This window comes from Antedon bifida, chromosome 1, assembly GCF_963402885.1.
Source record: "Antedon bifida chromosome 1, ecAntBifi1.1, whole genome shotgun sequence".
NCBI lineage: Eukaryota > Metazoa > Echinodermata > Crinoidea > Comatulida > Antedonidae > Antedon > Antedon bifida.
In genome coordinates, this window is record NC_136226.1 from 28,819,446 (window position 1) to 29,096,815 (window position 277,370).

Below are 277,370 nucleotides of genomic sequence, written 5' to 3' on the forward strand. Positions count from 1 at the left end.
AATATCTTTCTTTTATTTCACACAAAGACAACAAACAACAAGGAAAAAACAGAACACAACAAACAGAAGTATATGCCAAGATAACCTGTAAAAGTTTGACAACTCCAACTGTTTCCAACGAGGTCCAATCTGGGAGACACAAACTAACAATATTTTTAAGATTTTGAGAATAGATAGCCACATTAAATGATGAATTATTAAAATAACTTACAATTAAAAAAAATCAATATTATCATAATCACCAATATTATTGTCGTTATCATTATAGCCAATATCAACATTAAAACCAAAATCATTTTAGCTAATGTCATCATCATCAAAACATAATCTTCATCACCAATATCGACATCGTCACAATCATAATCAAGATTATTCTATTCGTCATTAATATCATAATCATCATTTTCAAACACCATAATTATAAATGACATTGTATAGTCGTCACTCTGAAGAAAGTGCTCGTGAAATGAGCACTGAAACTGTCAGTCAGGTCAGTAACTAATTTTGGTTTGTCAAAATAGAATTTTAAAATAATAAAATGACGTTGTATATCATCTAATTATACCCGGGAAAAGTGAAATTACACTGGTTACACTAATAACAACAATGGATCACAAATAGATATTCTAACATCAATATAATCAATCATTTATAATGTCAATGTCATACCCATCACATTCCTCATTGATCAACGTCATTGTAGTTATCAGTATTTCTTGTACGTGTTTTTGTAGCAGCACACATCATCATCATTATAATCTTATTATTATCAATCATAATATTTAAGGAGATAACAACCAATATCAGAAGCGACATGATATTTAGTTATTACTTTTAGGAATACAAAGGTTTCGTTTAAACTCGCAGTCGTATCATCAAAGCTTTCTGTTGTTTTTGTCGACTCTATTTAAATATTTCATATTATGAATATGAACTTGTCTAATCTTCTCTTGCGTGTCTTGTCGCGATATCATTCAGTGGCCAGTCAACCGAGGGATTACTATTTAATACTGTAAGGAATATTAATGTTTCAGTGCTTGGTAGATTTTAGTGTACTCTGGAGTGAACGTCACCCGTACAGTATGCTAAAACCAGAGAAGTTCACACTTCCCTGGCTAAACCCACGCTTAAAGCGTGGTTCCTACTAGCGACGCAACGTAACGCAACGCTACGACGTATTGACGCAAAGTGCTGTATTGCGTTCACAAGTGGAGACCGACGAGGCAACATTGCTGCAAACATCGCACGTTTGATTTCACGCAGGCAGGAGAAAACACAATTATTGGAAGAGCATTTTCTTACGTTGCGTAAGTTGCGTTACGTTGCGTCGCTAGTGGGAACCAAGCTCAACACAAAATAGTATACACTCAGTAATTATACCAGGGAAGAGTGTGATTGCACTCTTCCCTGGTAAGACTATACCAAACAAAAACAAATGTTAATACAATTGTATAGCTTATAATATATTATGTGTTTAACATCTTAGTCTGTACATATAAGCAACTATTGATTAAGCATATAGAAATATTAAATATACTTCAATTCAATCTAAATGCTGATTCAATGTAATCTAAGAGTGACATTTTGAAAGGTTAATTAGTCGGTATAGATTGACATTTTAGTATTTCAATTACAGATAATAGCTTAAGTATATAGTTAAGATATATTTTGCATACCAAAATTGTAATATAATATACTATCGATATGTAAATATTATTTAAAAAATAGACTTTTAGGCAAGGCATTCATGTTCATACTATTACGATACTTTTGTTGACAATAGTTATTGATGTTTTGTAATTTATTGTACTTAAAGTATTACCAACATGTAAACATCCAATGCTTTAATGTATTAAATATGTTAGAGATATTAGACGAAACTGTTTATTTTTTATCTTGAATATTGTTTATTGGCAAAATGACTATAAACCGTTAAAATGGCAGGCATGGTAAGTTTATTCTTTATAAATAATCACGTGACAGAGCCTTGTATTATTTACTAGGCCTACTCAGGACATCGATACAACATCCTGATAAAGGTTAGACTTGCCCCAAGTCTAGGTCTCTATAGTTACATTATTATTCTCTTTTTTATGTTAGTCCACCAAGGGAAGAGTGAAGGTCCACCATTCGGCGTTTCGATTTTTGTCACGAACCTGAAATATTATCTGTATGAAACGCCATATGTGCCAAAATATTTATCTTTTTACCAGTATTAAGTCGAAATGCAGTCTAGAACCTAGGCTACCTGAAGGTATACATCTTGCTCAATACTGTTCGCTTATAGGTTTGTTTATCCGTTTAGTTTTTTCGTCATATTCCGTTCGTTCGTTTTTCATTATTTCATTCATTTAATTTTAATCATTCACATCATAAATCATAACTATTAATCAACATTTCTTATTTGATTCATTAGTTAGCTAATTTGTCATTCATAGTTTCGTTCGTGACGGTTGTCTTACATTGTAAGCAAGGGAGAGTGAAAATAATTTCACCCTTCCCTGATTGTAAGTAAAGTGATTACTGCTTTGGTAGCACACACGTTCGTTTACATCAATTATATCATTATCGTCACGCAGTGTGACATCATCGTGGTAGCTATTTAAAAAAAGAAAGATTGGCAATGTGATACAATATTTGCGACAAAATGTATCCGCTCTGTTAACTACATATTCCGCCGCTTGATTACCTTTAGGTAGGTTATCATCAGTCAATGCATGACATTTATACACTTGGCTGGCATGTAATGCATCTTTAAGCGCTAACTGCGGGTACGTTTCGCTTTGACCACTGCCAAACGCTACCCGACCAGGTTCAACAATGAACGTATTAGCAACGTGCGCTATTCTAATAATTTAAATTGACATTCTTTACTTCATATCATGAAGCTTTTTGAATTGACAAACATATCAAATGGTGAGTTAAATTGTAACCTCTCTAATCAAACTAGGTCATAAATATTTTAACGTGTAAAAATGCATATTAAATCACAATTATTATTAGTTTATTTTGTTTATTGTTTAGTGTATGCATCATTAATTCCAAAAATAACTGTGTCATGTGCACTTTAAATAAGATTAAAGATATATATTGTCCACCTAAAAAATATATTTTGTTTTCCTATTTTTTTAAATATGCTAATTTAATGTCACATGATAGTTACTCACTTTGACCAAAAACTGGATCAAAAAAATTATTTACCTGTAAAAAATGTGATTTAAAGCAAAAAATACTTAAATTGTCTGTCAGACAATGTTTTTTGGTCAAAATCAACTGTTTCCATTGTCCAATAATTTTTCTTGTGTCTTTTTTACAGAAGTGAATAACTTTATTAAAACTACAAAATGGCCCATAATAGTCTGATTTTATTAATCTTCATTTTTCATGTTTTTAGGGACAATACATCTTTAATTGAAAAATATCTGAAAAGTTATTGGTGGATATATTTACAATAACATATTTATACAAACTGCCTGATTATTTTAAAAATATAACGTTATATATTATTCTGTCAGTGATTTTAACATCAATAATTTATGAGATTCATATATTATACTCTTGATTTGTTTGTAAAAATATTGAATAACAAGGAAGGAATGAGTCGATGTGATTTTCAGGTTAAACATGTATGATATTGTAGTGGTTCTGTAGACTTTATAAGTATTTTAAAATAAATGCTCCAATAAGCGACCTTGTTGGCTGGACCAATGGTGGTCACTTATATACTGACTGACCTATTATCATATACTGTATTTTGTTGCCGGTTAGAACTGGTCTATCATTAGGCACAATCTGATTGGTCTTTGGGTAAAACCGAAGGTGTAAATACATCATATAGAAGTGTTGTACAAAAAAAGTGGTCAGTAATCAATTAAAACAAAAAAGCTGTAAAGAAAAAACACGTCACATTGTCTTATTCTTCTTTTCTTTCTAAAATATATGTCCCGTTCATATCATTCTGCAAACCGGACATTCAAATATTTAAACTTGAACATGAATGAAATATTTTGGAAAAATAACTAACAAATTAGCAGAGCATGGCAACACTAACAACCAATCAAAATCTCAACCCGAGTTTCCCTTTCTCTGTGGCGGGTATGTCACATTCTTCATTTACAGTGCGTTTAGGTAGTAGCCTACGCAGCAAATTTTTGTTCTATTTACATTTTCATTTTACTCATTTTAATCCACAGACTATTTTTGTTTTACTTTATAATTGGAATTAATGGATGTGTAAACTGAAATAGCCATTAATTTTGTGTCATTATTGTTGTGTCTTTTGCACCGGTGGTGGCTTAAAGTTTCATATTATCCTATTAATATTTTATTATACAATATCATACAATAAACAATGTATAAATGTACGGTGGCCTGTAAGTGTCACGGCAGTTTAAAAAAAAGCCACGGCAATTTACAAAAAAAAGCCACGGCAATTTGCAAAAAGCCACGTGGCTTTAAAAACTTACCGTATAAATTAATGCGATTTTCATTCATACCAGTAATTGTTGTAGGCCCTACAACATTTTCTCGTATACGTACATTAAAGAGTTACAGTCGCACGAGCATAAAATGCGGGAAACTTGTTGGATACTTGATAAACAAACGATATTAAATCAAACCTTTTACAGTGACATTTGAAAATGTCAGCAGTTGATTACCCAAGCTCTTAAGATCGTTAAAGTTAAAGCACATGTAATCACTAAAATGTATTTAACAGACCGTTAAAACTTTCACTGCTGTAATGTTCCTTCTTTCCTACGTCGATGATGCATTTTTGTTTGTTATAAATTTACTGTTTAACCATGGAGGTATAAAAATAGATCGTCTGGTTTGTATTGTGTGACACTATTATAGAATAGGCCTAACAGGTATAAAAAGACTTTGGTCTTTAAATTGAATACCTGTAATTAATTAAGCTCTGTCTGCACTAGTTTGACAAAAACAAGTGTGATGTGCCCAAATATGGTAGTGATATGCTCAAATATGGTAGTGATATGACATCACCATGTCAATATATGGGCACATCACATTCACATAAAGTTTGATAGTGTAGCTTTAGTCGTTATTAATCAATTAATAAACAAACTTTACATTCCAATTTTTACGACACCGGTGCACATGGAGGCAGCAAGCGACATGGCTCAGTTCCTCGCCAGAGCCTTTTTTGAAGATGCGTATTTCGGATATATTGATATAAAAGGGACATTAATGGTATATAAAGCCCGGTTAGCTCAGTTGGTAGAGCATGAGACTCTTAATCTCAGGGTCGTGGGTTCAAGCCCCACATTGGGCGTAATCTCTTTTGACACGTTGATGATGTCTGTATTTCTATTATAAATTCCACACAAACTATGTAAAAAATTCAGTAGTCACCAATCACACATATAGATTGAAGGAAACACTTTTTTAAATGTTCATCATTCTTTAAGGCCGTGTTTCCGCAGCCAAAAATTAACCGATAAAACTTCCGATTAACCGATTCCGCTCGAGAAAAATTAACCGATAATTATCGGTTAATTTTTGGCAAGTCAATACCACACATATTTCTCTTAAGTGTAATTGGTGAGAACAGAGCCACGTGTCCTTAGACGAATTTGTTGTTGTCAGTGGTGTAGTTTTGCACAGAGAACTTAATTTTATTGTTAATAATATATAAAATGTGTCAATTTGTAGCTTGATTAAATGGTACGCATATACTTTGAAAGCCACTGGGACCTGACTTGTTTGCCAATGATCTTCATATATGTCATCTGAGTAAACAAATACATATCGAATAACCGTAAATAATGAAAGGAAAAGTATATGTACGACGGTACCATTACATTCGAGTTTTCTCAATTTCCAAGAGTCTCGTTTGAAGGCAGCAAATGGCTGTGTCCCTTGGGACTGGGGGAAACAACTATAATAAATTGGATGTTAACAGAAAACTGTAAAAACAAGCACGAATGTGCGATACTCGGGGTTCAGCAAAAGAAGCTGTAATGACGTCATAAGACGGGATGTGACGTCAAATACACATCAATAACCTCGGTACCAAATACGGTTATATGGTACCATCTTCGAGACGTCATTATGGCTGCATCCGGTTTGAAATTAAAAAATCTATAGCTTTGAGGACATGTCCCTGTAGTATATTCATGCCAAATCCCAGCTCAATACTACAACGAATAAGGGAGGAGTAGTACTTTATAAATCGCACTTGTTACTCAATAGTGTCGGATGGAGGAGAAGATGAGAGAGTCCTAGACTCGGGTACCCCGAGTAAAAATGTATTTACATTGCTCTTATAAATTAATAATCTACAACTGGACTTAATATAAACACAGTTGAATAATAATTTGTCCGGTCCTGTCCGTTAAACTTAAAATGTATAATGCATGTTTAGCGTATTGTGGTAATTTTGAATCAATTAACATAGATAACATCATAAAGGAATTAGTGTCTATGGCGCAAGCTATACATTCCGATTTACGTGCAAAAGGAAGCATATCATGTGTTTTGACGAATTACATTGAACGTCAACTCGTTGGATGGATATGAACAATATTTTGCTTGAATTACGACATAAAGTAAAAGTAAATCTCTTCAGATTTAATAAGCTATTATTAAGAAGCAGAGTAATGTTATTCAACGTGTTGATGTTTTTCACTATTAAATGTCGTTTTTGACGTCTTGGCCTATATATCACAGATTATTATAATTAAATGTATTGTTTCCATAAGCTTTCATTGTCTCTTTATTATCTCTTGTAAATCCATATTACAATACTTTACTTACTAATAGACGTACATTTACATTGTTTTCGACCTGTACGTCAGCTAGTCCCCTTTCACTTATACATTAGGTTATTCAAACGTTATTAGAAATAGAAGTTTCATGTTGGAAAACGGATATTATTATTAGCATCTAAAATTCCAGTAAGAATTAGATTTTTTTTATCATCAGATTTACACACCAAGTAGACTATTTTATTTATTTCTTTAAAATCCGTCTGGATAATTTTTAGGAGAACATTAACATTTGTTTTTTAAGTTAATCCGGGAACATGGAGTTACAACAAGTACAATGTACAACATGGCAATAGAATGAAAGGTATTGACATAAGATCGATTCAATTTCTGTTTCATATTATATTTCTATCTGAACATGGCGGACTTCTAAAATGTGAAATGACGAATTAGAAAGAAACTGTAGACTTGCCCCAAGTCTGTAGTTATTTCGAGTAGTTTACGTATGAAACGCCATATGTGTCAAAACTTCGTCTGCTGGAACTCAGACTAGAAACTGTGATATTTAAATGCCAAAAGCACCAGAATTCACATGTTCATAATCGCTATTATCAAAATAGTGGGACAATGTCACAATTTAGATATAATTATTTAGGCCAAATTTACCATTTTATTACCGTAGTATGCATTATTTACAAGTGATCTAGGGTTTAGGTTTCAACTCTCGGGAAATTGAATGTTACAATATGGGTAATAAGGTCTTCATACTTCCAAGTCAATATAAATAAATGTCTTCTTATACATTTCCAGAAATTGTAGACCTATTTAAAGACGTGTATACGTTTCATTGGAATTCTGCCTGCGAGGTTTTGTCGTTTGATGAAAATAGTATGAAATTCAAGAACTTGTGTCACCGCCTAAGAGAAACTGTATAAAAGCGTACATCTTACTTTTTTGTATGTAGTATGTATTCATGTATTTGGCATTGAATAACTACCGGTGACGTTTGCTTAAAGGCATATTGTGTGGATTTTCAAACGCTATAAATAATTATATTTAGGACGAGACGGCTAAGGTTTTATGTAAAGTATTCTAGGCCTAATGGCAGCATAAAATAGATGAGACAAAAATCTTCTTACATAAATTTCAAATTTGTTGCAACGTATCTAGTTTTTATATCTACAGTACTTCAATTTTATTTGTTTGTAAATGTTTTAGGCTAAGCAAACGAACAGTTTTGTTGGGCTTCATTCGATTTAATATACACCGTAAAAATTCTTTGAAAATGATGAAAAAAAGATTGAAAATTGGTATTCATCATCTAATAATGACGTCATGGTTTTCAAGATAGAGGGTGTAGTTTAGTACACAATGGTGGCGGCAACATCGAGTGGCCTAGAACAACTTCCAAAGCAATTATATGATAAATTATTCAATTTTCAAAAAGAAGGTGTATTATTCGCCTTAAAAAATAATGGACGGTAGGTATAAATTGATGATGAATATTTTAGAATATATTTTACGATATGTTTTTTCAAGAAACATTTGTATTCACTGATGTAAGCTAGGCCTAGATATGTAGGCTATTCTCTTGAATTTGACAACAAACGTAGCCTGGAGGGAGACGTCATTCCGCTGTTGATAATGTAATATAACGGGTACCTTGGAATACTAGAGTTCTTCATATCCTATTCGGCGGAGAGAACAGTAGATATGATATGAGTTGATTAAATAGTTTGATGTGCAAGCCATGAATCATTTTTATTATTTAGCATCATTCAAATAATAAAATTAATTTATAAAGGAAAATTAATTACTTAAATTGTTTTAAATGGAAAATGGTTGACAACAATTTAGTTTTTATATACTCTGTGTTATTCCTTTTCTGTATGTTATATCTTTCAGGTGTCTTATTGGAGATGAGGTAAATATACAGCTTATGTTCCTACAATGTTCCACATAATTAAGCAATTAAACATTTCAAAAGCATTTACTCCCATGTTCAAACCAACACTAAATCAAACACTTAAAACTGTTGTCACTTCCGAAATGTGTTAAGTGGATAATATACATGCACATTTTATAACTCATTAAAGGATATTTACATAAATAGCTATAGGGGATGATTAACCATACCTTAACGAACCTTAGTTACTATCTAGGCTCCGTTGTCAACATCGGAGATGAGCGTTCACTGGAAAATACAGTAGTTGAGACTCTACAACCTCACATGACAATAATTTTTAATCATATCCATTCTAATCAGACTAGGCCTAGATATGATTACATACTACAATCATCTATTATAATAAGAACGATTTTATCAATGTATAAAACCAGTTTGTTTGCTTGATATGTTTTTTCATTAATCATAAGTTTATTGTCAGGCCTAAAAATATATTTTCTTGAGGTGGGCGTGTAAGCTTAGTAGATTATGTTGCAGTTGTTGTGATAAAATTTGGCCTACAACATTTCAATTGCTTGCAAGAAGGATTGTAATTATGTGTGTGGTTAAATGTTTTTGCTTTAATGTTTGTTATTCGATATCCAGTCTTGGTAATACAAGATTGTTTGGTGTCCTAGCAAAGTACTGTATTAGACTTGAAAAAACATCTTTAATTATCTAAACATTAAATCTCATCTCTGAGTATGTAGTAAGTATAATGTTAAGTCAGTATATTAACCAGTACAACAGTGGATTGAATACAATACTTTATATGGATCGGTGTTTTCTTTATATGGATCAGTGTTTCACTTATATGGATCGGTGTTCCCTTATATGGATCGGTATTCCCTTTTATGGATCGGTATTCCCTTATATGGATCAGTGTTTCCCTTTATGGATAAGTGTTTTTCTTATATGGATCAGTGTTTCCCTTTATATCAGTATTTCCTTTATTTGGATTGGTTTTTCCTTTATGGTTCAGTGTTTTCTTATATGGATCAATGTTTCCCTTATATGAATCAGTGTTTTTCTCATATGGATCAGAGTTTCCTTTATTTGGATCGGTTTTTCCTTTATATGGATCAGTGTTTCCCTTATATGGATCAGTGTTTCCCTTATATGGATCGGTGATTACCTTATGGATTAGTGTTTTCCTTATATGGATAAGTGTTTCCCTTATATGAATCAGTGTTTCTCTTATATGTATCAGTGTTTCCTTTATATGGATCAGTGTTTCTCTTATATGTATCAGTGTTTCCTTTATATGGATCAGTGTTTCCTTTATATGGATCCGTGTTTCCTTTATATGGATCCGTGTTTTCTTTATATGGATCCGTGTTTCCAATATATGGATCCGTGTTTCCCTTATATGGATCAGTTGTTGTCTTCACTCATTGTTACCTGTAAAAAAAAACATGATATTAAATGACTTGGAATTGAACAGGTATCAATTTCAAAATAAATGGAATAAATGGAAATTTTAAAACTGCCAGTGAAAAAAATGTTCATTTTCTAGTTCAATTTTGTAATGTGAGAGCTTTATTCTTTTTGTTATAAATAAATGTATCATTTTCACAGTATTTGGTTTCATTTATTCTATCTTTAATACTATTTTATTATTTGTAAAGTGCATTTAAATTTTGAGATATTTTATTAATATTTAAGTGACACTTTTACACTGAAAATGAAGATTTGTAATATTTGTGGATATTAAAAAAAACTGTATTAAAAAAATATGCAGCAAATAAATAAATATTAATGCTAGAATAAAAATCGTTTTTAAATATCAAATTTTATAACCAGAAAGACAATTTTTTTGAGAGAAAAAATAAATAAATGTATACATTTCAGAGAAATAATCAGAATAAACACAATATTGGAAAAAAAGGAGCAAAATTATCATTACATACGTAATGTACAGTAAAATTTAGCACCATATAACTAAAATTAACTATAAAGCAGTTTAAAAAAAAATTGTTTTTGATATGCTGTTTTTTTATCTGGTGTACTTGTATTGTACGTGATTGGATGTTAGTATTTCCATAAGACTATTATGCATTGGTATTAATGTGTAGATGCTGTTTTACAAATCCTGTTGAAGGAATGGTTCTGAATTGATTTATTAAAAGGCATGGACAAAAAAAAAATTATCACTTATCGCATAAAGGTGCTCAGAATTTGTTAATAGGATGATAAAAATAAAATTCCGCACACGATCAAGCAGATTTAGAGAAAAAGTCTTTTAAAGTATCCATTTAGACAAGTGCTGAAATTTAGCGATAAAGACGAGAATGATAGTGTCATTGGCAATTAAATTTGACATTTCTTCACATGCTTGTTAAAAGAAACACTTCATGATTTACTTGCTTATTCATCACTGACATATCATTCACTTGATTAATTTGATTTCTGCAATTTTTTGACTGAAATATGTTACTTTATCAGCGAACTGTGAAACACGAAGATGGTGTTGAAGATTGTGATAATTGGTAAAAATGTAGAGTAATTGTTGAAGGCGTAAGTGGCTGTAAAACTACTATTAAGACCAAATAGTGACTGAATGCTGTGGTATAGTGATATAATTTCAAGTGTTAGTGGTGTCATTGTATTTCAGATATATAATAAGTCACGTCATATGTATGTGCTACATATCTTTACTGAAACCATTAAACAAATACAGTGTAAAGAATATTCTCTAAAATGTACGCTGGTTTAAAAAGGAAAAACGATAAGTTTTGAAAACCGCAAGGATGGATACAATAATGTTGCGTGACAATAAAATATGTGCATTTAATGAATACATTTTTATGATAAAATTATTATAGAAATATAAAAGTTATTGACATGAACTAAATAATGCATGACATAAATGTTATTGTCATTTATTTTATTGATAAATTTGCAAATGATGCTAGCCCAGGTGTGGCATTTGAGGTCAATCGATTGCGTGGTGAATTTTACAGTAATTCATTGGCGGAATCATATAAAAATAGAACAACAGTATCTGGTCTAGGATCGTATTACATTTTTAGCAAAATGTAATTTGAGAAGTAAAGCTTAAATATGTATTATGTCCCCCAAAAGCATGAAAAATGAAGATTAATTAAATCAGACTTTGAATATGTTATTTTGTAGTTTTAATAAAGTTAATCACTTCCGTAGAAAAAATAGGAAAAAAAATAATGTTTTCACTTATAAAATGACAAAATAAGTGGTTAAATTTATCTGGCAGCCAATTTGACCATTTTTTGCCATATGTTTACTATCTTTTTTTCAAAAGTATTATGATAAACAAGCTTCCCTCTTGGCTCTACTTAATTAGTTTGTTTTTACAAATATTTTTGCCATTTTTTTTTCTTTGGAAGAATAATTTTGTAGTTTGAATTGTTGTTTTTTTTCTTTTTGTTTTGCATTTAACATCAACGACATTTGTATGCTGTTTATAAGTTGTGATATCTTCAGTGTGAATGTACCATTGTATATTACAGTAAATTGCCTCGGGCACGCAATCTTTAGAGTATAATTATTTTCAAAGCTTTAAAAGCATATTACCAATAGATAGCCCTAATGTGTGACTTGAAATTTGATGCTTGTCAAAAAAACTAACGAGCCAACTCATTCATCTTTCCATGAATAATGAATTTATGATGTTTATGTCAATTATTGTATTAAAAAATGTTGCATTCATTTTGTAAAGCATTTTTACTTTCCAATGTGGTAGAATGCTGGGTTTGTTTGGAGAAACTGTAGATTCATGGGCAATGATAGAGCATTAACATCATTCAGTCGTGCGCCCCCACCTGGAATACTGTTCAGTCATTTTTAATTCCATTTCTTGTACACAATCTCAGCGTATTTCTAATGTTCAGAACAAATTTATTAGATTCCTTACTTGCACTTGTCCTTGATTTGGTATTTTTATACAATTCTTTCTATTCAATTCAATTCAATTTCATTTTATTTCGGAAATATCATCCATATAAATAAACTTATAAACCATAAAACTAAACTTAAGTATATAGAATGCTTCTCCATCTACAATACATTTTGGAGTTATGGAGCATATGTTTGCAAACACAAGCAACAAGGATGTTACCACTATTCAACATACTGTTTATGATTGTCCTCTTGTTGCTTTGTTTAAGTTGAATATACCAACTTGTACTCGCAGCAAGTGTTTGCTTCACATTCCTTGTGGTCGTGTTGAATGCACAAAATGAGGTATTTTTCAGCGGTTACCTAACACGTTTAATAAGTTGCTTGTTACTTATTTGGATATTGATTTATTTTATGATAGTTTAAATGTATTTAAGGGTAAAATTGTTAAATCTCTATAATGTTCCGATCTTTGTTTTTGTTATTGTTGCTTATTTGAATGTATTATTATAGTTTATTATGTTTAGATTCAACCTGTTAGTGGCGGTTTCATCGCTGTTGGTTGTCAACTGAATACAATAAAAAATAAAAAAATAAAAAATGATGCGTTGGTGTTTATGAGAGAGTTGTACAATGACAAGCAGAAATAACAATTTATATGAGTGGGTGTTTAAAAGAATTTTATGTTAGATATTTATGTTTTTTCAAAGTGTCTTATTGGACATCTACTGTACGTTTATATTTGATGGCCCCCTAGAGTCTGTTTTTTTTTTGGCCGCAGCTTTTAGACAGTATGGCTAATGGTCAGTGAACTTGGCTGAATACTGCTTCGTCGCCAGAAGTCCACTTAAAGATATCAATTGGTCAATACCAATTTCTAAAGCTTAGAAGTTCATGGCTAGGTATAAAATTAGTTTATTAGGACAAATTTGTACTTGCCTTTCAAAACACCTATTTTCAATCGTTCACAGTCTATTTCGTGCCTAGCTTACCTGGATAAACTGGCAATAGTTCTTTCCACTCGAAGAGCGAGATATAACTCGAAACGTAATAATGATGGTGGTTTGTGAGGAGGCTCCAACCTAAGGCATAGTTAATGGACTATATCATTTGTGGAGAGAGTGTTCAATAAAAATTTCTACTATTTGAGTTATATCTTGCTCTTCAAGGACAAAGGGCTATTGTCGGTTTATCCAGGTATGCTCTCTAGCATATCTGACTACGCAGCTATTGAGTCTAACAGGTAATTCTGCAAATATTATGTCTTTCTGAATGTGTGCAGAATGACCTTTTGACTTGAAAGATATTTAATCAAGAAGGGGCATCATGAAAACAAAGGTCACTAATATGGCTTCTAATCAGTACCCCTGAAAATTAGTAAAATATCCTAAAATGCAATATGCAATTTTCACTTGCATTGAAACAATTGAATTGTAAAACATATCTGTAACTCTATAATTGATATATGCATACCGTTGTTTCACATCAATTGTGAAACATAGCTTCATGAATATCAATTATTTATTTAATAGACAATATTACGATTGAAAATGACTCATTTTGTTCATCACTGCTGCTGTAAGATGATAGCTGAGTTTAGTAAACATTTAAAATTCCAACGATTACAAAACTTTCATTGTTTTTTTGCTATACCTTTAGGCACACTTTCTTTTTGCCATTTATTCATTTAAAACACATAAAAATACATAGTTCAAATTTATAAATAAAGTTTTGAATTAAAATATTCTCTACTAAAATAGTAACTGTATTAAGGTTGATGATGAAATTGGTTTTTTTTTAATTGATTTTTATTAATATATATTTCATTTTCATTTCATTTTTATTTCACTAAAAACTTAAATAGAGTGGAGGAGCCTAAATGAAAGCATAGCTTGTAGTGAATAGGATCCTCAAAACAAAAATATAAAATGTAAATAATATTACAAAATTAGGAACTCCAAAAACAACAACATACTTTTTAATAATACAGTAATATGTTACAGTAGCTTCAATTAAGCATAGACCATTTTAAAGGATATGCATTTACGTTACAAATATTAGTTAGAAACAGTGCACGGAGAATGGTACATTAATATGTAGAAATCTACTAAAGTTTGTGTACTGTAATCATTTCCTATAATTAGAAATAACAAAAGAAACTGTATGACATAGGTAAATTGCGTTTCTCTGCATTAATTGTTAATGTTTAAAGCGATTATTAATAATCTTCTTCATTCTAGTTAATGATCCTTGAATAACTATAATATTACTGATATTAAACCAGTGATTTAATGTCAATACGTTGCTGTACCAAATGGCATCGGATTTATTTGCGGCAACATCGCTAAGCGTGCTTGAAATTTTGTTATTAAGTCGACTAATATTTTCTGATGATATACACAATTTTACTAGATTAATATCTGTATTAAATTCAAATATTTAATATGCGAAGACTAAATTGTATGAACAGTCACAAATGAGTATCATTTTGGAATGCTAATAATGTTATATCTTTCCTCATTCGTAATTATTTCGCCTTTGAGGTAGTAGTCATGTTGTCCGACTGTAGTTTCATGACCATGGCCTCGTTTTTATTCATTTAGCGTTTTGAAATACATGAACATGCCGCGACAATCATCATGTTAGTGAGCCCGTAAAGGGCTATACTAATTTATCTTCCAAACCGAAATTAGGCTGCTTAATAAACATAATGTCGCTATGTATTGCAAAGATGTCTTAAAGTATAACATTCAGTGCTGCTGTAAGAAGATAAATCATGATCTGATGATAGTAATGTTTCAGAGTCAAATTTTTCAAAATGAGAATTTCTTTTTTCTTTCCAAAAGGCCCCACAATACTATAGAAATTTGTATTTAGAAAACAAAATTTGTCACAAAACCATTTAGGAGAAAATGTTTTCCAAATGCAAATTTCAATAGTATATAAATTTGAGGCCTTTTGGAAAGAAGCATTGTTTTCTTTTATATATTATCAATTTATGTAATTTTTTTTATTTAATGTTATATCTAGTGGTGGGTCTTTCTGACTTATATGACTCTCCCCTCACATGACTAAACTACTTTTCATTGTATTTATATGCAATTTTATGTATTAATAAACTTGTTATTATGTCTAGTGTATTGTATGTTATATTGTGGCAATAAATTGAAATTGAACAATCTTGTCGGTCTATAGAGAATATTTTTTACAGATGATCTTGTTTTAAATTATTTTATATTACAAAATTAATTCTTTGAAATATACTGTGGATGTATTGTCTTTAAATTAAATCTTCAAGATTTATACTAAATTTATTTCCATTATATAATTAGTTTAAGACATCTGATACATAATACTACACATAAAAGGTTTTACATGTCTAATGGAACTTCTTGCTGATGGCCTAGCATTTGATAAGAGTATCGAGTTTGAAAGATTTGCGAAATGAATTTGTTTTCCAAAAGCAATTTAATTTGAAAAACTCCCATAGCATTTGGTTCACAAAAGAGATAACATCAAAATCTTGAGCAGATTCACAAACTATGTGACAAATCTTTTAGCACATCCTTATGTCACAAGTACAGTATAAAGTTTACAAACAAAAATACTATAAAGTTTGTTACTATCAAACAAACTTCATCTAACAAAAAATGTGATGTGCCCATATATGGACACGATGATGTCATATCACTACCACATTTAAGCACATCACACTTTTTGTCAAACTACAGTAGTTTGATAGTGTAGACAGAGCCTTAGAAAGTATCTTAACAAGAACCAATCATGCTGAAGTAAAAAGGGGAGATGTCTGCATTATAATAGAGACTGAATGTAGTGTTAAACCATTGCCCCTCATTGTCCTTTTAATTCAGGGGTGAATAGGGGTCAGTGTCCTTCAGAGGTTTTTACTGTATGTTTTAGGCTTCTGTTTATCTCAAAATCCAAAGATGTATTTTCCCCAAAAAACATGACAACTGAAGATTAATTAAATCTGTTTTGAATAGGTTATTTTAATATAGATAATCACTTCCATGGAAAAAAAAAAGAAAACAAATAATGTTTTAAAAAATAAAATTGCAGAATAAATGGTTAAATTCAACAAAAACACTTTGGCTGGCAGCCAATTTGACAATTTTTTCTTTAGATTACAGTTTTTCAAGGTAAAAATTTTTTTTTGGATCCAATTTTTGGTCAAAGTGAATAACTATTATGTGAAAGTAAAATGACATATTCAACAATAAAAAATAAAAAAAAATTTTTCAGGGGGACAATATATCTTTAATATTTTTTATTTTATTTTACAGATGGGGCTTGGTAAAACATTACAGGCTTTGTCAGTTGCATACTGCTACAAGGAAGAATGGCCACTACTGATAATCGTACCATCTTCACTACGTTATCCATGGATCGAGGAACTTGAAAAATGGTTTCCAAACATACAACCAGGAGATGTACATCTGGTGAACAGTGGCACAGATGTTAAGTATGTAATTACAGCTTTTTTAGTTCTTGATAATTATGTTTGATTGTATATCATTATTATATGTTATGAAAATGATTTTCCACATCCTAAATTTAATTTCAAATAAATAGTCAAATAATATGACATTTTATGATATTTGACGTATTGATAACCTAAGGGCAGAATCCAATATGTTACAAATAGGAACTGAACATGTCGAAATTCTATTTTTTTCCCAATACAAAAAATGGTGTTTTTATTTCATTGCAGTTGAAATAGAATCAGAACTATCATTGACAGATTCTGTAGGAACTCTGTATGTAAAATAAAATGCACAGTAGTAGGTCAATAACCCTCCTAATGTCTCTAACCCCCATTGTACAATGACTCAAGGATGGATACATTAATTGTTATACCTCTGCCATTTTAAATGTATGTGTTATATGATATTAGACAATTTTGTCTGTTTAAATTTCTCAAATCACCACCGGAATTAAGTCTACAAATGTCATATGTTCTAGGGGTGTACTTTTGCATATCGATGTAGACATAAATTGCCACTAAGGGAAAACAAAATGGCTTTAAATTCTAACATATCTTAATATTTCATGGTTAGCAGTCTGCCAAATGTGATCAATGCAAATAAATTGGAAATGGATATTTTTATATTGTAGAAATGCATTTTGTTAAATGGATGTATAGTGACATTTAAGGTTTTTCACAAAATTGCAGTTTTGTTAAATTTGAAACACTTATTGAACAGTTACCATTATAATTATCATCATTCATCATTGCTGTATATGGAATTACTGAGAGTGTTTTGACATTGAGATGTGGTACTAGAACATCATTCAAAATTATCTTGTATTGCCATGGTCTACATTTTAGGGGTTTAAAACTAAAAATTAAATTATCTCTGTATTTCATTTATTCATATTATCATAGAACTTTATTTTTTTTTTTCCTCATATTCATAATTAAAAGCCGTATAATATTAAACCATAAACATCCTCATTCACCTTTATATTAAAAAATCCAAAAAGTTTTTCCAAACCAATTTTGGTAGTTTCTATCTGTATATGATTCTTTACGATAAACCATTCATGAATACAGTACGTATTTGTGCGACGTTTCAACTTAGTTTGTTGGGTTAATTTTTGCTCAAAATAAAACCAGTTTCTCATTTGGTTGGAGTAATGATGTCCTTTACCTGAATGTAGTCAAATTTTCGCACCAATCAGTTACTGTACCTTCTGAGGTGAGGTCAAATTATTTTGCAAGATCCTATGTTCAGTTGGGTAGCTGAGTGGTTAGGACACTTGACTGATATACAGAGAGACCTGGGTTCAACTTCCAGTCCACTCAGCTGTAAATGAGTACCTGGTTGAAAATACTAGGGAGAAAAGGGCAGCGTGGAAAGGAACTGGCCACCCTACCACATAATGCCGAGGCTTAGTACAATGAGCTGTTCCTAACAGCTCATTCCCCTACGTTCAGAATGAACACAGGAATCATTTTTACCTTTTACCTACAGTATGTTCAGATGACAAACGGAAATAGGTCTTTTTGTAGAAAATCGAGAGCTTCCATGATTTCATGAATGTTTCATGGCTATACTGAAACTGTATGTAATTTGAGGAATTAAATTGGAATTGATTCTCGTACAAAATGCTTGAAAATCAATAATATTGACATTTGACAGTAATAAATATCCTGAATGAATTGTGAATGTAATTCATTTATATATTAAATATTATCTTTATTGTGTGTGCATTATGTTGTTGCAGTCATAATTTAGTTAAGAGCAGAAATTATATCCATTGTACACAAAGATTCATACAAACTGCAAAGCCTTGTTGACATACAACCTTTTACCATTCACCTAATACTCTTCACACCATGTAATTGAACAATACTTGAGTGGGAAGGGGGAATTGGTATTCCGCTATAGATGGAAAAATAAATAAAAAAAATATTTTATTATTAGTATTTATATTGCTTTCAATAGAATGGCACATACTTAATTACTTTACAAGGTCAAAACTGTATGGATTTATCCGCAATTTAAAATAATTGCCTTTTATAAAGTACTTTGACTTTAATTAAATTGACTGACGACATGAGTTTGTGGAAATTACTAAAAATATACTTTATCTTGATATTGAACTTTGATTGTTTCATTTTATTATTTATATCAGTAAACTTGTATGTAACATGTAGGAATTATGTGTTCACTCATCCTTCAGATGGGATGTAAAGTCGTTGGTCCTATGTACATATATACACATATATTAAAGAACTTGGTATACTATTCGAAAAGAGTAGGGGATTGTCTTCCGGTGTGCTGATCTGGTAGGCACTGCACTGCTGGCTGCCGTGTGTCTGTGGAGGGCGTAATCCAAATTTCCTCAGTTTTCAGTTAAACTTGAACCAGAATAAATACATGTAACATTTAACTTATATACTGTATTCACAGTTATAGTGATTGGTGAATACGACTTCTAAATCCTTGACAACACCCCTCTAACATACAGAACTCTGGGCATCAACTCCGTAATCATGGATGATTGTAAATAGGGTAATAAACAACTAATTAGTGTCTGGACACTGGATGGAAGAATTCTTCACCCTCTGTACTGGTCAACTGTGGGATAAGAAAAAGAGCAAATGAGCTTGCAACCATTGTAAGATTATTAATATAAAAAAAACCCAAAACAATTGTGCAGTTCATTTCAGATCGCAACACTGTCAGTGTACAGTATTAGTGTAAAAGTGTCTAAAGCTCTATCTACACTATCAAACTAGTTTGACAAAAAAAGTTTGATATGCCCAAATATGGTAGTGATATGCCCAAGTATGGTAGTGATATGCCCAATATATGGTAGTGATATGCCCAAATATGGTAGTGATATTCCCAAATATGGTAGTGATGTCACCGTGTCCATATATGGGCACATCACATCAAGTTTGATAGTGTAGATAGAGCTTTAAACCAGAATTCATCTCACAACTTTATGGTGTACAGTAAATAGAACTATAGCCTAGTTCAACTTGGTGTTTCTATAATGAATAAATCGTGTAAAATGTTATATTCCAAAGCAATCTACTGTAAGAGCTGCATCTCTCGATTAATTTTAGCTTTTTAGCTATAGATGAATTAGTTTTTTTCGTGATATGCATGTGCTATATGTATACATTACTATGAAATTGAGGAAAAGGCAAGTTAATAGGAATACCAATATTTCCATGATTGAAATTTCAAGTCATGTGCATTAAATAGATTTAAATTTCAAATTAAATTTACATAAGTAATTTTGAATGAGGAATAAATGAATTTAATAAATAAATTAATCAACACGATGAAAAAACACTTTGATTAAATGTCTTATATGTAAATTGAAAATGGTTAATGAGAAATCAAAATGGTAGGAATCATGTCTGGCATGTGGGAAGGCATGAGTTAAAATGTTATCTTTTACTTACTGTATACACTATCAAACTTTATGTAACAAAATGTGATGTACCCATATTTATATGGACATGATGTCATATCACTACCATATTTGGGTATATCACTACCATATTTAAGCACATCACACAAAACAGTTTGATAGTGTAGACATAGCTTTAAACAGCAAAGTGATACAGTAGTCTGTCTCCATGGTGGCTCGCTTTTTTAGCTGTGAGATTGTATCTTGCTTTGCCTTGTTTGATAACTATTAAGCTATAGAGGGCAGTACTGTGAATTTTAAAATGTAAGATGCATTTAAAAAATCTCTCAATGTTTTATTTTTTCCACTTACCTTGAATAGCATATAAATTTGCTATACTCAGAACTTTTCATCTTAGGCAATTGTGGCACCTTAGAAAATCTGTTGTTACTAACAATTAAAACCAAAACAAAAAACTTATCATCATCATCATCATCATCATCATCATCATCATCATCATCATCATCATCATCATCATCATCATTATCATCATCATCACCATCATCATAATCATCATCATTTTCATCATCATCACCACTTGCAACATGATGTTTTCCAAAAATTTCACTTTTTCATGCTACCAACAATAAGACATTCCATTGAGAATCCGTATTGGATAATGGTATCATCTGCAAAGGTTGTGCTGAGCCATTCCACCTTCCAGCATCATCATTTCTTTGTAACACCATTTAGCAGTCACAGACTACCAACACCACTGTTGGTGTGTGTATTTTCCTCTGTCAGTGCAGGTGTAGTGTCATAGGCAAGAAAGACAATACAAATTAATTTATGTTTTTAAGAAAAATTGATTGCTGAGATGCAACTGATTTATTGTTATTTGCTTGTTTTACTTACATAATATTCATGTATAAACTACAGAAGTGTACTAGAGATGACCAATGCAAGATTTAAAAAAATAAATGAAAATTCGTTTTGCCTGGCATAATTAAGAGAATAAAACAGAGAAAAATACTTCAAATTGCAAAAGGCAATATGTTAAAATACTATTTATGTGTTGAAATACTCTAAAACGATAAACATTTAAATTAAAATTACAACAAATAGTTATTGGCGAATGTTAGAATTGTACATATTAATGCTATTTACAACAAAGGACTTCCTAGTTCTACATAGATTGGTTTGTGGGATAATAGAAATGTAAATGAGTTTTGGTTGTGAAAAGATCATGATTTATTAAAGATTTTGGAAACCTCCTAGACATCTTTATGATACTAGAGACAATACAATTCTCATGCTTCAGTTAATTACTAACCATATACATTATAGAGGGCACTATTGTACACAATTTTAGTTTAGACAACTTGGCAACATGCCATATTGTACCGGTCATTAGAATTGCAGTTTCTTAATTATTCTGTTTCTAATGAATACAATATCAATAATTAAAAAAAAAAATAAATACTGAAAAACAAGAATAGTTATAATTTAGTTCAACCAAGGCAACAATTAAAGATGTTGATCCCCCAAAAACATGAAAAATGAAGTAATAAAAAAAACAGGCAATTTTGCAGTTTTAATAAAAGTTAATCACTTCTGTAGAAAAAAAAAGACAAAATAAACAGTTAATTCAACCATTGACTTCGAGTCAATTTGAAATTTTTTTTGCATAAATTACAGTTTTTTCAGGTACATAATTTTTATTTTATGTGACATTAAAATGGCATAATATTCAACAAAAACAAATTAATTTTTTTCAGGGAGTCAATATATCTTTATTTATCTTTATTGTTTGTTTTTGTGTACTACTATAGACCTACCCATACTAATATTCTTGTTCCTTCTTCAATATGAAATTTGTTTTGTGTATATCAAAATATCTATAACTATATATAACTGTTTTCATAAAAACTTCTATTATTTAAACAAACCAAGTAAAACAATTGCAGCAACCTAAATATATAAAAAAAAAACAAATCAACAATACTGTGTTATTTGAAATAATAATCATTTGCGTTTATATATATTTACAATAGAAATTAAACCTACCCTACTTTTAGTAATTGCACAAATATGAAACAAACTGATGGACTCCAAATCAATCATCGTCCCCTTAAGCTACGATTATCCGCTATGAAAGCCAGCTTTATACAAAACCGTTGACAATATGAATTAGACCCAAAAGATTTGAGTAAATTTTTCAGGGAAATCCATGTATAGTAATTAAACTTTGCCATTATAGGATAAAAACTTTCAATTTTTAGGATTTAAAAATATTTTTTTTCTTTATTGTCCTATTTTTATACAGTACAGTACATTCTTTAAAGCATAATGGATTAACATAAGGCAACTTATTTTAAAAAAACAATCTCCTCCTCTCATCGTTAACTTTCATTTAAATCCCAATAATCCACACCTTTTTTTTCCAAAATGTCTGATCCATATGAACATACTGGATTTGTACAGGCTTCTGAAAAGTCTAATCTCAGAGCAACTTCAGTAAAACTTAAGAAGGAATAATTGTAATTGTTTGGTCTGATCTCCCAATTTCAGGAAGATCTAAAGTTATAAACATATTTATAAAGTTTATTTTAACTCTTTTTAAAAATATAGAGACTTGGTGTTTTTATAGGATAAATGCTTGTGTGAAATCTTGTTGGTACTGTACCTTGTTTTTAATAAATATAGGATAAAAACTTTCAATTTTTAGGATTTAAAAATATTTTTTTTCTTTATTGTCCTATTTTTATACAGTACAGTACATTCTTTAAAGCATAATGGATTAACATAAGGCAACTTATTTTAAAAGAACAATCTCCTCCTCTCATCGTTAACTTTCATTTAAATCCCAATAATCCACACCTTCTTTTTCCAAAATGTCTGATCCATATGAACATACTGGATTTGTACAGGCTTCTGAAAAGTCTAATCTCAGAGCAACTTCAGTAAAACTTAAGAAGGAATAATTGTAATTGTTTGGTCTGATCTCCCAATTTCAGGAAGATCTAAAGTTATAAACATATTTATAAAGTTTATTTTAACTCTTTTTAAAAATATAGAGACTTGGTGTTTTTATAGGATAAATGCTTGTGTGAAATCTTGTTGGTACTGTACCTTGTTTTTAATAAAATTATTAAATTACCCAAACTTATAATGACTATAGATTCCTCCATAACGTCCTATATGCCATTGTGACAGCCAGTTCATCTCTCTGCATATTACCAGTATCAATTTTATGTGAGTGCTTGTTTTGCAAGCCCATGTTTTGGCTGCCACATCAGAACATCTGCAATGATGTCTTCTTTATTGCGAAGACAGTGTCCAGCAAATATCAGTCTTCTTCTTATTGCTCTTCTTATTTTTTGGTATGACCAAAGAGCCATATAATACTTTGTTACTGATTATAAAGTTACTGTATAAACACATATTTATAAAGTTTATTTTAATTCTTTATAAAATATAGAGCAATATCGACTTGTAAGGTGTGTTTGATTGGTTATGGCTTGATGCGAAATGACAGTAAAACCCTTCTGGAGGCGCTTCACAAACAGCAGTTCCAGGTTATTGTGGTGGATGAGTCACACTATTTGAAGAATTTGAAAGCAGCTCGAACCAAAGTTCTTCTGCCATTGCTGAAGAAAGCCAAAAGGTTGTTGCTTTTAACAGGTACTCCAGCATTGGCAAGACCAGCCGAGGTGTGTGTATTCTCAATCCTTAAAGTAATTGGCAAATTTTCCAATACCAGATAGGAAAAATGTCTGTTTTTTTAAGAAAGAAGGTCTGTGTGATTTCAATTAATCTTTTGGCCCTCTCTGGTTTTGGGAAAGTTTCCATTTTTTAATAAAATTTTTTTTTAGACAATTTCGGTATTCTCATTTGGGAAAAGTGAATAAAAAACCACCCATCTGCTCACTGTTTTGTGTAATTGGCCATAAGGAATAAACATAGATTCTATATTTTTATTACCGTTACTGCTCGTCTGTGTAAATTAGCCTTGCGTCTTAGTGAAAAAACAAATTTCAAAAATAGAATAAAACTATTATAAGGCAATGGAACTGCTCAGTTTAATTTAAACCTAGAACTGAATTTAATATATTTCCTTTTCAAATTAAAAAGTTTATTCCATCAAACGAATGTTCAAATTGTGTTATAAAATTGATGGAAATGAATTTATATTTATAGTTTTTATAAAAAGGAAATTACAGAATATTACTTTTAAAATTGATATGAAATGAAAAAAAAATTGCTTTTTTGAATTCTATCTCTTGTGGACAGATTAAAAGATGATATAATGTAAATTTGATCTCGAAGAAAATAAGATTCGTTCTCTATTTTGTAGATTATCATCTTCAAATTGTCGTTGTATGTATTATAAAAAGAACCTATGTGATTAACATTCATGAATATAGTTTAATTGATTTGAAATATTTACCCACAAGTCATTTGATTACTCTCTTGATTCTCATCATTGCTCTATGTAACTCTCCCCTGTTTCTATTTCCAATTATTTTATCTCCTTTTTTTTTGTCTAGAGGAAAGGGAGTAATGTTTAGATTGCAATTTATAAAGTTTAGAATAGAATACACTGCTGCCTAAACAAAATTTACTGATTCTGTTGCACAAAATGAGCATTGAGCAAATGAGAATTATTTGAAAAATTATCAAAATCTCACTATATAGTTTGGGTTAAAATTTATAATATTTGATAATAAATAATAGAAAAAAATAGTAATTTTCATAAAAAAAGTTATTATTTTTATGTGACACATTTCAAAGAACATGTTAAACAATGGTTTAATACTTGTGACCAAATTTCAATCTAATTGGCGATGAAAGGTTTCGTCTATTTTGTATTTTTTTTTAATATAGGCCTATATTATCAAAAAATAAAAAGTTCACTTTTACGTAATATTATATTGAGAACATGATTTTTAATAGGATATTGATGAAGAATAAAACAATCTTGTAGCTTTATTTACTGCATTGTAGATTTACATAAAAAAAAGTGAGAAATTCATTAGACAGGTGCAAAATTGAATTCTTTTGAATATTGAAACTATTAATTATTATTTTTTTTTTTTTAGTTGTTTCCACAGTTGGACTGCTTACAACCTGGTTTGTTTGGCACCTGGACAACCTTTACCAAGCGATTCTGTGGCGCAGGCTGGCGATATTTTGGACGTAACAAGACTTGGGATACAAGGTAATAGAGTTTTTATACAGTAGTAAGTTATCTTAAAATAGAAAATATAAAATTATTATTTAAGGTATATTTATTCAATTAAAGAAATCATACAGGCAGCCAAAGGCTGAAATGAGTACAATTTTACAGATATAAAAACTTTAAAATTAATGTACATTTAGTAATCAAATATTTAACATCTAGAAAAAACATTAAAAACATGAAAAGGACAACTAGAAAATGTGTGTAAAATTCACATTCAACGCCTGATAATTAAAGATTTATCATGTATAATGTTAATTTGTTAAATGTCGGTTTTATTGTATCGTTCAAGTTGACAGGGGCTGGTCAAGCACATCACAAGATGACAGTTTTATACTTTTGCTTTTCCGCTACTCCCCTGTTATACTTATATTGTGTTTGTTTTTTTGCTATGTAGAAAGATTGAAAATAAATAAAATAAATAAATGTATTATTAGCATTCATCCCTACGAGACAAGTTTTTAACTTCTAGAAGGGATCCATGATAATAATGACTACCTATTACTGCTTTATCTATGTTCACTTTAATATCTTTTTTCTACTTTGTATATATTCATTCATTATTATCTAAATAAATATTATCTGAATTATCTGAATCTGAATATGGTAGGATTGTAAGCAAACCTATTGTCAGGCAGGGTCCATATTGTTATTTCTACTATCAATGTACAGAAATGATGTATGTATTAGTATTATTAGTGTTCAACAACAACTTATCAAAATGATTAAATATTATAGCATTCAACAACTTATTCCATATGCGGTATAGGACTGTTAGCAGAGAATTTGAAGTGTATAACTTAATAATTATGCAGGCTCTAATTAAAATGTTGCTAGCTATAATTATTGTTTTTTTTTTGTCTTTTATGGGCTCGTCCCCAAAAAACAAAGGTCATGTTCTCCATTTTTCTTGTCACATGCAAGTGACGCGTACATATTTGTGATTATTGTTTGTGCCTCATTGCAATAAGTTTACTACTGATGATGTAATTTATTATACATTTAGACTCTTCTTCATCCTAGCCAAAGGAATATGTTGTTAATAGGCCTATGTTTCCATATTCTTTGAAATATTTAGTTGTTTTACCAGCACCTAGCATTTTCGTGAATCTGTTTTCTGGTCATTATTAAAATGTAATTTACTCGGATAATGATGATGAACAAATTTGCCCTGTGTTTATTAGTAAGAAATAGCAGTCAACGGCGTACGAATCTCTCATCTATCTTCTTTTAGCACCTTCCTACCTTGAGGTGTAGTGTGCCTAGATATTTCTTTTTTAATTTCCTTTCAAAAGTAGTACAGTACTTGAATGGGGTGGTTCACCTTACTTTCAAGCTGCAATTGAATGTGAAAGTTCAAACAAAAAGGATTGTGAAATTGCAACTGTTTTTTTTACCATTTAGGCCGTGACAAGAGTGACAATGATTGATGAAAGAAAAACAATTTCTTTATTGATTTTTTTTTGTAATGAAGATATTAAAATTGATTAGAAAGTTTAGGTCTTTTCACAAGAAAAACTTCTGTTACATGCATTATAATGAATGGTGCAAAGTAATATTGATATTCCTTAATCCAAAATACCTGTTAAAAATTTCCATATTTTGCTGTTTAGCTTTTGGGTAAAAGTTGTGAATAGAGCTGTAATTGATTGATAATATTTGTCAAAATACATTGTATTTTAAATCGATATGTAAGTAAAGTTACTTTTAATGAGTCAAAATGTCATGCATTACATTCATCAAATAAATGTTTTCTGACATGCCACATTATATAAAGTAAAACGAATGAACCTTTGTTTTCTTAATCTGCAATTATATTACTTTACAGCACATGTTGAATAAAAAAAACATTTTCTTAACATTATACTCATCAAAATTATGTTCTCCCTTTTTGCTGCAGAAATTGATGTTGTTTTTTTTGCAAGAGAAATAAATGTTTTAATGTAGTCACATTGCAATAAATATTGGCATTAGTTTATACAACTAATCCACTCAACGAAGACAATTGTATAGTATTTGTTTTGTAGAAATAATGAAAGTTATTTCAGCATCATGGGCCAAGGCCTAGACAAACTATATAATACTAGGTGCGTTTTTGGTATTAATTCTGACCGTTACCTACAAAATGTATAGTTTTCTGATTTATCGAATGTTATTCTGAATTTCAAATAGGTAGCAATATGGGAAATTGGCAGCGCAACCTGTAAATTGATTACGACTATTGTACTTTTCTTCACCAGCATGCATATTATTTGTTTTCCCTCAAAATTCTCCACAAAAAGCTGAATGTTCATTAGTGTAGCATTAACTATTTGATATCCTTTTTCCGTTCATTAGAACTAATAACAAATGGCATGTGATATGTAATTAACCAATCAAATGGTAAGGTACACACAGGTGTGTAATTATATCAGTGATTTTCAATTCTCTTTTAAAACTATTTTTAAATACGGGAAAAGTGAAATACCGAAGACATTTATTTATGCATTTATTTGGAGGTGGGAAATCCCCCATTTAATAGCTGATATTGTATGAAATTTGTATGAGAGCCTTCACAATAATGTTTTTATTGCTAATGTTAAAGAGTAACTATAATCTTCTATTATCTCAAGTACAGCAGTGTGTGATACTAGTATCAATGATTTATTCAGCATTGTCTAAGCATTAAGTCATGTCCCAAAATATTGATACAAGTAAATTAATGTTGTCTTCTTCTGCTTCATTATTTAAAATACAAACAAGGTTTGTATATAAAATATTCAATGGATATTGTCATGTAATTTTTTTGTTATCCTTTTCTATTATTAATACAACAAAAATATAACATTATTTTGAAGTACGACAGTATTTTATGAAATATCAACCTTATAGTATGTTCTCTCAAAACAAAGACTGTTGTTAGAGATAATACCTAAGTTAGAATATTTTTTTTTTATTCTTCACTAATTAGTCAATACAAGTTCACCTTGTATGATATTGAGTAATTGTTTTAACGATGTACTGCTATATGAGGTTCCCTCAAAATGCATTTATATTATATCTATTGCAACATCAAACCACTGCCTTCAAAGCTCTCTTGAAGACATGTAATACTCTTTCATGTTTCAAGAGAAATGATGATGGTGGTTTGTGGGGAGGGCATAGTTCATGGACTATGCCATTTGAGGAGAGGGGTGTTCAATGAAAATTTCTACTTTTCAAGTTATATCTCGGAAGAGAAAGGGCTGTTGTCGGTTTATCCAGGTAAGCAAGCACTCATAGACTACTAAACACCACTGTTGGTGTGTATATAATCTTTATGAATATGAAATCTAAATTTCCAGGTACAGTAATTGTTAAAATACTGTAGAACATGAATGAAAAAGTGATTTTGTATATAGTTTTCACACCTTTTTTTGAATGGAATGTCCAACATGATATTATATAAAGTCAAAAAAGAATATCATATAAGACAGATGCAACAGAATTGTCTGACCATACCATTACCTCGCATGCCAAATTTGACATTTTAATAACGTTTTAGAAAATGTTTGAAAATGTTATTATAAGCTATCATTTTATGATCATCTGTTGTAATATTTTAAAATTAAATGATTTTTTTTTAGTCTTGCCTCAAATTGTTGCATAGAATGTATATTGGGATTTGACCATTATGTGTCCATGTGTATTGCTGAAAGGAAATGTTTCAGAAAAACTCTATATGCTACTGTAGGTCTGCCACTGTGATGAGTAGAATATTATTACTATAGTTAAAGATCTATTGTCCCCAAAACAAGAATAATGAAGATTAATGAAATAAGATTTTGAATAGGACATTTTTTAGTTTTAAGTTAATCACTTCCACAGAAAAAAAAGCGAAAAAAAAAAATGTTTTCACTTATAAAAAGACAACCAATTTTAAATTACAGTTTTTTCATGTAAATACAGGAAAAAAACTCATTTTAAAATTTTGTTCTTGCTAATCAAACTGATTTTTGAGTCGAGAAACATAGTTTTGTATTGTATTATTTAATTGCTACACAATTTTAGAAATGTGTAGCAATAATTTTTCCCTGCTTATTTTGTAATAGATCCAATTTTTGATCAAAGTGAATAACTATTATGGAACATCAAAATGGGATATTCAACAAAAACAGGCAAAAATATATCTTTAAAATGATTTACAGTATATCCAGTTATAAGGATGATTTTGATGTTGAATATTCTTGTTCTTATGTTTTAAAAATGTAAATTTGAAGTATGTTTCAATTTTTCACAGCTTTGTTTTGTTTCTAGAAAGGTAACATGCAAACATTGATTTTTATGATTCATATAGTCAGTTGATAGTGTGAAGAACCTCATATCATTTTGTTTAAACTTTCCCTTAAGATATACGGTATAAAAAAGCACTACAGGCTTATATAGATTTATTTGATATGATGTTTTCATAGAGCACAACATGCATTCAATAATGTCTTTTAGCTACACGTGATAGTAGCTCTGACCAGGTGTAATTTTATTGATGTAAAAGTTTAATTATGTTGACACAAAAGTTGTGCCATAGGCCAACTTGGCTGGGTAGAAATAATAAAGGTAATGAAGCTAGTATATTGGTTGGATTATTCGTATTGTGAGAAATACATTATAATCAATACTTGAATACAACATCTCATAAAGTTCTAATTCTTTTTACAGTATTCCGACTTTTTCCTGTTTTTACCGATTTCCAATTAATTAACCTATGTTTGGTTTTTGTTTGTATGTTCAATCTTACTTTTTCCTACATTATAATTAAACATTAATAATAATAATAAAAAAAAAGTATTCTGGCATGTAATACATTTGCATATTACAAGTAATCATTTTCAAGGTTAACAGATCTTTTAAGACATTCATTTATATTCACATTCTTCAATAATTTATAATTGATAGATTAATAATTTTAGATTTAATGTTATACAATAATTGTAGTTGTAGATTAGTGTAGGTCACCAATTAATATAGATTTTTTTTTATCAGATCTTGCTTTTAATACATTAATTTATAATCACAGTAATCAATAATCTATAATTGATAGATTAATAATTTTAAATTTAATGTTATACAATACTTGCAGGTGTTGATTAGTGTAGGTCACCAAAATATAGATTTCATATCTGTCATCACATTATGGTAATTAATAGCTTATTAATCATCATTGATCTTCAAGATTCAATTACTCAAAGTATTACTGGGTATCCTTGAATTCTTCAACTTCATATTTATAATAATGCTATATTTCCGTTTGGATCATACACAGTAAGAGGATTTCCCCAATTCTACCCAGAAGCACTGAGACGCTAACAGCCATCCATCTATCTTTTTCTTACATGTGGTGTGAGATTTAGGTCGGTCGATAAGGCAAACAAGAAATCCAGTCACTAGTTTAAAATTCCTTCTTTTGTATTTGTGATTACGAAAAATCATTTGTTTATGCAGTAGTAGAATTATAATGGAAGAGGTATTTAATCTGTGGATATAAAAGTTATCTTGACTAACTTTAGGTGAAAAATGAAATTTGATGGATAGCGTAGAATCGTAAATATTGGCGAATCCCATTGTATCTATGTATGGTGCATTATCGATGCTATGATTATTTAAGTTCGTTGCCGGTATGAATACTTATGCAAAATAAGATATCATGTACTGTACTTTTCCTGTACTTTTTATATGCATTTGAATACACTGAGGAAAGACTAGTACTGTATCTGAATCTCTGTAATTTTGTTTGTTTGTACTTTATCGTTTCGATTTAGCTTTTTGCTTTTGTGTATTCCATTGAGTTCCACCCACAGCATTGTCATTTTTTCAATAGTTTTCCTTTTGATTTATATATATTTTATTATGAATTAAATAAAAAGATACTGTATCATTAGTTAAATAATATTTTTGTTAAGTCTGAATTTTCAAAACTAAATTCATTACTCACAGTACTCTAAACCATAGTATTGAAACTAAAAATGAGACATATTCAATTTTTCCATTTATTTTATTATTATTTTTATTATTCATTATATTACTGTAAATTTAATGCATTAATTTACAATTTTTTAAATTGAAGCAAAAAAATTACCATAGATTTAAATTACAATTTTGTATCCTGCAGTGGTTTTTACAAGAATTTTTAAAATAATTTTTGTTCAACAATTTTGAATCTTCAGTTTTTTTTTTATATAGGAGAAATATTGTTTGTTTTCAAACAATTTATCTAAATATGTTATATTAAAGTTAAACATACAGTTACTTTTCACTAATTGTTTGAACATCAAGAACAGTTTGTTCAATGCCAAGCTGGAAGACTGAATGTTATGGCATAGCCATAATATGCAGAAAACTAGAGTTCCAAATCAACGGCTTAGCCAGTGTGCCATCCAGCCATCTTTTGGATGGCCAAACATGATTTAGGATGGTTGATTTTAGCAAGATGGCTTAGACGGCCTAGGCCTAGGAGAGCCTAAGTTATCATCTAAGCTTCAATAACTCATTGCCAATAAACAGGTTTTTTTTAAACCGGTATATTGTAAAATCCCAATCTTTGTTAACTGCTTTTTTTTTTACTCCTATTTATGTCATAAACTATTCTACATATTTATGTAAATTTTAAATTAAACGTTGGCCATTTCTTTTTAACAGTTTCTCTCTTTCAATTTCAATATTACGCTGTATAGTAAGTTTCTCGCCAATAAATCTCTGAACTAGTTATTTGGTCATTATTGACGGTGTGCTATGAAGTCTAAACATTAATGTACGCTTTCTATGTTTGCTTTTAAAAGCTATGTTAATTCTTAGGAGATTTGCAGTAAAGCCCATTCCCAACACTAATGTTTCTGCTCATAATAAAAAAAAACTACAATTAGAATTTTTTTTTTATTAAACTCGGTCATTCACTAGTAGTAACTGTGAAGTTTGAAGTTAGTATTTTGAACTAGATTTAAATCTGGTAAAGATTCTAAATATCTTGAGTGTGTATGTATATTTCATGCGTTTTATATACTTAGCTTTCATATAAATAATTTGCCAGTAAACTGTACATTTGATGAATATTGTCATTGCATTTTATGCAAATTATCACATATGATGATTCTTCAGTTTCTTTTTGTAATACCCTCAAGCATTTTTTATAAAAAAATTAATTTGGATTTTAAAAAGCAGTACTGTACGTGCATCTATTCTGTCATTTCCAAAATTATTCATATGCGCTAGAAATTAATTTTCCATTGCATGAATAAAACTATAGTAATTTTATATAAGATTTTTATACATTTTACAAAATATAAATCTACATTATCAGTTAGATATAGTTTTATTTATTTTGAGTATAGTATCTAAAATATGCTTGCTTAATATTATTTGTTGCTGTCGATATTTGTCTTGTATAATATTTGCTTGCAAACAAAATATTTCTAGTTCAATACAGTATTAAAAAAAATCTCTCTCTGTAAATAAATGTGTAAGTGCTGACTATATTCATAATTTACTTAAACTTGGTTTGCAATGCAACCCACCGTGCCTGCTGTAAATTATTTGACAAGTCGTATTGGGTCGGCACTGTGGCTTTTTTTTTTTACCATATTTATTGAGGGTGGTCCATCCAGCAAATGCTCTACATAACAAAGACTTATTACAAGTCTTTGGGAGTGGAGTTGTAATTTTGTCCTTAGAAAAAAATCGTGACATGTGACAGGACTTGAACCCAGGACCCTTGGAGTGGTAGCCAAGCATCATAACCACCAAGCCACAACTATAATGGCTTTGTAGTTGATATTTCCTTACATCTCTGGACCCTTGAATTAAATTCTGACATTGACAGCCAATGCATAACAGTGTCACTACATACCATTACCTAACCCTCATAAAAGGCTTAGGATTCCCATCCTGTAATTGGCAAGTCATGTAATTTGTTGTATGTTAGATGGTGTGGCAATAAAAACAAGACTTTCTTTACTTTCTGATCGTAAATTTCACAAATTAGCTTTGCACGCTGGTGTAGATGATTGCTTCACGCATATCAAGGCCCTTCTCAAAGTACGCAAGAATCCTTGTACACCAAATGTAATAAACCTAGTATAAATGACCGAAATCTAATTTTACTGCTCCAAGTGCCCTTTTACATCTCAGTTGCCATGACAATGATCTTCGATTACGCTACTGTTATTTATTATCAATTACATCCAAGTACTTTGGTATCTAACATTGCCAGTATCTCTGAGTAAACTTGAGCCTTTTAAAGATCGCTCGATTTCTTCCACGAATGCGCAATTTACGATTGTGATAAGTGTGTCATTTTAGGACCTAGAACTTGTTTTATTAAAAAATGCAATTGCATTGATTATCTTAACAGGATAATGTAAAGCAAGTATAGCTTACACATTCAGTGAACGGCATTTATGAGGTTTTAAAGCTTGTTTTAAGTTTCTAAATAAAGTACATTCAACCAGGTACAGTTCATGTATACTTTTTTATGACCCTGATCATACTGGTACTATAACTATAGAATTATGTTGTACTTGTAATATAATAATGTAGACACAGTAACCAACACACTGGTAATTTTTCACACAAGGAGTTGAGTGGTCAAAAGCCCATTTGAAACATATTGACATCAACATTAAATCATCTTCTTCTTCATGTACCATGTCCTTCAAGAACGTTGGCAGTTATGGCTTTCCAGATAGTTCGGTTCTCAGCGACTCTGAAAACTTCTTCAACATTCAGTTTAAGTTCTTTTGCAATCCTTTCTATAAACATAGCTCTTTGATTTCCTCTTGCTTTCCTCCCTTTGATCTTCCCTGTTAAAATTAAATGTTCCAGTTTTTTCTTTCTGAGAAGATGTCCCACAAAATTATATTTCCTCCATTTCATGCCAGCTGTTACACTTCTTTCTGTCTTTGCCAGTTCAAGATCTTTAAATGTTTACAACATTAAATCATATCAACTCATTTTTAGTATTAATTATGAAATATATTCTGATGTGTCAATGATTATTAAGAAACTTGACAAGTATCGCTTTAAGCAAGGGTATATTACTAGGGAGTAAATGATTTGCGTTGATCCAGATTCCTTCAACAAAGTTTTGGCAAATTGTTGGTTCAGGGTGTTCTTGGTTTGCAACGATCAATGTATTCCCCATTATTCCATGATGCACCTTACTAGTTTGAAAATAGTATCAACTTGTTACCTACAAGTAGATAATACATAGAAGTTTTGAAAATTCTTAATGTTTTTAAAGTTTTTTTTACTTAAAATTATTTTGAAAAAAATAATTAGATCTCTTTAGAATATACAAAATATGAACTTCATTGTTCCAACAAAAAAGATTTTCTTGACACAAGACAAAAGTAATGTTGGATAGTAAATTGTCTTTTCTATTAAATATACTCCTAAGGCTTTTCTATGAAATTGCAAGTTCATTCTGCCTGCTGTAGTAACGTTTTTAAATGCCACAGAGTATTGTAATATGTTATACTTGTTTTAAGAAGGTTCTGTCAGGGAGTTGTATCCCTGGTTCAGTGTTCATTTTTCAAATGGATTCATTCAATTCTTGGAGTATGTAAATGTATCTCATTGATGATCTGTGACTTCTTGTTTGTGAGATCCAGACTCCTTTATTTGTGAGATCCAGACTCCTTGTTTGTGAGATCCAGAGTCCAAGTTGTTTTTGAGATCCAGACTCCTTGTTTTTGAGATCCAGACTCCTTATTTGTGAGATCCAGACTCCTTATTTGTGAAATCCAGACTCCTTATTTGTGAGATCCAGACTCCTTGTTTGTGAGATCCAGACACATCAAATTGCACCACTTTACATAAAATACCATTAAAATCATTTCTGTATGTTTGCAAATCACATGTATTTATAAAATGAGAATAGTCAAAGTCAAAGCCTTTATAACTTTGAACTACTCCAAGGCTAGATTAAAAATCTTACAATTTAAAGCTTTTTTCTTGACAAGTGTCCATTTTGCATGTTTGTCAGAATGTCATTCCTTCTAATCCCCGCCTTATCCACCCTAATCTTGATGTTAAAAAAACAATTTGTTTATATACTTACAGTATATATGGAGAAACATTTTCATAAAGTTCACTTATAGGTAAAATTGTAATGGTCATCTAAAGAAAGGGTTATGTCAACATGGAACTCAACTGAACTGGTCAACTTGGAAGTTCGAAGCAACTGACCACAACTCAAAGTAACCCACTGCAAATGAAAGATATGAGTGCAGTTGAGTTGCTTTCAATTGAACATAACTTTGAATAACATTGTTAGTGTGGTATGAGTAACCTCAACTAGTCTTGAGCAATTTTATGTCGACCAAAGCACTCGCTATTAAAACTATTTCTTCTATCTCAACTAAGTACAATCAGTTTATGTCGACATGAGCACTTGCACACCTGTTCTTTTCAGTTCTGTTCAGTTGTTCAAATAGTTGAAATGAATGCTCTTACAACTAGACTTTCAAATGAGTTGAGTTTCGTTTCGAACTTAAGCATATCTTATTATTCAAGTTGGTTCTGGTATTTCTTCGAAATGGCACATAGCAAATCCAGGTGCTTGCTTTCTGCGCTCAAATAAAAATCACAACTACTGCTTTTTGATATTTAAAACAACTGATGTGCAATCCTTAGAAAAGTGTACTTGCATGGAACAGTGTTCTTCTGTAGTTTTAGAAAATGTATAGTGCTAAAAAGTTATTGAGAAAGTTTGTGAAGCACGTGTTTGGCGCAAGTTATTATCCAAGAGTAGGAATTTTATGGTATGTAGTAGACGTAAACATTTTGACTGTCAAGATATCCACATCACTTGCATGTTTCTATATAAATTGTAACTAGGTCTATGTCGTGAACTTTCATTAAAATTTTACGTTTTTACATCTGAATATCGTTCATATTTCCTCAAATGAAAATTATTTGCCACTAGCAGGATTTTTATGTGGATTACTATTTCTGTCATTTTGGCTACTATAGATTTTCCAAAAAAATGAAATTTAATTTTTCTTGGTAAAACAGAATTTATCAGAGTTATCTGACAATTATTGTTTTTCTATGTTGAGTGGTAGCACAGCTACTTCTTTTTTAAATTTAGAAAACAAAAAAACAAGTTTAACTTAACAAAAAAACAGATTAGTTTTTCAATGATGTTTAAAATCAAAACTCTTCAGTTGGATGCTAGCAATTTTAAAGGTTCAATCCAATACATTTTGCAAAATCATTACACACATGATTAATTCTTTCATTACAACCGCAAATATTAATTTAACTATTACAAAAAAAGTTTGATGTGCCCAAATATGGTAGTGATTTTCTTAAATAAGGTAGTAATATGGGCACCTTTTTTTTGTGTAATCCAATACATTTTGCAAAATCATTACAAACATGAATAATTCTTTCATTACAACCGCAATATTAATTTAACTATTACAAAAAAGGTGTAATGTGCCCAAATATGGTAGTGATTTGCTTAAATAAGGTAGTAATATGGGGACATTTTTTTTTGTCACATAAAGTTTGATAGTGTAGACAGAGCTTTAAATAACAAAATTAGATTTGTCTTGCACAGAAAAAAAAATGTAAGAATCATGTTTTTTTCTCTCTCATAGAATAGCACTTTTTTTCAATATGTGTTTTTCTCTATTAAAATGTTTATGTCATTTGAAATTTATCATGGTTTATCATTTCTGAGTTCATGTATCTAAAACGGTTTTTAATGGTTAGTGTGGATTTACATATAATCTCTGACATTTGCCAAATGTGGCAATTATATCCAACCCTAACATATGATGATCTGTAAAGGTATGAAATGCTTAAATCTCTTATATAGCTCCTGTCTTTTATTGAACTTTTTATTAACTTTCATCTGAACAAAGGCCATTAATTCTGTATCATATAAAAGGACACAAAATCAGGATAAAGAAATAAGGATTTTAAATAATCTTTCATAATCTTTCTATATATCTCCTTTATCTTCTTTATAATTTTGGCTGCACTAATGTACAATCTTCAACAAGCCATGGCTTATTAACTGTATTACAAAGAACAAAGAACATTAATGAATTTCATATGGCATAATAGCGCTGAAATGATTATAAAGAAATGGAGATTTTACTAAGTATCATCTGTAATATCTTTTTCTCTTTATAATAAAGCCATACCTGTAGACCTATAATAATTTAAGACATTTAAAAAATCTCGTATAGAATAAGTTATCTTTTAATTGACATTAAAAAAGAAACAACCTTTTAGAATGTGAGCAGTAGATTATGTCGTAGCTAACAAGTCTTGCGCTAATCTGTGGTGTAAGGCCCAAGGCATACACATGCTGGAGTAACGCTACTTGCTTATAATCAGAATTGAAGAATGCAGACTTGCATATAAATAAAAATTATATTCCTTATGTCATGCATTATTATGCATCACATTGTTTGATCACATTTGTAGTGACTGTATGTTTAGTGTACTGTAAATATATCTGCTATTTCCATAACCAACAGGTCCCCACTCCTACGTTAAAGCCCTTGGCTCATATACTTCCCTTTTGCATAGCTTTTATTAAATAAAGAATTTAATAAACCAATGTATGGAATAGAACACATATTGTGTTTTTGTTCGAATTTGTTCACTTCTGTGTATTTTGGAAAAAGATCGAAACGTCACAAGTACGTATTTTATGCTTTTTTGTTTTGACTTGCGTACAATAAACTTCCACTAATTGTGATGACGTGATATTTCAAACCCCATCACGTTTCATTTAGTATCAAACCCCATCACGTTTCATTTAGTATCAAACCCCATCACGTTTCATTTAGTATCAAACTAATGAATTATAGAACCAAGAATTGAATTATAAGTTGGGGGAAGGAAGACCAAGAATTGAAAGGTATGGGGTAAAAAGAATCTGCGAATTAGAGTAGATAAACTTGATACATTAAACAGAAATAATACATTCATAATAAATAAACTTTATGAAATAATAATGTCAATGCAGATTTATTGTTACCTTAACTTTAATTAATTACAACACGAGTCAAATAATGTGATATAAATGATAACGAGAGACATGTGCATCATTAAATCAAAATGCAATAATTGAATAATGTATTGAATATAGTTACAGAATACTTACCATTTATCATAGAATATTATTTTAATACTATACATTTACTGTATGAATTGGTGATTTATGCAATTATGAGGAATCTGCTATACTTATCTCAATGTGAGCATTTATAGTAATTAAAGAAAGTTCTTGAATAGATTGTTATTATAAGTTCAACTCATCTTCTCTGTGCTATGTAACATATCCCATCTAATCAAAATATGTATCAAATGCTTCCATTCTAAATCGTTTTTCATTTCAATGCTATGTCGTTTCTTTTCTACAATATCTTGTAATCAACTGTAGGTATATTCAAAACAGCATTTATGAAACATTATGGTTAAAGTTTATGTTTTGCCATTTAGGAGTTGGATGAATCACCTTATTTTATTAGTCATGTATTATATTAATAATTGAAAACAGAATCAAATGATATGTTTGAAAATTAAAGGTATATTTTTTAAATATTTTATATGCTTGAGTTTAGATAAAATAAACCCAAGAAGCTAAGCATGATGTTCACATCTCTATGGTGTTTCTGATCATATTGAAGGCGTGAACTTCATTTGAACTACAACAAACTGCTCTTGATTATCTGTCTTAGCAATGGTATGGGGAAAAGGAAAATGAGGATGTATGAAGCAAAAATAGGTGAAAGAAACATTTAGAACGGTAATTAATCATGGAAGATTATGTAGAAACTTCGTAGAGTGAGTTGTGGGTGGAAATTAAGCCCCCAACATAGCTCACATCCATGTATCAATCTTTTTGAAACATCAGAAATAATGAACATCTCATCTTTTATTTCTATATTATGCCATCGGTATACAATATACAACATGCCTTTCAAACTCTCTTTAACTTCATGCATATGAACGATGTTCTATCATTTTATATCACTATAATATAATGTATTTAATTATTAATGTTATCAGATGCAGCAAGCGTATTAAATGTGTTAACAAAAAGCTAAGCAATTAAGTTAATGAAAGAGAAGATTACGAAGAAATCTGCAAATGCAATTTGTATAATAGATAGTTATGCTTCTGTAATAATATAACCTTTTGTTATACTGTATAACTTCAAATTTCTGAATCTTTTCTTTTATCAATGATTTGTTTAATTCTGAATGAAAAAAAAATTATGAAAAATAACTTTACAGTCAACCCTCTTCCAAATTTAGCACATCCACCAAATCGGTGTTACAGTTAACTGTTCAACAAGTTGTAGAATGTCTCTAGTTTATGGATGTTGGGCTGTGGTTTCAGTAGGGTTATGTAGTGCAGTGGGGTATGTAGTGCAGTGGTGTTATGTGGTGCAGTGGTGTTATGTATTGCAGTGGTGTTATGTAGTGCAGTGGTGTTATGTAGTACAGTGGTGTTATGTGGTACAGTGGTGTTATGTAGTAAAGTGGTGTTATGTGGCAGTGGTGTTATGTAGTGCAGTGGTGTTATGTAGTACAATGGTGTTATGTAGTGCAGTGGTGTTATGTAGTGCAGTGGTGTTATGTAGTACAGTGGTGTTATGTGGTGCAGTGGTGTTATGTAGTACAGTGGTGTTATGTAGTAAAGTGGTGTTATGTAGTAAAGTGGTGTTATGTGGCAGTGGTGTTATGTAGTGCAGTGGTGTTATGTAGTGCAGTGGTGTTATGTAGTGCAGTGGTGTTATGTAGTGCAGTGGTGTTATGTGGCAGTGGTGTTATGTGGTGCAGTGGTGTTATGTAGTGCAGTGGTGTTATGTGGCAGTGGTGTTATGTGGTGCAGTGGGGTTATATAGTGCAGTGGTGTTATGTGGTGCAGTGGTGTTAGGTAGTGCAGTGGTGTTATGTATTGCAGTGGTGTTATGTAGTGCAGTGGGGTTATGTAGTGCAGTGGTGTTATGTAGTGCAGTGGTGTTATGTAGTGCAGTGGTGTTATGTGGCAGTGGTGTTATGTGGCAGTGGTGTTATGTGGCAGTGGTGTTATGTAGTGCAGTGGTGTTATGTAGTGCAGTGGTGTTATGTGGTACAGTGGTGTTATGTAGTGCAGTGGTGTTATGTGGTGCAGTGGTGTTATGTAGTGCAGTGGTGTTAGGTATTGCAGTGGTGTTATGTAGTGCAGTGGTGTTATGTAGTACAGTTTGTAGTTTTTCAGCATTTTTAGACTAAACTATGTAGGCCTAACAGTATTCAAATGCAAGTGTAAATGGGGGTTAAGTATCATTTTTATAAAATGCAATTCATTTTATTCAAACTTTTTATTAAAACAACATTTTACTCTTCATTGATTTATTGTTAAATGGAAATGCAAATGTAAACAAAGGTAAAAAAAAACATCAAATCGGAAATTATCGTAAAATATAACTTAAACAATAAATACGGGTAATCATTTAATGTAAAAAAAATATATAAAACTAATACTTTTAGAAATATATGAAACTTCAATAAACATAAACTGTAAAATGTAAGAATAAAAAAATACATTAGTATTAGTGATTTAAAAAATAGGAATAGACAAAGTATTATCTGTCTCCATTTTGACAAGATTTTTAGGAAAAAAATTTGAAGGGGTGAATATAAAATGGCCATGTCAGTGTATCCAGCGAATGTAAATTCAATAACTCTCCCCACCCCCTTTTCCCGCCAAAAAAAATTACTGTTAACTGAGAGTTTTCCTGTAAAATCTTAAAAACTGTGTACAAATTTTACAAAATACTAATATGAACAAATTGACTTGTTCATAATGATATTGTAATGCGTGTGTATAACAATATAAATGGTAATTATTGGTAAAAGTTTTCTTGAACACTAGTCGTCGTTTTGTGAACCTTTGACCTGTGTTTAGTAAGTTTGATTTCTCTCTGAATGTTTGCCATCCATTGATAAGTGATAAATGTATTTTAAATATTGTGTTATTTTCTTCCTAACAGTAATAATGAAAATGATAAAGAAGCTTCTTCAAACTATGAATGTGATTTATATATATATACAAAGGCTTTTAAGATTGGTTAGTGCTTATTTTTCTAATTAACTACTACCCTAACACAGTGTATTTGAACTTACCTTTACACAAACATAGATGTAAATCAAGGATTCATCCTGTAGTATAATCATGTTGATGTTTATAAAACTGGTTACACTTTAAATTATGTTTATGTTGATTTGTAGTTTGGTATTCCCTTGGAAATAGGCTTTTAATGTATACTGTGTAAATTATTCTAAGAGTTGATGTAAAGTTTATAATTCCTGCCGATTATAAATTGTACAAAAAATATAGCAATGCATGATGAATTTTTATACATTACCAATTTTAGAAACAAAATTATTGATGTACCGTACAATCAGTATTGTGAAATATGTATATATTCATGAGCTATTTAAAGAAATGAAAGTGGGAAAACCCCATAAAAGACACCAAAAAAGTAATGCAGGATGAAAAAAAATTGTACAAATACATTGTATGAATGTCAACGTCTATTATTCAGTATACTAAATCAAGAAAAGTTTGTGTTTAATATGCAGGGTTATTAAGGACAGTTTGGAATTTATTCAATCATAGGTTCAAACATTGTGATGGCTTTGTCTTACAGTATACATTGATCATGTTTGATTTTTTGTTAATGACATTTTACTCACAAATGTACTCTGTTCTCAGTTTCTATTTCTATTATTTCTATTTTTTTACTTTGTACTTTAAAAAAACCTATTATCAATTGGGTGCGATCTCTACAATAATTGAAAATAAAAGAACCTCTGTTGAATACGGATTTTAAGATATATACCGGTATTCTTTGTTATGAAAATCTTTGTATTAAAATCAGGAAATATCTAGATCATTCTCAATCACCTTGTTATAAAACACCTAATATTGAACTGATGGTTAATGATTTTACTATTCTTGGTTATAGACTGAATGTTTGTTAGAGGGCTCTGTTTGTAAATGCAATGTGACACTGATTTAATATTTAAAAATTCAACCGATATGGAATATACATATACAAAAAAAGTAGAGTATTTCATATAAGTTGAAATATGTATTGTTCTATCAACAAGATGGAGTCAAGGAAAATAGATTAGTTCTAAAGGTATCTGTTATTCAATTAATCCACTGTTTCCACATTTAGTCAATGTCATTATTTCTAAAAAAAGTTTGTTTTCAAGTTTGAAATTTGAATGGAAGAAGTAGGTAGAAACATTTTTGAAAATATGATTTTTTTTTTTTTTAGTGTTTATGAGCAATACAATTCCACATTTACTCAATGCCACTATTTCTAAAAAAAAGTTTGTTTTCAAGTTTAAAATTTTGAATGGAAACAGTAGGTAGAAACATTTTTGGAAAATAAGCAATTTTTTTTTAGTGCTGATGAACAATAGAATTACAAATAAATGTAAAGTTGTTTGTATTGCATTCAAATACAGAGATGTCCTATCTAATATGGTGACATAAAGTGCTTTAAATAATGTGAATAATGTTAAAATGTTCTAGCAATCAAGTTAAGTGCATTTTTTATTGTTTATAAAGTAGTTGTACTAAAGAGGGCGACATTCATTTGAAAAATAACCTTTACCAGATTATCATTATTGAATACATAACAACATGTTTTCAAACATGCTTTGCTTTCAACCAGTTTTATGTTAGATTTCAAACATTGTAACTTAATTTAAGTAAGTTACATTCCAGGGATCAGTTTTGAGTTTAATTTGAAATGTTGAGCCAATTCTAGAAACATGAACTAATTGTGTAAAATAAAATATTAAACTGGTTCACAATTTTTATTTTTATGTTAGGCCTTACTAATAAAAACCGTCCGTTTATAATAGCTTGCTGATAGACTTTGAAGTTTACAACATTTAACTACTATTTTTATAGCTTTTACAAAATAGATTCTGTCATCTATAAATAAAACAGTTTCAGAAAGTTATGTAGCCTACAGCTTTCTATTGACAAGAACTCGTGCTTTACAGAGTTCTCAACTTGCTAAAATTAATTTCACCAGTAGTCTTGTTAAAACATTTCCGTAGTAAATAAAGAACTTTTTACGCATCACGTCAAACAGTCACATGATGCTGAGCATGTGCAAAATAATGTTCTAACTTGACAATGTATTGGAGGAGGATGAATGAAGCAGGAGATGGGATAATTATTTAAAAAAAATTAAATACAATACAATTATTAAGTAACATATCCAGCTACGAAAAGTTCAATATTTTAAAAAAGCAAAAATTATTTGATAATATTCATTTCATTCATATTCTTAGTAAATCTATAATTTTACTCTTTTTTTTTTTAGTGGAGCATCCAACCTAGAAGAACTTCATAACAAACTCAAGTCAACCATTTTGATCCGAAGAGAGAAAAAAAATGTAAGTTTTTCCTAGTGTGTATGTTTTGATGTTCTCAATAAGTATCTTCTCAATGGTCTCAATAAATATCACAATGGAACCCGTTTTTTACCATGTTGTGCATTAAAACTGATTGAATTCTATAATTATTTTGGTGGTCATTAGCATTATTAACGTAGTTTTCAGTAATAATTTTCATTCTGTCTTGAAGGAATTATATGAGCTGTTTGATAAGCTGTCAACACAAAATCAATAAATTTATCATGACAAATTATTATGTCATAGCCATTCACCAGTCAATATGTAATATAGTTTATTAAATGCATTTGTTGGTCATATTAAAAATGACTTGATACCAATATCAAACAATTTTAAAGATTGAAAACTGCTACCCAATCCTAGGATGACTATTAAAACTGAAAATTTATCTCTTCAATATTCTTTGACGATACGATGTAGCACGATGTGTCACATTAGATTTGCGAACATGTGTCGCTATCACGTGTCGATATATTAAGGCCACCGCTAAGTCATTCAGATTCTCGATATCTTGACAAGAGCTAATAAATGATTTAGTGTCAAGTCCAGTCTCAATCACTATGACACATTAGCATGTCACAAAGGTGTTAATCTCAGCTTCTTCTAAGCAAATTCTTTAATTAAGCAAACACATATTCATGCTACCAGGGTGTATTAAGTGTATTAGGATATAATTTACTACATGTAGAGTATTAACACTTTGTTCTCCAGTGACATAAATCGAAAGATGATGTGTGCTTGGCATTACAAAATTAATTGATACGTTGACACCATTTTTGTGTCACACACAATCTTGTGTAGATCTTATAATTCATGCTTGGTATAAAGATACAAGTTCCAGTAATGAGGTTTCATGTGTAAAAAGAGGTGTGATGTTCTTTAATGATATACTCACCAAAAATAGTTTCTCTCTAATTAAAGAATAATTGTAAGACTTTCAATTATATACCAGTTTTATGTTGCACTTTATTTAAAACAATTTTTCTACCTTTGAATTTTCGTGGCAGAAAGGAATTTGAAATGTGAATATCAATTATCATGAATAAATCTGCCTGGTTGAAAACTGACTTAAATGGGTTATGCGCTTTCAAACCATGCGATGGAAGTTTGCACAAATGAAAATGATTTTGTTTTCTTTTCTTTGTGTATCATTTCCGAGTTTCTAAGTGAATTTGCTAGTTTATGTAAAACTAGGTTCTATAAATACATTGTTATTTATATAGAGACCTTAACAATATTGTCCGTAGGGAAATATAGAAGTACCTATTGTAATACCTATCTACTCTGTTAAGTATTCCTATATATAGAAATTACCATCATGATAACAAATCTGAAGATAGCTTGCAACCAAATCCCTTTTGTAAACTAGAAATATTGTGCCTTTTACGACTGATTGCAGATTTTCAAAATTAGATTAATGTACTATGCAACATTCATGTACTATGTAAATGTAGGGCAAACCTGTCAATAAAAGTCAATGCATGCATTTTTCCCCCAGTAAGTGAATGCAGATCCGATATTAAGAGCAATTTTTTATTAATATTTTGTGATAATCTAGGCCATTTTTGCATTTAACATTAAAGTCAATGAGGTTGTAGGATAGTATTATATATATACAGTATAGTGTATTAAATACATTTTGCAAATGTTAGACTCTAATTTTCTGTAGCTGCAGGCTTACCCTTTGCAAAAAAGCCGTATACGATCCGTATACGCTGAAAACGTATACGACGTATACGGATCGTATACGATTTCACTGTTTACATTATTTCCACTCTGTTGCTCCACAAAGAGTTGGCGTCGTATACGTTTAGCATACGTAACATATACGTTGTTTATTCATGATAAGAATATCGTATACGGGACGTATACGAATCATATACGAACAAACTAGGCCATTTTATAAATTATAATAGTAGTAATGAGTAGAATAGAGCTAAATAAAACATTTAAATTGTCATTACAACAAATACGTACGTACGTAGGCTGGCTCTCCGGCCTAGCTAGCACCAGCCACTAGTCTAGTACAGTATTATTATTAGTATAGCCTGTAGTATTAGGAGCTAGGACATAAGACCATATTTATTTCTATTTATTAGATAGCCTAGGCTACCGATAAAATTCAAACAACGTTTTTCGCAAGTCAATAAAATACGCTAAACAGGTATACTACTACTAGGTAGGCCTAGAAAGGACAAGACAAGGGGCCATTTTCACGATGTTGTTTGCAGTTTTCCTTTATAAAATATGGCAGAGGTCAGTAAGTTCAGCCGCCGACGACGACCGAGCGTCGCTCGGTTGCCTACAATTGCAACTCGTGGTCGACTCGGCTCTCTGGTGGCCAATCATGCATATCATCAGGTACGTCGTTCAATCTTCTCAATTCGTCACACCACGTGCGAGCTTTGGGTGGTCAAATTACATCGTTTATGTTAAGCGATATTATTCCGCGACATGTGTTGTAGTATAGCATGGAGATGGAGTAACAATAATTTGGCAAATAATGCCGAAGAGGAAAACCATGATCCAAAACAGAAGTGGGATGTGTTGATATGTACATTAACATTATATAATAATAATAATAATTATCTAACGATGAATACAATCGGATTTTGAATAAGTTGATCACTTCCGTAGAAAAAAATTAAAAAACAAAATTAGTGGTTATAGTAAATACAATTATATCGAATTTCAATTTTTTCCCGGTTAAGCGAACAGATTGAATTGCTTTCATTTATCTCAGCGGTATTTCTGCTTGGTGATTAAGAAATCATAAAACATGTCTTTAAAAAATAACCACCCTCAACTGTAAATAACAAATTAAATAAGTCTACTAAACATTGTTGATTTCCCATGGACCCAACAATACCCCAACTATTTCATTCATAATTGTTTATTTGTAACAGTTTATTTGAAATCCTTGTCCTTTGTTAATTCAATTGTGTGACAATTAAATTAGATTGTACATGCTGATGCTGTATATTAGGTAAAAAAATGAGTCATGTTTATCAGATTCTTGAAAAAGATCAAAACTTTGAATTCTCAAAATGTGTTCTATATCTTTATTTGGCGTTAGACTCGTACTACATTCATTAAAATGATAAACACATATCCAGCAGCCCGCAGCCGTGTGTACAGAGGGGGGCACAACAAAACTATTAGCTACTAATATTGTACACAATTTATTACATCCTTTTTTAAGTAACACATATTCAATATTATAGTAAAACGTCTATACGTCAATACGTAGTTACGAGGCGGTATCCTCGCAACTAGGCTCATAGTTGTTTACCACTCCAACACATATGATATGAATAAAGCCTATCTTATTAAATAGTATCTCGCGCCCGCGCATATACAACAAAAAGTTAAAAAGGTTCACATATTTATATTAACGATTTTTTTTAAATTTACGAATTAAATAAATAAAATATAATTAAATACCGCTTGGCCTGTCAATGATGGAGGCATAAAAATGGGGGCGTGGGGTACCTTTTTACCAGGGAGATGTAAAATAAGTATTTAACATTTACCTGGTTTTACTACGTTCGCGTACAATTTATCATTTGGATTTTTTAAGTTACATGTAGGTTATGTTAAATTGTATTCATCAGTGACAACTCTAGGAAATTTACAGCAATTAGTTCTGATGCCTAAAATAGTAAAATGCTTTAAAACTTCGGAGCTTCTTTTTTTTGTATTTTTGGCTGTTGAATGTTTTGTTGGCACCCCCTAACTCTGCAACGATGATATCCATAAATGCATCATATTTTTATTTCACCGTTGTTGATTTACTACTAGCTAGAGTAGGTTATTATAATAATACAACCAATATAACCAAATCTAATATATGGGGGAAAGCTAGCAAGCTTATTTTCACAATGAGTGTACCACAGACTCTTTTCCTTGGCGTATTTTTCCCAGGCCTAGTTACTCTTAGTTTACTAGAGCTGCTGCAGTAGCTAGTTACTGCATGTTCGATCTATACAATTACAATATGCCTATAGCCTAGCTATCTAGAAGTCATCGAATTTACTATCTACTTTGGCCTACTGTAACTAGGCCTACATCCCATTTTTTATTTTTTTATGGCGAGTTAAAACCCGTAGCAAAAAAAAAATCCTGTTGGACAACAACAATGATGATTGAAAATGAATGAAATCTGATATCTGATCCATTTGATGCATGCAGATGCATGCAGCACACACAACACAGGCACGTTTTGGGCGAATTTATTTGGATCATTCCATATATATTATAGGGAGCCACATGTATTCTACATTTTTATTACATCGTAATTTATGGATTTTACTTACTTGTTTTAAATTTAATATACTGCGGGTCCAATTTAATATTTATTTATTTATTTCCAAGTACATTAATATTAATTAAAGCACTTTCAAAATTAATAACAGCACATTTTGTATGATACACTTATTAATGGAACGTACCAAAGGTAAAGAAATAGCAGAGGGGATAAACAAGACGGAACAGCCTGGGTGGGTTTTTATGCTTGATAGAAAAATAACGTCTTGTAAAATACAGCACCAATTTTTTTCATTAGCGAAAACTATGAACTAAATCATCATAGGGAATTTAATGTACATATACCGACTGAAAAAAAAACAAACAAATTGTACACTAATTATTGAAGTCAAGATGCTCCTGCCATCGTAAACGTATATGCTATCGTCGTCTTGTAAAAAGAGGGACAGTCCCTTTTCGGTTTGTAATATGATGCAGTTTGTATACACGCGTACTCGTATCGTATACGGATCGTATAATTAGGAAATTGTTTATAAATGATCGTATACGGTTCGTATATGTTTATTATGCGGGCAGGAACTTCCGAATTGACGTATACGTTTCGTATACGAAATGGACTTCCTATACGAAACATATACGAAACGTATGTAAATCGTATACGTTCGTATACGGCTTTTTTGCAAAGGGTTGATATAGAAACATCAAAACACAAATGTATTAAATTACCGGTTGCACAGAAATTTCATATGTATCTTACTGATACTTTAGTTTATTGTAGAGTTACATTTTCTGAATGTTATTTTGGAGCATGGAAGCATAATTTCCATATTTGTTGGCAATATGTAAACATTCATTCATATTTTCAGTTCTTCTTTGTTTTATGAACATGAAGAGTCAACTTCCTAAAAAAATTAATCAAATTTGATTTCTAATTGTGTATTTGTGTATCTTTTTATGATCATTTGTTGGTAGTAGCTTTAGCAACAAGTGGCAAAGTTAGAATACAGGCTATTTCTCTTGTCAAATGACTTTAGCGAACAAATTGCCCGATAGATATTTAACATTAAGTTAGACATTCCAAATTGCCTGATGGATATTTAACATTAGGTTAGACATTCCAAAGGTTAATTATAAGCAAGTTGTACAATATGCCATCGGCCTGCTAAGAAAATGTTGTTAATGCCATTCTTGATTGTCTATTTACTGTTTTTTAAAGTACCTATTACATCATTTACTTACGTTGTACTACATGGCTACAGGTTTACACATACTCTCGTTCTGTAGGTCAATATTTCTATACTCTACTGTATCATAGGTCATGCACTCATCCTTTTCTTAATACCTTAATAATTTTATAATTTTTTTTATTCAAGGGGGCACACTGATCCATGCATTGCTAAAATATGTTGATAGTTCAGCGCTTAGAGGGGCCCTGCATTTTGCGCTATATAAATAGAACATTATTGTTATTATATTATGTAGGACATATTATACTCTATTGTTATAATAATGTTATATAACAAACATGATTCAAACATGTACTATAAATGGAGAGGCATTATATACCAATAGATAAAAGTTTTGGTCCTTTCTCCTTCATCTTTTTTTTTTTTTGTAATGTATTATACCATATGGACAATTGTCTGAAATAAAAGTTGAATTGAATTTAAAAAATAACTATTACTATTATTGTATATTTATTTTTATACATCAATATTCTTAATTATTATTCCATTGTTCTATATTAGGTTTTATCTTTTCTTTTGTTACGTTAAATGTTTTTGTTTGTAAACATATTTGTAATATGGAAATTAAAAAAAGATTGGGACTACTATGTGCATACATATATATACATACATACATACATACATATACATACACATACATATACATATACACACACATATACATATACATATCCCTTTCTGCATGAGATTTGTGATGACTTCATGATCTTAAGCTCTGTCTACACTATCAAACTTTATTTGACAAAAAAATATGAACATGATGTCATATCACTACCATATTTGGGCATATCACTACCATATTTGGGCACATCACACTTTATTTTCTTCAAAATAGTTTAGTGTAGAGAGAGCTTTAAGCAAGATCTTCCAACCCTATAATGTCCAGTTGTTTCTTTTTAGTATTTCTAGTGAGAATTCCTAGTAGAGCAGATTGGATTGGCAGTTCTAGTGATTATTATTAAAATGTCTTTTACAGTATTAAACCAAATAAACCTTTGTTTGAACTTCAACAACATTTATGATGTATGAGTTTTATAATTAAATCATATAATTGCCATTGCAACATGGCCTGTTAAAATTAATTTTTCTGATGATAGTTATGCGTAATACTAATAACGTATATTACTATATATCATACAAAAACAGGCATGTATTAGAGATATGCTACTGGCGACTATGGCAATGGTACATTAAATACAAAACACTCCACACGTGACTAGATCGTAAATTGATGCTATGTATCAATATCTGTCGTTAAAATAGCCTTTCACCTACTATAGTAGTACAATGTATGCACCATCAGGTTTTATATCATGCAACACTCGTTAAAGTTTGCACACCATTACCTTTACTATTTTTCTGTTTGACTCGATGAAGTAGAAGACCTCGAAATGTTTGAATGTGATGCTTTTAAATGTAAAACTGTGTCAAACAAAAATCTGTTAATTGTTACACTTTTTTCTTTATTTATTCATAATTTGTACATAATGAACATGAAACAAAATGAATATAGTGTTTTCTTTTTGCTGATTTGTTTTATTCTATCCAGTCAAACTACACCATTGTTTTTAGTTGCGTGCAAATGCGACTCTACAGCTCACTATGTCGGTCGGTCGGTAAACACTAACTTGAGCACGCGACTGCAGCCATGTATATGGCCTTGTTTATGTTGTTCAAGACATTATAAGAACTATCAAATTAAGTAAGTAGAAGTGGGCTGGACATATCAGTAGGAGAAGAGACAATAGATGGACTTCGCTAATGACATCATGGAGACCGATGGATGGGAGTAGAAATAGAGGAAGACAAAGAGTGAGATGGCGAGATGAAATAGACAAGTATTGGGGTACAGTGCAGTGGCAGGGAGCAGCTAGAGATCGTGCACTGTGGCAGAAACATGCTGAGGCTTTCGTCCAGCAGTGGACTGACAACGGCTGATGATGATGATGATGATGATGTACATCAAAATCTTTAGTACAGATATGCATATGGATAAAATCACGAGAGAGATTTTTATTTGTCTACTGGCAAACCTTGCATAGCATGTGACCAGTTCATTCTAACATTACACACGATCTCTTTAATCTTATCTATAAAAAATGTAACCTTAAGTTATACTTGAAAACAAATAGACTTTCGGAATAATATAATGTTATGCATATGTTTCAGATACTTACGATGCATATTGATGCTGATAGTGAAGGTTTAGGTTGGTACCAGATTTTGTTTTTTCTATCTGTTTTATATTTTTGGATTGTGAAGTAATATGAAATATAAATTTTGCAACTTTTCAGAATTTTAAATTATCGTCTACACCAGAAGGATCTACTAACATTTAAAACATTTTAAAATGTGCTAGATATTCTTGACATAAAACACATAAACATCACATTAAAGTCAAGAGCACATTCTTCTTACAAAATTGTGAAAAATGAGTGCGCAACATTTAGATATGTTTTGATCAATTCCTTATAATTTTTTCTCACGTTTAGTGTGATGCGTTTTATGGCTTTAATAGTGTGTAACGAGCTTAATGACATTTTGATAAAAACGTCCATGGTCACAAGTTCAATATTTTATTACTCAGCTATGGTTTCCAATATTTCAATTAAATTTATACAAATTAATCTTTTCATTGGTTTTCTTTTCCAATTAATAATTAGAAGATGGAATAAACATTTTCATTTTTTTGTTGGTTACTGTAAATAAATATATCTCACAAATGTAAAAATACAAAAATACCATTGATATTGATTTGTTTGGTTTTGCTAAAGGGATTGATGATGTAATGATTTAATACATTATACATGATAAATCTTTTCAGGCATTGAATACAAAATTTTTTAAGCTTTTAATGTTTTTTCTAGATGTTACATGTATTTTAAAGTTTTTATGTCTATAAAATCGTACTTATTTCTGCATTTGGCTGTATGATTTCTTTGATTGAATAAATATACCTTGAATATACAATGTACAGTAACACCAAAAATAAGAATAAGTTTTGCCAATTCAATTGAAGTTCAGTTATTACCCAATGTGGACTGACATGGTACTACTTAGAGGAGATGAGCTGTATTGGACTCATCTAGTCCAAACATAACTTTAAATATGTAATATTATATCTGAAAAAAGTATTTTTAAAATTCTTTCCTTTTTCAACATTCTAAAGTTTCTAAATTGGTCTTCAATTCTTGTTAAAAGTAGACAAATTTAACTATTACAAATGAGATTCTTTTCAAAAGACGTAATTGAGATGCAGCGTATGGTCCCCTGAAGTGTCATTGTTAGAAATCTGTTTTCTACGACCACTTTACGATTAGCCGGCTGTAAACACTTGTAAGCCAGTGAAAATTTATAGCTTTTACGTTTTGCCTTTATTCCGATGCTAAAATGTTTACACTATTTGCGAAAGAGCATGCATATGTTAAGAATTCTCTTTGAAAACAAATTAAGATAAAAAGAAAACCTGTACTGAAATTAGTTGTGGCTTAACTTCACAACTGATTTTCTCATTTTAGCGCTCGGGTATTTAACCTTCCATCTGATAAGCAAAATATAAATACATCTTTACACATTACGGGCACATTACACGGTATTGAATTAATGGTTGGATTTTGTTTTTGTGGTTTTGTACATTAGTTTGTTAGTAATAATTTTTCATTTCTGATTGTTATTAAATTAAAATTGTTCAATATCTATTTTTATTTTGTTTAAAGTACCATCTTTTGGAATGTATTCATTTCTTGTCAGGCTGCCATCAAGCATTCATTCATCTGTCTATGAAAGGGACTGACCAGAACCCCCCTACTCTTCCGAAAGATCACTATTTTTATTTATGCCTCTTTCTGTTTCATTTCCAATGATACACAACTACCTACAAGGAAGCACTAATTTGTGGTCTGCATTGTTTACTGTGGAGCGCTAGACATACTGTAAATTACGTTTTAGTACACTCTACATTGTTACTACTACAGTAGTCTGTGAGAGATTGGTCAAATGTTTGCAGTATTTAATTATTTATAAATTGTACACAAACCTGTATTTAGCACACCCAAAATGATATTTTTAAATGTTTAATGTTTATTAATTCATAAAATGATACCCAAAGGAAATACAAAAATATTCACTGTAAAACTGTGAATCCCAAGATAGTTGTTACAGTGATTTTTCCTAAATATAGATTTTAAACTTAATAGCATTCTGAGGCGCTGAAATGATATCGAGAGTTTTTATAGCGCTGTAACATGACCTTATTTTTTTGCATAATAATAAGTGAATCATGGTAAATCCGCTGAGATCACCTCTTAAAAAATAAAATTACAAATACACTTTTGTATTGATATATAGGTTTACATTTTCTGATGATATGCTTTCATCTTAACGCAGTGTAAATAAGATAAAATGTAGAGTGTCTTGTTGTGCTATCAGGAGAATTGTTTAAGATGATACATTAATTAGCACTCTCATAACTTTACCTTCATCATAGATGTTTTATGAGGTTATTTATTTATTACTTTGTCTTGTGGATGATTTACCTATACAGGTATCACTTAGGTATGATTTAATATGTCCTGAGGGAAAATTGTCACAAATTTGATTTATGATCGACATGAAACATTTGAAATGCCGGCCGCGTTTACTGTTTTTCTTTTAATTAACAATTGTCGGTAAATTTAAGTAACCATTGTGTGTTTTTTTTATTCATTGCAAGTAGCATGTTTTTTTCAAACACAAACCTACTTTTTAACAGGGACATGGTTCATTCCAGTTTTTTAGTAATATATTAATGTTTTTTTTTTGTCTTGAAAGAATACTTTTTTAATCATTTAAATAATTCAAATAACAAATGACAACTAACAATGTGAATATATGGCATTTAATCAATCGCCACTCTCTAATGTCACACATTTTCAGAAATTTACAATACCAAGCAATACCATAAAGAACAAAATCTTTTCACTAGTGGTCTTACAAAAATAGTAAAAACAAATGTTTGGATGTTTAATCTCCTATATTTGGTATTAAATTATAGATGCATTCTGAACATTTTGAGAAAAAATGAAAAAAAAATATAAATATATCGATATGTTATGTTTATGCCTTGAGCCATCTTATAGTTGAAGAGTGTAATTATGAATTACGAAGAACAAAATAAGAAAACTATGAAAACAGGAGGATAATATTGGAAAAAAAATGTGAAAAACTAATTTACAAAGATTACTGATTGTTTTTGAGCAGAATAATACAAAGAAAAATATAAGAAATTAATGAAAAAAGAAGGAAAACAATATGATTAAAGAAATAACATATGAAGATGTTTAGCTAAAAGACAATATTACTGATTATTTGTAATGTATTTAATTATGATATGAAAGAATAAAAGTTGTGGTTCATGCCACAAAAGAGAAACAAAAAAGAGTATTTCAAGAAGTAACCGTTGTTAATTTAGACCTGCTTCTGCTGGCTAGAGAATATAGCTATTTTATTGTCACAAATTAACGGGTTCATGTCTCTGCAGCAGAAACTCATTAATTATAAATAATTGAGCTACTACTTAATGACCAGTAAATTTATGTTTGGTCATTACAAGTTTAGATGGACTTGCCACTATTTGTAAACTTTGTTACTATCTGTTTATGACTTGTTTAATTTCGGTGTCAGTCTCAGTATTCATTTCTTAATCAATGATGTACAACACTTAAAGGGTTTACCTTCAGGTTGAGACTGCTATTCTTAATTACAGTATATCAATTGTGACTTTAGTGCCACAAAGTGATGTTATACAATATTAAGAAAAAGTAACATTTTTTTTTTTTTTTAATTCAAAACGATTTCTCTGTACAAGCGGAACCATGATGACTTATAATTGTTAAGCCTGTAAAATGTGTAATATATCCAATATCCAAATAGTATGCATTCGATTAATTTTTTAATTAGAAAAAAAAAAGAAGATAAAGAAAATTAATTGTAAATACACTATGCCAAAATTGAAGTATACATTTTATGAAAATTCTTACATTTTGGTGAAATTTCCATTAATTAATTCTATACCACTTGATTGATTTTATTTACTACTTGGGTGAAGTATCATCATATCAATATGGTTGCAAATTCTTATTTTTTGTTACATTATCTTATATTCTAAACAATAGAAATAATTCATGCACTACCTGAAACCTGACTACTTTCCCTTTAAACATTCAATCATGTTCTAGTCACTCAGCTCTTGTCAAATGACCAGCCAGCATGGTCATTAACCTTATAGCTATATTCCTTTCAGCATACGAATAAAACACACCATAAGAAGCTCATAAATGTATTTACATACCAATGCAACGCATTTATTCAGTTGTGCCATATTATTTAACAGCACTTATACAGTACGTAGTGTCCCCAAGCAGGCAATACTTGCAGGAATGATATTGTAAAAGTTTAGTGTTTAAATTATGATTAATTTGCCACCACCACATATTCATATACACATGACCAACACCTCTTCACTACGAAACAAAAGGTAGTTTAGTGTCCAATTTCAAAAAGAACGTTTAAGTTGTTGGGGAAGCCACTGAACAATGCAAATCCACAAATTGAACACTTTTTGATGATCTCAGGGAATAATGCTACATTTACCTACATTTTGAATACTATTTTTAAAATAGTTGTAATTTTTAACGTTATTCTGTCTTTCTAGGTTCTGCATCAACTACCACCGAAGCAAAGACAAAAAGTTCCATTTGATCTTGCAGACTCTGATCAGAGACAGGTAGTTATAGATAATCCTTTAGGATAACTATTTAATTCTCAGTGATATTTTAATTAACATTTTATAATCAGTCTTAAATTATAAATTAATCATCATCAAGCGGATGCATACAAGATGGAGTCCACAATGCAACACCACAAGCATTTTCTCAATAGCAGACACCTGCAAATCCACGATGAGCGACTATCTATGATATTGGTTGGATTTTCAGCCTTTGTTTTATTGTGAATAATTGTTCAGTTAAAGCTATCATGTATTGGTACTAAAATCCCAATGCATTATAAATCTTGTATGAATGTGTTCTATTTTTAGATGCATATATCCTATATGCATCAGGAGAAGCACACTCTCTAATAATAAAGAATTTGCTAACAAAATAAAGGGGAATAGAAACAAATGCAGCTCTAGCTTGTGAGTTGGAAAGCCTGAATAATAATATAAAAATAATGAATGAAATGATGCTTATGAGTTGAAAGTGAAGAATAAAACAATCAGGGTTTTAATGAAAATGTATTATTTTTAGATTTTATTCAATGAATTCGCTGCTTCCATCTTGCATAAGGCGGTTCTTGAATTTTAGCCGCTGATCAGACAAATTTAGATGGCACATACTAAAAGTTTGTATTTGAATGTCCATCATACACCAGCCAAGAGCATCAACAAATTTCAAGTTTACTGCATTATAGTACCGACATTCTAAAATAATGATGAGCAAAGACAAAAAGTTACATTTGATCTTTAACAAATAATGCACAGCACATGATACAAAATCAACCAATCAAATGACAAGAATACACTTACAGTAGGTATGAATAAAACAATAAATGTTTCTGTGTGTCCTCGTCTCTGGTCGCTTGGTTGAATAACGCAAGTATGTCAACACAAATTAGTATGAACTAAAGAGGGCAGTATAATAAATAATAAATCACCAGTATCAACAACAACACCAGCAAAGACTACGTTTAATAAAGTGGGTCACATTGATACAAGATAACACACAACAAACCATTTGGCAAGATTATTTGGGTCGAGATTTCAATAAAAAATTGTCTGATCCAGTCTTAAGAAATAATTTGTGTTCTCGGAAAAAATGTATTTGGTTTCAAATTATCTTATTCTCAAGCTTTAAATAGCTGCATTCTTTATTGTAACATGTATTAAATTTAAACATGTAATTCAAAATAATGTTGTTTTAATTTAAGATAGAAAATAATTTATATTCTATATTATATATATTTTCATTATTATTTTACTGTAGTATTTTTGGATAACAGAAACATACATAAATGCTCACAAGACTAAAATCATTCATAAGTCATATAAACTTCTACCATATCCTACCCTAACAGAGCATATATGTTCATTTTCTTTTTCATTATACCCCCCAAATGTCGGTCAGTATTTTCTCTCTTTTTGTGGCTGTGACTATAAACACATAGTGTATACCACAAACATGTTTATTCCACATCGTTCAAACAACATTGTGTCATTATTTTTACTTATTTTCTCATAAATTTGACTAAAGGTTATTTTCAAAGTTTAATTCCAAATATTATTTTAAGTCTCCAGCACTCTAACTACAATGCTTTTCAGATATGAATTGTCAAGACAACGATGCACTAAATCTCCAACTCATTTTGTAGGATTTGGAAAAGCATTGGAAGGATCTGCATTCGTTGATTAACGATGACGTCGCAGATGATTGCACACGGTCAAACACCACTTTCGAGATCAGAAAGTTGATTTCTCAGCTGTACATACAAACAGGACGGACTAAGGTAATGGGGATATGGTTTACTTCTATATTAACAGATTTATCTAATGCACAATGTCATAAAATTATAATTTAATCAAGCAATGTAATTGCAACTATGTCAATGCCTCGTTAGTTCTACACACTGTATTAACTCTGACGAAATTCTAATAAGAATTGATGGTTGTATCATCAACTTTCATCAACAAACACAGTTTGAAGTTTGTTAATTAGTTGACGTTAAAGATTAGACGTTGCAGCTAGAATGACATTTGAGAAATATTTTATGATTGATTGAAAACATTTAAAAATCTCCAGCAATACTACAAAAATGAATGAGAAATTATAATAAATGTTATTATTTTTGGCTATTGAAATTTTGGAGGAATTCATTTTGGAAAAAGGTAGCAAATTACCTGAGTGTAAGACGATTTAATGGTGCTTATTATGATTTAATGGTGCTTATTACGATTTAGTTTTTGTTTATGAACGTAAGAGGAACAAAGGTTCAAAACATGACGTGAGATAGGTAGGTGTAGAATCATAAAAACATTATAGATGTACTGTAAAAAGATAACAAGGACTTATAGTGGATTATACACTATGAATAGTGTCCTGTATAATGTGTGATTGAGAGAGTATACAAACACCAGGATTTGAAATGCATTTAAAAAGACTAACGCCTTTACAAAATGTGACAAGTTGATCGTTAAATCGCTCTAGGTGCAGGCTTTTTTAAATGATTTACTAGTTTTTGGAATTAGCCAAAGTGAATAGTTCCTTTTTAATGTACTTAAATGTGTAGCAGGAAAGCAGATAATGCTATCAGAGGGACCTTTTAAACTTGTATAATAGTGGAAATTTTGTATATATGTATATAATAAGTCCTGACAACATTTTAAACTCTAGCGGATCCAAGGCTTTCCTTGAAAAATAACCTAATCTATCAATCAAAGAGAATTATATATTTGAGAGAAAGTTAAAAAAAAATGTTTTATGTATACAGTATTAAGTTTAGAAAGGTCATTTCTCTTATTGATTTTACTTTTTGTTTTTTAACTTGACTAGTTATGATTATTTTTTAGCCCTTTTTATTTATGTTTACAATGTTTATACTTTATTTTTGGATAAATAAAAGAAAAAAAAAAGAACTTATGTATCAATTTAAAACTGAACGTTTTATGAGGAAATTTTTTTTTTTTGCATTTAATTTGTTAAAAAATGTTTTTCATTATATTTTACACTTAAAATAGTTTTTATTTATTTTTATTAAGATTGAAACACATCTTATATTTTATTTTGCTTATATATTTTACTTAAACCAGAGATTAAGTGGTTTTCAAGCTGTTCTTATCCACAAAGGTATTGTTTTTACAATGACGTCTGAAGTATTGCTTCATAAATGAGTGTTTTGTTGTTGTAAGCGAGTGGTACAGTATCTTCTATTAGATAGGAGACCATATAAAAAATATCCCTGTTTCTATAAATAAAACAACAATCATGCTTCTCTCAACCGAACTACTGCTTCGAGATATTTGAATATTATATTCCTTTTTAATTTTCCCAGAAAGAAATATCTGTTATCTAGTTTCCTAGAGCAAAGATTAAACTTGTCTGAATCAGACATTCTATCAATGTCTTACTAATCTTAATTAATCAAATGTACCATAAAAAAAACCAATAGTTTTTCATATGACTTTGTATTTTCTCATGTGTTTGCCATTCCTTCAACTTTGGATTCTTGGGTCAACACCCTAGAAAATGAATGACACTTTATAATAATAAACTGTGATATATCCAGGAAAGAAACATAACAAAGTAATGCATATTATACTAAATGTTATACTATGTAATATTTCAGAGTTAAACTAAATATGTTTTACCAACTATTGTATATAGCCAACTATATTGTCAGCTGTAAAGCTTTATCATTTTTTTTACTGTGTGTATTCATCCTGACATTTTTTTTACTCTGTGTGAGACTGTGGAAAAAAGCTACTAAATGAGATTGAAATGGTCTTAACCATTGAACCACTGGGGGCTTTCATGTTAGATTTGACTCTCTGTGTAGTACGGCAGAACAGCACTAATTGTCAATTTTATGAACGCACAGCAGAGATCAAATGTATACACCCTTTCTTCTTTACATAAATTCGCAAAGAAGGGTGAAGGACTATATATAATGTTTGTACTTCTTGTACTTTTATTCATACACCACAAAATTGTTTCGTTAAACCAGCATATAGCTGGCCAAGGTGTAAATATAAAACATGAATGCACAGTTATTATTATATATTTATATAAAATAAATTCAACAGAACTCAAATAAATTAATATTGTAAATGAGTGTTTCGGTATGATTAATGTAACACTGAAACCAAAAGTCTGTATATTGCTTTTGTTATATTTAATTATTATTTAGGAATAAATATTAAATTCTGAATAATATTTTAATTTCAACTTATATAATGTCTTAATGTAATACTATACTTAGATTCAATAGTATTTTTGTTGGGCTTAATTAAAATTCAGTTTTTTTAAATTGGAAATTACTGATTGAATATTCCAGATTGGTGCTGTGTGTGATTACATTTCGATGATGCTTGATAATCCAGGTCTAAAGTTTCTTGTCTTTGCTCATCACAAAGATGTCCTCACAGCTATCTGTCAGACAATAATGAAACATAATCGAGAGAAAAAGGAAGATATTCAGTATATCCGCATCGATGGAGATGTCCCAAGTTTAGACAGAATGGTAAAGTTAAATCAGATGAAAGGTTGGGTTTTGTACGACGGTAATGAAAATGCAGAAATAAATGAAGCGAGTAATGAGTTGTCATAGAAACTTCACTTGTGACCTCAATTAGATAACCCAAAAAAATGAGTTCTCAGTTATGATTCAAGTAAACATTTGGAATCTTAATAGTAATAATAATATTCGTGCTTATTGCACAATGCCTCTGAGCGCTTCACATTATTACCCCGGTTATTATTTTCTTGGGTCAACATACTCCCCTAATGCAGCTAGTAATTAAAGTTGTGTCTAACTGGGTACCCATTTATACACCTGGGTGGAGAGAAGCAAACTTAAGTAAAGTATCTTGCTTAAGAATGCAAGCAATGCAGCGAGAGTTGGATTCTCACGATCAGTAATCCACCATCCAGCACACGCCCTAATAAATACATTAATAATGTTAATAATTTTATATATAATGGTAATTTGATTTTTTAAGTTGGGTGGGAGGGAATAACAAATTGTTATTATAAATTGAATAATATAAATTCCTTTTTTCCCAGCACCTTGTAAAGAAATTCCAGCAAGAAGAACAAACACGAGTCGCTGTACTAAGCATACAGGCTGCAGGAGTGGTAGGTGCTACACTTTATTAACTATTAAAAGTGATGGTGGTTTTTCTGTTCTGTAGTTTGTAATGATAGTGTTAAATGTAGTATGATAATAAGTGTCCAAGCGGTAAAGTGATCTTTATTTTTAAATATTAACCCAATCATAGTGTAATTTTATCAAGTCCAGTTTTTAACATTTTTTACTGTTTATGACCTTTTACTATTTTTACATATCTTAATATTGTATTGCTTTTTGTATGTAATTTTATGGTGTTTTTTAACCTTGGAATACAAATTTCAATTACTATGTATTTGACAATAAATTTGAACTAAAATGGAATCTTAATACATTGCCATCATAACGGCAAGGATTCAAGGCCTACACGCCCGATGGTTCTGGTGGTAGAACCAGTCTTAGTAAGGACTTTAAACTGTAGGTCCAGTGTTCACACAAAATGAACGTGTGCGCTTTAAAGAACTTAGTAAATCTTTTGAAATAAGTAGTGAGTTTACTATATATGTTTTGGATTCATTAAATTACATGCACAATTTTTTACCAGGGCCTAACATTCACTGCAGCTACTGACGTAGTATTTGCTGAACTCCACTGGACGCCTGGTGTACTTGAGCAGTGTGAGGACCGAGCTCATCGCATTGGTCAGGTCAATTCAATTCATGTTCACTATCTTATTGCTAAAGGTTCTATTGACGAGTGGATGTGGGCTGCATTGTCCAGAAAGGTACACATACAATAGTCTGTAGTTGCTAAAATTTCACAAAATGTATTTGTATAGCTTTGTACTGTACATTCATTTTCTTATTTATTCAACTTCTCACTAAGATGTACATTAGTGAAGGATGGGACCAACAGGTTAAACTGTCCAGTCCCAATTGCACAGTCGCTGTGTGGGTTGACTAGTACACCGGGTAACCCCCTACTTGTCTCGAAAGATGTACAAAGTTTTTTAAAGGGCACATTAGCTAGATGTGTACACTGGACCTACGGTTTATAGTTCTTATCTAAGAAAACTCGGATAAGACATCAAAACCATGGAACGAGTGAGCCTCAAACCCTTGCTTATACCTGCTATGTTATGGCTATGTAGTTCTGTTAACTGCTCAGCCACTCACTCCCTCATGAGTTTAAATGAATCTTGTGTTTAAATGAATTTATAGTAGCTTCCTGTTCCTTCTACAACTACATTCAATTCTCAAATGAAAGTAGTAGGGGATTGATAAAAACACTGATTAAATTGTGCATGTTGACATCGTTTAAATTTGTCAGTGTGGCAGGTAGGTCTTTAAAGCCTAATATAATGTACAGTATGTGAATACACTCTATATCCGTACAAATACATAATCTTATGTAATCTTTTAAAGGTAGTTTGAAAATATAATGTAGGACAACACAAATGTATATACTCTCCTGAAAAAAATTGAAAGGAGGACTATCATCAATTTGTTCTATATTTGCATCTGATAAATTGTCGTCATTTCTTCTCATTTCGGTTGTCAGTTTCATGAAGAACGCCAATTGAGATGACTGGAAAAAGATTTACAATTACCTTTAACCTCTTCCCCCTTCGGCTATTCCATGAAAACACTTTGCCAATGAAAATGATTGTTCATTAATCATTTCCAATTGCTTGATAATCAATCACTTTTTTTTGTATTCTATTACTGACTTTTCATTACATATATAGTATGCATTGATAGTGGCACAGTAACCTAGTGATTTATGGTTTCCTTATTATTCAGTGTCTTTGGTTCAATCCAGAGCAGGATAATGTCTTATTCTCATAAATTTCATTCAGTTTTATAAACATTTGTTATATTTATTTCATCATACACAGACATTTTAAATTCATCAATAAGAAAGATAAAAGAAGGTAAACATGCTTCTAGTTTAAAAACAAATAAATAATAAAAATTGATATTATCAATATTAATATTACCTAATTTGTTGTAAATCAAGTTTAAAAATACCATAATATATTTTCAAGGGCTAATTAATCTTATGCAAACCTGGTTACTAAAAATGAAGCATAGAACATGTTCATCATTTTCAAGGTTTTTGAATGATCAAATAGATCAAAACATCAAATTATCAATAATTGTCTTTGCGAACTTGTTGTCTTTTCTGTTCGCTAATTGTGGTGGTGTGCGGTAATTCAAATTCAGGTTTTTACCTGTCGTAAACCTGTTCGATATTTCAATTGATTTCTTCTGTAGTGATGATTCAAAGGTTTCAAATGTTGCAGAATTACCTTTTCAGGGTAGTATGGGGCCAATTTCATTACAGTTTCTTGAATTGGAAATCCAATATATCTCTTTAAACATTTTCTAACACGTAACATAGAATTTACTGAAAGTTGTATTTGTACACACTGTTCCTATGTTACATGTGTCACATCTTAAAATGAATACATTATATAAATTTGATCAATATTTAAATAATATCATTTGACAGCATTTTTACAGATTATCAAAATATTTAAAGTTGTATAAATATTTAAAACCATTTGTGAGTTTTGCTTTGAGGTTAATTTCCAGTCACATATACTGTAGTACTGCAGACATGTATCTTAAACATTGAGTTCACTACATTTTAAATGTATAGACTTTATTGTTATAGTTGGTAATTACTTTCTAGAGCTTAATTTCATATTTTGTTTTAATAGATAGATTGCCTGAGTCGACAGATAAACCTTCAAATGGTTCAAATATTCTTTATGTTATGTTGATTTTACTTATGTGATGGTGCTGTATATATTCCCATCGTAATGCCAATCTTTTGGATTTAATAATAATAAAATCTTTATTTTTTATAAAGAGACTTCAACAAGGCTGTATATGAAAGAAATAAAATACAAGATAAGATGTAAAAATGACCACAGCTGTAAAAGATTACAACTTGTTAAAATGTTATACGTAAAACATTTGTAGATAACTTATACTATAATAAATTACTTCTAACTTACCTATTTCTCTAAAAAAAACTTTTGTGTGTAGAAAAACCATCTTGGTCTGTAATGGCTGTATGGTCCTAATTTCCATGCCTAGAATCATAGGAATATTAAATGATTTGTGCATCCATGTTTTATTCTTTTGGTCAATTGTTGGTTATTCTTGTTCTACAAACGTTAGCTACAGTAGACGACCATTGCCGATCTCTTCTACATCCATCTCTTCTTATTGTTTTGTTTTTTTTTTATACTGTAAAGACAAATTAATTTTTAGGTTTAAACTTTATGTATATAATTTTATCTTATTTGATTTGATTATGTATTTAATTATTTATTAATTTTAACACTTTTCATAATCATTTTTTGAAAAATTAAACAGATGGGAATATTCTCACTTCTCCACAATCCAGTTATTCCTAAAATTCCCAATAAATCATATGGGACAATGACTCATCTTTTATACCATTGTGTTAGTCTAGGTTATTAAAAAATCAATTATTACGCCGTCGTATCCTTAATCCTCACTTCTGTTCTGTGAATCTTTGTATAATGGATGCCGCTTTGATTCTGATTCCCACAATAAAGGTCATTGTCTGCTGTGATCTATTTTATTAATTATGATCAAAAGTCAACTCTCCAGTTTTTATTTAATTTAATTTGTTGACTAATCAATCATTTGTTTGTACTAGGGAAGAGTGAAATTACACTATTCCCTGGTTTGTACTGGCGTTTCATTACATAGTATGCATAGATAGTGGCACTGTATACCAATGATTTATACATTCCTTTTATAGTCATGGGTTCAATCCAGAGCAGCACAATCCCTTATTTCTCAATCTCATAAATTTAATTTGTGATTTATTTTTAGTAATAATTATATTTAATTTGTCCACTCTATAGAATCACTAACTTTAAACTTTTGTTTATTATACATTGGTATAGGTAAATGTAGTTTCAAGTGCTTTGAATGGAAAGCTTCAACATCTTAAAGCGAGTGTTTGCGACAAAGACGAGATTGAATTTTTGAATTTTGCTACAGTGTGGGTTCCAAGCAAGGATGGGGAAGATAATGATGATGATGAGTGCTACTTTTCTAAAGTAAGTATTAAATTTCAAATACTACATTGGTTGTGTTTTTGCTCTTTTGCCATTTGTCTATCTATTTGGTAGGAGCTGCAAAACACCATGTTCTGTGTGGTCTGTGCTTTTAAAAATACATGAGTTTAAACTTCTTTTAGAAGTTAAAGTAATTCCACCATGGTTATATCTAAATTAATCACTGCTAACATGTTACTTTAATTAAATCAATATCCCTGCTTTAATCCATTCTTACTTACAACAACAACATTAAAGATTATATACTTAGAGTAACATTACTTAATAAATACTTACAAACATCTTTGATTATAGTTTCTATCTGATCACAAAGTCGAATTATTAAGATTAACCTGATCTTTGCCAAAAAATCTGTTTTGTGTCACTAATTAACTTTCCCACAACATTTTCTGACAACATTAAAGATTATATACTTAGAGTAACATTACTTAATAAATACTTACAAACATCTTTGATTATAGTTTCTATCTGATCACAAAGTCGAATTAGCAAGATTAACCTGATCTTTGCCAAAAAATCTGTTTTGTGTCACTAATTAACTTTCCCACACATTTACCAGAACTTCGACAAAATGTAATAAGGACAAAGAAAATGTTAATTTATGGATTTCAATTATCTGTTTGGGATTATGACAGAATCACACTAACACATTAACTTATCCGCTAGATTATTTTATATTACTATTTACAACAGCTTTGATAAGCCAGAGATATTTCCAATTAGAATAGATTATAAATATATGTTAAAGTTGTTGTGACGTTCCACTTTATGCACAAAAACAAATTCATACAATACTATGATAGACTTGTTGCTTAAACATTCGTAAAGTTATTTGTGTTTTTTATAATCATTATTATAAACTATTTTTTTAGGAAGAAAATAAAACTCAAGATATTAGATCATTTTTTACTCCAGGAGAAACAAAACAGAAAAGTATAGGAGTCCAGTCTGTGTCGGATAAAGCAACAACCAAACCTGATCCGAAATTTACCAAACAACCATTAGTAAATGCTCATAAAGAATTGATGGAAATTGGTAAAACCTTAGAAAATTCTGATTCAGAGGATACATTCATTGCTAGTTCATCAAAATCTTTATCAGCTTCTCCAGGCCATTATGAACCTGTTAATAAACGAAGGTGTACAGACAATTTACAGGAATCTGATAATGTTACACAGCTTGAAAAATGTAATAATACTAATACCTCTGTTGACAAATGCCAAACATCTGGTACAGTGTCATCATGGAGCTGCTCTCTGTGTACATTTCGTAATCATAAAGATCTTCCTTTTTGTGAGATGTGTAACACTGCTAAACCAGTTCCAAAGAAACAAACTCCAAAAATGCGAAATAAAAAACTTTCAAAAAGACTCAGCTTATGTAATATCAATTTTGGTGATGATGATCTTGAAGATTTTGATGTATCACCAAAAATTAAAAATTCTCTTTCATCAGCAAAGAGATCACGTGGGGTAAAAAGAAAAGTGAAGAGTTTTGCTAATTCAAAGGAAGTGGTAGATAATTCATTTGTTACCCCATATACAAATCATGTAACAACTTTTGAAGGTGAAAAATTGCCTCAAAATAAAGATCATAATAACACCACCACTTCCACACTGAAGTGCTTTTCTGGTGAGAGTGATCATCAGACTGGTGATCATCTCAATACAGATTCACCTGATAATGAACCAACCGAAACAGACACAAGTATCTTAGAAGATATTGCAGCGGCTGAGTCTTGGATTACATCACAGTCTTCAACAAAATTATCGCAGGAATTGTGGACATGTGATGATTGTGGCTTCACCTCTCAATCTGATGAATGTGATTCTTGTTGGAATCCTAAACCATCAAAGAAAATTTCAGAAAATAATTTTGATTCAAAGACAAAGAACCATGAGAATCAATTAATTGATAGTTCGTCATTTTTAAGTTCTGTTGAATCTCATATTTCTTCACAGTCTTCAACCAAATTATCGCAGGAATCTTGGACATGTGATGATTGCGGCTTTACCTCTCAATCTGATGAATGTGATTCTTGTTGGAATCCAAAACCATTAAAAACAATTGCAGGAAATTATCTTGATTCAAAGACGAATAACCATGAGAAACAACCATCTTCAAACACCGACTATAAAATTAAAAATGTACCAAATTCTATAAATAGTGACAGTTCATTTATCGCTCCATCTAAGAAAGAAACTTGTGAGATTAAGTCATTGCCTGAGGTAAAAGATGAACTAGATGAGTCCAATACAGCTCATCGCCTCTTTAAGTACCGTGTCAGTCCACATACTAACAGAATTTATTTATATAATGAGGTTTGTATATGTTTATTATACATTGCTGTTTTAAATACCATGTGAGATTATAGTTGCTGATGTTTTAAGTACCTAAAACTTCATACAATTGGTGTTTTCTGGCCAAAAATATTCGATTTTCCCTTTACATCAAATTGCACTTCCTACAAATAAATACAATCCAAGTCATAACAAATATATTACTATTATTCCATGTTGATTATATTTCTATTTATGTTTACCTTGAGATTCACTTTAATCAAGAATAAGTAAATTCTTTGCAGTTGCCTAATATATTATTTTTTTGTTTGCCCCGAAAAGAATTCATTTACAAATTGAAAGCGTAAGTTGAATTTTCAGTAAAGGTTGAATACATTTTGATAATGAATTAAAACTGTATTTGCTAACACATTATTAACTGAACACACATGAAAAAAAAAAACATTTGAAGTAAAGAAAAGTCACCACCAATACAATTTAGCTAGGAATAATTTTCATTTTTGTAGTCCAATAATTTCCAGAAATAAAAAAAGAAATATTTCTTCGGTAGGATGGTGAATTTTTGCAAACTAGTTTCTTCTCAATTGATGTTCATCTCAAGAACTTAGAATTATTGCCTAAAGTTCTTCAACATCCATCCAGTTTCAAAATAGTGCAGAGATTTGCCAGGCAATGGAACAGGTACATAAGATATCTTTTTCATGTCATTGTTTTGTAAACCAAACCAGATTAATGAAATGTCCATGTGTTTTAATCTTATTCATGATTCAATCTTTTTTTTTATCAGGTTGACATTACCTCAACAGAAACAAATCTCAAAACTTGGTCAGATATTTGTCAATCCTGAACAGATATTCCTTGATATAAAAAAGAAAAGAAAACAAAATCCGAGTACAAAACGTTTTGTTACAAAAGTAAGTTTCATTCTAAAATATTGATGCATTTGAATGATGTAATTTTACCATTTTTTGGACAACCCTTCCGATTCTTTCAACAGGATTCATGTAGTAGTGCCCTATTCCCACCATACATCTGAAGTTCACACATGTCCTTTAATACTTCATTTGTTTTGGAAGAAAGCTCCTTTTTTATAAAAAGAAATTCTCAATAATTATTGTTTCTTGACAGGATGACCTAGCAAATTCTGCACTCACAAAGGCTAATGAAATCGGAGGTAGCCTAAGAATCATATCTAAGCCTTTCAACTCATCTAAAAGAAAATATATAGCAACAACAATACCAGTAGATTCTTCCATAGCTTGCACATCATTACAAGAATCATCTTCTAGCTTAAGATCGCCAACTAAAAGTTTCAAATCGCCACCAAAAGGTTTCAAATCACCACCAAAAGGTTTCAAATCACCACCAAAATGTTCCAAGTCACCAGTTACTTCAGGAAGTAGTCCTGGCAGAGGATTGTACCTTCAAGCTGTTAATTCGGAAGGCTGTGCTCTTTGTATATTTTGCAATCAACCATGTCAGGTGACCAAAGAAAGCAGCCATTCAGCAGCCTGGGATAGACGATATTGCTCAGAGAAGTGCAAGGATGAGCATAAGGTAATTTGAAAAAGATGTGTGTTGCGTTAATATTAAGCCCCAAATTACATGACCAGCCCAGATGGCATTATACTTGTCAAGTCATGAGGTACAAAAATAGATTTGTCTCTCTTTTCTTTTTTCAGATGCAAGGGAAGAGTAGTTCATACATTCGACAACAATTGTTTCAGTTGGAACATGGAATTTGCCAGATTTGTGGATTAGATACCCATCAGTTGTTCATACAAATAAGGTTATTATAAACTTCGTTGAGTATTGTGTGAAATACATTCTAAAGAAAAAAGATCATTTATTTTTTATTTCTCCATTCAAGAAAATCTTTTCTCATTATGCTCCCTCACTGGCTCCACTATTTAAATTAAAATATTACACTCATTGGTAGAAAATTATAATTATATCTTTTCCCCCAGTAATTTACCAAAGAGTAAACGTAAGGAATTTTTAGAAGGTAGTAAGTATTCCAGTTTATCGGTTGCTGAACTAAATAAGATAATCAAGTCTCCTTCTGAAGGACAGGTAAGTGATTTTAATAATATATTTTATAATATACATTTATAGATAAATAAATGTTCATTTATATATTGCTCTACCTTATATATCGAGCACTTCTCTTGGATTTGGATCAAGTTTGGACATGAAGATTAATACTTTTTGGTACCAAATTCTTCTGCATTCAATTAGGTTCATTTTAAAATCAGACTTTTGGCAGGAAAGACATTTTGTTCAAACCAAGAAATGTCTAGTTTTGGTACAGCTGACATTTATTACAACACTACACATGCGTTTCTTTCCTTTTAGTTTTGGCATGCTGATCACATTATTGCGGTTGCCGATGGTGGTGGTCTTTGCTCATTGGACAACTTTAGAACTTTGTGTGTCATGTGTCACCTGACTGTGACAGCTAATCAGATTCGAGATCGTTCAACAGCTAGAAAAACTTCAGGAATGAGAGATATATCAAGCTTTTTTAAACCAATATAAATAATGTAGTAATAATACAATTATAAATTAACAACCTGTGTATAAATAACTATATTAATATTATATAATAAATCGATATTTTATAATATAAACAGTACAAACAGCTTGGCACACAAGAGTAATCACACTCAAAATAATAGGCCTACATGTTTTTTACATGTTTTTTGAATGTAAAAACTTTAAAGCTTGTTTATTGTAAAATTGCTATCTCCCGGTTATCACCAGCAATTTTAAATATTTCTTTCATTTCAAACGTTTTTATACGTAATAATAAATTGTTATATAAATTTCAATGTGATGTTCTACATTTCATCAAATATTAGAAAAAAATAGGTTTTGCGTCATGTTCCAGTTCTGTTTTTAATAAAGTTAAACTTATAGATATATAATATTAGGCATATGCCTACTGACGTTATTGTTAGTAATCCTGGGCATATTGCAATACATTTAATTTAGCTCAGTTCTTTTTAAATGAAAACATGCAGGGGTCATCCTCTTTAAAGATGGTCAATAAAATAAACATTCTCTACGTGATTTAGATGTAGATACATAGAAGTATGGAAAAATTCCATGCTTGAAAACTACAACCTTAACCTTTGTGCTGACAGATTTTTTGTGTGTACTTCAGAAAACGTATTATGAACCTACAGGTCTGTTATCGTTCTGTAAATAAGTTTTTAGAGGAGGTGTAATGTACATATAGGCCTAATTAATGTTCGTGCATAAGTACTATTGGCATGTTATAGAAATATATTGAGTTAAATATTGAATAAGCCTACAAAATTAAGTACACTTTGCTTTTTGATATCTCACCTCTTTGTAAGCTCGATATAGAAACTTTCATTGTATTTTCTCTACCAACGTTTTACCTGGTAACTTGTCTACTTGTCACACCAAAATGGCATATAGGTCTGGTTTATTTACACCTACAATATAGGCCTAATCTAGAAAATGTATTTTATAATTTTCCATAAAAGATGATTTTTTTTTGTAACTTCATGTGACCAAAAATGTAGGCCTACATATGTTATTTTTATATTAATTACCATAATAATAAAACTACAGATGAATCAAATATATTAAATTTACGTTTATGAATATTTATAGATTTTGTAGGTCAGTCAAAATTGTCGTGTTTAATTAATCTAGATAATTGTCTGAACGAAGCTAAGGCCGCTAAAATAAATTGTAAGTTATCAGACCTATTTTTATTTTAACATTAACATGTTTATAGTAGCCTAGTGGCTAGCTCTGTATTCCAATATGTACGGTGTCGATTTGATGACAGGAGGTTTATAGCCAGGGAGAAGGGTTGTGTTTGAAAATTGGCTAATCCGAAACATTATTCTGATTTGCATTCATCTATTTTGTATGTGTCCTTTGTTATGGTTTTCCTACGATATTCCATTTTCTTTTTCAGAACGATGACGACACTATTTCGATTCACCATTCTCACACGGTACAATATAACAAGAACTAACAACACGAGTGCAATAGTTTTCGGACGATATATCAACTTAGGAAATGGGCCATACTACATGCCCGCGATCGCAACTAAGACGACAGCAGAACAAAAAGAAAATGTCAAGCCATTTGATGCAATTCCAACCAGAAATTCCAATACTTGGCAACTGATAGTTGATTTGATTAAGCTTAAACGAAAAGGATGGTTTACAAGACCAGATCTAATTGTAATTGATTTTTTTTAATTAATGTCTATTATTTTTAACAGACTTGAGACTTAAAGATACATTGCCCCCTGAAAAAAATATTTGTTTACATTTTTTTTGTTGAATATGCCATTTTAATGTCACATAATATTTATTCACTTTGACAAAAAATTGGATAACAAAAAAATAATTTACATGAAACACTGTAATTTAAAGGAAAAAAAGTAGTCAAATCTCTAAAACATGTTTTTGTCATTTTATAAGTGAAAACATTATTTTTCCAGGTTTTTTTTCCTACAGAAGTGATTAACATTGTTAATACTATATTGATTCTCTTTAGCTAAAATTACTCTTAGAATTGACTGTGGATGGGTATCTTTGTGAGAACATCAGCATTATCTTATGCCTACCTATTTCAATTTGCTTTATAGAGTCAAGACAATGCAGAGAGATACGGGCCAATTATGCGCAATTATCTTGGTGCGGGAAATAACTACAGTGTACAGATATCAGATCCGAATTTAGTAGAGAAGGTGCTCAGGGCGGAAGGTAAATACCCAGAGCGAATAATAATTCTGCCCTGGAAAGACTATCGAGTGACAAGAAATATTCCATTAGGGCTGTTTCTCCAGTAAGTTTTAATCATAACATAGTTCTTATATTTCTTCTTATCACTCAGTGTCTATACTATATTGTATTATTATTCTTAGATAATAGTAATACAAAAATTATTTTGTTTCTTATTCATCACCATCGGGTTTTTTTTATAGAGATGGAAAAGAATGGCATAAGAGTCGTCAAGCAATCGGTAAGCACATTCTTAAACCTGCAGAAATGTCTCAATACATCCCAGCCATGGTGGAGATTACTAAGGATACGATTTCTCGCCTAAGGAGAAACAAGATAGCAGAAGGAGACCGGAAAGATATTGTCCCGGACCTGGAAGAGGATCTATTTAAATGGTCTCTAGAAGGTAAGCAATTTGGACTTACATCATGATTACATTTGTACACATTGAAATATGTAAAATCTTATTCAATAATTCACGATTTATTTATACTCTATTTGTCTAGGAGCCGTGAAGGTTTTATTAGATAAACGTCTGGGTCTACTGTCCGAGAAGGTAGACAAGCAGTCACAGAAGTTTATAGACGCCATTCAAGACGTGTTTATAACCACACTGGATTTGTTCATATTTACCAATTTGCATAAACGTTTGAACACAAAGTCATGGAAGCGACATGTTGATGGTTGGGATACAACTATCTCAGTTAGTAAGTAAGCTCAAGTTTACTAGAGTAAACACACCATTTCTGTGCCACCATAACAAATACCTGTACACAAAAATGAGAATCCTGGCAGTACTATCTATTCCAACGACCAGGACTATGCTCCATGTCCAATAATCAGTATGCAATGTTGCTTTTGTGGTTCCTCTCTCCACATTGGCCAATTCTAGTCATGTATTAGAATTAATATGTGCCCTTTTATATCTTTTCATATACTGTATCTTTTTAGATAATATAACTTAGTACGTAGAGTTTAATCTTTTGGAATAATCATAACGGTTTTGTTTTACACATTTCAGCCAAAAACTTGATCGAAGATCGTGTGAATGAGATGATGTCGGCAAAAGAGAAAGGAGAACAATTAGAAACGAATGCGTTCTTGGGGGCTTTGATCTCTGGTAGTGATTTAACACGTGCTGACATTTTCGGTAATCTTTCGGAGCTGATAGGAGCGGCAATTGACACGGTAAAGATTTCCTTACTAATGAAGAATGAATGAAATACATTCGGGCCAATTCCACATTTATGCCTTTTTACAGGTAAAATATTTCCACATGACGTCCATTATACATGTTCTCTTTATAGACATCGTAGCTCATAATCCTGATTGTCAACAAAAACTACGAGATGAGATACTTGAAGTATTGCCCGAAAGTAAGACGATTACTAAAGAATACTTGACGAAGTTAGTTTATATGAAAATGGTTATAAAGGAATCTATGAGGTATGTGTACTTCCCAATGTCACCGTCATAGAAAATAAATTTAAATAAATTCTGAGTACCGTAATTTATAGTGTATGGCTCTGTACTGATGATTTTGTTTCTTGATGATGATCGTTTGTAGGCCTACATGTATTTCCATGCATGCTATGTTATTCTACTTGTTAGGTTGACAAAATCTTGTGATAATTGTAGTATAATATAATAATAATAATAATACATATTATGTATTTATCTTACATTTTTGTCGTGTTCAACAGAATCGTACCAGTTATCAGTGGTATAACCAGAAAACTTGATAGTGATATTGTACTCGGTGGCTATCTTGTTCCAGCAAAGGTAGATTCCTGCCAACATTTTAGTAATTATGTTTGTAAACCTTCTGTTTTCTGCCAATTTGATGAACTATTTATGTAGGCCTACTTCTTCAATTATACTACGAATCAATATTTTCATATGACATAAAGTTAGTTTTGTGCTGCATCTTTCTTCTAGACTACAATTGTAATTCAATTTTTTCCAATGGTAAAAGATCCGAAGACGTTTGAAGAACCGTTAAAGTTTCGGCCAGAACGTTGGGATCGATCAGCGAGAAATACATCCCATCCATTTGCCTCGATTCCTTTTGGATTCGGTACAAGAATGTGCGTAGGTAAGTACTCCAACGCATTCTAGGAAACATACATATTATTATAAGCGAGTAAAAACACGGAAAAGTAATAAATTAAACCAAATTTTCAAGATAGTTCTTATTTTTCAGGAAGAAGATTCGCAGAACAAGAAATGCATTTATTGCTTTTAGAGGTAAATCAAAAAATGTCAATTTTCAAATATTTTATATATTTAGTAAATTCTGGTGTAGGCCTAAATACTACTTCAAAACTTTTTTTTTCTCTATTCCTGAATTTTGTCACATCAATATCCTTATCTTCAATACGAATGTATAATATTGTCATTAATACCTATTATTTGATCTTTATCATTTTCTGTGTAGGCCCTAATAACATATATTTATATATTATTTAAACTGTTTCTAAATAATTTTGTTAAAAAATAAAAGTTGTACTTCAATTTGTACTACTTTAAAACCTTTTTTCTCTATTCCTGAATTTTATCACATCAATATCCTGATCTTCAATACGAATGTATAATATTGTCATTAATACCTATTATTTGATCTTTATAATTTTCTGTGTAATAACATATATTTAGGCCTATATATTATTTAAACTGTTTCTAAATAATTTTGTTATAAAATAAAAGTTGTACTTCAATTTGACAAAGTATTTTCTAAAAATGCAGATCATTCGACAGTTTGATGTTGTGCCGACCAAAACGGTTGAAATGAAAAGCAAACTCATGATTGTTCCAGCAGAACCAGTCGGTCTCAAGTTTGTAGACAGAACATAAAGAAGAAATCTACTTGATCAAAAAGAAATATACATTGTCCATGTTGTTTTAAGCTTTAAACGTTTGTTTCGTGTGTAGATATTAAACATAATTTTCACGAAACCATCTACTTTCAATAACAGCAACTAGCACATATTCACCTGTCCTCCGCTCGAAGCAGATTGGCTGTCATGAATTTCCATTCTTTCCTCAGCTGCGCCTTTCCCACACACTTCTCATAGCTCATTTTTGTCCATTCCTTTATGTTGGTTGTCCATGTAAAACGTGGCCTACCTCTGCCTCTTTCCCGTCTATTATTTGATTTTGTTGGAATTTTAGTCTAGTTGTTTTTTAAATGGTTGTATCGCATGATTTGAAGGAATAGACGTTGACGTCTCAGATTTTGCTTTGGGAGGTTAAAATGATTTGTTTTCTCTAAGGTTTGACAAAACTGATATCCACCATTATCATATACATTAACACACTGATATGTATTGTCCCCCTGAAAAAATAATTCTTAAACAAATTTTTGTTGAATATTCCATTTTAGTGTAACATAATAGTTATCCACTTTGACAAAAAATTGGATCGAAAAAAAATGTATTTACCTGAAAAAAATGTAATTTAAATCAAAAAATGGTCAAATTGGCTGGCAGCCAATGGATTCTTGGTTGAATTTTATCATTTATTTGGTCATTTTATAAGTGAGAACATGATTTTTTTCGTTTTTTTTCTATTGAAGTGATTAACTTGATTAAAACTACAAAATAACATATTCAAAGTCTGATTTAATTAAACTTAATTTTTTATGTTTTTGGGGGACAATACATCTTTAACTAAGTAAGTATTTCCAACGTGTGTGTATTTATTATCGTAGGTTCCGTATACATAAAACCCCCAAAAGGTAAATACTTACTACAGAACTACGAAGATTTTAAAACGATATTCTACGTTTGATTTAGTATAAAAAGATGTTTCCGTCTTTGATTTTTTTTTTCTTTGAAGTCATAATGAATAATAATTAATTCTAAGTCATCTAATATGATTCAGTTCACTGTTGTTGATAATCTTCTTAACGTTGTATTGATAAAATAGATTGAATACAAATAACATTTAGGCCAATTACAAAGCATGGAATACAAAGTTACGACTAGAACTTTAACCTTTATACAGGTCGCTAGTTCTATTGTCTATTAGCGACGCTTCAAAACAGGCAGTATGGCGGATTTGTTTACATGATACTTATATATAAAATCGGCCTTACTATAATAAAGCCTTAATAAGCGTAGGCTTAGTACGTCGTTCCTGTGTCTGTAAATCAGTTCAACTTACGTCAAGGTTAGTATCGATGCTAGTCATTGAAATATTCAATACATGATTTTTATATCACAAATCTTTTGTAGGCTCAATAAGGTAAGAATGTTTTTCTTATTTCGTTTTCCAACGTTCCGACAGTTGTGGTGTAGGCCTACTATTTGATATAGAAGACTATAGCCGTTGTGTACTGTTAGGTAGGCCTATATATGTGCTGGTCTGGCAGCTTCCAACATTCGTACAAGAATCTATACTATACTATAATTTAGTTTCCTACAAAATAAACAACAACAAAAACAAAGATCTGCCTAGACTATCAAACTTTATATGATGTGCCCATATATGGACACGATGATGTCATGTCACTATCATATTTGGGTATATATCACATTTTTTGTTGTCAAACTAGTTTGATAAGTGTAGAAAGAGCTTAGAGTAGACCATGGAGGAAATATTTCCTCCATGAGTAGACCAACTTTGCCCCATCCAACCATGGAGGAAATATACAGATCCTCCATGATCCAACCTATTTAAAATAAAAACATTTAGGAGGCCTACTTGTTCGGTATTCTGTGTATGTGTATCGCCGCATTTTATTAATTTATTATTTTTTTTGAAGCCCCATACTTTACTGACTAAGTGAATGATTTCAAAATTAATGAACGTATGAAGTATTAAGCATATGCCCTATGTTAGTCTCTGTTAACTACCCCTCCAGTCTGAAGAGTTGTCTTAATTTACAATTTGGAAATCCCGCCTCTCTCCTCTCCCCTTCCCCCTCTCCAACCATTTACTGTCTGTCATACGCTTCGTTTATTATTCTATTCCGTTCTTTTCCAAAGAAAAATGTCAATGTTTCGATTCACCAATATTCTCACACGATGCAATATAACACGAACTAGCAACACGAGTGCAATGTTGATCCGACGATCTATAAACTTAGGAAATGGGCCATACTACGCACCCGCGATCGCAACTAAGACGACAGCAGAAGAAAAAGTAAAGCCATTTGATGCGATTCCAACAAGAAATTCAAATATTTGGCAACTGATAGTTGATTTGATTAAACTCAGACGAAAAGATTGGTTTACAAGACCAGACCTGATGGTAATATTTTAATTAATTTCTAATGTTACAGTTGACAATGACTATGCATAAGCCATGGAACAGGATAAGTAGGCCTATAATCTAGTCGCAGAGAAGCGGTTGCAGGAACTTGGATGAACCGCTGATTTCGTTTTTTCATCATCATTCTATAAACATATCTATGCTAACTGATTTGACGGCATGTTGTTGTGGGAAACAACTGGTTTTTCTACAACCAATGATAGATAGAGAGGCCTAATATATGCCTTATTATCCTTACAGTTGGATGGCCTTACTCCCCCCTTTGCTGGGTGTAGTTCGAAATAGAATAATACATTGACGGTATAACTATTTCTTCAGAACATATTTTCATACTAGTATTTCAATTTGTTTAGAGTCAAGAAAACGCCGATAGATATGGACCAATTTTGCGGAATTATCTTGGTGCAGGAAATAACTACATTGTAGAAATATCAGATCCAAATTTAGTAGAAAAGGTGCTCCGGGCGGAAGGTAAATACCCAGAGCGAATGGCAGTTATACCATGGAAAGACTACCGAGTGACAAGAAATATTCCATTAGGACTGTTTCTCCAGTAAGTTTTAATAAAATAGATATAATTATATTTCTTCTTTTAAGTATTCTTTATTTTTGTTAAACGTTTTCTATATAATTTTACGTAATGGCAAAATTCGGTAAATCGCGTTTTAATTATTTCTAGAATGTTTACTCGATGGTATATAAAGTTGGTTCGTAATTTCGATACTGATTTTAACCACCTGATGTAACTTAACCCTGTTTACTAATTAAATTGAGTTCGATAATTAGTTATTGACAATTAAAACGGATTTAGGTTCAACGATTTGCCCCAAATAGGGGTGTTTTTCCATCTTGAAAAATACCCGCATACAATGATACGAGGATGCTTCGCATTTTCCTATCTCCTCCTACGATAATTGTTTGTAATGGCTGAATATTCTAAAATTAACGTAAACCTATCAAACAATGTGATGACAATTATTACACTTTTTTTTTTATAGCGATGGAAAAGAATGGCATAGAAATCGTCAAGCAATCGGTAAGCATATTCTTAAACCTGCAGAAATGTCTCAATACATCCCAGCCATGGTGGAGATTACTAAGGATACGATTTCCCGCCTAAGGAGAAACAAGAAAGCAGAAGGAGACCGAAATGATATTGTCCCAGACCTGGAAGAGGATCTATTTAAATGGTCCCTGGAAGGTAAGCAATGTGGACAGATGTTATGACGTATTACCATTTGTACACTTCTTTGTGGATGATGAAGAGTGTAAAAGACCACGTAAAATTATATGGGTTTACAAGTAGGTTATCGATATTCAATAACTCACGATTTATTTTTACTGTATTTGTCTAGGTGCCGTGAAGGTTTTATTAGATAAACGTCTAGGTCTACTGTCCGAGAATGTAGACAAGCAGTCACAGAAGTTTATAGACGCCATTCAAGACGTGTTTGTAACTACACTAGATCTGTTCATCTTTACTAATGTGCATAAGCGTTTAAATACAAAGCCATGGAAGCGACATGTTGAAGGATGGGATACAAGTATCGCAGTTAGTAAGTAGGCCTACTAGATAGGAGCAAACCTTTAATTTCTGTGACACTAAAACAACTACCTTTACGTACACACATGATGTTGGTTCCTCGTTCTACATTTGGCCAATCCATAACTAATTTTATTAATAGGCATGCTATCACGTCTCCGATAATATCTTCTCGTGGAATAAGTCCGTCTGGTTTTTTTTTACTGGCAGTTTCTTTGTAACTAGAGTTTTAATATTGTGAAATCATTTTGGCACCTTTTAGCCAAGAACTTGATCGAAGATCATGTGAATGAGATGATGTCGGCAAAAGAGAAAGGAGAACAGTTAGAAACGAATACGTTCTTGGGGGCTTTGATTTCTGGTAGTGATTTAACACGTGCTGAAATTTTCGGTAATCTTTCGGAGCTGATAGGAGCGGCAATTGACACGGTGATAATTATTTCCTTAATAATTAATTAGTTAACGAATGAATTAAATACATTATTCCACAGTGACCAAGTTCACTTATAGGACGTGTATACACATTATAATTATAGCCATTTGGTTGGTTAATTTGTAAAAAAATTATAATTAAGCAGATCCGAAAACATGTATTGGCAATCAGTCTCTTTATTGTTAAGTTACCAATACGTTTATATTTTAGATATTTTTTAAATGTTAATGTTCTCTCCTTATAGACGTCGTACACCCTTGTGTGGGTATTATATTTCTTAGCTCATAATCCTGAATGTCAACAAAAACTACGAGATGAGATACTTGAAGTATTGCCTGAAAGTAAGACGATTACTCAGGAAGACTTGGCGAAGTTAGTTTATACGAAAATGGTTATAAAGGAATCTATGAGGTACGTGTACATAATTATGTTCGCGAATAGTGATATTTGAATATTTAGTTTCGACACATCAACCAAAAACCAGTTGATTATATAAGAAAAATGTGTTTTTATGTATGTCCATTCGAGGACGAAGCTGTAAAGACATACATTGAAAATTGTATCTTTGGAATATTTTTCCAAGTAAAGTTGATAGAAACGTTCTTGGCTATGATATAAAAGTTCTCTTACAAACCAACTGATTATAAGGTAGTACAACGTTTTCCGTTGAAAGTCAAAATATTTCTGACTGGTTTTGAAGTGATGATGCTTGTATTTTATTGTTGTTAATATGTCTTATACAGACGGATCTGTCACAAGTTTAATTTGTTTTACTGTCATTGCCTTTAAGCGTGGTTCCCACTAGCGACGCAACGCAAGGACGTAACGCAACGCAAGTGAATTGACCAATCACAAGCGATGGCTTATTCGCTTTTGATTGCTAACTGTCTATAACTTCGCTTGTCATTGGTTAAAACGCTTGCGTTGCCTTTACGTCTTTGCGTTACGTTCTAGTGGGAACCAAGCTTTAGAACTACAGACCAACCCGGACAGCATCGTACGACGAGGCCCGACAAACGTTTTGACTCATCGGTGCTGTCGGCGTTGAATCCCGACGAGACGAGTCGTCTCGAGATAGCGTCGATCGTAGTTTTTAGGTCGTCTGGAGAACTTTTAACATGTTTTATTTTCTCCGGACGCTGTCTGAGTTAGCCTTAACTAAACACGATAACTTGTTTGAAGCGTAGTTATGTTTGTATGACAATATTTACATTTGTGTCGTATTCAACAGAATGGTACCAGTTATCAGTGCTATAACCAGAAAGCTTGATAGTGATATTGTACTCGATGGCTATCTTGTTCCAGCGAAGGTAAAACATTACTGCCAATTTAACGTTTGTAAACCTTATTAGTGTTTTCCGTCATTCAATAAATAGTTTGATAAACTATTATAGTACTGTAATTTATAGTATATAGTCATTTTGGCGCGAAATAGTACTGCTATCATGTGATTGTTTTTATTCTAGACTACAATTGCAATTCAATTTTTTCCCATGGTAAAAAATCCGAAGACGTTTAAAGAACCGTTGAAGTTTCGGCCAGAACGTTGGGATCGATCAGAGGGAAATACATCCCATCCATTTGCCTCGATTCCATTTGGATTTGGTACAAGAATGTGCGTTGGTAAGTACCGTATTCCAGAAAACATACTCCCAGAAAGGAAAGATACGTAAGAAGAAAGAGTATTTATAAATAAGTTATTTTTAATTTTTTAGGAAGAAGATTTGCAGAGCAAGAAATGCATTTATTGCTTTCAGAGGTAGGTAACTTTTTCACGGTATTGATTAAAAAGATTTTTTTGGTTATCAAAATTTATCGCTATAGGCCTATATATTTTATTTTTTGGGAGCACCCACATTTATTTTAATTTAATTTCCTTTTTATAAACGTGAGTAGATTTTAGTTTTTTCATAAACATTCAAATAACAATTGTAGTTACATTCTTAAACAGAGGTATTGTCGTTTCTGAAATTAATTGTCATAGGCTTATACTATAACATAACAATCTAGTAAAGTTATACTTTATTCCTTTAAAATGCAGATCATTCGACAGTTTGATGTTGTGCCGACCAAAACGGTTGAAATGAAAAGCAAACTTATGATTGTTCCAGCAGAACCAGTCGATCTGAAGTTTGTAGACAGGACATAAACAAAATTACTTGACCAAAGATTTAAACTTAAGAAATTAAAAAAATATATATAATAAGAGTGACGTAGCAGATGATAATAACATTTGTAACAAATTGTTTATTATCATTCATTTTTCATGTAATATTTAAATTTTAAAGATGATTATGTACCAAATTATTTTTTAAATATCAGACTAGGCCTAGTCAAGGTCCATTCCTAGTAATTTTAAATAAGTGCTTACGTATAACGTAAATGCGATAATATGATGTGATGTTTGTCTAATATACAGTATTAAAACATTAATTAATTACTTGGATAATACTTGGTTTATTGAAGCAAAGTCTACATTATAGAACACATTTTATACCAAAGATTCTATATAGGCCTAGGCCTTTATATTACTTTTTAATGCCGGCGACCGGCGCTGCTGTGTGTTTATTTTATGGCGCGTTAAATGAAGTTTGACGCGTGTGTTGAAAGATTCGAATCGCGCTCTACAGAACGTTACGATTTGTTGTCATTAATTTATGTGTACTGTATAGGCCTAGCCTAGGCATAGGCCTAGTTATTAATAAACCCATTATGCCCTTACCATTTTAAATTTGACTTAGCTAAGTGGTAGAAAATTATATTTGAAAATGAAATGTTTGACAAAATGTTGCGATTTGTACAAAGCAGGTAAGTTAAATAAAAACAACTTTTTACCTTTTAAGTTAAGATGTTGTGGAGACAGGCTAGGCCGGCTAGGTAGCTAGCCTAGGCCTAGGCTAGAAAAGCCTAACTAATTAAGGCCCTGGCTAGAAAGGCCTAGGAGGCTAGGCCAACAAAGAAGTATCACCCATAATAAGCTTTCTTAATTTCCTAAATAAAGGCCTATGTAGGCTAGTTAGATACTATAGGACCGTTTGGATTTTTAAAATATAGACCTATTTTTCATTTCTATATTTTTAGCGGTCAAACGTTGTATGCAAGGTTGGTGTCCGTGCATTTATCGATTTTTTCGGAGCAAAGATAATGAATACCAAATTATTAAGGGCTTATTTGGCCTCATCCTTGGTGCTGGTGTTGGAGCAGGTTCGTTTAAATTATTATTTTTTAGTATCCTAATGAAAAAATAAAATGAACTGCAGCAAGGTGACATTACATAATTGGTGACATTATACATAATTATATAACATTATTTCTAATCTAAATAATATTGTTTTCCTATTTCTAAAGCTCTTCACTTCGTAGTTCTGGTTAAGATCGAACATATACCGAAGGCTTACCAGTACCACGTAGCCGGAGCGGTGATGGCAGTGTTTGGGCTTGCGTGTTCCTTGTCTGTTTCAGCAAGATGTATACTTGTTTTAATTTTCCCGAACTTTTTCGGCAAGAACGGTAGAAATACTGTGACTACATTTGCGATTATGTATCTCATGACAGGTGTGTTATAATCTTTCATTAATCTTTATGTTATGCAGAATGTTTGTAATGCACCTATACTGTATGGGTCTCAAACTACAACAGTTTTTCCATTCACTCGTAAACATTTCTCTCTAAATTATGGAATCGCCTATATTCTAGGTCCAGCATCAAACATCATAGCCAATGCAGAAGAGTCCGCTCGTGCCATATCGTGTACGGCTGCTTTAAGTTTTAACCACAGTAAAACTGCATTTGAACTTATGCACAAGCCGCTTGTTGCTGCATTTAGAGATATGCAGGTGAGAATTAATATGAAATATAAATAAGAATTCTTCAGTTTTTCACCACAGTTCAATGCACAACGGTCGTTGATAATCTAAAATATATGATGATGTATTATTATTATGTAATTATAATTAAAAAGCGCCAAACTGGACAACCTAGGAACTACTTACAAGTTGTGTCCGCCAAAAATAACAGATATTTGACTTGATTTTCATTTACAGAGAAATACAAAAGAAGTTAAGCAGGTTACCTCTGGTCTGAGGGCAAATTTTAAAGTAATGAGTAGAGATTTAAAACCACCAAATTTGCCACCTCCTCCCCCTCCTGACGAACCAGTCAAATCATCGTCACCAAGAGCTAGTAAAATTCAAATTGATTTTTCAAAGCGAATGAATAGCAAATGTGATGGTAAGTGTGATGGAACTTGATTAGACATTTTAAACGCCATCACTCGAAATTGAAGGTAGGCCTACTGGTTTAACCTATCAATTGATTATCTTTATTTCAGAGGTTTTTGAAGGCGCTGTTGAACGCTGCAAAGATATGTTCAGAAACACGGAAAAGAAATGCTACGATAAACTAAAATTTCCAGGCGTTAAACACGTGCTATGTCTTCCATTAAAATTGAATTTTGTTTGTAGCATAATCAGAGGTAAGCAGAGTAGTTGAAACCTAACAAAGTGTCCGCCTAACAAACGGTCTCTTAAAATAGAATGGCCGTGTGTTGAAAAATACTCGTTCGTTTTACGGGGAATTGTCTCCTTAACAGAGGGGTGTACCCTGAATCCCATCCCAAAGGAGGGGTTCTACTGTATATATAATTATATATCACCACTACCTTTTCATATTGGTGTGTAAATTGTTCACAAATATTGTCTTTTAAGCGTACAAGTCAAGTACATGTAGAAGTTTCAATCCCAACATAGATCCGCAGTTAGGAAACACGTATGTTAAGATGGAGAGATTAGTTGATTCTTTTGACAGTAAATATCACATCGAAACTCAGTGGCAGGTAATAGATTGTTTTGATGTTTTACTTTTCGAAAATACAATAAACTAAATTTAATTATTGCATAATAATGATTAGGCCTATAAATAAAAGGATAATGTTATTTGGTCTGATAAAGAGAAAGTAAAAATGGATCGTGTGGCGCAGTGTAAGGGCGTGTGTCAGTGTGTTGGACGCTGGATTACCGATCGTTAGATTGCGGTTCGAATCCAGGTCTCGCCGCATTGCTTGTATCCTTAGGCAAGATACTTACGTTTGCCTCTCTCCACCCAGGAGTATAAATGGGAACCCGATTAGATCAAGAGACAACTTTGCGCTGATTACTATCTGCATTATGGGAGTATGTTTCCATACGTGTTTGATCCCCCGCCCTCCCCCATCCCCCCCCCCCCACCCAAATGACTGGGATAATAAGATAATTAGAGGTTTCTTTATTTTATTGTATTTTTTATTTTATTTTATTTCATCAAAACTAACAGCAGGTATGAAACAGAAAACAGATACAATAAATACTTACAGCATTAAGCGCTATATAAATCCAGGATATTATTATTATCATTAATTAAAATGCAATATTGAAGCCCGAAAATGAATGTGAAGAACTAGTAGGAGAGCTACAAAAACTACGGTGACGCAAATTGATGTAGAGAGCGTCTTAATCTCGACAAGGATCATAGTTTGCATTATATTATGCATATAATGAATTACAAAATTCAAATGTACTAACTCAAAAAGTTCCTCTTTTCAGATGATTACGTTTCCGTTAGATATGGATAAAAATTCGGCTAAAAATATCCAGAAAGCTGTGCTCGAGGAATTCAACAGAAAAAAGATGATCTTTATTACTTTCTTTTTCATCGCACAGGTCATGTTATCATTTACTTTCGTATTAGTTTTTGTGTCGTAAGTAAAATTAAATTTATTTTTCGTAAGTAAATGTTGCCATCCATGTAGGCCCTACTGCACATATTTTTGTATTATGAAGCCACTCAGAGTTACATGCCTAGTTAGAGTGAGGTTAGGTTATTATTACGTATTATTATTGACCAGAAGCACAACTAAACACAACTGTCGACTGACTAACATAATGTTTTAAGCAAATAAAATAGCTAATCACTAATGATGACTGACGTTACCTTATTCCAGTATATGTTACTGTTATGTTTTCTATTTTCTAATATCTTTTTACTGTTCCTGGTCACGGTACCACAGAGCATTTAAGTACAATAGAAAGTTCTTATCAGACTTCACATTTGACAACAACTACCTTACTTCATACTTCAGACGGATAGATGAAAGGAGAAGAAAAAAGGTACACATACATAAAGCTCTGTCTACACTAACAAACTAGTTTGACAACAAAAATGTGATGTGCCTAAATATGGTAGTGACATCCTCAAATATGGTAGTGATTTGACATCATTATGTACATGGGCACATCACATTTTTTGTCACATAAAGTTTGATAGTGCAGACAAGGCTTTATACGCACTTTCACATCATTAATAATGGAAGATTATAATTCATTCAATGAAACGAAACAATTCATGCGAGCGTAACTTCACGACGTTTAACCCGGTCCTTTTTGGACAAGTTTCCTGCACTTAAATTCTTGTCGATTAGGCCTATAACTGTTTTAGTAAATTAAAAATGGTTTACGTTACACCTTTTTTTAAAGAAAAAGAGAACACTGTTACCGCTTATGAAGGCAGAGAAGAAAGAATACATAGAACCGTTCCACTTCAAAATGAGGAAAGAAGAAAAATCTAAATGTGTGAGTGTAAAAATACTAAATATGAGTGTGTACAGGCATGGATGACTTCAATGTTTGTAAAGTTACGTTTTGACGACGATAATGAATTTTTTTTAAATTAAAAGATAAAAACTGTACTTCGACTTGGTGCTCAAGTTCTGGCAACCATTGCCATCATTTGCTTCGACAGTCTTCTTTATGAAATGCTGGATATTATACGAAGACATAGTAGACTTGATGTCAAATTGAAAGGTAATGCGCATGCCATAAATAGTTGTTTCTCTAAAGCTCTGTCTACGCTATCAAACTCTATGTGCCAAAAAATGTGATGTGCCTATATATAGTAGTGCTATGCTGAAATATGGTAGTGATATGACATCATCATGTCCATTATATGGGCACATTACATTTTTTGACATATAAAGTTTGATAGTGTAGACAAGGCTTAAGATCACTGCCTCATTTCAGTTATTCATAATGATATCTGAGGCTGCGCAGCATAAAATGCACACTTTGCTATCTCTGATCGTAGCGAATTAAAATGTATGTACTGATGGAGATTGAAGAGTATGCCTCACTCTTGCTTCGATTATGGTTTTGCAAAGAATATAGTTAAAAAGGTGTTTTATGTCAGTTTAGACAAATGATTTGCTTACAATGTTTGATTTTCAGGTCATCATCAAGTTAGTTTGAAAGTTCTTGGCAACGGTTTAGTGGCAAATTTATTTAAAAATCTGATTGGAAGCTTCGATCAGTCTCAGAGTGTAGACACTATTTCTAGCAATAGTAGTAAGTTTCGTTTGTTATTCGTCTGCATGTTAGTTTTTTCTGAAATGTTTACAAACTCGTTAGCCAATCATACTGCAAAAAAAATATATCACCTGATACTTTTTTACAGATTGTTTGCCAATTCCTAAAAAGACACCAAAAAACATTATTCATAATATATTCCTGATTTGGCTGTGTGTGTTTTTGTTGGTTTACTTTGAGGCGTTTAGTCTAAGGTTGAGACGTACAATATGTGCATTTTTTCATCGGAAGGTAAACCGTTTTTGTGTGTATGTGTGCTTGTTCCATTCCTCCGTGATTTGTCTGTTTTGTTTTGGCGTCTCTGACACAAGAATTTGCTTTCTTGGTGACGCCACCATTTTTGGAAAGACTAATAGTAATGTCAAGTTTTGATACTGTAATAATGTTTACGTTACAGTATGCATATTAATGCATCTATTTTAAAAGTTGTAGTTTAGATACTGTGTCGTGAATACCTAACATGTAAATTGGTTTGCTTTGTCTTTTTGACTAGCGAGAGAAAAAGCGTGTCTTGTTTATGTACAACGATTTATTGAAGAAAAGAAAGGGGTTTTTAAAGTTTATGCGTAAACGAGTTAAGAGACAAGCAAAAGAAGATAAATTGTCGGTATGTTGCTTATTTTCGTTTTTTGATTGTATAGGCCTATTTAGAAAATAATAATAATTTTGAAACTACATGTGTATTTATAGTCTCATTGTTTGTTGTTTGAACTGGCTAAAATATGATGTGTGACATATCGGTTTGGTTTTGTAACATACAGTATCTACACATAAAACCCCAAGTAAGGGCGTGTGGCGCAGTGTGTTAGATGCTGGATTACCGATCGTGAGGTCGTGGTTCGAATCCAGCTCTCGCCGCATTGCTTGTATCCTTACGCAAGGCAATTTACTTACATTTGCCACCCAGGTGTATAAAATAGGTACCCGGTTAGACACAACTTTGCGTTGATTACCAGCTGCGTTATGGGAGTATGTTTCCATGTTTTCTATCCAAAAAATGGCCGGGGTAATAATGCTATGTAAAAAAACTTTGAGCATGATTACTCATGAAAAGGGTGCTATATAAATGTGGTATTATTATATTATTATGAATACCGTATACCAAATATTAATATACCGTTATTTATGTACAGAGGGAAACTGGTATTCTAACAATCCTTCGTCGGCGTTTCAAGTGGATCGGAGCTTGTTTAAAGAAGTTAAACCTTGGCCGGCAATCCTGCCTGATATGTGGTGAACTGGAGAGAAAACGATTTCACCACTGCACTGGCAAAGATTGCTATTTCTCTTATTGCAAAGATTGTTGGAGAGATGTCAATGTAATCATTCTTTCATTTTTGTATTCACATACGATCATATTGGAAACAAATCATAAACACGTGTCTGTAGGCCTACTTCTCCGTAATTAAATCGACTTTTTCGCACAAGTTTGTATCTTTACCCGCTTGGACATTGTAAGACCACACCAGGGAGTTGTTACACATTGGATTAAAGTATTCGGTATTAGGCTCAGTTCGTTTCTGTTCCGAAAGTTTTAATGAAGAACATCTTACATTAAAGTTGTTATTCTCATTCAGTTATTAACTACATTATTTTAAAATGTATATGATTAATTGAACGTCATTAAATTAAAATACATAATTTTTATCTTCTTTTGAAATTATGCATTAAGGAATAAATATTGAACCCATACTCGTCGACTCTTATATTACATTAAATAATTTTTCCTTCACAGAAACGCTGTTATGCATGCTATACGGGAAAAGAATCTGACAGCGAGAGCTCTTTGACGGATATGGACGACTTCTTTTGAAATGCATTAAGGAATAAATACTGAGCCCATACTCGTCGACTCTTCAATTAAACTTGTACAGAAGCTTCTCTTGAAAAGGACGCGAGTTATGTAGATCTCAAGAATTCAGTGTGGGGGTGGGGCGAGGTGGGGTTAGGGATGGGTTGTTGATAATGTGGTTATTGGGTGATCATCTACGTTATCTTACTCACGTTATATATTAAATGTTATATTCAAATTATTTGTCTTCACATTCTGCAAATATAGATTCATTCATTCAGGCGTAGGCATATTGCCTGACTTTATTAACTTAAGGAAATAGAGTCATTGAAAGAAATGTTATTAATAGTAAAATTAACTTTACTAGTGTTCATTAGCCATGCAAACCTTTATACAATAAGTTTTAGATAAACAAGTTTGAATCGATCTGTGTATGAACATTTTGTGTTGAAAGAGAAGTTATTGCGACACTAATCGCAACAATTGATTATGTGCATACAACGCTCATCCGGGGCTGATCAGCGAACACGATACTCATAATCATTAAGTCAACTATTCGATGAATAGGCCTGGACTTACTATTTACATGACTGAATTTTACATTATTGAACAGCGTTGTCGACAATGGCGGCCGTGCTTGCAATCGTAGCTCTTTTACTACAGCCCGTATGTGGATATTCCGAAGCTTCAGGACCAAATCCAACAATCCAATCTAACTTCGGTACGGTCATAGGAAAATCGTTTATATTCGATGGGGGTGAGCATTTGCCCATTATAAAGACTGTGAATGGTTATTTAAGTATACCGTATGCTGAACCCCCAGTAGGACCGTTGCGGTTTATGCCCCCTGTCGCAAAGTCATGGACGGTAAAAGATGGCGGTAATTATAATGCAACCGTCAACAGGGCTGCTTGTCCACAACTGAAAACTCAATATTTTAATTTTCCTGAAGAGATAACTGAAGATTGTCTTCATCTAGATGTGTACACACCAAATCCTACGGTATTGTAATTTATTCTTTTAATTGGATTTAAATAAGTTACATATACAATTTATATATTTAATTATATTCACATTACTGTATTATAGTTATAGGAATGTTCAGTTACGTGTATATGGACACAGCTACGCCGATAATTAATGATTATTATCTGTTATGCAAGTGTTGCACACTCTATTTTTGGGAGAGCAGGTAGTTTATCATGGGTAATCCAAAGAAACCTTCTTTCCTTGTTTACCTACAGTAATAAAGTGTTGTCTTGAATTTGCAGCCGAAGGCAGCTCCTGTTATGGTGTACATACATGGTGGAGGTTTTGTAATGGGTACTGGCACCACACAGCTCTCATCGCCAGTTCCAATTGTTGCGCTTGGTGACGTCATAGTTGTGATTATCAATTACCGCACAAATGTGTTTGGATTCTTTTCAACTGGTAAGCAAATATCACTGCAATACAATATTTTTAGGCATAGGCCTCTTAGCTGCACCGCCACCACAAAAGTAGCCTTCAACAGCACCGCCAGCAGTAGCAAAACCAATGGAAGCAGCACCAGTGTCAGAAGCAGCAGAACAACCAGCAAAAATATACTTTTTATTAAATCGTGATGATGTCTACTCGCTGTGTGTACAGTATGCATAACCGCATTCGTTTTATTTTAAATTTAGGAGATGATGTCGTCAAAGGAAATGCAGGTTTAAAAGATCAAGTAATGGCTTTGAAGTGGGTTCAAGAAAACATAGAAAGTATGTACGCCATGAAATGATTCTGCATTATTTATCAGTATTAATGTATTTCGAATGCTATATTATTTAGTCACGTTAGACGCGATAAACAAGGCGTTACTGATTGACTAATGTATTCTGTCTAAGCCATCCAAGACAAAGACACAGTGTCTTTCATTTTTAGGTTTTGGAGGCGACCCAAACAGAGTAACACTATTTGGTGAGAGTGCTGGAGGAATTTCAACGACATACCACTTGGTATCACCAATGAGCCGAGGCCTTGTCAGTAATGTGATTCTTCAGGTACAATTTTAAAACTATCAGCAGAGATATTGCCATTGTGCATTTAAGGCCAACTCATACAGCGTTTTTTATCAATTAAAGTTTAAAGTTCTCCCGACGACCTAAAAACTACGCCCGACGCTATCATCTCAACACAACTCATCTCATATGGATTCAACTCAGACAACACCGATGAGTCTATACGTTTTGTCGGGGCCTCGTCGTACGACGCTGTCTGAGTTTAGAAATCTTATGACTGAGCAATAATAATACTTCTTGTGGGTACTTGGTAGTGTTTTTTTTAATTAACTTTCTACGAGTATCGGTAAAAATATGATTTTTACCAAATGGAGTTGTAATTTAACTGTTTTCAGTCAGCAATTGTACTGTACAAAATGATTGATCCAAAATGTATTTTTTATATATTATTTTAATTAAGAGTGGTAGTCTTCTTGGTGGTATGCAACGTAGTCCAGAGACTCAAGATTCACAAATGAAGAGAGCATTTGCTTTAGGCAGAATTGTAGGATGTGAACAGACGAAAACAAATGAACTTGTTGAATGTCTCCAAGCTATTGACTTTGAAATATTATTAGCGAACTATACACAAGTACGTATAATAATCTTGACTTTGTTTTGTTCCACTTTTAGACATGTATGTCTAGTTTAAGTTTTCTGACAGCTGGCCACCCAACAATTAACGCTTTTAAAACATTAGTCTGAGGAGCTTTTGATTTGCGACGAACTATGACCTACACATGTGTCGTTGTTCCCCACCCGAATCTAGAATCTGCAAAAACTGATTCGATGACTCGCAAAGAATTAGCATGACGTCATTAGTTCCAAATTGAACGCTTTCTATTATTAAACAAGGCCATATATATGGCTGCTGTCGCGTGCTCAAATTTGAGTCGACCGACCATCCAACCAACCGAGTCGACTAAAAAGAAAATTTGACATGGGTTTCTTCTGTGTGTTCCATACATTTCTATTTGGTGTCAAAAGATTTTCCACTAGTTGGAGGGACTTCTACTGATGCACGCGCTCCTAGGGTGATTGTCATTTGTAAAGTAATCTAATGTTTATTTATGTTCTTATGCTGTTCTGTTTTTTTTAATAGACAATCGCCGAAACAGGAGAGCATCCAATGACAAATCCATTTCCACCGAATAGTGATGGAGAATTTCTTACAGATAGTGCCGAGAGACTGTTTGAAAACCCTTCCAACATCGCACAGGTTAGTGCAATGATTGGAGAACTTGCAGACGAAGGAAACGTTGTGTTTTCCATGGTATATCCTACATACATCGAAGAAGAACCTATTGTAAACCAAACAGATTACGATATGATACTGGACATGATGATGATAAACCAGGTACCTACATCATTAGCAAGGCAGACGCTAAAACTGATTTATTTGACAGATCAGCAGATTTCGGATCCCACTTCAGATCGCAAGGATGGTATTAATCACTTACTTGGGGATCTGTGGTTCGTCTGCCCAGATATTAAGACATCAAAGTATATGGTTTCTGAAGGAAACCACGTCTATGCTTATCACTGGACGCATGTTCCTTCGGCGTCTTTGTGGGGCGCAACGTGGTTTGGGGCAACACACGCAGAAGATCTTACGTTCGTGTTTGGTTCACATTTTAATGAACACATGTCACAGTTGTATAATAGATTTACAAAAGAAGAAATACAATTAACCAAGGATGTAATAACGTATTGGACTAACTTCGCTAAATATGGGTTGGTATCTTTTTTCACAGATAATTACTGTCCTGTTCCGTATTGTATAGGTTTCATTAACACGTCCTTTACACAATCGTTGTCATTTTGTTGAACCATACTTCACCACCATTTTTTAAAATGTAAGTTTATTGGTCACTTTTATTTCAGAAATCCAAACTCTGCCAATGACTGTTTACCAGAGTGGCCCAAATTCACTGTACCTGAACAAGCCTACAAGGAAATAAAAATAGGCTTTGCTAACGGTAGAATGTTGAATCCTCTAGCCTGTGAATATATCAATGGAATTGTACCCAGAATAGTTGCTATGGAACGTAAGTTTTTCTTAATGTTTTAAACAAATTGTACAACATAATTTCAGTTTGTTACCAGTAATTCTCAAAATATTCTTGTTTGCAGAAAAACAAGATGCGCAATTTGATAATATGGATTCGTGTGATGGCATATAGGCAAATCATATTACAGTAATGCAGAATAAATCAAATTATCAATTATAGTAGGAATTAAGGTAAAATAAATTGAAAAAAAAAAGAAATATTTAGGACATGCCAACACCTTTGTGTATACATGTTGTTTTTAAAATCTATTAAAATTATTAAAAAAAACGTTTAATAATAAATGCAGTGATGTATAAGTATTATTAGTGTATAAGGCATGCATTAGTAAATACGACATATTTGTTTAAAGATGTATTGTCCCTTGAAACACAAAAAAATGAAGGTCAAAATATTCTAAATTTAAATTGGCCATATCAAAGTAATATTAAAGTTATTCACTTTAAGTCGAAAATTCGAGTCAAAAACAACAAGCTTACGTAATTAACAGGTAAATTAGTTTGATTACATTCGTCTGGAAAATCGTCGCGAAAGAAAGTAAACAAAGATTTCAAACCACGAGTACGTACGCATTATGCATATGCTAATTAGGATTGTTTACAACTCGTCACAGCTGAGAAGGTATTTTCACACAGATCGTGAGGAAGTTTTATGAAATATGCATACAGAGTAGCCAAACAAGCACGTTTCATTATGGGATATGTTTTGATCAAAAACTTTGACTGGAAGTCAAAGTTATTTATTAAACAAAAAAACGTCTGTATTTCAGTTAAATGATTTTTTTTTCGACAAATTTTTGGTGATAGTTGATAACTATTATGATACTTCAAAATGACCCACCTTTTTTTAAAATCTTTTATTTTTTATTTTTTTGAAATTAGTCAAAGGGACAATACATCTTTAAGTATTATAAATAAATCAACATACACTTCAGTCGCTTAATGTTTGATTAATTTCTATTTGACCTTTGTAAGTTAACCGATGTTTGATTGTAGTTTTCAATGTGTATCTGATATAAATCAGTACAGAAGTAGGTGTAAATATACACACGAGAGACACGAGTTAGTTATTCATTAAAAACAGTAAAAAGGAACATTTTAGGTTACTTTGGTTTTCGTTTGGGATAATCTTGGATAGATCCTTGCTTATATTTTACTTTTTTCCATGGGTTTCCCATAACTAAGTGTGCCGAGTTGAACAATTTAACAAAGAAAGGGGGTAAACATGACCAATGAAATTGTAATTTTAAGTTAATGGCACACGACGGGAAACATATGGATTAATATATCCGCTAGCCTTGAGCGCATTTGTAAAAAAAACTGGCTGTCTTTATACAATATTATATACTGCAGTATTTCAAAGTAATAAGGATTAACAAGCGGAATTCGGTATGCATTTGGTTTTGTTCCCAGAAACTAGGTACGCAATATTGTTGCATGCATTAGTGAGTCACTGCTATGGCGGATAGAGGCATGCCTGTATTATTTTGTCTCATTATTGTCTGTGTGTCCCAGTGTATAGCAGACACGCCTCAACCCGTAATTGAAGCTAAATTTGGTAAAGTGTTTGGTAAATCTGTTACCCTTAACGTGAACGATTATTTTACGGAATCGAAAACTGTAGATGTATACCAAAGTATCCCTTACGCCGAAGCACCGGTTGGTTCACTTCGCTTTAAGCCTCCGGTAGCAAAAATATGGGATAAGGATGCCTTATTCTATGCTACTGGTCCACAGACGGCTTGTGTTCAAGAGAAAGATCAATTCTTACCAGTTTTGGAACAGAGCGAAGATTGTCTTCATCTAGATGTGTATACACCAAACCCCAAGGTAAGACATAACACATATACAGTAAATAGATGAGTTGTTTTACCTGAATTAGTCCTATATAAGGGAAACAATACATGTGGCAGGTTGTTTGAAATCATATTGATACATGATTAACTGAATTCATTCATATATACCAGATGTTGGGTCGCGGTACCTGGACGTGTATATCTACAGCTAACACGAATGTGTAACTTCAATATCAAACTGAGACGATTATTTACATTATGAGTAAAGATTTAGCCTACAGATGGAACTGTAAATACAGTAGAAACTCATCTTTGGGTTATAAGAAATTAAGTGGACAATTTTTTTTGGTTCCGGAAGGTGTCCCCTAATAAAGATTCTACTGTATTCGAATTACAATTTGGTTATTTTTCTCATCTACAAAGCAGAGAGCAAGCATTATTAGTCCTATATATTATTATAATTATTATCTTATTAATGTGAAATATTATTTATTTTATCACATTAACATAATGAAGCCTGAAAATGCTCCTGTGATGGTCTTCATTCATGGTGGTGGGTTTGCATTTGGCATCGGGACAACCAGCATCATCTCACAAGTACCGATGGTAGCTCTCGGGAACGTCGTCGCCGTCAACATCAATTACCGCTTAAATGTCTTTGGCTTTTTATCCACAGGTTTGTGTTTGTAAACATAATAACTAGTGTTGCTTCATGCGTGTCCAATGTGCGCGCGCGTGTGTGTAATTTTTTTTCTCTTTTGTGGAGTACCGTAATATTATTTCTGTGATTTACATAATAAACAACATTTATTCAACATCAACAGACAGTTTACAATTACAACATTACAACAGTGTACTCTTCCTCTTCACACATTTTAAGATATTTAAAATACATTACACGAAAACAAATTTAGCGTAGTTGTAAATGTAATAAAAATAATAATATTTTTCTTCTTTTTTTACTTTTGATAGGTGACGATATGGTGTCCGGAAACATGGGATTGAAGGATCAAACACTAGCCCTCAAATGGGTTCGTGATAATATAGCAGGTGTGGAAGTTTAAGCCAATTTAGAAAGCATTTAGGTTGTAAAACAACAACAGCAACACCAAATATAAAGACTGTAATCGGTTTTTTACTTTTTACAATATTGAAATATTTTGTTTCAGCAACTCGGCTAATCAGTTCCCTGGCTAATCCACTCTGATAATCCACTCTGATAATCCACTCTGCCAATCCACTCTGCCAATCCACTCTGCCAATCCACTCTGCTAATCCACTCTGCTAATTCACTCTGCTAATTCACAACCTTGTTTTGATCATGAGTGCCATGACGTTAGTGTTTTATTTTGTTTTGAAGTACAAACTGTATTTCGTAATTTATTTTAGAATTCGGAGGTGACCCAGATATGGTTACGATATATGGGGAAAGTGCTGGTTCAATTTCAGTAGCAAACCATGTTGTATCGCCTATGAGTAAAGGCTTATTTCATCGTGCCATTATGCAGGTACGAAATTAAATGTTTCTATTTGGAAAATAAGAATTCAATTTGTTTGTTAGCTTGAAAAAACGTACTACTCAAAATGCATGTAATTTGACCAATTACAGGCATTGATAGTCTGGGTTGCGTCCTAGTATGAAACAAGCTTTAGTATTTAGTTTTAGTATAATTATTATTAGTTTTTCCTTGGAATGCAGTTTTCACTAATACATATATCGTTTATACTAGAGTGGAACGGTTATGGAAAGTTTAAAATCAGAATCGAAGACAGTACAGAGATCAAGAGCTTTTGCGCTTGGCAGAACGTTAGGATGTGACCAGTCGGATACTAATGGACTCGTGCAATGTCTTCAGGCCGTTGATAGTCAAACACTTGTAGCAAATTGTTCACTAAATGTAAGTTTCGTCTACGTTAAAGCTACATAAGTGGTGAGGGTGTTTACCCCTACTGTACCAATCAACCCTATAAGATTATTAGTATACATTATCTGTTGTTGGGAAGCAATTCTTTACATGTGATCATTATCCTAGATCCAGAATTCAGTCAACTAAGTATATAACTATGTTTTTATCTTTTCTTTTTAATAGACGGCAATTGAAAATGGAGAGAATCCTTATACACTTAAATTTGTCCCTAATACTGATGGAGAGTTTCTGTCAGATGATCCAAATAAGCTTTATGATGACCCGAACGCAATAAATGACGTTGACATCATGTTGGGAACTCTTTCCGATGAAGGATCCATTTTCGTAAAACTATCTATTGTAGGAGAAGTAGTAATCAATCGCACTTTTTATGACAATTCTTTCGGTAGACTGCAGTCGACGGAATGTATGACAGAGTTAGAAAGATATCTTTTGAAATTTGTGTATCTTTCCGATGAACAGATAGCTAATCCAGATTCAGACCATTACTATAGTCTTAGTCAACTGGTAGGTGACGTAATGTTTGTCTGTCCAACGGAAAAGACCGTGCGACAATTGGTCACAGCGGGAAAGGAGAATGTTTATCTTTACAAAATGACCCATTTACCTTCACGTTCCTTCTGGTCGATGTCAGGAATGGAAGATCTAGGTGCTGCACATTGTGAAGACTTACCGTTTGTATTCGGTATGCATTACAATGAAGAAAACTATTTGTTTTATAAAAAATTACCTGCTGAAGAAGTCCGCCTTACTAATGCAATGATGACGTACTGGTCAAATTTTGCCAAAACAGGGTACGTTAATATTACCTGGTTATATAACTGTTAGGCAATAAGGAAAATCTGTAATGATGTCACTATCTGCCATTACTTAGGCCTAGTTTCATTACATTTTTTACAAAACAGTCGCATTTTTTTATATTATTGCCTTGCCGTAATATTTACAATTTATTTTTAAATAGTGATCCTAATAACTCTGGTGGCAGCAGTAACTTAGTTTTGGCTTATCCAAAGTGGCCAAAATTTACACTTGCTGAGCATAGTTACAAGGATATTTCAACGACCATGCAAAACAGCAATGTATTGAATTTCAAGCGGTGTACATTTATTAATGATATTTTGCCAAAGATGAGAGAAATACAAGGTAAAATTGATTATTGTATTTTCCTTAAAGTTGATCGAAATATGCACTAAATAAATCTACTTAAAGGGTCTTTCACACTTGTTCCGGCACGGGTCCAGTCCGGCGCCGGCAAATCAAGTGCTATCCACATTATTTTTTTCAGTCTATATATCTTGTTTTCTAGAAAAACTGAAGATGTTTGAGAAAGGAGAAAAGCACGAGAAATGTAAATATTCGTGCGAATCAGGCTCTTGTGATGAAGACAAGCCATGAATGAGTAAGGATTATGGATTTTCACCGTGTACATGGTGTGTGCGTGTGTGTGAAACATGATCTAAATTCAAAGTTAAAATAGTTGAATAATGCAATATTTTTCAGTAATAATACCTCTTTCAAATCGAATTACGCAGTTATTCCCATTGTTGTTTTAATCATAAATAAGTTACTGTTGCCTCGTCTCTCACAAGGAAACGTTTTAAACTCTGGGTTTGTTTGGAAAAGTTTGTTTTACATACCACACGAGTCTATACTGAATTTGCAAATTATAAAACTGCATAAAACTGATTTTACAGAAATCTTTCTTTTCTAATTTCCCCTTTTCCATTTCTTATTTTCTTCTTTTTTTCAATGTATTCTTTTCCCCTTTTTTGTTTTGTCTTTTCTTTTGTGTTTTCCCTTTTTAAAATAAATGTTTGTCTTATTTCCTCTTTTCTTTTTTTTCTACTCTTTTACCTTTCTTTTTTCTATATTAAGTAAGTCAATAATTAATGTAATTTCCAATGATTGGAAAATAAAGATATTTTATATTGTATTGTGTACACTATGTTGGACCAATTATCTATTTCGTTGCAACTGCGTTGTCGGATACAATGCTGTTTTCAACCAGTTGGTTTGAAATTGTACCAAAACGCGATTTGAAGGAATACGAGCTTAAAGTTAAAGTCGTCCAGATAGGACTTACCATTTGTCAATATATAAAATATATAACAATAAGAAAAGCTACTAATGTGCAACGCGGTTTAATTGCCGTTTTAAATGCGCCATCAAAGTGGGTTTTTTTTCAATCAAAATCAAATTAAAAGACCAAAATTATTGTTATTATTACATTTTAAAATGTATTCACTGTCTTAGGTGGTTATTTATTACAGTCGCTATAGCCGGCCTTGGTCGAGTTTGTACTACCAACATATATATGCACAAGTCATGTCTGATAATAATAATTAAGCGGAATTGGGCATGGGGGTTATAAGGTCGGTATTGTTGCTTAGATAAACACTTATAGTCAAGATTAGTTTGAGTAATGGCGGATAGAAGTAAGCTTGTGTTGTATTGTCTGCTTCTTGTCTGCGTGTCCCGATGTGTAGCAGACAATAAGCCCCAGCCGGTAGTTGAAGCTAAATTTGGTAAAGTGTTTGGTAAATCAGTTACCCTCGATGTTAACGACGATTATTTCCCGGAAGCGAAAACTGTAGATGTATACCAAAGTATCCCTTACGCCGAAGCACCGGTTGGTTCACTTCGCTTCAAGCCTCCGGTAGCAAAAACGTGGGATAAGGATGCCTTGTTTAATGCTACTGGTCCACAGACGGCTTGTGTTCAAGACTTCACTCCACTTCTACCAATTCTGGAAGAACAGAGCGAAGATTGCCTTCATCTAGATGTGTATACACCAAACCCCAAGGTAGGCCTAAGACAATAATAAAATACTTAAGGAGTTGATGAGTCGTTCGATATCGATACCGATACCGGGGTTATATATATAGGTCATGTGCAATGAGCACATTATGATGTCAGTAAAGCAATACAACATGACAAAAAGCTGGATATTCTGACGTGACACTGACGTACGTAATTCATTCATTTGTTCGGTGGTGCTTTGTTTATTATTCGGTGCCTGGACGTATCTATATACATATGGATAAGTTTATCAAGCATGACGTCACGATTATTTACTTTACAATATTGACAGTGGTTACTGTGGTTGATGAATACCTTTATATAGTTGATCGAATTATAATATGGTTATCATGAAATCAGAGATAACACTATTAAGCTCATAAGAGTATTAATATGCGGTAATGGAAACGTATCCGGACAACTACCCCCTGGACAATTACCACCCGGACAACTACCACCCGGACAATAACCCCCATAGGACAACTACCACCCGGACATTTATCCCCTAAGACAACTACCCCCTAGGACAACTACCCCCTTAGGACATCTACCCACCGGACAACTAACCCCTAGGACAACTACCACCCGGAAAACTACCCTCTATGACAACTACCCTCTAGGACAACTTCTATTTTATTTAGATTCCCTTAGATCTGGGACTTAATCCTTCAGATGTCCAGGAAATATGTGAAAAAAAAAGACACATGGATTTGTGTAACCATGTTAACTCAATGCAAACCCTATTTCAAGTAACATTGTATATCTTACATTTCACATTATATTCAAATTTATGGAGCAATATATATTTACATTGTTATATACAATATTGCAGAGATCTTACAGAGAACAGTTTATTTTCTGTAGTGGTAAGACATTTTGAAAAAAAAAATATCACAGAAAATCATAAAATAAAAGTCAATATCTCATTACATTGATATATTATTATCCTTGAAAAGTTATTTAATGATCTTGCCTCGTGGGCCTACTTGGTCTACTTCGGTGTTTTTTTTTTTAAATTTCAGATTTGTATGGGCTAACTCTCACAAGCTTTGCTCTCTTTTTTTGGATTTTGCCCCTCTTCGTTAATCTAATTTATTATCATGAACTTAGAAGAGAAATCTCATTTTGCATTTTACTTTTTGATATCAGAATTGTATATAACAAACATGGTAGGTATTTACTTCATAACATTCTGTAGGCCTACTATAATAGTCGTTTTATTTATTACATATTTTAGCCGGAGAATGTTCCTGTGATGGTGTTCATACATGGTGGAGGGTTCGTAATGGGCATCGGAACAACCAGCAACATGTCACAGGTACCGATGGTAGCTCTCGGGAACGTCGTCGCCGTCAACATCAATTACCGCCTAAACGTCTTTGGCTTTTTCTTCACAGGCATGTATAGTTGTTACTAGGCCTATTAGCTCTCTATCAACGATCATGGTAACCATAAGTCTATTCGATCAATATTACTGCATAAAAGAAACTAGCTTGTGGTAAACAAAGTGCTAGCCATAAGTAACAGTTAGTGAGTTTGATATCTAAGCTATTTTTTTAAAATATAAAACAGGTGACGATGTTGTGTCCGGAAACATGGGGTTGAAAGATCAAACATTAGCCCTCCAATGGATTCATGACAATATAGCTGGTGAGACAAGTTTATTGTATTTTTTTTGGTTACAAATTTGTATAATGAATTTCACTTGAGTAGAGTAGTTTACCGTAAAAGTCTTTATCACAGGCGTGTGTCAATTTACTCCGTTATAACAAAAACATTTCGTTTTCGTCAATGACGGCTAACTTATTTTTTTAAATACATGTTGTAAATATTGCTTGATTTAATTTCAGAATTCGGAGGTAACCCAGATATGGTTACGATATATGGTGAAAGTGCTGGTTCAATTTCTGTAACAAACCATGTCGTATCGCCTATGAGTAAAGGCTTATTTCATCGTGCTATTATGCAGGTTTGTGTGAAAGACATTGTACTTGCTGATCCCATTGCAGCTAAAAACAAAGCTATTCTGGGATAATTGAATTACACTTTTATAAGCAAATCTGTAAAACTGTAATTGGTCTTTAGATTCTTTGACCACAAACAACCTTTGTTGAACATTCATTAAATTAAAATTGTTGAATATATTTGATATTCTTAGAGTGGAACGGTTGTGCAAAGTTTAAAAACGGGACCAGATTCAAAGCCGATAGAAAGATCAAGAGCTTTTGCATTTGGTCGAACTTTGGGATGTGACCAGACAAACACCAACAAACTCGTGGAATGTCTTCAAGCCATTGATAGTCAAACTCTTTTAGCGAATTATTCTGTAAATGTGAGTACAGCGTTAACATAATAATGCAATCGATTTGATTGATCATGACATCTTCAACTAAGGTGAACATTGTTTTCAATCTTATATATTCATAGTATAAATGATAATGTATCAAAATCTTCTTATATTATATATATTATATATTGCCAGACAGCTGTAGAGAATGGAGAGAATCGTTTAACGCTTACATTTGTTCCGAACTCTGATGGAGAATTTCTGCCAGATGATCCGAATAAGCTTTATGATGACCCGAACTCAATAAATGACGTTGACATCATGTTGGGAACTCTTTCCGATGAGGGAACATTTATGGTAAAAATGGTAATGGTTGGAGAAGTAGTAACCAATCGTACATTTTATGACGACTATGTAACTGGAATGAGTGCCATGATATTTCAGGCTGAGTCAGAGTTGGAAAAAGATCTTTTGAAGTATGTGTATCTTTCTGATGAACTACTAGCTAATCCAGATTCAGACCATTACTATAGTCTTAGTCAAATGGTAGGTGACTTCATATTTGTCTGTCCAACAGAAAAGACCGCGAACCAGTTGGTTAGAGCGGGAAAAGAGAATGTCTATCTTTACAAAATGACACATGTGCCTTCTCGATCAATCTGGGGATTGTCTGGTATAAACGATGTTGGAGCTGCACATGGTGAGGACATGTCGTTTGTATTCGGTATGCATTACAATGAAGGAAACGGTTGGTTGTACGGAAAATTACCTGCTGAAGAAATTCGCCTTACTATTGCAATGATGACTTACTGGTCAAATTTTGCCAAGACAGGGTACGTTATTGTTATCTGGTTATTCATGCTTTAGTATTAAATGAGAAGGGTTTTCATTTTTTGTTTATTTTTTTTTTATTACAAATTAAGATAGGCCTACAAGTCTTTAAGTTTCGTCTCTGCTTAAATGTATTATTAACATTATACTTATAACTTGTGTATTTATCTTTGACCATCTTTATGCTACATTGTATTTTTATAATTATTCTCATTTTTTATCAGAGACCCTAATAACTCTGGTGGTGATAGAAACTTGGTTTTGGGTTATCCAAAGTGGCCAAAATTTACACTTGCTGAGCATAGTTACAAGGATATTTCAACAACCATGCAAAACAGCAATGTATTGAATTTCAAGCGGTGTACATTTATTAATGATATTATACCAAAGGCGAAGAAAGTGCAAGGTTAGAATTTAAATTCATTTCATAATTTCTATTTAAAGGTTCTTGTATATTTTGGATTGTTATGCATCGTATGAAATGCTATACCAACATACTGTACTATTAGTATTCATTTTGATTCTGGGAGTATTTTTATCTCAAACTTTAGATACATTGAAGAGGTTTGAGAAAGAAGAACACGAGAAAACCAAATACTCGTGTCAATCTGGCTCTTGTGAAGAGAAGAAAATGCCATAAATTAAGTCAAATGTTATCCAAAGTATAGAGTTTATTATACTCCTGCAGCGATGTTCTTTGTGTGGAATAAAAAGTTCATATTGCAAATTATTTGGCAAATTATATTGAAAGAGAAATAAAGAAAAAAAACAACTGAAATCGGTGTAAGACATACAGTAATAATAGGTCCAGTAGTTTGTGTGAGCTATATAGATTTTAGCCTTGTTCCCACCACCGCAGTGTTACGTGTGTTAACTAAATTAGGCGTAGGTTAAATATTTGAGTGTAAATGCAAATATTAAAACTCTACCACATACAAACAATACCTAACGCGTAAATATTTAATAGGTCAGCCTTTCACTCTAGGTACTAAATTTGTTCAGCATTCGGACTGTGATTTTCCGCTGATTGAAATGTGCAAGTCATTTATTCATAATTGTCCAGTGTCTTATCAGGTACTTTAGGTGTGTAGGCCTACACAAGTTCATTCAGTTCGAAATGGCGGGTAGAAGCACTTCATTACTATGTCTACTTATCGTCTGTATTTCTGGGTGCGTAGCAGACAAGGAAAACCGCCAACCGGTAGTTTATGCTAAATTTGGCAAAGTGTTTGGTAAATCAGTTACCCTCGATGTCAACGACGATTATTTCACGAAAGCGAAAACTGTAGATGTATACCAAAGTATACCTTACGCCGAAGCACCGGTTGGTTCACTTCGCTTTAAGCCTCCGGTAGCAAAAACGTGGGATATGGATGCCTTGTTTAATGCTACTGGTCCACAGAATTCATGTGTTCAAGAAATATTTCCAGCTTTACCAATTGTGGAAGAACAGAGCGAAGACTGTCTCCATCTTGATGTGTATACATCAAATCCCAAGGTAAGAGAACGCATGGTTTATTAGTGAATTAGGCCTTCATTAATATTTACATTATATGAGTGTTAGTTAAAGTTCAAGTTACTTTAATCTTTAACAATAGACTTTTTACACTGAACAGTTTGCGGAAGCAGTACTTCGACCTCATGGTAAATAATAAATACCGTACTATACATAACATGTCGCTTTACCTTACCTCTTCTTTTTTGTAAAGGAAAATCACAGTTGTATTTCCATTTTACTTTTTGCAAATGTAAATTGATATTATGTTTACTTATATAAAATATAAACATATATTTATTTATTCATTATATTTAGCCGGTAAAGGCTGCTGTGATGGTCTTCATTCATGGTGGTGGGTTTTCATTCGGCATCGGGACAACCAGCAACATGTCACAAGTACCAATGGTAGCTCTCGGGAACGTCGTCGCCGTCAACATCAACTATCGTCTGAGTGTCTTTGGCTTTTTATCCACAGGTTTTGTAATCTATCTAAAATCTTACTTACTTTAACCAGCTGATAAAAAAATATGATTGATAAATTACCGTAACACTTTTTTAAGTGACCATTTTTATTCAATATTCATTCATGCGGCAATATCGTATTTTCATAGACAGTTTATATAATATATAAATATGTTTTAATAAAATAAACATATTTATTACATCTTTGGAAGACAAATGAATAAATATTATTGTTTATTCATTTGATAGGTGACGATGTTGTGTCGGGGAACATGGGGTTGAAGGATCAAACACTAGCCCTCCAATGGATTAATGACAATATAGCTGGTGAGAAGAATTTCAATCTTAGATAACAGTTTACTAGCTTTTTCTTTTACTGTTTTACATTTGGATTTTGTGTCTCAATTTAACTGACTCTCTGTTCACCCAACACCAAATAACAGTAAAGTATTATATTTCGTGATTTAATTTCAGAATTCGGAGGTGACCCAGATAAAGTTACGATCTATGGTGAAAGTGCTGGTTCAATTGCAGTAGCAAACCATGTAGTATCGCCTATGAGTAAAGGCTTATTTCATCGTGCTATTATGCAGGTTCGAAAGGAAATGTGTTTTTGTTTTGTTTTAGTTTTAGCTTGGAACTCAACGCAGTGACTTGTACTGCGCGTACGTCGTTGTTTAAATTAAACTTTTATTATCAATTTTCAATTAAAATATAGTTTAAATCATGAATGTATCGATTATATATACTAGAGTGGAACGGTTGTGGAAAGTTTAAAATCAGAATTGAAGACAGTACAGAGATCAAGAGCTTTTGCCTTTGGCCGAACGTTAGGATGTGACCAGTCGAATACTAATGAACTCGTACAATGTCTTCAGGCCGTTGATAGTCAAACACTTGTAGCAAATTGTTCACTAAATGTGAGTTATTAAAACATTATTAGATGTATTATTAGTATTATTATTATTATTAAAACGTGGCAACTGTTTTACTCTTTGTTCATGATGTAAGGCTTACATTATTATTGGTTGTTGGGAGTCATTTCTTTACCTCAGCATTAGCGAACATCTTAAATGCATTCGACCAATGGAATATAGTTGATTGTTATTAATCCTATTCTTTTTAATAGACGGCGGTAGAAAATGGAGAGAATCCGTATTCGTTTATGTTTGTTCCTAACGCTGATGGAGAATTTCTGCCAGATGATCCGAATAAGCTTTATGATGACCCGAACGCAATAAATGACGTTGACATCATGTTGGGAACTCTTTCCGATGAAGGATCTGTTTTCGTAAAACAGAATATGGTAGGAGAGGTAGTAACCAATCGTACATTTTTTGACGAGTATGTAACTGGAATGGGTGCCATGATATTTCAGGCTGAGTTTGAGTTGGAAAAAGATCTTTTGAAGTATGTGTATCTTTCTGATGAACAACTAGCTAATCCAGATTCAGACCATTACTATAGTCTTAGTCAAATGGCAGGTGACGTAATGTTCGTCTGTCCAACAGAAAAGACCGTGAGACTATTGGTCACAGCTGGAAAAGAGAATGTCTATCTTTACAAAATGACACACGAACCTTCTCGATCATTCTGGGGAATGTCTGGTATAAATGACGCTGGAGCTACACATGGAGAGGACTTGGTATTTGTATTCGGTATGCATTACAATGAAGGAAACGGTTGGTTTTACGGAAAATTACCTGCTAAAGAAATTCGCCTTACTAATGCAATGATGACTTACTGGTCAAATTTTGCCAAGACAGGGTACGTATTGCCTGGTCATTCTTTTGTTATAATGTTAAATGGACAACTGTTTATGGGTATTAGATTATAAGAATTATAGCGTACACTTCATTTTTATCACTGACGAATGAATTGAGGTTTCAAATTCTTTTAAAATAATTTTAGCTGCTCTAAAGTTAAATAAAATAATTACTTGTATCAGACTCATGTATCCATCGTCGATCGTCTTCTTCATTCAACTTTGCAACCGTCATTTTTCTTTATTATGAATACAGTGTATGCCTATATGTCTACTTTGTCTACTATAACTCTTCTCATTTTCAAATAGTGATCCTAATAACTCTGGTGGTGACAGTAACTTGGTGTTGGCTTATCCAAAGTGGCCAAAATTTACACTTGCTGAGCATAGTTACAAGGATATTTCAACGACCATGCAAAACAGTAATGCAATGAATTTCAAGCGGTGTGCATTTATTAATGACATTCTACCAAAGGCGAGGGAAGTGCAAGGTTAGAATTTAAATTAATTTTCTTAATCGTATTTTAAAAAATAAATATGTTATGTATCGTATTTAAATTTTATACCAACATAGGTTAACAAAGTACATAATATGATTCATTTTGATTCTGGTATATCATACTTTAGATAAACTGAAGACATTTGAGAAAGAAGAACATGAGAAGACGAAATATTCGTGTGAATCGGGCTCTTGTGAAGAAAAAAAGCCATAAATGAAGTCTATCATTCAAAGTCTACAGACATGTTACTATATTACTCCTGCAACAAAGCTCTTCAAATTTAAAGTTAATATTTAAAATTCACTTACGATTTTGCAGATTATATATTTGAGAGGAGTAGAGTAAATAGGTATAGTGTTTGCCAGATATTAGAGTTTGGCCTTGGCCCACACCACAGTGTTACTACTAGCTAGACTAGATGAGTTTGAATTGAGTTTTCAGATATTAAAATAAAAGAAATTGGTTTAATTACGCAGCTAAATCAGGATTGCATAATGTCTTCTTACTTCTACAGTACTTTGTGTATGTTTTTGATGTGTTTGTACATACTTGAATTCTACCATATACAAAACGTACCTAACGTGTAAATGTTTAGTAGGTCAACCTTTCAATGCACTCTTTTAATGCACTCTTTTAACTAATTTCGTTCAGCATTTCATCCGGATCCAGACGACACTGTGACTGATTATTTCCGCTGTCGGGATGTGCAAGTCATAAGTATTTCTTCATATCTATATATATAGTGTCTTATCTGATACTTTAGATATGTACACAATAACTCCACTCAGTTCGAAATGGCGGGTAAAGGCACTGCAATACTGTGTCTACTTATCGTCTGCACGTCGCGGTGCGTAGCAGACACAGAAAACTCCCAGCCGGTAGTTGACGCTAAATTTGGTAAAGTGTTTGGTAAATCAGTCACTCTCGACGTCAATGACGATTTTTTCACCGAAGCGAAAACTGTAGATGTATACCAAAGTATCCCTTACGCCGAAGCACCGGTTGGTTCACTTCGCTTTAAGCCTCCAGTAGCAAAAACGTGGGATAAAGATGTCTTGTTTAATGCTACTGGTCCTCAGACTGCATGTGTTCAAGAACTATTTCCAGCTTTACCAATTTTGGAAGAACAGAGCGAAGACTGTCTTCATCTTGACATATATACACCACACCCCAAGGTAAGAGAACGCATGTTTTATATGTAAATTAGGCCTACAGTGACAACCCACACACCTTTATTTGCAATAATACTGTTTCATTTTAGCAAGAATGAAAACAATTTTAGAGGTCGTATTTACTTTAATCCATCCACACAACAACTCACCACTAAATATCAGCACGAGTTTGGGTAACATTTTACTGCCAATGGGACGAATCATTTTGCTATTTTTACAGATTCCATTGTTGTTTACTCTTTCTGAATCAAAGTGTTATCCTGTAAACCTACATTATAATAGTAGTTATAGCTACACATTTGGTTGTATTGACACTGAACAGTTTGTGGAAGCAGTACTTTGATCTGACCTTTGCCGCTTTGCCTGACTGACCGTCTTCTTGTACAAGAAAATCAGTTATATTTCTCCATTTTACTTTGTGACAATGTAAATGGATGTTATGTTTACTTATATAATATATTTTTATTTATCCATTGTATTTAGCCAGAAAAAGCTCCTGTGATGGTCTTCATTCATGGTGGTGGATTTGCCTTTGGCATCGGGACATCCAGCAACATGTCACAAGTACCGATGGTAGCTCTCGGGAATGTCGTCGCCGTCAACATCAACTACCGTCTAAATGTTTTTGGCTTTTTATCCACAGGTTTTGTAATATAATAAAACAATTATCTAAAATATGCTTTATAATTTTATAATAAGCTGATAAAAATATCATTAAAAGATAAGCGTAATGCTTTATAGTGTATTTATATCTTCTACCGCTAAGTTTCCCCATTCCACAACATATACACGCACACCTCGCCCTCCACCTCCTTTCAGTCGGAAAGCCGCGTTGGTAACGCATCACTGATTTCATTCATTGTGAGGGCGCGCTTCGTGGAAAATGTTGGAATTTTTGCTATTTTAGTACACTTAGAAAATGGTATAATTTTGATATTAAATGAAATCAATAAACGTATTTCAATAGTTGAACTACAAGCGTAAATAATGATAAAAACTGTGATCTAAATTCCACAGATTTTTTGTTTCAAGAAATATCATTATTTTATGTATAAACTTTTTTACTTTAATTTTTTTTTAAATGATGGTAAAAAATCATTAAATTTTATATTTTCTAGATAAGGTTTCAAAGCAAATTTAAAATCCTTTCAAGATAAACTATTAAGCTATCTATTAAAATAAAAATCTAATTTTAAGCTTTCTTGGGATGCAACTCCCACTAATCAAACCAAACCTACTACATTTCTGTTCTGTTTCGATCGAAAAATCGCCATTTTGAAACTTTGTTTACGTTTTACGAAGCTGGTACGAATCGTCCCGGACCGAATCGTGTCTGTGTTCAATACGGTTTTCATGCAGGCGTATTACGTCATAGGCCTAAGATTTCAATTTGCTCACCGATTATTGTTCTATTTGGTTTCTGAGCTAGGAAAGGCTACCTACTATAATTACTTACTTGATTTCTAGCCTAGCTAGGCCTAAAAATAGTATTTTCTAGGCCTAGCTAGGCTGAGTAATTCTGATATAATACTAATAGGTAGGCCTACCCTAGTGAGTGTTAATAATAGTAGCTGGGTATTCTATAGTCTAGGCTGGTGGTAGGTCTATCCCAGCTCTGCTCATATACCAAGCAAGAAGAAGCCTGAAGAAGCCTGAAGGAGAAACTAGAGGCCCAGAACAAATAAAAAACTGTTAAAAAAACAATAAATGGAAAAATAAAAATAAATAACCCATTTTCAATTTATATATGGGGAATGTTTTATAAAATCGGGCATGTTTGTTTCAGAGACTCAAACGTGTATTTTTATATGGTCATGTTTTTAAAAAAGATAATTATGGGCCCAGCTGAAACCAAGATATAAAAATATAAGTCCATCATTTACTTGTATATAAATATTACTTTATTAGATACAACTTGCATTTCACACAAGCAACCAATTTTTTTTTTACGTATACAGAATGTGAAAAAGCAGTTTTTAATACAAATATCTTTCAAACAATACTGATATAAATAGTAAATACTACTACTACTGTATATATTATTTAAACAGCACCTTGTTCATCAAACATAACAAACTAGCTAGGCCTTAGCCTATATCATATTAACTTACGTGAGTCTTACGGTTGTACTGATTTTATGATTGTTTTATATGTTTATATTGTATGTATCTGTGTGACTCTGGTTAATAAAGTAAATCAATCAATCAATTGCAACTTAATTTATATCTTATCATTGACTGATCTGAAACGCTTCTAAAACTTGAATGCGCATGAATGTATATGTTATATTATTATTAGCGAATAAAATGAAAAACTATCAGCTGCAGCAATGATATTGAAATCGAGAAAACCATTACAGCTTCCACCGTCCAACCTCATATTGAAGAACGAGACAGAAAATCGTCGAGTCTTGATACCAACAAAAAACCTAAAATGAAAATGAATAGCTGAAATGTAATGAATGAAACTATTTAAATAATTGTCACTATGATATGAACAAAACATTGCATCGTTATACAGTATAATTATTCAACAACCTGAAAACATTTTCAGATATAGGCCTACCATGAAAAAGCAGCAAATACAAAATTTCCTTATGTCTGTTTATTGTAATAATTATTAATATTATAAATAAATTGTACCCCTCAGTTGTCAATAATTTTACTATAAATAAATATTTAACTATATAGAATAGGTAGGCCTATACCTGCATCTTCAATATAGAGTAGGATTGTAACGATACTTTAATAATACTAAATTGTAACTAAAGTATTTAAATTATTAACAGAACATGTTACTAGGCCTAGGCCGATATAATACGACAACGATCCACCAGGTCGTGCATATACTCACCTACAACAACCACAATCAACACACCATGCACCACACACGACGGAACTAGTGCCGCGAGACGTAACAATATATGACATGAGGACCTTTTTTAAAATGTTCGCTATAGGAAGCTTAAATAGGGTTTCAAGCCAATTTTAACGTAAAACAGACTATTGATACTTACTCTATCCATATACGTCGGTTTTTTGGTAATTCACTGTATGGGATGCAAATCCCACTAATGGAAAATTTGTAAACAAACACCTGTTAGAAAACTTCAGTTTTGACGGACGCACACGAACTTTGGAAAGAAATTGTCGCTGACAACAAATCCAACAAATTATTCAGAAAATTAGGTGACCTGCGACATCTTAAACATATAAGGAACTGATCTTACCATATATGGTTAATTTTTCGCCTACTAATGTTTATTAAACAGCTATTAAATGACGTATACTTTATGCTAATGTTTTCGCGCGAAACGTTGATGCTTCTGTGCCGAGAGAGGGCTTCTAAAATTTATGACGTCATGCGAAGTCGAAAATTCAGCGATAACGGTCATATTTCCCAACGCGGCTCTCCGACTGTTTCTCCTCACCCCTCTCTCTCTAACTTGTGGTAACATCACCACTTTTATTCAGTATTTATATCATATTTCTCTTTTTCATTTCCTTTTCAAAAACTATATAAACAGTTTAGGCCTATATCATACTAGGCTTATATAAATAAAAATATGTTTATATTAAAAAAAATAACGTACTCGTAAATTTGCTGTTAGAAATTCTTAATTAATAAGGCATAAATAAATAATATGATTGTTTATTTCTTTGATAGGTGACGATATAGTGTCGGGGAACATGGGGTTGAAGGATCAAACACTAGCCCTCCAATGGATTCATGACAATATAGCTGGTGAGAGGAAATTAAATCTTAGATACCAGTTTACTAGTATTTCCAGCGTTTTCTTTTACTATTTACACTTGGACTGCACTGACTCTCTGTTCACCAACATTGATTGAGTAGTAATTTATATTGTGAGATTATGGCTTTAATATGACCTAATAGCGACCAAGCTTTCTATTAATAGTGTTTGGCACTTCTTACAAATCAAATAACAGTAAAATATTATATTTCGTGATTTTATTCTCAGAATTCGGAGGTGACCCAGATGTGGTTACGATTTATGGTGAAAGTGCTGGTTCAGTTTCAGTAGCAAACCATGTTGTATCGCCAATGAGTAAAGACTTATTTCATCGTGGTATTATGCAGGTTTGAAATGAAATGTGTTTTTGTTTTAGCTATAGCTTGGGTCTCACTGGAACTCAACGAAATGACCTATTGTACGTTAGCAATCTTTGAAAAATCCCACAAGCGACAGGGGATTTTGGTATGAAAACTACGTGCACTGCGCGTACGTCGTCCTAGTTGGAATCATGTCACTCTTCCCTAGTGAAATTTGTTTTTTTATCAAATATTTAATCTTAAAATGCAATTTTTTAATCATGAATGTATCTGTTACACTAGAGTGGAACGGTTATGGAAAGTTTAAAATCAGAATCAAAGACAGTACAGAGATCAAGAGCTTTTGCGTTTGGCCGAACGTTAGGATGTGACCAGTCGGATACTAATGAACTCGTACAATGTCTTCAGGCCGTTGATAGTCAAACACTTGTAGCAAACTGTTCACTAAATGTGAGTATTCCGTAACGTTAAACCTACATTATATTTATTATTAAAACGCGGTAACTGTTTAAAAAACGGACTGAAGTTCAATAGAGTAACACTATAAAAACTATTTTATTTTACTGCACCTTTACTTTAATACTCTTTGTGCATGGTGTAAGCATTATAAGCTAAGGCTTACATTATTATCTGTGTTGGGAATGAATTCTTTATAGACTGGTGGAAATAGCTCAAACATAGCCTTTGAGTCAAACAAATTGCAATAGTTTTATTGTTGAAATATTTTCAAAATATATTAGATAATGCTATATCCAAAATCTACCCTGATCTGCCCAGTATAAGTGGCCTAATTTGCATAAAATCAAAATGGCTGCCATTTAACAGCTTTCATCCCAATTATCTCTTAAACCATAAAGAATATTTATTACCTCAACATTAACGAAGATCTTCAATCAGAAGCATTGATTCGGCCAACGGAATATTGTTATTATTCTTTATTATTATTCCTATTCGTTTTAATAGACGGCAGTTGAAAATGGAGAAAATCCTTATACACTTATGTTTATTCCTAACGCTGATGGAGAATTTCTGCCAGATGATCCGAATAAGCTTTATGATGACCCGAACGCAATACATGCCGTTGACATCATGTTAGGAACTCTTTCCGATGAAGGATCTGGTTTCGTAAAACAGCAAATGTTAGGAGAGGTCGTAGCCAATCGTACATTCTATGACAATTTTTTAGTTGGATTGGAGTGGATGGGATCGACAGAGTTAGAAAAAGATCTTTTGAAGTATGTGTATCTTTCCGATGAACTACTAGCTAATCCAGATTCAGACCATTACTACATTCTAAGTCAAATGTTAGGTGACGTAATGTTTGTCTGTCCAACGGAAAAGACCGCGCGACAATTGGTTACCGCGGGAAATGCGAATGTCTATCTATACCAAATGACCCATGTACCTTCACGATCCTTTTGGTCGATGTCTGGATTGGAAGATCTAGGTGCTGCACATTGTGAAGACTTACCGTTTGTATTCGGTATGCATTACAATGAAGAAAACACTTGGTATTTCGAAAAATTACCTCCTGATGAAGTCCGCCTTACTAATGCAATGATTACTTACTGGTCAAATTTTGCCAAAACTGGGTACGTATTGCATTTTTATAATGTTAAAAATGAACAGCTGCACATGGGTATTGAGTTTAAGTGAAGTACTATAATGTATACTCAAGTTGTATCGCTGACGAATGAAAGGGAGGGGCGGGTTGAAATTCTTTTCAAATGATTTTAGCTGCTCCTTAAACTTAATTAAATTGGTTAATTAAACTAATGTATCCATCGGCGATCGTTGATTGGCGCCGACTTCTTTTCATTCAACTTTTCAACCGTCATTTTTCTTTATTATGAATACATCGTAAAGCGTTACTATTCTCATTTTTAAACAGTGATCCTAATAACTCTGGTGGTGACAATAACTTAGTTTTGGCTTACCCAAAGTGGCAAAAATTTACACTTGCTGAGCATAGTTACAAGGATATTTCAACGACCATGCAAAACAGTAATGCAATGAATTTCAAGCGGTGTACATTTATTAATGATATTCTACCAAAGATGAGGAGAATACAAGGTTAGAATTGAATTGATTGATATTTTTAATCGCATTGTATCTATCGTATGAAAATTCTATTAAAAACATAGGCTAACACAAGAATTATTCACCAATAGGTTACAGTAGTATTAATAATAATATTAGTATTAATTTTTAATAATATGTATATTGTTATCTTCTATTTTAGATAAGCTGAAGAAATGTGAGAAAGAAGAACACGAGAAGACGATACAATCGAACTCTTGTGATGAAAGAAAGCCATAAAAATCGTGTATAGAGTTTACGTGTTCTTACTTTATTGATTCGATAATTACTAAAATAATAATTATTAAAATACCTCTTGGTCTTTAAGGTAAACTTGACTTGATGATTCTTTAGTTTATCTCTCGCGTTCGTTTTGTTTGTTTAAACAGATCTTAAGAAAATGCCGGCAGCAAAGTTCTTCAAAAAGGTCGTTTTTATTCGAGAGAAAAAAAAATGAATAGAGAAATTTTTAAAACGTCTTTTTTCCAATATCAATCTTGATTGTATCTTTTTTCGACGTTTCGTCTGGATTCGGTTAATAAAAAAAACATTCGGGCCAGAATAAAAAAAAATTATCTTTCATAAATTTGGGATTAAAATATCTATATATATCGAATTGTTAATCCCGATTTTATTTCAAATTATTAATTCATTGGGCCTATTTCGAAGTTAAAAGTCTTAATTATTCATTATTATTATTAATTCGAAGTGCGACTTCGTAAGTTTTTTAAATATAAACCGGCAAACATTAATATCGTTTTTCTCATGTAATCATTCAATAACATAATACTTGATGGAAACAGCTTTTATTATGCATACAAATTGTACTTACAACGACTCGAGGTGACCTGACATGACAGTTCAGATCAACTTTAAAGCGTTTTCTAGATGACCCGTAGAGTTGTAAGGTCAAGACACTTTCAGGTATATGACAATCACAATATAATATGATAATAATATAAGTTATCTGTTTACAAAGTCATATTTGATCTGCATCGGCGCTGCTATGTACACAGTGTCTCTATCGACGTGATTAAGTTGTGTACAAACTTCATTCAGCTAGTTCGAAATGGCGGGTAGAAGCACTGCATTACTATGTCTACTTATCGTCTGTATTTCTGGGTGCGTAGCAGACAAGGAAAACCGCCAGCCGGTAGTTGACGCTAAATTTGGTAAAGTGTATGGTAAATCAGTTACCCTCGATGTCAACGACGATTATTTCCCGGAAGCGAAAACTGTAGATGTATACCAAAGTATACCTTACGCCGAAGCACCGGTTGGTTCACTTCGCTTTAAGCCTCCGGTAGCAAAAACGTGGGACAAGGATGCCTTATTTAATGCTACTGGTCCTCAGATGGCCTGTGTTCAAGAGCTTACGCCATTTCTACCAATTTTGGAAGAACAAAGCGAAGACTGCCTTCATCTTGATGTATACACGCCAAACCCCAAGGTAAGAGATTGTATACTTTAAGGTAGTGACCTATTATATGTTTTGTTTAAATTTAAATGTTAAATAATGTGTTGGTTTGTCAATCTGTTGACGTAACACCTATTCAGTGCCATTTTTATTTTGAATTAATATACTGCTGGATTGAATACTGCTGGATATATACGTATGTAAGGATTATTTTCAATTATGGAGTGCTGTAAGTTTACTGGCATTTCCGTATGAGAGATATAATAACACTCCAACATGTTTACTGTTGTATTTATTTCCTGATCAAAGTTTGCGGATAGATACCATTGTTAGTTAAATCTTTTTTTATTTAATATACGCATTGGTTATCATGTATCTACATTGAGTCATCATATATCTACATTGAGTCACGTAACCAATATAACTAAAAAGTTCGTGTTTGACCCGAAACGATTTTTAAACGCTGCTTTTGTCAAACACGAAATACTTCCTTTAAAAAAATAGCTACGTCACAGTTCCTCTTGAAAATTACAAACGAAGTTATTCTTATTTCAAAATGATAATACGGGCATCTTAGTAGACCTACGAGGGGCAGACCCAAGTACATTGAAACTGGGTTATTGAAAATGATCCAGCAGTATATTGATTAAAAATAAAAATGGCAACAGATTGACAAACCCACACATTATTTCAAATCAAAATTTTAATTTAAACAAAACATAATAGGTCACTACCTTAAGTTAATAAACTTAGTGATTTTATATAGTTTGACTTGTTTTAATTTTTTTACTTCTTTACATATTTAGCCGGAAAAGGCTCCTGTGATGGTTTTCATACATGGTGGTGGGTTTATATTGGGCGTCGGGACAACTAGCAACATGTCACAGGTACCGATGGTAGCTCTCGGCAACGTCGTCGCCGTCAACATCAACTATCGTCTCAATGTCTTTGGGTTTTTCTTCACAGGTTTTGTACAATCGATTTTGAAAATGAATCTTCTCAATTTTTATTCAGAAATATTTCACAATATATTTACATTCAATATGCTAAGTTTACGCTTTAAAAAAAACAAGGCCAACAGCCATAAGTCGCGTGCTAAAACGCATAGTGATACCAGACCGACCGACCGACCTAGTGAACTATAGAGTCGCGTCCACGCGACTAATAACGTACTCGTAAATTTGCTATTAATTTATTTGGAAGGCATAAATAGATAATATTTGTCTTTATTCCTATTTTAATAGGTGACGATGTTGTGCCAGGGAACATGGGGCTAAAGGATCAAACACTAGCCCTCCAGTGGGTTCGTGATAATATTGCAGGTGAGGAGATGACTATACTATTCTTATCATTTAAGCTACAAAACAACTACAAAACAGTAGAAAAATAAGAATGGTTATTTCCAACTTATTTACTTTGTTTAATTTTAGAATTTGGAGGTGACCCAGATATGGTTACGATTTATGGTGAAAGTGCTGGTTCAATTTCAGTAGCAAACCATGTCGTATCACCTATGAGTAAAGGCTTATTTCATCGTGCAATTATGCAGGTTTGAAATGAAATGTGATCTTTTTTTGTAGGAAATTCACTGTTGTAATTGCTTGTACTTTTGAAATTAGAACTTGCTTACAGTATCAAAGCTTGGTTCTCACTAGGAAATTTAATTTGACCAATCACAGGTGACATTTTGAATTATCCGTAGTTTGTGATTGGTCTAATTACTGTGCGTACGTCCTCGCGTTACGTCCAAGCTTTAGTAATATCATTATTGTTGTTAGTTTGTAATTAGAATGCAATTCAGAATAATAAATGTGTCGATTATACTAGAGTGGAACGGTTATGGCAAGTTTAAAATCAGAATTGAAGACAGTACAGAGATCAAGAGCTTTTGCGTTTGGCCGAACGTTAGGATGTGACCAGTCGGATACTAATGAACTCGTACAATGTCTTCAGGCCGTTGATAGTCAAACACTTGTGGCAAACTGTTCACTGAATGTGAGTTTATATGATATTTCATCTACAAACTCCAATAATTTAAAATCATCATCAAAGTTCTTTTCTGTTTGACATGAATAATAAATGCAATACAAATTCTTATAATTTTCTTTTAATAGACGGCAATTGAAAATGGAGAGGATCCTTATACGCTTATGTTTGTTCCTAACGCTGATGGAGAATTTTTGCCAGATGATCCGAATAAGCTTTATGATGATCCGAACGCAATACATGACGTTGACATCATGTTAGGAACTCTTTCCGATGAAGGATCCGTTTTTGTAAAACATTTAGTTGTAGGAGGCGTAGCCAATCGCACATTTTACGACAATTATTTTGTTGAAATGGCATGGATGGGATTGAAGTATGACTTGGAAAAGGATCTTTTGAAGTATGTGTACCTTTCCGATGAACAACTAGCTAATCCAGATTCAGACCATTACTATAGTCTTTATCAAATGGTAGGTGACTTCATATTTGTCTGTCCAACAGAAAAGACGGCGAGACAATTGGCTACCGCGGGAAAGGAGAATGTATATCTATACAAAATGACCCATGTGCCTTCGCGTTCCTTCTGGTCAATGTTGGGAATGGAAGATATTGGAGCTGCACATGGTGAAGATATACCGTTTGTATTCGGTATGCATTACCATGAAGAAAACAGTTGGTTTTACGGAAAATTACCTGCTGAAGAAGTCCGCCTTACTAATGCAATGATGACGTACTGGTCAAATTTTGCCAAAACAGGGTACGTTAATATTACCTTTACTCGTTATATAACGAGAAAATCCGTAATGATGTCGTTTTCTGCCATTATTTTCCCTACATGTTTACAAACATTATATTATTATATTGCCGTTTTCTTATTGCGCTAAACCGTATTGTAATTTTCATTTTCAAATAGTGATCCTAATAACTCTGGTGGTGACAGTAACTTGGTGTTGGCTTATCCAAAGTGGCCAAAATTTACACTTGCTGAGCATAGTTACAAGGATATTTCAACGACCATGCAAAACAGCAATGTATTGAATTTCAAGCGGTGTGCATTTATTAATGATATTCTACCAAAAACGAGAGAAGTGCAAGGTAAATGTTTTTATTGATAATTTATGTAATTAGCTTGTGTAAAGCTTGCACTTTCTTTCTGACAGTGGTTTTTTTTTCTATTTTATGTATATCTCCATTGAGGTCCAGTCACTGATACCCACATTATTGTCATCTTTTCAGTAATCTACGTTTTGATTAATAAAGGCGTATATATCTTGTTTTCTAGATAAACTGGAGATGTTTGAGAAAGAAGACCACGAGAAATCTAAATATTCGTGCGAATCAGGCTCTTGTGATGAAGAAAAACCATGAATGAAAAGTATTGTGCAAGTGTAATTGATGAATAATTTGTGTGTGAAACATAATTATGAGAACTTGAAATTTACATCATGTGTGTGAAACATATGACGTACATTTCATGTTCGCTTTGTTGATTAATTAATTTGATGATAATAACAGCAACCATAAGATAACAACAACAAGTTTACTATATCAGAAAAAAGTTTTTACTCTTTCCCTGAACAGGAAACAAGTTCAACTCTCCTCAAAGGGAGACTTTATTCTGTTTATAGGCCAGTGGCCTTAAAACATAAACATTTCTTAGTGTGCCAAATAAAATTTTCGTTTCTTGATAATTTATTATTTGCTAATAACTTAATCGTATTTGGGTTTTTAGACTTTAAGTCAAAGTAGAACATATTTGAAATATAATTTGGAATGAGAGGATTTCTTTCTTGATTATTTAGTTTAAAATAAAAGAATATTAAACAAACACTTGATTAATTAGAAATTAAATATTAACGATTTATTGTAGTTGAGATAAATAAATGCGCATTCAAGTAACTATCGAGTCTTAATCAGAACCTCTAACGAAAATAATGTTTAATAAGAGTTAGTTTGATAGTTAGCACTATCAACAACTTAAATCAATGAATTAATCATTTAATAAATCCTATACCGACTCCAACACTTTTTCCACTAACTTTAGGTTTAGTAATTGTTCACATGATCAATCTTGATTGTATTTTCGTTTCGTCCCGGTTCAGAATAAAAAGTCGAAAATAGTGATCGAATTATTAACTCGAAACGTTGACTTAGTAATGCTTACTTTTTTTTAATTAAACCGGAAAGCTTTGTTATAATTTTTCTCATGTAACCATTCAATATTATAACAATGGAAATAGCCTTTGTTGAATGTGCATGCGAATTTGACCTGAACAGACTGACGTGTTCCGGGTGAACAGTCAACATTCAAAGACCGTTAAGGTCAGCTTTGAGACGCTCACGTAGGTATGATATAATAATTAAGCTATCAATGAATTTGCAAGTCATATTTGATATGTACACAGTGTCTTTATCGGCGTGACTGTGTAAATAATAATTCAGTTCGAAATGGCGGTTAGAAGCACTGCACTACTATGTCTACTTATAGTCTGCACGTCGAGGTGTGTAGCAGACAAGGAAAATCGCCAGCCGGTAGTTGAAGCTAAATTTGGTAAAGTGTTTGGTAAATCAGTTACCCTCGATGTCAACGACGATTATTTCACGGAAGCGAAAACTGTAGATGTATACCAAAGTATCCCTTACGCCGAAGCACCGGTTGGTTCACTTCGCTTCAAGCCTCCGGTAGCAAAAACGTGGGATAAGGATGCCTTATTTAATGCTACTGGTCCTCAGATGGCCTGTGTTCAAGAGCTCACGCCATTTTTTCCAGTTTTGGAAGAACAAAACGAAGACTGCCTTCATCTTGATGTATATACGCCAAACCCAAAGGTGAAAGAATACTTTATAATCATTTTACAACAAGCTGGGTGGGTGACCTATATTTGTATTTATAATGTCAGGTTATAATGTCTGGGTATGTCAATCTACTGTACACAAATTATCATTTTATTTCTAATTAATATACTGGTGGATTTTGATTGACTATGAATTTCAACATGATTATTTTCAATCATGCGGGTTGTCGTACGTACGTAACCAGTAGGCCTCATTCCACATTTCAGAACCTATAAATTAAATACACATTATTTGGGTCACATTTCCGAATTTGAGAGATACAAAAATACTCTAAAATATCTACTGTTGTATTTTTTCTGTATGTCTGCGAATCAAAGTTTCCAGACATAGGCATACCATTGTTAGTTAAATCTGTTTTAATAACTATAGGGTTATCATGTCGTCTACATTGATTCACACAACAAATATAACTAAAAAGTTCATATTTCAAATACGGTAACTGAAATAATAAACTTGGTAAATGAATATTGGTATAGCCTTATTTATTTCTTTACATATTTAGCCGGAAAAAGCTCCTGTGATGGTGTTCATACATGGTGGCGGGCTCGCAATAGGCATCGGGACAACCTGCAACATGTCACAAGTACCGATGGTAGCTCTCGGGAACGTCGTCGCCGTCAACATCAATTACCGCCTAAACGTCTTTGGCTTTTTCTTCACAGGTTTTGTACAATTAATTTAAAAAAAAATGTTTTTTCATCCACAATTATTGAGTAATATTTCACAATGTACTTACTACATTCAATATGTTATTTCTCTCGTTTTTTAATTTAAAACAATTTTTACAATTAAAAAACAAAATGATGTAAATTTGCTATTAATTTCTTTGTTATATTATTGGTACTTGTTCTCATTTTGATAGGTGACGATATTGTGCCAGGGAATATGGGGTTAAAGGATCAAACACTAGCACTCCAATGGGTTCGTGATAATATAGCAGGTGGAGAGATTACTTATATAAAATTTTTTTTTAATTAAGCTATGAAACAACTACATAAAATTTAAATGTAGAAACAAAACAGCAGCAAAAGAAGAATCGACGGTTGATTTAGTGATTTACTGAATCTGTCACTTCCTTTTTGCTGGGTGTTTTGTACTTTTATGTTTCAGATTTTCGCATGTTTATTTTGTACCGGCCTCAATTAAAATTCAGTCACTCAAAGCCACAATGTTTTTGTTTTATCATAACTTACTCCCTACGCAAATGCATTTTAAGCTAATGCATATCAATATCTAATATTTAGTGTTCCATGGTATTTTCCGCTAAACTAATACCGAAGCATAATACAAGCATATTCCAATTTATTTCTTGATTTTATTTTAGAATTCGGAGGTGACCCAGATGTGGTTACGATATATGGTGAAAGTGCTGGTTCATTTTCAGTAGCAACCCATATTGTATCGCCTATGAGTAAAGGCTTATTTCATCGTGGTATTATGCAGGTTTGGAATGAAATGTGTTTTTGTTTTGTTTTAGTTATAGCTTAGGTCTCACTGGAACTTAACGAAATGACGGAAAACGCAGCAATCTTTGAAAAATCAAAAGCGACAGTTGGGATTCGCTTGTGATTGGTCTAATCTTGCACTGCGCGTACGTTTTAGTGCGAATTAAGCTTTTATTATCAATTTTAAATTAAAATATTGTTTTTAATCATGAATGTATCGGTTATATATACTAGAGTGGAACGGTTATGGAAAGTTTAAAATCAGAATCGAAGACAGTACAGAGATCAAGAGCTTTTGCGCTTGGCCGAACGTTAGGATGTGACCAGTCGGATACTAATGAACTCGTACAATGTCTTCAGGCCGTTGATAGTCAAACACTTGTAGCAAACTGTTCACTAAATGTGAGTTATTGAGACATTTAATTTAATGAATTTAATAACGTAGATAGGTTATGTTGTGAAGGTGTTAATTTTCTGGCGAAGCAAACTATAACAATATGTAGGCCTAATTAGAAACATTAGAATCTGTACCGTATTTTAACTGTAGCAAACTCAAACAATTTTAAGATGATTAGTAAATGAAATAAAAATTATTATAATTTGCTTTTAATAGACGGCAGTTGAAAATGGAGAGAATCCTTCTACGCTTATGTTTGTTCCTAACGCTGATGGAGAATTTCTGCCAGATGATCCGAATAAGCTTTATGATGACCCGAACGCAATAAATGACGTTGACATCATGTTGGGAACTCTTTCCGATGAAGGATCCATTTTCGTAAAACATTCAATTGTAGGAGGCGTAGCCAATCGCACATTTTACGACAATTATTTTGTTGAAATGGCGTGGATGGGATTGAAGTACGACTTGGAGAAAAATCTTTTGAAGTATGTGTACGTTTCCGATGAACTACTAGCTAATCCAGATTCAGACTATTACTATAGTATTTATCAAATGGTAGGTGACTTGATATTTGTCTGTCCAACAGAAAAGACGGCGAGACAATTGGCTACCGCGGGAAAGGAGAATGTGTATCTATACAAAATGACCCATGTGCCTTCGCGATCCTTCTGGTCGTTGTTGGGAATGGAAGATGTGGGAGCTGCACATGGTGATGACTTACCTTTTGTATTCGGTATGCATTACAATGAAGAAAACAGTTGGTATTACGGAAAATTACCTGCTGAAGAAGTCCGCCTTACTAATGCAATGATGACGTACTGGTCAAATTTTGCCAAAACAGGGTACGTTAATTTTACTTTGCTATAGGCCTATAACTTTAAATTAGTAAGGAACATCTCTAATGATGTCGCTATTTGCCATTATTTCCTCCACATGTTTACAAAACAATATATTATATTATTATATTTCCATTTTAAACAGTGATCCTAATAACTCCGGTGGTGACAGTAACTTAGTTTTGGCATACCCAAAGTGGCAAAAATTTACACTTGCCGAGCATAGTTACAAGGATATTTCAACAACCATGCAAAACAGTAATGCATTGAATTTCAAGCGGTGTGCATTTATTAATGATATTCTACCAAAGGCGAAGGAATTGCAAGGTAAATGTATATTACTAATTGTACTTAGTTGGGTTTTTTTTAAATTTTAGCTTGGCACTTTTTTTTAATGTATTGATTTCCAGGTTGTGCTACCCACATTTTTATATTTTTCTTAAGTAGTCTGCTTTTGATTAATATTAATTGATATATAAATTATATTGTTTTCCAGAAAAACTGGAGATGTTTGAGAAAGAAGAAAAGCACGAGAAATCTAAATATTCGTGCGAATCAGGCTCTTGTGATGAAGAAAAACCATGAATGAAAAGTATTGTGCAAGTGTAATTGATGAATAATTTGTGTGCCAACATAATTATGATGAGAACTTGAAATTTACGTCATGTACCGGTATGAAACATATGACGTACATGTCACGTTCGCTTTGTTGATTAATTAATGTATTCAATGAATGAAAGACATCAATTTTCACAGTGTAATTTTTGACTAATTTGTGTGTGAAACATAATGATGTGAACTTTACATCTTGTGAAACATAGGACCGGTACATTTCAAGTTCGGTTTGTTGAACTTGTTCAATCATAGTAATAACAAAATTAAAAGTATACCACTTTTTCACTCTTTCCATAGACCATAAACTGATAAGATACAAACGAATATTAAAACAGTTGTTCAATTAATTAAATATTAAACAAACACGTTGTTGTATGGAAATTCCATGAAGGATCACCAACGAAATACCGCAATATCGCGGAATTTTAATTATACATCGTCATTTTGATTATCCGAACAATTGACTCCGGTACCGGACCTTGCTATCTTGGTCGCAGCGACACCCACATCCTCCATCTCACATCCGATTCTCGTCTCCTCTGCCATCTGTCGTCTCCCACCTGTCTCCAATCTAGTGTCTCCCATACTGCTTCTCCAGCAGTCTCGCATTATCCGCTTTCCACCCTCCATCTCCCATACTCCATCCCACCATCATATTTAAATGTTTTCGTGATATACATTTGTATCGGAGTGATTGAATTAAAAATTGATTTATAATTATTGATTTCAATAGAAAGGATAATTTTGAATTTACCGTTTACCAATTAACAAAGATTCATAATTGTCAATAAAGATAATGACGAAATAATTGCCTACAGAGAATACATTACCTGAGGTAAAAATACATACAACTGTAAATCTATTGGCATACATCTGTTGTGTTTTCAATTGTATGTAGGCCTATATGACGTCATCAGTGGGTAAAGATTGGTTCTCACTAGGACGCAACGTGCTGTAAGAAAACAAACTTGGGTGTTGGGGGAACCGATGACGTAAGCACAGTGCCAATAGAGGCTATTCAAAACCGCATGATTTCAACTTCTCCGACGAGGGGAATGCGACACTGATAGAAGATGGTTTTTTCTTACGTTGGGTCGGTTACGTACCATTGCGACATGATTTTTATCTAGTGGAAATCAATATTTAAGGCACAATCCTGTTAAATTGATCGATCATAAGTAAACATTGAGAGTGTAAAATCATACAAATATTAAACATTGTTGCATTGAAAGATGCTTTTGAAGTTATTTCGTTTAAACTAAATTGCTAATCCTGTTGAGATTGGGGTGGGGGAGGGGTCGGGCGGAGGTTATTTGCTTCACTATAAGTACAAATATTTGCATTGAAAATACTAATTGATTTGTTTTTCAGAAAGGTGCGGATTTATACTTAAGTCCTTGATCAGGATATGACCTTATATTGAAGAATGTTAAATTAAAATACGGGAATAATAACTAATAGATAACAAAAGGAACAATACATCCAACTACCGGGAGATCATTGTGGTATTTTATAACAAAAGACTTCTTTCAATCATAAAACTGTTTGTTGTTTTCATTATCCCTCTGTAAAAACGCGTTCTAGGTCAGTTGTTAGGCATAATACTGCGAGTGTGGATCCCAGAAACGGACGGATGCAAGTTTCAGGCAGACTGTCGTACATTAAGATGCTGTATTTTCCAATTACTCTTCTTGCCGTTTTAGGCACAGTCTTCGGATATCCACAACATCGATTGTTTGAAACTTCGGTAGAGATATCTGGCACGGTTTATATCGGGAAAACGTATGAGTTTATTGACGATCAGTTCTTGAATATAAACAGTTCCGTTGACGCTTTTGAAGGCATACCATACGCCGAGCCCCCGGTACGTTTTATGCCACCAGAACCTAAACGGAAACCGACTACAAAGCCTTGGTTTTATAACGCATCTTTCAATAGACCAGCTTGTTCACAAGAACCATCGACTTTTGTTTCTAGTGACTTGGAAACAAGTGAAGATTGTTTATATCTTAATATTTACACACCAAAGTTATGCGAAAGGGTAAGATCATATTCTTTAATTCAGACGGCTGTGGGCCTACCACTTTCTTTTTCAGCAAATGCACGTTTTTTTGACGAGGGTACGATGTACTATGAAAAGGTGTTAATGTTGCTCTTATGATTTTAGTTCTGTTTATTAGGTTATGAGACACGTTTGTTGAATAAAAAACAGTGTCGTATTTATTACCTTTGGTTTTTCTTGAAAAGAAATGATGAAACGTATTTATAGGCCTAAGTATATTTTAGAATGCTTATAAAAACATACGGTAACAACATGAGTAACAATTTGAGTGATGTAACATTAGAGGATGTCTCTATGCTGTGCATAAGTAGGCCTATAGGATTTCTCGAGAAAAATTCCTACTTTGCCCTTTTTAGCAATAATAAAGTAGATTTAAAGTTCAGTTGTGTAGTTACATTTCCATACCGATAGATTAAGGAATTTAGAAAACGCTTTTCCCATACAGTTTATAAGGACATTGTGGTATAAACTCTGCATGAAAAATGATGTGACTCCGTTGAATGAATGAATGAATGTATAAACATATTTACTACATGTACTAATTTAAAGACGTATTGTCCCCCAAAAACATGAAAAATGAAGATTAATTAAATCAGATTTAGATTACGTTATTTTGTAGTTTTAATAAAGTTAATCACTTCCATAGAAAAAAAAATAATGTTTTCACTTATAAAATGACAAAATAAATGGTTAAAATCAACCAAAACCCATTGGCTGGCAGCCAATTTGACCATTTTTTGCTTTAAGTTACAGTTTTTTTCAGGTAAATACATTTTTTTAGATCCAATTTTTGGTGAAAGTGGATAACTATTATGTTACATTAAAATGGCATATTCAACCAAATTTTTGTTAAGAATTATTTTTTCAAGGGGACAATACATCTTTAAAGGAAGGCAATGCGCGCTTCTCTCTTTATTATCTAGGTGATAACCAAATTAAAAACTTATATCCATCCATTAGTAATTTTAGTTTTTTTCTGTTTCGTGTGTGTAGTCCACTTTTATTATTTATTGCATTCCGTGACAAAGATATCAAAAATATTTAAAAAATATGTTAAAAAACATGTTTTTATAACATGTAGGCCTACAGTACGTACTGTAATATAGTTAAAAATATATATTTATATCTTTTAAAATTACGGAAGTTAAAATTATCACAGGCTACCATCTCGCCTCAAAGACTACTCGAGTACAGTGTTAACGTCACGTGTTGTTATGGTTTTTAGTCCTATATGATCTTTGAATCCAGAACATTAGCAATCTTTATATTTACTTTTATTTACCTACTACAGCAAATTGGAATGTTAATCCGTAACCTGTAGACCTACTCAGATTTAAATCACTAATCACTTCTTCTATGACTGCTCAGCTTTGTCTACACTATCAAACTAGTTTGACGACAAAAAAAAGGTGTGATGTGCCCAAATGTAGTGATATTCCCAAACATGGTAGATATATGACATCATCATGTCCATATATGGGCACATCCCATTTTGTTGTCACATAAAGTTTGATTATTTAGATTATTTTATTTTCCATAGGATACTAAGCTAGCAGTGATGGTGTGGCTTCACGGTGGTTCATTTACATACGGAATGGGTGCCAATGAATTCTACTCCCCAGTACCAATCGTTGCTATTGGAAATGTCATCGTAGTTACCTTGAATTACCGACTGGGTCTTCTTGGATTTCTATCTACAGGTACTATCTACACACACACTAAAATTTTGTACTTTTGTGCCCATTAAGGCCTATTTCGGTAGGACGATAACGATCGACGATAAATAGATAATGCATTTTTCATACATAAAACAAAATTATACAAATCTAAAAATGTTCATCCTAAAACTATATGATATTTTCACACATGTAATCAAATGACGTCATGATATTAGTAATAGGAATAATATCGTGACAATACAACGATGTTATTGTTTGTATTGATCTTGACGTCATTTGATTTGACTTTTAATATTATTTTTTATCAAAGGCAGCATAAATGATTTTCCTATAGTTCTAGAACAAAATAGTTTATAATTTGTTTTGTTTTAATGTAAGAAAATGCATGCTTATCTATTTATCGTCCTAGTGTAAATGGGCCTTGAGAAGGAAGCAAATGTTGTTGTTTATTTATTATCGTTCTCGCGTTTAACTGGAAACCGAGAACATTCGGAATAGGCCCTCTACGCGGACCCACGGCAGCCAGAAATGCAGTACTTTCAAGATCTGTATACTGGGAGACCCCCTAATCGTTTCGAATAGTGTACACAGGCAAAGTTCGTGCACTGTATGTACATGGAAACCAACGACTTTACGTCCCATTTGAAGAACGACTCAATAAGAGTAAAGCATAAAAACGCGGGCTATATCTCAGAAAATGTAGGAGGAACCAGTACCACAATTAAAAAAGGCTAGAAAAAAAATGTGACTGAATTGTTATGATATAGATGTATTCTTATTGTTTATTTATATGTAATTAGATGATGATGTAGTTCCAGGAAATATGGGGCTGCTAGACCAAATAATGGCACTTCAATGGATTCAAGATAATATAAAAGGTAAAAAAAACCAGAATTTAAAGGAAAGGTACATAAGCAGTGTTGTTGACTAAATGGTATCGAACTATAACTGGTTACGAACTGGTTACGGGCTTGTTGCCTGTGAAATATATAACATGTAACAAAATCGAACCCTTTCTGTAATGTATTGGTTACGAATCTGGTGTGTAGGCCACAGTAAGTATTTTTATGCATGTTCGTTGAATATTCAGTGAGGAGTCTTTTTCAAAACTGTAGGCCTACTATTTAATTTCAGATTTTGGTGGTGACCCCAGCAGAGTGACTTTATTCGGCGATAGTGCTGGCGCTATCAGCGCAGGAATTCATCTGTTCTCTCCGAAGAGTTCTGGATTGTTCAGTAACGTTATTATGACGGTATTGCCTAGTTAATTATTGTTTATTTCATTGTTTTTTGTGTGAGTAACACGACAGTCAGTGCCTGACGAATTGATTTCGTCAGCTTTGCCAATTTCCCGGATGTTCGCACTGAAAAAGAGAAAGGACGTAAGTAGAAGCGTTTATGTAGCTGATACGACGACGAGAAAGACACGATAATACTCTTACAATGGATGGTAATACTGTATTTCTATTTTTTTGTAGAGTGGTACGTATCTTACTCCGCGTTTCATTGTGGACAAGGCAACGATATCAAATAGAGGGCGTGCTCTCGGTAAAACTTTTGGCTGCAATTTCGAAGACTCCCAAGAATTGATTAATTGTCTGAGTAAGATCGATGTCGATATACTTCTGGCCAATGCTACGATTAGAGTAAGTTACAACGTTTGCATTTGTCTAAAATATAATGTGAGGATGTTAGATGTGAATGAAATTATATTCTGGGCCTTATTGCCGGTTTTGAACATAAAAACTCTCTAGTCTCTCTTGAAACGTTTTCCGTCATTCCGACATTACGCTTTCCACAATTTGTTTCCATGTTTTTCTGTTTTTGGCAGGATGGTTTGTTATTGTGCTAAAGTCTACATTTTTTTTCTTTTAAGTCTTTTTTTTTATTTGGTTTATCAAGTTATCTTTTGGTCTTCCTGGTGTCTTTTTACTTTCTTTTCAGTTTCCTTCATTGTTTGTTTAATTGGTGTATCATCCGGTATTATGTGTCCATACTATTTTAATCTTCTTCGTTTAATACTTTTACTCCATTCTTCTTGTTATTTTGTATATTTTCGCGTTAATCACTCTATCTGTTAATTTAATATTCATTATGAATTAATAAACGGATTTGTTACTCTGTTTTTTTAGACATTTTCTGAAACTGGAGAAAGCTTAGTGTTAACCGCATTTACACCTGTTGTTGATGGTTCTGTTATCTTGGCCAGGGCAATGGAGATGGTACGCGGAGAAATGAACGAGGCTAACGTAATCATAGGATCTAGCGCTAATGAAGGTTCAATCTTCATCTCATTATTATTGAGTGATGCCATAGAAGAACCAGAAATCGATAAAGCAACCTATGACATGATCGCCGGTGTGAACTTTTTAGAATACGTCTCCGATCCGTTCCTGAAAGACGCTATTGACATGCAGTACCTAAATACGAAACACTTTTACAACGCGAATAAGAATCGATATGACGAGTTGAGTAACGCATTGGGCGACTGGTGGTTCGTCTGCCCGAGTGATAAAACAGTTAGGGAACTGTTAGAAAAGACGAAGAACGTTTACTACTATCAGATGACGCAAATTCCAACGGTGTCCGTGTGGGGGAAAACCTGGTTGAAAGCAACGCATAGTGAAATTGTATCTTTTATATTCGGATTTCAGTTCAATACAGATATTTCACACATTGCTGGACGGCTTTCAGAGGATGATGTACTGATGTCGAAGAAGACGATTCGATATTTTACGAATTTTGCTAAGACAGGGTACGTAAAATGAAAAAGATGTTATGTAAAGTAATACGTGTTTTGAAATATAACCACCATTAATATTCAACGAAACTATTATAATCTTCATATAAAAAATGAAATAAACACGTATAACTATAAATTATTTATTTAATTTTTCAGAAACCCAAATGAAGAAAACCAGAACGGAGATCCAGCTACAGATCCACTACCTATTTGGAACAAGTATTCGGTTCCGAAACTCGAATACAAAAAGCTATCAGTGGATATGGACAATGCTAAAGCTTTGAAAGAAAAGGAATGCCGATTTTGGAACCATTTTTACCCTCAAGCTGTCGACCTTACCGGTAAGTTCTTTTTCTAAAAAAGTGATCCCTCTATTTTAAATCCACGTGGCAGGGGAACAAACATTTTCTCTAAAACAGTCTGTTGCTATTCTTCGAAGAAAGTGAGCAAACACTGAATACCTTATTTCCAATGCAAACATTACTCTATAAGTCGAATCGTGGTTCAAAACGCCTCTCCCTTCCGGTGATAACTAGGATAACAAGTCGAGTACTGTATATCTTTTTTATCGTTTTTTTAGAATTAAAATTACCCTAAACCTTTCCGAAGTGCTTTATCGAAGTCCCTTTTTAATAAAAATCAATTATTGCATTTCTTTTATCATAATAATGAATAAATGGTTACTTTGACTTTATACTGAATACAATAATGTAAATTAATAACATCCAATTCAAGTAACACTTTTTTATTTGTATTTCTCTTAGGTGCAATTGTTTATAATTAACTGTTGTTGGTTGCGTATTTCTGACAGAAACTCTCAGAAGATATTGAAGAGAAAAGAGGTGGAAATAGTCAGTGTAGACACTAGAATAGTGTTGTTTTTAATTGTTTGTAAATAATCGTTCGTAAATAACAATCCCTTTTAAGAAAAGCTAAATGGCTTAAGTTAAGATTTCCTTTGTAGTGAGATAAAAGAATTGTTGAAGAAGAAAACGTAAAAGGCAAAAGCCCACCTGTATAACGTTAAACTCTGTCTACACTATCAAACTACACACACAAAAAAGTGTGATGTGCCCAAATATGGTAGTGATATGCTAAAATATGGTAGTGATATGACATCATCATGTTCAAATATGGGCACATCACATTTTGTTGTCACATAAAGTTTGATAGTGTAGACAGAGCTTTAGTCCAGCACTGTACAGTTTAATTAAATTCAATTTATTCTTAAAAGCCTCCAAAATGATGGATAGATATTAGGCCCTACAGTAAATTAAAATTGAATAGTACTGTACTGATCGTAATAATTATAGTTTATGATATTATATTGAAATAACATACCGCCATCGTTCAATACTTTATATTAATATTAATAATATACTGATGGCGTATTCCATTGCTTTGAGTGCGGTAGCCAGGTGAAGATACAAGTGACGTGTAGGATTTTTTAAATGGGTGTGGGGCCAGGGCGTAATGAGAAATTAAGTGATGAACAATTTTTTCAATATGCCACTTTAATTAAATTTAAATTAAAAAGTATTTACCTGAAAAAAAAAATATAATTTAATGCAAAAAAATACAAATGTTTTTGCTTAAAATTAACCGTTTCGTTTGTCTTTTTATAATTGAAATCATTATTTTTTTTACAGAAGTGAATAACTTTATTAAAACTGCAAAATGGCCTATTTAAAGTCTGACTTAATTAATCTTCATTTTCATGTTTTTGGGACAATACATCTTTAACCTAATATCATCGTAATTGCCGGCCTCCTCCTACATCCGCCTATGGGCCCTTACTAGAAGGTTTCGTAGGTTTTTTTTTCTTGTAAATGACCGTTTTTAAATATTAAAGTATACATTCGTGTATATATTTGCATTATGTAAGCCGAAATAAATGTCCCTGTATTTTAAATCCAGAGAACAAACAAACGACTGTGGTTATTCTTCAAAGGCATACGTCAGAAAGAGAGAAAACACTCAACACTCTTTGAATCGTGGTCCAAAACGTCTCTCCCATACCGGTGATAACAATGAGTAATTTTAGGGACAACAGGGAGTTGTCAAAAAGTACTGAAATGTATGCAATTGAAATATATGTATCTGACCTATACACATTCCTCGAAATAATTATCGTAATTGCTGAATAGATTGTTACGCAAACAACAATAGCATTGTCAACAAACTGAAATACTGCATGGCTGACTAATTCCTATTGATACCCCAGAACAAACGTGAACCATTCATACAATACCACAGCATACCGAGATACAAACGTATGACAGTTTTCGCTAATCAGTAAGTTCCGAATTGTTATATAAAGCAACACTGCATACACCTGTTGTACTGTCGTATTTCTTTCCATAATAAGAAGGAAAGGGGAGTGAAGTTGAGAGAGGATATAGGCCTACACCATACCAAATATTTTAGCTTTATAATGGAAGACGTGCCTAGCAAGGATCGTTTAAGCAAGGAAGGGGACGATATCGATTGTGACAACGACCATAGGCCTACGGTAACAGACGTCTCTCCCATTAACGAAGGGTCAGAACAGGTTGTTAAGCGAAGGACTACTACACCCAGTGATGTCAAAGACGAACGACCCAGAAGTTCTGTTACGTTTTCTGGTAAGTATTGCGTGTTGTACTGTATTGTTATTCTCTAATTTTTACTAGGCATTTTGTACAGCAAATAATATCATTACTTCATGTGCTGTTTTTTGTCATGTACCGTAACCTGCAGTCTTGTTAGGGGGTCAAGCTTAAAGTATCATACTTATTTGACCTCCTTTCACACTTCTTTGTTGTACAAGTATCTGTATATATTTTGTTTAAATTAGTTTGATTACCTTAATGTTTCAAATAACTTGTATTATTTTTGAAGTGTGAAAAATTGAATAAAAGAAAAGAAAAGAAAAAGAAAAAAAACATTTATATTTCTAATAACAATCGGCTTAATCCGGATTTGGCCTATAATTCCACGTAAAAAAGTTGTTCCTTTAAAAAAAAAATTGAGGGAGGGGATTTTTTTTAGCATAGCTACTGACCGGAAAGGATAAAATCTAGTAAATGTTATTTTGTGTGTTCCTTGTTAACTAATATTCAACATTCTTATAAATTAACACACACACAAAGTTTTACTAAAATTTGAGTACGATTTTATACTCTGTACAAATAGTTTGAAATGGAACTTTACCCGGTATCCGTTTCAGTTCATTTGCAAAAAAATTGGATCAAAAACTCTGTTCACGTGTCCTAAATAGTGGATATTTTAATTATAATGAAACATTTAGGATATTTGGTACCACAGTATTACACCAACAACAATTACATTACATTTTGATAAAAACACTGCTGTACAACTAAATACTCTGAAGTTGTATTAGGGGGGTATTACTGAGGTAAAATGTTACGTAACTTACCGTAGGTTTTGAGTGACCATACAATTTAGCGCCCTCAATTAGGCCTATCGACCCATACTTGTTTTTGTACTGGTGGATGTGATTAAAACCAAAAACAAATTAGGGTCTTTATATGTTATTTTCATCTAGAGCTAAATACAAATTAACGTATACTGTACACGCACGTTATGCGTTTCGGTTTCTATACTTTGTATTTACAACGTTATGCTGTTTTGTCTCGATTACCAAACGAGAAACCATGTTTGTAGCGCGTAATATTTATATTACGAATAATTAGTGATAACAAACTAACAAATGCCTTGAAATATTTGTTATACTTTATTGGTTACAGGAGGATACACCTCCATGATTATATAGACGAAAACATGTTTGTTTCAGGTCAATTGTGTTGACTATTGCGACTGGTACAGTGGTAGTGTCGAGGCTTTCTTTCTTTACATAACAATCAAGATTGTAAAGTACTGTAATGTTTACGATGTACTATGTAAATACTGTGAGATATGCCCAACCACGGTGATTGTTGTTAGTTGGGTACGTAGGTGCGGAAGCGTCTCATGATTTCTAAACTACTGTATACATTCAGGAGGCATGGTCCCTCTGGGGTTTCATGCATGTTTGTACTGTACTTCATTCAATATAGACATATTTATTACACACCTGATAACATATTTCATCAAACATGTGCTGCCAATGATAATTTACTGTAAGATGGGGTTGAGGTTGAGGATCGGGACATTTTTAGGGAGAAATCCCTGTAAAAACCATGCTGTCAACACGCCAGTAAAGTAAAATCATTATCCAAATAATGATGACATAAAACATATATTAAATCTGTAGTGTACTATGTTCTTAAGTGACAAATAAACTTTGATATAGGCCTGTATCGTAAATTTCTTTGAATATGCCAATTTACCCTCATGTACTGAACTTGAGTCGAAAAGGTGAAAGTAATATTGCTGAGGTCAAGTTTGTACACATTTCCTAACCAACCACACTAAAGCTACAATCAGGAACACATTATAGGATATAAAATGCATATAAACACTATACTGTGCATTTGGTGAACACCGGTCCTTCTCAACGGGACCACATTTTTCAAATATCTTTTAGATCGTGTGTCTACGAATCAATTTCACTCGCGGACCGGATTGGATGTGGACAGGGAGAACACAGTTGGAGGTTTTGCTTGACTCATGTACTAAATTCGGAATCAGTTATAAGTAAAATGTGTGGGTGACTAAAAACCGCATCAGAAAGAGCACAACTTTTAGAATCAAACAAAGACTAGTAACGAAACGGAATCTTAGTAACAATTAGTCTACAGTTTTTGACGTGCTTGTGTTGGATATAATTATTTGGTTGTAGGCTACGTTATGGCAACGGTACGAAAGACACCGAGTGTTAGATGTGAGTACAGTATAGTTTTATTTAATTCCTCCACACAGTCACTGAATGTTCGTATGAATTAAAAGAGTTTAATTTCTCTAGGCCTGGTCGACACAAAAAATTATTACCCTTCTGATACCGGATATTGCTTTTCCTCATGGGGAACACATTTGTTTTTGTTGTATACATATTCCATTTATTGTTTCTTACCTTCGGTATATAATGGATTTTGAAATGATAGGCCCCTTGATTAGTAACGGCCACTAAATGTCACTTAAAATACTTTGTTATTAATGATTAATAGAAAGTGCATGTAGTATACACATGGAGGTAAACAATAATTATTATACACGTTATAGTCATCACTTGATAAAACCTGTTGAACGTCCCATATTGGGCCAATATTTATCGAATCATGCTAGACCTTACCTATCACAAAAATATGTTTTTTTCGTAATAATAACGCCCGATTCTATCATAGGCAATAGGTAATGCAGTGTCACATGTATTATGGCCTATGATACAGGCATCTGATACTGCACAGATTATGTATGCATAATTTGCCTATGATACTTTACATATACGGTACAGTAGGCCAACCGACAATCGGCTGAAATTGAGAATTAGTTTATTCAAGATAGCTGATATTTCCCCTTTCAATATTTGTTTTAAATATAATAATTATGTAGGCCTACAATTTAGATTATTTCAAAAAATGTTGTAGCAGTATTAGTCAATATGCAAGTTATGCTACAGGGATTTCTTCATTCGTCGTCGTAAAAACTTTCAATAGTCTTATAATAATAATATTATTCGCGTAGTTATTCTCACGAAAGATGTCACATTAATGTCATAACATTTCAGTTGTTCCAAATACAACCACAACATCTACACCCGGACAACTACCCCCGGATGCGATTTTTTGTTTCGTACATAAGTTTATGTGAAAGATAGCCGAACTACTTCCTAAATATAACTAAAACTAACCCTCTAAATAATCTCTCTCTCATTTATATAAAGTCAAAAGAAGTTGCTCGTGGGATTCGAACCCATACATCGACATGTTTGTAAAGTCCACATAGTCTAATCCACTCGACTACACAGACGGCTCAACAGAAAGCGTTTGTATTAGCGAATTGACTAATGAATGGGACGTTTCATGAGTCATCCCCTCCCCCAACTTATGTACGAAAGGAAATATCTTCCCCCGGACAATCATAATTTTATTTGAACAATAGAAGTGTCATATTGTTAAGGTTCCTCATACGTGACCTGTTGAACGTCGTCGCCAAAGACTGATTATTATTTTAACGTAGGCCTACTTATGGTCAAATTTCGTTTCCTCTGTTATACGATAAGTTAATAGTGAAAGAAAAAAAATCAGTTTTATTTAGCTCACTGTTTTTCAGTGGCGTAACGGCTATGAGCGCTCACTGGCTAACCCCAGGGGCTCCGGAGCTTATTGGGCCCCTGAGTTCCCAGAGGCAAAAACAGACATTAAAATATGTCGAAAAAGGCCGAGGTTTCCAGCATTGGAGGGGTACTTTGGTTTCTTAAACCAGGGGCCTCCGGCCTCTGCGTTACGCCTGGCGTTACTATTTAGGCCTACATCAGGCCAACAAAATATATAGGCATAATGTCGTCGGTAGCTTTGATTGGAGACTGTTTGATGGACCTTCTGTATACAACGGATGCGTTTCGGTCAATTTATAATGGGTTAATAGTCTATCCATGTCTTGCGTCACAGAAACTCAATAAACATCGATATCTAAAATGATACAGAATATTTATAATGCAGAGAGATATCAGCTTACCTGATATCATCCGTTGACCATTTATCTCTTTAATTACCACATCTCGATATTTTTTTTAATCGGTCATATCGTTATATAGCTATAATTCGTAAGGTACGATCGATTAAACTTTGTATAATGTTTTGTTCTGTTGGCAAGACTTCAACGAGTAGGTACGTGAAAACATTTCCCAACCGATGAGAAATTGTTTTGGTATTCTATAGGGAATGCTTGTGTTTCAGTAAGAAGTAACACACTATGTAATGCCAGATCCGCACAATGTGTTGCCGAATCTACTTTATATCACGTGTCTTTGGTTTATCATGCGCCAGCTGGGTATGCCTATTTCCCATGTGAACAACGGCTCGCGTACTTTGACCACTAACGCACGTGCCCGATCTTTCGGTCACCCAATTCTCTCTCTGTACTGTATCTCCACGATTGGCATTCTGTCCAGCATCATATTTAAATAAATATTTATGTACTGTAGGGCTAGTCTCATGGCCTATGACTGTCACATGTGATACATACTGTATGTGACACTGTGTTACAGAAAATACTTATGATACTGAAGAAATTATAGATACAGTATTTCATTTGGGTTTTCCTTCTGGAAGCAAGAGCGAGCTCCCGTGTTCCTCTGTATAACAGTGATAACTTGTTGTTCCGCCACCAATTTTAACCTTACCACCAACCTTACTAGATTTTGATGTACAGTAGGTCTAGTTATGATATAGACTACATTTACCTCGATTTCTCCAAGGGAAATACGGTTCTTACATCTTCTTGCTCAGGGCCACCCATTGTATAGTACTGACGTACTACATGGTAATTAATTAAATTGATTATTTAGACTAATTCCACTTACAAAAAAAAACAACAACATCTTTACTGATTCAATGTCATTGACCTGTGGCTTTGTAAATACATATTATTCAAAGTCCGGTAATTGTGAATACCGGTAACTACAGTACTTCCAATAAATGACGTTGGAATTAGGGCTATGGTCGTTTTGTTTACGCTTACAATTATTGTAAACATAATAATGTTAACGTCAGACGGATGATAGTTATGTATATAATAGCCCGGTCGCATGTACATGAATAATCGGACCATGGTACAGAATAATCAAGAAAGTTTACCGCAAAGAAACTTGGAAAAGGATGTAAGCGCACTGCAACTATTGACAAATCATTGCGCGATGGCTCATCCAATCTTTCGCTTTTTTTAAAGTAAACTTTAAATGGAGAATTGCCCATCAACAATTTTAATAAAGTAGTCCACTCTTATAGTGGAAAAGGCAATTGATCTATGTCTATACATACAGTATTATTCATTTTAGGCTATTTATAGCATTTCTTAACATTCCATTCTTAAAAATGCGTAACATAATGATAATACCTTTATGAATTTTAGAATTGTATCAAATGGTAAAGGCAAATGATCCAGGTCTATACAGTATTATTCAAGTTAGGATATTTATAGCATTTCTTAAAATTCCATTCTTTATAAACATCTATTCAGGTAGACCTAATTTAAATTGGTTTTTAAGGTACATACCATTTCACATGAGGTAAATAAACAACAGCGTAACATAATGATAATACCTTTATGAATTTTAGTTATGGAAGTACTCGGTAGGCGGTCCTTCTAATAAGCAAGATAAATCGTTCAGAATTTGAATAATCACACTTCTATTGTAAGTGCAATGTGTACTAAGCCCTTATATATCGATGACTAGAGCATTTATAGTTCATAACTCGCGATAAGTGATGTACTAGGAAACGAACCAGTGAATATAGATACTATTTTTATCACGGCTATAGGATTATTCAGACACTGACTCCATATTTGGTAAGGGAAAATAATTGTTCATATTTAAACCCAGCCCTTCTACAGATAGTAAGTTTTTTATATTTATTATTTATGTTATAAGAACCTGATCAAAGTATTCAGAGACTGACTCCATATTAGTTTAGGGAAAATAATTGTTCATATTTAAACCCAACCCTTCTACAGATAGTAAGTTTTTTATATTTATCATTTATGTTATAAGAACCTGAAAAAAGTATGTAATGTTAAGTGTTTCTTGAAATTGAAATTTTATATCCATATGTGGAATTTTAATGAAAAGAAACACATTTTATTGTCGACGAAATATAAGATCGTAACAAGCGAAAGTTCATAACTACCATTAAACTATGCTAAATATTAGTACAACTTGATGTTGCCATTTTCAATTGTCTGTTTTGCCGTTGAGGTGGTCTGTCCGGACTTTCGCTTTGAATATGCAAAAAAATGTTTGTTTTGATTTTTTTGTGGATATGATCGTATCTACTGATTGTTTCTACTGTTATCCCCAAGTGAAAGATGTTTTATTATGTCCTGTAGGAGACTTGAAATAGTTGTTACAACCCGGCGAATGTAGTGTAAGGTCTTTTTGCAGACAAACGAATTTATATTACTTTAGTTTATTGGATAATAATGATGCCTCTTGTCATAGAATATTAAAATCTCATACACGAATGACTAATCCTTTGGGATAAACCACTTGCTCAAAAGAAAGATATGATCAAATCGATGTTAATTAATAACAACAAATGTTTTATTTGAGCAGTTATTCGTTTGTATCGCAGACGATAAGACTGTTGTATAGTCCCAGTTTAAACCATGGATGTTGAGTGCTATGACCAAGTCAATAGTAAACAGCCTATAGGCCTGAAAATGGCTATGGCTTCTCTCGGAATAAATAAATCAGTTCGACCTAAACGAAATGTTAGCTTCCGAACCGATTTGGAAGAACCTTCCATGTCTGATATTCATAAAGAAAAATCTACTGGAAGTAAAAAAGTTTCATTTGATGATCATATATCGTTTGATTTATCCCCAGTTAAAGATGATGTAGAAGGAAGCGATGATGTGGTATCAGAGCAGGTAAACGGAGGAGAAGATATTGTACCAAGTCACCGGAATGAAAACAACAACAGAGACGTAGCGAGGGGTTCTTCATTTCGTAAATTTAGTAGAAGTTTCAAAAGGCAGAGTTCTAAACACATGGCGAGATTAAACAGCAGATCGTCAGCTGGTGACGACGATCTAGCGATTGTCAATGAGGAGGAAAACAGTGATGATGAGAGTGAAGATGATATTGAAGATGATCCAGAAAAGATGATGAGATATGTTGACGAAAGTGTCATAGGTAAAGATGCCTCTTTCATCGGGCCCTATGGCGAAAGAAAAGGTATGTTTGGTCCATTCATAAATTATATTTATTATAGTTTACTAATAATAATATTTTTTATATATATAACTTTATTCACAATCTCAGATAATACAAAGTACATGCAAAATTAATTGAAGTTGTGAATGGGGTTAAGCTATAAGCTAATGCTTTAGACGCAAAGCCCCTTAAAACGAAAAAAAATTTGAAATAGATAAATAATTCAATAATTAATAAATAAATAAAAACAGTATAATGTACCATATTAATTGTAACGATAAAAATACTAGCAATAGAAATAATGCAGTGATAATAACAAATCAAATGTCGAGAGAAAATGAATTAACCAGTAGCTTAAAATTAAAGATAACTGGTGACAAACATATCATGAATTTGAACATACCAATACTGGTTGACATTTTAATGTCATTGGGTAGTGAGTTCCACACATATGGTTGATGGAACTGTAGAAGATAATTTTCGTTTTGGAAATTGAATCGATAATAGATTTCATAGTTACAGTAGAGTATATTTTGTTGTATAATATAATTACATTAATGTTATTTAACAAGGCCATGTACATGGCTGCAGTCGCGTGTGCAAATTTAAGTTAGTGTTTACAGACCAACCGACCGACCAACCGACCGACATAGTGAGCTGTACAGTCGCGTTTGCACGCGCCTAAAAAGCGGACATTGATGTTATTAACTTGCTTGTATAATCAACCAGATAGCTTACTCATTTTTTACGATAGTTGAACTTTAGCATTATATGTTCCATTATTGTATAACAACAGCATTTTTATCTAAACTAGTCTCAATTTCTCTGAAGTCTGCACCGCGCACGGTACAGATATGCTTCAAACCCCAATTATGTATACTATATTGTCTCATTCTGACAATCGTATCATATTTTTAAATCTCTATAACAATTCCGCATATTGTATAACAACGTCAACATTAGTTTGTTATGAACCATCGTTAAAGAGACCTATATTGTAAATAAAACGGCATAACTTGTGAACACAAACAAAATAATCGCACTTCAGTCGTATCAAAACAAATCATGTTGTTTGTAGGTATGCCATAATGTTTAGCTTTCTATTTGTTTTGTTTCGATGTTAATAATATGTTGGTGATCTCGACCGCCAATTGTTAGTAATAATAACGTTGTCAGACGTAATTATTTATATTAGGCCTAGACCTATTGGTTTCCTTTCTCACAATTGTTTTTGTTACATCATCATGAACATATTTACAGATGTCTATTGTCACCCAAAAAATGAAGGTTAATAAAATCAGACTTTAAATAGACCATTTAGCAATTATTCACTTCTGTAAAAATAAAATATTATTTCACTTATAAACAGACAAAAGAAACAGTTAATTTTAACCAAAAACTATTGTTTGACAGACAATTTTTAAATAGCTTTAAATTACATTTTTTCAGGTAAATATATTGTTTTTTCGATACAGTTTTTGGTGAAAGTAAATGACTATTAGGTGAAATTAAAATGGCATTTTCAATAAAAAATTTGGAAAACAACTTTTTAGGGCGATAATATATCTTTAAGTAATTTCATCATTTCATAATGCAATTACAATGGACATTGCTATTGTTTTTAAAGTCAATTATGTTTTATTTACAGTGACTTATTGTGATTATACAGCTTCCGGCAGGTTAGTTGTTTTTAATATTGAAAATTAAATTCCCATGTTGATAAGCTATGGTTTTCTGGAAAAATAAAGAAAATATTACCTACTGTACCCACTGTAGTCTTCACCTAGAACTATTATTTTTAATATATTTGAAACATGGGAAATACCGGTAAATTTATTCAGTTAAAATCCCATTATATATTACAATCAACGTTGCTGAAAATGAGTGTACTGTATTAGCAATTTTAAGTGCTTAGCTTAGACACAGACAGCAGGATATTCTGTTTAGTGAGCTTTTATAAATTATGTGGAGTGATTCGTGATTCTCATGCAACCAAATTCAAATTAGGTGCTAATTTCACCAATATTTTTATTCAATTTTGGCCTAGTGATTTGTTGAGTCATAAACATTTAAAGTTTTCTTTTATATAGGCCTACTGTTAATTTTTTTTGTTAGAATTTTGTATATCTTGTGTAAATGAAGTAATCCCCGTAATACCAGATTTTCCATCAATAAAGAAACGTCACCTTTTTATTTGTGTGTAACAAATCCATAAAATCCATAACCATTTATGTGGTTGTTGTAAAAATATTTTTTCGCGCTATCCTCAACATATGTGAAAGTTTTCATTCATTCATTCATTCATACACATTGATTCTATTATTTGACAATGTTTTTTTTCACAACCAGGCCACTAAAATTCATCGAAGATTACATCACAGAACATGTGCAACCATTATATGCCAATACGCACACAACAACAAGCGTGATGGCAAAGCAGACGACAAAATTTCGAGAAGAAGCGCGTGACATCATCAAAAAGTGCGTAAACGCAAGTGAGGAGGACATGTGCATTTTCACCGGCAGTGGCACAACAGGTGCTATTCACAAATTGGTCTCAGCTATTGACCTAAAAAATAAAGCTAAAAAGGCGGTAAGTGTTACTATTTAATCGATTTTAGGTGTATAATTGGCAACTTCACATTCCATGCATAAATTATTGAGTATTTTGTTTATTATTGGATGTAAATTTAATGCTAATGTGTACATCAAACTTTTGTTTTGTCGGAATACCAATGCTTTTACGGTTTGAGAAATCCCACATCATACCGTATGTAGAACGTTGCAACTTCCTGATATAAAGTTTTCTACATTCTTTTCTTTGTTACAGGTAGTGTTTGTTGGACCATATGAACATCATAGTAACCTTCTTCCTTGGAAAGAATCTGGAGCAAAGGTAACGACACAAACGTCAATTAATACTACTGCTAGTTTCCATTTTCAACTTACAAAGAATGAAAGATAACCCTCCTATGTATAGTGCAAGCAGGCCTAGAGAAAGTATGTATTTGTTTTACTTGTTCCTGCAAAAAATAATAATCTTGCTTCTAATTTACAGGTAATACGTATTAAGGACACAGCTAGAGGAACTCTGGATTTGGAACATCTAAAACAAAATCTTAAGGTGAGGCAGGGTTGTACCAAACTTCGACCTACCAACATTTTTAGAACTTTATTAATTACTGCTAAACTGATTAATTTACAGATACATAATGTACAATAAAAAGGTGAAAATCTCAACAATAATTTGATTTATTTATATAAAGATTCCCAGAAATTATTTGAGAAAAGAGAATTTTCAAATCTCCTTATGATGCAACCACAAACATGCCAACACAACTTCAGAAACAATAGTAAATAATATACCGTAATTCCCATTATTATTATCTATTATAGGTCCTAATTGCAATATTCAAGATTATAATCCTGTTATATTAAGTGATCACACCTTGGTTAGGAATTAAACTTAAAATGACCAAACTTTATTGAAATGTTAAACAATATATACTCTTTAAAGGTTCATTATTCTAATCTTATAATTTAATACTACTTAGCTTGTTTCAATGCCAACAAAGGTTCATATAAAGGTCATCTAGAATATTCCGTGACAATATGTTTTACAATTTCTAATACAATAACTTCTTTCTTAACTTCAGATTTTATTTCAAGTAACGAATAATCTATACACAAAATAGTAAAACACTTTAAGTACACTACACTATAATTCATCCATGATTAGACAGAATTGCAAGGCATTTGAGGGCTAAAACTCCTTCCTAGTATAAAACTTCAGTAAAAATATCTATTCCAAGCATAAAGAACAAAGTGTTATGATATTGGGTCAAGTTCGTGTCCATCACTTGGATCACATTATATTATGATGAATCAATATGTATAATTGTATTAAATCATAGTCAATCGAAAGTTATGACAATGATGTTTGTCCATCATGTTCGTACCTATTTTTTTTTACAAATATGATTTGATCTTTGGCGGTTGCTAACAAGAATTATCTGTTTTTTTTATTCAGAGATATAAGAAGAAGGGGCGTTTTATGATGGGTTGTTTTTCGGCAGCATCAAATGTGACTGGAATTCTTACAGACACGTTGGACGTTGCATCGCTTTTACATGAGTATGGCGCTCTATCGTGTTGGGACTACGCAACGGCAGGTACTTTGATGTTTCTGTTTAATAAATACCATTGTATTGAGAAAAAAAAACTACTTCCATAACAAGTTACGCATATTTCTACTAAACAAACAAATAAAATCAAACAAGTTACCGCAACAACTTAGTCTAGTCATTTGCCATTATGTCACTTATAAACAACTTGGACGAATTCGCCCACACATGGCTTGTAACGGGTCATACGTGCGAAGTGTTATGTGATACAACAATAAAGAACTGAAAAAGCATTTATACTAATTTCATTTTAAAATATGTAGTATAATCATGGATAGATTAGAATTTTATATTCGTCCATACTTAGTCGGTGGTTGTATCAATATTTATTTTATCATTGTAACCAATCACGCTTGATTACCACACTCAAGGCACTCCTCTGTGATCAAAATAATACACAGATTAATAATACGTATCGGGCAGTATATTTTATTTTTTTATTTTTATAATATTGTTTATTGCGTGTTTAACTTGAACAGACGAATTGATATTCAGTCACTACCACTGTCATTTTTTCCCTTTTGACTTGGCAAAATAAAATCTTGCCAAGTATAGTACTTGTTATGTATGTTTGTTAGTTAGCACGATAGCGCCTACAATTTTCAAGTTATCATTCTGATATAATAGGTACTTACAGAACATGCCTATTGAAATGCAAGTTCATTAATAACTGCACAGATAAAAAAAAATGTGTATTCTTTTACATGCCAATCTGTGGTACAACTACTCAGTTTCTGAGTGCTTTCATTTACTTTATTCAAAACTGGATACATAAGATTCAGATTCAAAGATATATAGTTCAGTAAAATAGTTTATACTACTGAATAATTATTATTTAGAAGCTATTGTCTGTATAAAATAGTAGGTATACAATAGGCCTACTTAAAATAATTTGTATTTTGAAGTAGATTTATTTCTAGAACAGAAGAAATTATGTATGTGTTTGTTTATGTTTATGGCTGCCCTAGTAAAGTATTTTAAGTTGAACTTGGATCTTGCAGTCGATATTTACAGTTACTAACATTATTTCTATATTCGCCTCTCGTCTGACTTCCATATCATATACATGGCACACCGTAGAAACTTAGTTTTTTTCGATATATTCATTTCCAACGCAATAAAATCATAAAAACGCCCTGATGATAAAAAGGCACTTCATATCAAACATTCTCAGTGTGAATAGAGTTCACTTTTTATTCAAATTGTGTTTTTACGATCCAGTAATAAACTATTTAAAGCAAATAATTTAGGCTAAGCCATTATCGTATTTGTGATATTTTCAATTACGGAAGTTCAACAAACTTTAATTTTTCAAATACACTCCGCAGCTTTGTAGGTCCAGGCAATTAGTAAACTTCAAGGAAGAGTGAATAGCGTCATATAAATGTTATTGTTTTTATGACGTCAATTTGTATTTATTTATATTTAATAGTGTACATCAACACAATGATCCTTTGTGTATTCCCCCATTGTATTAGACAATACCTAGTATTTATTATTCCCAGCTTCTTCTTATTCACAACTTATATTAAGTTTACTATTAAAAAATGTGTAATGCTTATGTTAATTTTTATTTTAGCTCCGTACGTAAAAATTGATATGAACCCAGTGCCAGACGTAGACAGGTAAGTTGTATGAAATAAATCCAGCTTATCTATAGCCTAAAGGTTTTTTTATAAAGCGTCCTCTAAAGCTCCGTCTACACTATCATACTAGTTTGTCAAAAAAATGTAATGTTCCCAAAAATGGTAGTGATAAGCCCAAATATGGTAGTGATATGACATCTTCATGTCCATATATGGGCACATGACATTTTTGTCACATACTTTTTTTTTTAACTTGACGTTTGTTTCATTGTGATTACCTGACCCGACGTGAGAAAGGGCATAGACCATTGGATAGCATTTTGAATGTGAACGTGAACATACTCATGTTCAGGTTTCTGTTTAATAAGTAGTAATCCATAGCTCGGATATGGTTCGTTGACTGTCTGAGAACATCCGGGATATGTTTTTCGGACGCTGCGATGGTCACGCGTACGTTTCACGATGGAACCCGTGGCGCTGATGAGTCAGCTGCTACGTTTACATTTTGAAAGCCAACTTGTAATTTCACATTATTAATAAAATATTGAAATTCCCCGAATGATCGAACATCAAAATTGTACTGGTAAATAATCAATAGCGTAAGGAATATTTATTTTCCCCGGAATCGGGATCAGTTTTGGTTCGCAGCTGTGTAATCAACTTGGTATTGTTTCCTTTATTTCGTTCCTGCTAAAACAAATTGTTGTAAATAGCAATGAATTAACTGGTCATTCACTGAAGGATTACCGTACGTCAATAAACTTTAGAGAAAACCGTGCCCAGTGGTTTTATTTAAACTTTCGAGAAAGGGAAGTATTTGGGCTATAACAACAATCAATTTAAAAATACCAATACTGTTGATCAATATTCAATATTTGTTTATAACAATATTCTTAATAATTCATAAATAAATTCATAAATTCAGAGAAGAGTGAATTATGATTCAAACCGCATTACTCATTATACTTAATTACTTTTTTAGAAGAATACTTTAAAAACATAATACTAATTGACTTATAATGCATTCTTTAATTAAAACTACCTTATATGCACACATTAAAAAAAAGCATGCAGTTTAGGATTGTTGTTAATGATCCAATAAATATATTTGTAGCGTTAAACTTATGTTTCATTATGAGCTTTCGCCAAGCTGCATGGACTAACGCTCATGATTGAGCTGCGTTGAGTAACCAGCGAAAGCGGCGAGAATAAGACAAGGATACGAGGATAAGAAAAACATCCTTAACAAAAGCAAAGTGCATTTATTCAGATTACAATACTACCCATCATACAGTAACATACGGTATGTTATAGTTTGCAAACGAATGATTTGTTACCACTGTATTATCTTTTCTTCAGTGTTACACCTCAAGATTTTTCAAAAGACGCAGTATACCTTTCTCCACATAAGTTTGTAGGTGGACCAGGCACACCAGGTAAACCATTGTATTATGTTCGCCTCCTGTGAGAGGAAGGCACTTAAATAAGCTAGAGACCGGTTGTGATTCGTTGCTATATCATTAAATGACATGTATTAGGCCTACTTAATTGTTATTATTTGAGAACATAATTAGATTTACTGGTAATTAATATTGGCATGGTTTTTTTTTATTTGCTAGGTCTTCTAATAGCAAAGAAAAAGTTGTTTATGAGCAAGACGCCAGGAACGGTTGGAGGTGGAACAGTTGCTTACGTAAGTAAAAACCTTTAAGCCTAAACATGATTTTGATAAAGATACATTTGTAGCCTATCCAATAGTTGGTATGTACAACTTCTAGTCTGATTATTTCAAACTCTTACTTTAGGTAACTCGTGAAACACATCACTATGTTAAAAACATTGAAGAGAGGGAGGAAGGTGGAACACCTGCAATTTTAGAGTCTATTCGCGCTGGTTTGACATTCCAAGTAAAAGAGGTATAGTGTAACATTTCACTTTATTTAGAAAACTTTGTAAAGTTTTGGAGTTAAAGAATAGCTTATTGACTTGTTGTGTTTCAAGTACAAGTATAAACATTATTAAGCTTTGTTCCCACTTCACAACATAAAGAAGAAAGCGCGCCGGAAAATAAATTCACCAATCACGACGCGCGATGGATCATGTGAACTGTTGCTTGTGATTGGTCAACTCACTTGCGTTGTGTGCTACGTCGTTGCATTGCGTCCAAGTGGGAATCAACCTCAACGAGTCAAAAGTCACGTTACATTTATTTTGTTGCTATAAAATAAGATAATGGTAATTCAGGAAGTCATATTTTACTTCCATGACAAAATTATTACTGATGTCAGATCATATTACACGATATCAGCAATTAAGGAAACCTTATCATTCCGACCGTGTCTATCGATGTAAATAAACAGAAGTGTCAGTATTCATATTTGTTTTGTTCTAGTTTGAAGATATTATTTCAACATGGTTGCTTCGCTTATTTAAAATGAAAGTACATTATTGACTTATCTTGTGATTGAATCTGCCCTGTCTACAGTATCAAACTTTATGTGACAAAAAAATGTGATGTGCCCATATATATAGACATGATGATGTCATATCACTACCATATTTGGGCACATCACACTTTTTTTGTCAAACTATTTTGATAGTGTAGACAGAGCTTTAGAACAACTGATCATGTCGATGTATTCTAAAATGTATGTAAAATTTAAACTTATGCTACTGTACATGTTGTAATTAACATCATTTCTATTGTAGTCTATAGGAGTTGAGGAAATAGAACGTCATGAGCACGCGCTAACGAGAAAAGCGTTCATGAAATGGCGGGAAACAGACAATATAATGATACTTGGAAGTAAACGGGCCAAGCGTTTGCCAATCTTCTCCTTTTTGATACTCAACCCTCAATCTGGAAAGATTCTGCACCACAACTTTGTAGCAGCTGTTTTTAATGATTTATATGGAATACAGGCAAGAGGAGGATGCGCATGTGCCGGACCCTATGCACAGGTATGGCATGCCAATAGTTGATATTTTTCAACATAATCATCCGATATAACCACATTTACTAATTGAAATAAGCTGTTCAGCTTTATGGGTCATCCTGGTATGTTGTTTCTCGAGCACCGAATAAAACAAACAAAAGTGCTTTATAAATAGTTAGTGCGCATGTGTGAGTTATTAACAAGAAATCATCATCTTGAACTTCTTTAAAGAGTTCAGTAAAACAAAATACTATTGTATATTGTATTGTATATATTATTATTTTTTATAAACTGAAATATTTAATATTTATAAAGTTTGTACGATTATATTTTATTTCAGGATCTGTTGGGAATAAATGAAGATTTAGCTGAAAAGTTCACATACTTTTTACTAGACGATGAGTAAGTTTTAATTTCGTATTTTAAGTACGTATTAAACTTCGCCATTATTTTTTAAACTTGTTGGATTATCTCTCGTAATCTTTGATTTAACCTACAGTTTATTGTTATTATTTGTAGGGAAAGACAAAAGAAACACGGTATAACATTTTCAGGATCATTGGGAATCATGAAGTAAGTTTAGATATGAACTCAGATGTTAGACCTATATTGTCTACATAAAGTTATTTATCTTGAGTTTTCTAGATCTACAAAACTCAGATAAATTGTTCTTGGACGATATAGAACAATCAATTGCACTTTAAAATAATTTCCAATGAGATTAATAAAAATAAACTTCTTTTCGTTTTATTTTTAGACCGGGTTTTGTTCGACTTAATTTACCTTTCTTCAACTCTAAGGAAACAATTGACTTTATCCTAGATGCAGTTGAAGATGTTGCCAACAATGCATGGAAGTTATTGCCGCAAGTATGTCATATCATTTCCATCATACCTGATATTATCATAGGATTATATTATTCAGCCGACGGCAGTGGGGTTATCCACTGTCCCTCTTTATATTGGTTTGATCCCTTAGTTCAACCGAGGGCATGTGAGACTTTAACCATATGTCTAAGGACACGTTGAAAACAAACGTTCTGGTCTCTAGTTGTTGTCCATCACCGGATTAAATCTTAACTTATGTAGGTCAACTTTAGGGTTCTATACCACTAATAGTAAACCTAATGTATACGTTTAGCATACAATAACTTGTACAAATATTAAAAACTATTAATTCATTAGGATAAACTCAAACAAGCTTTATTCATCTGATCCGACACAATAATCCAAAGAAAGGAATTTTAATACTGATAGTAATCAGTAAAATAATGAGTTTTAAAACGTTTTGTAATGTGCTCCAAGGACTCATTATTAAATTCTTATTACTTACCACTAATTGTAATTAATTATCCCATACCTCTGCTCCAAAAACATTCAGTTTGGAAAATACATACTACATGTCCATATAAAGTTATGAGATTTACGTAAAATTGTACCGCATTATATTTCAATTCACGATGACCTCACAGTGACCTGATTGTGAAATTGATGCGCACAAAGTACCGTCCAAACATATAGCCCAATGACTAAATGGTAATTACAAAGTTCCCCATCTCAAACATCGCGAATTTTGGACCTGCGATTTAGGAGATAGAGTGGAGATTTCGGGTTAGTGTTAGTAGGCCAATAACTTAGTAGATTATGCAAAGAGTTCTAAATCCTAACGTGTAACATGTGTAATTCTATTTGTTGTTAATTATAAACATTTTTTTATATTAAATACAGTACCGTTATGAAGCTGGGAGTGGAGGATGGGAGCATCGGAGCTCAACGAAGACCGGGAACGATAGCTTGTTGAACGCTAAATTAATGGGCGGGAAATTCAAAGCGCCTTCCAGTCCTTATACTAATTCTAAAAAACATCGTAACAATACCAACATGCATACGGACGCAAACTTACCAGTAAGTAGGCCTACGCAATGAAGATTATGTATTAATGTAGTTCTCAAATGTACTGGAATTATTATGTTATTGTTACGTCATAGATGTGTGAAACATCTGACTAATCAACATCATTATTGTTATTTGAAACAGGAATACCTTGAGCACGCTAAACAGGTGTACGCTGATGCAGAAAAAGAGCAGGTAAATACTCATTAATATTCATGTGACAAATCTGGCACCTATCTATTGTAACACTGTGAAGTACTAATAATTATTATTAAAATGATATAGCGTTGGGAATTTCGCGCACCCTTTATTAAAAAAAATAAAGGGCGGGCGAAAATTGTGAGCTTACAGTATCTTACCGATAAGAACTTTACTGTATGTTTTGTTTATTAGGAATTCTTTTTGTGCCATATTCTGTCGATAAAATAACAAGATATATCTTAGAAATAATGTGTTTTAAGGTTGATGTGAATGTTAGTAATTCTTCCCTGTACTTATACATTTTTGATGTTTTATTAATAAGATACATGAAGACTAACACTACCTTACTTTAGTCGTTAAAAGTACCTTTATTTTGTCATTTTATAGTGTATTTCCCAAACCAGAATACTGTAGATTGGTTGTATAACAATTTACTATTTACAAAATTAATGATAGTACATTTAAATTTGTAACTATTACTATATTTTATTGAGTGCTGCCCATTAATAAGTTAAACTAAACATGATACTTGAGCACGACAACCATGATTTAAGTTTTAACTTAAATGTTTGTTCCTTCAGGAGTACGAAGCTTTGAAAGACACTGATCTTGACATTGGAACTAACGATCAGTCTCTGATATGGTTCTTGCAACCGAAAGAAGCTGCTCGTATCATGACATCACCAGAAAACTACAAGCCACAAGAGCTTATTGATGGCGTAGTTGTGAAGAAGTCTCAGCAAGGAATTCCATTCACTCCCAAACGTTACTCCCGCTGGAGGTCAAAGCGCATGAGCAGTAGACGACAGCAATCGCGTACCGAATCAACAACAGAGGAAAAACAATCCAATGTCAAATGCTCAATTATGTAACTGGAATTGCACAAACTGTAATATAGTTTTGTATATTTTTGATCAGTACAAATTTTGTATAAATTTCAAATGATACAGTTAAATTAAGTTAATTTATCAAACAATTCATCAAAGTATATTTTACAATCCTTGTTTTTCATTAAAGCTATTCACATTTCAAAATTCAGATAGACAAAATATATTCACAATGTCTCAATAACACGCATGATGGGTAGAGCTTTAGATTACAGAAGTTATGAAAATAAATGTTAATTTACTATTATTTTTATTACGCTTACAGTAATTATTACAAATTTTTAAATAATAGGAGTTATGTTAAATCTTCAAAAGTGTGGGCTTTTAATAAAAGTCACATAATATTACTTATATCAATATTATTTGATAAAGTTAGTGTAAGCGTTCCCGTTCTAACATTAACATTTCGAAGCGGATGCTATTTTATTGCTTTTAAAGCAACATTTTATCAGACATTCCAACAATTTAAATTAAATTTAGTATCAAATGTCACACCAGATTGATTACAATTTTTGTAACGGTGATGATGATGATTAAATATTGATATGGGATTATTTAATAATAGTAATATAGTACAGAGATTTTTTCGAAAAGTTACCAAATATATACTTTTAAAATATGGTAAGGTACCACGAGCAGAAAATATGTGATTCTGCGCATGTCATTCATTTCACTTTTTAAAATTCAATAATTATGCGATAATATTGCCATTATAGGGCCTATACGCAAATATATGTTATCATCATAATATAGAGCCATAGTAACTAGTTATGTCTAAAAATAAAAGTCTCAAAATTTGGCAATTTTTCGAAAATTTCCCTGGGATTTTTTCGAAAAATGGCCAAAATATATACTTTTTAAAATTCAATAATTATGCGATAATATTGCCATATATGCACATATATTGGGTTATCATCATCTTATAGAGCCATAGTAACTAGTTATGTCAAAAAATAAAAGTCTCCAAATTTGGGCATTTTTCGAAAATTTCCCTGTACTATAGTACAGGGATTTTTTCAAAAAATTGCCAAAATATATAGTTTTCAAAATTCAATAATTATGCGATAATATTGCCATATATGCACATATATTGTGTTACCATCATCTTATAGAGCCATAGTAACTAGTTATGTCAAAAAATAAGTCTCGAAATTTGGCTATTTTTCAAAAAATTGTCAATTTTCGACCCTTTTATTTTTCGACATAAATGGTTTCTATGGCACTATAAGATGTTGTATGATCATATACATAAAAATTGAATTTTAAAAACTTGATATTTTGGCCATTTTTCGAAAAAAATCCCTTACTATAGTACAGGGATTTTTTTCAAAAATGGCCTATTTTCAACTCTTTTATTTTTCGACATAAATGGTTTCTATGGCACTATAAGATGATGTATGATCATATTCAGCAATATTATGGCATAAAAATTCAATTTTAAAAACTTGATATTTTGGCCATTTTTCGAAAAAATCCCTTACTATAGTACAGGGATTTTTTCCAAAAATGGCCAATTTTCGACCCTTTTATTTTTCGACATAAATGGTTTCTATGGCACTATACGATGCTGTATGATCATATACAGCAATATTATGGCATAAAAATCGAATTTTAAAAACTTGATATTTTGGCCATTTTTCGAAAAAATCCCTTACTATAGTACAGGGATTTTTTCAAAAAATGGCAAGTTTTTGACTCTTTTATTTTTCGACATAAATGGTTTCTACGGCACTTTAAGATGCTGTATGATCATATACAGCAATATTATCGCATAAAAATTGAATTTTAAAAACTTGATATTTTGGCCATTTTTCGAAAAAATCCATTACTATAGTACAGGGATTTTTTTCCAAAAATGGCCAATTTTCGACTCTTTTATTTTTCGACATAAATGGTTTCTATGGCACTATAAGATGTTGTATGATCATATACAGCAATATTATGACATAAAAATTGAATTTTAAAAACTTGATATTTTGGCCATTTTTCGAAAAAATCCCTTACTATAGTACAGGGATTTTTTTCAAAAATGGCAAATTTTCGACTCTTTTATTTTTCGACATAAATGGTTTCTACGGCACTATAAGATGCTGTATGATCATATACAGCAATATTATCGCATAAAAATTGAATTTTAAAAACTTGATATTTTGGCCATTTTTCGAAAAAATCCCTTACTATAGTACAGGGATTTTTTCCAAAAATGGCCTATTTTCGACTCTTTTATTTTTCGACATAAATGGTTTCTATGGTACTATAAGATGATGTATGATCATATTCAGCAATATTATGGCATAAAAATTGAATTTAAAAAACTTGATATTTTGGCCCTTTTTCGAAAAAATCCCTTACTATAGTACAGGGATTTTTTCCAAAAATTGACAATTTTCGAGCCTTTTATTTTTCGACATAAATGTTTTCTATGGCACTATAAGATGTTGTATGATCATATACAGCAATATTATCGCATAAAAATTGAATTTTAAAAAACTTGATATTTTGGCCCTTTTTCGAAAAAATCCCTTACTATAGTACAGGGATTTTTTCCAAAAATGGCCTATTTTCGACTCTTTTATTTTTCGACATAAATGGTTTCTATGGCACTATAAGATGTTGTATGATCATATACAGCAATATTATGGCATAAAAATTGAATTTTAAAAACGTGATATTTTGGGCATTTTTCGAAAAAATCCCTTACTATAGTACAGGGATTTTTTCCAAAAATGGCCAATTTTCGACCCTTTTATTTTTCGACATAAATGGTTTCTATGGCACTATACGATGCTGTATGATCATATACAGCAATATTATGGCATAAAAATCGAATTTTAAAAACTTGATATTTTGGCCATTTTTCGAAAAAATCCCTTACTATAGTACAGGGATTTTTTCAAAAAATGGTCAATTTTCGACCCTTTTAATTTTCGACATAAATGGTTTCTATGGCACTATAAGATGATGTATGATCATATTCAGCAATATTATGGCATAAAAATTGAATTTTAAAAACTTGATATTTTGGCCATTTTTCGAAAAAATCCCTTACTATAGTACAGGGATTTTTTCCAAAAATTGCCAATTTTCGACCCTTTTATTTTTCGACATAAATGGTTTCTATGGCACTATAAGATGATGTATGATCATATTCAGCAATATTATGGCATAAAAATTGAATTTAAAAAAACTTGATATTTTGGCCCTTTTTCGAAAAAATCCCTTACTATAGTACAGGGATTTTTTTTCCAAAAATGGCCTATTTTCGACTCTTTTATTTTTCGACATAAATGGTTTCTATGGCACTATAAGATGTTGTATGATCATATACAGCAATATTATCGCATAAAAATTCAATTTTAAAAACTTGATATTTTGGCCATTTTTCGAAAAAATCCCTTACTATAGTACAGGGATTTTTTTCCAAAAACGGCCAATTTTCGACCCTTTTATTTTTCGACATAAATGTTTTCTATGGCACTATAAGATGTTGTATGATCATATACAGCAATATTATGGCATAAAAATTGAATTTTAAAAACGTGATATTTTGGGCATTTTTCGAAAAAATCCCTTACTATAGTACAGGGATTTTTTCCAAAAATGGCCAATTTTCGACCCTTTTATTTTTCGACATAAATGGTTTCTATGGCACTATACGATGCTGTATGATCATATACAGCAATATTATGGCATAAAAATCGAATTTTAAAAACTTGATATTTTGGCCATTTTTCGAAAAAATCCCTTACTATAGTACAGGGATTTTTTCAAAAAATGGTCAATTTTCGACCCTTTTAATTTTCGACATAAATGGTTTCTATGGCACTATAAGATGATGTATGATCATATTCAGCAATATTATGGCATAAAAATTGAATTTAAAAAACTTGATATTTTGGCCATTTTTCGAAAAAATCCCTTACTATAGTACAGGGATTTTTTCCAAAAATTGCCAATTTTCGACCCTTTTATTTTTCGACATAAATGGTTTCTATGGCACTATAAGATGATGTATGATCATATTCAGCAATATTATGGCATAAAAATTGAATTTAAAAAAACTTGATATTTTGGCCCTTTTTCGAAAAAATCCCTTACTATAGTACAGGGATTTTTTTTCCAAAAATGGCCTATTTTCGACTCTTTTATTTTTCGACATAAATGGTTTCTATGGCACTATAAGATGTTGTATGATCATATACAGCAATATTATCGCATAAAAATTCAATTTTAAAAACTTGATATTTTGGCCATTTTTCGAAAAAATCCCTTACTATAGTACAGGGATTTTTTTCCAAAAACGGCCAATTTTCGACCCTTTTATTTTTCGACATAAATGTTTTCTATGGCACTATAAGATGTTGTATGATCATATACAGCAATATTATGGCATAAAAATTGAATTTTAAAAACGTGATATTTTGGGCATTTTTCGAAAAAATCCCTTACTATAGTACAGGGATTTTTTCCAAAAATGGCCAATTTTCGACCCTTTTATTTTTCGACATAAATGGTTTCTATGGCACTATACGATGCTGTATGATCATATACAGCAATATTATGGCATAAAAATCGAATTTTAAAAACTTGATATTTTGGCCATTTTTCGAAAAAATCCCTTACTATAGTACAGGGATTTTTTCCAAAAATGGCCAATTTTCGACCCTTTTATTTTTCGACATAAATGGTTTCTATGGCACTATACGATGCTGTATGATCATATACAGCAATATTATGGCATAAAAATCGAATTTTAAAAACTTGATATTTTGGCCATTTTTCGAAAAAATCCCTTACTATAGTACAGGGATTTTTTCAAAAAATTGCCAATTTTCGACCCTTTTAATTTTCGACATAAATGGTTTCTATGGCACTATAAGATGATGTATGATCATATTCAGCAATATTATGGCATAAAAATTGAATTTTAAAAACTTGATATTTTGGCCATTTTTCGAAAAAATCCCTTACTATAGTACAGGGATTTTTTTTCCAAAAATGGCCTATTTTCGACTCTTTTATTTTTCGACATAAATGGTTTCTATGGCACTATAAGATGTTGTATGATCATATACAGCAATATTATCGCATAAAAATTCAATTTTAAAAACTTGATATTTTGGCCATTTTTCGAAAAAATCCCTTACTATAGTACAGGGATTTTTTTCCAAAAACGGCCAATTTTCGACCCTTTTATTTTTCGACATAAATGTTTTCTATGGCACTATAAGATGTTGTATGATCATATACAGCAATATTATGGCATAAAAATTGAATTTTAAAAACGTGATATTTTGGGCATTTTTCAAAAAAATCCCTTACTATAGTACAGGGATTTTTTCCAAAAATGGCCAATTTTCGACCCTTTTATTTTTCGACATAAATGGTTTCTATGGCACTATACGATGCTGTATGATCATATACAGCAATATTATGGCATAAAAATCGAATTTTAAAAACTTGATATTTTGGCCATTTTTCGAAAAAATCCCTTACTATAGTACAGGGATTTTTTCAAAAAATGGCAAGTTTTTGACTCTTTTATTTTTCGACATAAATGGTTTCTACGGCACTATAAGATGCTGTATGATCATATACAGCAATATTATCGCATAAAAATTGAATTTTAAAAACTTGATATTTTGGCCATTTTTCGAAAAAATCCATTACTATAGTACAGGGATTTTTTTCCAAAAATGGCCAATTTTCGACTCTTTTATTTTTCGACATAAATGGTTTCTATGGCACTATAAGATGTTGTATGATCATATACAGCAATATTATGACATAAAAATTGAATTTTAAAAACTTGATATTTTGGCCATTTTTCGAAAAAATCCCTTACTATAGTACAGGGATTTTTTTCAAAAATGGCAAATTTTCGACTCTTTTAATTTTTGACATAAATGGTTTCTACGGCACTATAAGATGCTGTATGATCATATACAGCAATATTATCGCATAAAAATTGAATTTTAAAAACTTGATATTTTTGCCATTTTTCGAAAAAATCCCTTACTATAGTACAGGGATTTTTTCCAAAAATGGCCTATATTCGACTCTTTTATTTTTCGACATAAATGGTTTCTATGGTACTATAAGATGATGTATGATCATATTCAGCAATATTATGGCATAAAAATTGAATTTAAAAAACTTGATATTTTGGCCCTTTTTCGAAAAAATCCCTTACTATAGTACAGGGATTTTTTCCAAAAATTGACAATTTTCGAGCCTTTTATTTTTCGACATAAATGTTTTCTATGGCACTATAAGATGTTGTATGATCATATACAGCAATATTATCGCATAAAAATTGAATTTTAAAAAACTTGATATTTTGGCCCTTTTTCGAAAAAATCCCTTACTATAGTACAGGGATTTATTCCAAAAATGGCCTATTTTCGACTGTTTTATTTTTCGACATAAATGGTTTCTATGGCACTATAAGATGTTGTATGATCATATACAGCAATATTATGGCATAAAAATTGAATTTTAAAAACGTGATATTTTGGGCATTTTTCGAAAAAATCCCTTACTATAGTACAGGGATTTTTTTCAAAAATGGCCAATTTTCGACCCTTTTATTTTTCGACATAAATGGTTTCTATGGCACTATACGATGCTGTATGATCATATACAGCAATATTATGGCATAAAAATCGAATTTTAAAAACTTGATATTTTGGCCATTTTTCGAAAAAATCCCTTACTATAGTACAGGGATTTTTTCGACCCTTTTATTTTTCGAGCCTAGTAACTAGTCTAAAAATAAAAGGGTCGAAATTTGGCCTTTTTTCGAAAATTTTTCAAAATATCAACTTTTTAAAATACAATAATTATGCGAAAAATTGCCAAATTTCGACTCTTTTATTTTTTGACATAACTAGTTACTATGGCTCTATAAGATGATGATAACACAATATATGTGCATATATGGCAATATTATCGAATACTTATTGAATTTTAATATTGGGATATTTCGGCTATTTTTCGAAAGAAAACTCCCTGAATGACAGTTAGTTCTCTTTTACACACTTAAATATGTAGTAATGTATAACAAAGTAAATAAACAATCGTTGTGATCAGATAGAATAACAATTTATGATGGAATATAAATTCAGGAAAATAGTGTACAGAATTAAATGGTTTGGTGGTATAAGATACACTCCATCATATGATCATTCTTGTGATCAAATCTTGTGATCAAATCCTGTGTGTGATGAACATAATATCAACATCTCTATCTGTCTAAAACTAAACCGGATTTATGCATCTTGTGTATATATATATTTACTTATATACTCTTTTACCAAAATCATCAAACTATATCAGTTGCACATATTTTATCACTTTTTAACACATATTATTTAAATCTCTGGGAATTTATCTCATTAACAAATAACAAACCTTACAGTGCTATCAATTTATAATACTTTTGGAAGACATTTAAATTGATGGAAGACATTTAAATTGACGGAAGACATTTAAATTGATGGAAGACAATGCTTATTTTGCCGATAATTTGAAACAAACTTTGGTTTTTGATAATTTGACCTCTTTACATTTCAAATATAGTTTTGGTGTTTATATGTTTATATCTTGATATACATTTATACACTACTATTGACTAGGGCATTAGAAAATGGGAAACATAGACAAGGGAAGGGGAGAGTTTGGTTAAAATGCTTAAAACCTAATAAAGTACTTGATCAAGAAATATTGCATTGGATTCAGTTAGACTAAAAAAAAAATTACTAAAACTAGTAATCAAATTGAATACATTACTTAAGCTCTGTCTACACTATCAAACTTTATGCGATAAAACAATTTGATGTGCCCATTTATGGACACGATGATGTCATATTTTGGCATATCACTACCATATTTGGGTACATCACACTTTTTTATCAAACTAGTGTAGACAAAGCTTTAGAACACCTATTACTGGCACACCTTCAAAACTCAACAAAGTGTCCCCTTAATAGAGGTGTCCCATGAAAATAGGGTTTGGCTGTAGTGTTAAAAACATATATTTCCTTGTTCGTTTCAAGAGAAAGTGTACCCTTAATAGGTGTTCTGCTGTATAATTTAAATATACAACAAATGTCTTTTCTATCACCATACATAACAAATAAAATCTAAATTTAAATAAGATAGAAAATATATATCTACACACATGTTTAAATAAAATCTACTATTCTCTAGTTAACCCTGCATTTTGTTTACTATAAAGTAAATTAAATCACCTATAAATTAATTATGAAATAAATTAAATGGTTATAATTATTTATCTGAGTTAAGTACTGTACAAAAAATGAGCACACACTAATAATTTTCAAAAAATCAGGCAAGTTTAAATATTTTTGACTTAACAACTTCATAAGCTGTTTGTCTACTACAAAGAGAATATGATACAGCAGTTAAAATGCTCTGGTGTAAATGGCTCATAAAAAAAACTAATTTCTCCTCAGTGTAGACCTAGGGAGGAGGGTTTAGAACACTTGAATTAGCATTTACACCTATGTACTGTAGTTATTGCAACCTAAATTACCAATTCCACCCAAATAATTAACACTACTTCAATTAAATAATAAAAATAGTTCATAAGCAAGCACTCAATGCACATTATTACCCCAGTCAATTTTTTGGATCAAACACATATGGAAACATACTCCCATAATAATGCAGCTAGCAAAGTTGTGTCTTGATCTAACTGGTACCCATTCTATACACCTGGGTGGAGAGAAAAGTCTTGCCTAAGGATACATCAATGCAGCGAGAGTTGGATTCGAAGCACGATCAGTAATCCAACGTCCAACACACTGCGCCACATGCCCTATATAATAATATTTTTATTAGTGGAAACCAGGCTGAAACATTGTTCTTATAGCAATGAATTTGATCTTACATTGTGTGTGTTTTTTTAAACAAAAACTACTTTTGGAATATAGTCAATTCAGAGTGTGCAGTTAACAATATTAACTGTATACAGTTAGACTAGCGGAGAGCTCTTTGTTAACCATGTTACCACATTAATATAGCCTTCTGCGTTTGAAACTTTACCTTCACTTCACCATAGTTTGCACTTTTCTTTTGGATTCATTGTCATGTTGGACGGACAATTAAATGCTTCCGAAAATTCCTTTGAATTTGACAGAGAACCAATTACCCTGAGAAGCAAAGAAAACAAAATATATTACACAGTCAAACTTAGATTTCAATTGAGAGTTGAAATGTCCAGCACTAATGCTGAAATGATACCGCGTTGGTTCTCAGAAGTTAGATTCCTTGACAAACTAGTTTGCTGAGGTTTGTTAAATAATCAAATAACAGTATTTATAGTCATTTGATCCCTCAGATGGTAAAGTGTAGACTGGGCTTAAATATGCACACAAACCCATAAAGCCCTGACTACACTATCAAACTAGTTTGCCAAAAAAAGTGTGATGTGCCCAAATATGGTAGTAATAATGCTTAAATATGGTAGTGATATGACATCATAACGTCCATATATGGGCACATCACATTTTTTTGTCACATAAAGTTTGATAGTGTAGACAAGGCTTTAACAACGTTACCTGTATTTTGCAATTGTATGAAGGTCTGTAAGAATAGCTTGTTTGAGGTACTCTGGAGTGTAGTATGTACACCACATTTGGGAGAAACCTACAAAGAACTGTTGATCATTTGTCAGGTTTAAACCAATTAGTTTCTTTGATTCACGATGATCTTGTTGCCATGTTTTGTACGCTTTGTACGCCAACTCCACTCCTCCATTATCAGCAATGTTTTCGGAGAGGGTGTAAATTCCGTCAAACTAAAAATGAAAAATATTCTGAGATGTCCGTAGAATTAATTAAAAAGAACATATTGCTATATGGCCTCTTTGTGGCTGGTGCTGTAAGAATAAGAAAACTTTCAGATTTCAGATTTATTTTCATATGTACTTTTATGCTTTTATTATTATACCACCTTGAGTTCAAACTCACGTCCAAACTTAAGTCAAATTTGCATTTAAATGCTGTCTCAATAACTAAACTTACATAGTTTCCATCAACGTTAAATTTGCTATACTGTTTAATAAAACACTGAGATCTTTTATTAAATTCTTGTAATGAATCGTTTCTCCACCAGTTATCAAGATTCCCATACTTGTCAAACTCACGACCTTCACTGTCAAATCCATGCGTCAACTCGTGACCTACGACCATTCCAATTCCTCCATAGTTGAATGACCTGTTATTGTTAAAAAAAAGTATATAAATATACAATTTAACAACCGATATTGATATTCTTTATTGCTCATAGTAATACAAAAATGGAAATACATTTGAAAATGGCATGAAATGTAAAAAAAAATAAAAAAAAAAATATACTAAATAAATTCAAATGAATAAATATACTTTGTTATGTTATACATATATATATATATATATATATATTCAGATGAAAAGCATTTATCATAAAATTATTAAACTATTAAAATACAATAAAAAAATCATTGCACAATGACACGGTCTATTGTTAGAGATTTATATTATAGTATATTCTGATAAAGTTTTTTCTTTTCAAAATAAACTTACATTGGAAAATTGGGTCCAAAAAATGGTCGCTGAAAGATACCAATCGGAAATACAATGTTATTTGTTGCTGTACTGTAATATGCGTTCACCTCACTGGGCCTCATTTCCCATCTAAAATAAGCAAAATATATGATAAAAAACACAAATATTATATATTAATTATACATACGAGCAGAATTTACCTCTTTTTTTCCACAAAAAAACCATATTTTACAGATTTTTACGGATTAAACAAAACTGACCTGTGATGATAATAAGCTATGTGTGTTTCACAGGGTGGAATTACACCCCAATGGGCTGCAGTAAAGTATATGTTAATATGATCAAGTGGCCATATTTACAATTCAAATTTAGAATATAGGGGAACTCTTACCCATTTGAATGAAATCCTTTAATATTTATTAACTCAACTTATTTATGGGAAATATTGTTTTGATTCAATCGCAAGAAGAAATATGCCCCTCAATTTTAAGATTTTTTTTTATTACAATAGATGCAATGATTATGTTTAAATATCATAGTATAAAACTGACTCCAAATAACAGGAGGTTATGGTGATAACCCAATGATGATCAAGTAAAGATCGAAACGTTGAATCATGGCTTGCCACTCGTTATTTTTATTACAGAAATACCAAAATCATACATACTCTGATTTGTCAACAGGTTCTCCACGTTTCTTTAGGTTTTTATAGTTGTAGAATCGGCGTACATTTAATGAATTGTCAAAAAATTCATCTTCATTAATATACGTCTATAAAAAACAATTATTTTTATTGATTGACGACTCGATGCCATAAGTAATTTTTGTGTTGCTGTGTTTTTAAGTTTAATCTGTACATAATTAGTTCTTTGAATTATTTTAATTACTTTTGATTTACTTTTGTATATTTATTGTTGTTTTTAAGTTTTGTTTTGTTCTTCTTGGATTCACCGTTTGACACGTATGCCATCGATATAAAGGTGTCTTTTCCAAGAGTTATAAAAAAAAAACTTAATAATAAATGAACTAATAATGGATAAATAAATAAATAAATTTGCAACTCTTCCCATTATTATTAAACCATGATTATAATTGTTTATTAATTTGAAAACTGAAATTTATATATGTTTTAGAACTCTTTTAACATAGAGAAAGAAAATTGTTATCATGTTTTCTATCTGTCTATGGTGATATGCAAATATTTAAAAAAAAACAATAACATTTTAATATTGGCAGAACTTCGAATCGTTGGTCCCATGTACTATTCGCAAAGAGTAGGGGATCGTCTCACGGTGTGCTGATCTGGTAGGCGCTGTACTTCTGGCTGCCGTGGGTTCGTGGATGGCCTAATCTCAATTACCTCAGTTTCCAGTTAAGCTTGAGGACATATATAAATACCAAATAAAAAAACCCAAAAAACTAACTTTATTGTAGTATTTATCAAGTTCTTCTGGATTCTCAATCCACTCTGGATAACCTATCTTGTCCACAACAGCAGCTGCTTTTTCATCAGCTATTCTCTTTGTCGTAGGGTCCATCCAATCTACATCTTTAAGGTTTTCTCGAAATGCATTCTTTATATTAACCACCATACTTTCAGTCTAAAACAAATGAATTTATAATAAAAAAGGTAATTTTAAAAAGCTAAATTCTTAGTACACCAAAGTTTTCCTGTGCATAAACCACAATTACAGAACTGTGCATATTTTTCAAAATCGAAAACTTCAAAATGTTTTTTACATTCATATACAGTTTGCAAATGAAGGCTCATTTGTCTGACCAAGAAGTGGTGTTGATTTGAAGTGTGTTCAAAGTTATTTTTTTTTAGTCATGTTTTCCCATCAATGGGAAAAGGTCGATGTTAGTTTATCCAGGTAACCTATAGGCACAACATTTATACAGATTACACAAACCATAAGTGGTGATGGTAGTCTATGAGTGTCTTGGAGAAATTTGAGTTATTGAATTATGTTCTCTCCATAAATGGAAAAAGGCCTATGTTGGTTTATCCAGGTAAATTATGTTCTCTCCATAAATGGAAAAAGGCCTATGCTGGTTTATCCAGGTAAGCTAGGCACAAAAAGTAGACATAAAGAATTGAAAAATATAAAAGAAAGGAACAGACCATTTTTTTAATGGATTCGGCTTCCATGTCTTTGACAAACAATGCGCCAGTTGTAAAACCAAACACATCATCCGTTGACGCCACACATCTTTCCCACAATGGCGGAAGTTTACTGATACCGGCAGATGCTTTCATATACTCTTCTAATAAGTCTTTAAATGGTTGGTTAAGGAAACCTGCAAAGTGTTGTACAGCATGCCATGCCATGTAATCGGACAACACCCTAATTAAACACACAAAAACTTAGTAAAAAACAATTTCAAATAAAAATCTTCCCAATTAACTTCACAACATACTGTTATTTCAACTTTATAATAAATTTTTCACATCAAATGAAGATGATTTACATAGTATCAGGTCTTACTATACTGTGTGTGTTTAAAAAAATTTAATTATTAAAACACCCACACCCAACCTCCGTATCCAGGGGTTTGATACTGTATTTATTTATACTGGGCGACCTCTTCAGTCAAAGACTAAGAAATGTACTGGTACACCGGGGTAACCCCCTACTCGTCTCAAAAGATGTACTAGGTTCTTTAAAGTGCACATGAGCTAGATGTTTACACTGGACCCATGGTTTATAGTTATCCGAGATGACTTGTACCATATAGGGGTACACTACTGACGTCTATTCAGGAGACATCCCATTAAGGGAACACACTGTTTGGTCTCAAAGATGTCCCCTTAATAGAGTTCTAATGTATTTTATTTGTTTGGTCTAGGAAATAATAGAAATGATAAAAATTATCTTACTTTCGTGTCGTGTTTTGTAACAGGCGATTCAGTTTTGTAAAGAAAGTTGGAGTATATACAACAACATTTTCGTTTAATGGCACATTTGTCCCGAACATATCTTTCATGTATTTTTTAATATCCAACTGAAAGGAAAAATGAAACAATCTGAATAAAACCAAAAGCAAACAAGATAACAAGTTTAGGAATTGTACAAAATAATTTATCAACAGACATACTCTATTTTTCAACAAATGAATTGTTGTTAATAATTCATTTTAAATAAGCATTTATGTTGTAGCTTGCAGGTTTAAATCTAAACCACATCTTCCTTGACAACTGAGTGACAAATACAAATTGCTAAAAAGTTAAAATCATTCATAGGGTCCTCATTCCTTTTCAATTTCTCATCTCATCACGATTTTATAACACTAATACCCTTTCACACTGCATAATTGTTACAAGTTTCAACATTTTGATCTACTGATTTATTAAACATTTCACAAATCTTTGAAATCTTGGGAGAAAGTGAAACAGTTCACAAACAAAAAATTGATGATAGCTTAGAAATGGTAAACCTACATTTGTTATCATATCTTGCATTTGACCAAATTGAAACTTATGATACTTTTTCTCAGGATTTTGTAGGTCATTCTTATCGACATAAATCTGTGAAAAAAAAAAATGTAATTATAAAGTTATTTGAAATGTGTATTTAAACCTAAATCCTTCACCATTTGTTGATAAAAATAATAAGAAATATAAGTTATTATATTTATGAATTTAAGACCAGTATTTATTTATTTATTGTAGTAGTGTGGCGCAGTGTGTTGGACGCTGAATTACTGATCGTGAGATCGTGGTTCGAATCCAACTCTTGCTGCATTGCTTGCATCTTTAGGCAAGACACTTACTTACATTTGCCTCTCTCCACCTAGGTGTATAAAATGGCTACCTTTGCGCTGATTACTAGCTGCATTATTATTAACAAAAAAATGGGTAATAATGTGCAGCGCATTGAGAGCTTGCTTATATGAGCTATATAAGAATGAATTATTATTATTATTAGTGGCCCTATGTCTCAATGGAATGCAAAAAACAGGTCAATTCTTTCACCTTTGCAAGTTCAGTCTCAAACTTTACCACTTCACGCATGGCATTGTGGGTTGCGTCCTGTAAATCGTGGTGAGCATCTGCTTCCAACTTGTTTCCATTGTACGAGATAAGTTCCGCAACACTGGCACCAAAGTGGACATATGCTTCTCTAAGTTTCTAAAGGCAATATAAGAGAAGATGAATATTATTAGTTAATCTATGTGAATAAGTTACTCCATTTTAGAAATGTACCCGTTTATGAGGAGTTACAGTACTATATCATTTTGAATTTTTAATTTTCAAAATTTTTTTTGTCTATGTAAAGCGCATTGAGCATTTCAGCATAATGCACTATACCAAGTACCAGTTATTATTATTAATTAAGTGTGATGGGTTTGTCACACTGAAGAGAGCCCTCTATAAGAGAGAGAAAAAAGATGGACGACAACTCCTTATATTATTATTGTTTGTTTCAGCCTAACAAGCGAGCCCGTAACAGTGTGCTGTATAAATTGCTATTTGATTGGCTAACTTTGTATCACATGCCATTCAATATTAATTCTATTGCATGGTGAAAGTTTTATTAAATGGTTCTATTACACAGCAGCTTTTTATAATTAATAATTGTGTGGAAAATGAGGCTGGCATCTGAAACAGCATGTTTGAAAACAAAGCTGTAGTCTGCTCTGTCTACACTATCAAACTTTATGTGACAAAAAAATGTGATGTGCCCATCAATAGATTATGATGATGTCATATCACTACCATATTTGGGCATATCACTACCATATTTGGGCATATCACTACCATATTTGGGCATATCACTACCATATTTGGGCACATCACACTTTTTTTGTCAAACTAGTTTGATAGTGTAGACAGAGTTTTACTATTACGTGGGTAAAATCAGAGATGGTCTATTTAATGGCCTAGCCTCCTGTTTAGCCTTCGAAATTGATTCAAAAAGGAAGCAGCGCAGATTAATGGATTAAATGTTATAACACAACTACTTAAAAACAGTAGGTGTGTTATATATTCATCAACCTACAGTATTGGCTTATGCTGTTTTTTTTACAAATAAAAAGCAATATCTCACACTAACCGTATCATTACTTGTGTAGTATTCTGGTGCAGATAGACCAATGCCAGACTGTGTAAACTGTATTAAAATAGAATTATCAATATCATTAATTTAAACTAAAAACATTAACATATAAATTACAATAATGTAAAATTGTGTATAATAATTTCTTTACAATAAATGATAAGATGTACTGTGAGTCAATGGCCGAACAGTTGAAACAGTGGAACCGTCATTCATAGCCGTAACATCGGCAAGGGTTCGAGACTCCATGGTTCTGGTGGTAGAACGAGTCTTCTCGGATAAGGACTATAAACCATAGGTCCAGTGTATGCAAATTTATTGTGTGCACTTTAAAGAACCTAGTACATCTTTCGAGACGAGTAGGGGGTTACCCCGGTGTACTAGTTCACATTGTCGTGGACAGACTTAATGGCGCCGTAGTTGGCTGCCGATGACACGATGTGACCCTTAGGGGAGAAGAATGTTGTTGAAATGGTGTAACATCTAAGTCCACAGCGCTCTGATCTTCACGAAATAGCACTATATAAATGTCGCATTACATTACATTACACGTACATTTTTTCCGTGTCTTTCAGTGCATTACTTTGAACGTTAGAAATTCTATTATAAAATCCAATTGGTTAGCATTTTAAATGATTTCAGGGAAAGTATTATATTATATTATGTACAAGAGTACAAATTTTCATAAGCTTATATTTGCAGCGCAGTTATTATTATAAATGTAACCAAAAATATCTATCCAACAATGGTTTTAATGGATATGCATAAAATGTTGTTTTTTAATATTTTAATCATTCTGTAACCTTAGACAAAAGCTTTGCAAAATCACTTATGTTTTCAATAAACAAACAAATCTGTTTGATCTTGCATAATGCGTATGTTTATCTTTCATAACCAAAACATCAGTTTTATTATTATTATCTTTTTTACATTTATTTTTTATTTTCGCCCAACACAAGATGTTGTTTTTAATTTTTCTGGCCGTCTGCCTTATACAATCACTTTCAATTGCTTTAAATATTTGCATTATCTGTGTTTTGATTATGAGAGTCTGTAAATAAATATTATGAAATGAAAAACAAACAGAGTTATGGCTGATTCCTATCTATAAATGTACCTTTAATCAGGGGTTAAAGATTTAAGTAGACAAGAGGACCAGTAAAATTACATTTTTACTGGTTCTCCACTCCTTTTACTGGTCACAGAATATGGGCCTATATATAGGGAGGCCTTCAATTAACAAAATATTGTTTGTACCTGAAAAGTAACTTTAAAAATCTAAAAATGAGGTACAGAAAATCTATCTTCTTTACATTAGTTCAGGTGTGAAATATTTTGTACAGAAATTGTGCAAAGAGTAAAATTATTTATATTTTGTCAGATTTTATTGAAATTGTAGCGGACTTGTTAATTGACTATTTAACTGGCCATTGGCCACAGGAAAGGGAACATCACAACATGCATGATACAAAAAAAACATACAAAGAAATCTTACTTGAATAATATTTGCATTTGAGTTTTTATCATCAGCACTAACCCACATGCCGAACAGAGGGCTGATCCCCAATTGATGGATTTTCACTAAAGTGTCAATCATATTCCAGTTAGACTCCTCCCATTGCAAAGCATTGGTGCTATTCTGAATGAGACTCCACCCACCTATACTGTTGATTAACTGAAGTAACAAAATTAAGTACTCAAATTATTGATAAAAAATTTACAAAAACAATGTTTAAAAAAATGTTTGAAATTTCATACGCATCAACAGCGAGTAATTTGCCAATTACAGGATGGATAAACTATTTTTGATCATGCTTATAAACTAAGTCTCATTTGAAGCTTAGGGAGTGGAGTTGAAAAAGTTGTGAGCTACAACCCTGGCACTAGGTCAGGATTGAACCATGGAACTTGGTATTGGAAGGCAAGCACATTAACCACCAAGCTACAGCTCCACTACTTTTAAGCTCTGTCTACAATATCAAACTTTATGTGACAAAAAAATGTGATGTGTCCATATATGAACATGATGATGTCATATCACTACCATATTTGGGCATATCACTACCATATTTGGGCACATTACACTTTTTTTATCACATAACGTTTGATAGAGTAGACAGAGCTTAAGGCAATATGAACAATTAAATTACTATCCTCTAAACTAGACATGCTTATTATTATACTGTACTTATATAATTAGTACCATATTGAGACTGCAATTGATTGAAAACACTTACAAGATGAACCCACGTAAGACAATAAAAAAACACTTACCTCAACAACAGGTTCTATTCCTAATTGTTCTATTTTCTTTTCATTCATACATGATTTATAATATTTCTTTGCTTTCTCAACTGATAATGATGAAACACCTTTATAATTGTAACCAGCTTCTTCGAGAACCTTTTGAAAAAAGGCAAAAAATACAAAACGGTAATAACTATTGAAACTGAGAGACAGATTTTCACAATTTACTTTATGTACAGCCTGGTACAATATCCAGAGAGTTTCAAGGAACTAAACGGATTAAAAGTCTTATTGCTTACATTTGACTTGAATTGGCGTTCAGTGGTGTCATGCACAGGGCAAAGGCCCATTCCTAATCCCTCCAACGCTGGGTAGTTGCATTGAGGCTCCTCTGGCTCTGGGCCCCTTGGTTTAGCCAGTGAGCAGTCATAGCCATTACGCCACTGAGGGGGTTATCCATTAATGAAGAGAGGAGGATTACTTACCTTCCTTAACTTATATTGATTATCTTGGTATACTTTTGCAAAAGCGCCCCATTTTGGTTTTCCATCAGGGATGCGTACAGACTCAAGCCATCCACCACATGCGTACTGATAGAAATCACTACAGGGATTAGCCTCTAAATCCATATAACTAAGCACCTCACTGCTTGCTTTGATGCATTCTGGGTCGTAGCAACCAACCTACAGAAAAAACAAGGCCAACAGCCATAAGTTGCGTGCTAAAATGCATAGTGATACCGGACCGACAGACAGACCGACAGACCGACCGACATAGTGAACTATAGAGTCGCGTCCACGCGACTAAAAACCAGAAGAAGTACAGTACACGTGATAAAAAAAACATGAAAAATGTTTTCTTGGGAAAAAATTCTAAATTGTGCTTCCAAAACCTAAGCATGCAAATGTTTCTAAAATTTGACTTTTTGTGTTTTGTGCAAATGAATCATTAAAAAAATGCAAACCCAGTCTTCATTTTCATAAATTATGGTTTTATGGTTTCTCTGAAAATTAAAAAAAAATAATGCAGCAGAATGCCATTTGAAGGTCCATCTACTTTGATACATTTGTTAGAATGCATCTGTTGAAATGCTAGATTGTATTTTAAATGTTACTCTTATGCATATAGCTTGAATTGCCAATTGATTATTGTAACCTCTGATCTTGTTTCCCAATCTACAATGAGAATGAGTAAATTATTTTGTTGTCGATAAATATCTGTTGCAAATACAACCACAGCCTGAACATGACCACTGCTTGAACGTGATCATTGCTTGAACATGACTGTGGTGTGAACATGACCATGGTGTGAACATGACCATTGCTTGAACATGATCATAGTGTGACATGATAATGATGTGAACATGATCATGGTGTGAGCATGACCATTGCTTGAACATGATCATAGTGTGACATGATAATGATGTGAACATGATCATGGTGTGAACATGAACATTGCTTGAACATGATCATGGTGTGAACATGACCATTGCTTGAACATGATCATAGTGTGACATGATAATGATGTGAACATGATCATGGTGTGAACATGAACATTGCTTGAACATGATCATGGTGTGAACATGACCATTGCTTGAACATGATCATAGTGTGACATGATAATGATGTGAACATGATCATGGTGTGAACATGAACATTGCTTGAACATGATCATGGTGTGAACATGAACATTGCTTGAACATGAACATAGTGTGACATGATAATGATGTGAACATGATCATGGTGTGAACATGAACATTGCTTGAACATGATCATGATGTGAACATGACCATTGCTTGAACATGATCATGGTGTGAACATGACCATAGCTTGAACATGATCATGGTATGAACATGAACATTACTTGAACATGATTATAGTGTGACATGATAATGATGTGAACATGATCATGGTGTGAACATGACCATTGCTTGAACATGATCAAGGTGTGAACATGACCATTGCTTGAACATGATCATGGTGTGAACATGACCATTGCTTGACCATGATAATGGTGTGAACATGATCATGGTGTGAACATGATCATAGTGTGAACATTACCTTCAGCATGACCAAGAACGTATACACTACTGTGGCTAAATCAAACCGAAGCATACTGTACTTTTTGATAAAGACGAGACTTATTCTACTGAGCCTTACTTTAACTAATAAAGCACTCACACGATCGACTGAGAAGCTCACTAGACTTGAAGCATACACACATAATTGTGGTGCAAACACGAAATCAGCACAAACTCATGCTAATTTATTCTATTTAAGGCCTAATTATTCTGCTTAGTAAGTACTCACCATATGTGGCGATGATATAATGTAGATAATAGAAATTGAAAGAATAATCAAGATGAGTAGGAGACAAAAGGTAATCCAAGTAAGGCACTTCTCACGCTTTGTGTATTGTATAATGTCTTGGTCTTTGCGAGACAATGAAGCTGTATAGAAATTAAAAAGAAAGTCAAGGTAATAAACATACAGAATATTTCTCTTCAATTCATTAAAAGAAATATGGTCTATAACAACCATCTTTTTCGGCCTTTTACAAGGTTTTTTTTTTATTGTCCAGAATGATGATTAAGCAGGCCTACCTGTAGGCAGTAGGGTTATGTGATTGTAAGATCAATTTTAAAACCAAAGATTGAAATACTTACAAACCTCCAAAATTTATGCTATAATGTAAATATATAAAATAAAAAAAAAATGTTTCTAGTTTTTTCTTAACCACTACTTAGTTAGCTACAGTATTTTGCAAAAGATTGAAAAATGCCAGCCCAGCACTACCTGTAAACTGGTTTATTCGAGTATTACATGTGCTTAACAAATAACAGGTTGTTATTTAAAGACCATTTAATAATATTATCCTGGATTTATATAGCGCATAATGTTGTGAAACCTCTAAGCGCTGAACATTATTACCCCAGTCATTTTTTTTTATCAAACACATATGGAAACATACTCCCATAATGCAGATAATAATCAGCGCAATGTTGTGTCTTGATCTAACCGGGTTCCCATTTATACACCTGGGTGGAGAGAGGCTAACGTAAGTAAAGTATCTTGCCTAAGGATACAAGCAATGCGGCAAGAGTTGGGTTCGAACCTCGACCTTACGATCAGTAGTCGAAAGTCCAACACACTGTGTCACACGCCCTTAAAAGGATATACTGTTTGAATGACATTGTTATTGATTGCAGATAAATAAACAAAATGTAATTATGATAATAAATGTTATACTGTACATTAAAGAAATTTATGAAACAACTTACTTAAATTCCATTCTTCGTCGCTATCATCCTCATTCACCTCTTGTAAAAACTTTGTTGTTGCATCGGGATCATCGTAATACGGGGCCGCCCGTTTCTTGTTCGACATTTCAAATGAATTTACAAACCAGGAGCCTATTAAGAGGATAAGCTTGCATGTGATTGGTCAGTTTTGAAGCAAAGTAGGCGGGATTATCAGTATGAAGAAACTTCAGTAGAAAAAGATTGAAAAAAGAATATTTTAGTTAAAATAAAAGAATGAAATAAAGATGAAAATCTATTCTCTATTGGGACAGTTTAAAGATACATTGTTCCTTAAAAACATGAAAAATTAAAATTAAAATTAATAAAATCAGACTTTAAATAGACCATTTTGCCGTTTTAATAAAGTTATTCACTTCTGTAGAAAAACCAAACAAAAATTATTATTTCAGTTATAAAAGAGAAAAGAAACATTTAATTTTAACCAAAAACAATTGTCTGACAGACAATTTAAGTATTTTTTGCTTTAAATTACTTTTTTTCAGGTAAATATTTTTTTTTGCGATCCAGTTTTTGGTCAAAGTGAATAACTATTAAAAAAAATGGCATATTAAAACAAAATATTTAGGGGTACAAAATATCTCTAAATGAAAACTCAACACAAACGTATCCCGGTTTCGCGAGTGTCTTTAAATGAGAGCAGTATACTGTAGTAACAAATCAAATGCCAAGGATATACTCAGGTTTGCTTATAATTTATACAGTACATTACCGTCCTGTAGTCTTTACTTCTACAACATGTGAATAATAAATACTACACTAACCTATCTCTCTACCATACATGGATGTTTCAGATGGATATATATCCCTATCTACAAACAGTCCCCAGTTTATCCAGAAGCCACCTTCATCAACAAGGTACTAAAATACTCTACAGCATCATAAAAGGGATACACTTGTGGTATTCTATTGTAGACTAAAATCAATGCAATTCACCAGATGGTATGTTACAGGTTGTTTAAATCCTGTAACAATCAATACTGCAGTCACTTTATACTTTCAATTATTAAGCCGTATAATGAGTGAACTCATTAATATTGTCTGTGTTTACTAAACACGATCAACATGGGAAAAAAACCTGCATTTAAATAGGCATAACAGATGGATGATTTAAACTTGTATAATATTAATATTTAACCATTTTGGCTAACGCCATTAATAGTAGATACAGTAATATGATTTACTAAAACAAAATCTGTTTTTATCAGCAAAATGTACTAATTAAAGTAATTATAGTACATTTTATTAAAATTTAACTGCACACTTTGTAAATGGTGTAGGCCTATATATATATGCTAACTTTTCTGCCTGTTTTACTTTATCGTTTTGATTTAGCTCTTGGTTTTTTTGTTGTATCTCCATTGAGATTCAGCCACTGATAGTTACCCACAGCATTGTCATTTTTTTCAGTATTTTGCCTTTGGATTTAAAAATTCATAAACATTTATTCAGTTACAACAATAATAACTGGGGCCCGAACTAGAAGCAACTTGATTTAAAAAAAACTTAAAATGGCACTTTACTTTTTACTGTAGAATTTAATTTTAATTGGTTCCGGTACCACTTATATACACAGAATTATACAAAAAAAAAACACCAATAATTATTGAATCTCAATTTAAAATGTCTTGCATTTAGCTGAATAATTCAAGAGAATAAGGAAAGGTACTGTATGGTTACATAAAAAAAAATATGAAAAAATGGAAAATATTATCATTACAATAATGCATTCTGCTATAAAGCACTAGTAATAATGTATTTTATAAGGCTATAATGGCTAAAAGCTATAAGTAGAAATGATGGCTATGTGCCCACTGGGATTTTAGGTTTCTCTAAACTCTCTCCCAACCAGCATGAATTGAAGAACATGTGTTCAGGATAATAATAATAATTTAAAGTGGACAATTTTCCCCGTTTATTATATTCGGAACCAGATGAATTTATGTAATAGTAAATAATTTAATAAATTAATAGCAGTTTTTATCAAAGATTTTATAAATTACACATGTTTTTTTATTCACTTTCAAAGGTGGTCCATTTCCAATGCACATACACTGTGATAATATATATTATTTGGGGTTACAATCTGTACAATACAATACAAATACAAGTCAGAAAATAATTTGCATGAAGAATAATTAAAAAGAACAACAAACTGTGGTTATTCTTGAAGTAATTTCATTTGGATCCCAATTTCCTGAGTGAAAATTCACTCCTATTGTAACCTGTTAATTGTTATTATTCCCAGACACAAACAAAATGTAGTACAATAAACGTATAATCATAGAACATTCAATTCTAAAATAATTGCTGGTTTTATGATCCCAACTTGTTTTTAACGTTTACCTCATCTTGATAAATAACAACAACTTTGTTCTCACTCACCTTTAAATTAATAAAAAATCAGAATATACTAATGAGTAGGCCTGCATTTAAACTGTCCTTGAAATGAGTGAAAAAACGTAACAATATATAGAAGCGATTAGACTAGACTAATGTGCTAAACAAATGAATGAGACTTGGGAAAACTACCAGATGGTAGTTTTTAAATTGAGGGCAGTATTTACATTTCAGCTAGGCCTCATCCCAACCATACGCTGATTTACGTACGTCTATGGGCCCATCACAAACGGTGTCGTACGCTACGACGGTGCGAGACCATCTAGGCCTAGCCTAGACAGACCTAGCTAATAGTAGTAGACCTAGCTTACCTTGCTATAATAATGGGGGTGTGTAGAAAGCGACGACCTCGAATTGGACGACCCCAACGACCCGGGCGACCTCGAATTGGACGACCTAGAATTGGACGACCCATAACACGAAACCGACGACCCCTATAGCCTAGCCTAGGCGTTAGGCCTAAGTGTGGTATAACATCCCGAAGCCGAACATAGCCAAAGATCTTTAAACTATACCTTATATAATACTCGCAAACAAGCAATTGATTGAAAAAATACAGAAATATCGCCATTTGATACTGAATGTGTCGAAACGAACAAACGAACAGATATGGAACGCCAAGAGTGCATCATTAAAACTGCATTCGACTCGATTAGCACACGAAATATCATAAACATGGCAAACCAGGTCAAAACGGCCCCTTTTTCAGCGGCGGGTAAGGTTTGCTCAGTGGATTGGTCATTGGTTGGTCATTGGTATTTCGACAAACATATTAAAAAGAAATTCAAAGGAAATAAATATTATACATTACATGGTTAAACCATGGACGTATAATTACATCTTCTTCATATAACGCCACACTATAGGCCTACCAAGCAGCGTGTTGCGAACATGTGCATGGGGAGGGCCATAAGAAAGCTTTACATTTCACATATGCATTGTATACGGTCAAACCTTACCCGCCGCTGAAAAGGGGCCGTTTTGACCTGGGTTGCCATGTTTATGATATTTCGTGTGCTAATCGAGTCGAATGCAGTTTTAATGATGCACTCTTGGCGTTCCATATCTGTTCGTTTGTTCGTGTCGACACATTCAGTATCAAATGGCGATATTTCTGTATTTTTTCAATCAATTGCTTGCTTGCGAGTATTAAATAAGGTATGGTTTAAAGATCTTTGGCTATTTTCGGCTTCGGGATGTTATACCACGCTTAGGCCTAGGCTAGGCTATAGGGGTCGTCGGTTTCGTGTTATGGGTCGTCCAATTCTAGGTCGTTCAATTCGAGGTCGCCCGGGTCGTTGGGGTCGTCCAATTCGAGGTCGTCGCTTTCTACACACCCATAATAAGGGTGGTGTAACAAATAGATAGTTACATTAAGTCTTGCTGAGAAAAATTAATGTCATCGATAAAATACCTTGTTTGGATGCAATCGTTAATAATACAAAAAAGAAATTCCCACGCTACTGATTGTTTTTGCTTCTTCCCATCTTGGGCCTCGTTTGTGAAGGTTGTAGGTTGTTCCATTTTATTTAGTCGATTGTACTGTCAGTACAAATGAATAAGTAACACAACTTATTATTTATTATATAAGCCATAGTCAACTAGACATAATATTTGATTTAAAGTAATATTAAACCTAAAAGACATAATTAAAATATATAGTTATAATCTTACATGTTTACTTTTTAATAATATTACAATTTGATTCCTCTTTTGTTAATGGATTAATCTGATAAACTGTAAAATGTAAACAAATGAATGAGGTCAGTCCCCAGGAACAAGTCACGTTTTGGCCGCGATCCCATTCAGTCAGGCCTAAGCCTAGCCAATTTCGCTTATAATTCGTTAAAAAACTAGCTCATGTCAAGATGGAGTCATCAAGTAAATCCCAGTATATAAAACTGGCAATACAGCTTCTTGAAAATTATCGTGGAAGAGACAAAATCATTCGAATTTCAAGTTACGTGACGATGTTACTGTCTTCCGTTGGAAAGCAAGGTGGTGCGATGAACATAAAATTCAATGTGATATCACAACAATTGAATTTATGTCGAACTATCCTCCGACTCTTTGACGATCTTCCAATGCTAGCATTAACTGCAACCTATGGATTTGGGAAGCATGTAAGCTTAAATAGGCCTAGTTTTCAATCAACACTCTTTGTCTTGTCTTGGAACTGTGTTTTGTTGTCACACACTACAACATGCAAAATGCTCAGTCATCATTTTAAAAATTGATAGGCCTTTATTTATATTAGGTTAAAGGGGTAGTGCATAGAATAACAAAATTGTAATTGGATGCACAGATAATATATTACAGTTTGGGCTATATACAGTACTGGATTTATGTTAGGGTGTAAAGAAGTGACTTATTTTAGATCGGATTGGGGGTGCGGGTGCTCCTACCCCATTATTGGAAAATTGGTTGCCACCGTTTCATAATACAATCCGAAGAATAGAAAGAAGGTAACATGACTGATGGCTCTTAATTGTTTTGTTATCTGTATTCTTGCAGGAAAAAGTTGCAGGGATTGGTTTGCTAAAGGGTTTAGAGAACATAGTTTATTCTGTGTTTTTCCCTGTAGAACATATTGCCTGGCTAGCCCAGGTGAAAGTCTTACAGGGCTATCATGAAGGCAAGTGGATAGTAGGCTGTATTGGTCTCTGGGCAATTGCTCTTGTTTTGTCCATCACGAGGTAAGAAAATAAAGGTATAAAAATTCATAACACATCCTGTATTTGCTGCTTTTTTATGTACTGTCCATATTTTTTTGTACTGTCATAGTCTATCTATATTGATAGCATGTCAACCTGTTTTATTGTATGTCTACACCAACTAGAGTGTTTGTGACCAAATAATAAAGATTTTATTCATTGTGAGTGAGTCAATTTACCATCATGAGATATTTGCCCGAGTTCACCACAAGGGCAATCTAAATAGGCAGTTTTCAAAAGCATTTCTTTTTTTCCATCAGGAATCTTATTAGTCTGAAGGCCATGAAGAGGCAGACGGAAGATGCACAGAGGCAACTAAAAATAGAAGGAGGAGGCGGAATCTCAAGGTTTGTCAGACTTGTAAAAGTACATGGTGCTCCTCTAACTAAAAAACAAATAGAAAGACAAACATTGTTTTGTTTATTTATTTGACCAGCATAAAATCAATATAATAAAAATACATATATATACATATATAAACAAATCAGGCATAGAACATTAATTCTAAACAGCCTGGTGATATACTGAAATGTAATTAATTAATTTGAAATCTATGAGAATGCTTGTAAATTATCATTTATTTCTATTTCTTGTATCGAGCACTTTCGTTTTTTTAAAAGAGGTTAAAAAATGCTTAGCAGGGGCAGCTTAAGGAAAATACATTGCTGTAACTCAAATGAGTCAGCTACCCCTCATATACATTTTTTACATTTCATAAAAATTTGTCAATTAAATTAGTCTACAAATAAAGTAAGTAAAATTAAAAAAGAAAGAAAAAGAGTCGTGCAGGTTAGATCGAAGAGAACGCAAGAAGGATTTCAAGTTGAAAATGAACTCATCCTTAAGATGATTTGGAAAAAGTGAGGATATCAGGATGTCTGGGGTTGATTGAGATGATTTCTCAATAACAGAACATAAGATGCATAGAGACATTTGCACACAAATTAGATCAAAAGAAAGTTTTTACTGAACTCCAAATTCATGAGGTTTGTCTGAGTGGAAAACCATTGTCAACATTAACATGAAGTCTTTAGAATTATACTGTCAATTATAGAAACAGTGCTCATATTTCGGAACATGATCTCATAATCGCGTCGAGCATAGCTCATTGGCGAAGGTTCCGTATTTTTTAGTTGTATGAAAAAATGTCTTTAGAATTATATGTACAATAAGTATTTTGCTACAGTGTATGCAAAATAAATAGTAATATATTTCCTTTTCTTGTAGTTTGGAATTGACACCTACAAAATCAGTTGTAGAACTAAAACTAAGCCAGTATAACATGCGGTTAGATTTGTTAAAGAACTGTGCAGATCTATGCAATGCCATCAATTGGCTTCCTCCAGGATTTCTGTGGTCAGGCAAGATTCCAACACCGATTACTGCCATTACTGGAATGCTGTCATCCTATCTTGGCCTCTATCAGTGTGCATCCAACATGATATCTGATAAAAAGAAAGTATAAATAATAATAAAATTGTTGGCTTCTGGAATCTTTTATCTACATAAATGCAAGTCACCATGAGACTGCAAGCACAACTATATGTCCTTGGTAAAATCAAACTGAAATTGTGTTGGTTAAATTGAGTAGGCCTAATTTCATTTTATTTGGTGAACTGAGAGTTAAAGATGTATTGTCCCCCTGAAACAATATTTTTCCATTTTTTTTGTTGAATATGCCATTTTAATGTCACATAATAGTTAATCATTTTGACCAAAAATTGTGTTTTAAAAAAAATGTGTTACCTCAGAAAACTGTAATTTAAAGCAAAAAATGGTCAAATTGGCTGCCAGCCAATGGGTTTTTGGTTGAATTTAAACATTTTGTCATTTTATAAATAAAAACATTTTTTTTTCTATGAAAGTGACTAACTTTATTAAAACAACAAAATGGCCTAATCAATGTTCGATTTTATTAAATTTCATTGTTCATGTTTTTGGAAGACAATACATCTTTAATTTGATCAAGGAAGAGTTAAATTATTAATTTAACTCTTCCCTGATTTGATTCAGAACCCTGTACAAGATGGGTTTAAATTAATATTTGTGCACCATTTATTGGGCTATAATGTATGAATAATGCATTATCAAAGAATAGAATAATAATAATCTAAGCCATAAAAGTCTTTTAACATGTGCCATGCTTATCAGTACTGTAATAGTTCACTAGTAAATTATGATATAAAGGTATAAGATAAAGCTTTTGACAATTTTAAATTCACAATTTTGTAAATAATGGGTTATATTTGTAAATAATACATTTGGTAAAAATGAGTAAAGAGAACTTTATTGGATTATTTTAGATCATGACTAAAATTGAAAATAAATAGAATTATGATTGAATTTTTGTTAATAGTTACTGTTTGAAATTTACGTTATTTTGCTGGTTGCTTTTACTGAACATCTACTGGTACCAGAAATTAATTACTTTATCTAGCACCATTTTCATCCAAATCAAATAAGAAACATGGGTTTCTTCCAAGAGAATCAGTAAATCAGTAAAGATCTGTCTACACTTATCAGACATTATGTGAAAAAAAAAATTGTGATGTGCCCATATATGGACATGATGATGTCATATCACTACCATATTTGGGCACATCACACTAGTTTGATTATGTAGACAGACCTTTACAGCCTGAATATTGACCTTAGTCGATTCTAGATTCTTCAAAACCAGTGTTAACGTTTTCACAATCTCCGTTGTTGTGTTCATTCTACAATACAGACAAAAAAGTGTGACTTGCATTAGAACTAATACCATTAGCACCATAAAACGTTATTCATTCATTCATTTATAATGCATAATGGTATATTTATTAAAACCGGCACCATTAAACATAATTCATTCATTTATAATGCCTAATTGTATATTTATTGAAATCATTTTCACAGTAAAACTGAATTGCGATATATTTTTATACATGATAAAATTTACAACAATGTATAAAATATAAATATAAAAAAACAAAAAGTGAACAAGAATTAGGCAAAGCCGGCCCAATTCCCACATCAAAACGACAACGAAATAAATCGCAATTCAGTTGAGAGAGATTATTCTGTTTGATAATTGATTCAAATTAATTAAAAACCCTGATAAAAATGATATTGAACTACTACTGTACTAAATGTTATGGAAGGGACCCATGCCAATCGACTCTCTTATTGTTAAGTCTTCTCAAGAATCTCTTAAATACAGTAGTCTATCAAAATTAAGGCTATGTTTGACAGTTTCATCTCGGATATCTACAAACATTTTAAATTGTCATGCTGTTTAAGCTCTGTCTACAAACTTTTATGTGAAAAAAATGTGACGTGCCCATATACGATGATGTCATATCACTTCCATATTTGGGCACATTAAACTTTTTTTGTTTGATAGTCTAGACAAGGCTTTAGACATACCTTGTGACCCTCACTTATCAAAAGATCGCCTGACTCACTGGCGGCTTCTTCAGATAGGCCTATACGTTTTATGTTCGTGTAATCGGGCCCTTCTCCGTCAATTTCATTAACAATAAATGCATGGACAACGTTTTCAGTTGGTTTTTGATAATACACACCAGATTCGTCTATTTTGTCTTGATTCTAATGTGAAAATTGTGTATTTGATTAGATAATTACGGTAATTTATTCAAATAAATAGTAAATTCAGGCCATCAAATGAATCCACATTACTTTTATCAGTCGAATAGACTTACACTTAATCCAGTTGTTTTATAACTATCTGTTGCACTTTCATCACTACCAGGTTCTCTGATAAATTCCCTTCCTCCGGAAATAGACATTGTATTGGCTGATGAGTGTGAACCGGAATGTTTCTATAAAGTTATTATATTGGATATTAATATTAAATTAGACAGCCATTTTATCACTTTGTATGCATTTTTTATAATGATTTTCCAATTAAATTCAAATCAAAAAAATGTAGGACTAATCAATACCACAAAATTAATTTTTTGTATAGATACGCGTTAGAATCATTAGGCATATTATGTAAAAACGACTTTCACCGGTTGTATGGTGTTTCCATTTTTCTTACATTTTCTTTATAACTATTTGTTGCGTTTTCATCACTACCAGGTTGTCGGATAAATTCCCTGCTACCGGAAAAGGACGTTGTTTTCAGTGATGAATGCGATCCGGAATGCGCCTATAAAGTTATAGATAGACAATTAATGTTTTTAATTAGATAATTATTGAATTAATCCATTTAAATATGAAATAAATTGAAGGTTTTTTAATACATACTAACAAGCCAACCTCCTCAACCCCAACACAATTTTTTTCCTATTAGGTTATAGGCAGAATGAACAGAATGAACCTAATTATTTCTATGATAAAGAATTACAAGATAGCGGACTTACTTCCTAAATATAACTTAACATAACCCTCTAAATAATGTCTCTCAACTAACTAAAAACACGGATGACGTTGATGAGCATCAAACTCAGAGCGCCAAACCATTAGTCTAAGGCATATGCCTATCGGCCAACTATTTGGCATGGCAAATCCGGTTTCCACATGGTATTTGATCTTTGTCTATGCAAATATATAGTGACCCTTATGATGTCATAATTAATCTCATGAATTATTAATGATTTCTGCCTTAGCCTTATAGGAGAAAAATAAGTTGCACTAACTATAAATATATACTTTTTTGCTCTTAGTTTGTTAATTGCCAATGATATAATTAAAATTATAAGTTTCATTTTAGATAAGAAAAGAACGTGTATCTTTAACGTTAATTCGAACCGATTAAACATAAATAAAATATTACTTTGCTTATGTCACAAGTTTTTGGTATATCCATCTTATTCGAGTCTATTATCTCTTGAATTTCGCTGCAAAGTTCTTCAAATGTGGGTCTTTGTGACGGATCCTCACTCCAGCATCTTAACATTATTTGGTACCTGTTAACAAAATAGACACAATCTAAAGTGGCTTAAGACAAGAGCAAAAAATTAAAAATTAAAAAAATATAAAAGGTGACAAGAATTACTTTGAGGCTTACATTTCACTTGGGCATCCTCGTGGTTTATCCATCCGATTTTTATTTTCTGATTTCAAAAAGTCAATGAGTTCAGTTGATTTTTTTATATTCTCGTATGGACATGGATCACAAAACCTGAAGATTTCCGTCACCACAATGCCAAATGACCATCTATATATATTATAGAGAGAAAAAATGTTTAAATAAATTCAGGACATTCAAAAAAATGTTTTTATATTCTGGAATTCTTTTTCAACAACAAAGCAGTGTACTCTATATTTATACTCTGTATTGCACTGCGCACGCTATATATATAGTCTGTATTGCACTGCGCACGCTATATTTATAATCTGTACTGCGCACGCTATATTTATAATCTGTACTGATTGCGCACGCTATAGTTATAATCTGTACTGTACTGCGCACTCTATATTTATGATGCACACTGTAGGCCTCAGCGCACTCTATATTTATTCTCTGTACTGTACTGCGCACGCTTTATTTATACTCTGTACTATACTGCGCACTCTATATTTTAAATAATTATTCTGTTATTTTTGTACAAATGTTATATGAGAACATCCAAGCTATCTAAGTTCTGGTAAATCTGCGCCAGTGCTGGTAATGAGGCTAGCATTCACACGATGCATTGTACAAACATTTGGGTATGTTCCTATCAATTCTGTTTTTTATAAAATATTTCCTCTGCTTAGGTTTTATCTTTGAAATCCACAGTTACTGATCTACTTACACATCGCTTTTTGGAGATACTTTATGACCTTCATCTAATGCTTCAATGGCTAGCCATCGCCATGGTAGTTCCAAACTCTCCAGTCTGTGGTAGTTTCTTCCATATATATCAATACTTAGTCCAAAGTCTGTGATTTTTACTTTCAATCCTTCATCAATCAAAATATTACGAGCTGCCAAATCCCCGTGAAACATACTTTTGGAAGTCATATATGCCTTAAATGAATTGATGTTAATTGTTAATATTGGAAATACTGTAAATACCTGGGAAAATTACGTTGAATGCCCATAATTGCTATAGTTCCTACAGTACAATATTGTGATTACCAATAAGGTAAATAATGAACATAACAACATCACATTTTTCAAATATAAATGACCTACCATGCCGTTAGACACTTGCTTTGCTATATCAAGTTGGTTCATCAGCTCAAGTTTATATATAGGATCTTGTTCTGTTTTTGTTGCTGATCTGCGCAGAAAGTGGTACATATCACCATATTGAACGAATTCATTTATCAACATTAGTGGAGTTGAATCTATGTTGTATCCCAAAAACAGAACAATATTCTCATGTCTTCCCAATTTGATAATCTGTTTGATTTCGTCAACAAAATCGTCGATCTCCTTAGGTTTTGCCATTTCTGAAATTAATGATGCTCGTTTGGTTGAAATGGTTTAACAAAACCGGCTTCTCTACCTTAATAGGAGGATGGTTCCCACTAAACATAGACGATACAAGGAAAGAGGTCCCTGTACAATTGGAATAGTAACTTACGTTTTGGCAATTTCACAGCAGCGTCGTAGGAAATACCATCTTTCTGTACCTTACATTTATATACTTCACCATAATACCCTTGGCCTAGCAACACTCGCTTGTCCCAAGTTATGTTGTCGCGTAGCATCTGGTACTCCGGGCAACCAATCGAATCTATAGTAATAGACTATATACATGTATGTAAACAAAATCATAAATAATCTTAAAATAGCATGGTTTTGTTCAAAATGCAGATATATGAAACATATTGTAATAACTATAAAATTTTATTTAGAAACGAAATTTAGAAATTTAATAATGGAATAGTACCTGTGCCGTCTGGAAAAAATTGAAAAACTTCCTTTGCTACTTAAAGAAAATATAAAGGTCACCGGTTATTTTTTTCAGTAACTTTAGTTTTAGAAAAATAAAAACCTATGAAACTGACAACAGAAAAAATATATTCCGAAGAATATGTTAATGTTATTATAACCAAGGTGAATTTAACAACAGGACACTGAGCTCGCCTTGCCAAGATAGGAACTCGTAACCGTATTATGCCTGGCTGCGACAAATACCAGCGGTGGGCGTGGAACTGATCCGTGTCGCAGCCACAGGTAAACTCTTTGATTACCGGAGCTCAGCATCCCGTTTGATTGCCTTGTTATAACTAACTGTTACTAACAAGTCAATAATATGTATACACATGTGGCAGACGTCATCAACAGCAACTAACATAATATATAGTTGTGTTAAAAATTAACTGTTGCATTCATTGAACCAATTAATTAAGAGACGGTTTATAATAATATTACCTTTAAATGCATTTCTATACACTGCCACAGTAATTGTCAAAACCAACAGGGCAGTTAAAGGTAGGCCCACGGCTACAGCAATGACGTATTCCAATGTCGGTTCTATAATTGGACTGGAAGTAACCGCTGGTAAAACGAAATTAAGTGTATAAATGTACTACGGTAACTTTGAAAATACTCTTTGGTACCTGCCTTGTGTAGAACTATTTCACAATAAACACTACTATATTTCTTCTATACTTTGACCAGCATGTAGAAGAATAAATGTTTAAAATGTCTTTGAAAATGTATAAGAAGAATGACCGGAGATTTATGATTAAAACACATAAAGGCCGTGGAAGAGGTGATTTTTCTTTTACCTGGTACTTCTGATAAGTAAGTGTTAAACATGTACTTATTACTTGTACCTCTAAATGAAGTCGTCTCACTATCGAATCCTACTACTGGTGAAATCTGAAAAGGAGAAGCACCACAATAATACGAAGTATAACTCTGACTAATACAGCCAAACAATCATGCACGGTCTTTTATTCAGCAAGTTTTTGTAGAATTCTTTTCCTAACAACATTCATTCGGCACAACAAGATGCTTTAGCCATAAAGCGTTTTTAGAATACTGTGTGGCGAAAAAGATTTTTGTTCGGTCTCAAGTAACTTTTTTAAACAATGTTTGATCATGTATCTTTTACTTACGGTTAACGTGTAATTGTTGCCTTCCTGTAAAGGTGTTTCAAGTTGTGTCGTGATGTACTCACCAGGTACATAAGATATATTCTACCAAAATAAAAGACACATTTATTGACTGAACAATTATCTTATTTCTAGTGTACAATCAGCACTTAAGGTTGTGCTTTTATAGTATAAATATATCCTTTAATAAATGTATTTAATTTAGTTTTACCATCGCGATTTTCGCAGATCCAAAATTTCTAAATAGGAGCGCCGAGGACCTAAAGATTGTTAAATGAAATGTTATTTTAAATTGTTTGCTTTGAATCACCCTCCGGATCGACCTATGGGAATAATGTAGAGGCTTTTAATAATCCATGTCAGTATTAAATGTGTACAACAGCAACAACAACAACATAACAATACCGTTAATGTCATGATATTACTAGAACCTGCATCATCATTCCAAGCGATTCTGTATCTGTACAATGTAATATCTGGATGTATATGGATGGGTTGCCGCCAAGTTATGAAAACAGTCACATCATTAGTTTTATTAATTCTCTGGACGACGGAGGTTATGTTGAAAGGCTTGCCGATGTATCCAACAGCTTAAAAATAAATACAGTATAATAATGTTTAAAATTCTAACGAACAACTTTAAATTGCTCTGTGGGGATCCAGTCAAGTAGCCCCATCGCAAAGTCGCCCCATACAAAGTAACCCCTTAATACTAATCCAGGGAACCATCTGCTAGGTTGGCAGACATCCATTACCTCTAGTATGTGTAAAGATATTAGGCCAGAAGTTCACAGAAACAAGGAATTCGGAAATGTTAAACCCGGATCTACCTTTTAAAATGTACGTCCCCCTGAAAAAAATATCTTTTAAAATTGTGTTGTTGAATATGGCATTTTAATGTCACATAATAGTTATTCACTTCGAGTAAAAGTTATTTATCTAAAAAAACGTAATTTAAAGCAACAAATAGTCCAAATGGCTGCCAGCTAATGTTTTTTTTTGTTGAATTTAACCGTTTATTTTATCATTTTATAAGTGAAAACATTTTAGTTAGTTAACTTTAGTGATAGTAGTAATGAAAGAATTCATTTATCAAAGTGATTACTTACTCTGATTCCTACAAAATTCTACACTTGCAGTTTCATCAATACAATCTAAATCAGCCAAAAATAGACGAATTTCAGACTTAATAACTTACTAATCATATGTTGAAATGAAACATATTGGTTTTAAATACATTTTATTGTCAATACTCACCCGGTGAAGTAACAAGATCAGTAATATATTTTCCTCTTATTTCATCAACATCTTTCGAAATATAAAGCTATAAGAACAAAAACCCGTTTATATAATATCATGGCCTTTTGGGACCATCATTCCAACCATTTAAAACGTCCTACAAAACTTACTTAGTACGATATACATGTTCATATTATGCAATAATAATAATATATATTAGTTTCTGGTGTAATTGTTTCTATTTTTGTTTGTTTGATTTGTATATGGATGTACTATCCGAAATAAAGAAATGAATGAATGAATGAATAATGTGCCATATATCATCAGGGTTATAAGACACAATTTTAGTTATTGATCAGATAAGCAATCGTAAGCTGTCCATAGCATGTTAGAATTCCACAATGTTCACACCCGTTCTGGTGAGCAGACATAATCTAGTTAAATCCGTTATAATAGTTTGAACTTTGAAAACGTCACTAGAGGAACCCGGATGGACATTACTACCTCATTACTAATTATACCACAGAACCATCATGGTTTAAAACTGAATATATATAACTTTAAAACAGCCTATTGATGCTGAAAATATAAAAGGTAGGCCTACAAATTTACAAATAAATCATTCAATATATCGATATTATTTTTCAAATTCTAATGAACACTAGTCTTCCAGACGGAGTTTTGACTTAATATTAGTAACAAGATAAATATTTTTGCACATATGGCGTTTCATACGTATACTTATTGAGTCAAAAAAACAGTAATACAGACTTGGAGCAGGTCCAGACCAACACAAGCAACACCCAAAGTTTACTAAAACAAAGTTTACATTACCGTAACTCTATAAATTGACCCATATTCAGGAAGTTGCTTGAATTCTCGCAAGTGATTCTGATTAAGACGAAGAAAAATATTGTTACTATAATGGTACTCAATGTAGGAACTGAAGAGCTATAAATAGGTACAACAAGAAAAACTATATTTTAATTGATTAAAAAATATTGTAAAACATATTTATTAGAATGGCCTTACATATCCTTCGTCTTTTGAAACACATGGCATACTCCTCCTACTGCATTCAGATGCAGATTCCTTTGTAATGCTATTCAACACGAAATCCATATCATAGCCATCGTAATCTATATCAAAATTATGTTTAAGTTAGTATTATACTGTATTGTTTTGACTTAAGCGCGGTAAGTAACATATGCCTAGTACACCAACAGATGAATGGGTGCACAAGGGTTGTGTGTGTGTGTTAATGGGTCCTGGATAGACGAATGGGTGCATGGATAGACGAATGGGTGCATGGATAGACGAATGGGTGCATGGATAGACGAATGTGTGAATGGATAGACGAATGTGTGAATGGATAGACGAATGTGTGCATGGATAGACGAATGGGGTGCATGGATAGACGAATGGGGTGCATGGATAGACGAATGGGGTGCATGGATAGACGAATGGGTGCATGGATAGACGAATGTGTGCATGGATAGACGAATGGGGTGCATGGATAGACGAATGGGGTGCATGGATAGACGAATGGGGTGCATGGATAGACGAATGGGGTGCATGGATAGACGAATGCGTGCATGGATAGACGAATGCGTGCATGGATAGACGAATGCGTGCATGGATAGACGAATGTGGGCATGGATAGACGAATGAGTTGAAAAAATCAAGACAAAAAGATGCTGTACGAATGAGTATAATGGAAAATATAATAGAGGCGTACATATTGGTATTAAGATTTTGAAACTGAATGTTTAAAACCTTACAGCAATACCGGTAGTAATAATAATAGACCTACCTGGGTGGGGTGTCCATGTTACATTGGCCGATATTTCCCATTCCAGTCCAATGTTATTTGTTGTAAAATATGCCGTAACTTCAAAATCAAATCTCGGATCTGTTACTATAAACGATAAATATAATATTTGTTCATATTGTTATTGTTAAATCATATGTCTGTCTTAAGATAAACATATGTAGGTCTAGCTCCAATTAAAAGACCATTTCGATTAAAACCCACTGTTTGTCCTGATTAGACAGGCACAAGATTTTGTTAAATGACCCCTAAACCGTCCTCCTATGATGAATGATGGTATATTTTGCCACCATAATTGGTTTTACTATGGCGTAAAGTTTAATTGATCACAATAATTGTAGCCTAAATGCAAACTTACTAAAAGAAAAACAACATCTAGTGTCAGATCGCACAGTAGACAACGTGATGTGGACAAGTACGACAAAAATGTTAAAACATCTAGGCCTATAATATCCTGAAAGAAAAAGGAAATAAACAAAAATTGTAAGCCACCTCAGAAAAAGAGTACCATGATGTAGTATCTTATTAGTACTGTTCTTATCTTTCTTATTCGACTGTATTTTCTTGATTATTTTGGAAAACAAGAATGTTCTGATCAAATGACCTTAAAATTGAATTCCCAGACATCAATACAAAGGCATTCAATACAATGGTACATATGCCATTACTTGTTACTTTCTCATGTTAAACTGTACATGCTAAAATGACACGCATTCCATATTTCATTTTCACGCCATTTTCACACAACAGTTTATATATGAACACAATGAAATACTATACCAGAGAAGAAGTTCCTGTATCACAAAGCAGACTTACCCATAGCTATAATAGAAAGTCAATACGGATGTGGTGTCGATGCTAAGTTCTAAAATATTATGCACGTTTTTCAGGAAGTTAGTTTATTATGTCATACGTAATAGGTGTGTTATGGCCGACTAAACAAGTTTACAGTTAGTGGAGTACGAATAAAAGAAACCTCAAACCACAATAAGGCAACCTAATATGCAGATACAATATGTATCAGAACGAGGGGAATTTCTACAACTGCTATACAAATTATGAAGCTGACGTCATAATCTAAAATAATCCGATTCGAAGGTTGGCGTTCCATTTATTTACTTGATTTGCACATGTAGCCTATTATTGTGCTTAGTTTACAGTTTATACTGTATTTACATATTTTTGTTCTTCCGTTGCTTTTGTTTTGTTTCCTTTCATTGTTTTGCTTATTTGTTTTGTTGGTTATTTTGGTTGCACCACTAACGACACTGTGTGCCAAAAAAGTGATGACCAACAAATATATAAATTATATTGTTACAATAATAATTCGGCGTCTCGTGGAATGGTGAGGTATGCATGTGCGTTGTCGCCCACCTGAGGGCACGGTGCACGGGCGATACCACTGTCTTGGAGGGGAGTTCGGGTTATGTTCTCCCCTTAAATGGGATAAGGCCTATGTCGGTTTATCCAGATAAGCTAGACACGTAGACTCGTATGTAAGTTCATCCAATAGACATCCTATTCAATTTTCTACGGTTAATTAATTATACGGAATGTTTCAATTTTGTTTGGATTTGTAAACATCCATAGGAATGGAATCTGTGTAGATCTATAATCTAAATTATAGATTTGATTTGAAAACAAGCATTTGGGCTTAAAGGGTAATCCCCTTCAAGTTTAATGTTTGTATTATTCTATGTGATTATTTTTATAAATAATATTTATTGAAGCCACACCTTTACAACGGTGGCACACGTTGATAAAGTGTATTGTTCTTGGAAAGCAATAAATATTACTTACTATTATTAAGTACTACGACATGCGTCATAGATCAAGTCAAATGTTTTGCCCTACTCTGACGTATGAATACGCTCTATGTTTTCTTAATACAAAAAAGACACTCAGCCAATGTAAAACTCTTTTTAATTTATTATAGCATTGTATTCACAATAAATAATTTACAAAATACATAAACATGTAACTTTAGTTTTCTAAAAGATATATCAACCAACGAAATATTTATTCTATAAGACAATTTTTTGTAGGCCTTATAAAACCAATCATAATTAGCGCCATGGAACAAAACAAGTAAAATATCATATCTTTCAAAATTATTAAATGAACAATATTTTCATTACACAATAAAATTTTAATTTTTTTTTCTTTCTTTGGTTAATAAATCTCTAAGAAAACGTACATATTTTTTTAATGTCACTTGCATTTTTAAGCCTTTATTTCATAACGCAAGCAACGTAAATATAAACATTTATTAGTTAGATAACTAAATTAAATACCGATAAGTGTCACTGTTGCGTTAACTCATACATGTCACGTGTAGGATTTATAATCTCTCCCCCAAAACGTTATTTGAAAACAAATATATATTTTTAATAGGTTAGGCAATACAAACAATAGAACCGCTCCTCCTTGGGGACACCCCTATTCAGGTGACACCTCAATCCAGGTGACACCCCAATTCAGGTGACACCCCAATTCAGGGGACACTCCAATTCAGGTGACACCCCTATTCAGGGGACACCTCTTTTCAGGGGACTTCCCTATTAAAGTGACACCCCTATTCATGTGACATCGTCCTATCAAGGAGACACTTTCTGAAGGTGTCCCCTTAATGGAATACTGTATGCATTTCCTACTTGTTATATGACAGCATAGAGATATTATTATATACTATAATATCTCTATGATGACAGTAAAGGATTGTGTTGTGGTCTGTAATCGAAAATATGTGTTTCTTTTATTCTGTAAAGATCTACACACATAATTATAATACTATATAAGCTGCTACTGTATATTTGACAAAGCTTCTTTTGTTTTCGTCCTTGTTTTGTATATTGACATGCTTTTTAAATTAAGAAAAAATAAAAACCTATGAATTTAAGCTGAAATTAAATAAAATCAGGATTCAAACTACTACTAGTCCAACGGGCCAGTAAAAACCGCTCCTATCAGTGGGCTAGTGAAAACATACCACCAGCTTCTTAGATTCAAGATCGTTGCCCAGATGATGAAGTCATTTTTTAAACATCTGCGCTTGTAAAATGTACAGCTAGGTAGTTTAGTAAATCTAAATAGAAGCTATTGCTAAAGGTTGAACCATTTTGTTGATATGTGATTTCAGAGTGAGCTTTCTATTTTAAAAGACGCAACTAAAGTGACTTGCAAATTAAAATCTAATGATATAATCTATTACAAAATTAGTATCCACAAACTAATATAATAATCATTGTACAGTAGATATTTTCAGGCAATATAAAATTCACCATTTATACTAGTAGAATCGTGATCTATTTATCGTATAATATGTTTTAAATATTAAATAATATGAACATTATACTCATACACAGTTACAAGTAATACTAGTTAAGGGATTATAATAAGGACTTACATTAATACACATTTATGAACACGGACAAAAACCTTATCGCAATTTCCTATCCATTAATTCTTTAAAAATATATAGATATAGACATGTAATCACTTTTAAATACATTTAATACATTTATTATGATATAACCACCAAATAATATTTATTTACTGGTAATTTTTAAATACAAATTGTCTGAAATTAATTTTTAATGTTCTCAATCAAGGTTCATATATACTGTATGTGTAATAAATTATCACGTCATAATAATTATTTAAAATTTAATCATGTAAGTAGTACATTATATAAATATGAGGTTTACAAAATCCAATAATTGAAATAAAAACTATAAAAATATGTATATTTATTTTCAATTTTGATGCGATGAATTTGTATTATTTTCTACTAAACATGTGTCCAAATTGGTTAGTGGTGTTATTTTCTAATAATATTCATCTCTCATCAGCCCCAATTTTGTTCAATAAGTACACTTAAATAATTTTTAAAAATCAATTGTCGTTTATGATTCGTCTGTGTTTGTATCTTCTGAAGCCATTGCGTTAAAACTTATTTCAAAATCCTGATCTTGCGATATGAACGAATGTCGATAGTTTTCTTTCTTGGTAATATCACGCGACAGTATTGAATGGCGCACCGTCTCCATTCCTTCGGGAAAGAGGTCCGGTTCGAACTCGGTATCTTGCGTGATCTGCGGCGATTTCCGATTCCGGTTCTTACACTTCAAGTAGGAAAAATAGCAGGAGAGGGCAAGAACGGCGCCAATGAGAGCGGAACTGAGCGCGATTAGGATTAGGTAAGTCAGCTCAAGACTGGTAATACTTTTGCATGGTTCGTCTATTGGATCATCAGGTGCTTCAATGGCTAATGCCAGTTGTAATGGTATACCACCAGAAGCTGAAAGAAACAACAAATGGAATTTACATTTCACTCATTCATTCATCAGTGGAAAAAATATTTATTGAGTTAAGTGAAATACTTAATATTTAATGGAAATATCTCACCTAAGTGCGATTGGTAAATACGGCCACTGACCAGTGGCGTAACGCAGAGGCATGAGGCCTCTGGTTTAGAAACCCTAAGTGGCCCTAAGTAGCAATTTTTGAGATATTTTAATGTCTTTTTTCCTCTGGGCATTACTCAGGGGCCCCCATAAGATCCAGGGCCCCTGGGTTTAGACAGTGAGCGCTCATAGCCATTCTGCCACTGGCCCATATCCATTCTTCATAAACATATCCTTTAAATTTAGAGTACCTCAGCTTACTAAAAAAAGCAGCCTGTAATAAATTAGACCCCAGCTTACTAAAAACCCAAAAATCCCTTAAACGCGTTCCTTACCTCTTGATACTCTGTTACTATTATGGCAATACTCGATCTCTTTTGCGCATCCAGTACACATTCCATCAGATGGCGTCTTTGTTGAACACTGCCGACTTCTGTGCCGTTTTCCTTCTTTTGTACACGGTGTCCACTTGTTCCAGTTCTTGAAGCCATCTGAGGTGACATAACGTACTTCTAAAATGTAAATATATATAAAAAAAGTTTAACTATTTCTTTCAGCTATAAATCCGTATAGAAACAATAAATAAAGCTGGTGCATAAAAAAGACAACACAAGAAACTAAAATAAAAACTAATAAGTTGGTCATTAGATTGTATGTATGTATACTCTTTTATTACTACTTTTTTATTGTTGTTTATTAATTGAATGAAGACTGTGGTTTAAAAAGTTAGGTCTATTAATGTGGAAATTGCATTAGTTGTAAACAGAGTTTTAAATCTTCATTCATTCATACACATTTATTCAGTTATTTGACAATAATAATAATAAGATTTATACAGTGCACATATCCACTAAAGTGGGTGTTTGTGAAAACCATGAAACATATTCCCCTTAAACCTAAACAGTAATTGTATATGTATTTACCTGGTATGCAATCTTCTTTTGTGCATGTGACAATCTCGGTGGAATTGCCTACACAGTCTTTCCCTCCTGATGCTGGTTCAGGGTTAGTACACTGCCGATAACGATGCTTAAGACCATCTTTTCCTTTGGAAGCTGTACAATCAGTCCATGGCGTCCAACAAGCCCAACCACCATTTACTATAACGATATTTTATTACGATTATAAAAACAATACTATTGTTTGTCTAATGAAAAAGCATCAAATGATTTTATTGTATAATTATTTATTTGTTTTATTCATTTACAACACACATTTTAATACAAAGTAAGACAAATAATTGAAAGATAAGTATATAAATAGTAATACAGTGTGTGGTAGGTCACCAAAATAAGATATAAGTATATAAATAGTAATACAGTGTGTGGTAGGTCACCAAAATAAGATATAAGTATATAAATAGTAATACAGCGTGTGGTAGGTCACCAAAATAAGATTGCAAAGAATCTTTAAGTCGACATGGCCACCAGTTAAAATACAAATTTAAAAAAGTACAATAATGATAAAAATAATAATAACAATAATTATATATTACTACTATTATTTTTTTCGTTTTCTTATTCAATGTTATATCTTGGGGTGGGTCAAACTTAAAGTCTTTATGACTTATATGACTCTCCCCCCACATAATCACTTCATTGCATTTATGTATGTATTTATTATATTGTGGAAATAAATTGAAATTATTAATTGAAAGACAAATGAATAAATTACATAAGGAATAAGTAATATGAAGTAACCTGAACGGTACATCTGAATAATAACAAATTAAGTATCTTCGTTAATTTTACCTGGACAGGCTAATCTTCTGCAAGGTCTTGTCTCAAAGTCTGGTCCTTTGCAACGACTGCTGCCAGGGAAACAGCCACGATGTCTCGTTTCAACTCCCTCACCACATGTGACGGAACATTCTTTCCATTCTGACCAACTTGTCCAACCACCAAAAGTACCTGGCATAAAGAAAAAAATAATGAAACTATGAAAATATTGTTTAATAAATTTAAACAGAAAATGTTATTCTTCATTCATTCAATCTTTTATTTCGGAATCTCTGGTCCATAGAAAGTAAAATTACATATAAACGAATTTGAGATAAGTAGTAGTAATTAGTACAGTCTTGTTTATTTTTAATTCGTTTATATGTAATTTTACTTTTTATAAAATAAACAAGACTGTACTAATTACTAGTACTCATCTCAGGATGGGATTCCACCTGGAGAGCGCATCTTTGACTTATATAAGACGTTTTCACTTGAATTATATTTTTCAGGGTCATCAGTAGGAACTACTTGTTATGATTACATCAAATTCATTTATACCTGACTGATCCCAACAATTCTTGTCATCAAATCGACATGTCTTTACGCTTTCTTTGATTCTTGCGACGTTTATTCGATGTTGTTCAGGTACGGGTGCACGGCACATAAATCGCATGCGTTTTAAGGAGTATCCAGTGTTTGTAATGTTTGTCACTGTCCATGAGGTCCAAGGGGATGTTCTTCTTTGATCTTAAAGAAAAAATGTTAATTTTATTTTATTGTAAACATAATTAAAATGTTCTTCTGCCTTGTGTTTGCTTGTTTAATCATCCTGTTACATTTGCCTCATTATTTATACCATACAACACCATACCAGTATGTGTACAGTAAGTAAAGAAATTGTAAAGATTGTAAGATATATTGTCCCCCTAAAAATAATAATTTTTGTTTACAGAAGTGAAAAACTTTATTAAAACTGTAAAATGGGCTATTTAAATTCTGATTTTTTAAATCTTTATTTTTCATGTTTTTGGGGGACAATGGACAATTAATATGTTAATAAACCTAACATTGCCTATTTCCAATCATCAACAAATTATCTTTAGGAACACTATAAAATGGGCAACACATGCTTACCTGGACAAGGCTCTGTATTGCACTCTTCCCATTCAACTGAGTTTCCAACACATCTTTTTGCACCCTGGCATTTGCGTGTACGTGATCTGAAACCGCCATAGCACTTTGCTGAACACTCGGTCCATTCTTCCCATTCTCCCCATGCACCTAAAAAGTAGATTGGAAATGTTTAGATGATGAATATAGTATATTTTTTTTCTTTTCAAAGCAAGGTGATTGTATTTAACATTATTCTGAATAATATTAATAATAATATAAGAATATAATACAGTAATACTGTAATGTTATACTACTAAGGATTTTCAAGAACTTTATATTTATAGTACTAATAATTTTATCATCTACGGTTGCATACAACACAGCATGCATAGACACAACATAACATAATTTGAATAAACATCAGTTAAAATCTATGTTATACTATCTACTATTATTAGGATAAACTAAACTCTATATTCGTTAAACATAGATTCACAATTCTACAACAATTATCACAGCAGTTATCACAAAGAACTCAATAAGGCACCATCATGGTCCTAAAGTCTGTATTATGTCAGGGGTGGATTCAAGGAGGTGGGGCAACAGAGTTAATGTGTCACAAAATGATGTATTAAAAGATATTTAATATGTTATGTAAACATTTGAAGTCATAAGAAATTACAGGAAAATAAAGTTTATCCTAAAATTTGATATAGCGCCCTCTGTCATTTTAACAACTTTATTTACAAGGGGCCATATTATAAATATGAAATATGTATTAGTAATCTCAAAATAAACATGGGTAGCTGTGGATAAGAAATATTAATTAGTTATGAAGTCTGCTGGTGAAAGGAAAGAGTTCAATGAGAGGGGTCACAACAGAATTACTGTATTTATTTTATTAAAATCATATGAATTATAAATATGTACAAACATGTATTAATATTCCTATTAAAAATTACAGTCAACTCTCCAAAAAACGATACTCCAGAATGTAAGCTTTTTTAAGGCTGACATCTATATTACAAAAGCCTTATTCCGAAATTACTCTATCTCCTTTTAAAACACACGACCAATAATTTGGTGTTATCTTTGAATTTATGCTTTAGCCCTTTGACAATTTCTTGTGTTTTTTATACCAATCATTTTGCAATAATTCTCAGCCAATTTCTTTAATAATTGGGTCACAGAGAGGTCTTTACTCACTAACTTGATGGTGTCCATCTATTGGTGGACAGGTATCAGCTAGTATTATTCAAATTAATATTAATGAAAGTTCTAATTTGGGGAGTTTACAGTAACATTATTAAATCTACAGTAGGTAGTAGTGTTAGTATTAAAAGGGAAAAAAACAAATACCATCACTATGAACAAACCAGGAATGTAAATAAAACACGAACGACAAGGGGAAAACATTTTAGAACAGGTAGTGACGGGGGAGAAACGTAGAGGAAGGGAAACACAACTGCTGTAAATGGTATAGCAAGCAATTAGGACTTGCAAAAAATGTAAAAAGCAAACCCAACGCACTTAAGTCACCATCAACTACCGAAGATGAAGACTGGATGAAGTTAATTAGTTGAAGACATGAGCCAAGAACTGGGTAGGCAAAATTGATAAGAAAATAAAGAAAGAATACCAAAAAGAAAAGTACTTTTAAAAGAAATTTGTGTGAAATTAACATAGCAAAGTGAACAGATACTGTAATATGAAAGAAAGTTTGAAAATATTAAAACAGATATAAAAAAGTATATATTTAACTTAAAATTTAAATAATACGAAATATATATTTAACTTAGAAATAAGATAATACAATTAAGTGACATTTATATTAAATCTTTATGTCATATCAATGGCAAGAAGAGTACAGTACAATACATATCAATATTTTTTTAAAGAATGTAGAGCCGAAAATAATACCCAAATAATAACTTAAATCACACTCTAAAGCTCTGTCTACACTATCAAACTAGTTTGACAAAAAGTGTGATGTGGCCAAATATGGTAGTGATATGCTTAAATATGGTAAAGATGACATCATCATGTCCATATATGGGCACATCACATTTTTTGTCACATAAAGTTTGATAGTGTAGACAGAGCCTAAGCCAAAACCAGATCCCTGCGGAGTTCATATGCTTTGATAGATATGGAAATGCATAATTACCTGTACAGTTAACAACTTCAATGGACTGATCTACACAAGGCATACCACCACATTTTGGAGCCGGACTATCACACTTCCTCGTTCTGCACATGCACTGCTCCCATCCATTGGGACTATTACAGGTTGCCCATTCGGACCACTTGGAATAACCTCCATCAACTACGGTAACAAAAACAATCAGGTTTAATTTTCAAAACAAATACACTAAAGCTATAACAATACAAAGCAATTTACTATAGATTGTATAATCAGCATTAACTTTTTTTCTAAGATGCCAGAGTTAACTGATTTTTTTAAATGCATCTTGAGTACTCTATATAAATCCATATTATTAGTATTTATTATTAGTTAATTATATATGTGGCCAAGTACACCTGTGTCAACCCACAGCCATAACTGAAGTTCAATCCAGAAAACACTTGACCTTTAAACTTTGACATGCTTACCTGGTCCTGTCAGTATTGGGCATGAAGACATGTCTTGAATCCATCTTCCAAAATTTTTTCTGTAATAAAATATATCAATCATAATTATATGAACAAAAGAGGAAGTTTGATTATCTTGGAATGTAACATTTAATCTATGTCCACAATCAATTGGGACAAAAATGAAAAATAAACACCATATGAAAAAAAAATGGAACTGAATATTTCTAAACCCCAAATGGCCTCCATCAACCTGCTGTCTGCAGACAGTGTGGTATCACCAGTGTTTTGCTACTGCGACTATCACCCTACAATCTTAATAAATAAGTGAGTTCTAAATATTGGCAATTAATCATCGCTGTGAAAGAAATTAGTTAATTTGAAAGAATCTGTATTATTACAACTTATTTTAATAACAGCCAGTGAAGTATAATTCGCAGTTGTTTGAAAATTCATCGGATCATAATTTCAAAAAAATAAACCTATAGGACAGAGGTGAGGAACTCCCAGTGGTATGTAAAACAGAGCAATTGAGTGGCCCAGCATGATCTTTATGTCTATCTAGAAGACCACAGCTGGTGATTTATTAAATATGATCTTGAATGATGCCAAAAGTTGGTTATGTAGTACTTGAATGTTTCATATAACACAAACACCATGCATTACCTAGAAAGATCTTTTCTAAGATAAAAAATATTCTGTATATATTCAGAATTACTGACAGCTGACAACTTAATCAGATGGCGTGAATATGAGGAATATATGAGCTAAAAAAACTACTGCAATTCCAGTTGCATTTCAGTAGATTACTATTATAACATTTTTTACAGGCTTTTAGCAAATGTTATAGCAAACTATTATTATTTAAGTACTTTTTCGGTATACAAAATGACATTAAATGCAGCAAAAGTTCCACTTTTTTGGTGGTAGGCCTAACTTCTTTCGCAACTTCCTTGTTTTTAGAATTTGCTAAGGTTAGGAAAGCGATTTAACACCCAACCATGATTTGATGGCAGCATACTGTCTAATAACTATTGGATTTCTGTGTCTCTTTTATCATCTGCCATTATAATTATATGCATGATAGTTTTTATTAAAGGAGAAAATGTTTATCACAATGAAACATTGACGTACAAATTATTGTCTGGCACCTACTAGTTTAAAAAAACCGTGGGAAAGTCATTCAAAAAGATACAACTTGTACACTCAAAATCAAATTAGAACTTGTTATTTTTTCCACTTATACTTTCTTTGAAAACACTCAAGTCATGCTTAACGAAGTGAAAAATTAGCTGTTTGGGATAACTTGTAAATCTGTTGCAATTGCTTTAAAAATATTTATTGATGATTTGTTGTTAGCATATATGCAAGTCTTAAAATCTATGTTATTTTTTTAAAGCCTGTCAGGGAAAGACACGTCCACCAAGTATAAGCAGACATAAAAGTTTAATTTTCAAGTTAAACAGAATGATAAAAATTAGGGTAAAGATGTATTGTCATTTTGAAAAAATAATTATTGAATTTTTTTTTTTTGAATATGCCATTTTAATGTCACATAGTTATCCACTTTGACCAAAAATTAGATCAAAAAAAAAATTATTTACCTGAAAAAACTGTAATTTAAAGCAAAAAAATAGTCAAATTGGCTGCTAGCCAATGGGTTTTTGGTTGAATCTAACTATTTATTTTGTCATTTTATAGTGAAAACAATATTTTTTTTTCCTACAGAAGTGATTAACTTTAATATTAAAACTATAAAATAACCTATTCAAAGTCTAATTTAATTAATTTTCATTTTTCATGTTTTTTTCAATATACAATATACAGGCAAAGCAAACTGTCAAATAAGATGTCTTTATTTATTAATGCAACAGTGACTATTGAAGCGTGGAGAGGAGTACGTTCCTGGTAATTACGGTCAATTAGCCCCTTCCTGCGGGGTATGCTCAAGGTGACACCGGTGATGAAATGACCCTTTTAAATTGCTATCATAACCGAGCACTGCTGAATGAAAACTTTCAAGTTCAAAGCTTGAAATTATATAGTACTTGAAAGAAATTGATTACAAATTATTTAACTTTCATTCTTTTAATGAATTATGAAATAAATATTTGGATAAAAAATATACATTTGACACTATCTGAAGCCTGGATTCCTGAGTTGTTTATGACATTGACTTACACTTGGTACTTTGAGACACATTTCTGTTCATCTTCATCCCAACCGCAGTACGGATCCCTGGCACCAAGACACGTTTCCTGAGTGACAAAGCGTCCGCACCTGTGCACGGGCACCATCATGACCTTATTCTGCAGGCCTACATATAGCACACCCTATTGAAATTTAAAACAAAACATGCTTAAAACAACTCTTTCGGTTTACAATCCAACCAAACACACAGTAAGTAATTGTTACGTGGACCATGAACGGAACTCCCTGTAGATTTATTACGACCGATTCACCACGTTTTGTACACCTTCATGTACCGGTCGATTTAGCTTTATGCGCCAAGAAAAAATATCCGGCGGGAATACAAGACGAGATAATGTTGAAACAATATCTAGGACAATGCTAGAATCTCCATCAGTGACGTTAGTTATAAACATTAATGTATCGGTTTTTAAAAGCCTTGCGGTCAAACAAGGAGTGATTCTCTCATGGGTCTGGACAATAATATTCTTATCGTCATTTTTAATAGATTCTTAACTGGTTTTTATCACCCTCTCTTAAACTATGACTTTCATTCTTGTTAAAATTAATGTTAACAATTATTCTGCCTTTTATCTTTCATGACATGTAATAGCATGCCATTATATTATTATACTGCCGAAATGCATTAATAAAATATTGTCTATTAAATGAATTAGAAATTGAATGAAGTTTGCTATGAATAAAATGATAGAAAAACATCTTTCGAAAATTGTTTCATGATGGACGTTAATCAATTTTGTTTAAAATTTTGATAAATGTTTTAAAAATATGAATGGTCATAAACTGGTATCTATGTCCTTTTATGGTGTTTTAGGAATGTGTGGATCTGCACATAATGCTATAATGTAGATTTCAGTAGAGATAATATTTTGTTTGGGTTTTAAAGTTATTCAATTAAAAACTTACCCTCTCAACATCAAGTTTCATAGTTTTAACGATCGCATGCTCACCATTCTGAAAAAGAAAGTTAAAAATTGTTAAATATGTACGAACAAATAATCAATATAATTGATTAATTTGTTTTATTTTAAATTTTAGTTCATTTGGAACAATACTAATGAAATACACTACAAAAAATAAATTTCAATCAACAGTTCAGTTCACACTATAGGGAAGAAATTACATAGAATTGACTATGTCACCACTAGTTTGAAAGACAAATGATATATACCATGGCTGCTGTGTCTAGGCCCTGTTTGAACTGCTAACTCCCAAGCACTTGACGGTGGTGAGAGAGATGTAAGGGGGTTAAGAGGAGGGAATTAGACAGCAATGTTGTGTTTTACCTTGATATGCGGCCTAAGGAGATTTTAAAGTGTTCCAACAGGATATGCCATTTAAATTATACAAACTAAAGTAAAGCCGCTATGCCTTGTTTGCAAGTATAAACTACTGTATTGGCCTACAGGTTTGGTTCATACTGTTCTCGTCTTTTTTAAGTCAAACTTTATGTGATATGCCCATATTTGGGCATGATGATGTCATATCACTACCATATTTGATCAAATCACTCCCATACAGTATTTGGGGACATAACACTTTTGTGTCAAACTAGTTTGATAGTGTAGATAGAACTTTATATAGTAGATCAATGCCATTTAATTACCATAAGAGGTCCAAAATAAAATCTGATTTTGGCTTTTAAATTTTAAAATGTATTTTTTCCTGTTAAAAAGTTTATATAAACAAAAAACAGAATCAATATGTGATATTCCCAGGACTTTTAATACCCATAAGAGGTCTAAAATAGATTCCCATTTCAGGTTTTTAACTTTAAAATGTTATTATTTCCTGCTCAAAAAAGGGAATATTGCATTAATAAACAAAAACAGTATTGATATGTGATATTCCCAGGGTGCAATCCATGCAATCTTAGGAAGTTGTTATTTAGGCAACTCCCTGGCTGTCTCACTGACACCACCTACTAGAAGTAGACTACTCTGACATATGCATTTCCTGTGGTTCGTTCCACCATTGTTTCATTTTCAAATGATTATTAATATATTTATCATATTAAAATTTTGAAGCATAAAAAACAAATTACAAATGTCACATTTAGTTTCCTCTGTCTGCCTCCGTTTGTATTTTTCGATGCACCATTTGTCTGTTTATTTTCAATATGTTTATCCACAACAATTACATCTCTGATTTGTTATCACAATGATAAGTTAAATTGGTAAAGGAAAGTAGTTTTTAATGAATAAAGTAAACACTATGTATATTTACATTTACATTTTGTTTATTTAAGCCCACAAGAAATTAATATCATTCGTATAATGTAGAATCTCCTTTTGGGACAACTTTTCAGGAGATACCCAAATAGGAGGACACTTTCTGATGAAGCACACAAGGAACAATATGCCACTATGGCCATTCCCTAGGGACACGCCTACACTTTGTTCAGTCCCGAAGGTGTCCTCTTAACAGGGGTACCACTATATATCGATTTGTTATTTTTTCTTATATGCTATTTTTAATGATACTCCTGCGTGACTGAGATATCCTGTACAATAAACAAGGTAAGTCTAAAGGTACATTCACACACATTTTGTTAAACAATGGAAAATTGTATACAGAATTAAACAGCACCATCTTCCATTCTGTGAAACGAAACAGGTGTGAATGTAGTTTAAGACTGTAAGTAATGGCATCTTATTCTCGATCTTAGATCTTTGTTTTATGATGAAGAATAAAACAAATTTCACAAACCTAACTTAACTACCGTATTTCTATCCACCAAAGATTATCTTAATATGCATTACTGCTTAAAATCTCTAATCACTATGGAGTGGGATCTGGATAATGTAACAGTTCCATGACAATCAGAAACTAGTTAGCGGCTATTACACTATTACTAAAGAGTCAACACCAGGGAATGGAAATTGTCATATCGCTACTGTGATGTTTGAAAATGCATTCTCTAAATGGATGAAAAGGTTTAAAAATCTAAATATATACTCTTCACTTCACATTTAGAAAAGCAATATAATCTCCAATGAGATACGTGAATCAATAATTCAATAAAAATATTAGTGTATTATATCTCTAATTCGTTTTTAGTAATATTTCACAGATGCCTATAGCTGTTTCTTTTTCCAAAATATGTATGATTTTACGTGTATTTTGTAAGTGTTTCCTGCGGAGTAGGGCCTTTGGCATGGATCCCACAGCATGACAGGTGGTAGTAGCCCCTTAAACCACCACCTGTTACCATCCATTCAATGTACGTATATTATATGATACATGATGTTTTAGAATGAGCTACTGGGGTATGAAGTATTCCAGCCTGAAAGAAATCTGGTAATAGTTTTACAGTAGAATTTATAATTTCAGTGGATGGCAGAGGGACAACAATGTATGGCAATTTTAAAGATGAAGATACTGAATTAGATAATGATGATATTGATCATGACAAGACAACAATCCTAAAGCTCTGTCTACATTATCAAACTTTATGTGACAACAAATTTGATGTACCCATATATGGACATGATGATACATATTTAAGCATATCACTATGATATTTCGGCACATTACACTGTTTTTACCCTGTTTTTATCAAACTAGTTTGATAGTGTAGACAGAGCTTTAGACAACATAAGTTGTTGGCCGAAGAAAAACTTGTAATGGTAACACAGTTAGATTATAAAGTTTACTATTATAATATACGTAGAAAGCCCAATAATTCAAGCACAAATAATAGAATGAGTCTATGTTTCAAAGTCACAAAATAGATTTATCTAACAGTCTTAAATCAGATTGTTTTACATTATTTATTATATCAATAGAATGGAAACATTGTGAACAACCACGAAAGAGAACTGAAAAGCCATTTTATAACATCGTTTTGAGTTATGGTAACAAATGAGATAATAAAAATATTAATAATAATTTATTGGTTCATTTTTTTGGAACAGAGAAACACTCTCTCTTAGATTAATTTTCTCTCAATAATCACTTTGTTTTGACATGAGGAATTACATCACAGCATAGAAAGATTTAAAGACACATTATCGTTTAAAAAAATAAATTGTAATTTAACATAGGATTGTTTGTTTAAAATGAGAGGTTTTGAAACTGGATAACCGGATGACAATTTAATGTTAGGATATTAATACCATAATTGCATTGTGCTATGTTTTAGTTTCATAATAAAGTGATCATTGTCCGATGTAACAAAGGTTTTTGTTATGTATCATTCCCGCAAGAGAACAAATTATGTATGCAATCAATTTCTTCAGCCTCTAATGTTAGCAAAGTTAACTTAATAATGTATCCATTGTATTATGTTTAATTCAATTGTCTTTCATCTAATATCTTAATTATTTTAAAAGATTTATTTAAAAATTAAATTAAACAACTTTTCAATTTTGCAATAAATCTTTAAAGGCTGTATAAAGATTATTTTAATTTCAATTGTTGAAATTTTTCAATTCATATTGTTGGAAAGATGAGCCCCAATATATAATTCTAGCCTACCGTCCAATGGGATCAAATGTTAGATACAACTGATTAGCCAATAAGATAGAATGTCTTAAAAGGCCTGGGGGAATACTACAGATCAAAGATAAAAAGAAGAATACACTTGGGAGATCTGACATAATCAACGCACCAGCTATCACTATAACATCAATGTTACGTGATACACCAAGGGGATCTGATCTTTATCTACATCAATGCATTTCAATATTTTCACACAGGCTTTTATAAATATAAGACAAATGGATTTCTTAGAAAAAAATCTTCTTTTTTAAAGTAAATTTTATTCTAAAAGCAATAATACTGAAAGTAAATTAACTATGGAACGGCAAAGATGAGAAAATTTCTGGTCTAATTAATATGCAGATGTAATACAGTAATACTCCCACCATCATTTTCTCCTTATAATATATTTATTTCTGCTGCATATTTAGTATTAAATGTTATTATGAAATTCTACCTTTAATTTATGATAATATATTAAATATACAATGCTTTTACAAACTTTCCAAAAATGCATCATCTGGTCGCCAGTTTGACCGAACAAGTGTCTATAATTACCCATACTAAACTGTAATTATATTTATGATTTATGTTAATGAACGTGATTTCAACTTCATAAACACCACCATGGAGCCGTTAATATTTAAAATACAACTACAAAAGCTGTTAATAGTTCAAAGAATATTATGTAAAAAAAACATATCATAAAATAATGTATCATTGGAGACGGTTTTACTGTTTCGTTAAGTTTATTGACATTTTGGTTTGTAAAAGTGCAATTGTATGGGGGTTGCCCATACCATCTGTTCCAATCATGTCAACGTGGGTCACATTGTGGTTTGAATTATGTTGTGGTAGATCAAACATACTACAGATTTAATTCAGTATACACATTGTTTTATGTTTTTGTCCAGACAAGATATTTTCATTTGACACATAATCACTGAAATATTGTGACAGGGCTGGATATTGGAACATAAAATTTAGGTCTGGTATTTAAAAAAAAGTTACACTATACAGCATAGAAAAAATGCCAACTGTCCTGAAGCATAAGTACTCCCTTAAGCTCTTTCTACACTGTCAAACTAGTTCGACAAAAAAGTGTGATGTGCCCAAATATGGTAGTAATACGTCCAAATATGATAGTGATATGAAATCATCATGTCCATATATTACGGCCACATCACATTTTTCGTCACATAAAGTTTGATAGTGTAGACAGAGCTTGAAACAATTACACTAAATATCTTTTTTCTTCCACCATGCTTATACTAAACCAACACCTATTAGCAGCCATTATGGTATATTCTAAAAATACATAAGTTAGATGAATGAAGGAAGAAAAGCCAACAATAATTCCATAACATACAGGCAAAGAATATTTTTCTACAAACAAGCCATACATTCACGAATAATACATAATGTAATTGAAAAAGACCAAATTATTTTATACTATACTTACTAAAGCTCTGTCTAAACTATCAAACTAGTTTGACACAAAAGTGTGATGTGCTCAAATATGATAGTTGTATGTACAAATATGGTAGTGATATTACAGCATCATGTTCATTTATGGGCACATCACATTTTTTTGTCATATAAAGTTTGATAGTGTAGACTGAGCTTTAGAACTCATCCTCATTAAATACCCCCTCCCCCAACATCCATTTTCTCAATGAATAAAAATTACAAAATAATACTTACTGGCATAAGATTGATCTCCTCTACAATGCAAGTTGACATTTGACCTGGCAGTGTCACAAGTTTCTTTACTTTACCTCCCTCTGAGGAGATAGAAAAATGAAATTCAGGTTATTAATGTCAATATCACCAATAATTTGGAGTTTTGCCAATAGATTATTCCTAACAGATTTTGACACCTGTTTGATCCTGAAGTACAATTGATATAAACTAGTACACAGAATATTGTTGACAATAGTTAATATAAAAAAAACACAAAGTAATAAGATGTTTTTTTTTTAAGAATTATGAAGGAAAAAAAAGTAAGCACATGTTTACAGACATGTATTTGTTCCCTTGTCTATCGTGGGCGTAAAATCACTTTCCTGGTCTTTTTATGCGTCATACATCATGTATACGACATACAAAATATTTATGAATTGTTGGTTTAATAACTTTCGTACTATTCTGATAATTGTTAAAATAATGACAAAACTAGTTTATAATTAATTGATACTACTTTTTACAGGATTACATTATTTATTATTATATACTTTTTATGTCAACCTAGTTTAATAGTGTAGACAGAGCTTAATACATGAACAGTAGATTACATTTACACTATTGAGATACAATACTGCAGATGAAAGTAGTATTTTGAAAGCATATCTGGACATTTTTGTTTGTTATACACTTTCCACTTTTGGACTTTCTAGTTCTTCCTAATTAAATTAACCTATAAACTCTCAAAAGGCTATAAAAACTGTGTGAAAAATATTCTTGTCTGTAGATTGATGTCGCTTACCCTTTTCACCTTTTTTCATTATAACACTTCAATATTAATTTAGATTGTTGTCAGTACTTACCTGTGCCCAGAAAGACAACTTGATATTTCACTCCATTTATAACAAATATGTCAACACTCAATTTAGTCACTCTAGAAATATTAGAAATATTGAAGATAAATGTTTGTTTGCAGTAATACTGAGATTTTGTAATAACAACATTTTACATGACTTTATTGCACAAAAACAATATTAATTATATGTAACACTGTATTTTAACTTGTTAACGTTCAATTTTGGTAAAGTTGATTGAAAACAGTATTACAGTATCAACAGTATTGATAAATGTAAAAAATAAATCTATAAGAATATACAGTAGAATCCTTCCTCTGTGACAGCCTATTAAGGGGACACTTTCCCATGAAATAAACAAGGAGAAATATATTGAACACTACAACCATTCCCTATTAAGGGGACACCTCTATTAATGGGACATGTTGTTGGGTCCTCAAGGTGTCCCTTTAGAAGGTGTTCTGCTGTAATTATTGTATACAAAAATCCAGTTTCTATTTGATAAAGTGAAACAAAAATGTTCCATAAATTATTATCATTGAATATTGGAAATTTTTATATCATAATGTTTGTTAAATCTGAAACAAAAATTATTAGTCCAACTGTTCTTGCCGGGGAGTGATATTTGCATTTTATGAAATCACACTCGCACAGATCAGACAAACTTTCTGCTCATACGGTGGGTTTCCTGTGTGTAAATGCAAGCAAACATATAGCGTAATACATTTGAATATTAGATCTCAAGGTGAAGGTCTGAGATTGGCTAGGTGTCTTCTACAAGCCAACATCCACGGGGGATTGCCACGTTGTTTATCGTCACTCGTCAATTTCCTTTCACACGACTAGCTTATTACACGTAAGTGAAAAACAGAAATCGTTTAGTGTATCGTGTGTTTGAAACACATCAGTTAATGTTCGTTTCCATGTGTTTCTATTTGGACTGCAAAAAAAATGTTTTTTTCTACCGTGTAGCCTGTTTATTGTCAAGAAATCTTTTCCTACGACGACCATTAAATGCTTTATTTAATCTTTAAAAGGCTAGGCAAATGGGGCTGTATTTTAAGTTGATACAAATTACTATTGTCTGAGTCTAGGTCTTCAACTGACTAAAATCACTTGGCAGGGATGAATTGATAAATCCAAGCTGATATTGAAATGGTTTTTAAAATTTTTAAGTATGTCTGATCATATAATGATCATCAATGTTTAAATATAAAGAGTTTAGTTATTTAGTAAGTCAGACTTACGTCATACAGCATGGTGGTTAATATAAACAAAATAGCAACTAAAAACTGTTAATTATCACTCATCCCTTCCAAGAGCATCTACATTTAATTAATAGCATATTAGTGGCCTTATTAGTAATTTCTTATAAAGTCATTGACTTTATCAAAATAGGTAATAAAGTCTATACAAAAAACTAGGGTAAATTATTTTTCCTTTGACATATATAAGTGACCTCACTTCACCATATTATACATTGAATGTAACCTCCCCAGGGTTTAATATTCCTTCCAAATTGATGCGCACCACCTAAACGTGGTCTATATCCAACTTGGATTAATTACTGATATGACCCCCATCCATATTCTCTCCGTTTAATTTATCCCGTTTCTTGTCATTTAACTTCCTTCAAAATGTGCCTTCCCTACATTTTTAATTAATATAATATGTTGGAATTTATTTTTGGATTAAGATCTGCTATAATCATGTCTCTTTAAGTTTATGTACTTTTAAGTTTCTTCCCACTCTTGGTTTTTACTGTCATCGTACACTTTCTCTGCTTAATCTATTTACAAATCTTGTAAGCAATATAATTGTACCTTTCTTCGCCTTCCGCTTCTACGTGGACAGGTCTATTTAGTAGTGGTTGCACTGCTCTGTCCATAAGCTGGAAACGTGCCGCTTCTTTTAAGCTTCGGTCTGATTTTTTACGATCACTCGGACCTTTAAGATGACACTGAAAAACCAAAAATTTTATAAAGACACTTGCTACATATTATTGTTCTCTTTGAGACCATGCACAATACCTTTAGGTAAATATTAAGGCATAAATTAAATTCACAAACATTAATAAACAAAAATAAAGAGTTTTACAGATATTCAGATTGTTATGAAAAATCTTTAACATTTAGTTCACTCAAAATAATAGAGAAATATAAGTAGATTTGATTTCAATATTTTACACTTAAGCTCTGTCTACACACTATCAAATTAGTTTAATAAAAAAAGTGTGATGTACCTAAAGATGGTAGTGATATGCTTAAATATGGTAGTGATATGACATTATCATGTCCATATATGGGCACATCAAATTTTGTTGTCACATAAAGTTTGATAGTGTAGACAGAGCTTTAAAAACATTAATATAGTGGAATTGTTCAAGAAAGTGTTTATTTCTAAAGTTGCCTATCAGGAATTGACAGTTAATACAGCAAAATCCATCAGCATCAGCCAGGGACAAGGGATTTATGAGCAATTTGTAAACAAAATCATACAATCAATTGAAATGACAGCTTAATACTCTCAATTGGAACGTAAAAATGACTGTAAAACTAATAGCAGTTGGTCAAGTAAATGGATGTATAGAATTAAAGCATCGTAAGTGTATTTGCAAAGAAAAAAAAACTGCATTCTTTTGAAATTCAAGAATGCTATTAATATTTAACTTTTACTAATTATGCTTTAGTATTTGTTTCGTGCGACAGAAAAAAAAAAAACAACTTTCTAAATAAGTTTGCTTTATTACGTTGATATGAAGTTTGCGGTACACAACATATATTTTTAGTTCTAAAAAGAACTGTTGAGTTAGGTCAATATACTTCGAACTAAATATACATGGTGTACTACAAATCTATATTAAACATACCTTAAAATTTGGGCTGTTGTTAGGATGAGGGCCCCATGAGCCCTCCTTGTGTTGTACTTTGTACGGTCCTTCAAACGCCTCATCAAAAGATGTCATGTCAAATGCGCACACTGCTGAGCCACTCATACCATTTCTAGAAGTATGAATAAAATAATCTTTATCAAATGAAAAACATGATCAATTTGAATGGCAGGATAATCATGAAATGATGAATATGAAAATTGTGAAGATGATGATAATAAAATAAAGTAGGCAGCTGTAAGATAAGACAAGATAGTTATGGTGGTATATGATGATGAGATCACAATTGGTGATGATTTAATATGAGTAATCATTATATAATGATAATGATGTGGCAATGTGTCATAGTAACTATAACCATTACCGTATCTTAATGAGGGTTATTGTTTAATTATTCAAGTGATAAATATATCCATACCGTTGTGTGGTAAATACTCCATAAATTACACCATCAGTTTCTTCATATACAGCACTCTCTATAAATGAAAGAAAAATAAATATAAAATTCAACAAAACACGTACAAATGATTATGATACATATTTCTCATCATAAACACAATGGCTTTTGTTGAAATCGATCAAACAAAAGGGAATGTAAATTTTGTCTTGTCAGCAAATTTACAACCATCATCCATGTATGCACTCAGATCTGTGTGCAATCTTTCAATATTTCTTAATCTTTTTCCAAAATTTCTAGATTTACTTGCAAGATAAAACATTTTTTCTTTGGTTCAAATCCTTTAGGATGGTGTACAATCATTCTCAGACAGCTGGCTCAAATATAATTATATAACTTATTCTCAAGTCATTCTCATTTATTTATCAAGGGAATGTGAAAACAAATGACCCTTTTTTGGGATTACTATGGCACATGTTGTCTCGTATCACAAAAGTATATAAATTCAAATAGAAGACATTTCTTGAAATCAATACTTAAATATTCGTAACCGTTCTTTAACAACCTATATCTAACTTTAGCTCCAATTTGGTGCTAACAATTTATTCCAATATACCTTTCTTTTTATTTATTTAAAAAAAATTCATACGCATCCAACAGCAGGTAATTTGCCAATTACAGGATAGATAAACTATTTTTTTGTAATTTATCATGCTTATAAACTAAGTCTTATTTGAGGCTTAGGGAGTGGAGTTGAAAGAGTCATTAGTTACAACCCTGGCACTAGGTCAGGATTGAACCCTGGACCTTGGGATTGGAAGGCAATCACGTTAACCACCAAGCTACAGCTCCACTACTTGAAAAAGAGTGAATTGAATGGTAAACTGTAACATATTATTTGAACCTAACCAAACAGAACAACTGGTAGATATGGGTTCCTCTTTATGACATTTCTTTCTCATGGAAGGGGTTACGCCCCTTGTCAGGATCTAACCAATAAATAATGCTTAGATGTTTGATCATGCATCAATTCATATCATCTATCATTTTCTGCAAATAACATGTGAAAAGTTTTGGGGAGTACAGTACTGAAAATTATATAAGTTATATAAATAAACTTAAAAGACTATTAGTAAGACAATACATAAACCTATTATGAAACAAAAAATAAAATGACCTATCATAAATTCTCACGACACCAACTGCACTACCTAAGCCTCTATTGGTCAAATGGGTATTAAGTTAAGCCAGTATAATCTGTTTTTATTTATTACAATATTGATTAAATAATATACAATTTTAGCATGCATTTCACAATAAGTGAATAATAGAAAAGTTGAATCCTACCACTTTATAAAAAAAATACAAAAAAAGGTACAAATCAGGGATTTACGTCCCAGGGTATTAGGCGCCTATACACTTATCACTTGATCTGTTTTGTTATGCTTTTCTCTATATTAAATAACTTGACAAAGGCATTAAAAGAGGATGGACCAATTGAAAGCACTTTTCAAAAGCCGTAAAATTACTGTCATTTATTCCAGTAAGGTCAAGATTATGATTTCTCTCACTGTGTACTTGAAGTATATTCTGCTAATAGTGCCTAATACAGTGCCATACCAACTTGTTTAAAGCTGTCTACACTATCAAACTAGTTTGACAAAACAAGTATGATGTGCCCATATATGGTAGTGATATACCCAAATATGGTAGTGATATGACATCATCATGTCCATATATGGGCACATCACATTTTTTTGTCACATAAAGTTTGATACTGTAGACAGAGTTTACATACCAAATTGTTTAAAAAATATATTTTCAATTCACTTTACAATTATGATAATATAAACGGATATATACTATACCACATACAGTAGAGTAGGTCTGAGCTATAAAGAACATAACATTATTTTAAATAATTATTTTATTTTAATTTAACATTTTAACAATTTATGTTTGAACTTGAACAGTAAAATTCCATGTCATAGTTATGGAAAACTGCAAGCATCAGTACAGTAGTAGTATATAGCCAAGAATTTGTACAGATTATTTCAAATTAAGTTAGGATTTAAAACTACAAATTTAATTGTTGAAAACATTTAACGGTGTGGATCTCAAGTGTTTTGGCACGCCAATTGAGTTTTTAAGAAATCTTTGGAATAGTTGTTGGAACATTGTAAACTTATAATCACAAATCTGTCAATCAAATTGATCCCACCCCCTTTAAAATTAGTTATTCTGTTTGAAACACTTTGCTGTTATACGTAAAATTAGAATGTGAACTTTATAATACAAAATATTAACTCTGTCCCGAACATACAATCAAATCAAAGTGTTCACTGCATTAGTATAAATTCCAGACATACATATTCTCAAAATTAGTTTTCAGTCATAACAGTCCCTTAAAAAATTGTTGAAAATATGATAGGTTGACAGGGGAAAGAAAGAGTATAATGAAAGTTGACAACTCCATCATAATCATTTACATCAAGGGAATTGGCCCATAGAATAACCAAAAATCACAGGTAGTTAAGACAAAATAAATCTGTCAGTAACTTCATCATTGATACTTAGGGGACAGTTATATATTTCTATATAAAATTAATATTATTATTTTTTTAGGGCCTGGGTAAAGGTATGCTGCTGAGTGGATATTTAGCAGATGGTTTAAATATGAAAGAGTTGTTTTAGTTGGAAATGTGTATGTGTATTAAATGGTGATAACATTATGAAATATCAAAATTATTCCCAAATTACAAATACAGGATTTCTACCTCTTTTTATTTCAAATAAAAGTATGAATGATTTTTTTCTTCTTTTTTATGCATCAAACACCAAGCAACTCATCAATTACAGGATGGATAAATTATTTTATAATTTATCCTGCTTATAAAGTCTCATTTGAGGCTTAAGGAGTGGAGTTGAAAGAGTTGTGAGTTACAACCTTGGTACTCATCAGGATTGAACCCTGAACCTTGGGATTGGAAGGTAAGCATGTTAAAGTACCAAGCTACAACTCCATTACTTACGTAATTCATGGAAATAAAATGGATATTCTCCTGGAATTGAACAGTTGAGTCTGGCTTTCACGTACGTGGTCCAGTTCTCTATCAACATGTATTCACCACCAGTGTCATTCTATGGAAAAAAAAATCACCATTTATGATTTAAAGATGTATTATCCCCCAAAAACATGAAAAATGAAGATTAATAAAATCAGACTTTTAATAGGCCATTTTGCAGTTTTGATAAAGTTATTCACTTCCGTAGGAAAAAAAAGTTTTTCACATATAAAAAGACAAAATAAACGGTTAATTTTAACCAAAAACCATTGTCTGACAGACAATTGAAGTATTTTTTTTCCCATCAAGTTTTTGGTCAAAGTGAATAACTATTACACGACATGAAAATGGCATATTCAACAAAATATAAAAAACAAAAATGTTTAGGGGGACAATATCTTTAACATAAAACTCATAAACAAGGAGTTTTGAACTTCCAAATGTTTATGACCCAATTCTGATGTATTTGGCTAAGGTCAAGTCTCCATCGCGGAAACGGGTCATTCACTGAAGAAGTCTACAGTCAATAGACAACAATTTTAAAGGAAATTTGGTTAAATATAGCATTGTGATCAAATGTTCAAATTGTTCTAAATAATATCATCACTGAATATTTAAAATATAATTCATGTTTTAGAATTGCATCTTCAATTAAATTGTTGATAAATGTAATCTAAATGATACCAGATGTCAGCAGGACATTTATATGGACTGATCACTTATAAACAACTTTATTTTTAACAGATAAACATCATCAGACCTATTGAAAAGCTTGAATAAGCTTTATTTCTGTAACATACAGAACATGTACTACATAAATATTAAAACTGACAGATAGGAGTCTGGGTAAAAGAAACTTTAGCACGTAATGACGCTAGCCAGGGTGTAGCAAATGTGGATGCAAAAAAGATACGCAAACAGCCGGAAGGATGTCCTGCGACGCAAGTCTATATAGCCTTATAATGTCTCTGTGGTAAAATGAAATATCATCGCATTGACTGTTATTAATTATAGTGTAAAGATTGAAATAAACTGTTTTCCATACCATGGTTCAACAAGTTGTGAAAATTCAACATTTTGGGAGTGAAAATCATTTATTGACATCAAATCTAAATCATATTATTAGAATATAACTTATTTCTCCATGAATATATTAAACAGCAAGACATGCTTGCAAAAAAAAATTCTTGAGTCTATATTTATGATTCATGTTTTTTCATGATAACCAAATATCTATAATTGTTTTATTGCAGTAAATAATTGCTTGATAAAACAAAGAATATATTTTAAACGTCAAATGTACAAAATTGAATCTGACAACTGACTGACAAAATAATTTAGCAATTTTGTCAAATTAATTTGTTTTAACTTACTGTTGTTGAAAAGTATTACTTGACTGACACACTCACACACACATTATAAAAATCAATAAACATATTTTTTTATTTCTACAAGATTTTTACTTTTGTTGGCAATACAATTAAAACAGGATGCATGTTATTATTATTGTATATTTTGAAAATAAATCCAAAAATATAGCTAAATCAGCAAATTACTGAAAAATTACAATTGGTATTATTGACAGAATCTCAATGAAGATATAAAATAAGTAAAAAGATAAATCAAAACAATAAAGTACATATATATTACTTATTTCTATAAAAAAAATTCTTAAAGTTTAGAAAATTCTGGCAAAAGTTAGTAAATACTGTATAGTTACTGTTGCTACTGTACTTGTCTAATTGCTAGAGTGTGCCCTCTTGTGTCCCATTGGAATAAAAACTTTATACAGTATTATAATGTGTATATGAATTTTATATTTAATGTGTTAAAATACAATTTCAATTTATTGAAAAGTATTTCTTTTTTTTTCAGTTTGTTTGTTGTAAGTGTATATTTGCGTAATTTCAGTAAAATTCAAAGTAAAAAAACATAGCAATACACTGTTAAAATTGTTACTCTTACTAAATAGTTTAGCACCCATATTATTTTAGTCATTTCATATTATTTTAGTCATTTAATAATTCATGTTTGTATAATTGTGATGTTTGTACTATAAATAAAATATGCCACCATCAATGTTTAATGTTCCTCTGGTTCCCCTGTTGCTCTTATAAATAATCAGCAAGCTGGCATTTTCTGCTCCCACATAAACCCACAAAGAATTATAACCCTACGGCACCTTAACATCATCTCCCATTTATCTTCCGAAGGAAAGCTTTACTGCTATATTGATTAATCATAAAACTTATCAATGGGGAAATGTCACCACCCCAGACAGACGATTTAAAGTGGGTCTGAGCCTAAAGGTCAGGGCTACGGCACGTGATGATCAAAGTGAAATCCGCATTTTACCTTGCTATAATGCGTGCAGATTCCCTTCATGATATCTATGTTACTGACGAATGACTAAGCAGACAGCGATTCATTTTTTTTTTAAAGTAACCAAACGAATTAAACGATATAGTATATATATTACATTTTTTCTTCAGAACAAGACTAACTCTATCTTTTTGCTTATTTACATACTAAAACCCCATATTATTTTAATATAGCGATTACTTTTTTTCAAAAAACCAAATAACCGATACATATATTATATTTTCTTTTCAAAACAATACTAAGTCAATCTTTTCTTATTAATCTAAAACCCCATCATTTTTTTCTAACCTATGAATGAACCTTATTTTTAATAAAATAATAATCATTTTTCTTCCCTAGAAACATTTATAATTTTTTGGCCAATTTTTTAAAGTTGTTTATTAAATTTATTAGAACTTGGTTGCAATGCTTGCTATAGACAACAATTGTTACCTGTTTTCGGCTAATAATACCAAACAATGATAGCAATTTTTTTTTTATTTGTGCAGATTTTTTAGATTATTTTTTATAGTTGTTTTGTATGCCATGTTTCATCGTATTAACCTTGCCTATTCATTAACGTATATTGAAGACCTTTTTTAAAAGCCGCACAAAACAACAAACGATATCGGTAACTACAAAGACTAAACTGGAAAAACATGTTTTCTATTATAAAAATATTGTCTCCTTCTTTGTCTTTCAATATGGCCTAAGCGAAGGTTAAGCCAGTCTCTTTATCTTATCATATTTTATCAATACGAGGGATAAAATTGTAATTATTTGAACCTCGATAGCTCTCATTATATGAAGTCATGGGTTTGCAAATCCTCTTTACAATTATTGTATTTCCCCTAGGATTCACAACTATATCCTCTATCACCCAATATCAATGTCAAATTTATTATGGAATTTAACCAAAAAAATCCATAAAAAAATGTATTTCTAAGATAATATCAAGTAAGTGTATCAATTCTTATTTACATGACTTTTAGTTACATAGAGATATTAATTATTATTTTACACTGATGAAGGGCTAGTGTTGCCCGAAAGCTCTGCTAACTTTTCTGGCTGTTTTACATTATCGTTTTGATTTAGCTTTTCGCTTTTTTTTTTGTATCTCCATTGAGCCAGCCACTGATAACCACAGCATTGTCATTTTTTCAGTAATTTGCCTTTGGATTTAATTATTATTTTTGTATACATATGATTTGTTCTTTTTAAATTTGATATTTACACAGGTACAAAATATAACATTTTTTTTAAATTTTATATATTTATTTGTTTTTGCTTTTTTATAATTTCTTCATGATGATTTGTCATGTTTACCCCGAAATCATGTAAGTTTAATCATCATTTACCTTTTATATCTTGTTTATATTTGTATGGACGCACCACCGAAAGGTATGTGCTACTGAGTCTAAAATGAGTACCAATAAAATACTGAACATCAACAATAATGGGTGCAGAAAATCAAAAAGGTGTTTTTAATTTAAAACAAACATTCCGAAAGTAGAAGAGAAATCATAGATTTGAATAGAAACAAATGTGACCTGCTGTTCACATTTCAAGTCAAGGTTCACAGCTTTTTTTTAAATAGTTTTTTTCACGTGTCTGTTACAAGTTTACACCAAAAATTACTTATTTAATGGAGATTGCTAGAGACATTTCGGAAATTTAAACTACTTTATGCTCTCAAATTAAATGGAGTTTTTCAGGATTTTAACATTTTTTAAATAAATTATTTAAATACTTTGAAAATTAGTTGGACTGCAGATAGTAACAATCCGATCCCTGTGAGTCATTCCAACATACTGCAGTAACGTGTAAAGCTATACACTATCAAACTAGTTTGACAAAAAAAGTATGATCTGCTCAAATATGGTAGTGATATGCCCAAATATGGTAGTGATATGCCCAAATATGGTAGTGATATGACATCATCATGTCCATATATGGGCACATCACATTTTTGTGTCACATAAAGTTTGATAGTGTAGACAGAGCTTAAACTGCCAAGCCCCCAATGAGAAAACATATATGTCTAACTCGTTAAATTGCAATTAGACATGCTGTTGACCATGTCATTAGAAAATATTCAGAAGTGGCATATTAAAAATTATATGATGCTTTTAAAGTTACATATTTATGTATTAATACTATATTTAAAGGTCATTTTTTATGACTGTCATTTACAGATATTGTAATAAAACGATAAGTTTGTGATATTTCTCAACTTTTGATGTTAGATTAGAAGTAATAACAAAGTTTATTAATAACAAAGTTTATTTCTTAACTATGGAACCAATTAAACACATCAGAAAGCTGACCAAAATGTTTGATGTTCAAAGTTGGTAGCAGTCCAAAAGTTTCTGACCCCTAACTGATTATTAATTTATTTTCTCTATGGCCTCCCATACATTAATAATGCAGCCTATGTCATTAGAATAGCCAAGCTAAAAGCATAGGCTTTACTTTTACAAATAATCACAGTAGTTATAGGATAATTGATAGCCACTGGAATTTTGCAAGTGAGCACATAATAAATAGTACTAATAAAGGGTGCATGAGCTATTTTAAGGAAGAGAAAACATGGGTGCAGTAAATTTATGCACAGATGTTGTTTAAACATGTGCGTATAATTAAAGGTCTCAACATTTTAACTTGATGCAATATTTTAAATACATCACATTACATAACTATGTTGAAATACAACATTGAGCGACCTACATCTGCATCGCCATCATTAAAAAGAAAAACATTCGTATTAAATGTCGGCATACGCAAACTACACTCCTGAGGTTTTAATAGATTATGATGGCTAAAGAACCAGAAAATATTTCAACAGCCAAATGATTATGTCAAACTGATCTGCATGTCTTGATTAATAAAAATTCTTTTGGGACGTCTTTATAAGCCTTTTTTTAAGATTTTGTTTCTTTAGACTTAACAATATCAAAGAATGACTTCCCATTTTCATTGGTCTGCCAACTATTATATGGGCGATTTAACTGATTCAGCTTTCTGAAACATGTCCAAATTACACCCACCTTATAACTTTATCTCTTCCCAACCAAAGATACAAGTTATGCTGGAAGTAAATGAGTTAATTTTGTTTAAATATGATATTATGTACAAAGTTCTTACCTTACAAATTCGTGCCACCCTTGAGTAGATAGCCTAAAAGAAAAAAAAACAATGTTTTATAATAATTAAAATTGTTGTGGAAAAAGTGATAAACAAATATTGGCATACAATAAATGCCTTTTGTACAACAGTTAGCTCTGTGTAACACAACACATAACCTATAGCCTATATAATAAGTTATATATTCAAAATTATTAAAATTCATTTTAAAAAGAACAACTGTGTTTTAAGAACATAATGTGGTCATTCATGGATACAGTACATGACCCGGTTATTGGTGCCCTATAGAAATATCTAAATTTAAAATTAAATGACTTAACACACAAACAAATTGGTCAAAGTTTATTCATATAACATGGTTTATCCATTTGGCATGAGTATGACATTTGTTTTTCTTTAAATTATTTTTTAAGATGTACTAGCTAGATTAGCTAGAATTTGACGTCACCTACAAACAAATCTTTATTTAAATGAAAAACGTAATGAGATTTTAATATCTTCCAGAAATCTAAATTTGATTTCAATTAAACTTACATTATACTCAATTTGTACACACTATTACAAAAATTTAGAAAGTGCCCCTTCTAAATCTGAAAGTTTAGGCCATTAAGTTTTCTTAAATACCATTACATCTTCCAAAAATGGTGCTACTATGTTAGAGCAACTCTTAACTCAGCATCTCAAAGTTTAAAGTTTACATTTAGTATATAAACATCTAAATAAGTTTAAGAAATCTAGCTTAATATTTTGAAGCCCAAATGACTTGTACAAATAATTTCCACCCCAGATGGTCACTTGAGATTTAGCATCCAGAAATTGCTCAGTTTCACTGTTTGTTTAGCTTGTCTGGTAGGATTTTATGAAAGGAGTTTAAGTGTCTCTCCTCCCAGCAATCACAAATAAACATGGTAATCTCTCACTAAGAATTATCGTGATTACAAATTTAAGTATCAACAGAAAAATAAAATGATTTTGATGTGAATGTCATACCAGCAATTATTGGCTATCACAAGCCTGTAGCCAGGAGGATTCAAGTGTTCAAACACACTTCACTTTTTCTTGAAGTGCACTTTTAAAACTAGAGACAGAAAGTGATGGAATAGAGTTAGATAGCCTAACAAACTTAGCTTGAGCTTGCTTGCCTCTTTTGTGGGAAAACGAATCCCCTCTTTAAAAATGTAGTATGTAGGCCTACTTCTGATTTAATGTTCTTTATAAAAATAAAGATGGAATCATGGATTGTAATCTTTCCCATGGTCTAAGAGAAAACTTCCAAATTTGCAACGGCAATTCGATGGTGACAAAATGTATAGTCCCTATACTTTTCAGAAGAGTGTAGCAATGAAGTACAAGTATGGTACTTATGAGTAATACATTACAGTACATTTAGACATAGCCAATCTGTCATTACCATAATCATTTCAATAGCACGCCAAGGTTATTGCAACCATGACCATTTTAAAACATAGACCCCATCATCTCCTACTCACAGTTGTTGACAAATTAAATCATTTTACAACTGTTTCAAATTAGAAAAATGTCCATTTATTTACTATACTATGTTACAATCACAAAAACCGTTGACTAAGTTTTGCTTATTTGCACAGAGGCATTTTCTAGGCTTGGTAGTTTATTACAAAATGAAAAACACAAACAAACAAAACGAATTATGAATGGTTCATTAAATTTAATGGGCAAGTTTTATAATCAAAATTTAAGACTAAGAAAACATTCTTATTTGGTGAAATCATAGCATGTGGACAATAAGTTTGGCGATACAGTAATCCACACTCGAGATGGTGTATAAAGATAAGGCATTTGAGGTGGCGGTTATTAGTTTGATATAAATTTGTATTTTGTATGAGAACAATACATAGATTACCCCAGTAAAGTCAACATACAAATTGTAGTGTAAAATAATTATTTGCAAGATCGGGTTACTTTTGTTACTGTACTTTATTTCCAAGAATTGCTACAGTTTTGTTAATTTTGTTACTATTTGTTTACAGTACTGTACAGTGTATAAATATGTAATAAAGTCTCAATGTAATGTACTCTTATTTCATTCCTAAGTATTTTAAAGCCCATTCTCACATTCTTCTACTGAGTGTGAACATGTAATTAAAAAGCTATTATGTTAAAACGATGTTTATTTAAAGTTATTCCAACATGTCTTGGGTTTCTGAAAACTGAAATGAAATGCTTATCAATCAAAAATGACTACTGTTGAGTGAAAGTGGTATGTTAGTTTATTTGAAGAGGACCAAGTATGTCTGGCAAATAAACTTGAAAAAAACCTCAAATAAACAAACAGAACCCAATGTTTATAGATCATGTGGTATGTGATGTTATTGCTCATGTGAATGATGTAAACAGAGGTGATAGCCAAAAGAGTTTGTCAGGTGCGGACATTTTTCTTTGGGATATGCTGTACTATCTAGGGAGGTATTACTATTATACCTCCTTGCTGTACTGTATATTTCATGAAAACAGAGGTGATAACATAAAGAGTTTGTCAGGTGCGGAGTTTGCTGTACTGTATAATTCCCATACTTCATGCATTTTGCTTATTATTAAGTGTATAGAATCAAATCAAAGTTATTCATCAAGAAAGTTTAAGAAAAATTAAAAACAATTTTTTTAACGATTATGATCATATTTATACCATGGAGGTTCTCCATGTTTATACTGATAGACCTACTCTAAAAGGGCTAAATGTATGGAAGTAAAGATATCCCTTAAAACATCCCTTAAACCCTGTCTACACTATCAAACTACCAAATATGGTAGTGATATGCCCAATTATGGTAGTGATATGCCCAAATATGGTAGTTATATGACATCATCATGTCCATATATGGGCACATCACACTTGTTTTGTCACATAAAGTTTGATAGTGTAGACAGAGCTTTGACGATCAGTAAGTTATAAAATGTTAAATGAATTACAATCATCAAATCATTTTGTCCAACAATGGAGGTAAAGTATACAACTCTTGCAAGCTGGTCAAATTTCCATTCATCGCATGATATATACTGTATATCAGCAGAAGCATAAATTGCATAGTTGGGCCCACGCTCCTAACATCAGGGACAGTTCCAAGGGGATATAAACCAGTCAAAAACAGAAATGCTCGGCCAAGGGAGTGTCAACAAATTCTAGCAATATAGGAAGGCATGTATTCAAATTCAACATGTAACGATGTAATTTACTCATTTAGTCACAGGAACATTTGATTATGAAAGTCATTTAAACATTTATTTGAGGATAAAATTAGAAAACAAGACTATGATCATACATAAAATAAAATGTTACAAGTAATTTCATTAATAATAATTATTCTCAAGGTCTCTGGCAAATATCATAAATAAAAAATGTGTTTAAATGATATTAAAAGTTTTCATGAAATAAATGTTGACTCAATACGGTATGAATATACAACTTTACACTACAGGGTTCTTTTTTTCTAATATAAATAGACTATTAATTAATTCACTTAATTAAGAATGCAAACATTACATGTAATTTAAATTATAAACATTATCCTCATGATCAAATAATTAATTAATTATTAAAAATAATAATGTAATGGAAATGTATTGTTTATTATGTCAAACAATAGTTTATTTGGAAGCCACTTGGAAACAGTGGCACAAATTCCTTAAAATAATTTATGACACTATTAATTAATCTTAATTTGTACTTTTAATTAATAATCATTAATCAATACAAAACATAAAAGAGTAGAAAATATTACATCTGTTGAAATTATGATAGCAACGATGGATTCATTTGTGACTCAAGCAAAGTATTTGTAATATTTTAAAAACAATTGTTAGATGATGATAAACAGTCATAGCCAATTGTTTGAATAATTGTTAAATTATTAAATATTAAATGAAGAATGACATGTTTGCATTCATACCATGGTGAGAACCACTTTCTGATATTCTATTTCATTAATATCTATTTTCAAGTTGAATCTATTAAAAAAGAATGTCATCTTTCAGATGAGTCGTTAAGCTGTTGGTACTTAGTCAATCAAAGCCTAGTTTAAAGTTCAAACTACATGGCCATTAATCATGACTATAATTTTTTTTTTTGTAAATCAATTTGTCTAATTTTCTATATCTTTTAATGAAACTTTCTGTTCAGTTTTTATTTGGATTTTGAGGCTTCTCACTCTGTTTTCACTTCATTTCAACAGACTTACTGTACTTACTAGGATAAGGATGAGCGATGATAAACAGGTTACCGATGCAAGTAGCCGAAACGTAGCAAAAATATTTTTAATGGTTTACCAAAAGGAAAAAAAAAACATTTATCAAACTTGACGTTATTGTTTTATTATGTTTTTGTCTTTTGGTAATCTTAGTCGTGTTCTTATAAAAACATTTGTAATATTGCATCATCCCAGCGGAGAAGATGAATATAATTTACTGTTACAAAAACAGGTGCGTTGGGGACGAACAATGCGAAAGGAATGCTAACAACATTTTACGTGACAAGATTAATTACTAAACATTTCAATATAAGACTCACAATGCAACAGATGGCTGTGTATTCTTTTTGCAAACACCAATATTATCTAATTTTTATATTTATTATTAATATGTAAAATATTAGAATACTTCAAAAGAACTAGTCATATTTTCTATTGGCACACATAGAGAAATTAGGTTTAATTCAACCGTGATCAGATTTGATTTTTTGTTGATTCGGCCCCAAATGGCATTTATTTGTGGGTGCAGAATGTGCATTGTCCTTTTTTATGAAATATAAAAAATGTAAAAATGAAAAATTATTGATGCATTTAGGATTCTGTAGTCAATAACTTCTTTATATGTATAGAAATTAATTTGTGATATAATCTGTGTTCGCGTGCCAAGTTTTCAATTTAATTATAGGTGCCTCAACGTGTTGAGAGTCTTGTTTGAAACTGTACTGTGTTTATGAAATGTAGAATATATTGGTTGTTGAACATACTAATTGCGCTGTTATTAATTTAACAAGTTGTATTATTATATAGGCTTAAGCTCTGTCTACACTATCAAACTACCTTGACAAAAAAAGTGATGTACCCAAATATGGTAGTTATATGACATCATCATGTCCATTATATGGGCACATCACATTTTTTTGTCCCATAAAGTTTGATAGTGTAGACATGAGTTTAGGAATATAACAAATCTAATGAACAAAATGTTTTACTGTCTGGATTACCAAAATTTGGTTTTGGTAGATGGTTTATATACCACTGTTACCATGGTTGGTCTATATGGGTCATTCCATATGAAAGTGGGGATGGGCTAGTATCCAAAGATAGGCTTATTAAACTAATTCTTATTAAACCATATATTGTATATTCTAGTTGGAAGATATCCAAATAACTCATAACTCAAAAATAAACACCCACAGTATTTTCCATTAAATTCTCTAAAAGCATTTTAGAATTGACAATTTGTTTTGCACCAATAGCTTCTATCCAACCAGTTAATCCGTTGTCCAAAGTCAAAAGATATGACAGCTTTTATAAATCTTAACGCAGACAAAGAAATAAAATGCGTTGGAATTTGATACAATCCGCGACAATTCCACCGTAACAGTGTCAGTTTGGATAAATACATAACAAATACTATAAGTTTATGGAAATATAACCGTGTTTAGTTTATCTACAGGCTATGTTTACTTTACATAAAAAGGTTCCTTTTGCTTAAAATTGCGTTTCAGACTTATATTGTGTTTCCATTTAAATATAGGTGAATGGTCGGGCCCATTAAGGGGTTATTTGAAATTGGATCAATTTGATTCTTTTTTAATCTTCCTGATGACAAATTGTATTTAAAAAAAAAGTCATATGCATCCAACAGCAAGCAACTTGCTAATTACAGGATGGATAAATTATTTAATAATAAACTAAGTCTCATTTGATGCTTAGGGAGTGGAGTTGAAAGAGTCGCGAGTTACAACCCTGGCACTAGGTCAGTATTGAACCCCGATACTAGGTCAGGATTGAACCCTGGAATTTGGGATTGGAAGGCAAGTATATTAACCACCAAGCTATAGCTCCACTCATGATATTTGTATATTTTTATTACCATAATAATGAAAGAAAATACTTCTATATATTACTATTATTGATTTATAATTTTTTCAGCTGTCAGAGTTCAGAGCAATGTACTCTGTATCAAAAAAGTTGATTGCAGGAGGTTATCGCGAAGTATCAGTGATTCTTGATGAAAATAATTCTGGGCTTAAGGCCCAAAATAGTCTAGGTAGATTAGCCCAGCATACAACATGTATGATTCTCTTAATCCTGCAGTATAACACCACATTAAACTATCTTTTTGAAAGAGAAAGTTGACTATTAATACTATTAGGTACGCATGATCCCAATTTTGTCTTATCATATGACAGTGAATTGTATACAGTATATATAAACACAAAGCTTGGAGACAGTTTTTATGTTTAACAAAAGAAAGACCTTGGAGGCATGTAAAACCCTTTTATTGTAAATCCTTTAAAGTGTTAACAATTTTGTGATTGGCCCTACATTTCTTGCTAAAATAGAATAATATGTTGATATACAGTTTGTGGTACACCACATATATTTAGTTCTGAAAAGAATTGTAGAGTTTCTTGGCGTTTGTATATATATTCCTAGTTTCCTGGACTTTCTGCATTCTCACTGCTAAGGACGACCAAAGTATATTGATTGAAACGTCAAGAAACTCAACAGTTCCCACCATGAAAACATTCAAACAATATTTAAAGAAAATACTTAAAAATCAAATTGAAGCTATGTGCTATAGATAATAAAGGACAGAACAATGTGTAGGTAATTACTTAATTATTACTCCACTTAAATCCAACATTAAATTGAATAATTATACGTCAGTGTGTACAAGCTCTGTAAAAACTATTAAACTAGTTTGACAAATAGTGTGTTGTCCTACATAACAACATGTGTAGTCTATAATAATATTTTATAATATTTTATTAGATTTTAAATGTGAAAGTTTATCTACTGCAACTTATCAAGATACCTATAAATTTCAAATCAGGATATATTAAGAAGTGTTCATAATAGCTGTGTCTACCTGCAGTGTCAATCAGAACAGGATAGGGGTTCTAACAATGTTTAAACAGATATTTTTCAGAAAGCAGTTGGTTAGTGATGGAAGTGGCAGGTGATGAGAAAATAAATGTAATAAATTACACAACTGCCGAGCACATCATTGTAATGATGGTTGGCTGTTTAGGATTTGAGTGTTATAAGAGTTAATGCATGTTAAGTTGCCAGATACTAAATGGTCTTCTTAAGCTCTGTCTACACTATCAAACTTTATGTGACAAACAAAATGTGATGTGCCCATATTGACATGATGATGTCATATCATTACCATATTTGGCACATCAGACTTTTTTTGTCAAACTTGATGGGTGTATCTATTCAGTTACTAGTCAAGAACATTAATACCTAACAAATATTATGTTGTTTAGTAGAATGTTGCTTATATGTACACTGCCAAGAAAAATAACCCACTTGAATCCTCACCAAGACAAGTGTCTTCATTTAATAAGTTATAGCTTATTTCTTATAAGTTATAGGAAGAGACTATATTGTGGGTAGACAGATATACAAACCCAATCTGTCACTGGGTCTGGGAATAATTATTTGCAAAGCAGTTATTAAAACTATGAACCATTATTATATGTGACTGACCATGATAGGATAGGTAGGTTATGACCATATATGTCTACACCTATTGGAATAGGTAATTACTAACTTCCAAAGTATATAAATACATTTTAAGCTTTTCTCTTTAAAAATTGATCATGACAACTATGCTAAAACATTAACAAATATCCAATATAGGAAATACACAGTATAGTGATACTTAGTTTCTACAAAGAGAATAACAAGATTGAATGTAAAAAAATCAATACAAGCTTCCGGTGTAATTAATGTTCTTTAAAACAATACAAATCCAAACTTTGGAATCTATTTTTTAAATAATTGAGATAAATGTTTATTTCCCTCAAATGTGACAAAAATAACTATCTAAAAAAATGAATAACATATAAATAGAAAATTCTACATTGTGAACTAATATAAAGATTAATGAGTTTAAAAATGACCAAAAAACAACAAGCACTGTCTTTCAAACAAGGTCATATAAAGTGTACAAACAAACAAAGATTATAAAAATAGAATAATATAAAAACAAGAGAGAAAAAGAAACAATATCCGTACTTGTACAATTCAGGTATTGTACAAATTGAAACACAAACATGTCCACTGCGACCATTAAACAGTAATTGTGTCTATTTCAAACAATAAGTTCTGTATCTCAAGTTTTCTATTTATTTGTTAGTGTATAAAACGTAGGCTGTTAATTGCCTACTCCACCTTTAACATAATTTTAACATAAATGTTGCTATTGTCTATGTTAACGAGGGCCAAGACATGATAACAGAACATGTCTGTCAATTATGAAAGACAGGTGTTGCAACAATTTATTTTATAATAATAGATAGAAATTGGTTGCCTCATAAATGCTGGATTTCTTTCTGTATCCTTTTATTGCACTGAAGAAATGTACTATAGGGCTATGGCACGCCCAATAAATGAGAGCTTGGCGCGCCATACAGGGCATGTGAATTTCTTGAAAGACATTTCCAATATAAACTAGATGAGTATCACCATCGACATCCAATCAATGCAGAGAAGCCTCAGGATTACATTTTAATTAAGATAGTTAACCAATATTACATGACATGCGATTTATCATTTGTTGTGCGATTTACAAAACTTCAATAACAATCAATATTTAAAATTACAGTTTGTTTTTCTTCAGTATATACTTTTGTTCATATTCTTGTCAATAGGGCTCATATTCGTTAGGACTACTATAGCACAATATATATGGATGCATGTAATTACTAGCAAAAAGTTTTTGTACAAAACAAACACATAAAAAACTCTCTTTCTCTTGATATTCATCTGGGAAGTATTGCATTGTTCAGAACTGATTAACAACTTCTTGACTCTAATGGGCATTAAATGAGGAATGTACTTTAAATTAAAAGATGGGTTTTATACTTCAAACTAGACAAGTAGCCTGCCATTTCACTGTCTCTCATTTGTACCTCTAAATAGGTGCCCTTCAGAACCACTTCATTGCAATTAAAAGAAAATTCTTAAGTTTATAAGTTATGCTAAACAATTATAGTTTAACCTTCATTAATAAATGAGTTCTTTTTACAGTCCCTCTTAATTTATCAATTAGAAGCTTATTGATCAATGATTTGAAGGAACTATTAATATGTTTCATATAAAACAGAACCAAAACTCTCTTATTTTAGGCATACTAATACTATAGAGCTAGAGTTATGAGCTGTAAGGGATCAATGCACCAAGTACCAATAGTACATTAATAGTAAAAAGTAACAAATCAAACCATTTTTTAATCAAATTGGGTCAAAGTACAAGCTCTCTTGGTTTTAGGTTCATGCATGAAATTGAAGTGGAACATTTTTAAATAAGCTGATGACAAGGGTCTGCCATAAATAAATACATTTCTTTCTAGTTTATCAGGTGGTAAATACAATGAATGAATGATTGTAATATATTAGCCTTCGTACTGTGGTTTACCAAAACCCACTCCCAACATTTGTGACTTCTTTCCAGACACAGTACACATTCACATATGATTTAATAAGCCAGTTACAGTTTATTTAAATTCAAAGCTGTAGGTGCTTAATTGCTATCTGCATGTGCAACCAATGTGGTGTTAACTTAAGTATTATTAATTACAGACTGACCACACCTATTAGGGGGGTACTGAGAACAAACCTACAAATGAAGAACACATGACAACCTTACAATACAGGGCCTTCAACATCAATACTTGAAGTTCACAAGTGCAAAAAGGTAATTATCAGGTCATAACATAAAATTACCTAAAAACAGTGTTTCTTTTAAGCTTTTATTTCTGTCCATAGGTCAGCCACCTATTTATGACACCATGAGTTAATCTGTGCTGAAAGATCCCTACTATAGGATTTCAGAGGGACACTAAATTTCTTAAGTGGTGGACAAAAGTTGAGATTTTTAAGACTCTGGAGAAACTTGGTGGTTTCTATTTGGAAATGTTATAATTAATTTATTAAGTAAGCAATAACTCACCTTTCCACAGTTTGTGTATTCCACAGCTGTCTCACGGAAGAAGATATAGATGTATGGATCGATCTCAAATGAGGCAACAAAGTTTGGTTCTGCAAATATAAATAACAAATGTTAAGAAATCTAGTGATTTTGTTGTAGCGCAGAGTTAAGCTTGGTTCCCACTAGAGATGCATGCAACGATGTAACATAAGGGATTTGACCAATCACAAGTGATGCATTATTCTGAACTGTTGCTGGTCATTGGTCAACTTTCTTGTGTTACGTCTACGTCCTTGCATTGCATACTTCTAGTGGGAACCAAGCTTTAAGGGGCGCATGCTGCAGTTATAGTTGTGTGTGAAATGTACCATGTCTAGTGCTAGACTAGGTCAAAGACTAGGCCTATCACTGCCAGTATCAGGTGATTTTTTCTCCAAAAGTTTTGTAAGGCTACAGTAGGCTTGTAACAAATTTTAGAAATGTAGGCCGAAGTTTCTAACTTTGAAAAAACTTATTTTTAAAAGTTCATTATTACAGTTTAGACAGAGTTTATAATTCTCTGTATTATTTTTCTATACATAAAAAACAAAAAATCTACTACTATTAGTTTTGAATACAATAACCAGAGGCTATGATGCTAATATATAATGGTTAACTTTGTACATCTAGTCCAAGTCCTCGTTGTCCTTGTATGTAGAAATAATGAATGGTGTTGAAACCTGTCTTTATGATTAAGATGACTAGAGGCAAAATTTAAATTACATTTAAAAAAAACGGAAATGTACATTAAACTTTTAACAAAATTCCCATAAATGATACAATGTTCAAGGCCTGGTACTTTATTAATAAATACTTTTGTTGGACAAGAGTAAAGAAATTGATTTTTCTTTTATATTTTGAAATAATTTAATAAACTATCAGTGAATATGATTTGAATTTTTGTTGTTGATTGATGTTCATTATTAATGGGGACTGTGCATATTTGACAATAATAATATGCTTTTTATAAATATTATTTGCTAGAATAAAATTTCATTTATTTATTGAACACCAATAAAATTAATAATTTCAAGATCAACACAAGGTAAAGTGAACAAAAGGTAGACCAAAAGAGCAAAATTCGATCAACTCGGTTACTTCAATAAGTTTAAAAAAGAATCAAATGTGTAGGCAGTAAATAACAATTCGTAATCTACTTTAATTAAGATTTTAAAAATTTAATTAGAATCTTATGAATTTATTTAATAATAAATCAATTATCTTTTACCAATTTGTGTGGGCAAATTTAAATACAAAGTGCATGCGATCATGTACATTGTATTAGAATGTGTGTTAATCCAGGGCCATTAACACGGCATTAGCCGAGGTACAAACAAATCTACAGGATGGATGTGGGTGTATTGTAGGCTGGAAAGAAACTTGTCTCTTCACTTTGACGTACGCGATATGCAAATAACCCACGAGTTAGTGGATGAAAATATATCTAGGTCATTACAAAATTCTCACTGTGAGAGTATGAGTAATTTTATATTAAGCCAATATAACAAATATGTTCATCATAATGTTAGCACTAGACATTGAACTTTTTAATTAGATTCATAACATTATTTTCTGTATTATTGTCTTGTTATTTAACGGCCAAACTGCGAAGGTTGCGGTGTCGCACGGTGGAGAACACCGGCTCCGTTTGTCTCTGGATTCACCCCCTCTCAGTAAACGTTTTAATTTTATAGGAAGCTGAGAACACGTCAAGGAAATATATATCAGGCAGCTCAATGTGGAAGGAAATCAATTTGAAATGAAACAGCTGAAAATATTAATTGCTTAGCAAAGTTTAATAAAAATAAAGTTTGCATATTGTAATGCAAACAAGGGTACAGTACCTATTCATTAATATGTTTAGGTAGTCTTACCGGGCTACAGTGCATTTTTAAAGCTCTGTCTACACTATCAAACTATTATGACAAAAAAAGTTTGATGCACCCACATATGATGGTGATATGCCCAAATATGGCAGTGATATGACATCATCATTTCCATATATGGTCACATCACATTTTTTTGTCACATAAAGTTTGATAGTGTAGACAGACAGAGCTTTAATTTTCACTGCAATTTGAAAAAGACCTTCGAACAAATTTATAAAAGGTCTGGGATCTATTGCTAATGTATATTCTGTTGAATATCATATTTTAATAAATGGCATTGGTTATTAATGTTACTTTTATTCACATTGTATTAATTGTAATTGTGGAACTTACACGACATTGTCTGATATTGAGAGTTTTCCTTTTTTTTATTTTCTTTCACAATTTTTTTGTGAAAAAATAAATAAATAAATGAATGAAATTAAAAAAATAATAATTATGATTATTATGATTGATTCATTCATCCATTAAATAAAAAAATGTAGGTGGGCCCTTGACATTGAAGCCTCTGTGCAGACTTGTGGTATAGAAAGCTTAATGGACACAAAAACAAATTGATCTTTGAGGTAAACAGTTCTAATTTAAGGGCCTTAGTGATAGACCTAGCTTAGGCTGATAGTATACTTTACCATAATATTATACTGTTAATAAAGGAGCCAAGAGATTGAGAAGAAGTGGGTCATGGGTCAGGAGCAGACCAAGGAAGATCTAAAAGGCTTACCGACTTAATCTAATTAGGTTGGTTTAAACGAGAATAGACATCACTGTTCTAGAAGACAGTTTGATATTTGGGATGCCTAGAGGTTTGTATTTGAATGTCTAACATAGGAAATAGGGGGAGACTGGCTAAATAACTCAAGGTCAAGAATCGGGAGACAACTTAAGCAAACCGAAAATCTTGACACTCTCTGTAACTTTTGAATGACAAGTGAGACATTATTCTATTCTATAGAGAAAATTCTCACATAGATTTAATTTAATTTAATCCAGGTCAAAGGAATTTAGGGACAGTACTTCTATGTCGTCCATACCAATTTCAGTCAAGTACAAGGACTTTTAATTTTCAGAATAGGGCTAGTTTTAATTCTACAAATTCTAATTTTTGTAGATGTATAAATAAAACTGTTATATTGGTTTAAAATGGAGCAATCAAAATTGCTTTAACAGATTCACCATTTAAACAGGTTTATTACAAATTTTATGTGAACAAAATTACTTAAGTTGCAATTCCAATCTGTTTAAAATTACAATCTAATTTTGCTCTTTAAGAGGTACACTGAGAAATTATTACACAGGTCATTTTAAAGTACATTATAATTACCATTTAGCCATTTAGAGTTGAGTTGAGCTGTTCTTAGTTGGGGAGATGGTCCCATGGTGCGGTACACAACTGGGTCACGGGCCATAAAGTCCATGACCGTTCCACTGTAAAGATCCCCTGTGCTTGTGAGTAGTGCAGTGGCATTATGATGTGGGTTGTATGGACACTTGGCGATCCCGTCCATTTTACTGCTAACTTCCGTCAAGTTGGAGATCTGTGTGGTACATTACAATCATTTTTTAATTACTGTTAAAGATATATTGTCGCCCTAAAATATTTTTTTTCAAATTTTTTGTTGAATATGCCATTTTAATGTCACATATTATAGTTATTCACTTTGACCAAAAACTGGATCAAAAAAAAAATATTTATCTGAAAAATTTAAAGCAAAAAATACTAAAATTGTCTGTCAGACAATGTTTTTTGGTTAAAATTAACTTTTATTTAAAATTTCTTTTGTCTTTTTATAAGTGAAATAATTATTTTTTTGTTTTTTTTTTACAGAAGTGAATAACTTTATTAAAACTGCAAAATGGCCTATTTAAATCTGATTTTATTAATCTTCATTTTTCATGTTTTTGAGGGACAATACATCTTTAATATGTTTTTATTATTTTTTAAACATTTGTTTAATACCTTACTACAATACAAAATGAATAATCTTTTTAATTTAACAATTGTTTTTTTTCCTACAAACCTTTCTCCATGTACACTGTGGCGAGAATGCGTAAGTACCACATGTAAAAATGAGGTCGTCTTTTGGAAGCATCACTCGAATGTAGTTACAACAATTTTCCTGAAAAAAAAAATGTGACTTATTAGCCTAAAGTATCATTAACATAACATGCAACTACATTTTAGGAGGTAATACACTTATAAGTAAACCAATAAAAGTAAGTAAAATAAATAAAAGAGATAATCATTGTGATAAAATAGTTTAAATTATTTGTATATCTTCTGCTTTATCTACACGGTAGACATTTTGAAATAAATATACATATGAGGATGAGTTTATGTATGTAAAAATGATGTCAAAAGAGTAAAACATTTCGAATTTATCTATAAACATTTCTAGTTGTTTAGTCGGGGCAAAAGTAGGTTTAGCATCACTGAAGTTTAATACCCTCAAGTAGACAGATAAATTCACTCAAGTTAAGTAATATAAACCGCACAATTTAGATAATTTACTGTTTAATTAGGCCCAGTGATACAGTTGGGGTTTATCTTAATCGTAATCGTAGTTATAGCCTTCCAAGCTGCACTTGTAATAACAGAGGCTTAAGTCAAACTTTGATAAACATCTATCTGGAATAATCAGAGTAAACTTTGGCATGCTTTCAGGGTTCTAAAATAAGAACAGATCCTAGGGTCACGAACTGAATGAAGGGATCTGTCAGGCAGCAGTGGAAGGGGGCAGGTTCATCCTCCACACATTCGACCTCCCATCCCCACCACCACAAATATGTATAATATAATTTCAAAAGAACTTATTATTATTCATTATTTATAAAGCGCCTTTCCAGAAGATCAAAGCGTTGTACAGAGAATTAACAGAAACAACATGCAAACAAAAAGTATGCTACTTTAAGGGAACAAAAAAGTTTTACAAATTGTTTCTTACAAAATATTAATACATATTTTATTAATATTAATCTTATTCAAACAGTAACTGTATATCTATCAATTGATTATTAAAAATGTAATAAATATTTCTGCTATGATCTATACCTATATTTCTGTAGTTTTAGAATCCAGCCTAATTAGCAGGAATCCAATGAAATGATAATAGATGTAAAGAATTTATCTATTGTGAATTAGTCCCGAGGGTGTTCTGTGTTTAATTAGTAATGAAGTCATGTAGGACATACAGACAACATGGCTTCACACCTGTAAAGTGGATGATATTCACTTTGCTGATCTAACAAGGCCTTGATGGAATAAATAGCAAAAGAAACGTCATCCAATGCTTGTCAATTGCTATTGAAAGATATTTTTAAATATGCCTCCATAACTGTCAAAACATTTATAAATTTGTAAATAAATAGTTGGAAAGTAGTGCAGGGTGAGGTAATATAAGATAAGTATCAGGTACAATATAAACTTCCTCATCTGAAAATACTAAAAAAAGATTTCCTGCCTGTCTGCAGTAGTATCAAGATGGAAGGCATGAATTAAAAAAAAAAATGATTTCAGGATGAATAAAGTTATATATATAGATCCTAATTTTTATTAATTCATTAATTGTATATCGATGTATAATAGTCAAATAGTATCCTAAATGAATTCATTTTTTGTTGTGTATTTCCATGGCGGGCAGACAAATAAGAACCACATTGCGTATTAAGAAGTAGTTTTTTTAAAGTTTGTTTTATAATTTAATGACTAATGCTGAAAAGAAAACTAGAATACAGAATTGGGTTAATTGGGGTAATACATGGAGACAAGTCAATTTAAATTTAATTTGTTCATCTGGAAATTGAAATAAGAAAAAATTTCATATCTAAAATCGTACATATCATAATGATATATCAAATTTTTTAAAGTCTTATAATAAACATTAAAGATGTATTATTCCTCTGAAAAAATAATTGTTCATTCAAAGATTTGTTTGTTTGAATATGCCATTTTGATGTTCTATAATAATTAAAAAATAGCAAAAAAATAGTCAAATTGGCTGCTAGCCAATGGGTTTTTGGTTGAATTTAACAGTTTGTTTTGTCTTTTTATAAGTAAAAAGTTTTTTTTTTGCGGAAGTGATTAACTTTGCTTATTCAAAATCTGATTTTATTAATCTTCATTTTTCATGTTTTGGGGAGACAATACGTCTTTAAAGAAATTTTTCTGTTTATTGAATGAGTTATGGAGGCATAGAGAGTGGTTTTCAGATTGGCATCACCAAGGGATATTAAAACATGATCTTTATGTGTATAAAACATGACATCTCTTGGCAACAAGATCAGCATTAAGGTACAAAATCCCTGTCACATATTGAACCTTTAATCAACAAAACCAAATCTGCACAAACAGTGTGGTAAAACAACTCTTCAACTTTATTGTACCAGATTTGCGTAATGTGTTGTTATACCGCCACCCCCAACCGATCCATTAAACAAGCCCTCGAAATGCCTGTGGAGAAAGTAAATACTGCAAATGTATCTCCGCTGAGAACGGTTCAGAGCCGACAGAGAATATGATCATCTTCGTTGCGATGTTATCTTAGAAGAGACGGTAAACTGACAACAACCACCGCCAGAAATAATTAGACAATATTTTCGAAAACGTGTCTGAAAGTGTTTAACTGCGCTGATAATCCGATTAATTATAAGGATCCACTGAAATGATTTGACAAGCGGTACATTTCCAGGATGGGTTCTGATGTATGATGCGTGATGAATTTGTTCAGGCGTGTCAATCAAAATGGTCGCAACTATTTAAAAAATGGGTTGAAGAATTTTGTTTGTCTTGCTAATGGCAATCTATATCTATAAAAAAAATTAATCAAATAACCTGGAACAAATTGAACGTTAAATTACAAAGTGATGTATCTGCAAAAGGTATTAGTTGAATGATCATATGACACTAGTCTTCTTACCTTTGATTCTCCTTTACTTGCACATATAAGTTGCGTTCTATCATCTGGTTGCCATTCCACAGTCTGAAAAAAAAAAATTGTCATTGAGTTAAACATCATGTAGACACTTTTTGTAATGTTTTTGTTTTTAGTTCGTGTTGTGTCCGTTGGATATTGTGCTCCGCCAACAGAGAAAACAGAATTTTTTTTTCTTAAAACAAATGACAATAAATGATACTTGACTTGACTTGAGTTTTTAATTTATTTAATTTCTGATATTTATGTTGCTTCAACTCAATAATTAAAGCTATGTTACAGTGGGATACCCTTTTAGTAGCAAAGATACTATGTGGTTTAAAACAAGCCCTAGTACAATAATTTTGATATTACTTTTAATTTAAAGTTATATTCTCTTAAAGAAGGAATTGTAATACTTATTCTCATACATTTCAACAGATCTCCTGTACTCAACATTTGATATTACGATAATTGTTATTATTTAATAGTTGAAAAACTCAAGTACCAATATATACAACCATCATACATTGTTAAAACAACTACAGTATAATAAAGTATGAGAACAAATAAGGGTCAAAGATCAAAAAAGATAATGGACAATAGAGTGAAGTCTTTTAAGAAGTTTAAGGGTTCTTGAAGACATATCAAGTGCTTAGTCAACAATGACAATGGTACACAGAAAAAGAACTTTCTTTATCTTTGAACTTTGCATTCTTAGTTTCATAAATATATTGTTATACTATGGATGAAATTTAAAATATGGTAACTTAATAACAAGATTATTGAATATCAGTACAACACAAATTCATATATAAATACATACTGTAGAATACCTAAAAACTGTTAAGTTGAAGATTTGAACAAAGCCATTTCACATTTGTCTATTCCCCCATACCCGAAATTTTTTACTAAACGCATCTCCAGATCTTGTACTTTACATGGATCAACTTTAATTGATGTTTTCATGAGAACATCTGATATACTAAAATATTATTATATGAATCAGCAAAAACAATCTTCTCTCAGATGCCAAATTTCAAATGCCGAATTTCAAACAGGAAAACGTGGTAGTGTATCGCTAAACTTTTAACTACCAAACCCTTCTTTTGTAGGACCTCTCAACAAGTGCCAAAACTTGGGTTACAGTTGGCATAGTGTTCTCTTACGCTCTCTGTCTATACTATCAAACTTTATGTGACAAAAACATGTGATGTGCCCATATATGGAAATGATGGTGTCATATCACTACCATATTTGGGCATATCACTACCATATTTGGGCATATCACCACAATATTTGGGCACATCACACATTTTTTGTGAAACTATAGTTTTATAGTGTAGATAGAGCTTCACACAAGTGGGGTATTTCTCCAAGGGGCATTCAGATATGATTACAACAAATAGAATGATCCTGAATAGGAACATATCTGGTTTCAGGTATCCTCTATTGTGATCATTGTATTGGACCGAACTTTATATTCTAAATAACAAAACAAACTGGTAAAGTCTCATAAGGTGCCATAATAGTGTATTAAGTTGTTTTAATTAATTAATATAATGTTTAATATCTTGCATACATTTTTACATAAGCCTACAAGAAAGCATAGTTTATTGCACTAAACAATTACAGTAAAAGCCATGTACTGTACTTCAAGTTTAAAGTTTATTGTTATTGTTTATATTACCAATGAAAATAGGAACATGAATGTACACTAGAGTGTTACTGCCACTGGTGTTTTTCACTTGTCGTTGCAGGGTACACTAACCTCTTGTTTGTATCAATTATAACTTATTATAAATTCATATTCTATTATTTCTATATGGAAAACACATTTCACGAAAGTTAACAATTAGTCGTATTATTATAAGTTTGGCAGTAAGCCATAACAAATGCAAGGAATACTGAAGATGAGGCCTAAAAAGGGATAATATAGCTATATATTTTAGGGACAATATGGTGTTAGCATGATAGGATTCTACGACGTCCCTGGAACAGCTTGGCAAGGAGCTTAATCATCCAAAAGCTTAACTTATTTTAGAAGTTACAACAGGTTCAAAGATACATAAACCATCCAATTAATTTTCCCCTTTAGTAGAACCTTTCTTTATGACCGAAATATCACTGTTGAACTCATCTTTACCTTACCTTGTGAATGTGATGCTTGGTTTTGTTTTTATTAAAATCAAAACATACCCCCTGAAACTTATCATCTTTAATTACTAATCCTCTTGATCAAAGTGAGGGTAAATTTATGGTTCTAGATGGAATGGCTCCACAGGGTTATGCTTACAGGTTATTAATATCGCCTCTAGATACATACATTTATGAAATTTCTGAATGGTATTGCTACCTGCATCTTGTCAAAGAAATGCGACAAGACATGAGTATGTATTCAATACCAGCGGATTAAATGTTGGTATGTTTTCAGAATTTATTACAAATGTTATAATAAATTTATACAGATGTTGATATCAGAGAATGGGCATAGAATTACATTTTCATTCAAGGTTTTTCTGAGTAGTTTTTTGTTTAATGTTTGTTACACTGTTGGTGATGCCCTTAGCTATAGATTATTCATTATGGCTCCTTCTGTGCATTATTTCAGATAAAAGTAATATAACACTAAATGTTTAATATCCGTTATTATACCCTACCAACTCGGCTGTTTTTGTCCACTTCCTCGAATAATAATGGTTGCTAACTTAATTAAGAATTATTTCAGATTTTTGAACCACTTCTTTCACAAAACTTAAAATAATATAGGTATGGGTTCAAATCCTGTCATATGTCATGATTTTTTCTAATGACAATTTACAACTCCACTCCAAAAGACTTGTAATAAAACTTTGTTTATGTAGACATCTTGTATATGTTTGTCTTTTATTGTCACCTTTACGAAATATAGTGAATGATGAATAAACTAATAGAGGTATACTATATAAATGCACATTCATAACAATAAGTTCCATCTTGTGTGCATAACAAACAATTGGGAAGAGGGAAGGAACCATTTTTTATATCCCTTCCAAAATATCCGACAATACAATAAATAAAATCAGTCTATTAGTTCAATTTTCCCATAGTGTAGTCTGAATAAGCCAAAAATGATCAGTTTAATATATTCAGAAGGATTCCTCACATTGAAAACAATCAAATAAAAACGTTATCGATAAATTTCCCATAAAATCTCTCAGAGGTTCAATCTCATGTGAAGGTCAGAAACGTGCATTCTTCAATTTTTTATTATTATTAAAAGCAATTCATTATTATTATTTTAAGGTCTTAACAATGAAACAATACTATTTAATAATTTTGTTTTTCGTTCTCATAATTAAAATCATCCTTTATATAATAACTAGTTATATTTTACATGGAAAATATGTGGTTGCGCTCTAGTAAGTCCCTGGGAAATATTTGACTGGTGGTAATATTCCACAATTGATTAATTTAAAAAAATTAAAATAATAAACTGAATTCACAACTGGGAGACGATTCCATACTCTGTTCGCATAGTGTACTGAGTTCTATTTGATGGACATGTATGTACATTGGCCCAACGTCTGAATGGCTCATCCGAAGGACATGAACAAGAAAACATGCAAGTCCGATTCTATAACATTCTCCAATAACAGTCAATAATTTTGACCTAAATCAACTTTTACATATCTCTTTATTGTCAAAATGTAAATAATAGGAAAATTGGAGTATGTGCAACTAAAATATGGTCTTTATTATCACTAGCTAGTTTGTTAGAAATTGCCATTAAAGCTATAAGGACCAAAACACTGGTCTTTAATTAGTGGGTCTATATCTTGAATGGCATTTAATTAGAAGGAGATAAAAAGTACTTAATTTAATTTAATTCTTATGCAACGGTTCTTAAGTACAGGATGGATGTTATTAACTAACTTTATCAGATGGAAATATTTAATATTGTTTGGTTCGGAAGTATTTTTTTTTCAGGAATACTACTTTTTTATTCATTACAACCAAAAACAATTACTCTTTTAATAAAAATACTGTAGTTACTTTTGAAGTACAGAGATATTGTTGAGAGGTTTCAGACAAAGCATGAATCAACAAGTTTTGATTGGTAATAAAAAAAGACTTAGAATTGGCACCATCAAACTTTGTTGGCAAAAATTAATATCAGTTTCAAAATTACCCGTATCAAAATCGGTCAGGTGTGTAACAGTTGATATACCCAACTAAACTAAACATTTATATAATATTTACTTTATCTCAAGCAGCTAAATAGGAATAATTTTGACACCTAGGGTAAATTAAATTCAAAGGCCAGCCTGGGGCGAGATAGGGATATGGATTAACTGCGGGAAGTAAAAATAAAACATTATTAATCCATCCATGAAATAATTCTTAGACTTTAGCCTGCCTAAAGCGAAAATCATAAATACGTTTATTTCAATAACTTTTGATGTGTTCAATAACAAATTTTACATGGGTGATTTCATTTTAGGCCCAGCTTGATATATACAGCAATACTTACGTATTTCTTGATAGTATTAGTGTTTTATTATATTGAATTACGAATTAAATACTCCACTCACCTGTAATTCACTAAGATCATTTTCACCCAGCCGGAATAAATTATCTCTATAAAAACAAAAACATATTTAATTTAATGTACAATGCAATGTTTTGCCAGATATATACATTCTATCATGATAACAATATATTAAATAAATTGATAACTGTCTCCTGTCATTTTCTCTGATGATTAACACAAATATATATTATTCTTGATGAACGTAGAGAAGGCAGTGGCGCATTGGAATGGAGTTGTGGCTTGGCTACCAATCCAAGGGTCCTGGGTTCAAGTCCTGTCATATCATGTGTCAGGATTTTTTCTAATGACAAATTACAACTCCACTCCCAAAGACTTGTAGTAAGACTTTGTTTATTGATTTATGTAGAGAATCTTGTGTATATGTTTTGTCTTGTGAACAGGATAGCCACCTTTATGGAAGGTGGCGTACAGTATTGTTTAATTTGTTGTGTTTGGTATCTACATACCTTGCTCCTACAATAACCTGATGCCTCTTGGTGTCCAACTGTATATTTGAGTAATCTTCTGTACCTGCCTTCTGAAAAGCACTTCCCCCATATTTTAAAAGTTCTGAAATTATAAGAATAATTTGAAAAATTGTTATTTTGTTTTTCATAAAATATACAAAATAGTTGTAATATATCCAGCTCAATCTAGAAGAATCTAGTATAAGATATTTCAACATATGTAATAACGATAAACAATGAACAATGATAAACTTGCATAATGTACAGTGCCATAGCCATGAGAATTGAAGTGGTTCGGTTTCTCCAACAAGATGAAACAATCTCCTGTGTGGGCCATGGGGTTGTCAAAGGCTTCTGGCAAAAAGTAGTAAGGTTGAAACCTTACCAACCGTACTGGTGGCTATGACCCTGCTGTACAACTATTCAAATTTATTTTTACTTTAATTCATTTTATTTTGTGCATTTATTCAATAATCTTCATTTTGCATTTACAAAAACACTGATGTATAACAAAAAAATATTTAATAGAAAAATGATGTAATTTCTACTTTTCACCATATTTTTATGTCAGGAATTACACAGCATTTTAATTGTTATCATTCATAAAAAAAGTTTGTTGCACTCGGTATCTACACCACAACATAAATGAAAGCGCATTGTCTTGCTGCCGCAATTGCACAATTTGTCTATATCACTTTCAAAAGTACTAATCAAGTAAACAATGTAAATTGCAGGATCTGGTAAAACAATTGTTGTCTCAATGCTGATTTTATTAACAACATTCAGGATGTGGTTATTGTTTGCTATTATGTTCTCCTAATGACTTTGAGGGAATTACACCTAGACACCGACAACTATCACATTTTGAGAATTAGGAAGGCTATACCTAGACGCCGACAACTATCACTTTTTAAGAATTAGGCTATACCTACTGTAGATGCCGACAACTATCACATTTTGAGAATTAGGCTATACCTACTGTACAAACTGATTGCACATGTAACTATATGTTGTATGAGTTGAACCTCTTGTTGCAAGATTTGTAGGGATGAAAAGTTAGGGAGGAAAAGTTAATTTATTTTAAATGAGAGAACAAATATATAAAAAAAGAATTTTCAGCACATTTTACAGGTTCAGAATCTGTGACCTAAATCTAAAGCTCTGTCCACCCTATCAAATTTCATGTGACAAAAAAATGTGATGTGCCATATATAGACATGATTATGTCATATCACTACCATATTTGGGCACATCAAACTGTTTATGTCAAACTAGTTTGATAGTGTAGACAGAGCTTTTAACAGCTCCAAATTGCAAACTCTTGTTTTAACATTGTTTTATTTAAACATTTAAAGCTCTGTCGTACACATAATGCCAACATACATAATTGCTATTTTTTAAAATTTTAATTTATAATTCCACTGATTAGTTCGAATACTTCACATATTTGTATTGTCAGTAGACTAAAGGATGTATTAAAAGGAATTTATGAATAAATCAAAATACCGAATTCCTAAATGAGCGAGCACATTCATTTTGAGTAGAATGGAAGATAAATCGACAGTGATACTTAATGTGAAGATTCTGGGGACCCAAGATTCAGTACCACTATCGATGACAGTTTTAACTTCTTTTGTTCATTTTATTGATTAAAAGACTATTGATTAAAAGACTTTTAATATAAGTTTTTAATATTAATGATAAAATGAGAAAAAAAAAGATAATAAAATGAACAAAAGAAGTTAAAACTGTCATATAAGTCTTTTAATCAATAAAAGAACAAAAGAATTTCAAAATGTCATCGATAGTTTTCATTGGCCGGATTATGATGAAGCAATATGTTAAAGTTTTATATTCAATATTAATCTATCTATAATCTATCCGTAACCGCCCATCAGCTATCTATCTACCAGCAAGTGGGTTTATGGCTTACCGTTTCCTGTGTACATGATAAAATCATTGTTATATAATGACATCATTCACCTGAGATTATATCTTTCCATGTATAACCTTCTTATCTCATCTCATAATTACTATGACATCATTGAAGTGTGGTAACTCCACTCATAGCCAGGAAAATGGATTATGAAAGCGTACAGTTGCTATTTTGGGTGGGGACAATCAATTGTAGGTATGGAAATATCACTGTGGAGTTTACTTATAATATAATAACTACTGGGTTAATATAATATAACTGCTTTACTTGACTATTTAATTTGAAGGTATTACTGAATTTGTTAAGTAGACCAAATGTTGAATTTCTTTCTTTCTTTATTTTACCCATGAATATAAATTATAAACATTGTAACATACAAATATTAATAATTATATCAAGAGGGAAGGGCTAAAAAATAGTTAAAACTAATCAAGTTCAGCCCCTAAACATTGAAATAAAGGACAGAGGCTTAACTTCTATATAGCAATCCATTTCAACCTGCATTACAACTGAACTTTTATGAATTCTGTCACAGATTTGTCTACTTTTGTTGTGTTTAAAATGGGATAATTCCAATTCAATTTGCCTTCTAACCATTTTAAAGATAAATCAACTTTTGGATTACTCCCTCGGTAATAAATCATCATAATAATTTTTCCTCGCCGTGCTGTCTATTAACAATCCATGAGAACTGACATTACATTTCAATTCTAACCATTTAAGAATAAAACGCCTGATAAAAATGATTAAATGGTTGATAGATTTACTAAGCTTATAAGTCATTTTTTTCATTTGGTAGAAAAAGAATCAAATCATTCCCACACACAGGAAGCAAAAAGAATCACAAACGAAGCAGAACAGAGCTAACTACGTCGATGCTTCTGGAGTGGAATGCACAGTCGTGTGACAACTGTAGAAGTTAGACTGAAGGTCTGTAGGTACAAAAGACCAATATATTTTATTTGCAAGAAGATTCCCGACTTAAGCCCACACTATTGATAAAACTATCTGAATATGCCCCGACTTAAGTCAAAACTATTGATAAAACTATCTGAATATGCCCTGACTTAAGCCAAAACTATTGATAAAACTATCTGAAAATACCTACATTCATTATGATATCAAGGCCTTCACCACAGAAAGGGATAACCATTTGTATTTATTGTGCAGTTTGACAATACACCTCACCCTTGGTAAAGTTTTAAATATCTTAATAAATAGAAATAAACCCACATAAATCCTTCTAATGATCAGTAAAAACCTGCTTAAAGTCGTAATAATTTTTAATTCAATAGAGATTGGGAAAGACACTAAAACACTTTGTAGTTCTCCCAAGGTTATGCGATTTTAAAACCAAATATGAGAAACTATACCTATAAGAGTCAAACATCAAAAGATTATGCAATTGTCTAACTACTGTACAGTATGTTACAAAAGAGAAAAGAACCAAAGGGATGCTATAGATGTTGGAGAAAATCCAAAAAGATGCTATAGATATATATACTTGTACTTTAAGGTAAAAGACAAGGGAAAATAAGAGAATATATTCAATACATCATGCAGTTGGGGTTGACAGTTAGCCCCGGTTTGTCACCCAGTTTTAAAACAGATAAACACTAATTTATATACAGATAGCAGAATGGTTCTTGAAAGATCAGCAGTTGTATTTAAATAAAAATGACAAACAGCTGAAAATATAAAGAACTTAAAGGAAGGAAGATACTGTAGTATTTTATTTCTCAATATCTGACTTTTTTGCAAGATCAAATTCCATCAAACTTCAGACAAATTGGTACAAAGGCCACTCCATGTTCACAATAAGGGTCCAATTGGCTAGGCTTCATTCGGCCAGTCTACACTTTACCTCCTGTAGATCGCCAATAGCCCTCCAATCAGCAAAACACACACATGGCAATTATCGGCAAAAAAAACTTTTGTGTGTATCCACGTAGTTGACATTAATTTAGCGTTAATCAACAGGGATGACGTCTCACGTTATACTGATGGCTGAATTTAGATTCCTTCGAGGCATAATTGATGCGATGAATTCAATTGGAGATGAAGAAGCTTCAATTTAAACTTGTCACGGTTCTTGTCAAATTCCTTCACATTCGCCCGCTCGATGATATCCCTTTTTTGGCGTGTAATTCCCGGAGAGTGTTTTCTTTATGACAATCTGGTGATAACCAGCAGGATGATGCATGGACAGGTGGTCCAATTGTAAATTAGAAGAAAAAACCTAGGATCAACTTTTAATCCTACAATGAAAGACTAGCAATTGTTCAACACATGACAAATATCAAAGCCATATGTTTCCTACAACATTAACTGTGATTCTATTGTTATATTAGGAATAAAACAAATCTTTGTTTTATAATTAACTCCCAGACTGCAGGATTTTATATTTGAAATATTAGAAATTGTATCAATAATGTTACTGAGTACTATAATTCAACAAATTAATTAAACAAATGTGATTAAACAAAAAAAAACCAACATTCATTATCACACATATGTAACAGATAGCAATAATAATAATAATATCGAACATTTAAAAAGCACTCTTTACCGGAGTCCAACATCGCAACATGAAAAGAATAAATTATTGAAATAATAATAATAATATGAATTTGTAATGCACCAATTCAAGCAGTAAGTGATCAAAGTATGAGAGAGCTCAATTTGAAAGAAAAAGATGAGTTTTTAAAGGCGATAGGTGAGTTTTCAGGAGAGATTTGAATATTGTCCAAAATTACTGACCTATGGAACTAAAATGTTGCCAATCAGCATCAATTGATTTAATAAACAGCTCTTATAAATACTCCAAAATAGAATTTAATCAATACAATAACATGCTGTTTTGACAGTATCATAATTAACTAAGAGCCGATTTCTATAATTACTGCAATCAAGTGATAATTACTAGGATTAGGTATTTTTACATCATGAAATTACATATTGATTGATGGCATAAAGTCATACATGACTATAACAGACACATTAATATTAATCGCATAATCCCTTACCGTGATACGTGATCGGGTCCAATCGTCTGCGGTCACACTCCATCGATGTGATGACGTCATCATCATCGGTTAAACCTTGTTTGATGTTGACGGATAAACTTATAAATATCGCAATAATATATTTAATTTCCATGGTATGAAAAGGTTACTAAGAGTATCTTTCAATAAATATAAATTATATAGTATATAGCAGTTTTTGTTTAAATATTCTTTCGCTTGTATCCTGTAGTTAATAACGCTATTAATCCATCCAAATAAAATGCAAAATATTGGTTCTCTTCAGGTGATCAGTTTTAAAATTCAAGTTGTCTTTTAGTCTTTAGCTTTCCTCAATGAAATTTAGTCCTTTGTTCTTTCTTTCTCTTTATTAAGTATACAACAGGTATTTTGTACCATCTACCAAGATTTGTCCGGGTGACTTAGAACTTCCAGATTACTTCCAACATCCTGGGTAGAAATCCTGAAAGTAAGAAAGGACCAATGAAACAGGTTAATCAACTTCTTACTATAATCTCCTGGTTTACCTGTACTTATACTGATCTTACGTGTCAATCTAATTTCCTCTATTTACGTTTAAACCACAATTTCACCAAGTCATTGTAAATAATACCAGGCTTTCCTCAGGGAGTATATCATTACAATACTTGTCAAAACCGGCTTTGAAAATCATGTTGTCAACTAATGCTATGGTTTTGGCTTAACAAAGGTAGATAAATTGTATAGTTTATAACCACAAGGAAAATATGCAAATGGTTACCATACTCTAAAATAAATAAACATAGACTAACAACAAATAAACAAATTAAGTTGGGCAGAAAGTAATAAATGTGCAATTTAAATATTTTATAATTCATTTTAAAAAGTTTATTTTTAGTGTAGCAACAGATGTTAGGATTGTTGTGGGTGCATGATGCATTTAATTTTAAATATTTAATCAAAATAGCAGCAGTGTCAACAACTATGGTAGTACCCATTGGAGCATGGTGCTAAAGAACCATCTCAGTTTTATTCGGTTATGATGGTCCCTAATTTATTCTCACTGGCAGGGGGACTTTAAGGGGCACCTGGGGAAGCACGATAACAACTGTTGTGAAGGTTTGACAACATAATTTGAGAAAAATAAATTTTTAAGCTAGATATTTTTTATCATGACAAATTCATTTAAAAATATCTTTATCTGCATGCCTCTAGTTGAAATCAAATGCTGAGAATGTGGTTCTTTCAGACAAGCTACAGAGCAGGCAAATGAACCCCTCCCCCACCCTTTTTTCCCCCTGAAGTGCCCTTTTCAAACTAGAGATCAGCAGTGAAATTATGATAAATATACCTACTAGCCTAGCTCATTGAAGCTTTTATGCAAAAACAAAACCTCCTAATAAAAGTAATTTAATTGAATTAAAATAATTTTGGATACTTTCCAACTTAAACTTTCAAACTTATTCAATAGGAAATTTAAAGTGGGCTAATATTAAACATTGATAATTGAGCAGTGATTGATTAGGTTATTTGTCTATTGATAAATTTAAAAAGTTTACTTAAACTTGGGACTAGAGTTTTGATAAACCTGGATGGCTAAGATACCAATGGGATATACATTTACACTGGTGATTCATTTATTGGTAACTGAATCTGAGGAAGTTAATGAATGATAGCATGAATGTTATATATTGCATTCCTAGTACAGTATACCATCAATTAACTGCAAAAACTGCAAGATGATCTGGACATACTGTAATGTTTCTCAAACAAATTTTAGTGGATGGGTTGATTTTAATCCTAAAGCCCTTTTCACACAGAGCTCAAGGCCGTAGCGAGAGGCAAAGATGCTTTCAATATAATTATTAATATCTGTGCTGGGAGATTTTCAATTTCAGACGAGGCGAGCGCATTGTCTGCCTTACGCTGGCTACGGACCTGGAGCTGAGATGGTAAAAATGTGGTATACCATCTTACTGGATGGTCAAGGGGTCAAAATGCATTTGCACTAAGGTCACAAGACCGCTCTCACACAGGAAGGGGTGTGACAGGCAATATTTAAGCTTGTTTAACATAATATTACTGCAGTTTATGTGAAAAACATCTTTCTGTGTTTAAATAGCATAATAATACTATTAATACCTTGGATATGATATCGTACTAATCAAACACAATTATATATATTATATAGTACACCAACTACTTTATATGCCAATTACGTTATTCTATTTTAATTGGCCAATAAATATCGGAAGCTCTTTCAATGAAAGTGCTGAAAAAATGAGGGCAAAGGTTACACACTGTCAAGCACCACTTTGCGGTTTTCATAAATGAACAGGAAGTGATATCATAGGTATAAATCAAGTATTTCAAATATGATTTAAAATCTATAAAATACAATTCAAAAAGTTTTGTGTAGAGTGAATGGGGCTATTCCAGGTCATTCATTTTGTTATATGTATTTATAAAGTACCTGTACAATAAAATCTGAACATTCAGTCTTTTTCGTGCATAGCTTACCTGGATAAACCGACAATGGCCCTTTCTCCTCGAAGAGCGAAATATAACTCGAAAAGTTGAACACCCCTTTCCACAAATGTTATAGTCAATATGTGGAGATATTTATTACAATTATTATCTTTTAATATAAAAGTATAGAACTTAATTAATGTATTATCCATAAAAAATCTGTACTTTCAAGAAGCTCACATTTGGAACACTTTCAAGTTGAACAAAGTACTTGGTTACTCATGCAGATATTCATGTAAACATACATTTCACAGTTAATTTAACTGAAGATGTACTGTGGTAGTGATAACATGTCGCTGTTTATCAACCAATAGATATTATTCAATAAAACCTTCTTGATCAAGCATAATTGACTAGATACTAGACTCAAAGTGTACTAAAACTTTTAAACAACAAACTTATTTCAATTGTAATTTTGGCTCTTTATCAACCAATAGATACCATTCAATAAAACCTCCTTGATCAAGCATAATTGACTAGATACTAGACTTAAAGTGTACTAAAACTGTTAAACAACAAACTGAAATTCAATGGTAAATTTGGCTCTTTATCAACCAATACAGTAGATATCATTCAATAAAACCTTCTTGATTAAGCATAAGTGACTAGATACTAGACGTAAAGTGTATTAAAACTGTTAAACAACTAACTGAAATTCATTGGTAAATTTGGCTCTTTAACCAATATATACCATTCAATAAAGCCTCCTTGATCAACTAAAGTGTTCATTCTAGTGTGCACTGAAACTATAACAAACCGAAATGCAATGGTACACATTATCTGATTTGGCCATTGCACATTTTTTAAGGCCAATTTACAGACAAGCAGTAACACTAACAGTAAGCGGAAAACCGAATAGCTTGTCCCACATAGAATCTGTATCTATCCTGAGCGGAAATCGCCCGTCTGCTCCGCGTTGTATGTAAATGGTCAAGGACAGCCTTGTGTGGCCTTTTTACCAATCGTGCAATAGAATCAATAATTGAACTTTTACATAGATTCTATTATTTTTATTACCGTTCCCGCTCGTCTGTGTAAATTGGCCTTAAGTGTTCATGCTAGACTAAAGTGTACTAAAACTGATAAACAACAAAATGAAATTCTATGGTACACAGTCTGGCCATTGCAAATGCTTTAGACACCCTTACCTAAACTTTCTGATACAGTAAGTGCTAGATATTATGATACAATCATTGAAAATTCCATTCCGTATATTCCTCCATCTTTCTCACACTAATTCATACCTTCGTATGCTCAGTTTGACTACTGTACCTGTAATGTCTATTTCTATCACAGTCGTAACATTTCCCATCAGCTCCCTTGTCTATTACCTGTATTACATATACAGTTATCAAAACTTAAAGCTTTTCCTTTCTAGTGAGTCAGACATCCTAAGCGTAAAGCATTTATTTTATTCTAATCGAATTATTAAAAAATAACTCAATTTATGCAATGAATCTAACTGCACATAGGCCTATACAGAATTGAAATATTTTTGTTTGCTAAATATTCACACATTTTTTAATAATATTAGAAAATGTATATAAAGTCAATGTATTAAAATACATTTTTATATAACAACTACAATATGAATAATAACAGTAAAAGAAATCAAACTAGTTTGACAAAAAAAGTGTGATGCGCCCCAAATATGGTAGTGACATACCCAAATATGGTAGTGATATAGCATCATCATGTCCATATATGGTTTGGAGTTTGGAGGAGATGGCAATGCACTGGGTGGATGGCCTTTCAAATAGAAACCAACCATATCTAAAGGAAGTATTTTTTAATTAGAAGAATTTTCATTTACAATAAAACCAGATTTTTTAAATTTTTATTCAAAACATTTAATTTCTATTCATAAAGTTGAATAAACAGTGTATAATATTATTTATATAATTTATATATAATTTATTCCATATTTTATTTGTATAATAATGATTATATATTTCATACTGTTTGTACTGTTTCCCATATAGATTATTTTGTAAATTATATTGTTAACATTTTGTAGTGTTATAAATATTGTTTTTTAAATTATGGAAAAGTATGTACAGTAGCTATTTCATGTGTGTGTTGATCTGGTAGGCTGACTGCTGTGGTCCGTGGAGGGCCTAATCCGAATTTCCTCAGTTTCCAGTTAACCTTGAGGACAAATATAAATACCAACACAAAAAAAATGTATACTTTTTGATGATTAACATCAAACAAAATTCAAACTAACGATTAATTGCAAACTTGTAAAAATGTTTATTTTTACATCATTCGACTGTGAACATAATTACAATGTCTAGCAGTTCTCGCTAATTATGGTATTTTAACAATGTTAGCCTTAGAGAGTAATAACACGGTATAACCTTACATCACACGGAAGGGGTGAAAATCACCTGATATTACATTACATTAGTATAAATACATGCGAGCGCTTATGCACCTGAAAATATATTTAGTTCATGTAACGGTAATAAAATCAGTAGGCACGAAAAAATGATATGTGATATGTCGATTTGGAAAACGTAGTTAGATAAACTTATTTTAGTAAATCTGTCGGTGGTTGAGAGGTTCTTGCATGCCAATGGATATAGATTCATGACTTGAGATATATTATATAATACAGTATTGGTTGTATTGCACTATTAAAAGCATGTGTTTAATAGATTGTGTTTTAGCCTATGTTCACACTGATGGAGTTATGCCGTATTACTGTAGCTGGTAGCTGGTAATATACAAAATTAAGCTGTTCAGATAAGCAGGACAACGCTTATCATCAAGATGGAAGTTTCGTAATTCAGGACGCTTCTTTACATCATTAGCCTTAGTATGCTAAAACCGTACACTAGACGCTTTTCCACAAAATACAGTTCAACATTGTAAGACATGTTGTACACTATCACTTACTGTGCAGACACAACATTTGCCAGGGTTGTACAATGTGAATAGGACCTTATTTTTATAAAAGAATATAAAATAATTCTAATAAGGTCACACATTTTAATCACAATCAATCCACCAAAGTAGAGCATTAAAAGATTACCAAAATCTTGGGTAATACACTAATACGTTTTCTTATTTTTTAATCCTTCTCAAACAATATACTTAAATAAAGCAATGCTAAGGTCTCTCTTTTTGTATAAACTAACTAAAAACACTCGAGAATTGTTAAGAGCCTCTATTTTTAAAGAAAAAAGAGTTCTAAGGTCCTTGCTTAACGAAGCAATGTTAATCGAAACAGACATCGGAACTATCATTTTTCACTGATCCATTCATGAAAACTCTTTCAACAAGATGAGTCAAGCAAATGACAAATTGTAAACAATGTTTCCCATTCAGAGAGTTCATGTAAACATGATTGTAATTAATAGGCAAGTACAATATTAGTACAGAATGAATAGGTGTTGTGGTTTTTCGAAACAAGAATAAAATAAACGATGGAGTATTGTTCAAATAGAAAACTATTCTCTGGAGAAATCAATTGACATTTTGCAATAAGCCTAGATTACTCTAGATATAGTGTTTTCCCAGGAACCAGTTCACACACAATTTTAAACTGACGTAGTTCCGTTTATTGTAACATAAATTTTACCGCGAAAGTACGAAAAATGGTGCAGAAATATGTTTAAAGCTTGTTTTTTTACCACCTATTTTAGGCTGGTGTAGTTCCATTATTTGTAAACTTAAAGTTGACAGCACAAGTACGAAAAATAGTGCAGAAAAATGTTTAAAAGTTTTTTTATCACCTACTGTAGAATTCATCTACCTTTATTCAAGGTATTATTAATCATTCAAAAATTAAAATCATATATAAAGTATGGCAGCCAAAGGCTGAAATGCCTATAATTTTGTATAGGGATAAAAACTTACTTAAATTACTACACCAATTAACACATGAAATTTTCAAACCTTAAATTAAAGTTGTTTTTAAAATGTAATGCTATGAACTACACTATGAATAGCCAAACTAAAGCTCTGTCTGTACTATCAAACATTATGTGATGTTCCCATATATGTACATGATGATATCATATCACCAGTACCATATTTGGCCATATTACTGCTATGTTTGGGCACATCACACTTTATCAAACTAATATGATAGTGAAGACAGAACTTAAAACAATATATTGCACATTGTAGTCTATTTCCAGTGAATAAAACATTTCTTTAAAGTAGTAACAATTGGAAATTCGGTAGTAAAATTGATTCATTAACATTTATTATTTTATCTGATACACTTGAATAAAGTATATATTATCAGTAATAGGTTTGCATTTAAACCGTTTATCAATCACACAAAACCAAAGTAACTACCATTACACACTTGACCTTTAGTGATATTATTTATTATCAATATCTTAAAATATAAAATCTGATTGTATTATCTCTGATCAGAACTAATTGTGGGCAAAGCTTTCACATATTTCAAGATAGCCGGTTTTATAATAGAAATGTGTATTTATATACTTTATCATTTTCAAGTAGTTTAGTAGTTACAGTTTTGTTTCAATGGGTAATAATAGTAGTCAAAATTTGCAATAGCGAAAATGTGGTCAGAAGATTGTGATCCTATAGGAATAGTGAGTAGAAGTCTGGGAGGGTAGCCCTGTCTACACTATCAAACTTTATGTTACAACAAAATGTGATGTGCCCATATATGGACATGATGTCATATCACTACCATATTTGAGCTTATCACTACCATATTTAAGCACAAGTGAGTGAGTGGCCGAGCGGTTATGACAGTGGAACCGTAATTACGTAGCCATAACATCGGCAAGGGTTCGAGGCTCACTCACTCCATGGTTCTGGTGGTAGAACGAGTCTTCTCGGATAAGGACTATAAACCGTAGGTCCAGTGTACACATAGCTCATGTGCACTTTAAAGAACATAGTACATCTTTCGAGACGAGTAGGGGGTTACCCCGGTGTACTAGTCCCCACAAACACAACCACTGTCGTCACACACAGCCACTGTGCAATTAATCAGAGACTAAATATCATGCATGCATGCAATAGCATGCGCACAAACCCTGCTTGTTTTGATCCTTAAGGATCGTTAAGCAGTATTCCGAAAGAAGAAAGAAGAAGAAGAACACACTTTTTTTTGTCAAACTACTGTAGTTTGTAGTGTAGACAGAGCTTTATACCAAATTAAATATATAACTCATGTTATTTTAATTGTCCAATAAAAAGAACAATACAGTATTGAGCACTAAACAAAAGAGCCAAAAGTACAAAGGATTCACAATCTTGTTTTTGTCAATCATTAACATGTTTTAACCATTTATTACATTAATGGTACTGTAGATGCCAGACGCCATTCACTATGTTGTAAAGCCTATGATGAACTTGGAGAAAAAGTCTCATACATACCCCTTAAGCTGGTGAAAATGTTAAAATTTAAATAATAGTATTTGTATTCAGTACAATATGGCTCTCTTTGCGATCACAATGAACATCTTGAAGAAAAAGTCTCATACATACCACTTAAGCTGGTGAAAATTTTAAAATTTAAATAATAGTATTTGTATTCAGTACAATATGGCTCTCTTTGCGATCACAATGAACATCTTGAAGAAAAAGTCTCATACATACCACTTAAGCTGGTGAAAATTGTAAAATTTAAATATAGTATTTGTATTCAGTACAATATGGCTCTCTTTGCGATCACAATGAACATCTTGAAGAAAAAGTCTCATACATACCCCTTAAGCTGGTGAAAATTGTAAAATTTAAATATAGTATTTGTATTCAGTACAATATGGCTCTCTTTGCGATCACAATGAACATCTTGAAGAAAAAGTCTCATACATACCACTTAAGCTGGTGAAAATTGTAAAATTTAAATAATAGTATTTGTATTCAGTACAATATGGCTCTCTTTGTCGTCACAACGAAAACAAGCTAATTACTGTCACAACAAGAGTGCATCTGCACATTTACATCAAGTATACTTGTTAATGAGGAATTATAATGTTAATTCCTTGCAGTTACAAATCGCCAGCCAAGTATCTGTAATGTCGCCAGTTATCCTTGATTGTATGCTGACTCGATTCTCCAGAATTTCTTCTATAATAAATTGTTTCTGGTCCTGGCAATACTTTCCTAAATGACTCAAGAAAGTAGGGTTGCTATTGTACAGAAACAATGAATCCTTTTATTATACTTCTACAGGACATACAAACTATCAAAGGAGCATGTTGGAACTCAAGGTTGTATGGCTTCTATGGCTTTGGAAAAAGTAATTAATAATTTATAATCAGTAATCTTTATAAAAAGATGAGACACGTTGGATCAGCTGTGCTATCAATAATAATGAGCAAGTATCAACTTGCACTATCAGTTCTCCACCTGAATACTATCACATTATATAATCTTTATAGTTTTATTATTCCTTAGGGAGAAACAAAATACTAATTGGTAAAATATATTCTTGTAACATATAACAGTACATAATTCATTTTTATTTCTAATTTTTTAATGCTAGTATTAAAAAATGACAGAACACATGTTTGATGTCTTTAATGACTTATATGATGAATATTGATAGATGGATTGATCACTTTATTTCAGAATAAAAAGAGATTTGAAGATCGTAACAGATAGTTCGTACAGTAGTACACCTAACAAGATCATTTTCACTATTCAAAACTCTTATTAACCATAGACACACTTACAGACATGCTCGTAAAGAGAGATTAAACAAAATAATAATATAAACACTTTTAAAATATCAGTAAACAAGAATATATTTCCATTATTGACTGTCATTTTTGTTGTTTATCCCGATTTTCTTTTAAAAGTTTTTCAGGGTCGTTAACACTTTGAAAAAGAAATTTCAACGAAATGTGGTTTGGAATTGGGAGAAAATATTTTTTTAAATAAACACTTTTAAATTATGTTCAGAATCAGTTAAATCGGAATATATTTCCATTTACTATTTTATTTGGTAATTTTTGTTGTTTATCATGATTTTTTTGTTTGGTTGTCAGGGTCATTAACATTTTGAAAGAGAAATTTCAATGTGGTTTTGGAATTGGGAGAAAACAACAAACAATACTGGGGCTTGGCTGTCTATTTCCTGGTCTAGTTGGTTAGATACAACAATATACACAATTCAAAGTTTCAGACAGCCACATAATTAGGATACAACCAAACAACCAATTACCCAAACAAATCAACAACCACTACAAAGAGGGTGTTAAGCAACACAGAAGTCACTGAAAGGAACTATAAGAGATAGTTTAGTAAGAGAGAGAACATTAAAGAGGCATTACATAAATATTGTCTCATCAACATTGTTTGTTTGTAGACATCACCAAAAGCTTAATTCTACTAGGAGCCTTGTCATCTTATTGATCAAATTCTAGAAACAATTTTAATTGCTCGTTTCATGCAAATTCCACAAGTAAAACATTTTCTGTTTGATCTTGGGAGTAACTGTACATTTCTTTATTATGGCATTTTTCATAGTATTTTTTGTGGCAAAATCTATAAATCAACAATTGCTAAGTTCGCAAAAGGTTTAAGCACCTGCTTGTACCAAAGAAACTTCTTCCAATCTATGCCGTTCACGAAAACGCCACCGGATAGCAGTTGAAATGTTTTGCATAGAATTCAAAAATTACAGTGACATAGATATAGGTACTGTAATTACATATGGTTTTGTTATGTAATAACCCATTTTATAGACCAATGTAATCAAATATACAGTCTTCTCATTAACAAGGCTATCATGGTAAAGGTAGAACAAATAACCCAAACACATCAGCAACCACTACAAAGAGGTAGGACTATACAATTAAGAACTTTTTGTTGAGACAGACACTATGAATGAAAAATTAGCATACAGAATATACTTAAAGCTCTGTCTACAATATCAAACTTTATTTGACAACAAAATGTGATATGACCATATATGGACATGATGATGTCATATCACTACCATATTTGGGCACATCACACTTTTTTGTCAAACTAGTGTGATAGTGTAGACAGAGCTTAAGACTCATTAACACTTGTTCACCTACCATTAGATGAATACTATCTGTCACTTATTTGTATGTTTTATATTGATTAAGTGTTAAATGACACAAAAAAATGTAAATAGGCCTAAAGGTAATTAAGTCAAATTGAGCTAGGTTTAACTAGGTGTTAAATACTACATGGAAGTACTTACCATTTATTTCTACAGGGTCAGATGTTTCTATATTTAATATTCGTTCCTAATCATTTTACCAGGGCTGATTTTACCAACATCATACATCATGTTTGTAACATATCTATCATGTATAATTATCAAGTAATTTCCTTTTTCTTTAAAGCATTTAATACTTAATTAACTTGTCCTCTTAATTACATTAATTTACAAATAAGAAATTATATTTATAGCAAAATATAATGAACTAAGTTTGATGCTGTGATGGTCAAAAAATAAAAAAATGCAAATTGAAGAGAAGGGAAGATATTCATTACATACTCACAGTAGGAAAGGATGGACTACTAAAAAGAAAAACAGTACACAAAACTATGACAGTAGGCTTATAGCTCGCTGTAACTATTACCCCTTGTTGTTTTAAGTATGGTACTACTAGTAGTACTTAGTGGAACTTTAAGTCTGCTGGCTTACCTTTTTTTATCCAATGTTAATATTAGTCTCAATTTAGGGAAACACTATATCCTTTTTAAAAAATATTAATACCACTTAAGAGAAATCCTTTAAATATGTATTGACTTAAGTGAAATGAGAAAAGAGAATGTAGATTAAGCTTGATTGGTGGTGACTATTGTTCCAAATCTATGGGCGGCCATTAGGGCCAAAATAGACAAACGTTGCCGTACGAACAATTCCGCTCCCGTAAGGCAAACTAATGGCGTTAAAGACATAATTCCTCGAGTGACAAACAAATATTGCCGTACGGACACACAAACACATTGCCATATGAACAAATTGCCGTATGGTTAAATTGGCGTAAGGACAAACATTGGCGTAAGGACAAAAATTGGCGTAAGGACAAAAATTGCCGAAAGGACAAAATTGCCGAAAGGACAAAAATTGGCGTACAGTCTAACTAAATATAAACGTTGAGGGCAGCATAGTAATTTAAAACCACGTGACTGAAACCACTCTGTGTGTCCAGTCCTGATGGGGAATAAAAACATAATCATGGAAGGCTTGTGTTAAGCTAGCCAACAATATAGGCCAGCCGACAATAAGCCAGCCCACTTTTATTTTTTCCAGCCACACCAATAACTATGAAACACCGTTTGTGTATTTTTTACATTTTCAGTGTTACTTATGGTTTTTATGGTATTAGAAATTTAATATTTGTGAGAAAACGGCGGATTGCTCCTGGGAGTCACTTGGTGGGATTATACTAGGGTACCCTTAGTCGTCCAGTATAAGTTAGAGTAGGACCGCTGTAGTGTTCCCGTTTACTCAGCCTTCATCTTTTAAATCTGAGTGTAACTCAATTATGATTTTTAATATTATAGTGTAATTTGATACTGTATTTGTGAGAAAACGGCGGAATGCTCATGGGAGTTACTTGGTGGGATTATACTAGGGTACCTCCTTAGTCGTCCAGTGAAAGTTAGAGTATGACCACTGGTCCCGTTTACTCAGCCCTCATCTTTTAAATCCGCCGTTTTCTCACAAATACAGTATAAAATTCAAAAGATAAATGCTGAGTAAACTTCACTATAATATTAAAAATCGTAATTGAGTTACACTCAGATTTAAAAGATAAATGCTGAGTAAACGGGACCAGCGGTCCTACTTTAACTTATACTGGACGACTAAGGAGGTACCCTAGTATAATCCCACCAAGTGACTCCCAGGAGCAATCCGCCGTTTTCTCAAAAATATTTCATTTCTAATACCATAAAAACCATAAGTAACACTGAAAATGTAAAAAATACACAAACGGTGTTTCATAGTTATTGTTGGCTGGAAAAAAAAAAGTGGGCTGGCTTATTGTCGGCTGGCCTATATTGTTGGCTAGCTTAACACAAGCCTTCCATGATTATGTTTTTATTCCCCATCAGGACTGGACACGCAACAGAGTGGTTTCAGTCACGTGGTTTTAAATTACTATGCTGCCCTCAACGTTTATATTTAGTTAGACCGTACGCCAATTTTTGTCCTTACGCCAATTTTTGTCCTTTCGGCAATTTTGTCCTTTCGGCAATTTTTGTCCTTACGCCAATTTTTGTCCTTACGCCAATGTTTGTCCTTACGCCAATTTAACCATACGGCAATTTGTTCATATGGCAATGTGTTTGTGTGTCCGTACGGCAATATTTGTTTGTCACTCGAGGAATTGTGTCTTTAACGCCATTAGTTTGCCTTACGGGAGCGGAATTGTTCGTACGGCAACGTTTGTCTATTTTGGCCCTAATGGCCGCCCATACAAATCATGCCTCTTGTAAGTAAATCTGGATATTTCAACAAAATATCACCATTATTTAAAACAAATATTTGTTGTAAACAAACTATGGTACTGCTTAAACATGTGTTTGGTTTATCAACTGAATAGGAGATTTGGAGCGTGACAATTCAACTTAGAGGATTTGAAAAGGGATTTGCGGCCGATACCTGTCAAAGGCAGTTTGACTTTTATATACCATGCCTGGTATTTTGTCATTAAGATGTGGGTACTCACTGACGTACATTAAAGATTAAGTAAAAAAAAAAAAAAAGTAATAGCACTATTGAATGTTGTCAATGAACTCGGTATAAAGTTAAGTACTTAGTCTGTCTAAATTGTCTGGTTAAGTTACATATGTATTAGTTTACAAAAATCAGTCATCACATATGCTTTTATGTATTTCCCTATAAAATATTAATGTTTATGTTCATTGCCAACTACAGTCTTTCATTGTACATAGAGTTAATGACAGGATACAATATGTTGAAAAACTACATTGAATTGATCACATGGTGAAGTTTCACTTTTCTCCCATGTCCTAAACTATTTATAGTGGGCAAATCGTCAAGTCGACACATTTAAAATAATACATACAGTAGAGGTATAGATCATTGTATGTTATGCAAACAGCTGTATCTATTGTACAGTAAAGTGCTTAGCCTATTGTACTGAAAAGTACTAAATTAGGGTGAAGTCAATTTATCGGTCTAGTTATAGGAAAACAGGCTTTTAAAGCTCTTAAAACAGTATAACTATATCTCCTCGTACTCAAATGAATGGACTGTAATGCTGTATAAGTCAATCGGATTTACAATGTTCTTTAAATGCTTTGACCATAACAAATTTATAAGACACTCATCAATAATCCTAGATTATCTTCCCTTTCATTAATCCTTTGTGTAATCTATTATTAGTGTTCAAGAGTGATTGGGCATTCAACAAGTCAATTGTCTGTCATTAGTACAGTACCTAACTGTACCTTATCATCATTCACCTTTTATACATGATTTAAACTTTGTACAGAAACTTTCACTATACATTACAGTAAAACTGCTTCTTTGTGATACCCCTATTAAACTTACCTATAAAAACAGCAATGAATGTTTTAACACCAGGGCCAACCCCTATTCAGGGGACTGTACCCCTATTCAGGGGACTGTACCCCTATTAAGATGACTGTAAGTATACTGTTCTATCATACACATTGTCTCCATGTCACTTTTTAATTTTACATTTCAATTAATCTTTTAATGTTAATTATGCAAAGCCAATTAAAGCAATTCTTTGTTCCTAGCTGTCACGTAAAATTGTTAACATCTTCAAAATTTAATTATGTATAAGTTAATTTACTCAGCAACAATTTTCTGGTCTATTTGCTGTTATATTGTTAAATTTTTCATAGCTTTTGACCTTTGTCACTAATAAACATTACTACCTACAACAAATATATTTATATATTTCAGTACATTGATGAGTGATGTCACCACAATAAATAAAGTGGTGCGGATTTCGCAAGAAAAAGGAACAATCTGTTCAAGTCACTGGGTTGTCAAAGGCCTCTGTGAAAATTGGTCAGGTTGAAGCCTTACCAACTGTTACTGGTGGCTACAGCCCTGATGTAGATACCAAACTGTATAGCATGATCAGCTATTATTAAAATGAATGTGTTTGTCTATTTATGGACTGCTAAAAATTTATAGTTACAGTAAATACTAAATGACATTTCCTTAAATACAATGTCAATAATAATTCATTGTATGCATACAACACACAGTAATTGACAAATTATTGCCATACAAATATGACAGTGACACACAACAAGATAAAGTATAGCTCATTGAATGAGAACATTTTTTTCTATGACATTGACAATACAATAAGTGACATTGTTAGCTAATACAATTATATAGTTCAAGTTAAAACCAAGCTAACTTGATATTAGTTTTAATTTGTTTTAAATGTAGTATTGTAATGACAAACATTTTATACAGGATGACAGAGATTACATTTGGAGACAAACAAAGTAATAAGAACTGTCCCAAGTGAACGAAGCTCAATATTTAGAAAAAGGCATTTGAATATATTTAAAAAAAGTGTTTTATTACTCATTTTTACTTTCAAAATTGTCATTTTCTAAATCAGAGCTTTTCAACAGAAAATAGTATGAAAAAGTTTTTACAAGTAGATTTTTTTTTCTCTGGTGATATTACTAATTACTTACTAAAGCTCTGTTTACACTATCAAACTTTATGTGACAAAAAAATGTGATGTGCCCATATATGGACACGATGACATATTATCACTACCATATTTGGGCACATCACACCTTTTTTGTCAAACTAGTTTGGTAGTGTAGACAGACAGAGCTTTAGCCTGGTATCATATTAAAATTTACAATTGAATTATTTAATTTATTTTTAAAGTTTATTTAAAATGTATGTACGTAAATAAAAGTCTGTGTCCTATAATAGATAACAATTACACAAATAATAATGAAAAGTAACGCATGGGTGGATTTTCCCACTACTCTACTATTGCATCAATGTACAAAATATACAAAATATTAAAGGTAGCCATGACAACAAAATAACAGACCTATTCAGTATTCAATAATAAGGTAGTATAATTTCACAGCCCAATTTTGCTAGGAGTTATGTTTATTTTATGGTTGTGTATCATATTATAATTAGCGTCGTAACAACAAAGTGTTCAGATCTGCTTAACTAACGATTTCGTTTGAAACTGAAGTGTCACCGATTTGGGCGAACATCTGGTATGCAAAAGTAAATCTGATTGGTTAGAGGTCAAAATCGTTGATGCTAACTTTCGTATCGTAAGCGTCGTTCACTAATCTTGCACCTTGAGCTGGCGTAACCCTGGTCGCAACGAATGAAAGATCAGTGTCATAAGAGGTGGCTTCCACTAACCTTTTCCTGGTTCAGACCTATGGAGTTGTATGCCGTGTACAGTACAAAACTTAAAGCATAACTCAGTAGGTCTGAACAGGCCCTTAATCTGTCTTTGCCTTATTAAAGCAGAAGCCAGCACTAATTACTATTAAAGTAAAAACAAAACATCAGAGTATGGATCTAGTTCTAGTAAGTAAAGAATGTAGAGGCTACTGCTACCTATAAAATTCAACATAAATCATCTTATTTACTAAAAGCAGCACAATACACATAATAAACAATAACACAGTAAAGGTTATGCTACAAAATTCAAAGGTTACTCATAAATTTCACAGATTTCAAAGGTTCTTCAGAATTTCTAAAGATGAGACTATTAATTGAATCCAATTTTCCAGGTCAGTCAAAAAGGAATGTGAATTTACTGCTCCAGTGCTACACTTAGCAATTCCAGATGGAGAAGGCCTGTTGTATCAAAGAAATTCCAAACAGTTTTAACAAGAAATTTTTCTTCCAAAAAAAACATCGCTCATCTGAATAACTACTGCCATGCATCTCAATATTTATCAGCAAATGTTTTTATAGACTCTCTTTTCCTAGACACGCTTTGGGGTGTGCGCATGCCCAGTCCAAGTTTCTAAATACCCAGTTTTTCAGCCGTAGTAAACTTTAAGCTACCGCATGGTAACTGTTTCCTTATGCTTCCATTCTCTTGAACAGCGCGAAAATCTTAAGAGTTACCATGAGTAGGGTTACCGAGAGTTGACTCCATTGTTATTGCCACGATTCAACTCCGCGTACGTTACCATGCGCGCTATGTCATTGACGCGATTATTTGTCCATTGCTAAACACATTTTTATGTAGTATTATTCTGAAAATAATTGAACTGTAAACATAATTCTTTTGAGTATTTATTTATTTACATATCATTCCATCAGATCAACTATTTTTTATTTTCATTACATCCAACCAAACATGTAAAAAATGTGGTTAAAATATCGTACTGTCTAGCGCGTACGACCATACGCGGTAGATTGTTTACTCAAAACCTTCGAACGGTCCAGTGACCTTACCCTATTCAACCTTGTTTTTGTAGTTGAGCCTCTCATGACCTGGGATTTGTTTGTCTTCCTACGCCAAGATAATATAGTTCTACATGCCATGTGCTTTTTTCTCTGAGAAATATTTATTATAAGTGCCAAAAAAACGGTTTTTTCTCGATATGAAGCCTTTATTATTCAAATCTTTTAGAGAAAAATCACACATACCATAAAGAAGGTCCATTTATTTCATTTTTGAAATAAAATTGTGAAAATTACACGAGGCTCAACTACAAAACCTTCATTTTGTGATATGATGTCATCGTAAGCCAATCAAAACTAAGATTTCCCGTGATCGGCAGAGCTCACGGTTGAATGATTTTGGATTCTGGCTATTTGATTGGTGGACGCGAATCACCCACAGCGGAATGTTTTCTCTCGCGTGTACCGCGATGTCACATGGTCTCTCTGTACTGATCGTTACTACACAAATTTAGAGCAAGGAATTTGTACGAATTCCGTTAAATAAACAACTTTATATATTTTATGAACATTTAATAACTTATTTTATTGATATTTCCAATGTTGATATATAAAATAAATTACTATAAAGCGTAATTATATGTAATTATTTTAGCGAAAAACGGCGTAGTTCATACAATTGTCGACTGAGGGCGCAATTTGTTTACAACGTTCGTGGCCAAAAACGATCATTTTCGGCGATGTTTTAGACCCTATATTTCGAAAACTACAAGTCAGATTTTCGTAATTCTTTCTCTATTGGAATATTGAAACAAAATACTAACAGATAATGTTTAAATTGGTTGAAAAATAACAACTTTTAATTTTGCATCGTTATCCCTACCATGAGAAATGGACGAGAGGGGCGTTCAATGAAAATCTCTACTTCTCGAGTTACAACTTGCTCTTTGAGGTGAAAGGGCTATTGTTGGTTTATCCAGGTAAGCTAAGCACGAAATAGACATTAAAAGCAAAAACCAATCACTTGCTTATTTTGTTAGGCAAAAAATAATATAACAACAGTCAATAAACAAAAAGAGAGTTAAAAACATACATTAAATCTAGTACGTAAGCCACATAATAACGTACTTGATTCTCCACTGGTGTCCGTCTAATTAGTGTACTACAAATTTGTATACAAAGGTTAAAATACTAAGGAAATCTGTAAAAACAAAGCATATCGTGCCTTGTTTTGTTAGGCAGCCAATATCCAACCACGAAGTATATTCTGATAAAACTTAAACCTAAAATAAAATGCCCTTGCCTCTGGCTAGACAAGCCCCAGGTGAATTCAAAGATAACTCATAATAACCTATTGACCGCTTTCACCTAATATGACATCTTATCACTGACCGTTGTCTGCAGGTAATTGCAGTCAGTACTGACCGATTTGACCGCTTTCCCTCAACCTGGTTAATCGGTAACAATAAATGTCTGTAAGTAATAATGTACTCAGGTATTGACCCAAGCTGGACTTCACATCCACTGATAACTATTTTACTTAACAATCTGTGCATCATAATTTGAGCTACTAATTGCTTGCACCATCGATATTGTTTCACCCAATCAGAAGATCTTAATCAGTCACCAGGTAAGATACAAAGTACAGGTGTTATAGCTCAGGTAGAATAGCCGACACAGTACAGGTATCTTTTGACCAGGTGATATAGCATTAATTCATAAATGTCACATGCAATCAGAATGTCAGTCATTCAAGTCATATCCATCACAATTTACAAATGACAGAAAAAGCACACAAGTTGGTCTATACCAGGTCATTCCACTTGAAAAAAATGTTCTTAATCTTATCTTGTTCCTACTTTGAATAATTCAAGAAATGGGAAAATTACCTTCCAATAGTACTTTTATCCAAATAAACATAAAAAATACCTAAAAATACTTCCTTTACTATATTTGTGTAACCATGTTTATGTATTATGAATTTCTCTAAGACAAATATTAATTATTATAAAATTTAATATTAGTTTATTGATCATTTACAGTATTGTATAAAAACAACACAATACTAATGCACTCTGAAATGAATATGAATTGTTACAATAAGCTAACCTGATTATCTTCATAAATTCTTTATCTACAGTGAATATTTTTAAAAGTAATAATATATGATAAGACAGATAGTAAATTGAACTTTTAGCAGTCTACAACAGGCATACCATGAGTCTAGGGGCACACAAGTATATAGACTCCATGTTGTGGCCTACTTTTTGTTTTGTGAATTAACAACAGATAGGCCTCTAACACCCAGACAGAGAGATGCATCTCACTGACTGATACAACCTTACAAAATGTTAACAGAAAGTACAATTTGTCAAGGTCATTAGAAAACTAGGCCAAAAATCCATTAAAATTAAATCTAGTTATACAATTGAAATAATAATAGTAGTGTGTGAAACACTTCGAATTTCCTAGAGGAGCAATTTGTGGATTTTGCAATATAGCAGGTGCACTTTTTAAACAATCATGAATTTAAAAGAAACGCTTCTGTGATCACCCAGACAATAATAATGAAATAAGAAATGTGTTTTAAAAGGAATAAAATAATCGAATTGCCTGGGGTATATTGCGCGGCAAAGTTTAAATATCAATCAGGCTATGGTATCGTCACTACATGATTGCTAGGCTTCCAACCAGTGCGATGTACTTAGCCCACTCTAACTGTCTGTGGTACTGTCCAGTGCAGTCCAGTGCTTCACATCAGGGCAGGGCCTAAACAGAATTACTATTTTGGAGCATGCTTCATGTAGTTTAACCAAATAAAAATATACTTGCAAACTTTATTAAGATGAACAACTGTACAAATATGTATTATAATGTAATTTACCAGATTCCTACCGTTTTCTACCTGTTAAGTCACAACTTCTTCCAAAAGTCCTCAACTCAATTGAAACAACTTTTCACCTATCATTTGTCACTAATACGCCCTCAATCTATTCTAAAGCATCATTGGCTATTGAAAGTTGCTCATCACTTTTTAAATATCTATACAGTTGATTTTCACATCTTTATATGCGTCTAGAATTTAAACCTGATTTGATTTAAACCAAATAAAACATTAAATATGTCACTACACCGATTCTTAATTTATAAACTCTTTTCCCACCCTAAACATACCAGTAACACCATACCTAATAGGTTTACTCTATCAAATCTTAATAAAAATATATGTAAAATAATGGGTAGAAACTTTCTTTTTCATAATAAACAGATGGAAACGATCAAAAATGTGCGCGTGCCTGTGAAGACCACACCTGTTCGTTATCCATCAACCCTCTGTTAACATTCCTTAGTAAATAATTAAGTGTTCTTTCACACACAGCAACATTAATGTCTCGTCTATCCTCATAACTAGGTCCGTTCAGTTATCACAATTTACGATCACATAAAACGCTCTATAGGGTTAACCCTGGTTGTATCACGTCTTTAATAAGTTAAGCCTAATATTATAATTCGAGTTGCCAGAGTAGGGCAACATATAAAAGGAGGACTGTTCTTCGAAGACGATATCAACAGTTAAAACCTTTTTTTTCGCGCCACGCTTTAGGCAAGTTATATTTAAGAGAACGGAATCATTAGGCCTACCATGCGGTAGCTTATTTTAAACTAGCGATGAAGCACACATAAATATATCACTGACGTTTAGAACAGAGCAAATAGACTTATAATAAACTTAAATAGTTATCTGAGTGGTAGGCTTATACAGATTGCTGATGGCGAAACTTAAACTTGTCAAATGATGAAATAAGCTCTTCCCACACTTTTATAATCCTAAATGAAAGGAACGCATCTCATAACTATGTTCTTGCCAAATGTAAAATAACGTGTCTCCAATGTAAAGCATGGTTCCCACTAGCGACGCAAGGAACACGACGTAAGAAATGCCCTTCCAATAATTGTGTTTTCCCCCGCCTGCGTGAAATCAAACCTGCGATGTTTGCAACACTGTTGCGTCGTCAGTTCCCACTTGTGATTACGCAATACAACACTTTGCGCCCATACGTCACTGCGTTCTAGTGGGAACCACGCTTTACCTGGTGTTACGTTTATTGAGCGCTAGGATCAGGCGCCCAGAAAGTTCTCTATCCAACAACCAAAATGCAATTATTGTAATTTTTTTTTCTAGAAAGTGAAATGTGAACGATTTAAAAATAAGCATGTTGGTAATAAGAAAGGTGTGAACCGGATAATAACACAACACCTGGGCACAGACACGTCGGGGAATTAAAAGGAAATAATGGATTGGTTATTCATGAAAAAATACAGATACAGAAAAACAATATTATTACATACAGATGGATGATTTGCATGCGCTCATGTTTTATTTGTATTTTAATGACAAATTTTGAGTGAATAAAAGATAAAAAGACAACAACATACACATTTAGTTGATGTACCTACCGACAAATTTAGCCATTTCAATAGTTTTTAAAATTTGCTAAAGAATTTACAATTTTGCGAAAAAAAATCGAAAACCTTTCGCAAATTTGACCTTAGCGTGAGCGTAGTGATGCTTTTAATTATTAGACAACAGCTATTACCACTTTTATATTCTTTTTCTTTTAAAGGACATACTTTATTAATATTAGGCGATAATTATGATAACTGTGTGTTCACACAACGGCACAGCACATCCGTTTTATATCTTGATTACACTTATGTGGTGGCGTAGTGTCTAGTTCACACGTGTAGGCGTAATTTACGCAAGACTTAGGTCAGTCACACGCCGTATGTGTGTTTTGCTTATAAATTCTTCAAAATTGTAATAAAACGAATTAAAATACTATGATGATAATGTTCTATTAATTGCTCCATAAGTTTATATACATTATCACCCCTAATGCACCGGAAATAGTATCTTCTCTTGCATTTTAAACTCGAATTTAGACTCACTCTACTATATTTCCAAATGCATTTACACGATATTGAGTGTTTTATGAATAAAGAGCGGTCGCGTCCATTCTTTAAAACTATACAGGAGACTGTATTGCGTAACACAAAGAGGGGTGATAATGTTATATTAATTACTCCATAATTTTATATACATTATCACCCTAACGCACCGGAAACTGCATCTTCTCTTGCATTTTTAAACTCGAATTAATTCCAACTGAACTGTGTGTGATTCGTGTTGGAAATGGGCCGAATCCGCTTAGTCGGTAGGCCTACAACCATATCAAATGTTTTTGCTCCATAATATAAGGAGTCTCCTGTATAAAGGCATCTATGTCTACTTAGTTGATATATACTGTACAGATATCTCCCTGATTTAAGGCAATAATATTATACATAAATCAATGGTGTTCGATATAAGCAAGGCTACTACTACCACCTACGTAAAGACACATTCACCTGACTACCGTGGCATTCCTGATAGATTAATTTTATTGTCCACATGGTTCACATTTCCACAGAAAATGTACACAACTGTAATTCATTTATAACTTATGGAGAAATCTTTCACATACCATAACATTTGAACTATTAATTACATTAATGCATTTAATTACATCACAAGCCATATTTATTAACGAGAAAAAAATGGAATAATACTATAGTTATAGTACAGTAAATAGGTAGGAAATGCAAAATCAGGTATAACAGTATAACAGACAGACCATCACTACTAAAAAGATCGGCAAATTCGTAATAAAAACAAATTCCGAGGAAGAAAAATGTGAAATCACTATTTGGCATTTTGGTCCTAAATTAAAATAACTAAGTGAAGCCTAAACGAATTTTCATAGCATTATACAGGGATGAAACTGTGTTTGTGGGTACCGCGGTATGTCACATAAATCATATATAAGGCCCAGTCTGTCAAGTAGTATGAAAGATCACCATACGGTAACTACACATTATTCCTCTCTATTAAGTTCACATATTGTTATACACAGTCTGATTTTTTACTTCATTACATTTTAATATACACTACTTACTTAGCTCCAATTCTCATTCAAGCCATATATTATATTATCGTATGGCTTTTCAGCAGACAATACAATATTACTATCAATCTTCACCTTTTCTACACTGTAGGTTTTCCTATAGCTGGGTTATCAACCATAGTGACATTCCACCTAGGTAAATAATAGATTTTGACAACTGACTACAATACTTACCAGAAATACACGTTATATCCTTTAGAAAAGGAACTTCATTAAAATCCAACTTTTAAAAACTCTTCCTCTTTTTATTTAGTACGATAAACGTATATAAAAATCCAGACAAGTGATAATAACACCTCACACAGATATAACAAATTGTTCAGTAGGCCTACAAACCAATTTTAAGGATTCGTCACAATACTAATGTCAAACACTGTCGATTTTCGATAAAAAGACTTTTTATGACGCACTCTACTGTATTTCCGAATGCATTTACACGATTAACAATTGACTGTGTTATGAATAGGCAGCGGTCGCGTCCATTCTTTTAAAACTATGAGTAATAATCGACGAGTCCAAATTTCGACGTCTTTGACGTACGTAAACTCTCCCTGGGGTTTGAGCAGACCGTGCGAAATAAAAAATATCATTATACAATAATTTATTAATTAAATTAAAAAATATAAAATAATATGCAATAATAGGCACGAACTATATTTATATTACTGAAAATAATGGTAGGCCTATATATTTATACGCATGGGAACTCATCTACAGTATGTTGTAGATAAATCATTTTTTATTTGTTTTTAAAGTTTTGGTTTTTGATCAGGATCAATTATTTTAAATCAACAATAGCCCTCCTACACATTAATCGATAGCACTGTGCCCAGTATGATTATTTATTTTATTTCAACAATATTTTACGAGGGTGGTCCCCCAGCCGAATCTGATCATTAGGGACGTTCATAACAATACACTAGCTAATGACACTTATAACAAATCATTTCAATTCGCAAAATTTTGCCGCTAGCAGATATCCGAACCCACGCATCCTGTATGGCCTACCCATGCAAAGACCCCAGTTACTAAAATAACAATAAACCAAATCAGGCGATGAGAGACCATTTTAGATCGTGCTGACGTTTTCACCTTTAATACAACTTAAATTGACTGTCAATAATGATTTACAGTTTTTCAAAATGGTGTTGTAGAAAACGCTTCATACAATTGTTAATAAGCTTCTTGATCTCCAATGAAAAAAGTTTATAAAAGTTCATACGCTATAGATGGCGCTGTTACAGTTGTCATGCGATTTTGACAATTAGCTTTGTCATTTGTGTACCTTATCTTTACTCCTTATTATTTAATGATCCACGCAATCAACACGGGAACCTATAGATTGCTCAATTTACACATTTTAAATTAAATTAGTTGAATGTCCTTTAATAATAACCATGTTTTCAACGCGCACAAACAGAGCATTAGTTGTGTGGTTTAGGAGCGCCGATGTGGATATTGGGTTGTGGCCACATAGCAGACAAATGAGGCTATGTACAAACAAATACAACTTTGTTATAGTAGTCAGTTTAAACTGGAAGCCTTCTAACAAAATAAGCATATGCTTAATTACAGACTCAACGGGAGACAACGTAAACAACAGTGAACTGGTTAATTGGAAAAAAGCAAAAAACAAGAACAATATATCCCAAATTTATTAGTCTACGTTGTCATCTATCACAAACAATTTAATGAGAGTAAAGCGACTAATATAATTAGTACTACCTATTGTTTTCTCTACTATACACTGAGAAAAATACGGTGATTGTATACTGTATACGTTTCAATTGTGTTATGTGTTGTTGTTGTGTGTACTGATAAACTTTAAGAAAAAAACTTACAAATTTATCACCTTTTCTACACCTACGTGAAATTTCAGGTAACATCGGCAAGAGTCACGAAATTAATGGAAAGTATTATAACTAGGTCTATTATATCACAACTTAGCCAATAACAACACATTGGATTTAATACAGCCTATGGACAAGATATCTTACTAACGTGTTTGACAAAACAGAATTCATTGAGGCCTTATGATTAATTATTTTCAAGTAAACATTGAGCTATGTATAAACTCGAATGCCATTCAACGAATATCAACAAAATAAATAGTAATTAATTAACACAGTGATGTATTTATAATAACAGACGTTGTGTCAATATCACGTGATTGTTGAATAGTATCATTATTCACGCCTATGCGTTTCTGAATAAAGTATAAGTTACGTCACAATTTACCAATTCCAAATATCCGTCTGATTTCACTTTAATCATGCTAAATAATAATGATCTACTCAGAAGAATTAAACAGAAAAACATTCATGACGAAAGTAAAATCGTGTTTTTATTTAATTAACTACATATACGGCTTATCAACTTCGACGATAAAACGGTTTCTATATTTGTTTAATTGATCGTAAATTGTTGTTGATTTTAGAAATGGTAAGGTCCTCTCAGAATTGATTTGTTCACGTCAATAGAACCGCTCCTTCCGATATGTCAATATATTTCCCGGAAATTTAAAAAATGATACAAAAGTTAAAAATAACTAATAACTTATCACTAACCCATCACGTTTACTTTACTTGGTCATGATTTATAACAATTTCTTTAATTTTTCAATGTTTATCTCATTTTCATATTATGTACTTTTTCTAATTCCATTTTAATATAAGATGTTCTTTTAACATGAAATATTTTTTATATGTGCAATATTTTGTAAAATTTTACACAATTTAGCCTTTGGCTACAATGTAAATTTTCGTTTTATTGAATAAAAAAACCTTGAATTGAAGTTTACTATCAGACTGAGTAGAGTTGCCCAGTATATTTATATTAAATTTGTGACGTAAAATACTACTTTGAATCAATATGCCTAACCGGCGACTATAGATTTGCACACTGCTATGTTACTCAACGTAAGCTCTGTCTACACTATCCAAACTAGTTTGACACAAAAAGTGTGATGTGCCCAAATATGTTAGTGACATATCCAAATATGGTAGGGATATAACATCATCATGTCTGGGCACATCACATGTTTTTGTCACATAAAGTTTGATAGTGTAGACAGAGCTTTAAACATACAAAACATAACATACGTTATATTTCACAATCTTCACTAGTTATCTATACCATATAAAACTATATAACTCCACAATATTGTTCACTTGAATTATAGGGTTATTCATAACGCATTCTCTAAAGCTGTGTCCACACTATCAACTTTTATGTAACAAAAAAATGTTATGTGTCCATTTATGGACATGATGATGTCGTATAACTACCATATTTGGGCATATCACTCCATTTTGGGCACATCACATTTTGTGTTGTCAAACTAGATTGAAAGTGTAGACAGAGCTTAAGCCTGAAAATATCAAGATCACACAACCGGAAAACAACTTTTAAAATCGTGTATAGTTTTTACGTGCATACTTACCTTCAGTGTACTATGGGATAATGGCTTAATTTCCCATCAGAATGAGGCAGCAATTACGAGTAAAGCCTCAATTATGACACAAAATGCGATATCATTGGAATAATGATATCAAGGCCCACGCCCAAGTTAAATGCATTAGCGCTGGGTGACAAGCTGTCTCAAAAGGTGCAGACTTTAGCAAGCTACTTAACAGTTCTAAGTGGTCCCTAGAGACTTGTGGGTGATACCTTCCCCTCCCAATTCGGAAAGAATAACAGCGGAAATGTTTGTTTTTATCGCAGTTTTTAATTTGATGGCAAGTCTTTAGTCTCTCGCGTTCCACCCTCATTATCTAATTAGCTTATGAATTGTCAGAATAAATACTTTTTAGAAACCAAAACAACTAATGAATATAGGCCTACTCGTTTTGATAAAAGATACAAATAGTTGTATAAGACTACATTTGTATTCAACACATAGACCTATCTAATATCTAAAGCGTGGTTCCCACTAGAACGCAACGCAACGCAATGACGTATCGACGCAAAGTGATGTAGCCTATTGCGTAATCGCAAGTGGGAACCGACGACGCAACAGTGCTGTAAAAATCGCAGATTTGATTTCACGCAGGCGGGGACAAACACAATGATTAGAAGGGCATTTGCTTACGTTGCGTAGATTTCGTTGCGTTGCGTCGCTAGTGGGAATCAAGCTTTAACCTCCGATCACATCTAAGAAAATCCATTATGCCTGCTATCTGAGTTTCCATTTTTTCCAATTATTATTTACGGTATGTTTCATATTAAGAAAGATAAACTTATGTTTAATGAAGCAAAACATAAAATATTTTAAATGTCTATAGGCCTACTTTCGATTTTATGGCACAAAGAATTGCATACGGACATTTGGCCTCTACCGTACAATTGTATTCAACGCATTATATAATAGCTAAACCACCTAGGCCTATCACATGTTAAGAAATAAATTCATATGCGGCAGGCTTTCAAACTGAGTTATAGGCTTAATATTTTTAACATTTCATAATTTTTGCTATACTCAATGTTTCGAGTATGTGTGTGTGTGTGTGTTGTTTCAGGAGTGAAGGAGTCCAGGTATGACTTAACTAAGAAAATCGAAAATAAACGTAATAGGGAGCCTGGCATGGCATTGTGTGTGTAGGCCTAAGTACCAGTAAATGATATCAGAGCATTTATTGAAAAACGACTGCAACATAGCTTTCTATAATTCCGCCTAACATTTCGATTTGATCTTTCTGATTAATGAAACCGCAAAGACCATTATCAATATGTCCTTCCCCTTTACATCAGTCTCCAGAGCTTTATTTCACGTACAGAACGTCCGTTCAACAAACCGTCTGGCTAACCTCTACATCCTGATATTAACTCTGTTTTTCAAAAGAAATATTATGAAATAGCTATTTCGAAGGATTATGCTCGCAAATGCAAACCTTATATGAAAATAATAAATACGTTTCAGAGATTCATAAAAACGTATCATTTGAGGTGAAATTATATCATCAGTTTGGTGTTCATTCTCTAAAGCCCTGTCTACACTATCAAACTTTATGTGAAAAAATGTGATGTTCCCATATATGGACATGGTGATGTCATATCACTACCATATTAGGAATATCACTATATTTGGGCACATCACACTTTTAGTGTCAAACTACTTTGATAGTGTAGACAGTGCTTTAAAGAAAGGGTGGTTGCAAGTGGAGATGCGGTCGTAAAGTGTTGGGGTTGTTGATCAACGCGTTAAGTAGGCCTACGAATTTCACCCACGCCACACATTTTAGTATAGACAGACCTATTACGTATTTGGTGAATGTTTCAATCGCGCAAGTCGTTGTCTAAACTATATGTCATAAACTGATATAATTTAATATAATAAAATGCGACGCAAATTGCACATGTATTGTAGTTTTATCGACCATCATATATATAAATTATAAAGAATACATTGACATCAATCAAAGACGGCATATCGTTATAACACGTCTATGTTTTACGTGCACAATCACATGATCTATAACTTTAAAATGCTTCCCTGGAGTAAATCAGACGAGAATACGCTTAAGATAAAATCGCGCTTACATCTTACAGCAGATATACCTGTAATAATCGCCAAGTAGGTGCCTTAAAACAGGAGCGGAGCCAACAAACTAATTTAAACAGACTCCGGCTTAAATACAACATTTTTTTGGTTAATTATTGCAGAAATTGTACGTGCATTTTACATCGTAAGACTATAATAGGTCGTTGTGTTAACTTTTTAAAGTAAATGGAGTGAATCAGACATGTATACGTTGAAGATAAAGTCGCGCCTAAATCTTACATCAGATATACCTGTAATAATCGCCAAGAAGTTTCCTTAAAACAGGAACGGAGCCAACAAACAGACTCCAGGTTAAATGCAACATTTTTTTGTTGTAATTATTGCAGAAATGTACGTGCATTTTACATCGTAAGACTATAATAGGCCGTTGTATTAACTTTTAGAAAACAGGAAGGTCTTCTACAAAAGATAGGCCTATGTATTTTTGAGATTAAATACGCTTTAAGAATGATGTATACAACGTGTAGGGCAAATGGATGCATGATTTACAGGGACAAAACTAAGTTATCGAAATTTGACCGAAATACTGGGAATATTAAATACATTTATGCTGCTGCATAGGCCTACGTGCAAACATATCTCTATGGTGCAACGGAACCAGCCCCCGGGCACTTAAAAAGTTGCGAATGGTAGGCCCTAATCTGTCAGAACGATTGTTTTTTTAACATTTAATAGGCCAACAAACGTCCTGAAAATTAGCTTTGATAACGCCAGGCCTACTTTCCTGTGTTGAGAAAGGATGGAGTACCGGGTGATACTTCTCAGTTTTGGCTTTCCAGGAAGTCCAAATCAATCACCAGTCAATCTAGGCCTAATGTACAGACGTTTCTATCTGCCATTAATAACACACACAAACGTGGGGAATAACACACTACATAAGTGTTAATTTAATACTAACCTTTGAACTTATAATCGGTTCAAGCATCCTTTTCTATGTTAGATTAATTTAAATGTTATGTACAATTTACACTTATGAAACATTAGGCCTACATACTAAAAAACATGGTCATAATTATTGAATCGAAAGGAGCCACGGGTAATACCATCCATTACTAAAGCGTGGTTCCCACTAGAACGCAACGCAACGACGTATTGACGCAAAATGGTGTATTGCGTAATCACAAGTGGGAACCGACGACGCAACAGCGCTGCAAAAATCGCAGGTTTGATTTCACGCAGGCGGGAGAAAACACAATTATTGGAAGGGCATTTTCTTACGTTGCGTAGGGTGCGTTACGTTGCGTCGCTAGTGGGAACCACGCTTAAACATGAACAAAATATAATGACACCGTATCATGCAATTTGTCTTTGATAAAGGGGAAAAAAATGCCATATTTAGCCTCCTACTAAGAATCGGTGGCTATCAAGAATAGGGCCTATGAACGCTTATTATAAGTTCGACGAAGTTTTAATTCCAATTGAATTGTGAGAACAGAAAAACAACGATTTAAACGCAATGCAATCAATTTGATGCGTGTAAACTAGACATTATATTTTAAATGTATTTGGATATCACTAGGCCTATTTCTAAGTACTGTTTAGGCTAATGATTAAGGCTTTGTTATTTAAAGTTTTCAGCAGAGACTGTAGAGTAGGGTAACTTACGGTTAGACACCAAGGGCGCATGCACTTTACGGGAAATAGAAGTTAAAGAAACTACTGGATGGATTTGATAAAACTATATCACT

The 277,370-nt window shown here is 32.1% G+C and overlaps 15 protein-coding genes and 1 non-coding gene across 30 annotated transcripts; 13 read left to right on the forward strand and 3 right to left on the reverse strand.

The window, feature by feature from the left end:
- Window positions 1-5,220: 5,220 nt before the first annotated feature.
- On the forward strand, window positions 5,221-5,293 carry Trnak-cuu (transfer RNA lysine (anticodon CUU)). The gene has a single exon. It is a non-coding gene; the product is annotated as a tRNA-Lys (tRNA).
- Window positions 5,294-8,099: 2,806 nt separating this feature from the next.
- On the forward strand, window positions 8,100-71,449 carry LOC144835838 (DNA annealing helicase and endonuclease ZRANB3-like). Its single transcript, XM_078690952.1, has 19 exons — window positions 8,100-8,209; window positions 8,634-8,652; window positions 16,854-17,032; window positions 23,924-24,155; window positions 25,545-25,663; window positions 44,061-44,133; window positions 56,356-56,427; window positions 58,071-58,205; window positions 60,750-60,935; window positions 61,478-61,549; window positions 62,086-62,265; window positions 65,434-65,589; window positions 66,480-67,928; window positions 68,458-68,588; window positions 68,695-68,821; window positions 69,036-69,464; window positions 69,590-69,696; window positions 69,875-69,980; window positions 70,263-71,449. The coding sequence occupies exons 1-19, from the start codon at window positions 8,100-8,102 to the stop codon at window positions 70,443-70,445; spliced, it is 4,065 nt and encodes a 1,354-aa protein (XP_078547078.1). The 3' UTR covers window positions 70,446-71,449.
- A 438-nt stretch (window positions 71,450-71,887) lies between these two features.
- On the forward strand, window positions 71,888-74,078 carry LOC144848571 (sterol 26-hydroxylase, mitochondrial-like). Its single transcript, XM_078705371.1, has 6 exons — window positions 71,888-72,136; window positions 72,547-72,746; window positions 72,886-73,088; window positions 73,189-73,389; window positions 73,704-73,870; window positions 73,990-74,078. The coding sequence occupies exons 1-6, from the start codon at window positions 71,984-71,986 to the stop codon at window positions 73,996-73,998; spliced, it is 933 nt and encodes a 310-aa protein (XP_078561497.1). The 5' UTR covers window positions 71,888-71,983; the 3' UTR covers window positions 73,999-74,078.
- On the forward strand, window positions 73,999-76,160 carry LOC144848696 (25-hydroxyvitamin D-1 alpha hydroxylase, mitochondrial-like). The gene is made up of 5 exons (XM_078705550.1): window positions 73,999-74,128; window positions 74,386-74,464; window positions 74,621-74,777; window positions 74,886-74,929; window positions 75,428-76,160. Exons 1-5 carry the CDS (start codon window positions 74,100-74,102, stop codon window positions 75,533-75,535), a joined length of 417 nt encoding a protein of 138 aa, XP_078561676.1. The 5' UTR covers window positions 73,999-74,099; the 3' UTR covers window positions 75,536-76,160.
- Window positions 76,161-76,726: 566 nt separating this feature from the next.
- On the forward strand, window positions 76,727-82,346 carry LOC144848351 (1,25-dihydroxyvitamin D(3) 24-hydroxylase, mitochondrial-like). 2 transcript variants are annotated; one of them, XM_078705073.1, is made up of 11 exons: window positions 76,727-76,852; window positions 77,671-77,935; window positions 78,310-78,509; window positions 78,955-79,157; window positions 79,312-79,512; window positions 79,762-79,928; window positions 80,177-80,343; window positions 81,164-81,242; window positions 81,399-81,555; window positions 81,648-81,691; window positions 81,974-82,346. In XM_078705073.1, exons 2-11 carry the CDS (start codon window positions 77,675-77,677, stop codon window positions 82,079-82,081), a joined length of 1,587 nt encoding a protein of 528 aa, XP_078561199.1. In that variant the 5' UTR covers window positions 76,727-76,852; window positions 77,671-77,674; the 3' UTR covers window positions 82,082-82,346. The 2 variants fall into 2 exon arrangements, with proteins under 2 accessions (XP_078561199.1, XP_078561208.1); XM_078705082.1 differs by having other exon boundaries at window positions 76,786-76,927.
- Window positions 82,347-82,634: 288 nt separating this feature from the next.
- Window positions 82,635-89,242, forward strand: LOC144854920 (E3 ubiquitin-protein ligase DCST1-like). The gene is made up of 16 exons (XM_078712928.1): window positions 82,635-82,740; window positions 83,014-83,136; window positions 83,281-83,487; window positions 83,629-83,768; window positions 83,976-84,162; window positions 84,263-84,406; window positions 84,639-84,766; window positions 85,512-85,666; window positions 85,976-86,075; window positions 86,442-86,537; window positions 86,642-86,768; window positions 87,189-87,305; window positions 87,415-87,557; window positions 87,820-87,933; window positions 88,460-88,645; window positions 89,062-89,242. Exons 1-16 carry the CDS (start codon window positions 82,701-82,703, stop codon window positions 89,137-89,139), a joined length of 2,085 nt encoding a protein of 694 aa, XP_078569054.1. The 5' UTR covers window positions 82,635-82,700; the 3' UTR covers window positions 89,140-89,242.
- Window positions 89,243-89,556: 314 nt separating this feature from the next.
- Window positions 89,557-94,039, forward strand: LOC144835845 (acetylcholinesterase-like). Its single transcript, XM_078690964.1, has 8 exons — window positions 89,557-90,125; window positions 90,371-90,549; window positions 90,783-90,860; window positions 91,024-91,142; window positions 91,561-91,731; window positions 92,242-92,873; window positions 93,024-93,187; window positions 93,273-94,039. Exons 1-8 carry the CDS (start codon window positions 89,743-89,745, stop codon window positions 93,320-93,322), a joined length of 1,776 nt encoding a protein of 591 aa, XP_078547090.1. The 5' UTR covers window positions 89,557-89,742; the 3' UTR covers window positions 93,323-94,039.
- Window positions 94,040-94,669: 630 nt separating this feature from the next.
- On the forward strand, window positions 94,670-125,147 carry LOC144847862 (acetylcholinesterase-like). 8 transcript variants are annotated; one of them, XM_078704467.1, is made up of 9 exons: window positions 120,122-120,143; window positions 120,535-120,630; window positions 121,160-121,319; window positions 121,520-121,597; window positions 121,982-122,100; window positions 122,337-122,504; window positions 122,716-123,344; window positions 123,484-123,665; window positions 123,835-125,109. In XM_078704467.1, the coding sequence occupies exons 2-9, from the start codon at window positions 120,535-120,537 to the stop codon at window positions 123,921-123,923; spliced, it is 1,521 nt and encodes a 506-aa protein (XP_078560593.1). In that variant the 5' UTR covers window positions 120,122-120,143; the 3' UTR covers window positions 123,924-125,109. The 8 variants fall into 8 exon arrangements, with proteins under 8 accessions (XP_078560568.1, XP_078560577.1, XP_078560551.1 ...); XM_078704442.1 differs by lacking the exons at window positions 120,122-120,143; window positions 120,535-120,630; window positions 121,160-121,319; ... (3 more) ...; window positions 122,716-123,344; window positions 123,484-123,665 and adding exons at window positions 94,670-95,037; window positions 95,520-95,679; window positions 95,976-96,053; ... (2 more) ...; window positions 97,094-97,725; window positions 97,893-98,074 and having other exon boundaries at window positions 123,835-125,140; XM_078704451.1 differs by lacking the exons at window positions 120,122-120,143; window positions 120,535-120,630; window positions 121,160-121,319; ... (4 more) ...; window positions 123,484-123,665; window positions 123,835-125,109 and adding exons at window positions 94,670-95,037; window positions 95,520-95,679; window positions 95,976-96,053; ... (3 more) ...; window positions 97,893-98,074; window positions 98,238-98,842.
- Window positions 99,302-103,619, forward strand: LOC144847837 (acetylcholinesterase-like). Its single transcript, XM_078704378.1, has 8 exons — window positions 99,302-99,734; window positions 100,968-101,127; window positions 101,303-101,380; window positions 101,581-101,699; window positions 101,889-102,062; window positions 102,213-102,850; window positions 103,073-103,254; window positions 103,400-103,619. The coding sequence occupies exons 1-8, from the start codon at window positions 99,354-99,356 to the stop codon at window positions 103,486-103,488; spliced, it is 1,821 nt and encodes a 606-aa protein (XP_078560504.1). The 5' UTR covers window positions 99,302-99,353; the 3' UTR covers window positions 103,489-103,619.
- LOC144847849 (acetylcholinesterase-like) lies at window positions 103,715-114,835 on the forward strand. Of its 2 annotated transcripts, none has more exons than XM_078704395.1 (8): window positions 103,715-104,346; window positions 104,662-104,821; window positions 105,058-105,135; window positions 105,283-105,401; window positions 105,561-105,728; window positions 105,938-106,575; window positions 106,883-107,064; window positions 114,562-114,835. In XM_078704395.1, exons 1-8 carry the CDS (start codon window positions 103,966-103,968, stop codon window positions 114,636-114,638), a joined length of 1,803 nt encoding a protein of 600 aa, XP_078560521.1. In that variant the 5' UTR covers window positions 103,715-103,965; the 3' UTR covers window positions 114,639-114,835. The 2 variants fall into 2 exon arrangements, with proteins under 2 accessions (XP_078560521.1, XP_078560513.1); XM_078704387.1 differs by lacking the exon at window positions 114,562-114,835 and adding an exon at window positions 107,201-107,459.
- A 334-nt stretch (window positions 125,148-125,481) lies between the features above and the next one.
- Window positions 125,482-131,938, forward strand: LOC144855086 (acetylcholinesterase-like). The gene is made up of 8 exons (XM_078712939.1): window positions 125,482-125,994; window positions 127,556-127,715; window positions 128,495-128,572; window positions 128,829-128,947; window positions 129,173-129,340; window positions 129,827-130,449; window positions 130,594-130,778; window positions 131,202-131,938. Exons 1-8 carry the CDS (start codon window positions 125,587-125,589, stop codon window positions 131,219-131,221), a joined length of 1,761 nt encoding a protein of 586 aa, XP_078569065.1. The 5' UTR covers window positions 125,482-125,586; the 3' UTR covers window positions 131,222-131,938.
- Window positions 131,939-132,704: 766 nt separating this feature from the next.
- On the forward strand, window positions 132,705-152,569 carry LOC144847902 (cysteine desulfurase SufS-like). 4 transcript variants are annotated; one of them, XM_078704496.1, is made up of 19 exons: window positions 138,713-138,888; window positions 139,009-139,056; window positions 139,925-140,275; window positions 141,903-141,933; window positions 142,604-142,847; window positions 143,085-143,150; window positions 143,313-143,378; window positions 144,285-144,426; window positions 146,018-146,063; window positions 147,384-147,460; window positions 147,644-147,717; window positions 147,830-147,940; window positions 148,734-148,985; window positions 149,301-149,362; window positions 149,480-149,533; window positions 149,718-149,829; window positions 150,688-150,864; window positions 150,997-151,047; window positions 151,635-152,569. In XM_078704496.1, the coding sequence occupies exons 3-19, from the start codon at window positions 140,089-140,091 to the stop codon at window positions 151,923-151,925; spliced, it is 2,043 nt and encodes a 680-aa protein (XP_078560622.1). In that variant the 5' UTR covers window positions 138,713-138,888; window positions 139,009-139,056; window positions 139,925-140,088; the 3' UTR covers window positions 151,926-152,569. The 4 variants fall into 4 exon arrangements, with proteins under 4 accessions (XP_078560606.1, XP_078560615.1, XP_078560622.1 ...); XM_078704480.1 differs by lacking the exons at window positions 138,713-138,888; window positions 139,009-139,056 and adding an exon at window positions 132,705-133,061; XM_078704489.1 differs by lacking the exons at window positions 138,713-138,888; window positions 139,009-139,056 and adding an exon at window positions 134,876-135,262.
- Window positions 152,570-158,875: 6,306 nt separating this feature from the next.
- On the reverse strand, window positions 158,876-177,020 carry LOC144848175 (endothelin-converting enzyme homolog). Of its 2 annotated transcripts, none has more exons than XM_078704891.1 (18): window positions 176,952-177,020; window positions 173,099-173,304; window positions 172,128-172,267; window positions 170,304-170,501; window positions 169,846-169,974; window positions 169,067-169,246; window positions 167,569-167,625; window positions 166,488-166,643; window positions 165,954-166,040; window positions 165,393-165,517; window positions 164,637-164,859; window positions 163,936-164,112; window positions 163,179-163,282; window positions 162,530-162,640; window positions 161,990-162,182; window positions 161,525-161,763; window positions 161,010-161,116; window positions 158,876-160,782 (listed from the first exon to the last, which is right to left on the reverse strand). In XM_078704891.1, the coding sequence occupies exons 2-17, from the start codon at window positions 173,202-173,204 to the stop codon at window positions 161,017-161,019; spliced, it is 2,325 nt and encodes a 774-aa protein (XP_078561017.1). In that variant the 5' UTR covers window positions 173,205-173,304; window positions 176,952-177,020; the 3' UTR covers window positions 158,876-160,782; window positions 161,010-161,016. The 2 variants fall into 2 exon arrangements, with proteins under 2 accessions (XP_078561017.1, XP_078561008.1); XM_078704882.1 differs by having other exon boundaries at window positions 176,871-176,975.
- Window positions 177,021-177,306: 286 nt separating this feature from the next.
- On the forward strand, window positions 177,307-180,546 carry LOC144848609 (peroxisomal membrane protein 11C-like). Its single transcript, XM_078705425.1, has 4 exons — window positions 177,307-177,660; window positions 178,052-178,233; window positions 178,512-178,598; window positions 179,479-180,546. The coding sequence occupies exons 1-4, from the start codon at window positions 177,406-177,408 to the stop codon at window positions 179,714-179,716; spliced, it is 762 nt and encodes a 253-aa protein (XP_078561551.1). The 5' UTR covers window positions 177,307-177,405; the 3' UTR covers window positions 179,717-180,546.
- On the reverse strand, window positions 179,557-190,263 carry LOC144848161 (uncharacterized). Of its 2 annotated transcripts, none has more exons than XM_078704870.1 (22): window positions 190,142-190,263; window positions 189,684-189,779; window positions 189,308-189,412; window positions 188,527-188,633; window positions 188,329-188,385; window positions 187,513-187,579; window positions 187,365-187,409; window positions 186,661-186,845; window positions 186,259-186,339; window positions 185,926-186,019; window positions 185,567-185,692; window positions 185,082-185,117; window positions 184,773-184,925; window positions 184,379-184,638; window positions 183,996-184,210; window positions 183,266-183,415; window positions 183,032-183,164; window positions 182,294-182,404; window positions 181,953-182,072; window positions 181,657-181,839; window positions 180,902-180,968; window positions 179,557-179,696 (listed from the first exon to the last, which is right to left on the reverse strand). In XM_078704870.1, exons 1-21 carry the CDS (start codon window positions 190,143-190,145, stop codon window positions 180,903-180,905), a joined length of 2,394 nt encoding a protein of 797 aa, XP_078560996.1. In that variant the 5' UTR covers window positions 190,146-190,263; the 3' UTR covers window positions 179,557-179,696; window position 180,902. The 2 variants fall into 2 exon arrangements, with proteins under 2 accessions (XP_078560996.1, XP_078560987.1); XM_078704861.1 differs by having other exon boundaries at window positions 180,881-180,968.
- A 1,798-nt stretch (window positions 190,264-192,061) lies between these two features.
- LOC144848055 (semaphorin-5B-like) lies at window positions 192,062-247,576 on the reverse strand. The gene is made up of 24 exons (XM_078704726.1): window positions 247,254-247,576; window positions 242,292-242,394; window positions 241,826-241,871; window positions 237,258-237,320; window positions 234,363-234,461; window positions 233,666-233,879; window positions 230,438-230,526; window positions 220,245-220,277; window positions 214,707-214,815; window positions 211,696-211,753; window positions 211,257-211,389; window positions 210,211-210,347; window positions 208,397-208,467; window positions 207,555-207,634; window positions 202,275-202,322; window positions 201,339-201,490; window positions 199,179-199,237; window positions 198,733-198,891; window positions 196,587-196,733; window positions 196,011-196,199; window positions 195,483-195,641; window positions 194,655-194,831; window positions 194,067-194,243; window positions 192,062-193,625 (listed from the first exon to the last, which is right to left on the reverse strand). Exons 1-24 carry the CDS (start codon window positions 247,384-247,386, stop codon window positions 193,231-193,233), a joined length of 3,030 nt encoding a protein of 1,009 aa, XP_078560852.1. The 5' UTR covers window positions 247,387-247,576; the 3' UTR covers window positions 192,062-193,230.
- Between the last annotated feature and the right edge of the window lie 29,794 nt (window positions 247,577-277,370).

Bases quoted from the DNA above. Each gene is read 5' to 3' on its own strand.
- LOC144848055 (XM_078704726.1), bottom strand. From the start codon at position 247,386: ATGGAAATTAAATATATTATTGCGATATTTATAAGTTTATCCGTCAAC. The intron at 201,491-202,274 runs GTAAGTTTTTAA...AAATTTCAATAG, and splicing joins TGAAACTTGATGTTGAGAGG to GGTGTGCTATATGTAGGCCT. The intron at 198,892-199,178 runs GTAAGCATGTCA...TTGTTACCGTAG, and splicing joins CCCAATACTGACAGGACCAG to TTGATGGAGGTTATTCCAAG.
- LOC144848609 (XM_078705425.1), top strand. From the start codon at position 177,406: ATGGAGTCATCAAGTAAATCCCAGTATATAAAACTGGCAATACAGCTT. The intron at 178,234-178,511 runs GTAAGAAAATAA...TTTTTCCATCAG, and splicing joins CTTGTTTTGTCCATCACGAG to GAATCTTATTAGTCTGAAGG. The intron at 178,599-179,478 runs GTTTGTCAGACT...CTTTTCTTGTAG, and splicing joins GGAGGAGGCGGAATCTCAAG to TTTGGAATTGACACCTACAA.
- LOC144855086 (XM_078712939.1), top strand. From the start codon at position 125,587: ATGCAAGTTTCAGGCAGACTGTCGTACATTAAGATGCTGTATTTTCCA. The intron at 128,948-129,172 runs GTATTGCCTAGT...ATTTTTTTGTAG, and splicing joins TCAGTAACGTTATTATGACG to AGTGGTACGTATCTTACTCC. The intron at 130,779-131,201 runs GTAAGTTCTTTT...TATTTCTCTTAG, and splicing joins TCAAGCTGTCGACCTTACCG to GTGCAATTGTTTATAATTAA.
- LOC144835838 (XM_078690952.1), top strand. From the start codon at position 8,100: ATGGTGGCGGCAACATCGAGTGGCCTAGAACAACTTCCAAAGCAATTA. The intron at 56,428-58,070 runs GTAGTTATAGAT...CTCATTTTGTAG, and splicing joins CAGACTCTGATCAGAGACAG to GATTTGGAAAAGCATTGGAA. The intron at 68,589-68,694 runs GTACATAAGATA...TTTTTTTATCAG, and splicing joins TTTGCCAGGCAATGGAACAG to GTTGACATTACCTCAACAGA.
- LOC144847837 (XM_078704378.1), top strand. From the start codon at position 99,354: ATGGCGGATAGAAGTAAGCTTGTGTTGTATTGTCTGCTTCTTGTCTGC. The intron at 101,381-101,580 runs GTGAGACAAGTT...ATTTAATTTCAG, and splicing joins GATTCATGACAATATAGCTG to AATTCGGAGGTAACCCAGAT. The intron at 101,700-101,888 runs GTTTGTGTGAAA...TGATATTCTTAG, and splicing joins TTCATCGTGCTATTATGCAG to AGTGGAACGGTTGTGCAAAG.
- LOC144847862 (XM_078704425.1), top strand. From the start codon at position 107,868: ATGGCGGGTAAAGGCACTGCAATACTGTGTCTACTTATCGTCTGCACG. The intron at 111,990-112,227 runs GTGAGAGGAAAT...TTTTATTCTCAG, and splicing joins GATTCATGACAATATAGCTG to AATTCGGAGGTGACCCAGAT. The intron at 112,770-113,282 runs GTGAGTATTCCG...TCGTTTTAATAG, and splicing joins TAGCAAACTGTTCACTAAAT to ACGGCAGTTGAAAATGGAGA.
- LOC144848175 (XM_078704891.1), bottom strand. From the start codon at position 173,204: ATGTCGAACAAGAAACGGGCGGCCCCGTATTACGATGATCCCGATGCA. The intron at 164,113-164,636 runs GTCTGTTCCTTT...CATTTGTTTTAG, and splicing joins CCGAATCCATTAAAAAAATG to ACTGAAAGTATGGTGGTTAA. The intron at 161,764-161,989 runs GTAAGTTTAGTT...TTTCATTTTTAG, and splicing joins TTAACGTTGATGGAAACTAT to TTTGACGGAATTTACACCCT.
- LOC144854920 (XM_078712928.1), top strand. From the start codon at position 82,701: ATGAAATGTTTGACAAAATGTTGCGATTTGTACAAAGCAG. The intron at 84,163-84,262 runs GTAAGTGTGATG...TCTTTATTTCAG, and splicing joins AATGAATAGCAAATGTGATG to AGGTTTTTGAAGGCGCTGTT. The intron at 88,646-89,061 runs GTAATCATTCTT...TTTCCTTCACAG, and splicing joins ATTGTTGGAGAGATGTCAAT to AAACGCTGTTATGCATGCTA.
- LOC144847902 (XM_078704480.1), top strand. From the start codon at position 132,872: ATGGAAGACGTGCCTAGCAAGGATCGTTTAAGCAAGGAAGGGGACGAT. The intron at 143,151-143,312 runs GTAACGACACAA...TCTAATTTACAG, and splicing joins GGAAAGAATCTGGAGCAAAG to GTAATACGTATTAAGGACAC. The intron at 143,379-144,284 runs GTGAGGCAGGGT...TTTTTTATTCAG, and splicing joins ATCTAAAACAAAATCTTAAG to AGATATAAGAAGAAGGGGCG.
- LOC144848696 (XM_078705550.1), top strand. From the start codon at position 74,100: ATGAAAATGGTTATAAAGGAATCTATGAG. The intron at 74,465-74,620 runs GTAGATTCCTGC...TCTTTCTTCTAG, and splicing joins GCTATCTTGTTCCAGCAAAG to ACTACAATTGTAATTCAATT. The intron at 74,778-74,885 runs GTAAGTACTCCA...CTTATTTTTCAG, and splicing joins CGGTACAAGAATGTGCGTAG to GAAGAAGATTCGCAGAACAA.
- LOC144848571 (XM_078705371.1), top strand. From the start codon at position 71,984: ATGCCCGCGATCGCAACTAAGACGACAGCAGAACAAAAAGAAAATGTC. The intron at 73,089-73,188 runs GTAAGCAATTTG...CTATTTGTCTAG, and splicing joins ATTTAAATGGTCTCTAGAAG to GAGCCGTGAAGGTTTTATTA. The intron at 73,390-73,703 runs GTAAGTAAGCTC...TACACATTTCAG, and splicing joins GGATACAACTATCTCAGTTA to CCAAAAACTTGATCGAAGAT.
- LOC144847849 (XM_078704387.1), top strand. From the start codon at position 103,966: ATGGCGGGTAGAAGCACTTCATTACTATGTCTACTTATCGTCTGTATT. The intron at 104,347-104,661 runs GTAAGAGAACGC...CATTATATTTAG, and splicing joins TGTATACATCAAATCCCAAG to CCGGTAAAGGCTGCTGTGAT. The intron at 105,729-105,937 runs GTGAGTTATTAA...TCTTTTTAATAG, and splicing joins TAGCAAATTGTTCACTAAAT to ACGGCGGTAGAAAATGGAGA.
- LOC144848351 (XM_078705073.1), top strand. From the start codon at position 77,675: ATGTCAATGTTTCGATTCACCAATATTCTCACACGATGCAATATAACA. The intron at 78,510-78,954 runs GTAAGTTTTAAT...TTTTTTTTATAG, and splicing joins CCATTAGGACTGTTTCTCCA to CGATGGAAAAGAATGGCATA. The intron at 81,692-81,973 runs GTAGGTAACTTT...TTTAAAATGCAG, and splicing joins TGCATTTATTGCTTTCAGAG to ATCATTCGACAGTTTGATGT.
- LOC144835845 (XM_078690964.1), top strand. From the start codon at position 89,743: ATGGCGGCCGTGCTTGCAATCGTAGCTCTTTTACTACAGCCCGTATGT. The intron at 91,143-91,560 runs GTACAATTTTAA...ATTTTAATTAAG, and splicing joins TCAGTAATGTGATTCTTCAG to AGTGGTAGTCTTCTTGGTGG. The intron at 93,188-93,272 runs GTAAGTTTTTCT...TCTTGTTTGCAG, and splicing joins CAGAATAGTTGCTATGGAAC to AAAAACAAGATGCGCAATTT.
- LOC144848161 (XM_078704870.1), bottom strand. The intron at 189,413-189,683 runs GTAAGTTTGCAT...TATCGTTTATAG, and splicing joins TAGATGTTGTTTTTCTTTTA to TAACAGATCCGAGATTTGAT. The intron at 185,693-185,925 runs GTAAAAGAAAAA...TCGTTTTACCAG, and splicing joins TTACTTATCAGAAGTACCAG to CGGTTACTTCCAGTCCAATT.